At 35.4% G+C, this 247,878-nt stretch overlaps 5 protein-coding genes across 15 annotated transcripts in view; 4 read left to right on the top strand and 1 right to left on the bottom strand.

Moving 5' to 3' along the window:
* The first annotated feature begins 20,097 nt into the window (after positions 1–20,097).
* LOC136037681 (isocitrate dehydrogenase [NAD] subunit gamma, mitochondrial-like) lies at positions 20,098–61,173 on the top strand. 2 transcript variants are annotated; one of them, XR_010620015.1, is made up of 9 exons: positions 20,098–20,335; positions 26,162–26,218; positions 28,553–28,769; positions 34,405–34,595; positions 37,596–37,729; positions 41,819–42,050; positions 46,259–46,445; positions 53,458–53,555; positions 61,059–61,173. XR_010620015.1 is itself a non-coding variant. In XM_065720432.1 (9 exons), exons 1-9 carry the CDS (start codon positions 20,162–20,164, stop codon positions 61,069–61,071), a joined length of 1,287 nt encoding a protein of 428 aa, XP_065576504.1. In that variant the 5' UTR covers positions 20,098–20,161; the 3' UTR covers positions 61,072–61,173. The 2 variants fall into 2 exon arrangements, 1 of the variants encoding a protein (XP_065576504.1); XM_065720432.1 differs by having other exon boundaries at positions 53,474–53,555.
* Positions 61,174–67,309: 6,136 nt separating this feature from the next.
* On the top strand, positions 67,310–116,899 carry LOC136037680 (C-signal-like). 7 transcript variants are annotated; one of them, XM_065720431.1, is made up of 5 exons: positions 67,310–67,445; positions 71,308–71,482; positions 77,910–78,055; positions 103,267–103,373; positions 116,535–116,897. In XM_065720431.1, exons 1-5 carry the CDS (start codon positions 67,365–67,367, stop codon positions 116,542–116,544), a joined length of 519 nt encoding a protein of 172 aa, XP_065576503.1. In that variant the 5' UTR covers positions 67,310–67,364; the 3' UTR covers positions 116,545–116,897. The 7 variants fall into 7 exon arrangements, with proteins under 7 accessions (XP_065576503.1, XP_065576502.1, XP_065576497.1 ...); XM_065720430.1 differs by lacking the exon at positions 103,267–103,373 and having other exon boundaries at positions 116,535–116,899; XM_065720425.1 differs by lacking the exons at positions 103,267–103,373; positions 116,535–116,897 and adding an exon at positions 97,586–101,398.
* An 8,124-nt stretch (positions 116,900–125,023) lies between these two features.
* On the bottom strand, positions 125,024–125,866 carry LOC136037740 (serine/threonine-protein kinase pim-3-like). Its single transcript, XM_065720519.1, has one exon. The coding sequence runs from the start codon at positions 125,864–125,866 to the stop codon at positions 125,024–125,026; it is 843 nt and encodes a 280-aa protein (XP_065576591.1).
* Positions 125,867–129,004: 3,138 nt separating this feature from the next.
* LOC136037678 (serine/arginine repetitive matrix protein 1-like) lies at positions 129,005–204,240 on the top strand. 4 transcript variants are annotated; one of them, XM_065720421.1, is made up of 7 exons: positions 129,134–129,253; positions 130,140–130,262; positions 143,519–143,639; positions 144,525–144,647; positions 181,489–181,663; positions 187,405–187,550; positions 202,402–204,240. In XM_065720421.1, exons 2-7 carry the CDS (start codon positions 130,243–130,245, stop codon positions 204,139–204,141), a joined length of 2,325 nt encoding a protein of 774 aa, XP_065576493.1. In that variant the 5' UTR covers positions 129,134–129,253; positions 130,140–130,242; the 3' UTR covers positions 204,142–204,240. The 4 variants fall into 4 exon arrangements, with proteins under 4 accessions (XP_065576492.1, XP_065576493.1, XP_065576494.1 ...); XM_065720420.1 differs by lacking the exon at positions 143,519–143,639 and having other exon boundaries at positions 129,005–129,253; XM_065720422.1 differs by lacking the exon at positions 129,134–129,253 and having other exon boundaries at positions 129,981–130,262.
* Positions 204,241–225,180: 20,940 nt separating this feature from the next.
* The window catches only part of LOC136037733 (transforming growth factor beta receptor type 3-like), a 167,412-nt gene continuing 144,714 nt past the window's right edge, over positions 225,181–247,878 (top strand). The window contains exon 1 of the mRNA XM_065720508.1: positions 225,181–225,297. Coding sequence (XP_065576580.1) covers positions 225,263–225,297 — 35 coding nt within the window. The 5' untranslated portion in view covers positions 225,181–225,262. The remainder of the gene's footprint in view (positions 225,298–247,878) is intronic.

Below are 247,878 nucleotides of genomic sequence, written 5' to 3'. Positions count from 1 at the left end.
TTTGTGGGGGAACGAAATTTTCCATGGAGGGGGAGTGGGATTTCCCGGCATTAATTAAAAAAATCAGAAACTAGATAAAAAAAAACACCAAGTTTTCCAACTGAAAGTAAGGTGCAACATTAAAACTTAAAACGAACTGAAATTATTACGTATATGAGGGGGGTCGCCCTCTCCTCAGTACCTTGCTCGTTAGGCTAAAGTGTTTTTTATTTTAAAAAAAATTATTATTCTATTTAAACGGTCCTTGTGTATCCGGAATCGTTCTTAAATGATTGGAACAAAAAGTGAAACTTTAGCGTCAGGAGCAAGGCATTAAGGAGAGGGCAACCCCCCTTCATATATTTAGTAATTTCTGTTCGTTTTAAGTTTTAATGTTGATCCTTACTTTTAGTTGAAAAAATTGGCTTGTTTTTTATTTAATTCAAAAAAGAATCGTAGTCAACAGATTTATGAGTCAACAACTGATTCATAAATTAGTCTTGAGGAGGCATATGTGCAGGTTTTTTGGGTGTGTTTTAGTGTAAACTATAAAATAGTAAAAAGCTAGTAACTACAATGAAATAAATTGTAACAACAAAATAAAATAGTAAAAGTAAAAAAAAAGTAAAAACTTATTTTATTTGATAGTTTGCATAAGAGGTGTCGAGAATTTCAGAATAATTTAGGATTTTAGGAGAAATCCCAGAAGCCCTCTTCTTACGTGCCTCTCTGGCCTTGCCTTGACTATCTCTTGAGTTAATTGATTATTTCACCACCCAAACATTAGAAATATCGTTCCATCAAAGCATAAAAAGACATCCCATGTAAATACCCTTTGATAAAATGGATTTAAATAAAGGAAGAAACCCAATACAAAAAATCTCCATGTCTACAGTTTCAAAGCTCTACAGACGCAAGGTCCAGACTATTCTATTGAAATAGCCGACTGAGCATTAAAATCAGTCCAAATATATTATTGAGAGTGTAAATGATTTGTATCACATCAGAAAACATGACAGCAGCCAATAAGGGTTTTGGTTTTGTTGCAGTGTATCCTGCCCAGCCGCTGATGATCTCTAGAGCTTCCACGATTTTAGGAAGTTCTACCATGGACGGCATTAAGGAATCGGGTCTTTCATTCGAGCACTTCAGAAATTCCGGGTAGCTGTGCTTTCATTACTCATAATTGCACTTTTCAGAAGCAACAAAAACAAAACTTTTTTCTTTTTACTCTAATAGAGTTACTAACACTCCGGACAAAAGGGGTTTTGACATAGAAAGATTTAGAGCATGGATGAAACATGTGCAACGCAGGGCATTCTTTGTTTTAACTTTTGAACTTCTTTTACAGCACCATAATTTTCTGAAACCATCATAGCGCATCCATGTTTTTTCGTCTTTTGTCAGTTATTTGTTGATTTGACAAAACTAAACCACACTGCTCAAAACACATATAGTACCAGTAAAACACAAATGAACTCTTATATATATATATATATATATATATATATATATATATATATATATATATATATATATATATATATATATATATAAATTAGTTGTATGTATGTTTTATGACTGACGTCATTATAAGGATTGAGCATTATGACGTCATGTATGTATTTTGTATGTTTGTATATGACATCATTATAAGTTGACGTCATTATAAGTATGTAAGGCTTTGTATATGACTTCATTATAAGTATATAAGGGCTGCGATTAAAAGAGAATATTTAGTATAAATCCTACAATGGCAGAAGAAACAGCCGAGGGATCAAATAGTGCGAGAAATTTTACTATAAATCCTACAATGGCAGAAGAAACAGCCGAGGAAGCTGCTCAAAGAGTTAATGCCAAAAGGCTTGCGGCTAAAAGAGAAAGTAAGAAAATAAAGCGTGCCGAGGAATCACAAGAACAACGTGAAAACAGGCTTGCGTCTCAAAGATAAATTACCAAAAAAAATCGTGCCGAGGAACCACAGAACAACGTGAAAATTGGCTCGCGGCTCAAAGAGATAATGCCAAAAGAAAGCGTGCCGAGGAATCACAGAAAAAATAAAACATTAAAAAAAATTAAAAAGAAGAAAAAGAAAAAAACTATAAACCTAAATTAGGTAAAAAAAACAAAAAAAAACTAAAAAACTAAAAAAAAAACTAAAAAAGAAAAAAAGATGAAACCAGAAAAAGAAAAAACTTAAGAAAGAAAAATAAACTAAAAAAGAAAGAAAAGAAAAAAGAAAAAACTAAAAAAGAAAAAAAACTAAAACAGAAAAAACTAAAAAAAGAAAAAACTAGAAAAAGAAAAAACTAAAAGAAAAAACTAAAAAAGAACTATACATAACGTCACATTCAATATGACGTCAAAAAAAAAATTAAAAAAAACTAAAAAAAACTAAAAAAAGGAAAAAACTGAAAAAAAGATAAAAATCTATAAATAGCGTCATGTTCGCGACGCTAAACCAGGCTTGCGGCTGATAGAGATAGTAAAAAAAGAAGGCGTGTTCCTGTATTACAAAAGCAATGCGTGTGCAATTATCCTACAATGTCACCAAAAAGGTAACACCAGGAGAAACCACCAGAACAACGCAAAACCAGGCTTGAGGCTCCAAGAGAAAGGGCCATAAATTCGATCCAAAAATGATATAGTGTTGGTCCTTGTGTCGTCCGGAATAGCCGCAGCGCTGCTGCTTGGTGAAAGAACTGCTCATTCCGCTTTGAAATTTCCTCCAAATATGCAGTCTACAGAAACTCCCACGTGCAACATTTCCAAATCATCTGGGATGCGTAAAGTATTGCAGCAATGCAAATTTAATGTTTGGGATGAGTGCACAATGGCACACAAAAAATCGCACGTGGCCCTTGACCGATCATTGCAAGATTTGCGAGGAAATTCTAACCCTTTGGTAGCACAAACACCAAAAACAAGCTGAGCAATAGGAATCTCTCAAGACAGTGGGAAACAAATTAGAATGAATATTTCGACCCTATGTCCAAGGGCCGTCCTCAGCAATTCAAAAATATATTAGAAAAAAACAACTTACAAGAGGATAAAATCAACAAAACTAAAATGAATAGTTTTTCAAAACAGTCCCAGCATTCTTACCTCAGCGAAGTTCAAACAGGACTGATAAACAAATTGTGATGAAACGAGGAAATTCATTGAATTGCACATTAAAATTGTTTGTGGGATATTTCAGGGCAAACGTTACCTGTTATTCCTAGATCGACATCTGCAGACGAAATGAATGCTTGCCTTAAAAATTCTAATTTATGGATACACATAAAGACATTAAAATTAACTATAAATACCGTCTGGTAATCAGAAATCCCTTATCCTTTCCAGCAACCAAACCCTGGAAATAAAGATGCCATCCTGTTGATTAACAACCATTGCTCCCTTATTCAAATTCTGTTGATGGGTTGTGGGTACTTGAGCTACATATCCCCAGCAGTTTAAGGCCAATAGGCTGGCTGATACCTCTACGACTCTTCCCATTCACTTCCGCTCTCTTCCACGCATTCCGATCCATGCTGAATCAACCCCTTTTCTATTGTCTTCATTGTGCTTTAATGATTACTAATCAATTATTCTCTTCATTAAGATATTAATAGATACCTTAAATATATGGCTGAAAATCAAATAAGACATACTGGATAGTTTCATCAGTTGAGAAGCAGACACTCCATAGAGGGGAATGATTTTTCAAATTGAAGAATTCAATAGAAATTTAAATTTGATGAACTAGATTTGAGCTAAATGATTGTTTTTTAGTTACTTTGGAACCAACACTTCACAGTTAGTGATGCAAGTTATGTTCAATTATGTTCAAGTTATGTTCAGTTATGTTTAACCCCGTGATGAAGCTTCAACGCTTACATTTTACTCTCATCTTATATCTTACTAAGCTTCAACGCTTACGCCTGCTCTGTGACTGTAAGTGTTCCGACTCTCTGACTCCTGCTGCATGGTTGCATGATTGTAATCCCCAAGTACTTATATATGACTCTGATCTACGCCTGATCTACCCTGATACCTAACCCTGATTGCCAATTTCATTGCTAACTTTCCTCTCGTGGTTCCCAAATTAAACATGGTTGCTAGCATTTTATCTGAGATGCAACAAGTATAAGAGATGCCTGCTTTATGAGATGCTTTATTTCTTATGGCTAAATCTGATTTCTCTCTGATTACTCTGAAAGGGAATAACGGTTATTCACTTAGACCTCAAGGTTTTACTGGATATAATGTAAGTGTAGGATAACGTTTCAGCTTTTATCAGCATCTCATAGTTTTTGGGATTAGTATTAAGATAGATTAAATTCATTTTTACCATTTTCAAAGTATTGATACCTAGGCATATAATAATAATTTAGAGATTGGCCTGGATGTATAAGATTTTAGAGAGGCGTGATTTACTTTAATGCTTAACTCTTAACCATTACCCCCCCCCCATCCTTGCTTACTTGCCTACATCCTTGCCATATTTTATATATAGGAGATATCCTTTTCTCCTTCTGTCTCTTTTTTTTTTTTTTTTTTTTTTTTTTGGTGTTTGTGCTGTTGCATTGGTGATTTCTCTTTTCGTGATAAATATGTGTGTCCGATTGCAAAACGATCACTCTGCTAAAATACTTTCAGATCCAATTGCAAATGGGATCTGTATATAAAATATATTCCAATTTCGGGCAATTAGAAATGGAAAGCTACCAGTTAACTCAATTTCAGGAAGTATACAACTGCCTCCTGAATTATGTAATTTAGTTACGTCAAAAAATGATTTGGTTGAAAAGGTATTTCCGAATATTCTAACCAATTATAAAAATCATAAATGGCAAAGTGAACGCGCGATTCTGGCATTCAAGAACAAAGACGTCCACGAAATCAACAATATTATTCTGACCAATTTTCGAGACCAGGCAGTCATTTACAAGTCAGTCGACACAGCTCTGGAATCCAATGAAGCGGTTAACTATCCATCAGGATTTTCAAATTCCCTGGATCTCCAGGGGATTTCTAGGCGTACCAATAATACTGTTGCGAAATATTAGAGCCAATAATCTTGACAGGGCCTTCCGAGGTTGAGGTTGTTCTTATTCCTCGCATTCCCATGATTCCAATGGATATGCCTTTTCAATTTAAAACCTGGCAATTCCCAATTCGATTACAATTTGCAATCACCATCAACAAAGCTCAAGGGCAATCACTAGAAAAATGCGGTATAGATCTTAATACGCATTGTCTTTCCCATGGACAATTATATGTTGCATGTTCTAGAGTCGGTAAACTGGACGATCTCTTTATATGCACAGACAATGGGACTGCGAAGAATGTTGTATATCGACAAGTTTTACGCAGTTAAAATTAGCACCTTGCATACGTGTCGCTTTAGGGGGGGGGGGGTAGGCTTACGGTTCAAAGAGAAACTACCACGGCCCGACGGTTAAGCCACCGGGACTCAGCTATTAATATATATATATATATATATATATATATATATATATATATATATATATATATATATATATATATATATATATATATATATATATATATATACTAGCTGTTGGGGTGGCGCTTCGCGCCACCCCAACACCTAGTTGGTGGGGCGCTTCGCGCCCCCCCAAGCCCCCTCGCGCGCGTAAGTCGTTACGCGCCATATTAGTTACGCGCCATTGTAGTTGTGTCCCTGTGTCCCACCTGTGAATAGAGATAGATATAAATATATGTTTTTAACTACGTAAAACATGCTAATATACAACATTCTTCGCTGTCCCATTGTCTGTGCATATAAATAGATTGTCAGGTTTACTGACTCTTGAACATGCAACATATAATTGTCCATGGGAAAAACAATCCGTATTCAGATCTATACCTCATTATTCTAATGATGTGTCCCTGTGTCCCGGTCGTCATTTACATTCCCTGTGTCCCGGTCGTCATTTGTGTCCCGGTGTCCCAGTTTGTAATTTCTCTTTGAGTGTCCCGGTCGTCATTTATATTCCCTGTGTCCCGGTGTCCCGGTCGTCATTTGTGTCCCGGTGTCCCGGTCTGTAATTTCTATTCGAACAATCCCTGTGTCCCGGTCGTCATTTATATATCCCGCCTGTGCCCCCGGCGTCCCCGTTGTAGTTGTGTCCCTGTGTCCCGGTCGTCATTTATATTCCCTGTGTCCCGGTCGTGATTTGTGTCCGGGTGTCCCAGTCTGTAATTTCTCTTTGAGGTTCCCGGTCGTCACTTATATTCCCTCTGTCTCGGTCGTCATTTGTGTCCCGGTCTGTAATTTCTCTTTGAGTGTTTTTTCTTTTTAGTTTTTTTTTTAGTTTTTTACCTTTTTTCCTTTTTCAGTTTTCTTTTTCTTCTTTATTTTTCAGCGTCACTATGAAGTACATATCGAGGAACCTTTGTTTTTTTAACTTAAATCTGGTAGACATTGATGACCTTATCCAAGTCAAAATCCCCAAGCCAATCATCATCGCTATCATTTTCAGTTTTGATATGTTTTGACTCTCGCTGTCCAGGTGGATTTTCATCTAACTGCGCGGTTTTGCGTTCTTTAGCCGCAAGCCTGTTTTCTTGCTGTTCTTGTGATTCCCCGGCACGCTTTCTTTTCTTACTTTCTCTATCAGCTGCAAGCCTGTTTTCTTGCTGTTCTTGTGATTCCTCGGAACGCTTTCTTTTCTTACTTTCTCTATCAGCAGCAAGTTTTTTGGCATAAACTCTTTGAGCAGCTTCCTCGGCTGTTGCCATTGTAGGTTCTTCAGTCATTTTACAATTAAACATTTTTCCGTGAACAAATGTCTTAAATATCTTGAATGACGTCACCGTCAAAGCAAAAATGACGACAACTAATTTCATGACGTCAGTCAACACAGAAACATGACGTCACCTGATCCACAGACAGACACACAGACAGACAACTTATTTTTATATATATAGATATATATATATATATATATATATATATATATATATATATATATATATATATATATATATATATATGTTTTTAACGACGTAAAACTTGTGAATATACAACATTCTTCGCTGCCCCATTGTCTGTGCATATAAATAGATTATCAGGTTTACCGACTCTTGAACATGCAACATATTATTGTCCATGGGAAAAACAATCCATATTCAGATCTATACCTCATGATTCTAATGGTTGCCCTTCAGCTTTGTTAATGGTTATTGCTAATCGAACATTGCCTGTGTCCCCGTCGTCATTTATATATCCCCCTGTGCCCCCCGGCGTCACCGTTGTAGTTGTGTCCCTGTGTCCCGATCGTCATTTATATTCCCTGTGTCCCGGTCGTCATCCCGGTGTCTCGGTCGTCATTTGTGCCCCGATGTCCCGGTCTGTATATACATTCGTTTTTGAATTGGTATATGATGAAATAAATTTTTAGTTTTTTTCCTTTTTTTTAGTTTTTTTATTGGTTTTTACCTTTTTTTAGCTTTTTTAGTTTTTTCCTTTTTTTCTAGTTTTTTTGAAGTTTTTATCTTTTTTAGTTTTTTTTATTTATATTTTTTTAGTTTTCTCTTTCTCCTTTATTTTTCAGTTTTTTTCTTTTTTTAGTTTTTTTTTCTTTTTTAGTTCTTTTAGTTTTTACCTTTTTTAGTTTTTTTAGTTTTTTTAGTTTTTTAGCTTTTTTTGTTTTTTTTTATTAGTTTTTTGTTTATTTTATGGTTTTTTCCTTTTTTTAGTTTTTTTTAGTTTTTTACCTGTTTTTTAGTTTTTAAACTTTTTTAGTTTTTTTTTTAGTTTTTTTATAGTTTTTCTTTTGTAGTTTTTACCTTTTTTAGTTTTTTTCTTCTTTTATTTTAATGCTAAAGCCAAGGTTCGAACCTAGAACCTCTTGAATCTAGAACCTGGAACATAACGCCTTATCAACTCAGCTACATCGGCTTGAATACTTTCGTTTTTGAATTGGTATATGATGAAATAATTCAGACGTCATATTATATGATGAAATAAATTTTTAGTTTTTTTCCTTTTTTTCTTTTTAGTTTTTTTTTATTAGTTTTTACCTTTTTTTTTAGCTTTTTTAGTTTTTTTTCGTTTTTCTTTTTAGTTTTTTTGTAGTTTTTATCTTTTTTAGTTTTTTTAATTTTTATTTATATTTTTTTAGTTTTCTTTTTCTCTTTTATTTTTCAGTTTTTTCCTTTTTTTAGTTTTTTTCTTTTTTCGTTTTTAGTTTTTTTTTAATTTTTTACCTTTTTTTAATTTTTTTAGTTTTTTTTAGTTTTTTAGCTTTTTTAGTTTTTTTATTAGTTTTTAGTTTTTTTTGTAGTTTTTGCCTTTTTTTTAGTTTTTTCAGTTTTTTTGTAGTTTTTACCTTTTTTAGTTTTTTTCTTCTTTTGTATTAGTGTGAAATAATTCAGACGTCATATGCGAACAAACATGCGTCACCTGATCCACAGATCCACACACAGACAACTTATTTTTATATATATATATATATATATATATATATATATATATATATATATATATATATATATATATATATATATATATATATATATATATATATATATATATATATATATATATATATATATATATATATGGAAAAACTGCAATATGAAAATACAGCAAACTATCTGCGATTAAAACACAAGGGACAACGAGAATCCATACATAGAAGCCTGTCGCATGCCATACTGGGGTCCGGTGGCGAAGTTGCCAGGACCCACCTAGTCTATATATATATATATATATATAAATAAGTTGTTTGTGTGACAACTGACGTCATGTTTGTGTGTCGACTGACGTCATGTTTGTCGACTGACGTCATTATAAGGATTGAGCATTATGCCGTCATTAAGTTGTTTGTCGACTGACGTCATGTTTGTTATACCGTCAAAGGCATTGTATATGACGTTATTATAAGTATATAAGAAGGCCTTTCAAAGAGAAATTTTTAATATAGATCTTTAAATGACAGAAGAACCTACGATGGCAGAAGAAACAGCCAAGGAAGCTGCTCAAAGAGTTAATACCAAAAGGCTTGCGGCTAATAGAGAAAGTAAGAAAAGAAAGCGTGCCGAGGAATCACAACAACAGCGTGAAAACAGGCTTGCGGCTAATAGAGAAAGTATGAAAAGAAAGCGTGCCGAGGAATCACAACAACAGCGTGAAAACAGGCTTGCGTCTCAAAGAGAAATCACCAAAATAAAGCGTGCCAAGGAATCACAAGAGCAACCTGAAACAACCTGGACAGCGAGAGTCAAAACGTATCAAAACTGAAAATGATAGGAATGATGATTGGGTTTGGGATTTTAACTTGGATAAGGTCATCAATGCCTACCAGATTTTAGTTAAGAAAACAAAGGTTCGGCGATATGTATTTCATAGTGACGAAAGACAAGTCAAGGTAAAATAAACCAAACAACTTGAAAGTGATACCGATGATAAAAAAAAACGACGTTGAAAGGACTATCGTTTCTCAGTTGCAACATCTTTTCCACATAAATAATAATTTAGTGCTTCTGTTCAAAACGGCAATCGAATTTATGCCTACTGATACGCAACTATCAACGAAGTGGCAATCGTTATGGTCGGTGATTTGTATATGACGTCAAAGGCTTTGTAAATGACGTCATTATAAGTATATAAGAAGGCGTTTCAGAGAGAAGTTTTTATTAAACTCATCGATGCTACGATGCCCTACAATATCCTATCATTTTTTGGGATGGAGCCAACGGCTATCACTTTAATATTAAATTGATAAATCCAGCCACTAACAAAGAAATGGATAAGAAATGCAGCGCAATGGCCGAGAATATACTCCACCGAATACGGCTAGAAGGTCAGATATGACCTTGGACTTTACAACAGAAATTTATAACTGCACTTTAGTTATGATTGAAGATTTGTGCTTATCTATTGCAAACAAACTTCTCAACCATTGGGAATGCCTTCACCTAATCGTACTGCTTCTATTTCTACATGAGTAGAATGTAATCGTGAACAAAGTTGCAACACAATTGATCAATTGTCGTATGTTACAGAAAGGGACACCGGGACACAAGGAATATTAATGACGACCGGGACACTCAAAGGGAAATTACAGACCGAGACACTGGGACACAAATGACGACTGGCACAAAGGGAATATAAATGACGACCGGGACACAGGGACACAACTACAACGGGGACGCCGGAAGGGCACATGGGGGATATATAAATGACGACGGGGACACAGGGAATATTCGATTAGCAATTACCATCAACAAAGCCCAAGGGCAATCATTAGAAAAATGTGGTATAGATCTGAATACGGATTGTTTTCCCATGGACAATCAGAGAGGAATTACAGACCGAGACACTGGGACACAAATGACGACTGGGACACAGGGAATATAAATGACGACCGGGACACAGGGACACAACTACAACGGGGACGCAGGAAGGCGTCCCCGTTGTAGTTGTGTCCTTCTTGCTATTTTGGTTTGTATTCCAGGGTGACAGGCGCGGAGTCAAATAAATATATTTAAGAGCTGGTTTGCCCACGGATGTTGAACTGGAAATTTCTTTTAGACGTTATTTTCCGCCTCTTTGGGACAAGAAGAAGATATTTGGGAAGGGCTAGAATGAAAAATGGTCCTTATAGAGGTCCGGTCCATCATGAGTCAGAAGAATATGTTCTTTATTTTCTGGGGAAGTGTGAGGAAGTGTGAAGGGTTAAAGTATTTTAGAAATGAAGTTTTTAGAATAAGAGGAAAGAGCTGTTGGTGGAAATTTGCAAGGGAATGGATGTTCCTTGGTTTTCATGATTATTTTTTCGTTTTTCATTAAATGGCTGTTCTAATTGGATTAAGAAACTAGAGCAGTTTATTTGATGGGCATGATCCATCGGGAGGGTGTTTTATGATTGTTATGCTTATATTAGTGTTTTGTACATGTTTTTCTTATTTATTGGTTTTGTTTCATTGTTTATTAATTCTTTTAATTTTGTTGTTTGATATTTTCTTTTTTCCTTTTTTGGAGGCCGTGGCCCAACGTGTTTTTTTGCCAAATACAGTATGCTATGTGTTCTATACTGCTATTTGACTGTTATTGGATATGTTACTATTTAACTCTTAAACACTCATTCTGGAGTCTATTACTCTTTAAGTGTCGTGGCTCCCAAAAAAGAGTTACTGTTTCCTAAATTTAAACTTTGAATTAGCTCTGGACAGAGCTAGACGTTAGTCTTTGTTTTAAAGATCAGTAATGACTCTTCTATATTCCCTAGTATCCCAAATAGCTCCTACCAGCCATCGATTTATATTGGGTTATTATACCTACAAGTTTATAGCGGTTTATTATAGTTTCTATTTTCTTTTCCTACACTAAGTTTAAAACAACTAGTATAATATTTATTTATATTTTTTTCCAAACTGGGCATTAAAATTTCCTTTGGAATTACGATATTTCTTCTTGGGATCTTGTCTGATGTTTCTGTAACGATTTTAGAACTCTTGTAAAATTTGATGTATGCGAATAGGCAAGCTTCATTACGAATAGTTTTCATGCAACAAAACTGGTCTTAGATTAACTAACCTAAGATATCTTGATATGAGTGCTGCAAGAAAGAAAAAAATAATACTTCTTTAAAAAAGAATTCACAAAGATCCTTATTGTTTGTAATTTGCGTTTTTTTTTATCCCTAACTATCTGTTTAAATTTTTGGACTTAGTATGACAACCTCTATTAACTTCAAAATTAATAAGGCCGTTATTTTGCTATTTATTGTAAGAAGAACTTGCATCTTCCGACAAAGAACGCTCTTAAGGGAAATCTTGGGACTAAGATCTTACTTCTTATACAGTTCTTTTGCAAAAGCCTCTCATCATTCTGCTCCGATCAGCAGTCTAAGAACACTGATGAGCATATCATCAAAGTTATCTCGTCATTGTTCTATGTGGCAGAAAAATGACGTTCTTTACGCTTTTTGCTAACATAACAGTGAGCTGTAAGATCTTAAAACTACGATGAACTAAAGGCCTTTTTTTGCGTCAACCAGCTGGTTTAACCAATGACAGTTTTGGTTTAACCAGCTTGTATGTTTCACGCAAAAATGGAAAAAAATGTACATGGTTGAGCTCAAACAAAGCTGCTTCGCAAAAATACTCTTTTTACTTGTCAGCTTGGGCAAAAAATTTCAAAACATAAAACATTTGTAAAGTGTGTCATTCCATTATAATTAAATGATTTAGCCTTGGCTTAATTTCCTCCGGATTTGATATATTTCACAATAATTTGACGTCAGAGTAAATTGAGAAATGATCTAACATGCTTACTCTCTGGTATATTTGTACAGATAGGAAGGGGCTAAATTAGTGGAATCTTTGGTTTAATTGTTCAGGTATCTTATATCTTCAGGTATGTATCTTCAGGTATCTTGTATCTCAGGTAATTGTATCTTGGAAAATGTTGTATTGATGCTGTAAAAGCAAAATCATGTATAAAAAAAAATCCTAAATGATAAGACTTTGGCTTGGTTGAGCTACCCTAAACAGAGGATAAAATTCTAGTTTGACTTCTTTTTGTTTTGAATTTAGAATTCCTCTACCAGGCTATAGATTAAATTTCCAATCAAACTCCATTTTAGCTACTTTTTGCTACGATTTACAATTTACTTTAGCTACGATTTTTAAATCTTAGAATTTTGCATGCTTGACTGGTCTATATCTATTAAAATTGTGGCAAAACAACATCTTACCTTAATTTTCAGGTAGCAGTTTCTATTTTCTGGTTTTAGCTCTGAAAGTGCAATTCTTGATACTTGAGTAGAATTTTAAGCCATATCAGTGTTTTATATCTAAATTTAGGAAATGTATTTCTTGGAAGTTTCCAAGTTTTGGAAACTTCATAAATTGGAATTGAACAAAGTTATGACACTAAAAACACTTTTTTTCTTGTCATTTAAGTAGAATATCAATTTTGCAAGGATTTCACTTTTATAATACAAATATTTTTAAGGGTATGGGCCAAATATTGAGATGTCCAACCATCATCATCACTAACCAGCAATTCTACAGGATTTAATCCTTATTTTGTTGGACAATGTGGTTTAAGGTAATTTAAGGTAAAGGCTTTTAAGAGGGAGAAGGAGTTGAGGTAGGCCTATATGTTTCAAAACACTATCCCATGACATAGTTTAGTCTCTAGACCCATCCCTGAAAGTTCTATTCTCCTAACCTAAACCTTTTTCAAGATAACAAAATTTATCTGAACTAGAATTCTACCAAACAGAGTTTTTAACCTCATAACTTGTAACAGTGTATTGTTCAGGCTAGCCTTTGCAATCCCTACAAATTTTGACTCTTCACAATAAAGCACTATCATAGGCTTAGCCTAACAAAAGAACAGTAGGCCTACCTAACTGATTTGAAAGCCAAATCTTGTATATGTAGAGACCAAAAATTCCATTTGACTATCAATATCTTACTCAAAACATGGGAACCCTGATTGCAGAGAGCAATAATTATCTAGAATTTCATTTAGCTTAGAAGCAGAGAAGTTGTTTTGAAGTCAAGTTATAATGTCATTCTCTGGTCCTAACACTTCATAACCAACATGTCTGCAATATAACAATCTAATTGCTCTTTTATGACCTAAAGCACAGCTATTTGTTAGAATTAAATCAAATTTAATGAAGTCATACAAAATTAAGTGTAGTTCTATAATGAAAAAAAACAGCAAACTGCTTAATCTTAGCAAAAAAAAAAAAATCCAAAGTGCTTTATGTTTCTTCAATTCAAATTCTATATTAATTTTTGTTTTCAGTAGAATACTAGTTAAGTATAAACCAGCAAATGTGTAAGAATTTTTTGAGGAGGCACAGCTGCCTAAAATTAACAAAATATTTCTGATAAGCACAAAAATATAACCAATTAAGTTAAACTAGGAAAATAGTTTTTTTTTCTCACCAAACAGTTACCATAACACATAATGTGTTGTAAGATTTTTGTGGTACTTGTTCATTATAGCCACCACACTCAAGTTCTATTGAGAAGTGAAGTTTAGCTACTGTTAATGACATAAAATGAAATATGAAGAATATATAACACTATATCATCAAAATTATGAAAATTACAACAAAGAATCCTGGAATTTGTAAATCAGCATCATATCTCTGGACATCTTACAATGTGATAGATTGTTTGAATGTCCTACTGTACAGGGGTAAATATTTAAATTATGTATGATAGGCAATTATCAGAAGATTAATCTATTAAAAGTCTGTTGAGCTAGCCAAGGAAGTGTTTTTGAACTAGAAAATCATCACCTATCTTTGTGCTCCAATTTTACAGCCCTGTTTTTTTTTTCTTTTTTTACTTGCTTTAGCCTGAATCCAGTTCCTGATTGCCATATAAATTCTGTAAGTCATAGTTAAATAACATGAGCTTATGTATATAGACTATAGCCTGTTGCTAATTTTCTGGGTATAGGATGTTTGATTTGGTAAAGCCCTAGAGAAGGACCTGAAAAGAAAGAAACATAATAAAAAAAAATAATTCATGCTTCATAATTTTTGGAATAATAGCTAGTTACACATTTTATATACAACTTTGCTCTACTTTACCTCTCAATCCTCCCAATATAAAAATGTTTGCTGAAATTTCCTATTTCCCATTTGTTTTGTCAATCTGTCTTTCTAACTTCATCCTATGTAGCTGTATATCAAACCAAATGTGACAAACAGTAACTAGAAAAACAGGTGACAGGAGGTTGAATGCATTGAAAATATGAAATTTGGTCCATATGTCTGCAGATTAGGAGGAGGATTGGGATAAAGCATAGCCTAGCTGCATGATTTTCTCTTGCCATGTAGGGTAATTGGAAGGTCACTTGTATATAATGCTGTCCCTTTTGGTTTTAGTTGGATAGAAATAATCCAAAGAAAGTCCCCTTTGAAAAAATAGGAGCCCCAAAGTGAGATTGTATTTGTCAAAGCTTGGAGGTTTGTCCCTTCTGTCTGTTTAAACAAAACAGATTCTTAATTGAAGCTCTGTTCATTTCTATCTTAAGGGCGCCCAATAATTATGATATAAGGTACTTTTCTTTATTCATTTGTCTTCTTTGTTTTCTAAAAGACTTTTTTTTTTAATCTAGATGTTTCACAAATTGGTCATTTTTACCAGAGGTTCATTTTACCTACTTTGAAATCCCTGGTCTCAAAATTACATTCGACTTTGTTAAAGCTAGAAGACATAGACCTTGTGTTTGTTTAAAGAAAGTGAATAAACATCAGTAAGTTGTATTGCACTAAAGCCCTAGGACCATGACAATTCAAAACAAAAAAGAAAATTCACTTCCACAGATATGGCCAAAGTAAGGACCATCTTGCTTACATTTTATTATATCTGGAAGTTTTCTGTAGCTAAGTCAGTACTTAAATATTTTCTTACACCTTTGTAAACAACCTTAAGATGGTAAAATAGGTTGGATTATCAAAATTTTTAGTGACCACAATATATTTCAATCATTACTGAGTGTAATATAAAGGGCAGCCAATGGTAAAGGACCTGAATAAATATTTTAAGGTAATTAAAAAGGTTTATTACCCAAAAACTTGGTAAAACTGAAAGGGACTTCTTAATGATGGATTACTTTAAAATATCTACATTATACACAACAATAAACCTTTGCTATAAAGGGAAAGTCAGCAAGGCCCAAAAAGCTATTCAGTACTAATTGTGCTTTGAGACTGATAGCTGATTGTCTAGCTAAATGATTTTGGAAATCAATGAAGATAAAATGTGTGCAAACTCAACACCAATATGCAAGTAAGTAAGTATGGCAGCACTGACACATCAAGGTCTAAACTGGCAGTGCTAATTTCCACTTTGTGACCCTTTGGCCAAGAATAGTAATGAAGGGCTGGGGGCCAGAAATCCTGTGGTTTTGTACACCCTCCCTGCTTAACTTTCCCATATTTCTCCATTAGCCCATTTAGAGCTGGTTTAAATCAGTCTAACATCACTTACACCCATTAAAAACAAATAAACTGGCAATACCAGGAATCAAACCTGTACACCATGGACAAAGGATTTCTAACTGAGAGTGCTTTCCACTTAGCCAGGAACACCATTATGACCAGAGTAAAACAACTATTAAAAAAAAAAAAAATTGAAAAAAAGCCAAGATGGATTTACAGCCATTTTCACTAATCTTCTATACACATTTTATTTTACTTAGACAAGTTATTTTAAGGCAGGTGTCAACAAAGCTCCAGCAGGGATTGCATTTACTTAAGATGCAAACTAGCATGGTGAATGCTTAGCTGGTGAAAACCAAATAAACTACCAATGCCAGGAATTAAACCTGTATCCCTTGGACAGAGGATTCCCAGCCCAGAGTGCCAACAACTTAACAAGGAACACAAATGTGACCAGAGAACTATTATTTGAAAAAAGAAATATTGAAAAAAACTCAATTCATGGTTGTTGTCATTTCCTCTACTGTCTCATAAACAGTGTATTTTATTTAGACAAATTAATTTTAAGACAGGTATCAACAAAACTCCATCTGGGATTGTATTTACTTAAGATACAACAAGCAATGTTATTGCTTAGCTTTGTGATATTCTAGTCTTGAATAATAAAAAAAAAGCAAATTTACATTTGCTATTTGTTTTCCAAACACTCATTTAAGCAAAACTGTTTGCAACAGCAATACACCCATGGTTAGATTAGTGGCTATCCAAAATACTTTACAACAGAAGGGACACATTTCTTGCAAAGCAAATACACAGCTTTAATGCCATTCTGTGTCATCTCCAAAAAATAAACTGTATCAGGTGTATTTTTATGTAAGACACTTCTAAGACTTTTAGCCAATTCTGTTAAATAAGAGGCCAGGCATTTCTTCACAATTTATACAATGTGTAAAATAGCACCAGGGGGTTAGATTAGAAAAAAAAACTTTTAGAGATGGGTCTAAATGCTAAAGTATGTCCTGGGAAGGTCTGGTTACATGAAGTACAAAGAAACTGGTTTCAGTTTCACAACTTTCCTCAATCCCACTTTATAAGGTTTTAAAGATATGCAAATACTTTTCCTGAATTTTGAAAAAAAAAACATTTATATGGCTTAAAATGCTACTCAAATAAAAGGAATTGCATTTTAAGAGCTAAAGCCAGAGTAAAAGAAACTGACAATTGAAAATTAAGGTAAATCTTGTTTTGTCAAAATTTCTATAGCTTAGCTATAGACCTTTTGAGTAAGCAATTTTCTAAGACTTAGAAATCAGAAAAGGGTTAACATAGAAGCTTGGCAGTACCTTTCCAGAGTATGTTTTTGACCCTGGATTAATAACCGAGTTTCATTCTTCTAACCCATTCCCTTTCCAAGATAGTGAAAAGTATCTAAACTAGGGTTTTACCTATTTTTCGCCCTGGATTCATTACTGAAAGTTCTATTTTCCTGACCTAACCCATTTCTAAGGTAGCATACAGTAGCTAAATTAGAGTTTGACCTGAAAATTTATCCATAGCCCTATAGGGTAAGGCTGAAATTTAAAGAGTTCTGATGAAGATGCAACACATTTTGAAGCATCTAGTAAGAATAGTAGGCTAATTGGATTAACAATGCTTTGTGACCACTAGGGTCTTGCTTCATCAAGGTTTATCTCTGACCCCAAATTAACAAGCTAAGGTCAAACCTAGAGCATCAAAAGGATGAAACAAAGATTTCCAATTATCTACACAAGTCTTCAAAAGCAAATTCAAACTCTTGACTTAGGCTACTGTCTTAAGCCCTATGTAAATCAAATTACAGGATATAACCCAAAATTTATCCATATAGCCCTAGTATGAAAAAACAAAATCAAAGCTTACTTTTGCGTGGCTAGAATTCTATTTGTCAGCTTGTAATTCTTATTTATATAAATTTTTTGTAGCCTACAAATTCTTATTTTTGAAATCTACGCCTGAAAATTTCAAATAAAAATTATAGATGGTAAAACAATACGGTTAAAAACAATGAAAGTTCTGGTTAAATCAGAGTTCCCCTAAAATGGGGATTTTTTAAGTCTTTTAGGGGCAAGAGTTTTTTTAGGGATTTGGGATTTTCTAGGGATTTTTCCTCTCCCATGGACTTATAGGGAAATTTTTGGGGGGTTTCCTTTAATTTGTTCGTCATCATCATCTTCTTGATCAGTGAAGCAGGATAATTCGATTTAGGATCTGTTTCCTTGCGAATTGAACTTGGAATCACAGAGATGAACTTCTTCAGTTGCTTAAAAATGTTTAACACCACACAGATTTTCAGATGTACAGGAGTCCTAAGTAACAAACTAGCAACAAAGAACTGTTTGAAACAGTTCCACGCTGATGTGGGCTTCAAACAATAATTTCAGCTTGGACTGTTATCGATTAATGAAGTCATATGGTTTGTCATTTGGGTTGTTTTTTCATAAGATTATTTGGTAGCATGTCGTTTTTTACAGTTCAGATAAATAAAGTTATAATATATTTTGATAGTTTTATAGGGTACGTAGTTGTTCTTACTGTAGTAAATTTTTTTTGACAAGCATTGCATGTACGATTCTTTTTCTCCACAGTACTTGTATGATTACGATTTTTGTGTAAAATCAAAAAAACTTGACCTCGAACTTGTAGCCAGCTTTATAAGTACTGACGTGAATAATAGAGATAGGCTATAACTATTCGAACACCTCTCTTACCGTTTCATTACCCTAGTTTTTAACAGACAAACAAACTGACAGCCATTTTTTTAAAAAACAATGGCACATGTACGAATAAATGGATTGTGTGTTTTTGGCAAGCCTACGTACCCAGGGGAACATCGTGAACCTTCATACTATAATTGGTAAATTTTTTGTTTTTCATTTTTTTGACTTACAAATAAAGTGAATATACCACTCGATGTCTTTTTTTAAGTTCTTTACAAACATAACAATTACTTCTGTCGCAGATTCAAATTTAAGCACAATTTGAGCTCTTGAAACCAAAATATTTCTAGTTTTGGGGTATAAACAAAGCTTAAAACATTGGTCTTCCTGAACTTCCTGCAAAAGGACTATGTAGAATCAACTAGTGCTTTAGGAATCGATGTGAACAATCGGAAGTTTTAACTTCCCCTTGAAAGCGTTTACTTGGGGCCGAACGGACAAGATTCCCTCTGTACGTCAAGGTCAGATACCGCCGTCCCCCCTGATTCAATCGAAGTAGTTCTTAAAGCTGCACGGGCGTTCCATTTCAAAGAAGACATTTACAAATATGCACAAATGGTTGACCCAGTGTCAGCCCAATCACTTCAGCCTGCCTCTCTGCTACCTTTTGTTAGGAAGTATGGACAGATCCCTTCGGATGGAACCAAAACCGAGCAAGAGTGGAAAAGGCAGAGCCTCATCGATATTGAAAACGTCAAAACAATGGATGCCGTGCCCTGCTGGTGTTTGGTATTGGTGAAAAAAAATGCTGCCAGAACAGAATTTGTATCCTAACCTGAAACTGGCAGTATTATTTATTTCCACTGTTCTATTTTCAAATGTCAATGTCGAGAAGTTTTTCAGTGCTGTAAAAGTGGTAAAAACTGACCGTCAGAATAAATTGAAAACATAAACTTTGCGAGGAATTCTAAAAACAAAATATGGAATGAAAATGGCTCAAGAAAGTGGGGAATGTGAAGATGATCATTTACTTCACCACATGAGAACGGTGAAAGCTTCAGCCACCATACAAAAAATACTGAAGACACATCAGGGGAAGATAAGATCTGATTACGTTTTACAAGTTACGATTGAACAGTATTAAACATCTTGTACTGTAATCTATATTACAGTATTACATTTTCTTTTCTATTTGCTTAATATTATTTGAAGTATATTTGAAGCTATTTGTATTTAGCTGATGATTAAAAAGCACTTTAAACGGCATCACAAGACATTCTATTATGGTAGTGATAGCTAGAAAATATGTTACCTTTTAATGGTACGGTTAAAATGAGATAGGGAGAAGCGGTTCAGGGAGTAATTAGAAAATGGGAGATTTTTAGGGATTTTGGAACTGAAGATGGTGATTTCTAGGGATTTTTCAGCTCTTTATTAGAGATCTAAGAAACGAGGAAGTGGAAACACTGCTGGCTTGTCACTGTTTCACACAAAAACAGCGGTTGAGCTCAACCACACCGAGTGGTTGAGCTCAAACAGTCTCTTTGGATGACGCAAAAAAAGGCCTTAAAGAACGTTAATCTGTGCAAAAAAAATGTAAGGTCGTGGTGCTCAACAACGGGGCTTATTTCTTCTGCGAAGAAAGAAAGAAAAATTTACTTGAAAATGAGTAGAAAAGTGCAGAAAATTATCAAAAGCCTTGCAGCCTTAGTAGATGTTAAGGTATCAGTATTGCGTTTATTTTTCAGGTAAAAGTGCAGTTATTTGTAACTTTAAAGCTTAAGAGTTCTTAGGTAGGCTACTACTATCAAATTCCTGTGCTTAAGATTGGGCTGTATTTTCCAAAAGTGGGCTAAAAATTAAATTTTGTGTCTGTGATTATGCTCCACTGTTGACAATAAGTGCTTTTTGCTATCTTGCAAAGGGTTAGGAACATGAAACTTCTAGGGATGGATCTACAGACTAAAGAAGGCCTAGCTATGTCCTTGGAAGGTTTTTTGTTTGTAGGCTACCTACCTCTACTCCTCCCTTAAACATTTGTTTCAAATTTATCATTTGACTATAAATCCATTTTGTTTAAAATTACATAGGACCTAACCTGCAAGCATTGATTTGTCAAGATTAATTTGGATAAAAAAAACTCAAAATAATTAGCCATTTCTCAATCCACCATTTTCTTCAATAGGCTTTGGTATTTTTCAAAATTTAGTCAAAGCAGTTTAGTTTTTAAGCAGCATAACAGAATAAGAAGAAAACAAGGCAGAACTAGCCTACTTTAATTTCTTTTATTTAACTTAATTGCGATAATTGTGAATGAGCTCATATAACTTTCACAAAATGGATTTATGATGAAAAACTAAGGGTGAAATTCTAGTTGAGTGACTTCTTGCTATCTCAGGAAGGGGTTAGGTTAAGAAAATGAAACTTTCAGGGATGGGTCTACAGGCTAAAGTACATCCCAGGAAAGTATTTTAAATTAACCACCTCCACTCCTTCTCCCTCTAGAGAGCCCTGAAATTTGCCGACATGACAGGTCTATACCTATTGAAAATTTGACAAAACAACATTTTACCCTAATTTTCAGCTACTAGTTGCTTTTTCTCTGCCTTTAGTTCTGAAAATGCAATTTCTGTTATTTGAGTAGAATTTTGAGCCATATCAATGTTGTTTGTTTTCAAAATTCAGGAAATGTATTTGCATATCTATAAAACCTTATATATTGAGCAAAGTTGTGAAGCTGAAAACAATTTGTTGTACTTCATTCAAGCAGAAGATCTATTTTGCAAGGTTTCACCTTTATAACACACATATTTTGAAGGTCATCAAAGGTAGGGCCCTCCAGAGGGAGAAGGAGTAGAGGTGGCTACTTCAAAATACCTTCCTGGGACATACTTTAGCCTATAGACCCATCCCTGAAATTTCATTTTTTCTAACCTGACCCCTTTCTTAGATAGCAATCAACTAGAAAGTCAAAACTGATCATTTTCAGTGGTCCAAAAAAGGCTTAAAAAACATACAGAAGCCAATATAAAGACAACAAATCAATAAAAAAATAACAAAAATCAAATAAAAATTTTACCTGTATCCAACAAGGCATCTTTGGCATAGAAAAAAAAAACTAAAACCAAAAAATATATATAGAACTAAAATAGACTAACCTAAAATATATAAAAATATTAACCTAAAATATAAAATATTATATATATAAAATATATAATATACAATTACTTAATATTTAGAATTTGAAGCTACCTTCATCAAACCACAAAAGTAACTAGTTTTTTTTCTACATTGAAGATGCCTTGTTAGGCCTATATACAGGCTAAATATTTGTTTGATTTTTACTGTTTTTCTTTGTTTTCATTTACTGGCCATGGTCTTTTCTTGTCTTTATATTCATTTTGTTATATTTTTTGTCATGGCTGGCCAGTTAGGCTTTAGATCTTTTATTTGAAAAGGACTTAAAATTGAATTTGCAAAACAGCAGCAATTATTATATTAAAAAAGAACATAGAAAATCACATCAAGTGGTATGGTCACTTTATTTCTAGGTCAGAAATATGGTCCAATTCCTTTTGACCCTTTCAACTTTGGCTAAATGAGCCCCCTATTCCAGTTTTTACAACCATCCCTTACATAAAAATGACTAGGGTGTATTATTCATCCAGGTGTATGGAACTAGTTGAATAGATCCACATTCTAAATTATGGTTGTAAAAACTGGGATAGGGGGCTCAGTTAGCCAAAGTAAAAAGTCTTAGTTGATAGGGTCAAAAGAAATTGGAAGACAATCAGTCCCTCTCCTCTTCCCCTTGCTGCATTTAATCAAAATTTTCAGATTACCATTTTCTCAAAATAGTCTAAATGTAGGGATTAGTTAATAGTAATTTGACTGGAGATGAAACAACCCTCTTAGCTTCAAGGGTCCTGATCAAGTTTCTGTTTGGAAGAGAGAGGATATTAGGAGGTCAGGAAACAGCCAAAAAATGTTTTTTTTTTTTTTTTAATTAGATTGGAAACTTAAGCTATGAGTCCCTGGGCCAAAGAGAACCCTGTGAAAAAAGAATCTAGTCTGACACAAGGCCCAATTTTTTTTCAGCTTCAAACTTGTATCCTTTGGTATAAGAAAACCTAGTTTGGCATAGAGCCCAAATTTTTTTTTTCAACTTTGTACTTATACCCTTTGTTTTTGGTTAAAGGAGGCTCCAATGCACAAGAAAAAGGGGCTTCTGAAAGGCCTGTTTTTTATGTGGCTTGAAACTTGGAGTGACAGGTCCTTGGGCATGGGGCCCTGGTGTGCACTTGGTAATTGGAAAAAATATTGGTTTGCCCAAAAAAAGATTTAAAGGAAATAGAAACTTCTTGGGGGGGTTTGAACAGGGAGACTCTGATTAGATTGGAATGGAGTAGGAGTGTGCATAGCTTTGGTGGCCTCAAGCGGCTTGATGCTGCAGTGAGTTGCTGTCATTTGGAGTAGTAGTTGCCCAAAAATAGGGTTTGAAAACAGGTCATAAACTTTTTTTGAAACAGTTTGAAATCTACATCCTTTAGTTTCAAGAAAAAGGGAACCTTAATATATAATCAGATTTTATACTTGGAATGTCATACCCCTCCTTCTGATTTAGGATGAGGGTCCCCATAAAATATTACTATCCCAACACTAAATTGGCTGCCAAAATATGTTTTTCAAACAGCTCTTTCAAAAATGCCAGAATATTTATGGAGTTTGTTTGTGCAGATCTCCTCATTGCAGCTGTGCTTATAGAAAAAAGAGAAAAAATTGTGATTCAAGTCTTGTCATAGATGGCATGATTGGCTTTGTTTACAAGAAACTCTCACTTCTTTGAAACACAAGTGTCACTAATTCTAAACTAAGCCCACAAATTTTGATTTGAGCTGAGGAAAAATTTCATTTTAGTCATTTAATATTAAGATATTGTAAATAGGCTTTATAGGAATATCTCCAGTGTCTCTATTTAAAACAGGGTCCCTATTTGTGTATTTTAAATTTCAATTGCCATTTGCTGTGGAAGTTGCCTCATCAAAAAGAACTAATGATCTGGATTTCAAAAATTCAGAGGGCTAAGGCAGAATCAAAATCATCATTTCTATTTCCACATCCTAGAGATTTATCAATTGAAATCTTGTGTTTATGTAGTCACTTCCTCAGCTGTTGGTGAGCTCTGCCAATGTAAAACTTCTCACAAGAACATGGGACTCTGTAAACATTACTACCCAGTAGAGGGTCATTTTATTCTTTTTTAAACTGTCAGTTTTTGTTTGTTTTTTTAATTATATTTTTTTTCTGTTTGTCATACATTAACAAATTCTACCTACTTTTCATTTCTTAGAATTGAAGTCAGTTTTGATCCCATGAATTATGTTGACCCCCTCAAAATCAAATTATGACCATATGATCAGGGGGATCAAACAGTTTGTGTTAAGAAGCTGTAAGTAAGGAGTGACCCGGCCCAATAGTAACCAAAACTCTAAAAAGTTTTGATACTAGAAGATAAATAAGACAAGTAATTTTTGATTAGTCTTTACCCATCAAAGGTTATGAGCCTGAGAAAATTTGCCTGATTTTCGGAAAAAGGGGGGGGGCCTAATAGTCATAGAATCTTAATGAAAATCACACCATCAGAGTCAGGGTATCAGAGAAACCTACTTGAGAGATTTCAAGCTCCTACTTTAAAAATGTGGAATTTTTAATTTTTTGCAAGAAGAAAGATTATGGATTTTTTTTTCAGGATTGGTTGTATTGACCCTGTGGTCCTAGAATATCATGAGAGGGCTCACTCAAACGGAAACTGAATGTTCTAGTGCCTTTTTAAATGACCAAAAAAATTGGAGAGCAACTAGTCCCCCTCTGATGCCCCTTTTTTCTCAAAATGGTTCAATTAAAATTTGAAATAGCCATTTGTTCAGCATAGTTGAAAGACCAAAGAAGTATGTTTTTGAAGACATCATGACCCCCATGGCCTGTGGGGAAAGGTCTTAAAGTTAAAAAATTAGTCCATTGTTTATTTATAGTATTTTTTATTGGGAAATATGCCTACATTTTAGGGGGGATTTCCCATGGGGATAGTTTTCCACAAGGAGGATAGTTTCCAGGGGGTAATTTTTTCAGGAGAAATTTTGCACTTGGGGAATTTGCCAGAATTCCTCTACAAAATTCCTCATAAGTATTGCTTTCTCATTGCCAACTCAGTTGAATGCATGAAGATCTTAAGGGTAATTGTCTGGGGTAAATTTTCACTAGGATTGAATTGTCTAGACAATAAATCCGTGGAAAGGAGGGATTTATCCATGGAGGTGTAGCCAGATTTTCTGGTGTTAGTAAGACCATGGAGGTGTAGCCAGATTTTCTGGTGTTACTTAAAAAACGATCAGAAATTTAATAAAAAACAAGTTTTTCAACTGAGAGTAAGGAGCAACATTGAAATTTGAAATGAGCAGAAATTATTATGTATATGAGAGGGGTTGCTCCTCCTTAACCCCTTGCTCTTTACGTTAAAGTTTTAATTCGGTCCTAATTCTTTAAGAACAACTTCAAAAACATTTTTTGTTTAATTCCAACAATAAGAAGCTTTTTTTTAAGTACTAAAAACTTCAGCATAAAGAGCAAGGTGTTGAGAAGGAGAATCCCCTTCATATACATAATAATTTCTGTTCATTTTAAGTTTTAATCTTGCTCCTTACTTTCAGTTGAAAAAACTTGTTTCTTTTATTTAATTGTTAGCAGGAATGCAACATAGCTTTGTAGGACCTTATATAACAAAGGATTATAAAACAGTCTGTGTGGATAGTGGATATAGAGAAAAATCATTTATCAGAGGTATATAAACAAAAGAAAGGATTTCTATAGAAAATGATATACTTTCTTAAGGTTGATCCTTTGTAATTGTGATAAACTGATTTTAAGGGTACAGAATCAGAAAGTAAGTGGTGTAAAGGTTCATATAGTTCAACCAATCAGTTGGAAATAATCTGATTGTTGCTTCTATTGGCTTTAAACTTGTCCCAGAAAATTTTGACACCAATTAAGTTTAATGTGGTTGTTCTACCAAAAACTTCATAGAAATAAACCAATGAGATCAAAACACTGTTTTGACAATATATGAAAGAAATATCTCTTTTTCTCTTTGTTGTTGTGCATTTAATTTTATTTCACTGCTTATTTTATTGTCATATTTGTGTTGAACATGCTAATTGTGTTAAACAGATCTTAACAAAAGAGAAACAGAGAGTTTACTTGTTAAGGATCTTCAAACTGAAAGATTGTTAGTTCTTTTAACTGGTATAAAGTTTCACATTGACAACCAATCAGGTAGAATTGAACTGATTGGTGCTTTTACTTGGTTTAAATTTTCACAGATGAATTTTGTAACCAACTAGGTTTAATGTGGTTGTCTTCCAATAATATGTCACAAATATAAATTAATAAAGTTCATATTTTATCCATATATTTATTCCATCTATTTTTATTTCATATTTTATTTTCGTAATAAATATGTTAAATGTCAAAGTAATTCGATTTTCATTCCAGGTTTCAGCTCCAGCCTTAACTGTTAACAATGCTCGTACATTTACTGCCGCCCCTCCAGTGAGTATCATTTCCTTCCCTAGTGAACCAAACATTAAGTTATCTAGACCTTGGCTTATATTTGTTTTAATGGAACATAATAGCAACCTATATCAAGATTGAATATGAAGACGAGTTTTTTAAGTTAGAGTAAAGAGCAACGTTATACAGAGGGGGTTACTGCTACTCTTTTCCAATTATTTTTTTTATAATGAAGGTTTGCTGATTTATCTTGAACATATAAGAATCCAATGCATATGGTGACATTAGTAATTACAGTTGTCTTATTTACTGACTATTTCAAGAACATCTTCTTCTGTAAAAGAAGTACAACTATATTTTTTATCCCATCAGTCTTGTGTCACACCAATGGCTCCTGGAGTATAGAGGTAAAATATCTAAGGTTAGTGTAAAGATTGGATGCTGAGTAGGGTGATGGCCCCCTTATATATAAGATAATTTTTGCTAAGCTGATATTTGTTTGTTGAAGTTTTAACGTGGCTTTTTGCTTTTCTTAAAATTGTTTCTATGTATTATTTAGAATTTGATAAATACATTCAAAATCGTCAACTACTAGGCAGTACTAAAAGTTATTTCTCCTGGAAGTTATGAGAAGGATTGGTTCAGACAGTTTCATTTCTCAAGTTTTTAACCACTGGAACCATCTACCAGAGGATGTTGTATGTTCTGAAAGTTGTGTGCAATTTAAGAGCTCATTATCTAGCAGTGATTTTTACCAGCATGAATATGAAGACCTCAGGTTTAATTCTGAAGTATGAAGTAACATAAGATAAGATTTATTTATCATAAAATGCACATACAATATTACATTTTACTATTCCCCCCAAGGCTCTTTGGCCTGTAAAGAAGGGGGAAGATAAACGAGTAACTTACTCAGAGAAGAAAAAAATTAACAAAATGACTTACTCACAGAGAGAAGAGCAAAAAGGAGAAGAAAAGAAGATATAAGTAAAATAAAAACTGTAGAAAACAAAACTAAATAGACTAATAGATTGAATTGACTAAATTAATTAAGTAGATCAGTAGATAAAGTAGACTCCAATGAAATATATATATATATATATATATATATATATATATATATATATATATATATATATATATATATATATATATATATATATATATATATATATATATATATATATATATATATATAATAACTTCTAAGAAGCCAAAGAATTTTTAATAGTTTTTTTGAACAAACCGAATGAGTGGCACCTTCAAGCTGATTCAGGCAACTTATTCCACACAATATGACTCATAATCAAAGGATTAAAATCTGACCTTACATAAGGAGTAAAAGGAACTTGAATGTGATTTTGGTATTGCGAAGATTATAATTAATCTGATCAAAGGTGATGAATTTAGAATTTGATCAGAGGTGTAGTGTGGATTTATTTTTGTTGTATTTGGTTGAATTACTTACTCCATGTGATTTATCATTTGTAGTTAAGCACAATAAGCGAAACCCTTCAGCATTGCGGTAATAATGCTACTACTACTAACTCAGCGCAGTATCAAGCTGCCTGAAGCAAACACATCTCTGCACACTCCTCCTCAGTCCCATTCTATTCAAAGCTACCCTCTTTACACCATCCCAAGAAGTTCCAATTTCTTTGAAGTCCCTTCTTGCAAATTCTCACTGCCGCATTCGGGGATGATCTGCTTTTCATTTTGCCCTAGATGACTGGCTGAAAAAGGATGATCTTTGGCTATCTGTCATCCTTCATTCTCAAAATGTGTCTCCAAGCCACCATAATCTTGCTCATTATTTCCCTAGAAAGTGCGGTAGCTTCTTCTAGGTCTGTGGTCAGCTTTGACCAGTAGGCATTTTCATCTCTCCTTGCCAGTTTATGAGCTTTCTTACAGAGCTCTCTGAATACCATCTTGTTCGATGCTTTTATCTTCTCATGCAGGGTAGTGATTGTTTCGGTGGTTCACCACTTTGTAGTACCTTTTGTTACAATAAATTTTACTCCAAATCCCTTACATCGCGCGGGATTAAACCTAGGAATCCCTAATTGGTAGGCCCGGTTACTTCCACTACACAGTCCATCAGTCCAAAATCACAATCCAAAATTAATGTTAAATCCATCATTCATAAGTCCTCACATCCTGACTAAGAATAAGATATACGTCCTCGTTGAGAAGCGATTTTTTGAACTAAGGACTGTTTCAGCCACATTGAAAGCACATAATTTAAAAAGCTATATATAATTGAGATTGAAAGCCACATAATTTAAAAAGTTATATATAATTGAGATTGAAAGCCACATGATTTAAAAAGCTATATATAATTGAGATTGAAAGCCATATAATTCCCTCTTGCAGCCACCTCCGGTTGCAAAATACGGTGGAAGATATACAGTTACTATGCTTCCTGGTGATGGGATAGGACCAGAACTTATGTCCAATGTGAAGGAAGTATTTCGCTATGCTGGTATACCTGTGGACTTTGAGGAGGTGTATCTTAGTCCTGTAATGGATAATGAGGAAGATCTGTATGATGCTATTGTTTCAATTAAAAGGAATGGCGTAGCTATTAAAGGTATGCAACCCTTTTTTGTTTTTGGCGAAAAGTGTGTTATTTCTTGGGTGACGAAAAATAGATTTTCTGCTCATTACTTCTTTTTACTAAGTTAGGCTATTTAACCTAAAGTGTGTCAAGTAACACAGAAACCTGTTATTTCTCTGATGATGAGAAACAGATTTTTAGCTTACTGGAGATGTTTTTTTAGTTATAATTAAGTTAAATTTAACATCTCGGCTCATTACCTTATTACACCTAAAACATGTCCAATTACACGGAAATATGTTTTTTTTTTTTTTTTTTTTTTTTTTTTTTCGTGTTGTAAACAGATGTTTGTTCACGGAGAGTTTGATTTTTTGTATTCACAAATAAACCAAAAGCAGTTCATTAGCTCCAATAATACGGATAATATGTGTCCAATAATACGGAAATGTGATATTTTTGTAGTGACGGAAAACAGGTTTTTATCTTATTTGAGCGTCGTAATTTTTGGTAATCGAAGTTTAAGTAATAGTGGCACATAAGTGGCTCATTGGATCTGAAATGTGCGAAACAACACGGAAACGTGTTATTTCTGTGGTAATGAAAACAGATATTTAGCTTATTTGAGAGTTGTAATTTTTGTTAATCGAAGTTTAAGGAATAGTGACACATAAGTGGCTCATTGGACCAAGAACATGCCAAACAACTCGGAAACGTGTTATTTCTGTGGTAATGACAACAGATTTTTAGCTTATTTGAGGGTTGTAATTTTTGTTAATTGGAGTTTGAGTAATAATGACACATAAGTGGCTGATTGGATCTAGAACGTGCCAAACAACACGGAAACGTGTTATTTCTGTGGTCATGAAAACAGATTTATAGCTTATTTGAGAGTTGTAATTTTGTTCATCGAAGTTTAAGTTATAGTGGCACATAAGTGGCTCATTGGATCTAAAACGTGCCAAACAACACGGAAACGTGTTATTTCTGTGGTAATAAAAACAGAGTTTTAGCTTAATGGAGAGATTTTTTTCTTATCGGATGTAAATTAAAATTGACACTTTAATTCATTAACTCATTTAGCTAATTGGACCTAAAAGGCGTCAAGTAACACGCTATTATAACAGTTGTTATATAATAATATGTGTTATTTCTCTGGGCATGTAAAACATATTTTTGGTTTATTGCGAGAGTTTTTTTTAGTTAATTGAAACTAAATTTAATATAGAATGTTGCTCCACTAGCTAATTAAGCTAATTAAACATGCCCAATAACCTGGAAACGTGTTATTACTCTGGTGATATAAATTAGATTTTTAGCTCATTGGAGGTGTTATTTTTAGTGAATTTGAAATAAATTAGATCTGGCATAGTAATGTTAGTTCATTTAGCTCGTTGGAGGCAGAGTTGTAGGTCATTTTGTGATAGTGTACACAATACATAATTACAAAATAATATATTGTTGCAATACAACGTTGCAGTACTCTATAACACGGTCGGTAAAAAAAAAAAAAAAAAAAAAAAAATTGTGTGGAAACCATTGGAAATTGTTGGAACCATAGTGAAAATCTCTAAATGAAAGGGTACAGGCTCTCTTGTATTTTTGACATTCTTCTAACTCGTTTTCTTCTGGCCTAAGGAGTAAGGGCCTCGAAAGACATAAAAACAAACTTCTCCGTTTTTTCTATTTTATTTTTGGTTGTATTCCTTTTATGCGCACGTTCACGTACTAAAGGATTTTTTATTGAGGGGGGGGGGAAACTTTAAAAAAGCACATCTAAAACAGATTTTGATCAAAATTGATTGAAAAGATTTCTAAATATTGGGCGAAACATCTTTGCTCATTGTAGATAGTTTTTTTATTTAATTGGAACTAAATTAAATGTAATATACTAGTTGATTCGATGTTTTTAGACAAAGTTTGGTTCATGGGAGACAGAGTCTTTTAGGCAATTTGCGAAGTTTTTTTTTTTTTTTTTTTTTTTTTTTTTTTTTTTTTTTTTTTTTTTTTTTTTTTTTTAACACTGTACAAAATGCACTATCGCACTGAGATACTGCCGCTAATACTGCTACTAATAACTCAGCGCAGCATCAAGCCGCCTGAGACCAACACACCCACACACGCTCCTCCTCCAACCCAATCTGTTCAAGACCCTCCTCTTTACACCCTCCAAGAAAGTCCCCATTTCCTTTAAATCTTTATTTATGACATCCTCCCACCCCAGACGAGGACGACCTGCTTTCCGTTTGCCCCAGACGGATGGCCAAAAAGGACAATGTTTGGCAATCTGTCATCCTTCACTGAGATAACTTGTTGTTATACAATAGTGCAGCGCGAAGTTTTAAAAAATTTGAAAAGAAAAACGCCAAAATTGATGATTGTATGGAAATTATTAAATGGTGGCACGGACCCTTCTTGTATTTTTGCATTTTTCAAAGTCGTTTGTTCTTAGGCCTAAGCCGTAAAAGCTTTGTGTTACATGAAATAAACTTCTGTTCTATTATGATTTAGTTGTGTTTTCAGTTTAAGCGTTACAAAGGCACATATTCAAGATTTGATTCTATGGTGGGAGGGGGGCAGCTTCTAAAAAATGCCAAAAACAAGGGAACTGTATGGGAACTTTTGGAAGCTATAGTGGAAATATAAATATCTTGAGAGAGTGGTTACCTTGAGCTGTCTGAAATTTTTGGTTTTCAAGAAACTCATTTTTTCTCAGGTTTAAGAAGTAAGGAGCTGGTTAAAAATAACACCAAGGTCTACATCAATACCCTCTCCTACTAGAGGACAGGTATACTAGCCTATTCTCTTACACGGGTGATTCACTTGCAAAGTTAAAGTCGATCCTTTATTTTTAAGTCTGAAAACCAAGGATTGAGGGCTTTATAAAGAAGGCGAATTGAGAATATTTCAGCCAAATTTCAAACAGTTACAAAACACTCCAAAAATTTGTTTACGTGTATTTTTGTTACTTTTGTACAAGTCCAACAAAAATTTCGGGGGGGAGTCAACTTGAGTAACCCCCTCCCCTCTAGGATATGACTCTGCCACCTGGATATCAGCTTCAAAAATCAATTTATTACTAAAAAGGAATTGAAAAGTGCTGCAGAAATTGACTTTTTTTGCACCCCTTCCCTTGGATTAAAATTGCCAGATGTTATCTTCCGAAATAAACATTATCTACCTTAGCACTTATTTGTATACAAAGTATAAGCAGTCCAATTATTTCATTAAGAGGAAAAATTGGTATAAACCATAAGGGCAAATTATGGTCTGTTGGCAAGGAGCTGCTGCTCAACCCTGTATTTGAGGTTCAATCTTCCCCCTCCACAACCAAATTTTTGAAAACTCCTTAGTTTGTAACCAAATTATCATCGTCAATATTAAAAGAATAGCAAAAATCCATTTAGAAGTGTACTTATCCGATTAAAATCTAGCGTTGTTCACAAGAAATGAAAATAACATAATAGTAGGCTTTTGATATAATGTAGTTTCTTATATATTAACAGGTAGTTCTTCCTAAACAGTTTGACAGACCACATTGCCTTTCTGTTTATAAATACAATATAAAGTTGTGCGGGCATTTATAAGAAATAACTGATGTGATGTACTTCGTTGTAGGAAACTGGAACTGGTGGAAGAGAGCAGGTGTTCTTGTAAGCAGACAATATCGTAGTCATTTATGAACTCGTCGATCAAAGAGGCTTTATCCTTAGTGCCATTAATATTAAAAGAGAGTAGGGATATCGAGCGAGCCATCACTTGGCAGCAGAAATCACTTTTTTATGACTTTTTATGAATAACTGATGTGATGTACTTCGTTGTAGGAAACTGGAACTGGTGGAAGAGAGCAGGTGTTCTTGTAAGCAGACAATATCGTAGTCATTTATGAACTCGTCGATCAAAGAGGCTTTATCCTTAGTGCCATTAATATTAAAAGAGAGTAGGGATATCGAGCGAGCCATCACTTGGCAGCAGAAATCACTTTTTTAAGGACTTGATATTTTAGGCTAAACGACACATGCGGACCACCACAATTCGCACATTTCGCAGGGAGTATACAGGGAGAGTCTTTTGTAGAGACATGAAGCCCTGAGCAGATTTCACACTGGATTTGAACTGGAACAGGCGGACTGGATATGGCTGGGAATCTAAAATTGTGACAGCATCTAGGTGGGGTCAGGAACTCAGAAACTCGAATAAGTTCATAGCCGATTTTTAGTCCTGTTTTTAGCAGCCGAGCCTTTGACAATAGATCTGTAAACTCAATCTTGACAACTGTAGAGGCACCAAGATGTCTAGCTGATGCTATGCCTGGCTCACTGCAGAATTGGTCAACATCAAAGTCAAGTGGAATTCCTTTAGCAATTCCAAGTATTTTTTTGTGACAATCTTAGTCGCACAAGATGTTACCGTATATTTAATCAAAGAGCAAAAGTCATTCACTGCAGATTTGTCTATATGAACAATCAGTTGGTCTTTTTTTGCTTTTACACTACTAACACATTCATAACCAGTAAATTTATCCAGCATTTCTTTTCTTTTGATTGGATTGTCAAGTGAAGCAGGGATCTTGGAAACCACAGTAGTCGCTAGGACATTTGGTTCAATAGGTTGAGGATGGGGTAGAAAATGGTTTTCATAAACTTCCGCACAAGACGCAACAGCATTAAGGACTTTTTCCATTCGCCTGAGCTTCGAGGATAGATGTGGAAACATCAGGTCAGGAACCGAAGGAACTTCATTAGCTGACAAGATAACATACGTAGGTACGGTTAAATCTTCAGAATCACATTTCGCCAGTAGCTCAAGAATATCACGTAAATGACTCTGCGTAGCCTTATTTCCTCCATTTCTTGGGCAAATTTCTCCAGCCAAACTTTGTTCCAAAAAGCAGACTTTGCAGCCGCAACAGCAGCTGCATCGAAGAATTACAAGGCATGCCGAATAATAAGATCATCATCAGCACCATTATTTCGGCTAAACTACAAAAAGTTCTGAACTGGCAAATAAACCAGTTCTCCGCTCGCCATTATTCCAGAGCGATTACACAATGTCCTTTCGAATAATCCTTTCTCGAATGCATAACGTCACACACAATTATCACAGGCAAAAATTAGTCTTATCTTATCTAAGTCCGTATCCAAGCCGGTTATTACAATTGTTACGATTTGGTTTAAGAACTTTCACTAATAGATACTGCTAATTGAATCTTTTTCTTCACAACTTTGTACTTATTAAGTCACTAAATCCCAGGGGATTTAATGTCAATAGCAGTTACATAAACAATCGGATTATAAGTGTCTCTAGGGAAAATCATCCAGGTAGAAGCCTTACTTTATTGAGAGGTTATTATCCAGAAATAATGTGTTCACACAACAAACTCTGAATCAAGACTCAATTTCCTCTCAAGATCGTGAACTTAAAATACTGTTTTGAGCAGAAATATACACAAACATTGTAAGTATCACAATTTATTCGCCTTATTTTCCTCACCATCCCTACTACTTCCTCTCATGGAATTTGGCTTGACAGCTGAGAAAGCAAGTTTAGTCAAGTAACTACTTCCTGACAACACTCCTGTATCATATGTATCTGAACAAGAGTTTGAATTATGTCTTAAAGGAGACCTATCCTTCCCTCTTTTTGTTCAATTTACTTATATATTTTTCAGGTAATATAGAGACTCGTGAAAATCGACCTGGCGTGATATCTAGGAACGTTGAGCTAAGAAATGAATTAGATCTCTACGCTTATGTGATGCATTGTAAATCGTTTCCGGGAATTCATACAAGGCATGAGGATGTAGATATTATGATTGTTAGACAAAACATGGAAGGAGAATACGCTATGCTGGAACACGAAGTAAGCTTCATATTGTTACAACTTCAAGATTAGCTTACATTCTCAAAGTCATTTCCCAGAGGATGGATTATTCAATCTCCCTGGAGGGATAATATCAACTCCTTGAAAGAACCGGCGAGAAAAAATATCACAGCTGGCGGGGGGGGGGGGTGGATCTTTAAGCATCTGACATTTTTCTCGAAGAGCCCTCTCCTCAAAAAGTTTCATGGCCTGAAAATGTTATTTGTTTTTATGACATCCACCCCCAGGCCATATCCAGGGGGTGGGGTTTAGGTGGTTTAAACATCCACCCCCCCCCCCGAACTGTTTGTCTGACTCGTAAAAACGTAACGAAAACGGACATAAACAAATTTTATTTGCGTTTTTGAAGTTTTCTGTAAGCCCCCCCCCCAAAAAAAAATGCTTTGGACCCCCTCCACTTCCCCCATGAAAAAATCCTGGAAATGGCCCTGTCCATCCCCCATTAAAAATTATCCGGTGCCTAATCATCGTGTGTTGGGCCTGTGAGCACATTTGCCTATTGCCATTTAGGGTCCCTGTTTAAAATTACAAACTGATTTGATAGGGTTCAATGGAACATACCTATTTTCTAATATTCTTACATTAACAACTGACGGGTCAATATTTTTTATTAGTTTGTGCCATTTAACTATGTAATTGTTTATATTGGTAAAATCCAGTCAGTCACAAATCTTCAGCTCTGAAATAATTTGATGACGTTATGTAACGGGGGTATTTGAAGCCGAATGAGCAGTTTTTATTATGTGGCCATTAGGTCTGACTAAAATCGCGTGGAATTTTAAATTTAGCGTTGTTTTTATATTTTTTGGGAGAGGACAGGGGGTAAGGGATTTCCAGTTTTTACTCTGAGAAGGGGCTTAAAAAATCTCTGGTTCCCACAAAAGAGTATACACTTTGCAGTTTTCTTTTTTAAGCTTGTCGTTTGATTTTGGCTAGTATTACAGGTGGGTGACCATAAGGGAGGGGGAGAAGGAGATGTCAGCACCCCTTGGCTGAATGACGCTGCCTTATATTTTGTTTTGAGATTTCTATTATACAGCGTCGGATGTTTCGATTAGACCAGGCAAACCCCCCCCCCCCCCATAAATTCAGCTTATGGGTGCCCATGGTATCAGCATATTTGAATTGGGGTATAAACTCAAAAATGGCATTATTTCAAAGAAAAAGACAATTATTGAAGTGTATTCCTGCAATGTTTATACAGAAAGAAGTTTATCTAAATGAGTCACCTCTTCTCTTTTCCTTGTGAGCATGAAATTCCTACTCTAGATTGTTGTATTTCTTTATGCTTAATTTAAGAATTAAAACCATGTAAGGATTGTTAGTAGATCTTTGGTAATAAGGGATAAGATAAGAATTTTTTCGAAGAACGACAATCACAAACCTGACTGGGCCAAATTCGAATTTCGGTTTCAAAATTAAAACAACAAAAAAGTTTAAAACAATCAAACTCATAAAATTGGTAAACGAATAAATTGTTTAAAAAAAAAAAGAAAAACACCTGTATATGCATACATTTACAAACCATCACAAAAATAAAAGGGCCAATAAAGGCATAAATAATAGGAGAAAAGTGAAAATGTACAAATAAAAAGCGGTAAATTAGTTTTGTTTTTGTTAATTAAGTTATTGATATAAGGTACAATCGTTTTTTTTTTCATTTCGTGAAGTCAGGCAGCGAAGGGGGACAAGATAGAAATATACTCACTGGTATACGGGGTCTATTCAAAAAAAAGAAACAACAAAGAAAATACAAGAAAAAGCAATACAACAAAGCACTTAACCCTCCTTAAGCTTTCGCCTGCATAGTAACCCCTTAAGCTTTTCGCCTGCTTGGAGTGACCCATTAATTATTGTTTGCTTAAGTGAACCAAAAGTGAACCAGTTTCGATATTTTGAAATATCAATATGTAGAAAAATTCAGAAACCGTCCAAAGTTACCTTAAATGTTTAGAGAGTGTTGTACTATTACTGATATATAAAATACTAGAAAAGAAATGGGAAGAATAAACCAAGAACAATGGTATTTTGTATCATGAAGAAACTGTACCCTCCTTACCTCCTCTCCTTACCATCCTTTCGAATAAACTTGATACCGAATAGAAGCGCCAATTCCCGAAAACGGAATTGAGGGGTAATTCCCCTTAATCCTCCGTACCCCTTCGAATTAGCGCTCCTGGTTCTAAATAAGGTTTTGGGGAATGAAATGATGTAGTTATCAAAAACAAGCTTGATATTATTGAGTGTTTCTACTTCTCAGAGTTGGTTAAGAGGGGAGGGGGAACTTGCCCCTAGAGTAAAAATATAAGAGATGCAAAATTCCAAATGAAGAATCTGACGGTTATAATCATTTTGTAACTTTGAAATTTTATTTTTATTAAAATAAAGTAGAGGGCGCAGTTGGCATTAGGTATAAGCAAATGGAATCTAAAATTTTCATTTTTCTCATATGTTCATCATTATTTTAATGTTTTTTGTTACATCTTGCATTTAAATTTTGCTAATAAATGAAAATTTTGTTAAAATTTGTCCTGAAGATTTTAGGGAGACAGGGAAAGGGTGCTAATCAAGCTTTGTCTCGGGCGCAAGAGGGGCCAGAACCACCACTGCCCCTCATAGAGTTCCTCGTTGATTCATGGCTTCCTGAAGTTTTCTCGAAAGTCTTTGTGTTTAGATTTGAAATTTATTTATAGAGCGTTCACGGTTTCGGTCCTTCCTTTCCATAGAACTTTATTCCAAACAGTGACGCCAATTCACAAAAATTAGAAGGAGGGCATTTTTTCTATGAAGGTTTAGGGTTAAACTGTACCCCCTTATGTCTTGCCTAATTGATACCCCTAATTCCAAACAAGGGTAATCAAACGATGTGATTATTTAAAGCAGGCTACAGATTTGTTGGTGTTACCACTTATAACTTTTTCGTGTTTGTTTTTTCTTTAAGTTTGTTGGAACGTTTTCGTATTTCAATTTTATTTACAGAGTGTTCATGGCGTCGTTGAAAGTTTAAAAGTAATCACGAGAAAGAATTCCGAACGCGTAGCTCGGTTTGCTTTTGAACTGGCCAAAAAAGAGGGAAGAAGGAAGGTTACAACCGTTCACAAAGCTAATATTATGTGAGTATTCATTCCTCATTTTAGGAAGATAAGATGAGATATTGGCACAAAGCCAATATTATGTAAGCACGCATTCCTTGTATAAGGGAGACAAGATAAGATATTGGTACAAAGCCAATATTATGTAAGCACGCATTCCTTGGTTAAGGAAGACAAGATAAATATTGGGACAGAGCCAATATTATGTAAGTACTCTTTCCAAAAATACGTAATATTCGCACAAAGCAAATGTTGTTTTAGTGCTCTCCTCGTTTTCAGAAGATATTTCTTTAAAAAAAAAATGGCCATTACAAGCCTCGAAGGACTGAATTCGTATTCTGGGGAAAAAACGAAAACAAGACAAAAACATCCAAATTTAAGTTTAAAATCAACAATACAGAAAACTGGCTAAAGATACAACATTAAATCTACAGAATGAGTAAATCATTTAAAGCCATCGTTTTATCAAGTTTCTGTGACGGAAAAATAGGAAGGTGAAATTGAATTCACACCATAATTTCTTAATTCAATTGAAATGCCTGATTTGCAATCCTATGACTTAAAACTAAACAACAGCACAATAATTATGCTAATATTAATTTAGATACTTCAGAGGGTATCTGTGCTGAAACATGCCTAGTTGGTATTGAACTGTATAACAATACAATTAAAGTAACGATATAGTTGTTGGGGAAAAGCTGGAAAAGATGTTTTTTTTGTGATGCTGCTGAGAACGAATTCGAACGACTAAAGCTAAAGGCATGGAAAAAATGTTTATGGTACTCATGAACGAAAATGAGACAGAAATTTTGATACCAATAGTTACATTTTTAAAGGATCACATTTTAATGCTGGTTTTAAATGTATAAGATTCATCAAGATTAGTCTTACCCATCAAAAGTTATTAGCCTGAGAAAATTTGCCTTATTTTAGAAAATAGGGGGAAACACCACCTAAAAGTCATAGAATCTTAACAAAAATCACACCATCAGATTCAGCGTATCAAAGAACCCTACTGTAAAAGTTGCAAACTCCTATCTACAAAAATGTGGAATTTTTGCCAGAAGACATATCACGGATGCGTGTTCTGTTTCTCTTTTTTTTTCAAGAGGTGATCGTATCGACCCAGTGGTCCTAGAATGTTGAGAGAGGGCTCATTCTAACATAAATTAAAAATTCTAGTGCCCTTTTTAAGTGATCAAAAAATTGGAAGACACCTAGGTCCCCTCCCACGCACATTTTTTCCCCTAAGTCACCGGATTAAAATTTTTATTTTTAAACTTCCGCAACGCCTCGCTCTTTACGCTAAAGTTTTATTTATTGTTTTAAAAAGTAGAGTTGTGACAGAGTCAAGCCTTAGCGTAAAGAGCGAGACGTTGCGGACGGGACAACCTCTTTCATGTACGGAGTAATTTCTGTTCGTTTTAAGTTTTAATGTCGCCACTTACTTGTAGTTAAAAAAAACTTGTTTTTAACTGCATTGCTTTTTATTTAAGAAGAAAAAGAAAAACTAGCTGGCTATTTTGTTAGTTTTTTGGTTAGTCTAGGGAAGAAAAGCTGTGTTTATATCTAGAGGTAAAGCAGTGAATGAGGGACAATGTAGGAACGGGCTGATTAACGACCGGTTCTGTGCCGAATATTTGTTATAACTGTCGTTTTCTACGTCTTAGTTTTCCACCTCGGCTTTTACTCCATATTGGGAGAGGCTTCAGCTATATTAAAGGATATAGAAAAAAGACCGCCCGACTTGAAAAGCCAGCTTTACTTTCGCCCATCGGTCAGACTCTTTGAATCCTTGTACGATTGGTTGAAATAAGATGCACCTGCCTACCCTATCGCTAATAAGCTGTTGGTGGGGATTGGGGCTTTTGGAGGGTCTACTATGGTTATCTAATCATTTAGAATACAAGACCTTGTATGGTTACAAATCAACCAGTGTGTTTCTACGTCTTAGTTTTCCACCTCGGCTTTTACTCCATATTGGGAGGGGCTTCAGCTATATTAAAGGATATAGAAAAAAGACCGCCCGACTTGAAAAGCCAGCTTTACTTTCGCCCATCGGTCAGACTCTTTGAATCCTTGTACGACTGGTTGAAATAAGATGCACCTGCCTACCCTATCGCTAATAAGCTGTTGGTGGGGATTGGGGCTTTTGGAGGGTCTACTATGGTTATCTAATCATTTAGAATACAAGACCTTGTATGGTTACAAGTCAACCAGTGTGTTTCAGAAGAAGCCATGTGTCGTAGTGTTGGAGCCAGCATCAAATGTGACTTTTTCTTATGAGGAAAACTAAATCACGAGTTTAATCTATTGGAACTCAAACAAGAAATTCATCGAGTTCAACGATGTTGATGTGAAAATATGTGAGCAAGTGAGAGTTAATTCCATTTAGAGAATGAGTCCTTATACGGCTGGCACCGGAGGTCTTATCCTTGATATTGTGTTTCGCGTATAAACTCAACATCCACTAAAGAGACGGGTGTGTTTTGTTGGCTTCTTTCAAATAAATAAATTTTATTTATATTATATTCAATTTTTGCTTTCTTTTTTAGAAAACCCTATACTTGTTGCACTGCTATACATACTATTTAAAATCTGTACTAACTTTATTAAAACGGTAGATATTCCTACGCTCTTACTCCTACGAATTTCCTCCGCTCTTTCATCCTAGGTGGGCAACAGTCTAGGACCAACCGAAAAGCAGGTCGCTCCCAAATAGGGATGTCGAGAGGGAAGGTTTAACGGACATGGAAATTCCTTGGGAGTTTTTAAAGACGGGGCTTCGCCTAGGGGGAGTGTGTGTAGCTGTTTTGATCTCTGGTGGCCTTAGTAGTTGTAGTAAAGACGGGGGCTTCGAATAGGGGAAGTTTGCGTAGCTGTGTTGGTCTCTGGTGGCCGTGGTGGGGCTCTGAGTTATTAGTAATAGTAGTTTAGTCTTCTTTGGACATTTGATATTGTTGAAGAATATTAATTGAATTTTTTTTAAATGCATTGACGAATAAGGTTTTTTGTGGCGAACATGAAGTGGGTCCGATGTGTTAGAGTATCTTTGCCTCCTTACTTCATCGATGAGATATGGTTGACCTTGCTCCTCAGTATGAGTGTGCCAAAACCTCTAATTCAGGCAAGTGGGGAACCTTATTTTGATTGATTTGACTATATAACATGAAAAATTAAAGGATGATTTGACTATATAACATGAACAATTAAAGGATGATTTGACTATATAACATGAAAAATTAAAGGATGATCTGAGTGAATAACCTTACCTTAGACCTTAGCTCCTTTAGGGCCAAATGTGGCACATAGGGTATCAACAAAGTCTTGCCAGACGTCCCGGAGCGGAGCAGCAGCCGTGATTTCCTCCCACTGTGGTTGTAACGACAGTTCAGCACTCCGTAGATCTCGGTCGTACTGTCGTCGCAGGGTGTGTTTCGGTCGCCCACCCTCGGGCTACCACTATTAGACACCATTCGGAAGACGGTCTCCTGACATTCGGAAGACATGATCAAGATAGGTCCATCTTCTCTGCTTCAGGAGATCAGTGACCAGCGGCTGACCTGTTCGCCTGCGGACCACTACGTTCGTGACCCTGTCCTGCCACGAAATAGTAAATGCTCTTCTGAGGCAGATATTTTCAAATGCTAGGATATGTTTTTCCTGCTGGATATTCAGCTTCTAGCTTTCTCTTGCATAAAGGAGAATGGACCTAACGTTGCTATTCAACAGACAGAACTTTAGACAGAAAGAGTATTTTTTGCTTTGCCATACTGGTTTCATTTTGTTAAATGCCGATGTTCCTTGTCTAATACTCCTTTTTAGATAATTAAATGTAGACAAATCAATTATGCCTACAATTAATTAATTTATTAATTAAAAAATTATGAACTGATTTATTAAAGGTAACACAAAAATTAAATTAAAGGTAGAAACTAGAAAAAGACCTGCTCTATTCTATTGTTTATTTTCTTTTTTGGGCATGGCTAACCATGGCAAGGGAATATGTCCAGAACTCTAAATATATCAGAAGTAACAGAAGCTGTTCTTGTTAAGTATTTACAAAACTCTGAAATTAGAGAACTCGTATAAAAGTCAAATGGTTTTCAGGAAAGTGTCAGATGGTTTGTTTTTGGAAGTTTGCCGAGAAGTGGCCAAAGAATATCCTGAAATTAAACACGAAGACATGATTATAGATAACACTTGTATGCAATTGGTGTCTAGACCTCAACAGTTTGACGTGATGATTATGACAAATTTGTATGGTGCCATTGTTGCCAATTTAACGTGTGGACTTGTTGGTGGTCCTGGCCTGCTTTCAGGAATTAACTATGGTACAAAGGTAATCATGACTAAATATTTCGATATTTACAAATAATTTGAAGACCGTGCTAACTTTTCAATGAAGAAACCAAATTAAATTAGCCTGGCCGCTTCAACCTTTATCCCACTCGAATTAAAATAAAGAAAAAAATAAATAAAAAACTGCGGAGTAATATCGTAGAGTTTTGTGCATAAATATTCCAACCGTGATCTTTGGCCTTTCGACAGATCCTTTCCCCCATTTAAGGGTTAATGGGAGGTAAATGACATTTAAAAATATATCATGTGGAGAATTTCGTAGATTACAAATCTACATGGAAAAGAAGTAGGTTTTTCTTCTTTTGCTTTTTTTAAGGGGGGTGTAGGGGAGGCAAGAATTTTTTCACCATTTTTGTAAATAAAGATATAAAAAGTTTTTTGTTTCAAAATCTAAGATCCAAATGCCCCCCTCCTCTTTCAGTTTGCTCTGTTTCAGAATTTTTCTTCCTAATGTAATTACAAATAAACTTTTTCCTAGGAAAAAGTATCCTAAAATGTGTTCCTGTGCCCTGACATTTAAAAATATATCGTATATAGAATTTCGTAGATTACAAATCTATATGGAAAAGAAGTAGATTTTTCTTCTTCTTTTTTTTTTTTTTTTTTTTTTTTTTTTTTTTTTTTTTTTTTTTTTTTTTTTTATATATAATAGTAACTGCCATGTTGCACACGTTAACGAGAAAAGATAGTCAACCTTTCTCGCCATAATATTATAAAACAAAGAAAAGTAGCCTTAAGTTTATCCCCGAATAGCGTTGATGATGACTAGGAATAAGTTCCACACTATTAAACTTTCTGGTTAAATTTAGATACACTAAACTTAGGATTATAATTTAAAGCGTAATTTATGTCAAATCTTTTTGATAAACCATTTTGCCTCTCTAAATTTGCATTGATTCTGGCATTTCTTTGCCCTCTGGGATTTTGATTCCTTCTTCTTCTTATTCAGCAGACGGGCTTTTCAGTCGATACTATTTAGCCCTTTTCCTTTTGGCTCACTCTGTGAGATCGACAGAGCTATGGAGCTGGTTTGTCTTGTATGATTTGTATCTGCTCAGATTTCTTGAAGTATATCTTTTGATACCAGCAGTTGAATTATAAGAGAGTATATATTGATCTTTGTGCTCTGCGGGAGAGTATGGTCAGCAAGACTCTTGGCTGTTAGTGGAATTTTGTGGTGTTTGAAGCATTCTAACATTTTACATCGCAGGGTATACTGTGCAGACGTCAGCATATTACATTCAAATAGGCAGTGATCTATTGTTTCATTCTTAAGATTACATGACCTGCAAAGGGGGGACGAGGGAACTTCGCCACTTGAATTAGGGATCTGATATGAAAATGCCTGAAAATTTAGCCCATTTGAACCTGACCGAATCCTATGATAAATCTTGGAAAGGTGCTTACTTGGGAAAGGTGATAGGGTAGGATTCTTATTATTTATCAGTGCCTCTGTAAATCTCCAGCGGTAAATATCTCTAATGGGGATTGGTCTCCCACTTGGCTGGTCAATATTTAAAGCATTTTTTGCTATTTCATCTGCCTTATGGTTACCTATTACACCATTTTGGAATTATGGCGAAAGTGAACTTAAAGGTTTTCTAGAACATTTAAATACTTACGATAGAAACCTGCAATTCACTCTAGAGACCGAAAGAGATGGAAAAATACCTTTTTTAGATGTATTGATAATACGCAGTGTGAATAAACTTGAATTTACGGTTTACAGAAAACCTACGCATAATAATAGATACCTTCACTTCAAATCTAACCATCCTCCACAGGTTAAAAGAGGTGTGGTAATATCTCTTGTGGATAGAGTACTTAATATCTGTTCAGAGCCGTATGTTAAAAAAGAATTAAATTTTATTACAGACATACTTTTTGGCAACGGGTACCCAATTTCTCTCATAAATACTCTTATTGCTCAAAGATTAAAGATACATTCTTCTGAAGCCTTAAATCCCACACCAGTAAATGATTCAAATAAACCCACAAGCACGATTTACCTACCTTATATTCCGAAAATTACTTCAAAACTGAAAAAAGTTTGTTTAAAGATCAATTTACGTGTTGTATTCACAAGCAATTTAAGTATAATGAATCTTGTCAATTTTGGTAACGATAAAACCCCAATTACTCGTCTACGAGGGGTGTATCAAATACCATGTAGTTGTGGAAATTATTACATTGGTCAAACCCACCAAAATTTAGGAACAAGATTGCAGCAACACAAAGAAAGTATTGAAAAAGCATTAAAATATAAAAATAACTCCATATCTTTCGATTAAGCTCTAAGTAATCATATTTTTGAAAATCCAGACCATTATGTTCTATTTGACGAAACAATTCTAATTAGCAATGACCTAGGGATCAAACAAACTGTCCGTGAGGCAATCGAAGTCAAACGAAACTTAAATAATAACACATCCCTAAATAGAGACTTGGGTGAATACACACTCAATCCTATGTACACAAAATTAATTATAGAAAATAATCTAATTCAAAATAAAACAAAAATAGGAACGAACAAAAACAAGCCCAATATCAAAAGAACTATCAGATTAGCTGCAGAGAAGGCAAATATCGCAATAAGAAATCATTCCAATTTTTAATAAATACAGTTAGTGAAATGAATGAACCTTTTTATCTTGCAAAATGTTAGCTTTTATCAAACAGTCTTGGCTGAACTTTTCGTTAAGAAGTAATGATGCCAAGGCTATTTAAAAAAAATGGATTTTTAACTGAGAATTTTTTATTGTAAGTGTTTTATTGTTTTTTTTTTTTTTTTTCTTTGCTGAAGACGGCCCTTAGGTATAGGGCCGAAATATTCAAATAGGTTTTGTTGATTCACTGTCTTGGGAAAAAAGTCCTCATTATTCTCGCTTCTGTTGTTATAAAATATGTCTAGAGGACGATCCCAAAAAAAAGAAACAATATGGCCTTTTAAGCTTTCTTCAGGTGAATACACATAAAATATAGAAAAACAAAATGTTGATATCACAAAGGGGGCATCAGGATTTTAGGAATACCTAGGTGGGGCATGGCCCGAAATCGGTTGGGAACCATTAGTCTGGACCTTGGAAGTTATATGTATTTTCTGAGAACTAGGTGCTCAATGCTTAAAACCTTAGAGGTAATTTTTTTTAGAAAGGATGTTGCCAACGTTTTTAGATGCCAAGTTTCTAGAATATTGACAAAAATATTATAGATCCAATTAACGAGTAAGGTAAGGTTCTGTTCTAAACTGGGATTCATAGACCCCAATGTCCCTATCACCAACCTATAGAACTGCAACCAAGAGATTCGAATTAAGTTAAACTTTATTAAATAAAAAAAGAAAGAAAAAAACTACATAATTTAGTCATTTGACAAGTAGCCGTCCAAGAAGAAACAAAGCCCTGAGGGCGAGCGACTGCAACAATCAATATCAATAAATTCAATTAAATAACTAAAAAAAATGTATATATATATATATATATATATATATATATATATATATATATATATATATATATATATATATATATATATATATATATATATATATATATATATATATATATATATATTTAAATAAACAAAAATTAGCAACGACCACACAAACTATGGTTCATTATCCTCCCCTCCCAATAAACACTTCTTTAATCTTTTATTAAGTTACTGTATATGTTCATAGCAATTTAAAAGAGATTCCGTCTTTTCTTTCTTTTTCCTTCTTTTTAAAATGGTGCTTACATTTATAGAAGGTTTTATCATCAAAAGGCTCAATTACAAGTAATAAGGGCCATGTACAGTTTTGGAAAAAGTGTTTTTCAATTCTCCTATTGAATTGCTCCTATTCCGTAGTGCTTGATTAAAACTTTCTTCTTCTTCTTCTTTTGAAGTTGTTGGCTAATTTTATCGCATCAATTTGTAGTTTCGTTCATCTCTCAAAACTTGTTTTATTTATTTACTGATTTTCATTTGTTTACTGATTTTCATTTATTTATTTTATTACTTTATTTATTTATTTTCATTAATTTGTCATATTATTTTATTTATTTATTTTCATTTATTTATTTTATTATTTTATTTATTTATTTTCATCTATATATCTATTTTCATTTATTTATTTATTTTATTATTTGTTTATTTTCATTTATTTTTTTTATTTAGTTATTTTTTAATAGTTTTATTTATTTTCAGTATGCTGTTTTTGAGCCAGGTACTCGAAACCATGGACGAAATCTCGTTGGAAAGAATATTGCCAACCCAATTGCGATGCTCAATGCCTCTGTAGATTTACTGGAACATCTTAATCTTAAACATCATTCACACCTTATTCGAACCGCAATCGATGCCACAGTTAACATTGACCATGTTCACACACCAGGTATGTTATTAGTTATCTGTAGTCAGGAAACTCAAGCAGTTTCCACACTGGGTTTTGAGTGTCTATAATTTCTTTGGAATCTTTTTGATCAAAATATATACGAAATAAGATTATTTATATATATATATATATATATATATATATATATATATATATATATATATATATATATATATATATATATATATATATATATATATATAGACATATATATATATATATATATATATATATCTGTTTATAAGTGAGCAATAATTGTGTATGTATTTATTTTTCTCGGAAACGGGTCCATATTTTATCTGGAAAATTGGCATCCTGGGATATTCTGGTCTAAAAAAAAAAAACGATCTAGATAGATCAGGAAATTGAGAAAATTCGTGGAATATTCGACAAGAAACTTAATTGGGGAAAAAAATATTTATGTGAGTAACGTCGTTTTTATATAAATCTGTATTGCAATGGAGTTGTCAAACTTGTCCACTTACGTGAAAAAATTGAAGGTTTTCATGCATGGAGAAGTTTACATTAAATTGCTTAAAGAGCTAAAAACTGGTAATTGCAAATATATTTGTATATATTTTGACAAGGGATTACAACATTTGAAAAAGTTAAAAAAAAAAAAACAACAAAAGTTCGAAGCTTAGTAGAAATTGTTAGAAATTGGACTTGCTTCAGTAATCAAATATGTTTGAAAAGACGTAGTATGCAAAGTCATGAAATTGCCTAAAGAGCAAAAATTGGTAATTCCAAAAATATTTGTATATACTTTTACAATGGACTACAAACAAAAATTCAAAAATCTTAAAAAAGAAAACCAAAAGTTTAAAGCTTAGTATACACTCGGTGTTAGAAATCGGACTTGCTTCAATAATGCTTCATAATCAATATCAGTATTGTATCACTATAGTATAGTATAGTATCAGTATATACTTGCTTCAATAATCAGTGTGAAAATCTTATCTAGTGGTAGACCCAAAAACGAAATTTTACAAGTTAAAATTCGTTGGGAGAAAAAGAAGTTTTTGTCCCACCAGCTGGACCATCATGTAATACTAGACTAACAAGGGCAGCTAAAGCAAAGGGCATTGGCATTAAATTCACAATGGGTGAAAATCAAAAAATTGGACCATCAAATGAGACAAGACCCAAAAAACTAAATTTACAAGTGTTATAAATGATAATTCGTTGGAAGAAGAAGTTTATGTCCCACCACTTGAAAATTAACAAATCTACAAGCTGGACCATCATGTAAGACTAGACTAATAAGGGTAGCTAAAGAAAAGGGCATTGACAAACTGTACTGAAGTAACGAAAATCCAAAATGAAAAAGAAAGAAAAATGGGGTCAGAAGATAAGCGACAGCGAGAATAAAAACGTGTCAAAATTGAAAATGATAGCGATGAGAACTAAAATGATGACTCTTTGGAACCACCTGAACTATCAAACGTGATAAGACTAAGTGAACAGCCCAAACAAATTAAATTCAAAACGGTCGAAAATCAACAACTTGAACTATCAAATGAGATAAGACCCAAAAAACGAAAATTTACAAGTGTTATAAATGATAATTCGCTGGAAGAAAAAGAAGTATTTTCCCACCTTCTGAACAATTAATAAATCTAAAGCCTGAACCGTCATGTAAAACTAGACCAACAAGGGCAGCTAAAGCAAAGGGCATTGGAAAATTGTCTGAATTAAGAAAATCCAAAATGAAGAATAAACAAAAATGAGGTTAGAAGATAAGCGACAGCGGAGTCGAGACGTGCCAAAATTGAGAATGATAGCTATGATAATTAGGTTTGGAATTTTGATAGGGATAAGGTCATGACTGCTTACCATGCCTCTGTTAAAAAAATTAAAGTTTAGGCAATATGTATTTCATAATGACAAAAGACAAGCTGGGGCAAAAGTCGACATTCAACATTTTACGAAAGGTCCAAGCGATGAAATTGCTATAAATAGCAACATTAGACTATTAAGGACTTAAGCCAAGAACCTGACTGCATCAGCTTCTGTTAAAAAAAAAACAAAGGTTTGGCGTTATAATGACAAAAGACAAGCCAAGGCAAAAGTTAAAGGTCTAATAACAAAAATCGTAATTTTACAAAGGCACTAATTCTAATTTGAAGTTATTTAAAATGTTTGAGGTTTATTGATGAAAATGAAGTACAGATAAATGTGATTAGAAAACTAATGAATGTTAGAATCGCAACAGCTAAAGAAAAAGGCACGGAACAAAATACAGCGGAAAACCAATTGAATTGTAAACGATGTTTTGAACAGTGATCTCTGGTTGGAAACTGGATAAGACCTATTTGTTATCTGTAACGCCTTAAGAAATTAAATGAGATGATGTATGAATCTGAACTGCTAAAGCAAAAGGCGTGGGAAAAAATTTTCGAGATAAAGATGAACAAAATGGACAATGAAATCTATGGCTAGAAAACGAGGAAGAGCGGTGAGTGGTCACAAAAACGATCTAAATGGGTCAGGAATTTAAGAAGGAACTCATGTTTTTCCCAGGGTGGCTGTATCAAACCTGTGGTGACGTCATGACATCAAGAAAAGCCTCAAATTGCCTGCGGTTAGAAGACAAGTGACAATGAGGATCTATATATAGAAGCCTGCCTTGCCGCCGGGACTCCAGTACTTATATATATATATATATATATATATATATATATATTATATATATATATATATATATATATATATATATATATATATATATATATATATATATATATATATATATATATATATATATATATATATATATATATATATATATATATATATATATATATATATATATATATATATATATATATATATATATATATATATATATATATATATATATATATATATATATATATATATATATATATATATATATATATATATATATATATATATATATATATATATATATATATATATATATATATATATATATCCAGAGTCATACCAAGTGTAACTGTATCCCTTCCCAGTGATACTCAGATACAGTCCTGAGATATAGGAAAAAGCTTGTGGCTCTTTTCAAATTGACGTTATTTGGCATTATAACCCGGGTCAAATCTAGGATTTTTTTTCGGGTGGGGGGTGTAAAAAAGAATATTCGTCTAAACATATTTTAACATTTCGCGTATTTTTGCTACTTTTGTGTACGAGCTGGACAAAAATTTCGGTTAGGGAAGGTAAACCGGTCGAGTTGGTTTTATCAAGTTTTGTGTACCCCTTCCCCCCTCCCATCGAAAATGCCAGATAAGCCCTTGCCCAATAATCTTTTTGTGTATTACCTTTGTGTGTTATACATACCTTTTTGTGTAATACTTTTAGATTTGGCTTCTTTTTTTTACAACGATATAAAGGGGAAGGCATTTTTCAAACCCAATGAGCAATAACTGGCAATTATAGAGGCTGGAAGATCTTATTCCGGGGTGCTTAGAATTAATCCCATGGGGTTGCAAAAACGACCAAAAATAGAACTAACCTAAATTAAAAATTTCCACGTCTGTCGAATCTTTATAAAAATAAGAGTCAAGATATACTACGGAATAGCCTATATTAACAAAGATTATTATTTTGGAATTAGTCGCTTACTCTCTTCTTTGCCTGGTTTGTCAATAAGAAAAAATAATCGTTACTAATCTAATCACACTAATCATTAATCAGGCACTGTTTTAACTTTGAACCATTATAGGACTTTTGCTCGTCTTAAGTTCTAATATGGCTCTTCATTTTTCTTTGAAAAATTTGTTATCAGCAAGTTCTTGTTTTTTAATTGATATTGTAAAAGGGGGGATATAGGAGAATTCGCTGCAGACTCTCGTGCTGAATCGGCAACAGACGCTAGTGGCTCTATGAGTAATATTAATCATGTGATAACAAACTTTCCACTCATGAAAAATATAAGCGTTGGCTCTGACCATACCAGTAGCGACCATTTAGATCTATCTTTTAGTGTCCCCTTTCAATCTAATGCCAACCGCGCAACCCAAAAATATTTTATCAAAACTGAGTGGGAAAAATTGACACGGTGTTGTCAACATACTTATGACGAAATCCTGAGAAAAGGGAAAGTGCCCTACCAGCTACTAGTGACAAGTGTTCAAGATTTGGTTGCTTTAAACTTCTATTGTGAGGAAATTTGTCACGCCATAAAAACTGCAGAAAAGTTAGCTCTCCCCTGTCGTAACGTCCGTTCTGGTTCTCAAAACCAGGTTGGGACATGTGTACCCTGGCTAAGCAAGCAAAAAAACGTGCTAAGTTGTGGTACAATATCTGGAAGGAATCTGATAAGCCCAGATTTGGATTGATATTCCAACTATTTCGGATTACAAAGAAGGACTACCTAAATCTAACGGAAAACTGAAAAGCGAAGAAACTGATAAGGTTTCAGAGCAAGCCTTAAAAAACCTGAAAGCGATGTGGAAGTTCTTCAAGAGATCCCAGACCAGTGAAAAAACGTGCTCATCTGACATTTCGGAAGAGGAGTGGTTAAGGTTTTACTCTACAGTGTTTGGATCCAAATACCCCAAGCATGAACGGGATTGTGATAAATGCTTAAACGAAAAACTCAAAACCTTGTTAAAAGTTGGCTGTAGCTAAAACGCGGAAAGGCACCTGGTCTCGATGGTATTTGTCCGGATAACCTAAGGCGTGGCACTGACCTCTTGTTTGAGCATATCACTCTTCTGTTCCAGATGTTTGTGGATTGCGGTGTGGTCCCCAGCTCATTTTGTGCTTGTGTTCTATCAAATATCCCTAAAAAAGGAAAAACCAAAATCAGTGTACATGATATAGACCAATTACCGTTTCAAGTGTTCTCAGTAAGGTCCATGAGCTACTTCTCCTTCCAGAAATTTCGGGGAAGTGTAGATTGGATTATGGTCAGTTCGTATTTCTTCGAAACCTGAGTTGTGCGTTTGAAAATAGGCTTTTAAAGAAAGCTATTGACCAAGCCCACAGAATGGGATCCTCACTCTTTATGTGCAGCGTAGACATATCAAGTGCATTCGATTCAGTTGTGCTAAAATTACTCGAGTTTGGCGTGTGAATGCTCATGTCTTAGCACTCTAATCTTTCTGGTACTCAGGCAGTTTTGTGAAAGTTAGACTGATAGGGGATCATTTGAGCAGACCGATTAGACTTGTTCGAGGTCTTCTTTAAGGATCTGTATTAAACCCCATCCTGTTTAACACCTTGACATCCGGAACAACAAAAAATGTTGCTGGAGGATTTAGCATCAATCTATGCGACCTCAGCCTGCTTTCGTATGCTGACGACCTGCTGATGTTAAGCTACAACCTAACTTCTCTGCAAGAAAATATTGATCACACCTGGTAATTGGCTACAAAAGTGTCGGTCTAAGGGTTAACGCACTAAAGACGGAGTTTGTGGAATTTAGTCCCTCAGCAAGCAGGCAGCAAAGCAATGGTCCTACGTTTGTTACGGTTGAACAATGAAAATTTTCCCTGGAAATACCGTGAAATGCCTGGGAATAACATACGGTCATGATGTCAGAAGTTCTCGTTTTCTAATAATCGGGAAAATTACCAAGAGTATTCGTTCAAGTTACGGGAAGCTCGTCTCTCTGAAATTTAGCTTAAACAGGAAGATTCGCGCAGAGCTATACTCAGCGGTTGCTCTCCCTCACCTACTTCCCTCACCTATCTCCGCTATGGGACTGGTTCACACAAACTGACAGAATAAAACTCTGATCTGTATACTGCAAATACCCCAAGTTTTTGCTTTGATACCCGCTCTACGAGAGAAATACCATTCGTTCTAAGATCTCAAAATATGGTGAACCCAATTAACGTTGTGCCGTTGACGTTGGACGTAAAAAAAAAAAACGTTGGAAAAATTGTTCGACTTTTTACCTCTACACCTGATCTACGAGTGTGAATGAAGAAGTTATTACTTGATTCTGTTCTTTGATGCTGAGTGTTCTTGTTTTTTCCTTTTTTTCTTTTGTATTACCCAGCGTTTCTCTTTTTTTGTATGATCGGTATATATATATATATATATATATATATATATATATATATATATATATATATATATATATATATATATATATATATATATATATATATATATATATATATATATATATATATATATATATATATATATATATATATATATATATATATATATATATATATATATATATATATATATATATATATATATATATTTATATATATATATATATATATATTTATATATATATATATATATATATATATATATATATATATATATATATATATATATATATATATATATATATATATTTATATATATATATATATATATATATATATATATATATATATATATATATATATATATATATATATATATATATATATATATATATATATATATATATATATATATATATATATAACTACACGCAAACCACTATTAGATAATCCTGATAGACGACAGGCATAAAAAAAGATTGCTTTTACTCGTTTCTGAGGATCAGACAAAATCTTTTGCCCCTCCCCTCGTACAAAACTTAAAGGCACCTTGCCCTCACCAAAAAACTGGTCCCTTAAAGTTTCACCTTGATCTCCCTGTTGTGAGAAAAAATTCTCTCCCCTCTTCTTTTATGGTATTTGTTATCAGTCTGTAAAAATAGTTTAATAGTAAAATATTAAAACAATAAAATAGTAATAATAACAAAATAAAAATAAAATAATAGTTAAAACAAAATCGTAAAACAGTTTAATGTCAGTTTATTAGTTCACGAACACCACTTGTGGTTAAGAAGAGATATATTATTAATATTTTAATTTTTACCTGCGTATAAATTAGGCCTAACAAAAACCCGCGACCTGAAATTGGAAGTACGGTACTCTACCCTCTGAGCCATAAATATGGACGTGTTCCCTTTCAACGGGTTTACTCTTAAGGTACTTCTTTACTTTACTTCTTTAATTTAAACCAAAAGTAAACTCTGAAAGTTCTTTTCATCTTCTTCTTTCAGTAAGTTTTCCTTGCAGATCTAGGCGGTATGGCTTCGAGCTCTGATGTTATACAAAGCGTCATAAAAAATATCAAGGAAGAAGAAAAACGTATAGATATGTAAGTATTTTCTCTTGATATTTTGACATATCTCCACTAAATTTCTAGCCAATCAATTACTATTTGTAATCATCGTACTGACGAAATTTCTAAAGTTTCCTAAATATCGATCAACCAAGCAGGAGACCCACCCCCCCTAAGAAATATTTCTTTATGGAGCTTATCAGACAGCCATCCAATAAATAATAAACCAAATTTATCCATATTTACCTCTGAAATATACCATAGAATCTTTGTAGACTCAAATGCCCTCAACCTGAGGCCCTCAGTCTGAGGGTTAAAAACTTAATTTTGCAATATAGAAACTTAGTTTTATACAGCAGTCTTACGAGAATTCGATCTGGAGAATTCAGATGGTAAGGCTTTTTGATCTGTTTCTATTGCTTTTATTTTGTTTTCCAATAGAGTGAATCGCTGTTCAGTTGAATGGACTGAGCCACAAGTTTCAGTCAGAATGTCCATCCTCTTTGCAAAATCCTGTCACAACGTCTATAGTGAAACCTGAGTTGTCCCTGACTTCCGAATATCCGAGTTTTCTGACATATTTAGGGTGCTTGCGATCACACCCTCACCTGATGACTCCTCCTATTATTTTTTTTCTTTTCCATCTAGACATAGGAATAAATAGAGCCTTACCGAAAAAGCACCAGATCGTTATCCGCGGTGGTGCGAGCGTATGCTAAATTTGTCAAATCCCCTGGACTGGCCTTACACCCTCATCCTCTTAACCTACTACAAATCCTGCAATAAAAAAATGAATTTTTTGACCATTGCCTAGATGAATATAATGTGGTATAGCCAACACAGCCTACCCTTCAAAATGAATTCTTTAAGTACATCAAAAACAACCAACTACCATCATCAGTTAAAAGTCAGGCTGACCACACCCTTTCAAAGAGTATTGAACTCGAAATGTACACAGGATAGTATAGTGTCTGGAATCCAAGACATATAAATTGCTGTATCCTGTATTAGTTAAATAAGCCGCAAGAAGACGGAAAAGAGGATGATGCCTGAAAAGTCCATAATCCCCATAATATAGTCCATAATAAGTCATCATAATATTACCATAATACCTAACAGAAGAGGAAAAAGTCTTTCCTTCATATTTCATAATCATCTCCTTTTGAAGAAAGCCTTGGTGGAATATATCTTATTGTAGGCACTAAAACGAATGATTGATGTATGTTCGATTGAGGGTTATAATACTCTAAACTTTATTGTTAAACTAGAACAATTTATTAATAATTTGTTCTGAGAATGTAAGCTTTGCATCAAACAGTTCCTGGTTACTAACTAGAGGACTTCATGGATGAGGAGCTGGTTTTTCCGGTTTTATTTAAAAAATAATCAGAAATTAAATAAAAAACAGGTTTTTAAACTGAAAGTAAGGAGCAGCATTACAACCTAAAAAGAATAGAAGTTATTACGTATATTAAGGGGATTGTCCCTTCCTCAATGCCTCGATATTAATGCTAAAGTTTGACGTTTTTGTTCCAATCCCGTAAGAGCCCTGAAACACAAGCGCTGTTTAATTAGAATAAGAAGCTTTTGTAAAAGTACCAAAAGATTTGAGCGTAAAGAGTGAGGTATTGAATAGAGGACAATCCCCCTTATATACGTAATAATTTCTGTTCGTTTTAAGTTTTAATGTTGCTCATCACTTTTAGTTGAAACAACTCGTTTTTTATCTAAGTGGTATAAGAAGGCTTTGATTTACTCTTTGATGCAACAAATAAACAAAGATGGCAGTGGTTGTAAGTGCCTTGTTCCCCGAATTTCTCCAAAAGAAAATGGAATTCTCCGAAATATCCCTGAAAGTCAACGTCACAAAGATTAACGATCTTTATTTCGTGTCAACACCTGTGTAATTACGAGCGTTAGTTTTAGAGAGATTTCGGAGAAACTGATTTTCTTCTTGGGGAATAATGGAACAGGTTAACGTGGTTACAAAAAACAGGTTAATGTGGTTTTAACTGTAGTGTAGTAGTCCTACTTCTTATAACTTTAACAAAATTAACATTAACGAAAATTAACGATTTGCATCATTATCGTTTGTATCAGTAATGTTAACGTTTGTATCGTTATCGTTACAGGTTAGCGTGGTTGTAGCTGTAGTATAGTAGTCTTCCGTTTTATAATTTTAACGAAATTAGCGTTAACGAAAAGTATCGATTTTAATCGTTAACGTCTGTATCATTACAGGTTAACAGGTTAACATGGGGAGGGACTCATACCTCCTCATGGAGGTCCCATCTGGTGTTTGCCTCTGGTTCACTTTTTTGGCTCTATATTTTTTGGCTTGCATCTACATGCAAATGGCGTACATTTGCTATCTGATACAAGTAGGGAGGGTGGGGGGCGTACTGCCCCTCCCCCAAAATGAGGGAGGAATCATTTCAGATGATTCGTGCATTGATTAGAATTTCGGATTTTCCTGAACCTCATTAAATTATCCATTTATCTGAATATCGAAGGTAGAAACATGACATGGAAACACTTTCAATCACAGAAACAAACATGACATATCATTGACTTTTCGTAATGACATAGAAATAGTTACCCCGGAGCTGCAATATTATGTGTACGTATAAAACGCATTTTATTTAAGTTATTGAGCCTAAAGTATAAATTTCATCTAAATATATCGTAATTGCGGAAGATAATATCGAGAACACCAGGGAGGAGATTAGAGCAAACTTTCTAGTCGTTTTTCTTTTAGAGACTCAGTACGTTCAAAAAGAGGAGGGGTGACTAGGGCGTACGATAATGCCGGGAACACCAGGGAGGAAATTAGAGCAAACTTTCTAGTTGTTTTTCCTTTAGAGACTCAGAACGTTCAGTAAGAGAAGGGGCGACTAGGGTGAACGATAATGCCGGGAACACCAGGGAGGAGATTAGAGCAAACTTTCTAGTTGTTTTTCCTTTAGAGACTCGGTACGTTCAAAAAGAGGAGGGGCGACTAGGGCGGACAATAATGCCGGTAACACCAGGGAGGAAATTAGAGCAAACTTTCTAGTTGTTTTTCCTTTAGAGATTCAGAACGTTCAAAAAGAGGAGGGGCGACCAGGTAAGCTGTCTCGGTTCCCATGGGCTGGGTCGCTGGGTTGATTATGTTTAAGAGGCGTTGAATTATACTTTTGCTGTTTTTTTGTTGTTGTTTTTTAATATCACGTCGCTTCGAAGATAGGAACAAAGAGCATGGGTAAACTAAGAGTGGAAACTGACGGTAGCGTCGACAAAAAATTATCAACACCATCTAGCATTTGGCGAAACTTAGCCATTTCTAGTTTTCCTAATACGGTATATTTGGAGAAAATGATGTTGTACTCTTTAATGCAGCAGGTTAACGTGGTTTTAGCTTTAAATGTAGTGGTTTTATTTCTAAATCAACTTTACGAAAATTAATTATTTTCATCGTTAACGTTTGTATCGTTATTGTTATGGGTTATCGTGGCTGTAACTGTAGTTTAGTAGGCTTGCATTTTATAATTTTAACGAAATTAACTTTAATGAAAATTATCGATTTTGCTTTTTATCGTGACAGGTTATTGGGGTTGTAGTTATAGTCCAATAGTCTTACTTTTTGTAACTTCAATGAAATTAACGGTAACGAAAATGAACGATTTATATTTTACGTTGAGGTCTGTGTATTTACGAGTTTTGTGCTTTAAAATCGCTTTGCTTTTCTTAAAAAATTTTCTGTGAAAATCATTTTTTGTTCGTTATTTAATTAACACAGTTTTATTGCGTTTGAATGTTATGAATTATTGTTAAGTTTTAAAGGTTTTCACGTTAAGAACTGCAATACTGGATTTTATTTTAAATGTCAAACACAATTGAAACGTCCAGTCAGAATTTTCGATCAGCCATAGTTTTATGAATATTGTTTTAAAATGATTCTCTGTAAGATATTAGGTATGGTTTGTGGGAGTTTCTTTCAGTCATATGGATCAAAAATCTGCATATTTTTTTGTCCTCTATAAGGCTGAAGCCATCTTAACTTACATCTCGTCATCTCGTGGACACCCTAGACCATTGGAGATAGTGGATCCTGTTTAAAAATCTTGCTTTTGTGAAACCATGGCCTTGGGTAGAGAAGACTTTTATGTAAAACCAAACGACACAAAAACGACCAAACAAAAGAACTGTGAAATAAAATAGACATTCCAGTTTACAATGTATAACAAGAATTTTCTTATATACCTTATATTATTCATAAGCACTTTTGGGAACATAAAGACGTTACATCCGGGTTGCAGCGGTAGATAGCAACCTATTAAGAGACAGCCAAGTCTCATACCAATAATTTCAATAACCCATAACTCCTAAAAATAGTGTCAGATAGAAACACAAAGTGCACTATTGGAACCTCCTTGTCCAAAACTCCTAAAACCTACAGTCTCTTGGCATGAACAACAAAGAAAATATGTTGGCTTGAAAAACAAGAAAAGTGGCTTGAACTACGATATTTCGCAGCTTTCCTCTTTTTTTTTTTTTTTTTTTTTTTTTTCTTTTTTTTTGTCCTCAGCTAGCTGGGCACTGGAAAATCATAGAGAGCTGTTTGAAGGCTCTTTTTGAAGGAAATTGCCACATCTAGTGCCTTTTGTAATTAAAAAAGATAGTTTAAAAATGGAATCAATTTGAAAAAAAAAATACATTTTCACGCACAAGCTTATGAACGACATTATAGTCGTGGGTTGTAACCACATATGGCGTAGTAAGTTAATACAATATTTATACACGCTTATCTGTCGACAAGTTACTTAAAAGATCGATGCGATCATCCGTGGCATTTCATAATCAAATTAATTTTTAATTAAATATATTGAACTGTAAGAAAATATATCCTGCTATCAATAAAACAGGGAAACCTAAAACTACTTCAATATATTATATGGAGTAGTCACTTATTTGAAAAAGATCGTCTTGTCTAAACGGGTAAATATAATATGACATTTGTTCCATCTGAGGCTTAAGTCAGTACATGCAAGAAACAAGCCAGCCTGCAATATTGAAAACCAGCTTGCCTGCAATTACGATTATTATTATTATTTGAGAAAGAGTTTTAAATCAGAGCTGCTTGTTAGTAGTATTCAACGGTGGCACTGATAGAAATTTCCACTTTATTCACTCGTGAAAGTTAAAAAAAATGCAAGTTAATAGATAAAAAATAATAATAATAATGCATATTTACTTAACATACTTCTTGGGGTAATGTTTAATATGCTGTTCCTAACATAGCAAGCTTCAGGAGTGAAATCTCAAGGAGTAGAAACCATGGCCAGGGTAAAGTGAACAACAAAGTAGATGCTTTGACAACAAAAATGACAGTAGATGTTTGACAAAGTAGACGTAGACGTTATCTCTAGTAGATGTAGGTATGTTTTCAAAAACAAATATAGCTATGTTACAAAAACGACAGTAGATGTTTGGCAAAGTAGATGTAGGTATCTTTCTAGTAGATGTAGGAATATTTCCAAAAATAGATGTAGGGATGGTACAAAAATGACAGTAGATTTTGGTATTTTTCTAGTAGATGTAGGTGTGTTTCACAAAGTAGATGTAATTATTTTTCTAGTAGATGTAGGCATGTTTTCAAAAACAGATGTAGCTATGTTACAAAAAATGACAAAGTAGATGTAGGTATCTTTCTAGTAGATGTAGGTATGTTTTCAAAAACAGATGTAGGTATGTTACAAAAACGACAGTATATTTGGGTATCTTTCTAGTAGATGTAGGTATATTACAAAAATGACAGTAGATTTAGGTGTCTTTCTAGTAGATGTAGGTATGTTTTCAAAAACAGATGTTGGCATGTTACAAAAATGACAGTAGATGTTTGAAAAAGCAGAGGCAGATATCTTTCTAGTAGATATAGGTATGTTTTCAAAAACAGATGTAGGTATGTTAAAAAATGACAGTAGATTTAGGTATCTTTCTAGTAAACGTAGGTATGTTTGACAAAGTAGATGTAGTTATCTTTCTAGTACATGTAGGTATGTTTTCAAAAACAGATGTAGGTATGTTACAAAAATGACAGTAGATTTAGGTGTCTTTCTAGTAGATGTAGGTATGTTTTCAAAAACAGATGTTGGCATGTTACAAAAATGACAGTAGATGTTTGAAAAAGCAGAGGCAGATATCTTTCTAGTAGATATAGGTATGTTTTCAAAAACAGATGTAGATATGTTAAAAAATGACAGTAGATGTAGGTATCTTTCTAGTAGATGTAGGTATATTTGACAAAGTAGATGTAGTTATCTTTCTAGTATATGTAGGTATGTTTTCAAAAACAGATGTAGGTATGTTACAAAAATGACAGTATATTTGGGTATCTTTCTAGTAGATGTAGGTATATTACAAAAATGACAGTAGATTTAGGTGTCTTTCTAGTAGATGTAGGTATGTTTTCAAAAACAGATGGTGGCATGTTACAAAAATGACATTAGATGTTTGAAAAAGCAGAGGCAGATATCTTTCTAGTAGATATAGGTATGTTTTCAAAAACAGATGTAGATATGTTAAAAAATGACAGTAGATTTAGGTATCTTTCTAGTAAACGTAGGTATGTTTGACAAAGTAGATGTAGTTATCATTGTACCAGATATAGGTATGTTTTCGAAAACAGATGTAGGTATTGTACGAAAATGACAGTAGATTTAGGTATCTTTCCAGTAGATGCAGGTATGTTTGACAAAGTAGATGTTTGTATTTCTAATCTGCGATTCTCAAATTCCTGAATTGTAAATCACATAGAAAGATGACAAAAGCTCGGCTTTGTTCTCTTTAAACCATGCAATATCATTTGGTGTGCTTAGGTCACCTCGATTTTCTCTTAAGACGCCTAAAACTCAATTTTGCTAATCGGGCTGTGTTTTTTATTATTATTTTTTTATTATTAAATCAATTGAAGTTACATTTTTTTAATGTAAAATTAATTATAATGCTGTTTTATGTTGTTTTGCAGCTTGAAAATTCAAAGCAGCAAAATATATAAATATTATAATTTAACGCAACCACGAAGATTACCTTGGGTTCCCCTTTTTTACGCAGTCATCACCAACTATTAATTCTTTCATTATTTGCCTACTCTAGTTTTAAATAAGTTTTAATATGGTAGTAGCCTTGCCCTTACTTGTGTTAATTTGTTTTAATTCAATTTTTTACACGGCTGTTTTCCTGCTTGTTTTACGTTTTGGTGCTTGCTCGTAGTAATGTATGTTATTTTGTAATTGGACACAATTATTCAATTTTTATTATTTTCGTTTTTGTTTTCATTGACGGAATTCGTTTATGGTAATTTCTGTTCGCTAAGTTTATTTTATTTCTGATCGTTTAAAGGGGTTGATATGACTCTATTTTTCTTGAAAACTTTTTATGGAAAACAGGAGAAAGGACTTCAGATCAAAATTTGTAAAAAAAAAAAAAAATATTTTTTGTTCTTTTTTTTGGTTAATATGTAATCTAATCGTGCCCTAACTTTTACATTTTTTTTTTCAGGAGCTATGCTTGAAGAATATTGCGAGCTGACCCGCTCAACGTACGTTAGATATTCGTCAAACCTCAGTTTTGTTCGTCATTTTGTTTAAAATACTACTGTCTATTCTTTGTTTCATTTTATTAGCTTTCGATATTTTTGTTAAATATCATTTAAGGAAGAAGGATATTACAGGAACAGAAAAAGATATGTAATAACTATTTTAAGGCTTTTTTTCATTTTTTCTTCTTTCATCAAGGTTTTTTTTTTCTCGATATTTTCGATGTGTTTTGAAACATCAAGGAACTGTTTTTATTAACATTAATGATGTTTTAGTTAATATATAATAATCGTTAGTTGATGTTATTTGTAGTAAATATATGAAAACCGTTGGTGTAAAAATTGGCGAAAAATGGTGCTGGTCTTGACTGCACCATGCACCATTTTCTGTTCGCATGGGAGGAGAATTGTTTCGTTGCTCAGTACTATAATTTGGATAGTGTACCTCGGTAACGGTTTAGGGCCTCACAACTGAGGGGGGAGGGAGGGGGGCAAGTTATATAAAAATATTTGTTTCAATTAAGTACATTAACAGGAGCATAAAAATATAAAATAAAAGGATGTTAATGTCAGTAATTTCTTAGATCACACTGCTTTTCCATTTATAAATTTAAGAGAGAAAAGACGGGTAAAATTTAAATAAACTAGTGGAATAAAAAAAATGCAACAAACATTAAAATAATAAAAATCCGGTCACCAAAAACAGAGGTAACTATTTAATTATTACTTTTAAAAAGAAAGGAAAACAAGTATTGTACAATAGCCGAGGACAAACACTTACTGATTTTCAGTCTTTTTTCATCTGAATATGAAATTTTCGGAACACAATCAGTTCTTATATCAGTAGCTCCAAAAAATCCAAATAGTGGCGTTTGAGGGAAATATTTCCTGAACATTTGTGATTCAAAGTCCTCTCTGTCAAACATGTGATAAGCCCTTCAAACACAAGCAAACCCGAAACATATAGATTTGTCTTCGGGTAGTCTTGCAGCTTTTAACTCAAAGACCACATCAAAAAGTTTTTGAATGGCTTTTGCATTGAAAGCATTCTTTTCTCGAGGAATTATAAATAAGAATTCTTCAAACTCATCGGTTTATAGAGCGCTGAAAAATCCTCATCAAAAGATTCTTCTTCGTAAATTGGGGGGTCCTTGAATAAATAGTGGTCCTTGAAAGAAAATTCCTCAAGATCCTTGGAGCAGGCTTCAGAGCATCAGTATTTATGTATGTTCTGTCTATAGGACAAGTCTTGTTTCTAGTTAACCACCCAGTAATGCAGCTATTGCAAAACGAATGTTCACAAGTTGGAGCCTGAAGATGATCTTCTAAAACAAAAGAGCAGATAGGACAAAGGAGATCATCATCAACAGCCCCACAAAATCTTGCTGTATCTATTCCCATGTGCTTCTTTCTCAATACAGTAAAGATTAATATGAATAAATTTAATTGTATAAACTCCAAATTCAATCATTTGCTTTAATGTTTTTTTTTCTCAATGTTTCGACCCCACGTCCGGGAGCCTTTGTCAAGAGGGAAAACTTTTTTTTAATTAAATGAAACGCAACATATAAAGAAAATGACACTTGTTTGGGAACTATTAGGTTACACATTATTGTTTAAATTTTGACCTGTCCTCCTAATCAAGTTATTGCTATTTAGATTTAATCTGTATTCCCCTTCATCTCTATTAATGCTAATACCCCTATAGATAATTTTTTTTAATTTGTGGAATTTCTCAGAAACTGCAAAAATCCAACAGGCGTGTTCAATATTTTCGATTGATCAAAAAATATACTATGGTGCAAAGGGTTCAATAAATGTTGAGGCTGATTCAAAGTTTTTGGTTTTCTATTGTATTTAAGTGAGCAATCAGTGGTATTTTTATGTTGGTGTAATCTATTTCCTAAATGTTTCTGTGTTCTTTCCATGTAAAATTTATCGCAATAACAAGGAATTTTGTATACGCCCCTTAGTATATTTTTGGGGATCTTGTCTTTTTCATTGTTTTTTCATTATTGTTCTTTTTCATTATTCAGTGAAGAGCCTATAGTTAGTAGGGATTGTAAAGCTGTTTTTATGTTTTTTTGTTTTTTTTTATCTTTTTGACAAAGTTGGAATATACAGCAAAGCTATGTATTTTTTTTTTTTTTTTTTTTTTTTTTTTTTTTTTTTTTTTTTTTTTTTTGGCTCATGTTCATTTGTTATTACCGGTTCAATTAACTTTTTTTTAGCTTTTTTCTATTATTTTTTCTTTTATATATTATTATTTTCGATTACTTTTTTTCTTTTTTCTGTTATTTGAGGATTCTTCTTTTCGGGATATCTATGGGATTATTCAGGATTTTACAGTGTTTGCATTATTTTGGAGATTATTAAGATGTGAATTTAATTTGCTTGTTGGCTGTTGATTTTTTGCGTGTGTTTGTCTTTTTCTTTATATTTTGCGTATAACTTTATTTGAAAAAAGATCCCCCGTTGATAAAGGCTCTTGGACGTGGAGTCAAAATATTAAAAAAGAAAGTAACGAGGAAAATATTTTGGCTTGAAAATCAAGGAAACTGGCTGCAACCACGATGTTCTTCGTATGGCATCTTTTTTCTTTCTTCTTTTCTACCACTCTTTTTCTATACAATTTGAATTTATCTAGATTAATTGCTACTGTATTGGGAAAGTAGTACATGGGAATAGATGTAGCAAGATTTTGTGGAGCCATTGATGATGATCTCCTTTGTCCTATCTGCTCTTTTGTTTTAGAACATCTTATTCAGGCTCCATCTTGTGAACATGCGTTTTGGAATAGCTGCATTATTGGTTGGTTAACTAGAAACAAGACTTGTCCTGTAGACAGAACGTATATAAATACTGATGCTCTGAAGCCTGGTCCAAGGATCTTGAGAAATTTTCTTTCAAGGACCATTATTTATTCATGGACCTCCCAATTAATAAAGAAGAATCTTTTGATGAGGATTTTGCAACGCTCTCTAAATCGATGGGTTTGAAGAACCTTTATCTATAATTCCTCTAGGGAGGAATGCTTCCAATGCAAAAGTCATTCCAAAACCTTTTGATGTGGTCTTAGAGTTAAAAGCTACAAGATTACCTGAAGACGAATCTGTATGTTTCATGCTTGCTTGTGTTTGAAGAGCCTATAGCATGTTTGACAGAAAGGTATTTGAATCACAAATTTTGAGGAATTATTTTCTCAAACGCCACTATTTTCATTTTTTGGACCTAGTGAAATAGGAACAGAATGCATTCCCAAATTTCCATATTCGGATGAAAAAAGACTGAGGATCAGTCAAGAATTTGTCCATGGCTGTTTTGGAGCAATACTTGTTTTCCTTTCTTTTAATAAGTAATAGTTATTTAGCTAGCTCAGTTTTGGGTGATTTTTATTATTTAAATATTGTTGTTTTGTTTTGTTCCAGTGTTTTATTTAAATTATACCGTTTTCTTCTCTTAAATTTGTACTTAATGTCGTATGTCAGAAAAACTGGGGGAGCGGAGACACCGTTGACCAAAATAAACTAAAATAAGAAAAAAAATTTCTGTTCACAGCACACCTTCTAATCAGCGCCACAAACCTTATAGCAAAACAATTTCATCAAATTTACTATTCCGTTCATACCCTGAGGCCATAATTATTTACCCGTCAAATTATCTTGTTGACATGTAATAGCTGAAAGATTATATCCAAGAAAAGGTATAGCCAGTCTTGCCTATAAGAAAAACCAAGATCGATAAATGATGTGTGTTTTATTGGTCAGCCATAAAGATAATGCCCTATAGCTCCATTCAGATTGGTTTGTCATAAAGATAGCACTTAAAGGGGGAACTCATTAAATTACGCACATAGTACATTGTTGGATACAATGAATCTTCTGTCAAGATCATCGTATAGATAAGAAAGCTGTTGTTCCAACCTTCCATCTTCGCTGATTTCAAGTTATACCTTAAAACTTCATTCTCATTGGTCAGCCATAAAGATAAAAGCCCTGCAGCTTTTATCTTTTGATTGGTCTGTCATAAAGATAGCACTTCAAAGGGGAATGTTGCTCAACTCATTAAATTATACACAGAGTACATTGTTGGATACCTGTATCCTCTGTCAGGATCATCATACATACTGGAAAGCTTTTATTCCATCTTTCCATCTTTGCTGATTTCATATTATACGAATTCCATTCTGATTGGTCAGTCATAAAGATAGCACTTAAAGGGGGAATATTGCTCAACTCACTAAAATATGCACATAGTGCATGGTTGGATACATGTATCTTCTGTCAAGATCATCATACATAGGATAGTTGTTGTTCCAGCCTTCCGTCTTTGCTAATTTCAAATAAATATACACTAGAAACCCATTTTGATTTGTCAGTCATAAATCTAGCACTTTGCTCAACTTTCCTCGACTCATTAAATTACGAATAGGACACATTGTTGGTCCCGTAGCCATGTGTATTTTGATTTGATCCACAGCCATAGCCATAATATAGCTCGGGTTGTATAAACTATTATTATGGGTATCATAAAAGGTCCAAATTAAGTACAAAATCAAATCTTTATTTCAATATTACGCCCATTTCACTTTACCCTAGCAGAATTTGCCACACCATTTATTGCTAGACGATTTGCTTCTTTTTTTCTGATATTCCATTTTTTTAAATTATTTTGTGTAGAATTGCCACATGACGAAATAGCTTCTATAAGGGTCAGAAATTGGTGGCTTATGCCACTTACTACCCATGCACTCTGGAGGCAGGGCTACTGCCACATGTCATAGAAGCAGCATACTTGTATTTTGAAGGGCCTAAATAGTTTTAACGAAATACCAATTCATTAAAGTTTTTTGTACGCCCGAAAAGCTTCTGGATATTAGAGTTTGTATTTTATTTGTTTACATATGAGCTTCGGGGCGCACAAAAAGATCTCTTGGAGGAATAAAAACAATAACAACTGAACGTGAAAACTAACCATTACCAAAACTGAGACGAGGAACAAACGCATCATAAAATCTATACTGGAAGTATTGATGGAGATATTTTCAGAAGTAGTGGACATCAGAAATAGACATTTCAATAATTTAATAGCAAGAACGTTTAATTACATATACTTTAAAGTGAACATTAAAAAACCGCCATCATTTACGCTTTGTTCTTTTTTTGTGTATTCCATCTTTTACTTCTATAAGTAATTTCATTGCTATCAAAAATGAAAGAAATTCTTTTTCTCTAAAAAAAACAGAATGGGGTAATAACAGATGATGGTATAATTGAATAATTCTAGCCCTGTAGCTTACCTTATATAATTGGCAAGTGTTCCTACCCTGTCCCCCCATTCACTAATCTGAAAACAATTGCGGGATGTAATTATCCGAAGCGTGTTTTCCAGAATAATTTCACAATCGGAATGTCTGAAGGTAAGTATGCATTATATACAGGTTAAAGAGGTTGCACCAAACCAGTAGTTTCAAATTACATTAGAAGGAGCCTAGAGCTTAGGAAATTCAAGGGGGTATGAAGGCAAAATTATGTTAAACGCAGACAAGTCTTTAAATTTTTCTAAGGTTTGTTACAGAAATAGTAGCAAAGACGTTAAAAGATTGCTTTCCTGAAAATTTGTTATAATATTTTGAAAAAAGCTGTGAAATCAAATGAAAGATCCCCTCAAAAAATAGCTGAACTATGAAATCCTAAAAATCTTAGGTACATTCGCTTATCTCAAATACTTATTTTTAAAATAATGAGAAAAGTTTTACAAGGAAATTGAATGTCTTGTCCTAACTAATCAAATCTTATCAGCATGATTTTTTAACGGGACTTTAGACATGTTAATGACCTTACAGACATAGTGCTTCCAAGCTTCAAACTGACACATTTATTGAAAATGGGTGGATTTTAGGCCAGTTATGAACTAAAATTTCTTTCTAGATTAATGCTTATATTGAACGTCATATAGGCTGACTTCAAAGTTTGACATATTTTCTAAGTATATTGAAATATTTTCGTTAAAAATTCCGAGGATACTAATTAGCTTCCTATATTTTCTACTCAGTGGCTATACTAAGCTAACTATCCTCTTAGACTCTAGTTGTTTTTGGAATTTAAAAATAATTTTCCAAGAATGCTATACTTTTTCGGTGTAAAAGCCAGTTATCCTTCACATGTGTATGCTCTCGAAACGCTACCTTCATTGTATAAACATTAGATGTCTCTAGATACACATTTTTCAAATTTATCCTGCGTAGATAATTTTTAGTTAGCACTAAAATGAAAACAGTCTTAATTACTGGGTCATCACGCGGTATTGGCTTAGGCCTTGTAAAAGAATATGTAAAAAATGGTTATAAGGTGAGCTAAAATAATTATAATGATTTGGATAATATTATGTAGCTAGTTCAAGTAGTAGACCTAGACCCAAGATTTTGGCTGGGCTTAGTTTATTTCACTTGTTTAGGATTAGGACCAAAAGGCAAATCAAGCTGGTTTTATATGTCTAGAGTATATTTTGGTTGATAAATTTATAGTTTTTAAGGCTATAGCCCACTTTGCTAGGTAGCCTAGGCCTTTATTAGTAAAGAAAGTGAACACACTATTCAGTTCATTGCTTTTGGGCAATGCTAAAATTTTAGTTTAACTAGGCTAGGCTATTTTTTGCTTGCCTATTTTGGAAAGGGGTAAGGTCAGGAAAATGAAATTTTTAGGGATGGATCTATAGACTAAAGAAAAGTCCTGGGAAGGCTTTTGAAGGACATACCTCCACTCTTCCTTCTAAAGGGCAGTGATCTTTGATGACCTTTAAAAATCTTTGTAGACTTATGGAAGCAAAACCTTTCAAAACAGATCCTTTCCTTAAACAAAGTCTAAGAAAACCATTTTCACCTTCATTAATTTGCTTAATCACAGTTTATGAGGGTTTCAAAGATATGCAAACACATATCCTAAATTTAGAAGAAAAAAAATATTAATATGGTTTAAAATTCTACTTAAATAACAGGAATTACATTTTCATAGCCAAAGAAAAAGAAACTGATAACTGAAAATCAAAATAAAATGTTGTTTTCCTAAAATTTCAGTTGTTTAATTCATTACTGAAAGTTTCATTTTCCTAACATAAACCCTTTCCATGATAGCAAAAAGTGGAAAAATTTAAGACAAGCTAGGCTACTTTTTGTTATTGTGGAAAGGGGTTAGGTTAGGAAAATGAAACTGTTAGGGATGGATCTACAGACTACAGTATGTCCTGGAAGGTATTTTGAAATACCTATTTCCAATTTGCCTCCCTTTAAAGGGCCCTGACCTTGGATGCCCTTTAAAATCTCTATTTTATAAAACCTTGCAAAATAGATTTTCTGCTTTAATGATGTACAAAAAAGTGTTTCCAACTTGTCTAGAATTCTTCTTAGAAAAAGTACCACCATTTCATCCCTAATAGATGCTCTTTCTACATATAATCTTTGCCACTTTGATGATACACCCTGACCCACCCCTAATGATCCATCATATATCCATAGGAAGTGGTATAATTTGGGGGTAGGTAGCCTAGCCCCCCCCCCCCCCCCGCAAAAAAATCTCAACACAATTTTTTAAAGATGAATTTCTTGCTCTCTGCAGTCCCCATGATTTTTGTTGTTTACTTTGATAAAATATTAGAAGCAGCACACTTTTTTGCTTTTATATATCTGTCTAGATCCTAGACTCACATCCTTTACTGAAAGTTCTTGTTTCCCTCAGTCCTTCCTTCACTTTCCTCAAATCTCCAGTAACCCTTAATTCATACTTATTGTGATTATGTTTGATACTTGACTTGTCTGGCTTGTTGCTTCTGCTAGAGGTCCAGCATAGAGATGAGCCACTTGTTGCATCCAGTTAAGACAATCCTGGGCCTGCATGATAGCTTTGTCTGGGGGAGGGTAACAAATCAATCACAGGAAGTGGGCAAGGCTGTCCATCTACAACAAGGCTTTCCATGCAGATAGTTCCATACATGCTTTAAGGGATGAAAAGTTAGGCAATTCTGGCTAGGGTTTCTGCTGGCATACAGGCTAGGTGGCCAAATCACTGAAGAGCTTGTACAACAGACTGACATGAGTTAGGTGTCTTGTTGGTAAGTGACAGCAATTGGGTTGTTTGGGGGTGGGAGGGGGGAAAACATCACTTCCTAACCTGCCTTTATTCTGAGTGATATGTTTTGACTAAGCATGCAACATTTGTGCTGCAGACAGATGATTCTTCTCTTAATATGAAAATTTTTGAGTGGAGTATTAATGGTTTGACTTATATACTTAATGGCACAACACAGGTTAGGGTTGTTTACAGAGAGATATGCATGGAAATATGAAAGTTCTTACACTGGACATGATATAAAAGAAGTAATGCTACCTTTAATTAAAAAGAAATTTTTTTCCCCAGTTGAAAGTAAAGAGTGGCTTTACAATTTGAGACAAAGAAGAGTTGTTTAATAAATGAGGGGGCCATCTGTCCTCTTAAATCCTGTGCTCTTTATGTTAAAATCTAACTGTTCTTTCCTAAGAGCATGTTGGAATGCACCACATACAGTCAGTTGATAATAATAATAATTTTATTTGCTGATAGCCTTTCCAGATGTCAGGATTAAAAATTAGATTCTTTTTTATTAAAAATAAAAAAGCAATTACAAATTAATGAGCCATTAATTGTCAGAGTATTCTGCTAATATTGCTTAAAATATTTGTGAAAAGAAACGTGATTTAAGCAAGAACACTCTGTACAACATCTTAGTACTCTCCCAAGATATCTAAAGTGTTGATGTGGCCTGTGCCAAAATTATATTTGTGTTTCTAAAAGTGATGTGGCTTCATAAGCCCAACTTTTAAAAGAGGATTGCATGTATACAAGCAGTTGATTTGCTCAAACGTCAACTAAACAACAACATAAATGAGGGGGGGGGGCATCTGTCCTCTTAAATCCTGTGCTCTTTATGTCAAAATCCAACTGTTCTTCCCTAAGAGCATGTTGGAATGCACCAAATACAGTCAGTTGATAATAATAATATTTTTACTTGTTGATAGCCTTTCCAGATGTCAGGATTAAAAATTAGATTCTTTTTTATTGAAATAAAAAAGCAATTACAAATTAATGAGCCATTGATTGTCAAAGTATTGTGAGTATAAAGTGAAAAGCAGGTTTTTTGTTATCTTGTTCTTATGCTACAGTTAATTTTTTTAAAACAAAAATTAAGAGTCAACCATATTGTAAAGAGTTAGGTGGTTAATGATGGCGGTAGCTCTCTAAAATATTTGGTAATTTCTATTTGTTTGAAGTTCTAAGTTGCTCTTTATTATATGTTTTTTAAAATTAGATTTAATGAAAGAAAGGCAGACCTCAAAACTACTAACCAATTGTTTTGACATCTGTTCCTTGCAAAACCCTTGAGAGTATCATACATCATTTAAAGGAATTGAAATCCTGGTTTCTCTGTTTTTGGAACCTGTTATTAGTTGTATGCCACAAGGAACTAAGCTAAGTTCAAACTTATTTGATTTACAAAGAAATGAGCTCATTTATTGAGCTCACCCAGCTTCTTATTTATCTTCTGGAAATGCATGATGACAGTCCCAAGCTTGGCCCCCTGGATAGGAATCCTAGCACAAATATTATGCAATAATTCTTTTTTGCTCTAGGATTGGGACTGAGACATAGATTCTCATCAAAAACGCGATATCCTACATCTTGGACCATATATCCTAAATATTATCACTGTTTATAAATATTGCAATAGTTTGCAAATTCATTTAGATATCACTGAAAAGATCTCGGAACACAGGATCATGCATCTCGGACCACAAACCTCCAACTTAATTAATATATGAAAGTATAGCAATACTTTTTAAATTCCTATCATTGTTGAGTGTAGTCTTTACTTTTGTTCCTATGCTCTGAACCAAGTTAGAAAGCCAGCAGGTCAGCCCAACTTAATACTTCCAGAAGTTCCTCCATATTGTTGCTCAATTATTTTGCTGAATTTAGCTGCCCTATAAATATATATATATATATATATATATATATATATATATATATGTATATATATATATATATATATATATATATATATATATATATATATATATATATATATATATATATATATATATATATATATATACAATCTATATGTTATATTATTGCCTTTATTGTTATTATAGTTCAATACTTTATTTTCTCTTTCTTGTAGGTTGTAGCTACATGCAGAGATCCTGAAACAGCCTCTGATCTAAAATCAACACTTGCTGAAACTAATCAGCCTTCTGCAATTGCTCTTGATGTTGCATCTGACGATTCCATTTTTAAAGCAGCTGAGGAAGTATCCAAAATTGTAGACAGCATTGATATTCTGATAAATAATGCAGGTAGAAAAGTCATTTATTTGAATTTTAATTACTACTACTACTAATACTACTAATAACTCACTGCAGCACCAAGCCGCCTGAGGCCAACACAGCTACGCACGCTCCTCCTCCAACCTAATCTATTTAAAGCCTCCCTCTTTACACCCTCCCAGGAAGTTCCCATTTCCTTTAAATCCTTATTTATGACATCCTCCCAACCCAGACAAGGACGACCTGCTTTCCGTGTAGCCCCAGACGGTTGGCCAAAAAGGACAATATTCGGTAATCTGTCATCCTTCATCCGTAGAACGTGGCCTAGCCATCTCAACCTTTCTTTCATTATAGCCCCAGAAAGCGGGATTGAACCACACTTTTCGTACAACCTACTGTTTGAAATACGGTCAGTCAGCCAGTTACCCAGAACAATCCGTAGGCAATTTTTCTGGAAAACATCTAGTAAATTTTCATCTGCTTTTCGGAGTGTCCATGCTTCAGAGCCATATTTGACCACTGTCATCACTGTAGCTTTCAATATTCTAATCTTGGTTTGTAGGCTTATCTTTCTATTCTTCCAAACTTTTTTTTAACTGTGAAAAAACACCCTGAGCTTTAGCTATTCTACTTTTAACATCTTCACTACTCCCACCATCTTTACTAATAATACTACCAAGGTAACTGAAGCTCCCAACCTGTTCAATCTTTTCGTTACCTTAGGTCACCTGTTCATCTTCACTTATTCCTAGCCTTAGTGACTTAGTCTTCTTAACATTAATTTTCAAGCCTATTTTAGCACCCTGAACTCGTAAAACCTCTAAAAATTCATTCATTTTGCTCACACTTTCATCTAATATGCTTAAATCATCAGCATAATCTAAGTCCAGGAGCGTTTTTCCTCCCCATTTGATTCCATGGTCTCCAATTGCCTTTCCTGTGCTCCTTAAGACGAAGGGGCACAATTAGGAGGAATTAACAGATTTATTAGAATGTTAGTTATTTGAAGAAGAAGAAAATTAATTAAACTAAATAAACTAGCTAAAATGAAATTAATTGGTTGAACAAATACATACCATAAAACAGGCAAAAAATAATTTATATCACTTGTTCTCAATCAATTTAATATGGTTTCTTTTACTTTAAAAAAAATCTAAAAAAATGGAAGAAAACGTTAAGATGTCTGCAAAATATCTGAAATATGTTACTCAAAATTGGAGGTAATTTATTGTGGGAAAATACTTTTGTGAACTATACAGTATAGACCAGAGGTCAATAGCAAGCCTTATGTGTATTGCATCATGTATGGCGGCTTTTGAGTGTGGGGAAGTGATAAAAAGCTGTTTCTAGATTTCTTAGTAATTACATATTTTTTAATTATATTCTTTTTTTGCTTTGTTTTTTATTGCTATTTTTGCACAAAAATAATAATTTCTGGGTTTTTCAGTGCTCTTTAGATACAATTAAGTACCAAATAAAAAAGTAGTACTCTGTAAATCTAACAATGCTTTCTAATCCATCAAAATCATTTATTAAATCAGACTTGGAAATGAAAAGTCTCCACTACTGCATTATCAGCCCTGAATTTTCAAGGCAAACTGGTCAGGTTGGTCCGAAGAGAGGGGCACAAAGAGAAGTTGTGTCATCATAACATACTAGACATACTTTTAGTATGTAATATGCTTTTTTTCATACCACACTCTGATTCACCCATATATTTTGTATGGCTGCATGTTATGGGCAAGCAGTTTTTATGTGAATTATATACGTGTTAAGATTCATCCAAATAAAATAATGCGTCTTATTGATGGATGTGTCGAAGGTGGGCAGAACTTCAGCTTGCTTCAAAAAGTTGCAAGTGCTGAATTTAGGACAGCAACAGGAGTACCAAGATGGAATTTTTACTTATCGATGTTGGACTAATGTAGGTCCAGCGGTTTTTCGTGATTACTTTAGTGAAAACATATCTTTGCATCATTATGAAACACGTCAAGCAAGTGATATCTTCGTCGTGCACAGAAGAGGAACCAGGGCCGGCTTCCCTACTAGATTTTTGGGGGCCCAATGTGTGGAACTCTGTTCCAGAGAGCATTTGGGTGAGTGAGCACCTGGAGCTATTTAAAAATAAATTGAATAAGTATCTTTTTAGGCCTTATTCTTTATCTGAGGGGGGCTGTTCCCTTCTAAATACCAGGCTCTTTACGTTAAAGTTCGACTTTTTGTCCCAGTTCTTCAAGAACAACTTCTAAAACACAAAGGCCTTCAACTAGAATAAGCTTTTTGAAAAGTACTAAAGACTTTAGCGCGAAGAGCAAGGTATTGAAGAGAGAGCATTGGAATAATTTCTCTTCGTTTTAAGTTTTAATGCTGCTCCTGACTTTCATTTGAATAAACTTGTTTTTTATTTATTTATTTGTTTATAAATAATCAGGGGAGGATCTAGAGCAAAATCTTGGGAGGGGCCCAATGTGACAAGGGCGCCAAAGAGCAAAATGTTTAGGGGGGAGCAGTGGGACAAAGGTGCTAACAATTGACCAAATTGACAAATTTATTCCAAAAAAGAGTAAAAAAAAAACAGGATAAGAGGGCGCAAGAAATAAAATCTTTGGGGGCCTGGGGTCCCCCCATCCCCCTGGATCCGCCAGCGTAACCAGTCATGGATCAATTCTGTCAACATTTTTTAACCTTCTCTTTAAGGCTTTTAATTAACTTTATTTATTTGTGTTATCTAAGACTAGCCTCTCATTTGCAGAAAAGAAATAGAGCGGTGTTTTTGATATTGTTGTAAAAATGACCAGTTTAATAATCCGGGGTGTCCTGTCGATTTTTTTCTAAAGCTTAGAAATGAAAAAAGAAACGCTACCCCTAACTCGATTTGACAAAATTAAAAGTAACAGACACCGAAAACTTAAATTATATGATACATACTGGAAAATATTTCGAAATTGCGTCAATTTTTGAAATTCGATTAGTTTCACACAACTGGGGGAATATATTCCCCCACTTGTGGGGGATATATCCCCCAGAATATATTCTGGGGTAGTGTTTATATCTTCTTTGTTGGTATTTATCATGATTAGTTTCACACAAGTGGGGGAAATCTTCTTAAAATCAATCTTAATTTGCTGAAGTGTAGCTTTTTTACAAAAATGCTTTGAAGTATTCAATCCATCAAAATAAACACATTTAATGCCCCTCCCCCTGGACTGTTGAAGGCCCAGGGGCTGCCCTCCTGAAGGTCTATTCATACCTGGGAGCCGGGATTTATTCATAATGAAACAACATAGAGTGCATACACTATAATAAATTCAAATAATTAATGGAGAGGAGGGGAAAGAGTAAAAATAGTGTAAATATATAAAGGTTCCAATGTTTAGCATAGTCTACGTTATACTCTGGAGATTGATTTGATCAAACTAATCTGTTGCTTTTTTTCAATGAAGAATTGTATGGTTATTCCTTAGCACAAATTGGAATTTCCGTGAAAGTACTTACAATAAGAGGATTAAATTAAGAATTTGCATAACGTATTTGTCAGAGAATCTTTATGTAAAGAAAAATGTACATCGCTTTGAAGAAAACTAACGGGTCTCGTTGAAATCTGAAACTTCACGTCAAAATCCAATTATTAAGGAGAGAAAGAGAGTAAGAATACTTATGCTACTAAAAACTCACTGCAACATTAGGCTCCCTGAGGCTAACACAGCCAAGCACGCTCGCCCTTCCTCCCAATCTATTTGCAGCCTTCCTTTTTACACTACCACAGAATTGCCATTGCTGCCTGGCACAAGGAATATTTCCCGAAAACGTGGTAATCCGCTACCATAATTTCTAGGCATAAGAAAGGGTCCAAAGCCGAATGTGACAATTATATTTCCATGGTTATATTTTCCATTGTTAAAAATTGAGAGTCTATGCAAAATACAAATTTGTATTTGTATAAAAATACAAATTTGCACGGTTTCGAAGAAACATACCGCGTATCGTCAAAATCCAAGGCTGGGGACGTCAAAATGCAGTGTTTTTAGTTGGTTCTGTTTGAAATAGTCCCACAAACATGAAGTTTTTTTTCTTTAGAGGAGGAGGGGAGAAAAGGATTTTAAATAAAGAATTATTCTTTGTTTATTTTTTTTTTTTTTTTTATTGTTTATTTTTTATTCTTTTTTGCAGATCAACTGAATGACTAAGGAAGATCAAAAGCTCAAAAAGGTTAAATATGTTAATAAGGACAAAAACAAGTAAAACTCGTAGGATCTACAACAAATTAAACCAAGTAAAACACAAAGATAAATTAGCCATTTTAGTGAAATATAAACATAATATAATAAAAAAAAGGCTGTAAGAAACGAGTTATAAAAATTCAAAATGCAGTTATTGGATGAGAATGTAGTGCATCAGAAATCCACTTGAATTACTATTTGACTTTATTTCCGCGGTGAAAAATAAAGGTTCAATTTTGGCTTAAGGCTTAACAAGGTTCTTTACTTTTCTTGGAAAAATTTCTTTTGTGGAAAAAGATTTTTAGCTTCATCACCATAAAAGGTCAATTCTTTTCAGTAGATTATTGAAACTCCTTTTTTGTAGTGTTTTGGTTACTATTAGGACGAGTAGTTTCTTACTTAGTATTCGGGGTGGACAAATAAAACTTTAAAAAACGCAAGAAAAATTTGTTTATGTGCATTTTTCTTATATTTTTTGAGCCGGACAAAAATTTCGGGAAGGGTTCATTAGAATGCAGTGTATTTTTACTTAAGGAGGGAAAGGCTTTTGCCAGGCTTTCGAGCCATTCTCCCTGCTGGGGATGTTATGTGAATAGTTTTAAATATGTATAGTTAAAGAATAATAAAAAACTGAAAGAGGAGTAAGAATCTCATAAAGTATTTTTCTTTAGAGGAGGAGGGGAGAAAAGGAATTTAAATAAGGAATAAGCAATTTTGCAAATCAACTGAATGAATCTAAGGAAGATCAACAGCTCAAAAAGGTTAAAGATGTTAAAAAGGACAAAAACAAGTAAAACTCATAGGATCTACAACAAATTAGACCAAGTAAAACACAATGATAATTTAGCCATTTTAGTGAAATATAAACACACTATAATAAAAAAGGCTATTAGAAACGAGTTAGAAAAATTCAAAAAGCAGTGTATTGGATCAGAATGCAGTGCAATTTTTACACTAAGGAGGGAAAGAGGAGTATCTGTTGTATCAGCCTCCTTGGACTCTTCTCTGGTAGAAAAATTAAGTTAATTCTGCCTGCAAACATTATTGATAAAAGAGTGGAAGATTTCAAATCCTCCGCTAGAAAACTCAACCACCAGCGGTCTTCCCTCTTCGTATAGTATGTAGTTATGTTTGTTTATTTTCTCTCTTTTCGTTGGTTGTTTATTTTCTCTTTTTTTTTTTTGTCTTACTCTGTCACTTGGGCTACAAACCCTCTTTTGTTTTGTTGACGGGTCAGAAATAAATTGAATTGAATTGAATAAAGTATCTTTCTTTAGAGGAGGAGTGGAGAAAAGCTTAGACTCTTCTTTTAGCTCGTAGGTTGATCTGAAATAAAATAAACAAAAGTTACGTGAAATAAGGAATTTTCTTAAGACAGTGAATAAAATAAAATTAATCTCAAATAAAATTGAACAAAAACAAACTAAAACATGAAAGTAGAAATTAAAGAATTAAATGAAAACTAAGAAAAAAATGATCTAAAATAAAAGGGAAAAAAGGTTACATGAAATAAGGAATTTTCTTAAGACATTGAATAAAATAAAATTAATCTCAAATAAAAGTAAACGAAAAAAAACTAAAACATGAAAGTAGAAATTAAAGAATTAAATGAAAATTAAGAAAAAAAAATGATCTAAAATAAAAGTAAGAAAAGTTTTGTGAAACAAGGAATTTTCTTAAGACAGCGAATAAAATAAAATTAGTCTCAAATAAAATCAAATGAAAACAAAATAAAAAATTAAAATAGGAATTTCAGAATTGAACGACAATTAAGAAAAAAAATTGATCTAAAATAAAAGAAAAAAAGTCACGTGAAATAAGGAATTTTCTTAAGACAATGACTAAAATAAAATTAATATTAAGTAAAATTAAACGGAAACAAAATAAAAAATAATAATAGAAAATAAAGAGTTAAATGAAAATTAAGAAAAAAAACTTCGAACATTTCCACTCAACTTGAGCGAAATAAAGGGCGAAAACTAAAACAAAAACAAGTATAGAAAATTGAACCCTTTAATGAAAGCAAAGACTATTTAAAAACAAAATTATTAACTGAAATTAACGGAGCCTTAGCTTCATTCCTCCATAAAAATCATGCTAAGATTAACGAAAGAGATCATTCGTTCATACTTTACTGTATTTTAATGTTTTTTTCTCCAATATAAAGTTTCATCTGTCTAGTTGAATTTGAATTCTGATATAAAAATTCAAGCAATTCGAATTAATTTCCTTTTCAGGTGTTGCGGCAAAGAACCATCCTAATGATCCCGCCATTGGTGTTGACCGAGAGGATGCACTCAGAGTTTACAGTACAAATGTAATTGGCCCTCTTAAGGTTACGGAAGCATTCCTCCCACTCCTCAGAAAAGGAAACGAGAAAAAGGTATGTCTTCTTTTTTAAGTTTAACTCTCCCGTTCATTTCCTAGAACTGAATAAAACAGGGTACTAGAAAACAACTTCCAAAAGGGTGGGGGCGGGGTAAAAAAATAATAAAAAGGTGAATAGAGGGGATGGAACATAATTAACCAAGGTTATAACACAAAATGTATCAATCAAGCGTATTCTTTGCGGTGTTTGATGAAAATTCTTTGATATGTACGGGTTTGAGTCTAGGAAAGAGGAATTTTCTTGTGGAGTAAGTCAGAGACTCACTTATGAAATGACTACCTTTGAAATGTGACAGACTCCATTTGAAATGCGAGATATAGTCTTTAGTAACAGTGACGACTTTAAATATAGAATTAAATAAAAAATGAGTGTTTTCAACTGAGAGTAAGGAGCCACATTGAAAATTAAACAAATAGAATTGAATAGAAACTTAAACAACTTTGAGGGGGGCTGCTGAAACTCCACTGTTTACGCTAAATTTGGAATTTTTGTCTCAATTCTTTAAGAATTACTGCTCAAACACAAGTGCCTTTGAAATGGAAATAAAAGCTTTTTTAAATCACTATAAAAATTTTCGTAGTGTAGTGGCTACCATCTCCTGAACAGTGGCCACCAACTATTGGTCTCTGCACTAAACTTCGACTTTTTGCCTCAGTTATTCAAGAACGATTGCTCGGTCATAACCTTACGCTAGAAAGTTCTATAAAACTTCAGTGTACAGAGCAGGGGGCTCTGGAAGAGGTAGCCACTAAATCACGAAAATTTTTTATAGTGATTTAAAAACTTTTAAGGTCATGAATTTTATTTACATGGAACCAGTATATAAAAATTCAATTCCTTTGATGGATTAATTGTTATCAAAATTCCTTTTGGTAAACCTTCAGTTAAAATTGGACTGCACCTTACTTACAGTTCGTTACCACTAAATGTTTGATTAGTCAATTGTCGTTTGTAGACTAATCATTATGTATTCTTTTTCCAAACTGTATATATATATATATATATATATATATATATATATATATATATATATATATATATATATATATATATATATTATGAAAAGAGAAATCACCAATGCAACAGCACAAACACATAAAAAAAAAGAAAAAAAAGAGAGACAGAAGGAGAAAAGGAAGACTGTTTTCCTAAATTACTGATTAATGTAGACCAGCACTTGAATGAGGCCTTAACCCTACTCATCCATACAATCAAATAGGTCAAACAGCATAGCCATACACAATCAACCATAAAGAATAATCATGGACAGGCAGTCATGTCGTCAATAAGTATAAGTCGATATATATATATATATATATATATATATATATATATATATATATATATATATATATATATATATATATATATATATATATATATATATATATATATATATATATATATATATATATATATATATATATATATATATATATTATGAAAAGAGAAATCACCAATGCAACAGCACAAACACATAAAAAAAAGAAAAAAAACAAGAGACAGAAGGAGAAAAGGAAGACTGTTTTCCTAAATTAGTGATTAATGTAGACCAGCACTTGAATGAGGCCTTAATCCTACTCATCCATACAATCACATAGGTCAAACAGCATAGCCATACACAATCAACCATAAAGAATAATCCATGGACAGGCAGTCATGTCAATAAGTATAAGTCGTCATTTACCAAACAATAGAAACAATAAAGACAAATAATTCAGAGGCAACAACCCAACACAAGGGCTCATCAGGAGAATACACTTGCCTATAGGGTTTCGCCACATTAAATTCTCTACCCAGTCAAGTGTTGTGGCTACCACAGAATATCCATGGCATCCCAGTGTCAGGTATCACCCCCAAAATACATGCTTATGAAAAAAAAAACAGCAAATGTAAAACAACCAAGTAACACCAAAATAAGCTTATCCTGTTAATGTATCACTCTTTTTAGCAACAATAGGTAAACTAAATATGATAAATTTTACCAAATCACAAATATTATAACATTGCAAAAAACCTGAATGAACTAAACAATTATAGAATTCATCTTTACCATGTGGCTATTTAAAAAAAAAATCCGCTCTATTAGAAACAAAATTCAAAATAAATGGCGCTGCATCATCATTTCTCGAACCTCCGAAATTGTATTGCTTTTGAAAACCGAAGGGGCACTGGAACTTTTCATTTTTATTGAATATGCAAATGACGCGTAGACCGAAACTTCCACGTGGATTATGAATCATCCACTTTAAGACTAATTCTCTTAATAATGAATTGTTGGAATTTGAAATGTCGGCTGAAATGAGATCATCAATTTCAACTTGATTATGGATTTGATCCTGAGGGCCCATGATCAACAGTAAATGCATATATTTTAGTCCACGTTTTTGAAATTCAATCGTATACAAGTCTGCTTCCACCTTTCCAGATATGTGCTCCTTTATCATTGATAATATCGCCAAACTTCAGTTTTGTAATTCTAGCAATGAGAAATGGACGATCTTGAGGGGACTGTTCTATTATAGAGTTATCATCAAATTTAATACTTGCTGCTTCTTTAAATTCAGGCCAATCAGGATTGCAAGTCACAGTTATAAAGAATGTGGGGTCCAAGGCGGCGAACAATAGCCAAGGCGTCTTCAAAATGTTCAGCAAAGTAGCGTGTTGATCCGACGAATGGTGACGGTAGTATTACTTTTTCGCCAACGAATGCATTCTGTTTCGAGGCTAAGTCGTTGAGAAATCGAGTATTACCTACGTATTTTTCAGCCATAATAGTTTTCAGCTAAATTAAATCAAGTCAGTACGATCACGCTCAACAGGAATATCGGTATCGACAAGGTACTGTTGGAAAAGTCTCACCAAAACGCAAAGCATTAAACCAATCCGACGCAGGTCGGGAGTTACAGCTTGCACAGAAAGGCTTTTGGCATTTTCAGGTCGAAAAGCAATACGATACCTTGCTAATTTAAGCCACATTATATTTGGATGACTTACATAAGGTGTTTGAAGTAGCATACCCCTTGACCATCCTGAAGTTCCAGCTGGATAAAACATTGGGTAGTTAAAGGGCGCCACACGATGGTCGGTATTCTTTGAAATGACAAGATTTTTGCCACGTTATTTTACAACCATTTCATTTAGTGGAAAACTATGGTCAGCATTAAGAGTAAGTACAACGCATACTTCATTACATGCAGGAGGGTTGAACTTTCTATAATCGACACCATCTGGCACAGTAAAAATGAGCTGCACGTTCGGAGGCTGTTGTCCGAAGCAGCAAACTAATTTGCATCGTCCTCCGCTTCACACATTTTGTCGTAACATTTGGCATAGTCGTTTGTGTCTCGTAATATTTCTTCCAAGAGAGCCATTAGATTACGAGAGGTCCCACAATTAGAGGATGTCTGAAGTGTTCCTCAACGGTTTCATTGGGGTCTAAAAAGCACATTTGGCCTTATGAAAGTTGCTCATTTTCACCTTCGGTAGTTTGTGGGGGATGTGCCGCTAAAGTGATTTTGTGATAAATTTGTCCAGCTATTCTAAAGGTAAATACATAATGACTATTTGGGGTCCGATCATCGCTTACGATGAATGAAGCTAGATCGAAACACGAGTTCAAGTTTTAAATAAGTCTGAAATTCTTCAGGGAGCAAGTGATGTCTTAAAAAAAGGCAAATCAATTCATTTGAAAATTTTGGTGGTAACAATGCAACTCGACCATGCAAGCAGCAATCTCCAAAGGAATTACCTTTGTTTACAACTCTTTCCTCGGGAAAATAGAGAGCTCCACTGTGAATACAAGCTATGTTGAAGGGTCCCAATGACTTCTATGTACCATTTACTGAGTTTATGGTATGCCTGTACGTATATACTTGGCTTTGTGCCACACGTTGTTGGTGTCGAAGATTACGACGCCGCTGTTCTTCTAACCGCCCCTGTCTTTGCTCGTTATTTTCATTTTTGACTCGCTCAGATTTTCAACTTCAACTTTATTAATATCAAATAAACAATACATGCATTTCTTTTAACATCCCATAAAAGGCTCCATGGCCTTTGAATTTAGGGAAAAACATTACAGTCATCTCTATCAAGATTCATAATACAAGATAAGGGAGATAAACATAGAGAGAAAAAAAACAACAGAAAAATGAAAATAGTTACATCTAATCTTTTATATATATATATATATATATATATATATATATATATATATATATATATATATATATATATATATATATATATATATATATATATATATATATAGAGAGAGAGAATTTGTTGATGTACTATTCGTATCTGAAACTAACTGACGGGCGTTTTCATGAAAATGAAAAAGTGGTCTTAATAGGGATGGAAGAGTACTCATCCAAACAATAGAACAGTAATTTATGTACGGCTGTATGAGAGAATTATAAAGAAGCTTAAATACACATTCAGGAAAAATATACCTTAGCTCACGTATCAAACCTAAGTTTCTTGACACTTTTAATCAAAAAAGGTTAACATGGTTCTTAAATGACAAATTCTCATCGACAAGGTTTCCTGAAACCTGACAAACCTATATTGTGATCTAGGAATTATGCCTTTAGAACATCAAACCAGGAAATTACAAACAATTTCAAACCAGGAAATTGCAAACCAATTCTGGAAAAAACAAAAATTGAGACTTGGAAACATTTAGAGCGACACAATTTGTTTCAAGTCACTCATAAGCTCTGTCTGTCAGTATTTGAAGCATTATTACCAAATTATTTTGACCCGCTTGACACAAACAAGCATACTATCATCAGCAAATGATATATATTGAATTTGGATGCTGCAACTCATCTGGGTGATATATTGCAACAAATGGACCTTGAAGTGTCTCTTGTAAGTCATTGGCATATACAATATAAAGCAAAGGACCGAGGATAGACCCTTTTGGAATTCCAAAGTCTACTCTGGCCTTAATATCTGACCCTGGATCAAAAGAAATAAACCAGCCATGAAGATAAAACTTCAACTCCCTGAACACCAAAATGCGAAAATTTTTACAAGAAGAATATCATGGGATAAACTGTTAAAAGCTTTTCTCTCATCCAGAAACACATCCAGACTCACATCCATCTCACACTCACATCTCAAATCCATCACACACCCATCTCACATCCATCACAAATCCATCTCACATCCAGAAAAATTGCCGCTGGTGTTTTCTTCAAGTCCAAAGTATTATTCACAAAATTGTGAAGGCCAATACAAGCCTGTTCAGTAGAATGCTTTGGACGAAAACCAAACTGGTGCTCATGAAAAATTTCTTCGCTGCACAGAAATCTGCCAACCAAGAATGGAATGATTTTTAAAAAAATCTTTGAAAATGTAGAAAGAAGGGAAATAGACTAGTAATTTGAAGGATCACTCTTGCTACCCCCTATGTAGATGACGATTATACACGTGGACTTCAGTGGTGTGGACCTCATGCATGTCACTCCACAATGCCGAACTAGAGTTTGCCGAACTTCACTGCTCAAGTGGGAACTAAATCAGGTCCTGAAGAAGATGATCCCTTTAAATTAGAAACTATCCGAGAAACCTCTGTCTCAGCTACTTGTTCAAGCACAAAACATTTGTGGCAAGAAGGGCCCAAATATCTAGTGAAATCACTTATTAGATTTTGATTCAGATACAGAATTAGCTGTCAAACGACCAATTGTAGCAAAATATGATGTAAATTCCCGCTTTATTTCTTCTTCTTTATCTATATCCTTTCCGTCTAGCTTGAGCTTCGTTGGTCATGATGAAGGTGAATGAACAGGCTTATCAACAGAATTTATAATCAATGTTTTTTTTTTTAAATCTTTCTCGCACTTTGAAAATTTTCTACGATAATAATCTGTTTTAACCGTACGTGCTGCTGACTTAAATATATTTCTACACTCTTTGAAACTATGATGTCGCTCAGGTATCATATGATGATTCTCGTCATATGTCGCTCAGATGAATCATATGATGATTCTTGTAAACTTCCTCAAGATAAGCTTTTCACTTAGCATACTTTAATAACCCAGGAGTGGTCCACGGACTCAATGGAGCTGACCACTTGGAAGTATTTTTCTGCTGGTTACGTAGACATACCTCAACGAAAGTGTCGTTGATCGCCCTATGAAATTTTCAAACACATCGCTTATAGGCATATTAAAATAACCCATAAATTTCCATAATACTTCCAATAGTTTCGACATAAGGTTCGAGAGCTGCCCTTCCTTTGTGAGAAAATGCTGCCTTTGAACAAATGATTTAGAAGGACGGGTATTCAACAAATCAAATTTAGAGCATATAGGAAAATGGTCTACTATATCTGAAATAATCACAGCACTATTTTGAGATGAAAGAGAGGAAAATATATTATCAATTAATGTGGTGGACGACTCAGTGATACGTATTGGGATCAAAATAGAATGCAATAAACGAAAGGAAGTCATAGTAGATAAAAAATCAATCGCCCTTGATGAGTTTTTATCTAATAATTTAGTATTAAAATCACCCATAAATATAAATCAAAATTCAGTCTATGAACTTTTTCCCATACACCCGTAAGGAAATCAAGGGAGGAACTAAAGGGTCCATTACAGGGGCGAAAAACCTTTGCAAATGGAATGGTTATCTGATTAATTAGTAATTCAATACAAAGCGGCTCAAATACTCCTTCAAAATTAAAAGAAGACCATTACGAACCGACATTTTTGACCTATTTAACCGTTCAATCGTATAACCTGTAATATCAACCAATAAATTATTAATATCATTTTAAAATGTTTCGCACAATCCGATTACTTTGGGGGATGAATGCGACTCACAAAGAAGGAATTTAAATTTACCAATAGGCGAACAAAGGCCTTTAATATTCAACTGTGTAACTGAGAGCTCACCGACCCCAACTCGATCTTTAAACAATTTACTTCTATATTTAGTCTCGTTTTTATCAACAACCCCTAAATAATCGTCTTCCCGCATATTCCCACTTCCCTCATTCGAAAATAATGATAGAGAGAAAGTAGTAAGAAAACGGACGAAAAAAGAAAAAAACAACACAAGAGACAAAAAAAAACGACGAAAAACAACACAAATACTATTTCAAATGCATTCACCAAGGGATTCTATTTTCCAAATTTTATATTTTCGTTGTCATATGTTTTCTAACCGCGTGTGTCTTTGCTCATCATTTTCATTTTTCACTTGTTCAGATTCTCGGTGTCGCATGTCTTCTAACCGTATGTGTCTTTGCTCTTCATTTTCATTTTCGACTTGCTCAGATTTTCATTATTTCATTAAGATCATCATCATGCAGGTGTCTTCAAATCATCATGTAGATGATTCCAGATTTCAGATTTTCATGCTCAAATTGGTCATGAAAATTAATAATATATTTCAAATATGATGGCTTGTACCATCAGTTTTGATGAATTTGGTGAATCTTCTGGTTTTTTTTACTCGATTGTAAATTGATTGATTGATTCATTGGAATTGACTGTTGGTTTTTCAATCGAAGTTCTTGACTTGAATTGCTTACTCTAATCCAAGTTCTTTCATTGCAATTTTCTGCTTCTTTATTAAAGTTGTATCGTCAAAATCAAGGAAGAAGATGAATAATCCATAAAACTTTGCCATAAAAAAACAAAATTTACTTGCAAAAATACTGCTGCTACTAAAAACTCGCCGCAGCACCAAGCCGTCTGAGGCCAATACAACTGCGCAGTCTCCTCCTCCATCCCAATTTATCCAAAGCCTCCCTCTTTACACCCTCCCGTGAAGTTCCCATTTTCTTTAAATCTTTCCTTATGACATCCTTCAGCCCCAACTGCGGACGATCTGCTTTCCGTTTAGCCCTAGACGGTTGGCTGAAAAGGGCAATCTTGGGTAATTTGTCATCCTTCATCTGCAGAACGTCCTCCTAGGCTCCTAGATAGATAAAGGCTGGCGTTTTGAGGGCACTTTAATATTGTTTGGACCTTTATTCCTCAGAAAGATAACCTGACGTTGCCTCCCTCCACCTGCTACGGTCAGCAGCTCAGGCCTTCGCTCTTGTATGCTTTTTATCGTGACAACACATATCCGTTGTTATATTTATCTCTTTTTTTGTGCTTTTTTTTGTTCTGTATTCTTAGAATTTGTATAGTTCAAGCACGTTCTTATAACTCAAAACCGATTTTGTATAAATTTCATGGTTCTGGTTTGGTTATTTTACGCTATTTTTTTTATTGAGCAAACTTTGTGGGCTTTTTGTTGCCGTTTTCCCGTTGCTCGAACTGCTGACTCTTGTAAATATATCCTGGCACCCGGCACCTCTTCTCACATCTTTGTAATCTTGAGGTCGAATATTTTTTTTTTCTGGTTTGGCTTTTTCATTTTTTGGTTTGTGTTTTTCGGATTTTGTTCATTTTTTTTTAGTATTAAGGAAAAGTTGGAGGCCCTCAACAATCTCAACAGCATAAGAATTCAAAATTTGTCTGGCTCATCTTATTTCGTTTCTTATAAGGTTAATCTCGTCATGTAAAAGCGCTCAACATGTAGTAGAACCTGCTAAAAAAAAAATACTATGACTAGAAATAAAAAGAAGAACTTAAGTATAATATTAGATAAAACGAATGAAAGGTTCAATTTCAAAGCAGAGTAAAACTTCTCGAAATGGTATAGTTTTGAAAGAGGGCAGGACTTGTCAGTTCCCCTTCACTATACCCTTGCTTTTGAGTCTCTATTTGCAGGTAATCAACATGTCTTGTCCTTGCTTTTGAGTCTACCCTTGACTATGCCCTTGCTTATGAGTCTTGCTCGTGCCCTTGCTTTTGAGTCTGCCCTTGACTATGCCCTTGCTTTTGAGTCTCTATTTGTAGGTAATCAACATGTCTTGTCCTTGCTTTTGAGTCTACCCTTGACTATGCCCCTGCTTATGAGTCTTGTTCATGCCCTTGCTTTTGAGTCTCTATTTGCAGGTAATCAACGTGTCTTGTCCTTGGTTTTGAGTCTACCCTTGACTATGCCCTTGCTTATGAGTCTTGTTCATGCCCTTGCTTTTGAGTCTCTATTTGCAGGTAATCAACGTGTCTTGTCCTTGGTTTTGAGTCTACCCTTGACTATGCCCCTGGTTATGAGTCTTGTTCATGCCCTTGCTTTTGAGTCTACCCTTGAGTATGCCCTTGCTTATGAGTCTTGCTCATGCCCTTGCTTTTGAGTCTACCCTTGACTATGCCCCTGCTTATGAGTCTTGTTCATGCCCTTGCTTTTGAGTCTCTATTTGCAGGTAATCAACGTGTCTTGTCCTTGGTTTTGAGTCTACCCTTGACTATGCCCTTGCTTATGAGTCTTGTTCATGCCCTTGCTTTTGAGTCTCTATTTGCAGGTAATCAACGTGTCTTGTCCTTGGTTTTGAGTCTACCCTTGACTATGCCCCTGCTTATGAGTCTTGTTCATGCCCTTGCTTTTGAGTCTACCCTTGAGTATGCCCTTGCTTATGAGTCTTGCTCATGCCCTTGCTTTTGAGTCTGCCCTTGACTATGCCCTTGCTTTTGAGTCTCTATTTGTAGGTAATCAACATGTCTTGTCCTTGCTTTTGAGTCTACCCTTGACTATGCCCTTGCTTTTGAGTCTCTATTTGCAGGTAATCAACGTGTCTTGCCCTTGGTTTTGAGTCTGCCCTTGACTATGCCCTTGCTTTTGAGTCTCTCTTTGCAGGTCATCAACGTGTCCAGCGACAGTGGAAGTTTAGCTAAAGCAACACCCTGGCTAATACTTAACACCTATTGTGCTTCAAAAGCTGCTCTCAATATGGTTACTCGTTACCAGGCATTTGAACTAAAAGATTTCATTGTTGTTGCTATCGAACCTGACTGGGTTGATACAAGATTGGGGTCGTTTGACCCAAATTCGCCTGCGAATATGGGTGTTGATGAGTGCTGTAAACGATATGTTGATACCATATCTAAATTAAGTACTAATGATAGTAGTTGGTTTTTGTCTTTAGACGGGAAAAGGTTCCCTTTTTAAAACTCATGTACTGATTTATTTGTGTGTTGATAGGGAGCTTAAAATACACGGGTGAGCATAAAACCGTTTATGTTGAAATAGATGAGCAAACCAAACGATTCTTAATAAATACAACCATGTATCTATCCTTGTGTACGCACCCTAATGTAAAGTTGCCCTCCCCTTTTATATTGTAAAGTATGCATTATCGTTATGATTTGTCCCCACCCGGTTGCCGAAACAACCCTAAAAGACCAAAGTCAGACATGTACGGGGGATTCTATTGTTGATTGATCTAAAGCCGAATTATATTACAATGACAAAACAAATTAAAGAAATCAGTATCTAACCTAGTGAAATATATATATATATATATATATATATATATATATATATATATATATATATATATATATATAATATATATATATATATATATATATATATATATATATATATATATAATATATATATACATACATATATATATATATACATATATATATATATATATACATACATATATATATATATACATATATATATATAATATATAGAAATATATATATAATATATATATATATGTATATATATATAAATATATATATATATATATATATATATATATATATATCCATACATATATATATATATATATATATATATATATATATATATATATATATATATATATATATATATATATATATATATATATATATATATATATATATATATATATATTCTGCCTTGCCGCCGGGACTTCAGTACTTAAATATATATATATATATATATATATATATATATATATATATATATATATATATATATATATATATATATATATATATATATATATATATATATATTGTAATGCTTCAGGAAGGGGTTTTGCCTGTTCTGCAATGATGATGACTGTATGTGAAGCTGCCTCAGTGTTTTTTTTGTTTTTTTGTTTTTAAGTCTTAAGGTTGATAATCATTGACACATATTTGGGTAATCACTAAATTGGTTTTAATTAACTTTTTTTGCATCGTCACGGTCGTACTGGCATCAATACTAAGGTAATTTTCGTTATCATAAGTTTCCACTTTATTTACCACGCATATATCGGGATAGTAAAATAATCGCTCAGCTGCTTGCTACTGAAATTAGGCCTGTTTTGTAAAAAAACAACAAAAAACTATCAAAACTTGCCTCTGATGCTGCCTACAGCTGGCCCCGTCATCTTCGCCTTATCCATTTGTTCAATGTTTGATTTTGCAGTGTATTTTTATTTTCTTCGTTCCTCAATCAACTGGCAGTATTGACAGATCAATTCATAATTATGAAGTTTTCATAGCAGCATCACATTTTCCTCTGTGTTGCCACATTTTTATAGTAATGACTGTGTTTGGCGTCCTTATATTTTCAAGATCTTGTTTTACATAAGAAATTTGGCATCGCTCTGATTGGTTTTACTGTTGGAGGACAGCATTGATGGCAACCATATTTCTAGGTCATCAATATATCTGATACCAGTGGCAGTATTTCTGGTGCCTCTCCTTCGCTGATTAGTACCACCTATGCTGCTTCAAAAGCAGCGCTGAACATGGCCACCAGATATCAAGCCTTTGAATTAGAAAATTTTATTGTCGTTTCGATTGTGCCCTGCTGGGTTAACACTGAGTCGGGACAGTCTGGCAGTTCAGAAACTCCACAACCAAGCTTTGATGACTTTGCAATGAAACTTTTTGACACTATTTCTAAGCTGAAACAGAGTGAGAGCAGCTGGTTTTTGAATTGCAACGGGAGTAGATGCTGTTTTTGAAAAAATAAAAATTTGATATTCGTTAATTCCTATGTTCTTTCATTTGTTAGAATTTAAAAGTTTGATAGTTGTGTGGCACATAGCAAAGAGAGTCTGTTTAGATTCAGGAACTTATATCGATGGGCATTGTCTGCCAGATATAAAATCGTAAAGTGTATTAAAAAATTATATGAAGAAAAATTGCGATTTGTCTCCTGCAATTCTCACAAGTTCGTTCCCATGCTTCTAAAATGCCATCGTTTGAACTGTAGTTGTGTGAAACTGGTTCACTTGGATATTGAGTTCTCTCGATCAGGATTTCCCAGACTAGGGAAAATAGACCTCAGATGTTAAAGGACCATGGGTGTGGTTTTGAAAAGGATTTCTCAATATGATGCATGTATAAATTATTCGTTCAACAGGAATTCTGTAGCCTATTCTACATTTGGTACAAGGTCATCTTGTAAAATTTAAAGATGTGCTAATCTTGTAAAGACTTGTTCTAAATTATGGGTATTCGATTTGATTAATTTTTTTGTGCAGATTATTGAAACAAGATTGTCCTGGCTGCTATTTTTGTTTCCAATACCAGTTGATTTATCCCTTTTCAATTTGGTATAATTACAATATTTTAAGTGACAGTCTGGCGAATGTGTTGTCTTGTGAGTCTTACATCAAATATGTTGCTCTTTCATGTACGTACTTGTACCTGAGCCAAGGTACAGTTTGTACCGCTCAAATCGGTGCCGACAATTCTCGAGGGTTTCACGATGTTCCTTTGCGACTCTCTATTGTCGCTTCTTAGTGACAATTCGATGGCTAACATTTTTGAAAAAGTTTAAACTGGAAATCCAAGACTGAGAGTTTCAAAAGCTTAGTAAGTCCTTGTTGAGCCTTTAACTACATTTGCGAAGTCTTATGTTTATAGATCCGCTGACAAAATAAAAAAAAACAAATAACTATTTAAGGGGGATTAGAGCAGGACCATGTCCAAGGTAGAGTAATTGGCTTGACCCCCCCCCCCGCTGAAATTTTTGACTCGTAGAAAAAGCGACAAAAATGTATAGAAACACATTTTTGATGCGTTTTGTAAGGTTTATTTGCCCCTCCCCCCAACAAAATTCCGGATACGGCCTTTCTGGATTAGAGTCATTACGGGATTACTGATCAGGAGTGGGGGCTGTATTGAAAAATCCCAACCCTTCCTAATTCACAATCAGTTATTGATTTCAGCAGGTATATTGCTGGGACGTCCATCATATAGTTGAAGGTGTTACCTCACTTTTTGCAAGTCTTAAAAACCATTTGATTTATCATGATATGGATGACATCATTGATATCAAGCCTATTTTTAGGTTGTAAATATATCCAGCAGCAGTGGAAGTATTGCTGGTGCAACACCCTCGTTCGTTATTACTACTTACTGTGCTTCAAAAGCAGCATTGAATATGGTGACCAGATATCAAGCTTTTGAATTGAAAGACTTAATAGTTGTAGCAATTGAACCAGGTTGGGTTAACACTGATATGGGACGGTCTGACTGTTTGGGAACTCCACCACTTAGTATTAGTGGTGCTGGAAGGAAGCTCTTAAGGACGATATCTAATCTGAAAGAAAGTGATAGTAGTTGGTTTTTGAGTATTAATGGGGATAGATATTCTTTTTGAGAATATAATATTTAAAAGTCTGCAATTTAGATTTGTTTAGGGAAGAAAATATTTAGGACTTGTCTAACTTAAATAGATTATATTAGCTGGCTCTCGTATCGAAGTACGTATGTAAGGGGAGGAGACCTAGGAGTCTGGTTTCAAATTTTTCTTCTTATTCAAATTATCAAATAAAATTTATTTATCCTTCTTATTCAAATTATCAATAAAATTTATTTATTGATTTTAGTTACCGAACAAATCCACAAAAAAATAATTAACATGAAAAATGAAAAGGTGAAAAGGATTAGTTCGAAAAGAAAAAACAAAGGGCTTTCACCAACTGCTCCTTCGTCAACAGTTAATTACCAAGGACAGTAAAAAAAAAATGAAATCTGATTGGTCGATTATGCAGTTATATAGTAACGGGCGTCAAATTCAAAAAAAAAGAAACGTGGATGGCAAATCAATAAACAATAAGCTAAAATCAAATGGTGTTAAACAGCTCAGAGGAACAGGAAAATGTAACAGGAAATGTTTGGGCTTTATGAGATCACCTGTCTGTTACTGCTCTGCTGTTGCAAATGAAACTTACCAGTGGAATCTAAGGCTTGAGGGGCTTTAGTTGTAACTTTAGAGTAACATATTTAAATTAAGGACTTGTTTTATTTTGGGTGTTAACTAGGATTGATTAAGAATCCTATTTTGCACTTTCATGTATTTAGGACAGTGGCTCCCTACCGATCTTGGTCCATGCTCCTTTTCTATTTTGAACATTCTGATGCCCCCCCCCCCCGATATTTAAATTTTGTTATTCAAAATTTTACGTGTATTCACTTGAAGGAATATTAAAAGGGCATTAACTTGGTATCTATTTTAGGGTCATCCTCTTGGCATTTTGTATACAAATAAAAATTATTGTCTGCATACAACACATTTTATATAATGTATAACGTCAATACAGTTCTATCATGTATCTTTTTTGCTTTTTTAATGTGATTTCATTCACATGATAAAAAAAATAAGCCTCTAAAAATAGTCAGCCGAAGGGTGCATGTCCTGCCCATAGCCCACCAAAATATTGCTATGCCCCACCGGTGGGGTCTGTGCCTCACGCGGGAATCACGGATTTAGAAGAGGGGATTAAAAGAATTTGGGGCATAGAATAAAGCTTCCGTGTTAGGATTTGCGGTGATGCTCATACCAGTGATCTGAAGGGGCTTTTTAGTCTGTGAAATTTGAAATTTACACACCATTTATTTTATTTTTATTTTTTTGAAGTACCAAGGACAATGAAAATGAAACCGGTATATACAGTTGTAGACTTTTTGATAGTGGGGAAATGTGCGTAGAAAATAAACCAAAAATGTTTGGCACCAAACAATTGAGAATATGTAGATTTCTTCTGAAGTTTTAGTTGGCTTTAGAAATCAACAGATTGTTAATACCTGAGTGTTTACGGACGAAAAGTGCTGTCAGGTTTAACTGATTAGTTTTGCTTAGTAGTTTTTAAGTCTCAAAGTGGCAACAGACTAAAATGTAATATTACCCAAAAAACTTCATAATTTTAAAACAAACAATAGAAAAATCTTGCAAAATCGTGGTTTTTGAATAGACTTAAGATAGTCTGAGGAATGCAAGAAAAATGGTTAATGTTGATTCCATTAGTAGTTTAAGCTAAAATAGCAGTTAGTTTAAATGGTTGTGGCTTGTTCAAACGGGAGTACTTTGCAGGATTGTATCGAAATCTACAGAAGAGAAATTTCTCTTGGCTGACCGTTTACTAATTGTTGACATTTGCTAAGCTGTTTAACTTTTGTGAGGAATGATCACCCTTGGGTTTTATTCTGTCGCCTCTCCTCTGCAGGGCTAATATCGGGAGGGGAGCTAAAGGGGCCCAATGGGCTATACTCCTTGATGCATAGCAAATCAGTCATTCAGAAGCCAAAAAAATAAATGTATATTTCAACCAACAGAGGTAATTATTTACCTCTGTTGGTAATTATTTATTAATCTCTGTAGGTATATTATTTATAAATTTTGTTCTAAATAAATTTTGTCCAATTTTGGTTTCTCCCTTGAGCAACTTCACAGAGTTGAAAACATTCAACTTTAATCGGGCGATGAAACAATTTTTATAGCAGTTTTCTGCGTGCAACAGCAAATACTAGAAAATAATTATTTATTATTTATTATATACTTTCTAAATAATCATTTAGAAAGTGAATGAAGTAATAATCCTGGCTTGATGAATCGAACAATGGAAGTTGGTGAATCGAACAGCTATAGATCAGTCTCTTACTCTGGGTTCACACACATGTTCACACAGGAGCAAAATTCGTCCACCGCCGCAATTTAGTTGCCAGTTTGAGCAATTTTGGTTTCTCCCTTGAGCAACTTCACAGAGTTGAAAACATTCAACTTTAATCGGGCGATGAAGCAATTTTTATAGCAGTTTTCTGTATGCAACAGCAGATACTAGAAAATAATTATTTATTATATACTTTCTAAATAATCATTTAGAAAGTGAATGAAGTAATAATCCTGGCTTTATGAATCGAACAATGGAAGTTGGTGAATCGAACAGCTATAGATCAGTCTCTTACTCTGGGTTCACACACATGTTCACACAGGAGCAAAATTCGTCCACCGCCGCAATTTAGTTGCCAGTTTGAGCAATTTTGGTTTCTCCCTTGAGCAACTTCACAGAGTTGAAAACATTCAACTTTAGTCAGGCGATGAAGCAATTTTTATAGCAGTTTACTGCGCGCAACAGCAACATAATGGAAGATGCTGATAATATTAACAAGAAGCTAATAATGGCTGTTCAGTTTAATTCCATAGTATATGAAAAGAAAGCAAAAGGTCCCAAAAACTCAGTGCTGCTGCTAAAAGCATGAGAGCAGGTATCCAGGACAATTCCTATTTCTCTTTCTCCTCCTTGCAACAAGAGATAGAAGCAGAACATCTTCTAGAATCATTCTTCTCACGTGCTTTAATTTCAAATTTTTTGCGGATAAAAATTGACCGATGCGAAAATCCTGTGTGAACAACAAGGCAACGAAAATTGCCAATTGCCGCGATTGACGAAAATTGCCTATCGCATCAACTTTTTGTGTGTGAACCTAAGGTTACCTGTATATATGCATATTAGTTAAAAGCTGGAGAATGTATATGGTCGGTTAGAGAAGGATAGGATTATGATATGACTAACAGTATAGGAGTGCGTTTGAGCATCCCTTATCCGCTGAATATTAACTACCCCGGATACATAACAAATATTTATCCAGCAACTTGTCAATTGAAATGCTATATGTAACTAGTCGAGTAATAACATTAATGATTTGAACTCCACTATAAACATAGCCTATTTAAAAACCCATGAAGCTTTACTACATTTCACAATTGCTGTCCCTTATTATTGTCTGCGTGTAATTTCACGTATTTTTTCCGTTTTTGAAAAGGTTTTATTTATATATGACGTCACTTATCCTCAGTTATCCTGCGTTTCTCAGGGTTAGCATATGCATCCTACCTGACAGCTAACCTAGACCGTTTGAAGAAGTAATGATACTAACCTCTCACGACATTTAGTCTCATGAAACGCTAAGGATAACTAATCGGACTTGTCGAATAAATTTTCTTGGAATGTTCGGACGCACTATAGATTCAGTTTGTTGTACACAGTGTCTCTCAGTAAGATAGATGGATTGATAAATACTTATTACCAAAAAATAATTTACATATAAAAACAGAGCCCAATTGCTCAATAGGATAAGCAGGATATGTCACTACTTTTAGCACACAAAAAAAACCAAAAGGGATTCAAATAAAAATTTTAAATCAATTGATTTTAACTGAAAGATTTGAAGATAAAGAAAAAAAATTAATAGAGAACTATAATGAATATTTTATAGAAATTATTTTCATTTTAAGGGAGGTCTGCAATGTTTTTTGAAACTAGATGTAAAAGCTGCTTTTGTCCAATACAATTTCTAATTATGTTCGAAGTTCAATTTCAAAGTTTTGGAATTTAATTCCGCCTAAATCAATTTTAGGTAATCAATATATCGAGCTTGCTTGGAAGTCTTGATTATGCTAATCGGGCAGCGATATCAGTTGCAACTTACTCCGGCTCAAAGGCAGCTTTAAATATGGTCACCAGATATCAGGCATTTGAACTGAATGACTGTATCGTAGCATCTGTTGAGCCTGGTTGGGTGGACACCGATATGGGAAATGCCGGTGGAAAGCTTAAACCCCCTCTTACTATGCTTGACTGCGCTCCGAAACTGTTCAATACTATAAAGGGCTTGAAGTTAGAAGATACTAGCTTTTACTTCAGCCTCGAAGGGAAAAAGATGCCATTTTAGATGCTTTTTGTCTGTTTGTGTTGTTTTGTTTTTGTGAAATTGGACATCTTTGAAAGATAATATTTCAAAACAATTTGACAGCTATGTCAAATTGTTGTCAGATTTGACAGTTTTTTTTTTAATTAGTCGATTAAAGGTGTGAACGAAAATATTGATTGAAATAGCTGTATTAAAAAAAGTTATCTGCATAAGTTTTATTCCACATTGTGATTATTCAATAAATAAGAAAATAAAGGGGAAGAAACTAAATTGCGCGAAATTCAAGAGTATAAATTTTCGTGGTAATAATAAAAGATGAACTTGACATCCCCCCATAGGCGTAACCGCGATTTTTGTTCGGGGAGTATTTTTTCCGAGGTGTGTCTTACGCAAAAAAGCTTCGAAAAATGCTTAAAAATTTGTTTGTATGCACTTTTTTTACGTTTTTAGAAGTTGGACACAAATTTGGGGTTCAAACCCCAATCCCCCACCCCCCCACCGGATACGGCTTTGTATTCCTCATTCTTTTTAAGCGTAATTTTTAAGTTTATAGAAGCTTAAATATTGGAAGACAATCGGTTGTATTTTAAATTTCTTCAATACTAGGAGAATTCGATGTTAAATTGCATAAAGTAAATTTTTGTGTGTTTCCGAAGCATCGACGTCCCAAACCATCTGAAACTAAATTTTGTTGAGTACAAGTGCAGTTTGAGCTCTAGTTCTTGCCTGCACCGAGACAAGGCACATAAATTGAATGTTATTGGGAGGGAGGAAGCAGAACTCGAAAAATGTCGAAAGAGTGGAGTTGGCGTTGAGGAGGGGGCAGTCCTTTCATATACAGGCTATTTTCTGTTAGTCTTAAGTTTTGATATCGCTCCTTACTTTCAGTAGAAAAAACTTGTTTTTATTTAATGTTTAACAAAACCAACCTTGTTGTGAGAAATTCTATATTATTGTCATTGTCTCTATCCTTGAGGTGTTGCAACAAAAACCTGTTTAAAACAGTACAACTAGAATTGCATACTGTCAAGCTATCTAATCAGACCTGTCATAGTTACAGCAACATCTGAAACTAAATGTTGTTGAGTACAAGTGCTTTATGAGCTCTAGTTCTTGCCTGCAATGAGACAATGCACATAAACTGAATGTTTTGGGGAGGGACGAAGCAGAACTAAAAAAATGAGTAACAATAAACACAAACATATTGTTTGATAATTTGAATCAGAAGTGCCAAGAAATTTGGAAAAAACTTAAGATGTGCTGGGGAGGGACAGAGTACCTGCATGTGCCGACTTTATCTCAAAGATTTATTGTAAAGTGTTTCTTTTTGTTTGGAACGAAAAGTGTATGAATCATGAATAAGTAACTATACACATTCAAATTTTTATACCCAGTTTCTTGGAGTTATGAAATAATTTTTATGTCGTCAACTTTTCCAGCTTCCTTGGAAGTCTTGGCCGTGCTTGTCCAGAATAGGGGTCTTTTACAACTTATTCCGGCTCCAACGCTGCTTTAAATATGGTTACCCGGTATCAAGCATTTGATTACCCGGTATCAAAACTTAAGATGTTTGGGGGAGGGACAGAGTACCTGCATGTGCCGAATTTACTCAAAGATTTATTGTGAATTGTTTCTTTTTGTTTGGAACGAGAAGGGTATGAATTATGAATAAGCAACTATACACATTCAAAATTTTATGCCCAGTTTCTTTGAGTTATGAAATCATTTTTAGGTCGTCAACATTTCCAGCTTCCTTGGAAGTCTTGGCTGTGCTTGTCCAGAATTGGGATCTTTTACAACTTATTCCGGCTCAAAAGCTGCTCTAAATATGGTTACCCGGTATCAAGCATTTGAATTGAACGATTGTATCATTGCATCCGTTGAGCCTGGCTGGGTGGATACAGACATGGGAAATGCAGGGGGGAAGGTTAAACCTCCTCTTACAATGCTTGACTGTGCTCCTAAACTTGTCAACACTATAGAGGGCCTGAAGAGAGAAGATAGCAGCTTTTACTTCAGTCTTGAGGGGGAAAAGATGCAATTTTAGATACATTTTTTCTTTATTTTGGATGTTGGATTTTTGCCGAAAGCAGGAATCTTTGAAGGAGAGAAAAATGTTGCACTTAAACTTTGGCTAAGTCTATAAAAGCAAGTATAAACTAGTAGTATGACTGAAATAATACAAAATACTATGAATGACTTACTTCACAATTGTCAACACTAGCATTAAAAACGGGTTTATAATTAATGAAACTAATCATTTGTTAATTTCTTATTCATTTTCATTGATTATCAAATGAAATTATTTTGATAAATAATGAAATTATTTTGATAAATAAAATCAAATTTCAAAAATAACAAAATGATTTTAGCCGTCTGATTATTTATTTGAAATTTTGCGCCCCTAAAATTTTAGTACCGGGGGCAAGAGCCCCCTATGTCCCTTCTCTAAAACCGCCTGCCCGTGGCAAGTGTCCCCTCTGTCTTCCCCTAAAACCGCCTCTGGACTTTAAGGAAAGAACTATAGTAACAATATCACTAAAGTCCTTAGACCACTGATCACAGTAGAATGAAGAATAATGTTGCCAAAAAAAAAACGGTCTAAGAAGTAAAATGAGGGTCCTCAGATTTAAGTGACGAAGATAATACTGCCTTTCCATCATACAAACAGCAACGGGTAAAACAATGAGTAATTAATCCTAGGTAATAAAGTTTTTAACTTTAAGAATATTTTTTGGCTCCATATTTAAGCCAGCCTAAGCCTAAAATGTCTCTTCGATTGAGGTTCATTTATATTAGCTATTGGTTTTTAATCTAATTTGCTTTATCATTTTTTATTAAATTCGCGTATAATACGTTGGGTGAATACTCCCCCGAATCTCTATTCAAAGAAATGTCATTACGGTATTGGTGTTTTAACGCCACCGTATGTTTTCCGCTATCCAGGAAATGTTGCATCATTAAGAGGATTGGTTGGGTCAGAATAGACAGGTTAGGTTAAGTTAGTCTATGTCTGTTCTTATGTATATGTTTGTGTCTGTATCTATGTCTATTCTGACCTACCTGAATTAAAAGGTGACGGAAAACCATGGTAGCGTTAAAACACTGCTACCGTTATTACTTAGCCTAATTAAATCCATTACCTCCCGAGGGACTTGTTTAATACCCAAATTGTTACTAATGAGGGAGGTGTTTTCAAAAATATTGCTGCTGAGAGCAGAATCAAAACAATTACCGGAATGAATTTCCCTGACTGGTTTTGTTTTTCCTCAGTGCTTGTTGAACATCCCTGATGTTCTTTAATTTTAGTTTCAGTTTTTTTTTTTATTAAATTTTTTAATTTAAATCAATTTTTAATTAATTTTAATTTTAGTTTCAATGATCGCGCATTTTATTGTAAGTCTTATTATATACCCGTATATGCGCTTTGCTGAGGACGGCCTTTCGGAATATAAACGAAATGTTCATTTAACTATAAAAAATTTCTCTGTCTTTGATTAATTCCTGGTTGTTTTTGCTGTTGGTGTTTGTATAGTCCTCCGATTTTATTTAGAATCGTTTTCTGTCAGAAGATTTAAGATCTTAGCAATCAAAACAATTACTGGAATGAATTTCCTTGACTGGTTTTGTTTTTCCTCAGTCCTTGTTGAACATCCCTGAGGTAATGGTTTTAGGACTGTTTCAGTTTTAGTTTCAGTTTCAGTGATCGTGCATTTTATTGTAAGTTATACCCTTATATGTGCTTTGCTGAGAACAGCTCTTCGGATATAAACGAAATGTTCATTTAATTATAAAAAATTTCGCTGTCTTTGATTAATTCCTGATTGTTTTTGCTGTTGTTGTTTGTATAGTCCTCCGATTTTAGTCAAAACCGTTTTCTGTCAGAAGATTTAAGATCTTAGCAAATTGATTTGCAAATAAAAAAGGGGCTAATATAAGAAAAATCGATATATAATATAAGGAAGTAATTTTGGGTAGTTTGACTCTTTCTATCATAGGTTCCTGTCTGTATTTTGTGTGGGATGGGCTCCCCAGATAATTTTTTGTGGTCTGTTTTAGGTGTTTGTGTTTAAGGTGTGTTTACGCTTTAGGTGATGGTGTTTTTCTGTGTCTGGTGTTTTTCTTTATTAAGAATTAAATAATGGAAGAAACTATATGAAAGAACACAACTTGCATTTTGGATGTTCTAATTGTTAGGAGAAGGAATTGATATTCTATTCAAAACTTTTACTGAGAAATAAAATAAGGTTTTGCCGTTCCGAAATTGAAAACGATGGACCTATTGAATTCAGTAACTTCAAGGATACAATTTGTCCCCTTATAGGTTGTCATATCCTTTCTTTAACGTCCTTTTTACAGTTACATTTCCCCTTTTACATTCATCATATAGTACAGTGGTTCTCAACCTTTTTTCCCCATGGACCCCTTTTCCCTTCTTTTTGTCTTGGTGGACCCCTTCATAGCTATTGGACATAAGAAAAATTTTTTATTCTTCACTAATATAAATTTTAAGGTTTTAATTATCTAACAAATAGCATATAATTAAGCTTTATTTTTAATTGAAAACTAATTCGAAATGGCAAGCAGCTATAGCTCATGGAGAGTAGAGCTCCTCAGGCTGTTTAATTCACTCCAACATTAATTATGTAAACTGGATAAAAAAAAGCAGTTGAAATTAAGTGTGTGATTAAAAAAAGGAAAAGGCATGTTTATTAAATGAGGTCCCTGTGGCTGATGCTTCTCGACAAGTTTCTTTATATTTGGTTCTATCGATGTTAATGATAGTCGAAGACAACCCCTTTTCACAATGTCAAGTCTATTTCGAGCTTTTGATAAAATTTGAGAAATACGACTAAATCCCAACAAGATAAGATGTAGGAAAAGCAATAACGTAGAACTGCGCTTTATCCCAGAGCAAAGGGTACTTTGTAGCAACATCATTTGTTTTCCATATATTGTACTTTCCATCTTTGAATTTTGCACGCATTATTTCATTATTTTGTAATTCGATGAGGGCTCTTGCAAAGATAATTCTATTTCGGCAACATTAACTTCGAAAGGAATTGAAACTCAAATCGGTATATCTATTCCGAGTAGATCACAAAACCGATTCAAAATAATGTAAATTACAATAGAAATCGAATTCTTAAAAATAAAGAGCGTTCTGAGTTGGTTTTCTTCATGGACCCCCAAAATATCATTGTGGACCCCCAATTTGTTGTGCATGGATTCCAATATTACAAAATATTACATGGACCCCAAGGGTCCATGTGAACCCCGGTTGAGAATCACTGATATAGTACAAGACTTTATTTCCTATGCATCATTCGAATAAATATTTACTGCTCAACGTTCAAACTAGTCTATGAAACAAGATACAGCTAACCTTAACTGAGAGTAAGACGACAATGTGCTAAAATCTGCCCACTGTGTTTTTTTTTTTTTACTGAAATATTTCCATTATTTACTCCTTTAATAATTTTTAGCTTTTTGGATATTTGTATTTTGCTTTGGTGTTTCAAGTTAATAAAGAGTATGCTTTCAACACGTTTGTTTTGTTAGAAAAAAAGAAGCCATGGTGGGAATACAAAATCTAAAAAGGGTCTTTGGAGGGGGGCATCGCTCTTTACTAAATCTTGACTTTTGTTTATATTATAGCTGAATGCTTGAGAATATAAGCTGATAGCACGGAAAGTTTGAATAATGTTTATTTTAACTTAAATGTCTATTTTGAAGAGTTAAAAGAAAAATTTACTCAGTTAGGCGGGTCTGCTTTCGATTTGATCTTCGTTGCTAGTGAAAAAGCTGCCCGACGGATATTTACGAGAAGATAAGAACTGTCTAGACTTGGAAAGCGCATCCAGGTCGCTAGTGGAAAGCGTTTCTGGCAAATAGTTTTTAGCGCCGAATTCAAATTATTTCACTCATGGTTTTAAAAAAAAACTATAAATTTAAGTGTACTTTAGTAGTGATGACTCAATAGTTTTAACAAGGCCCATAGCCATTACTCCTTTTCTTTCTTTAATGATTTAAGTTGAATGGCGATTCCCTCAAGACGCAGGTGTTATTAAACTTTAAGATATGCATGTGTCTAAGACACATGCATAGGGGAATGTTCCCCTTGAGCATAAGGGTCGCAGGCGTCTGTTTCTTAAAAATTTAAGGGTGTGAAGGAAGCCTTCAGGGACCCCACCAAATCATGATTTCTTTGAGTATTACAGAGTACTTCCTCTGATTCTTAAAAAACCTTCAGGGCCCTCTTGTGGGGAACCTTCAAGACGCCGGGGCCCTAGCGAGTTATTCCACAGGACCCCTAGCATCAACTTTCAACGGGTCCTAACCTAACCACCGGGAGACCCAAGTATCCAATTTCAAAAGTAAAGATTTGGGGAAAAATAGGCTAGGGCAAGCCGGTGCTTCCACTTTCCCTATTTTTTGGGGGGTTTCCCTGAAATTCACCGAAAGATAATTTCATTCCCCAAAATCTCCTAGAAAATTAGCATCCAAATAAAACGAATGTAAAAAAAAAGTAATGACGAAGTTAATTTTCGTCAATGTCTAATTTTCCAGGAGATTTTGGAGAATGAAAGTATCTTTCGGTGAATTTCGGGAAAACCCCGAAAAAAAAAATTGGAAAGTGCAAGCACTGGCCTTCCTTAGCCTATTTTTCTCCAAATCTTTACCTTGAATTCAATCTAACTGAAATTTAAAACCATGCCCAAAAAAGGACTATATTTAACATTTAAGTAAGCATTAATTTAGGCTTATAAATAAGCATTTTCTAACAGTCCAGGATTCACGAGCCCTCAAGGAATCCATGGAAATATCTTTGCCCGTTCACAGGATTAAACGTTTCCTGTTAGTTTTTTTATCTCATAACTATAAATTCTATGATGTCTTCTGAACGGGTCCATGGTTGAAGTGGCCATAATTGTGACCCCTCCAAAATCCTATTTTCTCGAATTCCCGAGTACTTCTTGTGCAAATTATCAAATAAAATTTTTTTCTTGTATTATTACCCTCCCCCCTACCCGATAAGAAGCCTTCTTGTGTACATGCCTGGAGTATAAAAAGGAAAAACTAACAGAATGCAAATCCTAAATTATTAATAGGTAGGGGGTAAATTACTAATAGAATTACGAATAAAATTACTAATTACTTTGATAATAATTTAGCATTTGTGTTTTATTAGTATTTTATTATTTGAATTCTATTAGTGATTCTTTTTGTCCATTCATTATAGCCCCACCACCCCCTAAAAAGCATTCTAGCGCACCTGCCTGGAGTACAAAAAGGAATTACTAATATAATTCAAATATTAAATTATTAATAGAATGGGGAATGCAAAAGAAATGCTCAAGAGAATCGGTATCTTCTCCATCTAGTTTTTCTGAACCATTCGATCATTTTTAGGTAATCAACATATCCAGTTCGCCTGGAAGCTGTGGTTGTCCGGGTGCAACTCTGCAGTCTTATGCTACTTATAATGGCTCAAAGGGTGCTTTAAATACAGTTACCAGGTATTTGGCAGTTGAACTGAACAACTTTATCATAGCTTCCATTGAACCAGGCTGGGTTGATACCGATATGGGAAATGCAGGCGGGCAGCTTAAGGCTCCCCTTACTGTGCCTGACTGCACTGCAAAACTATTCAACACTATAAAGAGCCTGAAGAAAGAAGATAGCAGCTTCTACCTCAGTCTCGAGGGGAAGAAAATGTCATCAAAAATGGCTTTTTGTCTGTTCTTGTTCTTGGGGTTGTTTCTACCAGGAATCCTTCAAGGCGAAAAATGTTGCACTAAGCCTTGTTTCTACCGCGTTCTTGGTGTCAAATGATCAAATAATTAGGATTGTTTACCCTTGATAGAGGTTAGACTTATTTATTCTTTGGAGATGGGTGGGGGGGGGATCGTGGAAACTGTCTTTTACCATTATATAACGAAATTATTATCTTTATTGATTTTGCATAATTTTTCAATTGGCAAATCTTCCTAACTGTAGTGCTGATCCACGGGGAAATTCTTCTGATTGAGTGTTGAATCCTAGAGTTGTGGTTTGAACCAAGTCCTGTGGAAATTCTGGGGACGGGCTTAAACATGCCGGCTGCGAGGCCTTCCCCTTGAGCAGATGCAACCCTTGGGGTGTAAGCAATCAAGAGACGGCTCCCCACTTTTGTCTAGGTATCAGTAGGTTTCGTTCTGCAATCAGATGTAATTTTTTTTATGATTAATTGGCGTTCATATTGTAGAAGGCTCGAGAAAAATCTCGAGGCTTTTAACGTAGGACGATTTTAAATGGAAATCGTGCCGCAGTCGATCCGCTCTTCGCCCTGCCATAACATTTTTCTTTTAAAAAGGTGTCAGTTGTATAGAAATTTTGTATTGAGGGGCGTGAGGAATAAAGTTATTTATTTAAGGCATCCGACCCGTAACAAAATTCATTGTATGTGTAATTTCGTTGTCAGAGCAAAATTTTAAGATGTTTAATGAACTCTGGCTGTGAACCCCGCGACTAATAAATGCCGACTTTGACTACTAAATTTATATCATTTTCGATTTCTATTTTTGAAGGTACTATTAAGACAATCTCAAACTCCTGTTGTTTAATAATATTCGTAACTCTAATATTTTCCTAGTTCTTATCAAGTAAAATTTGATTGTATTGACTGGAAAACGTTGTGATCACAACCCCAGGGTATTAGATATGAAGGTTGGAAATTTTACTGGAGTAAATTCTCGAAGCTCGTTTATTTTCACACACTCCTAAGTACACTAGGCTATACTCCCAACTCTAACAACAAAACTTCAATTTATCATTTAGTAGTAATTTAGCAGGTAGCTTAAACTAAATTTTATTTTATCAATATCTGTATGTTAATATAAAAAAGGTAGAGTAATCAAATTTTTGAAGATCAAATTTGGCGACAATACAAGTGCTTACACAAATCAATTATAATTTGGGATAAATTAAGAAAAAACGAAGAAGAAACTTTCGCTATTATATTATATATTTTACTTATATTCATAGTACTATATTATTTACTTAAATAACTACTATTTTATTACTATATATTATATTATTACTTTGCGCCAAAACTGCTTCCATCTAATTTGAGCCAATTAACATATATGAAGGTGGCCCTTGGAAACAATGGCTCCCTAACTTTTAAATACTTAAAAAAAACTTGATGATTATTTTGATAGAATAGAGCCATGTGTATTTGAAAGGTACGCTCGTAAAAAACTTTTTACTATAGTCTCTATTCAAATTAAGGGTGGGGGATATGTGCTGCCCCATTATTGCTCAATTGATGTTAACATTTTAATGCTGGAAATTTTCGCCATGATATGTGTTTGAAAGTTACGCTCGTAAAAAACTTTTTTACTATAGTCTCTGTTCAAATTAGGGGTGGGGGATTTGTGCTGTCCCTATTATTGCTCAACTGGTATTGACAATTGAATAATGTCTCACCACAGAATCGATGTAGAAGACGAATGAAAATTCCACAGCAATGAGTACCTAGGCACGGGTATGATGGTAGTGCGCCTGTATGAGGCGTATTAGCTTCTGCAGAGCATCGTCTTCTTACACCGTAACTTCCACCCAGCTTTAATCATTATTATTATTATTATTATTATTATTAGTAGTAGTAGTAGTAGTAGTAGTAGTAGTAGTAGTTGAACAGTTTTATTAAAAATAAACATTTCTTAATCAATAGCACAAAATAAGCGAAACTTGCGAGGCTGTGCCAAATTCAAAGAAAATAAAGAGACAATATGGAGAATAAGGAAATAGGGAGAATGAGGCCATATACCGAAATCAACAAAAAAAAACATAAACAATACACTACCTTGCGTGACCCCAAGACAACAACAAAAAAGAACAAAAAAAAAAAAAAATAAATATTACAAGTGAATAACCTATGTAAAATTTATTTTAGTTAATCTGTTTCAAAAGCATACCTACCGAGCAACTCCACACGTAAATCAGACTTAAACTGGCCAAGGCTACCTATTTCCTTGATATCTATACTCAGTTTATTCCAAAGCTTTGAAGCTCTATAAGTAAGTGAAAAAGAAGACCTAGTTGAAACTAATCGAGGAACCTCAGTATTACCTCGTATCCGAGTAATGTGGTGGTGAAAATCAGACCTCTCACAAAATATTCCTGTAAAACAATCAGGAAGGCTATCACTGTAATACTTATATATAAAAATCAACGTATAAAAATCACGTAATCCTACTGCAGGCATTATATTTAAATATCTATAGACAGACCTCAAAGACTCCTGGTTCCCAACACCACAAAAAACTCGGATAGCATTATTCTTGATCACACGGATTGGACGAACTATCGAAGGGAAAGTACAAAGCCAAATCGACGAGCAATACAAAATGTAAGGGTGAATCAGGGAAAAATATAACAATCGTAGAACATTTGGGGGGAAAATATGTTTTAATTTGCGCATGATATCTAAGTTACGTGACAATATTTTCGAAACTGACTTCACATGATCTTTTAATGACAGGGGTTCATTAACATTGATTCCGAGGTATCTGGTGAATCTTGTTCGTTTAATAATTCCCCGCTCCGAAATCATGTCCGTAATCCAAGGGTAAAAATTCGGAGATCGAGAGAAAATAACAAAATTTGACTTATCTATGTTCAGGTCAAGGTGGTTTATTTTAAGCCATGGACATATCCTGCTCATTGATGCATTTATCGTTGACATGAGCAGTTGTTCTGTAGGGGCAACACACACTAAGGATGTATAATCAGCAAATAAGGGCATAGTAAGCTGGGTCTTACTCGGACCATTGTCAACAAAGTCGTCAATTCTGGGCAGAGCTTTCACAACATGCGGTAGATCATTAATAAAAATTAAAAACAGAGTCGGACCCAGTACGGATCCTTGGGGAACCCCCCAATTAACAACATTTTTACTAGACAAAAATCCTTGTAAATTGACATATTGCTGTCTATTTTGAAGATAACTGCAAAGCAAACCCAATCTAGCACCCCTTAATCCATAAAATTCACATTTTTTTTAATAATATTCGATGGTCAACAGTGTCAAACGCCTTAATTAAGTCCAAAAATACACCAGTTACCCAAAGCTTTTTATCAAGAGCATCATTAATTATAGTAGTAATAAATGAAATCGCCATTTCTGTTGTTCTGCCCTTCCTGAAACCAAACTGATTTGGATGTAGAAGTTTATGACGCTCCAAATGCTCATAAATTCTAATATTAATACATTTTTCTAAAACTCGTGAGAAAACAGGTAATAATGAAATTGGTCTATAATTCCCCAAATCATTCTTGTTACCACCCTTAAACATAGGAGTTATTCTTGCAATTTTAAGACAATTGGGGAACTTCCCTTGCTTAAAACAAGCATTAATAAGGGACGTTAATATATATGAAATGCTTGGAAACGTGGCTTTTAAAACAAGAAGGTTAATGGAATCACTCCCAGCCGAAGAACTTTTCATCTCAAAAATAATCCTACGAACTTCATCATGAGTGACAGGTCTTAGATACATTGATACATCGACAGAAGTACCCATAAAAGTCTCAAGGGGAGGATCATTATCAGAAGCTACTGTAGTACGAGAAAATCGAGCCCCAACAGTTGCAAAATGTTCTGAAAGGGCATTACAAATTACATCAGGCTCATTCGATTTTAACCCATCACTTGTAGTAGCTTCATCAGGCAGAACAAATTAAGTCAGCCCTCTTGGGAAACGCTTTTTTTTTCTTTGTCTTTTCACACAGAAACTGCGTTGCTCTCTGAAAAACAGTGGGGATAAGCTATTATATTTGTCCTATGGCCAGGACGTCTGCACCATTTTGGCAAAGGAGCAGCTAGAAGTACTTGCTTGATGATGCAGGCATTGGGTCTTCTTAGGACATGACCAAGCCAACCCATTCCTCTGTGTTTGACAATCATTGCTGTTGGCTCGATGTTCCAGCAGCGATGACACACATCAGCATTTGAGATTCTGTTGGAGTATCAACTCCTCACGCGTTTTCGTAAACAGCGGTATTCAATGACTTCCATACCATGGAGATGGAGTGCCTTCATTGGCCAAGTCTCAACCGCATATAAGAGAATAGATCTAACAGCCACTTTATAAACACAAATTTGCGCCTTCGTACTTATCTCCTGTCGGTTCCAGAGATGGCGGCGAAGTTGAGAGAAGATGACCTGGGCTTTGTTGATTCTGTTCTGTATGTCAAGATCAAAGCCTCCACGCCAGTCCATTAGCGAGCCAAGATAAGTGAAGCTATCGACTTTTCGAATTCCTGTCTGTAAAGCACAAGCTGATAATCCGATGGTATATTTTGTTCAATGACTAGCTCTTGACCTTATTTATCTTCATACTCAGTAGCTGAGTGAAATATTTTATGTCATTTATCATTGACTGGGTAGTTGCTGGATCAGCAATAAGAGCAGCGATGTCATCTGCGTAATCCAGGTCTGAGACGTTAATGCCCAATCCCATAACTACACCATAAAAACTCGAGAGTGCCCTTTCTCTTTGTAATTGGTGGGATATACAATTTATTGCGATCTTAAATTGCTGTAGTGTGACATTAATTTCTATCAGTAATTAATTTTGGTATGCCTGATTCGTACGTGAAAATCCACTTTAGGGGGGGGGGGGCAGTAAAAAAGCTACATTTTATTTGATAATTTGAATAAAACTTGCTTAGAAATTTAGGAAAATTTAGGATCAAGGACCCTAGTTCTAAGACCCTTCCCTTACGTACACCCCTGATTTACTCCATATGTATATATTTATGCTTTTCAGAATGGGTTGTTGTATACTGTATGCTTTTTTGGTCTATTATATACTTTTTGCTCGTATTTTGTTATCTATGGTATATTGAAAAAGAAGCAGAAAGGGGAAGAAGCTTGAAAATAGGATCAGATTTAAAATAAACTTTAAAATACTATTTTGAAGTATTCCATCTGTTCGTGGAAAAGGCTGAATATTCGCCTTCTTACTGGAATAAATATTTTTAGACCTATAGTAGAAGAGTATAAACCCGTGACTATTTAATAGGCCAAGAACGCGAATAATCTATTCAGATTGTTCTTTCATATTGCCATCACCAACATCCGTTGAAAAATATTTGGAATAAAATCTAACACTTTAAGAAGAATAAGAAGAAAGTAAATTTATTCATATAGTTTGTGGCAACAAACTACAGTAAGGAGTGACCCGGCTCAATAGTAGCTGAAACTCTAAAAAACGGAATAATGATACCAATAGTTACATCAAAAGTATCGCGTTTTTATGCTGATTTTAAAGATATGATTTTCATCGAGTTTAGTCTTTGACTCCTTCTCACAACTCTACTTTTTAAAACAATAAAAAACTTTTGCATAAAGAGCGAGGAGTCGAGGTGGGGAAAACCCCTTTCATATGCGGAATAATTTCTGTTTGTTTTAAGTTTTAATGCCGCTCCTTACTTTCAGTTGATTTTTTTTTTTTATTAATTCCTTTAAGGAACATTATTTTTTATATTTTAAGATTAAAAATATCCTTTTGCTTACATGAATTGAACATAAACGAATGTTTGAATGAACTTTATTTCCCACTAAAAAGACATAATGTCACTAGTGGAATAATAAAAGGAAACATAGCAACAGCCAAAAAAGCAACAATTAAAAAAATACACTCAAGCAGAATAGCAAATGGACATCACGACAGTTCATTATCTGCTAAACTCATATAACTCTTCTCTAGTCTTTTCTGAACAACTATGTACGGATCTGTTATGTTATATTGGTTTATAATGGCTGCGTTACGCTTCCAAGGGGGCAAGCGCAAAAGAAAGTTACAAAAACGGCAGTAACAAGAACGCACTATACGTTCATCCTTTTCAGACAGGATTAACACTTGGGGTGTAACCATCACCAAAGATAGCTGAGCCCCAAATAAAACAAGTGTCCGTGGATTATAAATTTAATTGACATTAAGTGATATTTATTCCTTAAAGTTTTTATTTTTTTATTTGTGAAAATAAGAAGAATGAAAACATTTCAAACGTTTCAGTAAAGCGTAAATTTTGTTCTAGTCCTGAAAAGGGAGGGGGGTTATCAGCCCTAGTCATGTTAATTTTTACTCGTTTTGAGTTTCACTCGGCTCTTTATTGTAATTTCTGTTCGTTTGTAGTTTTATTTATTTATTGCTTGTAATTTGTGGTAGTTTTACCCTTGAAAATTATTTTATATTATTTTTGCTCATTCTTGGCTTAATGGAGCTCTTTACCTTTCTTTGAAAAACCAGTTTTGTAGAAAAGTTTTTAAAATTAATTTATGCTCGTTTGATACTGACAGTCTTTTTCATGGAAAAATTAGTATTTTGTATCTTTTCATTTTTTCCCTCTATAACAATCCCTAATATGGGTTGCTATTTTTATGTTAGAGAAACATCAGCAATTTTTAATCCTGTCACAAACAGTATTTTTTAATTTAATTGTGTAGGTTCTCAAGCGTGAAAAATAAACTTAATATTATATCCAAAAGTACTCCATCAATGCTCTTTGACAACTTGGATACACTTACACTCTTTTTATTTATTTTAAATTGTAAAAGCAGAATTAGTAATAGTAGTATCCCCAAAAGTTTCAGCTTAATACCCCCAGTCGTTCTCGATATATTGCTGAGATGTCTTATTGGCAACCACAAATTCAATGCCTTTTGATTTATTTTAAAGCAACATTTAGTTTTAAAAGATAATGGACCAGTTGCATAATTGTGAGGGGGGGTTGAAATGCCTAATATACCTAAAGACATAGTTGCTGGACCGTTCTACTATACTGAACAAAATGGCTGTCTCAAAATTTTGACTCGATGCGTTTGGAATATGAATAGGCTTGAGAGAAAGGTTACTTGCCCTCCAATCTCTTGCTACTCGCAAAAAGGGCACCAAAACTTTTAATTTTGTATTCAATTAACCCCTTTTAAAGTTTCAATGATATTTCTAGCTATCATAGAGTGGTGCTGCCTATGACATTGCTTATATGCCCTTCGGTAAGTGGTTTTTGGCAATTATTTCAGAAACTGGAAAAAGATTTGTCGACCTTCAGAAGCAGCGGAACACATACGCTGTTATCAAAGGGAAGATTAGCAAGGCAATGTAGATCAGAAGGACTGAAGCGTAATTGAAAATACAGCTACCTGACGATTTTCCATTCGAATGAAGCTCAGAAGCTCAGTATAAATTATTTCAGAATTTGGAAAGAGAATTGTCGACCTTTGGACGCAACTGAGGCAGATATCTGTAATAAACAAACAAGTACTCATTTGCATACAAGTAACAATCTGTCCTGTGGTGGTGCAGTGGGTTTGTTCTCGAAACCAGATCGAACCCAGATCCTATATAAAATTTTTAGTTAGCAATTTGAAAATCGAACCCAGTTGTTGCAACACACCACAGGGCCAATGCAAGGACCTTAGTAGTCAAAAAGCGTCGTTAATCCGAAACAGTACTACAATATAAAAGACAATCTCTTTCACTCTGTACACAAACGCTGTTAAGGTGTGAGTTGAATAACCAGGGCTGGGAATTTCATAGAAACAGGGATTTAGCTTGTTCTGCCAGGGACTTTCTTCAGGGATTTACCATGGTGGTCCTTTAATAGGTTTCTAGGGTGGCTGTATCGCTAATCTCAGAACCAAAACATGCCTGGTAATCCAATTTTTACGAGAGTAATAAAATACTACTTTCTGTTGACAGTGGAAATTAAGTGCAATGAGTGGAACTGCAAAATAGGGTGTCAATGTTCATTTTATAACTAAAAAGTTTTGTCAAAAATCTATTCAGATCTTAAAAGTAATCCATTTTCATATATGGTCGTGTCTCTTTCATCCGTCAAAATAACTCTATTAAAATGACAAGAACACATTTGCAATCTACGGAAGTTTGAGGTTGTCATAACTAGAGTTGATTGAAAATCTGCCACTTCCAGTTATTCGTATCGTTCTGGGCTTCTACACCTACGTGCAAAGCATGGTGCGTTTCTGGTGTCTTCATAATTTTACAGGGAAGTAGGGTTTTAAGGTCTTTACGTAGGATTTTCACGAGAAAAAATTCTTTATTCCTGGATTAAGGTGGGAAGAAATATATGAAAAAAGATTTTAAACAGTTGTGTTGATATTGTTGGATAAGGACAAAGATAAAATAATATTTCAAACAGTTCGTGGTAATGAACTGTAAGTAAGGAGCGAGTGCGCCTCAATAGTAACCGAAATTCTAAGAAACAGAGTCTTGATAACAATAGAAAAAAATAAAAGAATCGAATTTGGTACTTATTCAAAATATGTCAAGTTCATCAAATTTAATGGTAACTATCAAAAGTTGCGAACCTGAGAAAATTTTCTCAAATTTTTGAAAAAGGGAGAAATACACCCAAAATATTAAGCAATCCTAACGAAAATCACTCCATCAGATTTAACATACTAGAGAACTACTGTAGAGGTTTCAAACTCCTATATACAAAAAGTGTGGGATTTTGTAAATTTTTGCCAGAAGAAAGATCACGGATGCGTGTTTATTTGTTGTTGTTTTTTTTTTTTTTTTTTTCTTTGCCAGGGCTGATCATATCAAACCAGTAATCGTCGAAGATCGGGAGAGGACTCATTTTATCGGAAATCAAAAGTTATAATGCCATTTTCAAGTGACAAAAAATTTTGGAGGACAGCTAACCCCTAGGGCATCTAGCCCACATCCCACACTCATTTTTCCCTAAAATCACCCGAGCAAAATTTTGAGATAGCAATTTTTTTCAGCATTGTCAAAAAATCTTATAACTATCTCTTCCAGGGTGACTTGCTACAAGTTATGAACTTAGTCCAATGTTTACATATAGTATTGGTTATTTGGAAGTGTATAGACGTTTTTAGGGGAATTTTTCTGGGGGGAGTTCTTCCCCTCGTCAATACCTCGCTCTTTACGCTAAAGTTTTTTTAGTCCCTTGAAAAGAGATATTTATTTTAATTAAACGTCCTTTATGATTCAGGATTTATTTTTAAGGGATTGGGACAAAGTTTGAACTTCAGCGTAAAGAACGAGTTATTGACGAGGGGGGGGGGCTCTTATGTATGTGATAATTTCTGTTCGTTTTAAGTTTTAATCTTGCTCCTTAATTTCAATTGAAACAACTTGTTCTTGATTAGTATTTTCAAAAGGCTATATGCTCTAATAGAACTGAACTCCTAGTTAATTTGGGTTCAGGACACATTTCAGGATTTATTAAGGTACTCCGGAATAAAGGGGATACAACTTTTCCGGAACCTCTCAGCGTCGGTATTGATCAGAGAATACGTTGGGATTGCCAAGGAGGCTAAGTGGGGGAGTCGGGGTCTAATGGGGTCGTGAAAACTGGGGAAGATGTCCTCAATACGTGGATTAGAAACAGCGGATTTAGTTAAACACAAACAAATACCCCCCTCCTTTTTTTAAAAGTGGTAATGTGTGTAGATTTAAGTAGGAAGGAGCATGGAACTTTACTGTCTTTGTAGATGATCCTGAATGAACGTCTGTGGACTGACTCAATTTTGTCACTAAGTTCACTTTAAAACTGCGTATGCCAGACCGGATATGTATAAGCGGTGCCCTTGATAAGGGGCAAGTGAAAACGGTGGAAATGGATTTTAGACAATTACATTTGTTTAACAGTTTAAACATGGATTTTGAAGCATTATCTTGTTTAACTATATTTGAAACATACGTGTCCTGCTTAAGATTATTAGAAACCGTGACACTAATGAGTTTAATATATTTCACTAGCACTTCGGGTCGGATAGGGTCTAGAAAACTGGGAGTGGATTTGAAGAAATTTACCGTCATTATATTTGATTTAATGAAATTTAATTTCATGTTTAGATTCTTAGCTTCAGCCGGAACATGGGCTATGTTTCTGAGGGGATCACTTTCAATATTTCTATGGCGTACTTCAAGGATCGAAAAGTCATCCACATATTTCCAACTTTGGGGAAATTCCTTACCAATATCATTAATCATAACTATATACAAGAGTGATCTGATAAGGTTACTTGAGGAATTCCACAGTAAATAGGCAGGGGGTTAAAGAAAATATCTTTGTATTTTAAAACTTGAGATCTATTTGAACGAAATGATATAACGATATTTAATAAGAGAGGATCAAGTTCAAAGTTATTCAGTTATAAACAAATTAGATGTCACTGTGGTCAACCAAAATTAGAATGGTGTGGTCACTGTGGTCAAAAGCTTTTTGAAATCAACTAAGACAAGGTTAAGCCAAACCTTTTGTTTCTCTGTTACTTAGGATGGTACGTTCCCTGTGCACAAGGTAATGGGCGGTGGAATTTTTCCTTAAATTACCAAACTGTAGGAGGTCAATGCGTTGGCAAATTTTAACTTCAAGCCAGTCTCAGAGAAAACCTCCATAAAGCTTGGAAAAACTGGTGAGTTTAATAGGGCCTACGTTGGTGAAAGTCAGACTAGTAGATTTCTTTGGGACAGATCCCATAAAACCTTGTTTCCAACAACTTGGGAACTTGCCAAATTTTGTGATTTGGCTGAAAATGTCTGATAAAGGTTCAGCAATTTTGTCTGAAAAGGCTTTAATTAAGTCAATTCGGATGTCGAAGAAGCAAGTGCTTGAATTTCTAATCTTTAGAATTTTATTTATAACATCAGAGGAAAAAACTAGGGGGAAGGAGGTATTTAGAGGAATAGTTGGACACGAGGCAGTGTAAAGAGGGAGACTTTGAACGATGAAAGTAAGATACAAGCTCTAATCGTTAGTAATCTCATTAGGGGGTTCAGCGAGATAAAAATTAATTTCAAAATGACTTTTTCTGCAAATCTTTAATTTTCCTGTGCCATGACTTGGGCTTGTTATAATATAGATCTATGACTTTACTATTATAATAATCAAAAGCTGCTTCCCTCAATTTTGTCTTTAGGAGCTTTCTTAGACTATTAGCCTCAGTAATGTGACCTTGCTTGAAAAAATTGATTTTTGTTTTCTTTCAAGTTATTTTTTAAGTCTAAGTAACAATATGCTTATCAATAGAGCAGATTTTTCTCAGGAAAATGGAATTCATAATTTCTTCTTAATAAATTATGGGGAACAAAGCTTTGCAGTCAACGTTATTTGTTTGATACATTGGACCAATTTTCAGTAGTAATCCAAGAGCCGAAATTGTAGAGTCCTGAGTCATTAAGAGGTCCATAAATGGTTTCAGCAATAGAAAATGACTGTTTAACTTTAGCCAGCATAGAAGCGAGTAGGCTAAAGTGGTGACTGTCCCCTAGAGGGAGCAGAGTGGAGACGGTTTTGTTAAAATTTGATAAGTTGGTGCAAATTAAATCAAAAATAGAATTACCTTTGGTAATTGGGGCTTTTACAATCTGTTTTAAATTAGAAGTATCGCAGGTCGGCAGCTCAAAGGTTTCACTTTGGTCTGCTTGCTCTAATTGGCAGCGCCTACCCTCAGCTGGAGTCTCTTGGCTAGCAAAAGAGTGTTTAGGCAATATGCCACCCATTAGTTTAAACAACTCGGGTCTTTGGCCATTGCTTTGGCTGGGTGGCGGCTGATATGGATCCCTTGCACGAATAGAGATGTTCTTAATTGAAATTTCTAACACAATTGGAAAATTAAGCTTACTTTAAGCACGTTAGTAAAGTGGAGCAACAGCGGAAGATATCTGAGATGCTAAATTTTCAAACTATATGAATGCGGATTTTTACTAAGTTTTTTATTTAACTCTTGAAATTATGACCTTAATGTCAAAAATTAAAAATTGGGTATGGCTCTAGGGTAATAGGGAATGTTTGCAGACTTTGACATCTATTCTTTTATCTACATCTGCTGCAACGCTCCTTTCATCTTCAATGAACCTCAAATTTTCTTCTCTTCTTTCTTAGAAAACATTCTCTTCAAAAGTAAATACTGTACTTTTTTGTTACTTTAACTTTTGTTTTTGTTACTGTAGTTTTGTTTTTGTTACTATAAGTTTTTGCTACTCTAGGGTAGAAGTTTATGGGCTTCTTGCTATCTTGTAAAATAGTTGAGATTTGCCCATAAAGCTTTCAGGAGCGCATTGAGAACCTTAGTGATCTCCTGGGAAGATATAATAAAGAACGATTATTAAAGAAGATTATTAAGGTCGATTAACGATATTGTAAAGAAGCACAAATTGTTTTGGAAAGGTTTTAAGCAGGCCACTTCGTTATGGGCTCCACATGATAGTTACCACAGATTATAATCTGTAATGGTGTTTCACTCCGCCTTGAAATAGCACCCAGGCTGGATGTCTCCAGCTTTATGCCACCAAAAATGTCATTTTATATTGAAAATACAAAAAAGGTATTTTTGCAAATCTAGGGGTTCAAATAACTCCCGTGCCCAAATGATGGCCGTACATCCCAAGTCTCCAATTTTTCTTGACGTTACAAGAGAGTAGATATCATGTTTTTATTAGTGAAAAAGTAATCCGTTTTTTTTGGTGCGTTCTTTGGTCTGCTAACTAAAACATGAGCAAACCATTTAATTTGTCAACTATCTCTCCATTCAAATAACCATTGTTGACGTAAAAGATATCAAACAGGGGTAATTTTTTCATCAATTCAAAATAATCCATTTTAATATAACTTGCACGTTTCTATTTCAGGTTGTCATAATCAGTTCGCTACTTGGCAGTATTGCAAACTGTAAAGGTGGTCGAACTACTTATAGCTGTTCCAAGGCGGCTGTGAACATGGCAACCATGTGTCTGTCCCGTGAGGTCACTGACCTGACATTTGCAACCCTTCATCCTGGCCATGTTCAAACCGACATGGGTTCAAGTGGAGGTAGATCCGCTCCAGTCACGGTTGAAGAAAGTGCTCTTGGAATGTACAACGTAATTTCTAAATTGAAAATGGAAGATAGTGGATTATTCTGTGATTGGAATGGCTGCAAGTTGCCTTGGTAATTGATCTTGTAGAATTACAGATTAAATTGCTTACTTATCAAATATACATTGTATTAAGCATATATTTTGGTTCCTTTTAAGCTACATTGTTTACTATAGAATCAAAATTGTAGCTTTCAAGGGGAAAATACGTATATACTTATTTCCAAAGTATAAACGCATATACGTATATACTAATGATGTACATATTTATAGATATAAATGTATAGTATTGTATTTCATATATCGGGTTTCTTTTATTTAATACGGATATTTGACACTAACACTGTTTCTGCAAACTGGTCACCCACTTGACACATTTTGAAAGCCGCGGCAAAATGCATAAGAATTGTGATATCTAGGATTAAGTTTGATTCTTAAGGCGTATTCTCCCAGAAATCTTTCTACAGCTTAAAAAATATATTCAAGAAAATCTGCTTTGTTAATTCGATATCAATACCAAAAATAGTTTGCTTTCTGTCCAACGTTATAATTATATCGTTCGTAAAGAATAAGTCTATCATTCCATCTTTTAAACCAGTGGTTCCCAACCTTTTTTGGTCTGCGTACCCCTAATCAGGGCCCCAAAAGGTTGCATACCCCTTACTTTATAATCGTTGTTTTACTGTCTTCTAAACTAAGATCGGATTTTCAAATACACAATATTTATTATCATATATAATGGTGCATAAATGTGTACAAGTACGTACAAAAATCAGTGTGACACTTGAGCCTGCTTTTTTTGCTAAAATACTATCAAATCTTGGCTCGATGTCAACGGCAACTATAAAGTCACTTTGCACACTTAGTCTGTTTCTGTGTTGTGTTTTGATCAATGAATACGATCGCATACTGCGCTGAGGTTTTTTAATTTCACTATCGTCCGTAAACTTGTCCGTAATCACCATGATAAACAATAATTTGTTGATGAAAAAGTTGGAGAGATAAAAGATGCGGCACGAAAAGGCTACGTCATTTCTCTTTTAAGTATGTCAGAGACCTTAGCGATGAGAAGCCACCACAGATAGGCGCAGTTAAATCTGTCTCTGGTGAAATGCTAGACAATGAAAACGCACAACTTGATCGATGGAAGGGTCACTTCACAAAGTTACTAAACGCCGAAAGAATCAACGTTGATCCCAACATAACTGTGTCCGCTCAGCAAACAAGATGTCAACATCCACTAGAGCCTGATCTTCCTTTGATAGAAGAAAGACAAAATGCCCTGAAGAGAATGAAGAACAACAAGGAATCATGAACCTGCGGGATCACTGTCGAGCTGCTAAAGTTTGGAGGAACAGCAATGCTACTTTGCCTTCACAGGCTGTTCTCCCTCGTCTGGTCAACCAAATTGAAATCTGGAGAATGAAAGGAAGGTATAATCCTTCCTATATAGAAGCGCAAAGGTAACCGTAGCGATTGCTCGAATTACAAATGAATCACCCTCTTTCAGCTCCTGGCAAACTATGTGCCATGACGTTTCTTCATAGAAGTATCCAGTTCATCTGTAAGTGTTGCCGGATTCAGCAAGTAGGTTTAATGCCCAACAGATCCAAGACCAAGCAGATATACGCTTTTCGCAAGGTCATCGGGATAACACGTGAGTTCCAGCGTACAGCATATATTGCCGTTGTTGACTTTATAGCAGCTTTCAAATCGATCGACCGTGAGTTTCTTTGGCTGAAGCTAAAACGAACGGGTCTCCCTGACAAATATTGCCGCCTTTTCCAGGGGATCTAAACTGCTACAAGAGCTCTGTTCAGCTTAATGGTCACCGAATTCGAAATAGATACTGGAGTAAGGCGAGGCTGTGTTGCTGCTCTTGAACTTTTGAGTGCAGTGATTGATTTGTCAAGGATCGAATGATGAATCGTCTCCAACTCGGACTGAAATACGGTGATAGAGTCCTAGTCGATTGCGAATTCATAGATGATATTGCCCTGATATGAATATCATTAGCGCGTACCCAGGTCGTGGATAGGAAAACACCCTAAAGATACGAAGGGTACTTCCGTAGGAGGTATGGACCAAGGGGGACCTAGTTTCTTGGGGTCCACAATAGAAAGTAGGGAACCGTTGCCTGGAGGCCGTAAATACAGTCAGAGCAGGAATAAGGCCTCTCGAATGTACCCTCAGCAGGGCCCATTGGAGTGTGGACACATCCCATGAGTTACAAACCTTTTCCCACCAATGGATTAAGCTGTATTTCTAATTCGACACAAAACATCATCGTGGGAGGATCTTCTATAGGAGGACAACTGCGGCAATGGCTTAAGATCCAGATCTATGGACAACAGACTCTGCAAAGGGCTGCTTCGAGCCTGTCAGGGTACCCGCAAGACTGGGGACCGTGCTGTCAACTCCATTCCTCGTTGAAAAATGGCGCCCCTGGAGGAAATTATAGCTTAAACGTATCAGTTTTGGCACTAGATACTGATTATGGACATATCTTCTGGGCTTGGTCTGTTTTGATGGGTGTTTGTGGGCTGAAAAGCCTCTTCCTAGCTAATTTATAATTAATAATCTCCTAAGGGTTTCCTTCCCGAAGTAGCATAATGTGTGTAGGCGTAGGTATATAATGAGTCGAAGGTAATTGGCTTGGGATTGTCTTTTCTGTGTCTGGTCTTGTCTCTCTTGTAGATAGGTGAACTTTACAGATGGGAATATTTTAGGTGTCCGAAGTTTAAAAAAATAAATTAAAAAATTCACTCTTAATTATGTACTGTGACATTTTCCAAATGTGCTTTGAAAATTCTTGATAACAAAACATTTTGCACAATACAGCATAACTTGATACAATTTCCAAATTAATCTCTAAGAAAAAAAATTAGTTAGAATAAATAGTTTGTAGAACTTCATAGGATGAAAAGAAATTTAGAGTTTTTTTGTCAGATAGGGCTATTCTATTTTCAATTTCGTAGGACAACTGACTAAAAACCTGGGGGGGGGGGTCTACGATGCTTCAAAACTCGCTATTTTTGGGCTTGAAACTAAAAACAAATCCTGATTTTTACTGTATTTATTTGATCATTTACCTTCTTTGGAGTCTTAGACTGTGAGTGTCCCCTTCTCATTTCTGAACCTGGCCACTAGGGGGTGACACAGAGGGCACTTACCCCGGCCATATATATATTATGTGTGCCACATTTCAAATAAACAACATAACAGCTATAATCATGTTGAAATTCTTTAAATCTTATTTTAATTTATATGAAGTAGAGGGCGCAGTTGGCAGTAAGTACCAACAAATTCAGTTGAAATGAGCGACTTTATCATAGTTTCCATTGAACCAGGCTGGGTTGATACCGATACGGGAAATGCAGGCGGGTAGCTTAAGGCTCTCCTTACTGTGCCTGACTGCACTGCAAAACTATTCAGGAATATAAAGAGCCTGAAGAAAGAAGATAGCAGCTTCTACCTCAGTCTCGAGGGGGAGAAAATGTCATCAGAAATTGCTTTTTGTCTGTTCTTGTTCTTGGGGTTGTTTCTACCAGGAATCCTTCAAGGACAAAAATGTCGCACTAAGCCCTATTTCTACCGTGTTCTGGGTGTCAAATGGTATGAAATAACTAGGATTGTTTACCCTTGACAGAGGTTAGACTTAGCTCTTTTTTTGGGGGGGGGGCAATTGTGGAAACAGTTTTTGCTTTATATAACGAATTTGGCAAACCTTCCTCCTGGCTGCAGCACTGCTTCACAAGAAAATGGGATTTCTCTGATTGAAAGTTGAATCCCAACTTTTTCGTTTGAACCCAAGTCCCGTGGAAACACTGGGGATTGGCTCAAACCTGTTAGCTGCGAGGCTTTCTGATTGGGTAGTACCAACCTTTGATGATTATCAAACAGTTCGTGGTAACGAACTGTAGTAAGGAGCGACCCGGCTCAATAGTAACCAAAACTCTAAAAAATGGAATTTTGATACCAATAGCTACATCAAAAGAATTGCATTTTAATGCTGGTTTTAAATATATAAGTTTCATCAAGTTTAGTCTTACCCATCAAAAGTTACGAGCCTGAGAAAATTTGCGTTATTTTAGAAAATAGGGAAAGCGCCCCCTAAAAGTCATAGAATCTTAACGAAAATCACACCATCAGATTCAGCGTATCAGAGAACCCTACTGTAGAAGTTTCGAGCTCCTATCTACAAAAATGTGGAATTTTGCATTTTTTGCCAGAAGGCAGATCACGGATGCGTGTTTATTTGTTTTTTGGTTTTTTTGTTTTTTTGTTGTTTTTTTTTTCCTAGGGGTGATACATTCTTGGTAATTTTTTGAATTTATATTACAGTTATGTTACATTTTTGTATAATGAATGAATGGCACATACTCTAAGCCTTACAAGTTGTTGCAATTGAAGTAGTAGTTGGAGTAATTTAATAGCAGTAGTAGCATAAGGAAAAGTAGTAGTGGTATTAGTGTTAGTAGTGACATGCATATATCATATTTTTGTCAATTTTTCTTCCCCTTTAAGTATTCTCCAAAAGATGTTTTGATTTAGTTCGAATTTCCCCACAATATTTCCTCAGATGTTTTTTTTTTTTCAATATTCTCAGCCTTAGTAGTACTTGTTACGAGGTATTTGTTTTAGTGATAGTAGTGATAGCAATAATAGTACTCGTGGTAGCAGTAGATGCAGCAGCACTTGTTGTAATAATAGCGTGCAAATATTACCTTTTTGGTCAATTGATCATTTCCCTTATCATTTCCAGAAAATTCCAAATTAATATACTCAGTCATTCCTGAGTTACATCCTTTTGACAACCCATATACACATAACATGTGATGATTTGGTTAAATACTCCGCCCAACATTCCCTGAAAACTCATCTTAATGCCCTTCTTATTTTGAGAAAGTAAAAGTCAAACATGCATACCTTTTCTCAATAACAAAAAGCCTACTATATGTAAACAATGAACAAATTGTACAACTTGCAGCCCTTCCCCAGAGACCTCGGTGTGGAGGGGGTGACATCCCCAAACACATAATTACTGAGCTTTTCAACAATGCTGAAAAAATTGATGATTCAAAACTCTGTTTGGGTGTTTGTAACGGAAAATCATGGGCATAAGGGGGAGGGATGGTTTATCTCAAATCACTTTGACTTTTAAAAAGGGTACTATAAACTTCCAGTTTAAAATAAAATGACAACCATCTGAATCTAGTACGATCGTCCATTCCATAAGAACCTTATATTCCCCTAGGGCGTAACTTAAAGCCCTAGCCCCAGGGCTCTGGGGGGGGGGGGGGTTTCCAACCCTCGAGGCATTGTTATATGTTCTTTGGACTATTTTAAACAAGATTGACATCACACAATTTCAATCTCGTGCGTTTGGTGAAAAGAGGGGTAGTTGGGAGGGGGCTAGTTGACTTCCATCACTGTTGACTCTTGAAAGGGAACTAGAACTTCTAATTTCAACCAAATGAGCCACCTCTAAAGTTTATACAACCACCTTTTCTATGAGAACCTGAAATACCCCAGAGACATAACTTACAACTCTCACCCTTAGGCTCTAGTTGTTTGTATCACCCTCAGAAGACTTGTTATATGATTTTTGGACTGTTTTGAATAAAAGGCAAGTCAGAATATCTACTGGATGCATCTCGGGAAAATGTGACGTGTTTGTATGTGTGTGTGGGGAGGGCGGCTAGCTGCGCTTTGATCACTTTGATCCCTAAAAATGGCACTAGAACTTCTGATTACCAATCCAATGAGTCCCCTCTAAAGTACAAACGACGTTTTTATGAGAATCTTATATGCTTTTAGGGTATAACTTACACGCATTGCCCCTAGAGCAGTAGGGGGAGGGGTCTTCCTCCCAGACATAATTTCCAGACCCTTCAACTACTATGAACAAAGTTGTTATCTCCAAATTTTGATTGGAGCTGTTAAGGTAAAGGATTAGCGTGGAGGGGGGGGGCTGGTTGCCCCCCCCTTAAATCACTTAAAAACTCTTAAAAAGTGCACTGCAGCTTCCAATTTCAAAACAAATGAGCTCCGTCTGAAGTTTATACGATCACCCATTCTATAACAACTTTATTTGCCCTCATTGTATAACTTACAACACTATCTCCAGAGCGCTGGGGGTTTGTGTCAATCCTAGAGGCATTATTATTTGTTCTTTGGACTATTTTGAACAAGATCGCTCTCTCCTAATTTCAATCAGATGCGTTTGGTAAAAAGAGGGGTTGTGGGGAGGGGAGCTAAATGCCCTCCATCAGTTTGACGCCTAAAAAAGGACTAAAACTTCCAGTTTTCAGCTAAATGAACCTTTTCTAAAGTTAAACAAACATCCCTTCCATAAGAACCTTAAATGCCCGGCGGCATAACTTACAACCATTGCCTCCAGGATCTGGAGGTTTGTATCAACCCCAAAAGCCTTGTTCTATGATCTTTGGACTATTTTGAATAAAATGACTCTCAAAATTTTTTATTTGATGTATTTCGGGAAAACACGAAGTGTTGGGGGGGGAATAGCTGCCTTCAGATCACTTTAACTCTTAAGAAGGACACTCGAAATTCAGATTACCAGTCAAATGAGTCCCGTCCGAAGTATATGCGACCATCCTTTCTAAACAAACCTTATATGCCCCCGGGCATAACTTACAACACTTGCCCTGTGAGCTGTGGGGCGGGATTGTCTTCCTCAAAGACATAATGTTGGACCCTTCGATTACAATGAACAAATTTGCTATCTTCAAATTTTGGTTGGACGTCTTTGGGAAAAGGATGAGCGAGGGGAGGGGGACTGGTTGCTCTCAGATCACTTTTGACTCTTAAAAAGGGCACTATAACCTGCAGTTTCAAATCAAATGATCCCCATATTAAGTTTATACGACCACTCATTTCATAAGACCTTATAAGTCCCCAGGGTGTGACTTGCAACCTTATTCCCAGGACGCTGGGGGGGTTGTGTCAACCCTAGAGGCATTGTTATTTGTTCTTTGGACTATTCTGAGCAAAATCGCTATCTCACAATTTTAATAATATTCGTTTGGTGAAGAGGGTTAGTTGGGGGGGGGGATTGCTGCCCTTCATCATTTTTGACTCTTAAAGGGGAACTAGAACTTCCAATTTTCACGTAATTTCCGGACCTTTCAACTAAGTTGAAAAAAATGGCTATCTTAAAATTTTGATTGGAAGTGTTTTAGGAAAGGATGGGCCTTGAAGGGAGGAGAATTTTCCAGCCGATCAATTTCGACTAATAAAAAAAGGCACTAGGCCTCTCAATTTCCAATTAAATGAGCCCTTATTTAAGTTTCTACGACAGCGCTTTGTATAATACCTTATGTGCCCCCCCCCCAGGGCATAACTTAAAACCTTTGCCATAAGGGCTGTGGAGGAGGGACTCATCCTCAAAAACATAATTTCTGGACCTTTCAAATACATTGAACAAAATGGCTATCTTAAAATTTTGATTGGATGCATTTGGGAAAGGGTTGACGTGGGAGGGGGATAGCCGCCCTACAAACACTTTCGACTATTAAAAAGGATGCTAGCCGTTTCAATTTCCAATCGAATGAACTCTTTTTGAAGTATCTATGGAAACGTCTTCGATACGAAGAACCCTGGTCTAAGACCAAAAAAGAAAAAATAATAATGATAGCTTTTATTTTGAAGTTCTTTGCTGTTAGAGATCAAAATATGGCAACAGCTGCCGTTAAAAAAAAAAAAAAAAAAAAAAAAAAAAAAAAAAAAAAAAAAAAAAAAAAAAAAACATTGTAACTTATTCGGTAGCTTGTTCTTTTGTACCTTATATCTGTAGCTTTTTTTTACCTTATTTCGTGTAAGAAAGTAAGTACAAAATTTTTGTGCAAAATAATAACATTTATTCTTTGTAAATAATGTCGTATGTTTGAAAAAATATTATCTCAATTTTATTTCTCTGTAAAATTTGATAATCATAACTAAACCTTGACCCTGAATTTGCGTAACCTGCATCAGACAAAAGAGGTGTCTAATTAATAAAAATATACAAGTTTTATTTAGTATATAACTTAATTTCGACATAACAAAAGTTATCAAACATAACAAAACAGTGGTAGAATACAAGTTTTTGCCCGCTTTGATTGAATTCTTGACATAATATGGATTAAACGCTCGTCCAGAATGCGCATAGGTAATTTGTGCGATCTATTTGTTTTTGCAGACTTGATGCGACTCCCTTCATGTTTCTAATACAGTAGTTGGACTGGTATACTTTTAATTTTTCAAGAGTTGAACGACATTGACGTATCGCTTCCCAACCACGGATGTCCGTAGATGATTTCCCTGATTTCAGGCCGTTCGTCACAATTCAGTTCCAAACATTTGGATACTAAATCCCACGCCAGTTTTGAACATCTGAGCTTTTTCATTCTTCTAACTATCAACTTCTTGACTTTGCGCGAACGTAGACCAAATTCAAATGGCTCTCCTCCAATTAGAATTGACCCCAAGATCACTCCTAGAGACCAAGATGTAACTGCACCAAACATATAATTTAATAATTCGTCTTCTACCTCAGGAGGAATGTATCCATCACTATAGAAATAATTCAGGTCGTCTAATTCCGTGACAGAACCAAAGTCAATAATGGTAACTGTGAAGAATTCATCTACGAGTACATTGTCACATTTTAAGTCTTTGTAGGCAATTCCAGCATCTTCCATTTGCAAGAATGCACTGACTATTTGTGTGAAAACGTAGGCAGCTGAGGATTCATCTAGGCCTCCATAATCTTCAATGTATTCACGCAGCGTCATTGAGGTCTCGTCATATTCCGTTACTATCCAACATCCATCTTTCTCCACATAATAGTCTAGCATTTTTAGACAACCGTCGATATTTTTAACTTTGTCTAAGAAATAAATTTCATCTGGCACAAATTCGCCCTTCCTTAGCTTTCTGATATAAGGGGGTTTATCTCTGATGAACTTTGCAGCTACTTGCTTATAGTCGCGTCGTCTTTTTGCAACAAAAACCTTTCCTTGGGCCCCTTCACCTAGAACTGTATCCGTTAAAATATACTTGTCATGAAACCGACTGACTACTTTTTTCTTAATGAGTGACATACTGTTGATAAACTTGTTTTACCTATTCATGAACTTTCATAAATGAGGTGATTTGAGTCCAGGCACTTGTATATATTACATACATGACGTCATCACGATCAATACCTATACGTCATGCCGTTTTAATACCACAGTCATACAAAAGGACTTGGGATGACGTCATATATTGTATCACTTGACACTGTGTGACGTCATTAAAAAAACGCATGCTTAGTAGGACCCTTATCACCCATGTTCCTACAACAAAGCGTTTAATGCTTTTGATAAATAGATTGATGCCCCAAAATTTTTAAGCCAATGGCAACCCTAATATCAAACAAGCAATCCGTTTTCTACTATAAAAACCTATGTGTGAGTAAATACTATTTATTTATGGCCCTTGCCCTAGGGGCTGAATGATAGGGGTCGTGCCATCACTCGATGAGTATTTATTGAAACTATCGGCTATTTTGGAACCAAGCGGAATTGTCAGAAATTGTCTTATTAAGATCTCCCCCAAAAAATAAGAAAATTAAACAAATAGCAATAGAATACCTAAAAAATTTGAATGTTGAATCTAAAATTGTCAACAGATAAAAAAATCCCTTCCATGTTTTTTTAATGAATTTAAGCCAACGACTTTAAAAATCATGGAATCAGGTTCGAAGTCAAATAAGCCATCCACAATAATAACTATGAAAACATAAAATCGACAAATTATAGATAAGCCTACTTCAGTGTAGCAAGAGTAAGGAGGACCATCGATTAGAACCAAAAACAAGTTTTCATTCTCTCATCAAAGGAAAATGGAGCAGGGGGGGGGGGATAGAATTTTGTTACGACAAGCTTGGCGCTTACCGTATTTGGTATTAATAAATAAATAAGAGATATAATGACCAGTCGATTCAAAGTGTGGCGAATGCAGTCAACAAAATAGGAAGCAATGTATTGAAAATGTGCTTGTTTCCACAAAGGCGCGATGAAAATGATGAAGATTTCTGACGATTACCCTTACATACTGAAGTACGGTTATTGTCGAAAAGTGCATGTTTAAAATGATTTTATCCAATTTTTTAATTAGTTTTAGAGTTTCTAGAAGGTATAAATCCAAACTTATATGAAAACCTGATAAATGTAAAAGCAGAAATCGTACATCGGAAAGATCTTTCCAACATATTTAATGGAATTAACTTGCATTACAGGGGAGGGGGGCTCAATTAAGAAAACAAAGGACTTAATTTTAGCTCTTCGTGTTAAATTGAAATTTATTAAACAAAATATTAGTCAGTGCGAATTTTCTTGGTTTTCAAACTTGTCACAGGTACTTTAATGAGGATATTCAAATAAATTTTCGACTTTTAATTGCCATGCATGATAACTTCAAAGTCCGATTTGAAGATATTCTGACGATGGAAATACCACCATGGATAATAAATCTATTTGATGAAACGGACGTGGAGGTTGTGATGCTACAAGAGGTGGTGCTTGAGTTTAGCACTAGTGAAGAGCCTTAAGGTGAAATTAAAAAAAAAAAAGATGTCAGATGTTTTGAGTGTAGGCAGGAATACCCTAAAAATATCCTGGACTGTGAGGATTTGCAATGAAGCTTTTGAAAGAATATCCCTTGTTATAACCTGTTAAAAAACGTTTTGTTTTGTTACAAAACTCTCAACAACAAAAAAGAGGCATATTAATATCATAGAACGGGGAGATCTGCGGTCAGTCCTAAAAAACCAAAAAAGTTGATGATCTAGCGTCAATCTAAAAAATACATCCCTCCCATTAAAAGTATTACTACTTTGTGATTGTCATTGCAGATGTTGTGTTATGGTATTGATGTTTAATTTTAGTTTTAATACGACTTTTATGAATTAACAATGCCATATCAAAATAATAACAATTAATAGGGTAAAAATTCCGTATTCTAGTAAGCACAAGACAAAAAAATAGGCTATACTATTTTTATTTCACTTTTACCACTCCGCAGGGTTTGTTTATATCCGTTTTGTTACGTTTTTGGGGGTCAGTTAAATATTGGGGGCGCTCAACCCCTCCATGCCCAGAGGTATGCCACACCGAAAAGTGTTCTCTAAATAAAACAAGTGAGAATTCATTTATTTGTGTGTGCTAATAGTAGTTGTCAAAAAAGTAAAGCTCGATAGAATCCTTTTTTTGACTGGCCAACCTTACTTTTTTTACATCCACTCACAGCACGATCAATTAATTAATTAAAGAATCAATTATGAATTTCTTTTTCAAAACTGCTAATTCGCTGTTAGAACTTAGCTGCTACAATAATTTCCATAGTTGGACTTAATCTTTACATTTTTGTCGAGTTTTGGGAAAATGGTATAAACTTAGCTGTAGGAGGCCCCCCAGAGCCAGCAAAATTTTAAAAAGGGTCTATTAGAAAAGAAAGGTCAGGAATCTCTGCTCTACATAGTAGAGTGTTTTGTAACATTTTGTAAAAAGAGGAAAATTGTCTTGGGGGCTATCTTTCTTAAGTACACACGGCTTTTGTCTCCAGACTACGGAAAGTTCTCTGAACCAAAAATTTTAAAATATAAGTAGGTCTTGGTTAAAATTCAATAAAAAACAGTTTTTTTTACTAAAATTAAGGAGCAACATTAAATCTTAGAAGTGTTTAAATCCTTTTAAGACACTTCTCTCTCAGGTTCAACGGTGTGTTTGAGCAGGTTTTCTTACAGAATTGTGACAAAAAGGATTTTGTCACAATTGCATAAAAAGAATTGGCTTTCAAATCCATAAAATTTATTCAGCTTGGTTTTACCCATCAAAACTTACGATCCCCCCCCCTTCTTAATAGCTGATGAACAATCATACACTTTTCTCCGTTCTTTTTATTTATCTTAATTTCTCTTTGGCTGCTCAATTTTATCCTTAGGGAGAAGTTGCTAGGAATATTTGCGGGGGGGGGGGTGTTTCTTTGGTGGTAGGGGTTGATTCCTGGGAGCAATTCTGGGGAATAATAAGCTGGACCTTCCGAAAATTTACATAGATCAATAAACAGGAAAGTTCATTTTCCTCTTTCAGACCCCATAAAAGGGAGGTGATTTTATGGAAATTAAGCAACCAATTTGAGTATATTATGGTGGCAATTCAATGAAATCCTTGTATAGTATACTAGACAAATACATTAAAGCGATTAGTGATATGTATGAGAATAACATTGCTGCGGTTAAGGTAGGAAACAGGGCTAGCAGCTGGTGCTGTATTAAATCAGGAGTTAAGCAGGGTTTTGCTCTATCAAAGGTTTTTTTTTGCAGGGTTTTGGGCATTGTCCTAAGGAGCACAGGAAAGGCAATGAGAGGCCACGGAATCAAATGGAGAGGAAAAACTCTCCTGGACTTAGATTATGCTGATGATTTAAGCATCCTAGATGAAAATGTGAGTAAAATGAATGAAAATTTTGAGTTTTTCCGAGTCCAGGGTGCTAGAATAGGTTTGAAAGCTAATGTTAAGAAGACTAAGTCACTAAGGCTAGAAATAAGTGAAGATGAAAAGGTGACGTTTGGTAACGAAAAAATTGATCAGGTGGACACCTCCACTTACCTTGGCGGTATTATTAGTTAAGACGGTGGGAGCAGTGAAGATGTTAAAAGTAGAATAGCCAAGGCTCAGGGTATTTTTTGTTGCAGTTAGAAAAAAGTCTGGAAGGATAGGAAGATAAGTCTACAACCCAAAATTAGAATATTGGAAGCTAGAGTGATGACAGTGGTTAAATATGGCTCTGAAGCATGGGCGCTCCGAAAAAACGATGAAGATTTGCTAGAGGTTTCTAGAGAATTTGTCTATGAATTGTTCTGGATACCCGGCTGACTGACCATATTTTAAACAGTTGGTTAAAATACGTTGGTTGGTATAATGGAAGAAAGGGTGAAATGGCTAGGGCAAGTACTGGGGATGAAGGATTACAGATTGCCAAAGATTTTCCTTTTCGGTCAACCGTCTAGGGTGAAACGAAGAGCAAGTCTCCTCGTCTGGGATGGGAGGATGTCATAAAAAAAGATTTAAAGGAAAGGTGAACTTCCTGGGAGGGTGTACAGAGGGAGGCTTTGAATAGATTGGGATGGAGGAGGAGCGTGCATAGTCGTGTTGGCCTCAGGTAGCTTGGTGCTGCGGTAAGCTGTTGTTCTTAGTAGTAGTAGTAGTAGATTCAAGGTTGGGTCGGAGGGAGTTTATTTTTTCAAAATCTAGTGGTGTCAATGTATATTTTAGCTCTGAGATAACTTGTTAGTTTAGTTTGACCTTCTAAAATTTGTTCTTGTTACAGGCGAGCTTTAGTTTTCCCTCTGACGCTGCAAACGAAATATCCGAGGAAGCAAGAGACTTGATAAAGCAACTAATGTGTAGTGCAAATCAGCGACTTGGAAGAAATGGCCTTAGTGACTTTAAGGTAAGAAATACGACTCGATCTTTGACGAGAAAATTGAACTGGACGTTTGGTGCCAATGTCTCATTTAGCTTTGTAGTTTATCATAGGGTAATAGTTACGGAGCAAATACAAGTTAGAACGTTTGTCCGACCCGAACCCTCTAAAGGTATCATTAATTTCCTAAAGCTGTCAATCCCTTTAAGCTTGATTAATTTCCCATATGCTTTTGTATTACTATATGAATGAATGAATATGTTGTATTGCCCACTTTAAAGATACAAAATTAAAAGTGGAGTAGTGAAAAAAAAAACTAATAAAGAAAAAAAAACACTGGTAAAGAAAAAAACAATAATAAACAGGCAAACAAAGATAAAGAATTAAAGCACACTTCTAATAAATACAAATTATCACTTGACCAACGAACTTCATATCACGAGACGAACTACATAAATGACAAACGAGTCCATGGAGACTTACAAATTACCTATAGCTCGTTTATACCCACGTTGTTCGATTTAGACATACTTAGTGCACGGATCTATGACAGAATATCTTCGGCTAGGTTCAGAATTTGAATACCAAGGTGGCAAACTAAGCAGGTCCTTAGCCAACTTGTAATATCTGGTGTGCGTTCTCCGTCTTTCGGTCATTGTGAGCATTTCCCAAAATGGGGAAATGCACAAAATATGAGGTGTTACAAGCGCATTAAATAGGCAACTCAGAATACGGCGATTTAAGACATTTTTCAGTTTGACGACTTTTCCGTACATGAAGGACAAATTTTTGTAAACATTTTGGCTGATAAATCCTTTCATCATCCTTGAATAGCAGCCATATTCAATTCCTAAGTATCCCAACGAGCTACTACGCCGAATAACTTCTCCTACTGATGTACGAATACAAGGATTGTGTTGCTGCTCATGACTAGAGTATACAAAAAATTCCGTTTTTGTATGGTTTGCCTTTAGGCCGATACTATTGTATAGCTCAATGATTTGAGTTTATTTCTCTTATAAATCTAATAAAGGTGAGCTCAAAAGTAGGTGGTTATCTGCATGTGAAATAAAAGACACATGAATGATAAGAATATTACCTTTCCCTCATAGAAGACCGATCAAGCAGGGTCACTTGATACCATTACTGTCTGTCGTCAATGTTCTGTTGGATGAATTTTGTGAACCTGTCTAGTACTTAGGCTGGCAAAAGAGATTTTCATGCCCCCGTCCCATAGAGGCTGGACAGTTGCACGCCATAAAAGTAAGCCTAGTTTTTTGTTTAAAGCAACTTTGGTTTGGGGTGATATCTCATTGTGAAACATTGCTTAAGACATGAATATAGGGATCCCTGTCATCAAGCTCCACAGATGTTGATTGGATCTGTAACTGAAAGACATAACTTGGATATTAACTAAAATTTCTGAGTGTATTTGGTTAAGATCTTACAACACTTTGTAGGCAACTTAACAACTACAATTTATTTATCCTTCATTCCCTAGCCATAGAGGCCAAATGAACCCTGGATCTTTGAAAAGATAAACTGGGACATTGGATGTTATCTGTCATCAAGTTTGGCTTAGATTGAATTGTCTCTGATTGATCTGTTGACGGAAAACATTTTGAACCCAATCCCCACAGAGGTTGGATCGCATTCAAACCGGAAAAATCTACAACTTAAAAATCAGCCCTGAATTTAAACCAGATTTTATCAATATCTGACAAATTTGAATTACAGGTGTTCCGATAATAGGAATTCCGAAAGCATCACCCTTTTACGAAATGTGATTACGTCAAGATACCAAAAAGCTCAAAAACTCAACTAGGGAACTTTTACTTTGAAAAAGTTCAAAGCCGATAGTCAGTGATTTTTAATTTGTTTGATTTTTTACTATTGGTTTGATGTTTTTGTTTTTTTCGCTTGTGATTTTAGATTATTTCTTTATTGAAAGAATTCTTATGCTTTAAAGTCTTTCCTTTTCTTCAGCGCTAAGGACGCCTTGTTGTATGTAAGAGAAATATTTGTTTGGTTTTTCTTCTTTTTCAGGTCTTAACAGTCCTGAGACCTGAACAGACCTGTACAGTTCTTCTTCAGGTCTTTCACAGACCTGTTTTTTCAGGATTTATTTCTTTGGTTTTAACTCTTTCTTGCCGCTTATTCTGGCTGGGACTTGACGTCCTCTTTCTTTAGAACTGCTGATAGTCAGAATATAGAGGCTCCTACTTCCCCTACCCTACAGAGGCTGGAACGAGGTTGGACACCCTACAGTCCCAATTATGACACTAGCTCTAACTTCTAACTGACTTTGGATGAGACCCGATAATTCTTTCTGTAAAATGTCTAATGAAAAAAATTAGGGTCACCCTTCCTCCTCCTCCACACAGATCGAGTTGGCTACCGACTTCAAAAGGCAGAAATGGCACATCAAAGTTTATTTTCGAGTAATTCTGATGTGATCAGATCAACCTCTCTAGATGTGTTCTAATGATTTGCCTTTAGAGAAACCTTTTTTTCCTTCTCCTACATAATTTCGATCTGGTTCTGATTCTGGAGAGCTGGTCCGGCAGGTACAATAGTGCTTGCGACGGGGAGCTGCCCCTCTTCTGCTTGCTAATTTTGTTTACTTTGCAAAAATCTTATAGATCACTATGCCAAGCCAATTGTTGAGAAAAATCACTAAATTAATTATGAAATATAGGTCAGGATTATAAGTCCACTATAAGCTCAAGCCAATTATTGCGAAATGTCAAATTAATTCACTTCAAAAAGAACTCACTTATTTAATAATGTTCGTAAAGTATCCGGTTTTAGTTGTTGTCTCTTTGAAATAATACTAATAATAATAATAATAATAATAATAACAATAATAATAATAATAATGTATATATATACATACATATATATATATATATATATATATATATATATATATATATATATATATATATATATATATATATATATATATATATATATATATATATATATATATATATAAAGAGAAACGAAGAAAACTATAGGAGCAAGTTACATAAGCATTTTAGATTTTTTAAAGTAGTTTTCATAATTTTATATGGTCTAGTAGAAACCCTAAAGGATTACCCTTGGAAAAAACCTTCAATTATATTGGCAGTTTCTTTTCATCATATCTGATTTCTTTCCTAGCCTTTAAGTAGCCTTAATTACTAGTAAGCCCTGAAGGCTTGGTGCATTACCTTACTTAAGAAAGTATTGTCTATTAAGGAATTATTCCCCATCTCAGTTCGATTGAATATTAAGAAAGTAGGCTCCAGTATGCAACATTTTTCTCAAATTAGAACAAAGAGACCCAATTTATAATTTCAACCAAGGGCATTGGGCGTGGAGGCAATGGTTCATAGCAGCCTGAGCTTCAGAATGTGTGTCCACATCTTCTGTTATATTGGATCTTGCGGTTTAATAAAATTAATTGAAAAAAAATCCACAAAATAAGTTTTTCAAAGAAAATAAAGAACTCCATGAAACCAAAAATGAGTAAAAATAAAATCAAATAATCTACAAAGCGTAAAACTACCACAAGTCAGTATCGATAAATAAATGAAACCCGAAACGAACAGAAATTTCAGCAAATAAACGAGTCAAACTCAAAACGAGTAGAAATTAACATGAGTAGGACTCAAAACCCCTATGCTTTCCCAAGGCCAGAACATAATTTGTACTTTATTGAAAAAAATACGAATAAATGTACAATGTCAGTATAATATGCATATACTGATATTTATTAATTAAAGTGTTAATAATATTTGATTTATTTAAAGCTATAAAAGTAAAATCATTAAAGAAAAAAATTTTTCATAAACAAAATTTTTTCAGTAAAGTTCAGCTGACCAAAAGTAAAGAACTCTATTAAACCAAAAATGAGCAAAAATGAAATCAAATAATCTACCAAGCGTAAAATTACCACAAGTCATCACTTATAAATAAATAAAATTCAAAACGAACAGAAATTATAGTAAATAACCGAGTCAAACTCAAAACGAGCAGAAATTATCATTAATAGGGCTTAAAACCCTATGCCTTCCCAAGGCCAAAGCATAATTTGCACTTTTCACAAAAAAAAATTAAATAAATGTGCATTGTCAGTTTAATATACATATACTGATATTTACCAATTAAAATCTTAATAATTTTTGGTTCATTAAAACTATAAAAGTAAAAACATTTAAAATTTATTTTTTTCAGGAAAGTTCAACTGAGCAAAAGGCAATATGTACATGCTATTGCCGCTAATAATAATGTTGCTACTACTACTGCTAATACAACAATAAAACTGCAACTACTTTCACTACCACCGAAACTACTATGATAATACCTTAAAGGGGAAGATCAATTAACCAAAGGTAGTGTGTGCATACTACTACCTATACTTCTGCTACTGAAACATTTACTAGTTATGCTATTACTATTACTAATGCTCAAATTACTACTTCTATCGCAACTACTTGTAAGTGGCGTTTCTAAGAAAAGTAAAGAACTTCATTAAATCAAAAATGAGCAAAAATAAAATCAAATAATCTACCAAGCGTAAAATTACCACAAGTCATCACTTATAAATAAATAAAATTCAAAACGAACAGAAATTATAGTAAATAACCGAGTCAAACTCAAAACGAGCAGAAATTAACATTAGTAGGGCTCAAAACCCTATGCCTTCCCAAGGCCAGAGCATAATTTGCGCTTTACACAAAAAAAATTAAATAAATGTGCATTGTCAGTTTAATATACATATACTGATATTTACAAATTAAAATCTTAATAATTTTTGGTTCATTAAAACTATAAAAGTAAAAACATTTAAAATTTATTTTTTTCAGGAAAGTTCAACTGAGCAAAAGGCAATATGTACATGCTATTGCCGCTAATAATAATGCTGCTACTACCACTGTTAATACAACACTAAAACTGCAACTACTTTTACTACCACCGAAACTACTGTGATAATAGCTTTAGGTTAAGATGAATTAACCAAAAGGCAATATGTGCACACTACTACTAATACTACTGCTAATGCAATATTGACTAATTCTACTAATTCTTCTAATTCTCTGGTAGCAGTAGACGCAGCAGCACTTGTTGTTATAATAGCGTGCAATTATTTACCTTTTTGGTCAATTGATCATTTCCCTCATCATTTCCTGAAAATTCCAAATTAATATACTCACTCATTCCTGGGTTTTGACAACCCATATACACATAACATATGATGATTTGGTTCAATTCTCCCCCCAACATTCCCTGAAAAACTCATCTTAATGCCCTTCTTATTTTGAGAAAGTAAAAGTCAAACATGCATTCCTTTTCTCAATAACATAAAGCGTACTATATGTAAACAATGAACAAATTGTACAACTTGCAGCCCTTCCCCAGAGGCCTCGGTGGGGAGGGGGTGACATCCCCAAACACATAATTACTGAGCTTTTCAACAATGCTGAAAAAATTGATGTTTCAAAACTCTGTTTGGATGTTTGTAATGGAAAATGATGGGCGTAAGGGGGGGATGGTTTATCTCAAATCACTTTGACTCTTAAAAAGGGTACTATAAACTTCCGGTTTAAAATAAAATGACAACCATCTGAATCTAGTACGATCGTCCATTCCTTAAGAACCTTATATTCCCCTAGGGCGTAACTTAAAGCCCTTGCCCAAGGGCTCTGGGGGGGGGGGGCTCTAACCCTCGAAGCATTGTTACATGTTCTTTGGACTATTTTAAACAAGATTGACATCACACAATTTCAATCTCGTGCATTTGGTGAAAAGAGGGGTAGTTGGGAGGGGGCTAGTTGACTTACATCACTATTGACTGTTAAAAGGGAACTAGAACTTCTAATTTCAACCAAATGAGCCACCTCTAAAGTTTATACAGCCATCTTTTCCATGAGAACCTTAAATACCCCAGAGACACAACTTACAACTCTCACCCTTAGGCTCTAGTCGTTTGTATCACCCTCAAAAGACTTGTTATATGATCTTTGGACTGTTTTGAATAAAAGGCATGTCAAAATATCTACTGGATGCATCTCGGGGAAATGTGACGTGTTTGTGTGTGTGTGGGGAGGGCGGCTAGCTGCGCTTTGATCACTTTGATCCCTAAAAATGGCACTAGAACTTATAATTACCAATCCAATGAGTCCCCTCTAAAGTATAAACTACCTTTTTATGAGAATCTTATATGCCTTTAGGGTATAACTTACACCCATTGCCCCTAGAGCAGTAGGGGGAGGGGTCTTCCTCACAGACATAATTTCCAGACTTTTCAACTATTATGAACAAAGTTGTTATCTCCAAATTTAGATTGGAGCTGTTAAGGTAAAGGATTAGCGTGGAGGGGGCTGGTTGCTCTCAAATCAATTTGAATCTTAAAAAGTGCACTACAACTTCCGATTTCAAAACAAATGAGCTCAGTCTGAAGTTTATACGACCACCCATTATATAATAACTTTATATGCGCTCATTGTATAACTTACAACCCTATCTCCAGAGCGCTGGGGGTTTGTGTCAATCCTAGAGGCATTATTATTTGTTCTTTGGACTATTTTGAACAAGATTGCTCTCTCGTAATTTCAATCAGATGTGTTTGGTAAGAAGAGGGGTTGTAGGGAGGGGGGCTAAATGCCCTCCATCACTTTTGACGCCTAAAAAAGGACTAAAACTTCCAGTTTTCAACCAAATGAACCTTTTCTAAAGTTAAACAAGCATCCCTTCCATAAGAACCTTAAATGCCCGGCGGTATAACTTACGACCGCTACCCCCAGGATCTGGTGGTTTGTATCAACCCCAAAAGCCTTGTTCTATGATCTTTGGACTATTTTGAATAAAATGACTCTCAAAATTTTTTATTCGATGTATTTCGGGAAAACACGAAGTGTTGGGGGGAGAATAGCTGCGTTCAGATCACTTTAACTCTTAAGAAGGACACTCGAAATTCAGATTACCAATCCAATGAGTCCCGTCCGAAGTATATGCGACCATCCTTTCTAAACAAACCTTATATGCCCCCGAGCATAACTTACAACACTTGCCCTTTGAGCTGTGAGGCGGGATTGTCTTCCTCAAAGACATAATGTTGGACCCTTCGACTACAATAAACAAATTTGCTATCTTTAAATTTTGGTTGGACGTCTTTGGGAAAAGGATGAGCGAGGGGAGGGGGACTGGTTGCTCTCTGATCACTTTTGACTCTTAAAAAGGGCACTATAACCTGCAATTTCAAATCAAATGATCCCCATATTAAGTTTATACGACCACCCATTTCATAAAACCTTATAAGTCCCCAGGGTATTACTTGCAACCTTATTCCCAGGGCACTGGGGGGTTATGTCAACCCTAGAGGCATTGTTATTTGTTCTTTGGACTATTCTGAGCAAAATCACTATCTCATAATTTTAATAAGATTCGTTTGGTGAAGAGGGTTAGTTGGGGGGATTGCTGCCCTTCATCACTTTTGACTCTTAAAAGGGAAGTAGAACTTCCAATTTTCAACCAAATGAGCCTCCTCTAGAGTTTATACAACCAACTCTTCCATAAAAAATCTCAAATGCCCCCGGAGCATAACTTACAACCCTTGCCCCCCGGTCTATGGTTTTTTTTTAACCCCAAACCTTGTTAATTATATTTAGACTATTTTGAATAAAATAGTTATCTCAAAATTAGTATTAGATGTATTTTGGGACAGTACAACGCGTTTTTGTGTGTGTGTGGGGGGGGGGGTAGTTGCACACCGATCACTTTGACTCTTAAAAAGAGCGCTGGAGCTTCTGATTACCATCCAATGAGTCCCCTCCGAAGTTTATACGACCACGCCTTCTATAAAAATCTTAAATGGCCCCCACGCATAGCTTACAACCCTTGCCCTGAGGGGGAAGATTTATTACGTCTTCAAAGACGTAATTTCCGGACCTTTCAACTAAGTTGAAAAAAATGGCTATCCTAAAATTTTGATTGGAAGTGTTTTAGGAAATGATGGGCCTGGGAGGGGGGGACAATTTTCCAGCCGATCAATTTCGACTAATAAAAAAAGCACTAGCCCTCTCAATTTCCAATTAAATGAGCCCTTTTTTAAGTTTCTATGACAACGCTTTGTATAAAAACCTTGTATACCCCCGGCATAACTTAAAACCTTTGCCCTAAGGGCTGTGGAGGAGGGGCTCATCCTCAAAAACATAATTTCTGGACCTTTCAACTACATTGAACAAAATGGCTATCTTAAAATTTTCATTGGATGCGTTGGGGAAAGGGTGGACGTGGGAGGGGGGATAGCTGCTCTACAAACACTTTCGACTATTAAAATGGATACTTGCCGTTTCAAAAAAAAAAAAAAAAAACGAAAAAAAAAAAAAAAATAATAATAATAAAAAAAGAGAAAAAAAAAAAAAAAAAAAAAAAAAAAAAAACATTGTAACTTATTCGGTAGCTTGTTCTTTTGTACCTTACATCTGTAGCTTTTTTTTACCTTATTTCGTGTAAGAAAGTAAGTACAAAATTTTTGTGCAAAATAATAACATTTATTCTTTGTAAATAATCTCGTATGTTTGAGAAAATATTATCTCAATTTTATTTTTCTGTAAGATTTGATAATCATAACTGAACCTTGACCCTGAATTTGCGTAACCTGCATCAGACAAGAGAGGTATCTAATTAATAAAAATATACAAGTTTTATTTAGTATATAACTTAATTTCGACATAACAAAAATTATCAAACATAACAAAACAGTGGTAGAATACAAGTTTTTGCCCGCTTTGATTGAATTCTTGACATGATATGGATTAAACGCTCGTCCAGAATGCACATAGGTAATTTGTGCGATCTATTTGTTTTTGCAGACTTGATGCGACTCCCTTCATGTTTCTAATACAGTAGTTGGACTGGTACACTTTTAATTTTTCAAGAGTTGAACGACATTGACGTATCGCTTCCCAAATGCTAGTGTTCTGGGTATATTTTTGCCTTGAATGCTTAACTCCTGCAATCATGAGCAGATTTTTCAACTTTGTCCTCACCGAACGTTCTTGGTTCTTCCATACAATTTTCAGTTGTGAACAGTCACAAACCGGGTTCAATTTCCGGTGTTTAATGTTGATTGGGTTCAACTCCCCTAGCTTGGCTTCTTTGTTCTCGCTCCTAGATTCTTCTGGAAAATTAGACTCTGGTTCTATCATGTAATTATTGAACCACGGATGTCCATAGATGATTTCCCTGATTTCAGGCCGTTCGTCACAATTCAGTTCCAAACATTTGGATACTAAATCCCACGCCAGTTTTGAACATCTGAGCTTTTTCATTCTTCTAACTATCAACTTCTTGACTTTGCGCGAACGTAGACCAAATTCAAATGGCTCTCCTCCAATTAGAATTGACCCCAAGATCACTCCTAGAGACCAAGATGTAACTGCACCAAACATATAATTTAATAATTCGTCTTCTACCTCAGGAGGAATGTATCCATCACTATAGAAATAATTCAGGTCGTCTAATTCCGTGACAGAACCAAAGTCAATAATGGTAACTGTGAAGAATTCATCTACGAGTACATTGTCACATTTTAAGTCTTTGTAGGCAATTCCAGCATCTTCCATTTGCAAGAATGCACTGACTATTTGTGTGAAAACGTAGGCAGCTGAGGATTCATCTAGGCCTCCATAATCTTCAATGTATTCACGCAGCGTCATTGAGGTCTCGTCATATTCCGTTACTATCCAACATCCATCTTTCTCCACATAATAGTCTAGCATTTTTAGACAACCGTCGATATCCTTAACTTTGTCTAAGAAATAAATTTCATCTGGCACAAATTCGCCCTTCCTTAGCTTTCTGATATAAGGGGGTTTATCTCTGATGAACTTTGCAGCTACTTGCTTATAGTCGCGTCGTCTTTTTGCAACAAAAACCTTTCCTTGGGCCCCTTCACCTAGAACTGTATCCGTTAAAATATACTTGTCATGAAACCGACTGACTACTTTTTTCTTAATGAGTGACATACTGTTGATAAACTTGTTTTACCTATTCATGAACTTTCATAAATGAGGTGATTTGAGTCCAGGCACTTGTATATATTACATACATGACGTCATCACGATCAATACCTATACGTCATGCCGTTTTAATACCACAGTCATACAAAAGGACTTGGGATGACGTCATATATTGTATCACTTGACACTGTGTGACGTCATTAAAAAAACGCATGCTTAGTAGGACCCTTATCACCCATGTTCCTACAACAAAGCGTTTAATGCTTTTGATAAATAGATTGATGCCCCAAAATTTTTAAGCCAATGGCAACCCTAATATCAAACAAGCAATCCGTTTTCTACTATAAAAACCTATGTGTGAGTAAATACTATTTATTTATGGCCCTTGCCCTAGGGGCTGAATGATAGGGGTCGTGCCATCACTCGATGAGTATTTATTGAAACTATCGGCTATTTTGGAACCAAGCGGAATTGTCAGAAATTGTCTTATTAAGATCTCCCCCAAAAAATAAGAAAATTAAACAAATAGCAATAGAATACCTAAAAAATTTGAATGTTGAATCTAAAATTGTCAACAGATAAAAAAATCCCTTCCATGTTTTTTTAATGAATTTAAGCCAACGACTTTAAAAATCATGGAATCAGGTTCGAAGTCAAATAAGCCATCCACAATAATAACTATGAAAACATAAAATCGACAAATTATAGATAAGCCTACTTCAGTGTAGCAAGAGTAAGGAGGACCATCGATTAGAACCAAAAACAAGTTTTCATTCTCTCGTCAAAGGAAAATGGAGCAGGGGGGGGGATAGAATTTTGTTACGACAAGCTTGGCGCTTACCGTATTTGGTATTAATAAATAAATAAGAGATATAATGACCAGTCGATTCAAAGTGTGGCGAATGCAGTCAACAAAATAGGAAGCAATGGATTGAAAATGTGCTTGTTTCCACAAAGGCGCGATGAAAATGATGAAGATTTCTGACGATTACCCTTACATACTGAAGTACGGTTATTGTCGAAAAGTGCATGTTTAAAATGATTTTATCCAATTTTTTAATTAGTTTTAGAGTTTCTAGAAGGTATAAATCCAAACTTAAATGAAAACCTGATAAATGTAAAAGCAGAAATCGTACATCGGAAAGATCTTTCCAACATATTTAATGGAATTAACTTGCATTACAGGGGAGGGGGGCTCAATTAAGAAAACAAAGGGCTTAATTTTAGCTCTTCGTGTTAAATTGAAATTTATTAAACAAAATATTAGTCAGTGCGAATTTTCTTGGTTTTCAAACTTGTCACAGGTACTTTAATGAGGATATTCAAATAAATTTTCGACTTTTAATTGCCATGCATGATAACTTCAAAGTCCGATTTGAAGATATTCTGACGATGGAAATACCACCATGGATAATAAATCTATTTGATGAAACGGACGTGGAGGTTGTGATGCTGCAAGAGGTGGTGCTTGAGTTTAGCACTAGTGAAGAGCCTTAAGGTGAAATTAAAAAAAAAAAGATGTCAGATGTTTTGAGTGTAGGCAGGAATACCCTAAAAATATCCTGGACTGTGAGGATTTGCAATGAAGCTTTTGAAAGAATATCCCTTGTTATAACCTGTCAAAAAACGTTTTGTTTTGTTACAAAACTCTCAACAACAAAAAAGAGGCATATTAATATCATAGAACGGGGAGATCTGCGGTCAGTCCTAAAAAACCAAAAAAGTTGATGATCTAGCGTCAATCTAACAAACACATCCCTCCCATTAAAAGTATTACTACTTTGTGATTGTCATTGCAGATGTTGTGTTATGCTATTGATGTTTAATTTTAGTTTTATTACGACTTTTGTGAAATTACAATGCCATATCAAAATAATAACAATTAATAGGGTAAAAATTCCGTATTCTAGTAAGCACAAGACAAAAAAATAGGCTATACTATTTTTATTTTACTTTTACCACTCCGCAGGGTTTGTTTATATCCGTTTTGTTACGTTTTTAGGAGTCAGTTAAATATTGGGGGCGCCCAACCCCTCCATGCCCAGAGGTTTGCCACACCGAAAAGTGTTCTCTAAATAAAACAAGTGAGAATTCATTTATTTTTGTGTGCTAATAGTAGTTGTCAAAAAAGTAAAGCTCGATAGAATCCTTTTTTTGACTGGCCAACCTTACTTTTTTAACATCCACTCACAGCACGATCAATCAATTAATTAAAGAATCAATTATGAATTTTTTTTTTGAAAACTGCTAATTTGCTGTTAGAACTTAGCTGCTACAATAATTTCCATAGTTGGACTTAATCTTTACATTTTTGTCAAGTTTTGGGGAAATGGTATAAACTTAGCTGTAGGGGGCCCACCAGAGCCAGCAAAATTTTAAAAAGGGTCTATTAGAAAAGAAAGGTCAGGAATCTCTGCTCTACATAGTAGGGTGTTTTGTAACATTTTGTAAAAAGAGGAAAATTGTCTTGGGGGCTATCTTTCTTAAGTACACACGGCTTTTTGCCTCCAGACTACGGAAAGTTCTCTGAACCAAATAAATTTAAAAATATAAGTAGGTCTTGGTTAAAATTCAATAAAAAACAGTTTTTTTTAACTAAAATTAAGGAGCAACATTAAATCTTAGAAGTGTTTAAATCCTTTTAAGACACTTCTCTCTCAGGTTCAACGGTGTGTTTGAGCAGGTTTTCTTACAGAATTGTGACAAAAAGGATTTTGTCACAATTGCATAAAAAGAATTGGCTTTCAAATCCATAGAATTCATTAAGCTTAGTGTTACCCATCAAAACTTACGATCCCCCCCCCCTTCTTAATAGCTGAAGAACAATCATACACTTTTCTTCGTTCTTTTTATTTGTCTTAATTTCTCTTTGGCTGCTCAATTTTATCCTTAGGGAGAAGTTGCTAGGAAGATTTGCGGGGGGGGGTGTTTCTGTGGTGGTAGGGGTTGATTCCTGGGAGGAATTCTGGGGAATAATAAGCTGGACCTTCCGAAAATTTACATAGATCAATAAACAGGAAAGTTCATTTTCCTCTTTCAGACCCCATAAAAGGGAGGTGATTTTATGGAAATTAAGCAACCAATTTGAGTATATTATGGTGGCAATTCAATGAAATCCTTGTATAGTATACTAGACAAATACATTAAAGCGATTAGTGATATGTATGAGAATAACATTGCTGCGGTTAAGGTAGGAAACAGGGCTAGCAGCTGGTGCTATATTAAATCAGGAGTTAAGCAGGGTTTTGCTCTATCAAAGGTTTTTTTTTGCAGGGTTTTGGGCATTGTCCTAAGGAGCACAGGAAAGGCAATGAGAGACCACGGAATCAAATGGAGAGGAAAAACTCTCCTGGACTTAGATTATGCTGATGATTTAAGCATCCTAGATGAAAATGTGAGTAAAATGAATGAAAATTTCGAGTTTTTCCGAGTCCAGGGTGCTAGAATAGGTTTGAAAGCTAATGTTAAGAAGGCTAAGTCACTAAGGCTAGAAATAAGTGAAGATGAAAAGGTGACGTTTGGTAACGAAAAAATTGATCAGGTGGACACCTCCACTTACCTTGGCGGTATTATTAGTTAAGACGGTGGGAGCAGTGAAGATGTTAAAAGTAGAATAGCCAAGGCTCAGGGTATTTTTTGTGCAGTTAGAAAAAAGTCTGGAAGGATAGGAAGATAAGTCTACAACCCAAAATTAGAATATTGGAAGCTAGAGTGATGACAGTGGTTAAATATGGCTCTGAAGCATGGGCACTCCGAAAAAACGATGAAGATTTGCTAGAGGTTTCTAGAGAATTTGTCTATGGATTGTTCTGGATACCCGGCTGACTGACCATATTTTAAACAGTTGGTTAAAATACGTTGGTTGGTATAATGGAAGAAAGGGTGAAATGGCTAGGGCAAGTACTGGGGATGAAGGATTACAGATTGCCAAAGATTTTCCTTTTCGGTCAACCGTCTAGGGTGAAACGAAGAGCAAGTCTCCTCGTCTGGGATGGGAGGATGTCATAAAAAAAGATTTAAAGGAAAGGTGAACTTCCTGGGAGGGTGTACAGAGGGAGGCTTTGAATAGATTGGGATGGAGGAGGAGCGTGCATAGTCGTGTTGGCCTCAGGTAGCTTGGTGCTGCGGTAAGCTGTTGTTCTTAGTAGTAGTAGTAGTAGATTCAAGGTTGGGTCGAAGGGAGTTTATTTTTTCAAAATCTAGTGGTGTCAATGTATAATTTAGCTCTGAGATAACTTGTTCGTTTAGTTTGACCTTCTAAAATTTGTTCTTGTTACAGGCGAGCTTTAGTTTTTCCTTTGACGCTTTAAACGAAATATCCGAGGAGGCAAGAGACTTGATAAAGCATCTAATATGTAGTGCAAATCAGCGACTTGGAAGAAATGGCCTTAGTGACTTTAAGGTAAGAAATACGACTCGATCTTTGACGAGAAAATTGAACTGGACGTTTGGTGCCAATGTCTCATTTAGCTTTGTAGTTTATCATAGGGTAATAGTTACGGAGCAAATACAAGTTAGAACGTTTGTCCGACCCGAACCCTCTAAAGGTATCATTAATTTCCTAAAGCTGTCAATCCCTTTAAGCTTGATTAATTTCCCATATGCTTTTGTATTACTATATGAATGAATGAATATGTTGTATTGCCCACTTTAAAGATACAAAATTAAAAGTGGAGTAGTGAAAAAAAACTAATAAAGAAAAAAACACTGGTAAAGAAAAAAACAATAATAAACAGGCAAACAAAGATAAAGAATTAAAGCACACTTCTAATAAATACAAATTATCACTTGACCAACGAACTTCATATCACGAGACGAACTACATAAATGACAAACGAGTCCATGGAGACTTACAAATTACCTATAGCTCGTTTATACCCACGTTGTTCGATTTAGACATACTTAGTGCACGGATCTATGACAGAATATCTTCGGCTAGGTTCAGAATTTGAATACCAAGGTGGCAAACTAAGCAGGTCCTTAGCCAACTTGTAATATCTGGTGTGCGTTCTCCGTCTTTCGGTCATTGTGAGCATTTCCCAAAATGGGGAAATGCACAAAATATGAGGTGTTACAAGCGCATTAAATAGGCAACTCAGAATACGGCGATTTAAGACATTTTTCAGTTTGACGGCTTTTCCGTACCTGAAGGACAAATTTTTGTAAACATTTTGGCAGATAAATCCTTTCATCATCCTTGAATAGCAGCCATATTCAATTCCTAAGTATCCCAACGAGCTACTACGACGAATAACTTCTCCTACTGATGTACGAATACAAGGATTGTGTTGCTGCTCATGACTAGAGTATACAAAAAATTCCGTTTTTGTATGGTTTGCCTTTAGGCCGATACTATTGTATAGCTCAATGATTTGAGTTTATTTCTCTTATAAATCTAATAAAGGTGAGCTCAAAAGTAGGTGGTTATCTGCATGTGAAATAAAAGACACATGAATGATAAGAATATTACCTTTCCCTCATAGAAGACCGATCAAGCAGGGTCACTTGATACCATTACTGTCTGTCGTCAATGTTCTGTTGGATGAATTTTGTGAACCTGTCTAGTACTTAGGCTGGCAAAAGAGATTTTCATGCCCCCCTCCCATAGAGGCTAGACAGTTGCACGCCATAAAAGTAAGCCTAGTTTTTTGTTCAAAGCAACTTTGGTTTGGGGTGATATCTCATTGTGAAACATTGCTTAAGACATGAATATAGGGATCCCTGTCATCAAGCTCCACAGATGTTGATTGAATCTGTAACTGAAAGACATAACTTGGATATTAACTAAAATTTCTGAGTGTATTTGGTTAAGATCTTACAACACTTTGTAGACAACTTAACAACTACAATTTATTTATCCTTCATTCCCTAGCCATAGAGGCCAAATGAACCCTGGCTCTTTGAAAAGATAAACTGGGACATTGGATGTTATGTGTCATCAAGTTTGGCTTAGATTGAATTGTCTCTGATTGATCTGTTGACGGAAAACATCTTGAACCCAATCCCCACAGAGGTTGGATCGCATTCAAACCGGAAAAATCTACAACTTAAAAATCAGCCCTGAATTTAAACCAGATTTTATCAATATCTGACAAATTTGAATTACAGGTGTTCCGATAATAGGAATTCAGAAAGTATCACCCTTTTACGAAATGTGATTACGTCAAGATACCAAAAAGCTCAAAAACTCAACTAGGGAACTTTTACTTTGAAAAAGTTCAAAGCCGATAGTCAGTGATTTTTAATTTGTTTGATTTTTTACTATTGGTTTGATGTTTTTATTTTTTTCGCTTGTAATTTTAGATTATTTCTTTATTGAAAGAATTCTTATGCTTTAAAGTCTTTCCTTTTCTTCAGCGCTAAGGACGCCTTGTTGTATGTAAGAGAAATATTTGTTTGGTTTTTCTTCTTTTTCAGGTCTTAACAGTCCTGAGACCTGAACAGACCTGTACAGTTCTTCTTCAGGTCTTTCACAGACCTGTTTTTTCAGGATTTATTTCTTTGGTTTTAACTCTTTCTTGCCGCTTATTCTGGCTGGGACTTGACGTCCTCTTCCTTTAGAACTGCTGATAGTCAGAATATAGAGGCTCCTACTTCCCCTACCCTACAGAGGCTGGAACGAGGTTGGACACCCTACAGTCCCAATTATGACACTAGCTCTAACTTCTAACTGACTTTGGATGAGACCGGATAATTCTTTCTGTAAAATGTCTTATGAAAAAAATTAGGGTCACCCTTCCTCCTCCTCCACACAGATCGAGTTGGCTACCGACTTCAAAAGGCAGAAATGGCACATCAAAGTTTATTTTCGAGTAATTCTGATGTGATCAGATCAACCTCTCTAGATGTGTTCTAATGATTTGCCTTTAGAGAAACCTTTTTTTCCTTCTCCTACATAATTTCGATCTGGTTCTGATTCTGGAGAGCTGGTCCGGCAGGTACAATGGTGCTTGCGACGGGGAGCTGCCCCTCTTCTGCTTGCTAATTTTGTTTACTTTGCAAAAATCTTATAGATCACTATGCCAAGCCAATTGTTGAGAAAAATCACTAAATTAATTATGAAATATAGGTCAGGATTATAAGTCCACTATAAGCTCAAGCCAATTATTGCGAAATGTCAAATTAATTCACTTCAAAAAGAACTCACTTATTTAATAATGTTCGTAAAGTATCCGGTTTTAGTTGTTCTCTCTTTGAAATAATACTAATAATAATAATAATAATAATAATAATGTATATATATATACATATATATATATATATATATATATATATATATATATATATATATATATATATATATATATATATATATATATATATATATATATATATATATATATATATATATATATATATATATATATATATATATATATATATATATATATATATATATATAAAGAGAAACGAAGAAAACTATAGGAGCAAGTTACATAAGCATTTTAGATTTTTTAAAGTAGTTTTCATAATATGGTCTAGTAGAAACCCTAAAGGATTACCCTTGGAAAAAACCTTCAATTATATTGGCAGTTTCTTTTCATCATATCTGATTTCTTTCCTAGCCTTTAAGTAGCCTTAATTACTAGTAAGCCCTGAAGGCTTGGTGCATTACCTTACTTAAGAAAGTATTGTCTATTAAGGAATTATTCACCATCTCAGTTCGATTGAATATTAAGAAAGTAGGCTCCAGTATGCAACATTTTTCTCAAATTAGAACAAAGAGACCCAATTTATAATTTCAACCAAGGGCATTGGGCGTGGAGGCAATGGTTCATAGCAGCCTGAGCTTCAGAATGTGTGTCCACATCTTCTGTTATATTGGATCTTTCGGCTTAATAAAATTAATTGAAAAAAACTCCACAAATAAGTTTTTCAAAGAAAATAAAGAACTCCATGAAACCAAAAATGAATAAAAATAAAATCAAATAATCTACAAAGCGTAAAATTACCACAAGTCAGTATCGATAAATAAATGAAACCCGAAACGAACAGAAATTTCAGCAAATAACCGAGTCAAACTCAAAACGAGCAGAAATTAACATGAGTAGGACTCAAAACCCCTGTGCTATCCCAAGGCCAGAGCATAATTTGCACTTTACTGAAAAGAATACAAAGGAATGTACAATGTCAGTATAACATGCATATACTGATATTTATTAATTAAAGTGTTAATAATATTTGATTTATTTAAAGCTATAAAAGTAAAAACATTAAAAAAAAAAAATTTCAGTAAAGTTCAACTGACCAAAAGGCAATATGTACATGCTATTGCCGCTAATAATAATGCTGCTACTACTGCTGCTAATACAACAATAAAACTGCAACTACTTTCACTACCACCGAAACTATTATGATACTACCTTAAAGGGGAAGATCAATTAACCAAAGGTAGTGTGTGCATACTACTACCTATACTTCTGCTACTGAAACATTTACTAGTTATGCTATTACTATTACTAATGCTCAAATTACTACTTCTATCGCAACTACTTGTAAGTGGTGTTTCTAAGAAAAGTAAAGAACTCCATTAAACCAAAAATGAGCAAAAATAAAATCAAATAATTTACCAAGCGTAAAATTACCACAAGTCATCACTGATAAATGAATAAAATTCAAAACGAACAGAAATTATAGTAAATAACCAAGTCAAACTCAAAACAAGCAGAAATTAACATTAGTAGGGCTCAAAACCCTATGCCTTCCCAAGGCCAGAGCATAATTTGCACTTTACACAAAAAAAATATTAAATAAATGTGCATTGTCAGTTTAATATACATATACTGATATTTACCAATTAAAATCTTAATAATTTTTGGTTCATTAAAACTATAAAAGTAAAAACATTTAAAATTTATTTTTTTCAGGAAAGTTCAACTGAGCAAAAGACAATATGTACATGCTATTGCCGCTAATAATAATGCTTCTACTATCACTGTTAATACAACACTAAAACTGCAACTACTTTTACTACCACCGAAACTACTGTGATAATAGCTTTAGGTTAAGATGAATTAATCAAAAGGCAATATGTGCACACTACTACTAATACTACTGCTAATGCAATATTGACTAATTCTACTACTACTATTACTATTGATCCAATTACTACGTCCATCGCAACTACTTGTTAGGTTAAGGGCATTAAGATTAAAACTTCAAAAAGTATACGAAGTATAAAGTTTAAAAAAGAGCAAATCCAAAATATCATACCAAAGGCTAATTATATTAAGTCTATATTAATGGCTAATCTATTAAGCTATACTACTGCTGTGACTACTATTACAACTATGCCTAGGGGTATGAAGGTGAGATCTTCAGAGAATATTTTTGAAAATTTTTGTTTTATGGATGAGAGACTGCCACCCATATGCAGGCTGTAAAAAGGGCATATCAACAATAGCTTAGGAACAGTTTCGTATGTGAAATTGAAACTTACAGCGCTTGTTGTGGGGGATGTTGAACTAACCAAAAGACAATATTTGCAACATAGTACTACTGTTTCAACTCAAACAACTACTGCTACTGCTACTATCATTATTATTGCTACTACTACTACTGTTACTAAAGGTAAGACTAGTATTATTAACTCTACTCCTACTGCTACTACTATAGCTGCTGGTGCTATTAATTATTCTAATAAATCTAAGGGTATTTAGGCGAAAGTTTTGGGCAAAATTGAAACTTTATTGAAATAAATCGAAACACACTATGTCCAAATAGGTTGTCAAGAGGACGTATCAGCAATGTTTCAGGACCAGTTGATGGTATTAAGTTAAAAAAAATTTCGTGCATCGAAGGGGATGTTGAAAAAAAAAGGCGATATGTACATATTGCTACTAACGCTACTACTACTACTACAACTATTGCTACTACACAGTCTAAGCGTATCAAGGTGAACTGTTCAGGGAATATTTAGGAGTATGCTGAACTAAATCAAAATGAACTATGGCCATGTAGAAGGTCAAGAGGGTGACAAAGGAATATCGTAATAACAGCTTATATTATTGAGTTATACATTTCAGGATGAGTTGTGGCAGATTTTGAATTAGCCAGAAGATATTATCTGTTTACTTTTGATGCTACTTCTACGATTACTGTGACTAATGACACTTAGGGCACTAAGCTGAAACGTTTGGGGGCAGAGAGTTTCAATTAAACGAAAAAAACTATACACATGCAAGTATTAAAGGGGCACAGAAGCAATATCATAGGTAGCGCTGCTCTATCATATCATGTAATATCATTGATATTTTAGGATTAAATTTGGTTGGAAATTCAAAGCTCTAGTACCCTTTATAAGAGCCAAAAGTGATTAGAAGGCAATCAGTCCTCCTCTTTAGCTTATAATTTCTCAAACACTTCCAATCAAAATTTAAGATAGCTATTTTGTTTAGCATAGCTGAATGGTCTAGTAACTGTATCTCTAGGGCTATTTCGTAGGTCAACCCCTAACAGTTATGCAATTTACTCATTATGTTTAAGAACTAAATGTTGCCTTAAGATTAAATCAAAATGCACTGTGTTAATGCTAATAGCCAATAAGTCATCTCATGAGCATATTACCTTTCGGTCAGTTGAACATCGCTTTCATGATGCCCCGGAAGTTTCACCTTGACACGTTAAGTCGTTCCAAAAATATTGTTGATGTGCACTTTTGACACTCTCTTGGCGCCCTTTTCAACTTAATACTCTAAGCCTTACAAGTTGTTGCAATTGAAGTAGTAGTTGGAGTAGTTTAATAGCAGTAGTAGCATAAGGAAAAGTAGTAGTGGTATTAGTGTTAGTAGTGACATGCATATATCATATTTTTGTCAATTGTTCTTCCCCTTTAAATATTCTCCAAAAGATGTTTTGATTTATTTCGAATTTCCCTCAATATTTCCTCAGATGATTTTTTTTCCAATATTCTCAGCCTTGGTAGTACTTGTTACGAGGTATTTGTTTTAGTGATAGTAGTGATAGCAATAACAGTACTCGTGGTAGCAGTAGATGCAGCAGCACTTGTTGTAATAATAGCGTGCAAATATTACCTTTTTGGTCAATTGATCATTTCCTGAAAATTCCAAATTAATATACTCAGTCATTCCTGGGTTACATCCTTTTGACAACCCATATACACATAACATGTGATGATTTGGTTCAATTCTCCCCCCAACATTCCCTGAAAAACTCTTCTTAATGCCCTTCTTATTTTGAGAAAGTAAAAGTCAAACATGCATACCTTTTCTCAATAACATAAAGTGTACTATATGTAAACAATGAACAAATTGTACAACTTGCAGCCCTTCCCCAGAGGCCTCGGTGGGGAGGGGGTGACATCCCCAAACACATAATTACTGAGCTTTTCAACAATGCTGAAAAAAATTGATGTTTCAAAACTCTGTTTGGATGTTTGTAATGGAAAATGATAGGCGTAAGGGGGGGATGGTTTATCTCAAATCACTTTGACTCTTAAAAAGGGTACTATAAACATCCAGTTTAAAATAAAATGACAACCATCTGAATCTAGTACGATCGTCCATACCATAAGAACCTTATATTCCCCTAGGGCGTAAATTAAAGCCCTTGCCTCAGGGCTCGGGGGGGGGGGACTCCAACCCTCGAAGCATTGTTACATGTTCTTTGGACTATTGAGTGTTCATTCAGAGTTCATGGTGTGAGGACCTTTTTTTGGATATAAACTATTACTAAAGGATTATAGTCTCTACCTGACCTACAGCTAATATTTAATTCAGTGACCAAGGGATTATAATTTGAATAAGCGGATTATTTTTCTTCTTGAGTGAAAATTCCCTTGGGAACTATGGATTTTCTTATTGATATTCTCATGATCAGTGACCTGTATAATATATATAATTAAGGCTATCCGATATTTATAGACTTTCCGATATTTATTGGCAATTGACAATTAATTGGGTGGGAGGAGAAAAGTAAGCAGAAGAGGGGTGAGTGAGTTGTTTGCAAGAGCCGTGGTACCCGCCGGGCTTGCCCCTTAAATTGCGGGGACAAGGTAGACAGCCTCCAACACTTCCCTTACGATTGCTTCCCTTATCCCAGTTTCAAAATGAGTCAAAATGTACCTGTCAACACCAAACCAGGGGATCTCTTTCTAGCTAGGTTCGCAGGCTACCCATTATGGCCAGTTCGGATTCTGGAGTCTGTCCCCACTTCGAAAGGGCCTAAAAAGTATCACGTTTTCTGCTATGGAAAAAAACATGATCGTCAATTAGTTACTTCTGAGCAGCTTGTCAGTTATAAAGATAATGTAACGGAAGCTTCAGCCAAGAAAACAAGAGGAGTAGATATTGCATTTGATGAATTACGTGATTATCCGGATGTTTATAAACAGTATCTGAAGGGTTCAAATACTGCTGCTGATTGTGCAGCAGAATTGCGAAATCTTGTTAATGCTACCGAGCAGGATTTGCTCGCTACAAAGAAAAATTTATCAGAGACAATTGAAAAGAAAATAGCCGAAAAACTGAAATCGACCGGGTCAACTCCAGCGGCTAGTACTGCCAAGTTTCCGACAGAGACCATGGTTTCAGAAATACACGATGCGATCATTATAGAATTTAGCCCAAAGTTTAACATCATTGAAAAACAGCTCAAAAGTTACTTGCATGCTATTGAAATCCTTGAGAACAGGGTAACTCAACTAGAGGCGAAAGTTGACGATTATGAGCAAGAAGCTAAGCTAGATTCTCTCTTATTTAACGGTGTGAAACAGAACCCATCGCAAAATCTAAATCCAGCAATTAATCATATCATACGTGACCAAATGGGCCTGTCTAGTATCGCAAATTCCGATGTTGTGAGTGTTCATCGGTTCCGTCTGGGTTCTAGTAACTCACAAAGACCGGACAAGGTGGCTCCCGTGCTCGTGAAATTTCGTTCTAAGGACATTGCTAGCGCCGTTTTCAAAGCAAAGAAGAATCTTGCAAATAGTGGAATTTTTGTATCTGAAAATCTCACAAAGAAAAAGCGTGAGTTACTGAATGCTGCCAGAGATAAATTTGGAAACCGATGTGTATGGTCTGATCAGGGGAGAGTTTTTGTGCGACAGTCTAGTGTTAGTCCCATTCAGCGTATTTGGGGTATCGATGATCTTTTGTAATATCAGTGATAGTGATAATCGTTTTCATTTCCGTTCATTTTTTTTCTTTTTCTTGTTGGAGTTTAGAATATTTTTTGTTTTTTCGTTATCCCTCTTCTGTATATTTCCTTACCGTCAAATGCGGTCTGTACTATATTATGAATGGCTGTTCAAGTAAATAATGATATGCAGCAGTCCCGTTTGGACTTGTTGCAAAGTTCGCCGTTTCGTATTGAAGATGTTTTATCGTTATCGGTAGCGAAGGATTTTGTGGGTCATCCATTTAAGCCGCTGCGGAGTAGCAAATATATTCGGTTAAGTGATATTGAAATGCCTGGACAATCTGAGTCTTTGACTGTGGCTCAGTGGAATTGTCATCTGAATTCTAACCACCATGAGGTCGCCCGTCTGCTAGATCTTTATAAAAATAAGGTAGAAATATTAGGGATTTGCGAGTCGTTCGTAACCGATGACACTTTCCTCTCGTCACATTTTTTTCCAGGCTATAAACTTGTATCAAAATCAAGGAGTTCAATGAGAGGAGGAGGTTTGACTTTTCTGCTAGCAAATTCTTTGGATTACGTAATTCGAGATGATTTAACTCTCTGGAATGAAGGTAAGCTCGAAACTTTATCAATAGAAATAGAGTTAGAGAAAAATAGAAAGTTCATCATTTCTTTGGTTTACCGGCCGCCCAGCGCAAACCCAGATGATTTTTTTGGAGAATTCGATGGATTTCTTCAAAGAATGTCAAGTACTAAACTCCAATGTATTTTTTTAGGCGATTTTAACTTTGATCTTTTAAATCTAGAAGGAGTAAACCTTGATTTTTTTAACCTTATGCTTTCACATAACCTTTATCCCGCAGTTTCAATCCCAACTAGGATAACAGATCATTCGGCAACTCTGATTGACAATATCTTCCTTTCTTCGGATGCAATTGTGGAGTGCTGTGCTGACGTTGTCTTACACCCTGGGTCGGACCATCTACCATTATTTTGCACCATTAAAAGATTTGGCTGTAAACATAAAACCACTACTAAGTTTCAATTCAGAATGATGAAAGCTGAAAATCTCAGGAAATTTAAAGAAGAAATCAGCACAGTATCATGGCAAGAAGTCATGGCGGAGAAAGAAGACCCCTCGACTGCTTTTGATAAATTTATGAGTATTTTGTCTCCCATCTATGATCAGTGTTGCCCATTAAAAACTGCAACTAAGAAGAAAAACCAACCGCGGAAGCCATGGATTACGGAAGAGATACTGGAAATGATGAAGAAGAGAGACCAACTATTCTCAGATTATCTCAATTGTGAGAGTGATGACAGTTGGGAAGAGTACAGAAATGCAAGAAATAGGGTGAATTCTGCACGTCGAGCTGCAATGAGGGAGTATTTCGGAGAGAAATTAAAATCGCAGAAAGGAAACATTAGAGGGACCTGGCTGACTATTAAAAGCGTTCTCGGCAATGGTAAGGATTCAGCATCAACTGAACAGTTAGCCATAGGTGAAAGAATTGTGAGTGGGAGGCAAGAAGTTAGTGAAGAGTTTTGTAAGTTTTTTACCAAAATAGGATCGCAAATAAACCAAGAGGCAAAAGATCAAAGCGGACAGCTAGATACTGAGGAGTTTGACGATAACCGTGGTCTTCATCACTCATTTTACTTTACCGAATGTACTATGGATGACATTACCCAAGCAGTGAAATCGATCAAATCTAATGCAGCTGGTGTTGATGGCCTAAACATTAAAGCATTTAAAGCAGTTGCTGCGTATCTCTTACCTGTGATATTATATCTAGTCAATTTATCTATTCAAAAAGGTGTGTTTCCTGACGAACTAAAGCGGGCAAAAGTTATACCCCTCCATAAAGGAGGCGATAAAAGAGATATTTCGAACTGGAGACCAATATCCATTCTACCGCTCTTCTCAAAAATTTATGAAAAAGTAGCGTATAAGAAAATATACGAGTACTTGAATTCGCTTGGGTTTTTGTCAGATTCGCAGTTTGGTTTTAGAAAAGGTCATTCTACAGTGCATGCCGTTCATCACCTTTTAGATTGTGTAAATAGTGCGTTAGAAAATAATTTGATCCCTCTAACTATTTTTATTGATTTGAAGAAGGCGTTTGACACTGTGGATTTTGAAGTTCTACTGAAAAGACTGCGGAACCTTGGAATTAAAGATACAGCATTAAGTTGGTTTCGGTCTTATCTGTGTGGAAGATCAATGAAGGTGGTGATGAGCGATATATCTAGTGCAGCTATGCCTATAAATTGTGGTGTTCCCCAAGGATCAGTCCTTGGCCCGTTACTCTTCTTGGTATATGTGGATACTCTTCGATTTTATCTAAATGATTCAGTTTTAACCTCTTTCGCCGATGATACAGCTATCACAGTGTTTGCCCGGACTTCAAAAGAGGTTGTGCAAAAAGCGAACCACGTCCTTAGTCGGCTTCATGTTTTTACAGCTCTAAGCTCACTTTCAGTAAATCCAAGAAAAACAAATTTTATGGTGTTTAGTAGAACTGGTGTACCTGAACTTCTTGAAAATGTGCTTTATAACAAAGTTGGCATAACACAGGTTTTTTTTTGTAAATATCTCGGATTTTATATTGATTGTAATTTGTCTTGGAAGAAGCATGGTGAAATAGTGTCAGCAAAAGCAGCTAGAGGATTGGGAGTGATGAGGAGGCTGAAAAAAGTGTTCCCGGTAGCAGTTGTCAAATTGTTATACAGTGCTATTGTGCACCCCTACATCACGTACGGTTGTTCTGTTTGGGCAAGCAATTTCGTGATGAATTATAAAAGAACTCAAATATTACAAAACAAAGCACTGCGTCTGATAGGAGAATTTCAAAACTGTCAGAATACTGCGGAGTGTTTTAGAAAGAACGATATTTTGAACATAGGCGAGCTACGCGATTACCAGCTAGCGATTTTTGTTTTTCAAAGTGTAAATAAGGTAAGCCCTGAGTACTTTCATGATTTTTTTAAAACTAACTCGTTTTATCACCCTTATTTTACCCGAAATTCGGAGGATTTGACTCACGAGAGAAGAAATACAACGAGAGCAGGATTTGTTCTCAGGAACATAGGTGTCAGCGTCTGGAATGACCTTCCAGAATTGGTCAGAGTGGCAGTAAGTCTGGCATCATTCAAGAGAATGGTTAAATTCCATTTTTTAAAAAGGAGAGAAGTGTGATAAGAGGAAAGAGTATTTATTTATTTAGTATTTAATATTAATTATTTAGTTTTTTTTACCCCCCCCCCCCCCCAAGGATTTTTTTTTCTTCAAAATCATTTGAGGAAATGATTTAGCAGATCATGGTGGTTAGAATTGCGGCCACAGTCAGGACTCTTCTGTCTTAAGAGTGGCCGTTAATGGTAAATTCTTTGTTTAATTTATACGTTTTTGATGAAAATAAAAAATGTCTATGTCTATGTCTATGTCTATTTTAAACAAGATTGACATCACACAATTTCAATCTCGTGCATTTGGTGAAAAGAGGGGTAGTTGGGAGGGTGCTAGTTGACTTACATCACTATTGACTCTTAAAAGGGAACTAGAACTTCAAATTTCAACCAAATGAGCCACCTCTAAAGTTTATACAGCCATCTTTTCCATGAGAACCTTAAATACCCCAGAGACATAACTTACAACTCTCACCCTTAGGCTCTAGTTGTTTGTATCACCCTCAAAAGACTTGTTATATGATCTTTGGACTGTTTTGAATAAAAGGCATGTCAAAATATCTACTGGATGCATCTCGGGGAAATGTGACGTGTTTGTGTGTGTGTGGGGAGGGCGGCTAGCTGCGCTTTGATCACTTTGATCCCTAAAAATGGCACTAGAACTTATGATTGCCAATCCAATGAGTCCCCTCTAAAGTATAAACTACCTTTTTATGAGAATCTTATATGCCTTTAGGGTATAACTTACACCCATTGCCCCTAGAGCAGTAGGGGGAGGGGTCTTCCTCACAGACATAATTTCCAGACTTTTCAACTATTATGAACAAAGTTGTTATCTCCAAATTTAGATTGGAGCTGTCAAGGTAAAGGATTAGCGTGGAGGGGGGCTGGTTGCTCTCAAATCAATTTGAATCTTAAAAAGTGCACTACAACTTCCGATTTCAAAACAAATGAGCTCAGTCTGAAGTTTATACGACCACCCATTCTATAATAACTTTATATGCCCTCATTGTATAACTTACAACCCTATCTCCAGAGCGCTGGGGGTTTGTGTCAATCCTAGAGGCATTATTATTTGTTATTTGGACTATTTTGAACAAGATCGCTCTCTCGTAATTTCAATCAGATGTGTTTGGTAAGAAGAGGGGTTGTAGGGAGGGGGGCTAAATGCCCTCCATCACTTTTGACGCCTAAAAAAGGACTAAAACTTCCAGTTTTCAACCAAATGAACCTTTTCTAAAGTTAAACAAGCATCCCTTCCATAAGAACCTTAAATGCCCGGCGGTATAACTTACGACCACTACCCCCAGGATCTGGTGGTTTGTATCAGCCCCAAAAGCCTTGTTCTATGATCTTTGGACTATTTTGAATACAATGACTCTCAAAATTTTTTATTCGATGTATTTCGGGAAAACACGAAGTGTTGGGGGGAGAATAGCTGCGTTCAGATCACTTTAACTCTTAAGAAGGACACTCGAAATTCAGATTACCAATCCAATGAGTCCCGTGCGAAGTATATGCGACCATCCTTTCTAAACAAACTTTATATGCCCCCGAGCATAACTTACAACACTTGCCCTTTGAGCTGTGAGGCAGGATTGTCTTCCTCAAAGACATAATGTTGGACCCTTCGACTACAATGAACAAATTTGCTATCTTTAAATTTTGGTTGGACGTCTTTGGGAAAAGGATGAGCGAGGGGAGGGGGACTGGTTGCTCTCTGATCACTTTTGACTCTTAAAAAGGGCACTATAACCTGCAATTTCAAATCAAATGATCCCCATATTAAGTTTATACGACCACCCATTTCATAAAACCTTATAAGTCCCCAGGGTGTTACTTGCAACCTTATTCCCAGGGCACTGGGGGGTTATGTCAACCCTAGAGGCATTGTTATTTGTTCTTTGGACTATTCTGAGCAAAATCGCTATCTCATAATTTTAATAAGATTCGTTTGGTGAAGAGGGTTAGTTGGGGGGATTGCTGCCCTTCATCACTTTTGACTCTTAAAAAGGAACTAGAACTTCCAATTTTCAACCAAATGAGCCTCCTCTAGAGTTTATACAACCAACTCTTCCATAAAAATCTCAAATGCCCCCGGAGCATAACTTACAACCCTTGCCTCCCAGTCTATGGTTTTTTTTTAACCCTAAACCTTGTTAATTATATTTAGACTATTTTGAATAAAATAGTTATCTCAAAATTAGTATTAGATGTATTTTGGGACAGTACAACGCGTTTTTGTGTGTGTGTGTGTGGGGGGGGGGGTAGTTGCACACCGATCACTTTGACTCTTAAAAAGAGCGCTGGAGCTTCTGATTACCATCCAATGAGTCCCCTCCGAAGTTTATACGACCACGCCTTCTATAAAAATCTTAAATGGCCCCCACGCATAGCTTACAACCCTTGCCCTGAGGGGGAAGATTTATTACGTCTTCAAAGACGTAATTTCCGGACCTTTCAACTAAGTTGAAAAAAATGGCTATCCTAAAATTTTGATTGGAAGTGTTTTAGGAAATGATGGGCCTGGGAGGGGGGGACAATTTTCCAGCCGATCAATTTCGACTAATAAAAAAAGCACTAGCCCTCTCAATTTCCAATTAAATGAGCCCTTTTTTAAGTTTCTATGACAACGCTTTGTATAAAAACCTTGTATACCCCCGGCATAACTTAAAACCTTTGCCCTAAGGGCTGTGGAGGAGGGGCTCATCCTCAAAAACATAATTTCTGGACCTTTCAACTACATTGAACAAAATGGCCATCTTAAAATTTTGATTGGATGCGTTGGGGAAAGGGTGGACGTGGGAGGGGGGATAGCTGCTCTACAAACACTTTCGACTATTAAAATGGATACTTGCCGTTTCAATTTCCAATCGAATGAACTCTTTTTGAAGTATCTATGAAAACTTCTTCGATACGAAGAACCCTGGTCTAAGACCAAAAAAAAATAATAATAATAACTTTTAGTTTGAAATTTTTTGCTGTTAGAGATCAAAATATGGCAACAGCTGCCGTTAAAAAAAAACAAAAAAAAAAAAACATTGTAACTTATTTGGTAGCTTGTTCTTTTGTACCTTACATCTGTAGCTTTTTTTACCTTATTTCGTGTAAGAAAGTAAGTACAAAATTTTTGTGCAAAATAATAACATTTATTCTTTGTAAATAATCTCGTATGTTTGAGAAAGTATTATCTCAATTTTATTTTTCTGTAAGATTTGATAATCATAACTAAACCTTGACCCTGAATTTGCGTAACCTGCATCAGACAAAAGAGGTATCTAATTAATAAAAATATACAAGTTTTATTTAGTATATAACTTAATTTCGACATAACAAAAATTATCAAACATAACAAAACAGTGGTAGAATACAAGTTTTTGCCCGCTTTGATTGAATTCTTGACATGATATGGATTAAACGCTCGTCCAGAATGCACATAGGTAATTTGTGCGATTTATTTGTTTTTGCAGACTTGATGCGACTCCCTTCATGTTTCTAATACAGTAGTTGGACTGGTACACTTTTAATTTTTCAAGAGTTGAACGACATTGACGTATCGCTTCCCAAATGCTAGTGTTCTGGGTATATTTTTGCCTTGAATGCTTAACTCCTGCAATCATGAGCAGATTTTTCAACGTTGTCCTCACCGAACGTTCTTGGTTCTTCCATACAATTTTCAGTTGTGAACAGTCACAAACCGGGTTCCTTTTCCGTTGTTTAATGTTGATTGGGTTCAACTCCCCTAGCTTGGCTTCTTTGTTCTCGCTCCTAGATTCTTCTGGAAAATTAGACTCTGGTTCTGTCATGTAATTATTGAACCATGGATGTCCGTAGATGATTTCCCTGATTTCAGGCCGTTCGTCACAATTCAGTTCCAAACATTTGGATACTAAATCCCACGCCAGTTTTGAACATCTGAGCTTTTTCATTCTTCTAACTATCAACTTCTTGACTTTGCGCGAACGTAGACCAAATTCAAATGGCTCTCCTCCAATTAGAATTGACCCCAAGATCACTCCTAGAGACCAAGATGTAACTGCACCAAACATATAATTTAATAATTCGTCTTCTACCTCAGGAGGAATGTATCCATCACTATAGAAATAATTCAGGTCGTCTAATTCCGTGACAGAACCAAAGTCAATAATGGTAACTGTGAAGAATTCATCTACGAGTACATTGTCACATTTTAAGTCTTTGTAGGCAATTCCAGCATCTTCCATTTGCAAGAATGCACTGACTATTTGTGTGAAAACGTAGGCAGCTGAGGATTCATCTAAGCCTCCATAATCTTCAATGTATTCACGCAGCGTCATTGAGGTCTCGTCATATTCCGTTACTATCCAACATCCATCTTTCTCCACATAATAGTCTAGCATTTTTAGACAACCGTCGATATCCTTAACTTTGTCTAAGAAATAAATTTCATCTGGCACAAATTCGCCCTTCCTTAGCTTTCTGAGATAAGGGGGTTTATCTCTGATGAACTATGCAGCTACTTGCTTATAGTCGCGTCGTCTTTTTGCAACAAAAACCTTTCCTTGGGCCCCTTCACCTAGAACTGTATCCGTTAAAATATACTTGTCATGAAACCGACTGACTACTTTTTTCTTAATGAGTGACATACTGTTGATAAACTTGTTTTACCTATTCATGAACTTTCATAAATGAGGTGATTTGAGTCCAGGCACTTGTATATATTACATACATGACGTCATCACGATCAATACCTATACGTCATGCCGTTTTAATACCACAGTCATACAAAAGGACCTGGGATGACGTCATATATTGTATCACTTGTCACTGTGTGACGTCATTAAAAAAACGCATGCTTAGTAGGACCCTTATCACCCATGTTCCTACAACAAAGCGTTTAATGCTTTTGATAAATAGATTGATGCCCCAAAATTTTTAAGCCAATGGCAACCCTAATATCAAACAAGCAATCCGTTTTCTACTACAAAACCTATGTGTGAGTAAATACTATTTATTTATGGCCCTTGCCCTAGGGGCTGAATGATAGGGGTCGTGCCATCACTCGATGAGTATTTATTGAAACTATCGGCTATTTTGGAACCAAGCGGAATTGTCAAAAATTGTCTTATTAAGATCTCCCCCAAAAAATAAGAAAATTAAACAAATAGCAATAGAATACCTAAAAAATTTGAATGTTGAATCTAAAATTGTCAACAGATAAAAAAAATCCCTTTCATGTTTTTTTTCGTGAATTTAAGCCAACGACTTTAGTAATCATGGAATCAGGTTCGAAGTCAAATAAGCCATCCACAATAATAACTATGAAAACATAAAATGGACAAATTATAGATAAGCCTACTTCAGTGTAGCAAGAGTAAGGAGGACCATCGATTAGAACCAAAAACAAGTTTTCATTCTCTCGTCAAAGGAAAATGGAGAAGGGGGGGATAGAATTTTGTTACGACAAGCTTGAAAGGTTACCGTATTTGGTATTAATAAATAAGTAAGAGATATATTGACTAGTCGATTCAAAGTGTGGTGAATGCAGTCAACAAAATAGGAAGCAATGCATTGAAAATGTGCTTGTTTCCACAAAGGCGCGATGAAAATGATGAAGATTTCTGATGATTACCCTTACATACTGAAGTACGGTTATTGTTGAAAAGTGCATGTTTAAAATGATTTTATCCAATTTTTTAATTAGTTTTAGAGTTTCTGGAAGGTATAAATCCAAACTTAAATGAAAACCTGATAAATGTAAAAGCAGAAATCGTACATCGGAAAGATCTTTCCAACATATTTAATGGAATTAACTTGCATTGCAGGGGAGGGGGGCTCATTAAGAAAACAAAGGGCTTAATTTTAGCTCTTCGTGTTAAATTGAAATTTATGAAAAAAAATATTAGTCAGTGCGAATTTTCTTGGTTTTCAAACTTGTCACAGGTACTTTAATGAGGATATTCAAATAAATTTTCGACTTTTAATTGCCACGCATGATGACTTCAAAGTCCGATTTGAAGATATTCTGACGATGGAAATACTGCTGGCTAAAGCTTAAGTACTCTCTCCGCTCTTTCTTCACATTAAATAAAAAAAAAAAAAATTCTTCTAACTGAAAGTAAGGAGCGACATTAAAACTTAAAACGAGCAAAAATTACTCCGTGTATGAGAGGGGCTGTTCCCTCCTCAACGTCCCGCTCTTTACGCTAAAGTTTTTTAATGTTTTAAAAAGTAGAGTTGAGAGAAAGAGTCAAACTTTAGCGTAAAGAGCTTGACGTTAAGGAAGGAACAGACCCTTTCATACATGGAGTAATTTCTGTTCGTTTTAAGTTTTAATGTCGCTGCTTACTTTCAGTTAAAAAAAACTTTTTTTTTTATTCTGAACGTTTTTGAATTAATACATGTTTGATTTTGGCTCTCTGCAAGTGAATAATTAAAACGAAATTTGCGCATTAATTTTTCTTTTGCTAAATGGCTTTTTCTTAGTTTTGATCAGATGATTTTGAGAAAAAGGGTTGGAGAGGACGCCTAGTTGCCCTCCAATTTTTCGGTTACTTAAAAAGGCAACTAGAATTTTTAATTTTTAACGAACGTTTTTATTAGTGAAAAATATTCGTAACTTACAAATTAACTTATGTAACGAACTACTTTTATATTCGTATATTTTTATTATGTTTATTTGAGGGGGTTTTCTCCCTCGTTAATACCTCGCTCTTCACACTAAAGCTTTAACTTTGTCCCAATCCTTTAAGATTGACCCCTGAATCACAAAGGCTGTAGAATAAATAGTTGAAATTATTAAAAATACTTTAGCGTAAAGAGTGAGGTATTTAGGAAGAGATGAACCACCCATATGCGTAATAATCTCTGTTCGTTTTAAGTTTTAATACTGGTTCTTACTTTCAGTGGAAAAAACTTTTTCATATTTATTTTTTCATTGTTTTTTTAATAATGCTTGAAAATCCTGCGCCCCCTTCATGCAATTTTTCTTCTCCCATGACAAATTCCTCCAAGGGGAAATCCTCCCACGTAGCTCCCTCCCCTCAACCCCTCCCTCTCTCCAACCAAAAAATCCCCCTGAAAAGTTCCGTACACTTCCAAATAACCATTACTGTATAATAATTTATTTGTTACCCGCTTGTTTTGACAAATTAAGCGGAGTAAAAACATTAAGGAAAGAAAAACGAAATAACACAAACAATACAATTAATACAGTCTAATCAAAGGGTGGTAAGGGCCCAAGCGTTGACAGGCCTCAGCACCTAATCTAGCATAGAGTTTTTTATAAACGAAAATATTATCAGTGGCACAAAACTTTCTGATAATCTTCTGATTTCTATAAGAACGCGGCAGATACAATAAATATTTACAATAACGAAAATACATAACTCTTATGCCCTGCAAATCTTGATTATTAAACAACGGGCGCAAACCGGAAAGAAACAATATAGAATGATCGCAATATGTAGAATAAAGTCTGGATAAAGCCTTTCGTGAAAATCTGCCTCGGTTCGGGACAATTTTCGCGTACCCTTTTTTAAGTTTACTTTTAATATCATTTAGCCCACAGGATCGAAAAGCTGATAAAGATGAACAAATATTAATACCAAGCCACCGAATCGAAGAAACGAGCTTAACTGAAAAATAACCACAATCAAGATCACTACTTTGATGCTTAGCATTAAAAACTAAATATTCACATTTTTCAGTATTAAGTTTGAGGCCGATTTCCTCAAAAGACTTAGAAACAAGCTGGGTCGACTTAATTAGGCTAGATTTAGTGCGGCTGATCAAAAGTAAATCATCTGCATATGCAATGTACGAAAGATTAGTTAGGCCTAAAAAACATGATGGATTAATACGTGGCAAAACAGAATAAAGACAAGCATTAAAAAGATAAGGGGATAAGACTCCTCCTTGCCTAAGACCAGAACGGATGGGGATATTACCAACGTAGGTGTCACCTGACTTGAGTCGAACATATGAATTAGCATACCAAAAACGAAGAGTTGATATAATAGACACATTTGCACCAAGTTGGATTAAAGAATACCAAAGTTGGCTATGACAAATTGAATCAAAAGCTTTTGAAACATCGAGTGCACAAAAATGAACCTCAAAACCATTTTTATGCGCTTCAAGTAATAGCGAAACTATAGCACGATGAGCATGTTGGCATCCTATATACGGCTTAAAGCCAAACTGATTAGACATATAATTTACATTAGACAGGAGATCAGGGAGCAAAACATATTCAAATACTTTACTTAAAGTACAAGTAACCGTAATAGGCCTATACGAAGCGCAACTAGTTGGGTCCTTACCGCGTTTCAAAATTGACGTAATGTTACCAACTAAAAAAGAATCAGGGACTAAAGAAGAGCATAAACACATCTGAAAAAGTAACTGCAAGTGATAAACTAATTCCTCCGAATCGGTGTTGAGGTGAAAAGCACTGATCCCGTCTATATCATAAGATTTCGATTTAAGTCTCTCTACACTTCTTTTGACACGGTCAACACTAACGGGAGGTACATGACCTTGAATGATTTTGGTAGGCAACAGATTAGAACAGAGCTTGGCAAAACGAAAATGAACCGCATATATCACTGTATCGAAAATGTTACTATAATGATTGATCCATGATACATTAGGGATTCGGTCAGCCGTAGGCGATCTATCAAACTTCGCGACATTGATCACTTTTTTCCACTGGCTAGGAGACTTAGGAAATTCAGCACCATTGTACCTAATTTTTCGAAGATAGCGTTTAAAATCAAGTTTTGTTTTTTGTTTAATATCGAAAACATTACCCCTTAAGGGGCGGCCGCAAGCTATCCAAATTTTTAGCCACAACTTAGCCCGATTTTTTATTGTTTTGAGCTCTGGGTCATTCTTCCAAATTGAACTTCTTGTTTTTGCTCTAAAGCGACATAGGGGAACAGCTACTTCTTCAGACCTCTTTAAGCACGATACAATGTGGCTATAATAAAAATTAAGCTGAATTCTGGCTTGTGGGGACCCAACGCTTGTACACAACAGATTAAAAGGGACTTTAATCGTTGATAGAAGGCTAACAAGCGTAGAAAAATAAAGAGGCCAGTCAGCTTTGTTCCATTCTCTTTTAGAAATCCATTTTCTAGAATTGGGACGAAGGTTCTTCTCCGCAGTAGCATTAAGGGTAACAGGGAGGGATAGGGGGAGATGGTCGTAATCACGCTCATCCTGATCAACATGGACTTCGCCACAGATGAGACCAGAAGAAACGATACAATGGTCAATGTCTGAAAGTGAGCCACTATTATGGATATAGGAATGGGAGGCATCTTTCTTAAAAATTTTGTAACTATTCGGTAAGGAATCTAACAGAAGCTCAGTCCGCACTGATGAAGAGTGAATGTTACAGTTCAGATCACCGATTAATAACCAATCCAGTCCACTACTCTCAATGCCATTCAAAAGACTTTTTATTAATGCGCAAAATTTTGTAAATTTAGTTAAACTTCGGAGGGATTTCTGGTCGCAGGGGAGATAAACATTAATGAGGACAAGGTTGGCAAGACGAATAGCAATATAACAATCACTCTCGTGATAGCATAAAGGGGGTGGTGAAAACAGCGTCTTTTTTATTAAACATGCTAGGCCACCTGATGGTCTGCCAGAGGTTTTGCGTGCACTTTTAGAAAAAACTGAGTGTTCGTTACTTCTCTGTAGGGAGTTTAAGCTCACTAAAGGTAGGAGATGCTCTTGGAGGAATAAAACATCAAAATTTTCTAATTTCTGATCTAAAGAAACGTCTTTATCCTTAGTACCGTTAATATTGAACGAACATATAGTGAAATTAGTCTTAGCACTCATTTTCTAGTATAGGACGATCGTTTCGACAGAAGTTCATGAAGAATTCGGCATTTCATTGAAAATGACACATGATTGCCTTGACAGTTCGCACATTTTGGTGTAGCCTGGCACGGAGAATCAGGCGAGGATTCATGTTGCCCTGCGCAACGGGAGCAGCATTTTTCTTTATCACAATTTGATTTTAAGTGATTTGGTGATTGGCAATTATAACAGCATTTGGGTGGGCGTTGGTATTCGTAAACTCGATATATCTCATACCCAATCTTTATACCAAGTCGAAGTGCATTAGCCAGCGCAACAGCGTTTTCAAAAAACACTCTAACAGCCAAAGAATTGCCTATTCGCTTCGCATGAGTAATATTATTGCAATCAATTAACATTTCCTCATCAAAATTGGTCGGTATACCTTTAATGATTCCAATATATTTCGTTTCTTTTACTTTGACGTCACAATCTCTCATTACATTTGGAACGGCATTGCAAAAGTTCCTTGCAGCAATCTTGTCAATTCGTACCACTAGCTTATCGCCAGAGGGCTTAATGCTGTGAATACATTCATGACCTGGAATAGAGTCTATTATTTCGCGACGCTTGGCAGGATTATCTAATTCTGATGGGACTTTAGAAATAACAACGGTCGTCAGATCGGGATTCAATGACTGAGCGCCAGGGCTGCTAAGAGGGGGGAATTTAAGGTCATACGACGAAATCTTCTCATGGATTTGCTTAAGTTCCGAATCAATGCTTACAAGCTTTGAGGCGAAGCTAGAATAAGCCACAGCAGGAATAACAGGAACCTCGGTAGGTAAAATAATCACGTATGTAGGCAAAGGCAAATTTTCGCTGTCGCATTTCTGGAAGATTTCCATCATGTCCTTAATGTGACGGTAATTAGCTTGATCGCCTTGGCGTCTTTGCACACGTTCACCCTCGTAAACATGAGACCAAAGTTCTATTTTAGCCGCCATAATAGACTTCTCATCGAAAAACCCAACAGCATGGTTAGCAATAACTTCATCACTTACTCCTTTTTTAAGATTTGATTGCACGAAATTCAACACCGACGAATGTACATATTCCGTCATAATGGTATAACCAACAAATATGGACAATTAGCCAAAGTCCAAAATCAAATCAAATTATTACTCACCATGCTGTCAAACAGCTAACATCCGATAAAATTAGTTTCAAAATAATCCTTTTCAAAGTAACTGAATTCGTTATTTTCGTCACACTAAAGTAGACCGGTTTTACTCACAGTTCATAAATATCCAATTCAAACCAAATAAACGCTGGTCAAAGTTTGTAACTTGCAGCCCCTCCCCTGCGGAATATGGGGGAGTAATTCAACCCCAAAAATATAGTTATTATGTTTTACGACTATTCTGAATGTGGGAGGGGGCCTAGGTGGCCTCCATTTTTTTTTGTCACTTAAAAAGGGCACTAGAATCTTTAATTTCCGTTAGAGTGAGCCCTCTCGCGACGTTCTAGGACGCGATACAATCACCCCTGAGGAAAAAAAAACAAAAAACAAATAAATAAACACGCACCCGTGATCAGTCTTCTGGCAAAAAATACTAAGTTCCACATTTTTGTAGATAAGAGCTTGAAACTTCTACAGTAGGGTTCTCTAATACGCTGAATGCGATGGTGGTGAGATCGTATGACTTTTAGGGGGTGTATCCCTCCAACAAGGGGGTGTATTTTCCAAAACAAGGCAAATTTTCTCAGGCTCGTAACTTTTGAAGACTAAATTTGATGAAACTTAAACATTTAAAATCAGCATAAAAATCTGATTCTTTCGATGTATCTATTAGTATCAAAATTCCATTTATTAGAGTTTCGTTTACTATTGAGCCAGGTCGCTCAATACTGTTTGATGACTCAGCTTAGTCCCAGCTCGCCAAAAACCAAAACTGATCGAGTTGAGATTTGGCAACATGTTCATTTAGATATCCCGATGAAAAAAATTTGAAGAACCCCTACCCATACACATATAAGATTTGGTTCAGACTCAGAAAGTTCCAACTTAAGGATCAGACCACTTTCCATCCAACTCTGTTGAAATCTAGCTGAACTATTTATAGATATTCTAATTACAGTAATCTAGTGCCCCTACACTTCTCTATTTCCAGAAGAATTTGGATCGGCTTTGGATCTACAAAAGAACAAATGCGACGCCAGTACTTACTCCCATCAAATTTATTTAGTATGGCAACACATTTTAGTAAGTGCCATAATAACAGGAATGAAGGTATCTCCTCCTTCCACTAAGGCTGGATCAGGCACTAGAAGGATAATTAGCGCATTCCTACTTTCTTCAAAGTTTGTTGAGACGCTCTTCTGGTACGTATCCTGGGAACATGAACCCAGTAGCCCTTTTCAGTAGATGTTCTAATGGACTTTTTTTAGTTTTTTTCTCTCTTGTGTTGAATCTGTGAAAGGTGGAAATGCATTATGTTGAAAATGTTTTTGTTTTAAGGTATTTGCTTCTCCCCTGTTTTTTTCCTAGCCATAGGCCCTTACGGGGTAGTGTATGTTTAAGTACTTTTGTTGTGAATTTATTGATTGAATAAATTGATTGATTTATTGATTGATTGATAGACGTTAAGTGCCCTCTACATTCTTAAGCTAGGGTACACAGTCCCAACAAATGCACCAATAAGACATCTTACCTCAAACATCGTTTGATTAAAGTAATAGTTTTTTTTTTGTAACGGATGCATTTTCAGCCCTGGTGTACGGGCCCATCAAACTGAACGGAAGGAGACATGAAGGACCAGGACTGCACAGGAACTCCGCACGTGGTCCATTTAAGATTGTTTGCAGCTTTTAACGAACCAAACTTTTGAACTCACACAGTCCCCAAAATTTTTTAAAGGAGAATTGGGTAGTGGAATATAGCTGTAGAAATACTACTAAATGGAGAAAACGGAAGTGGGCAGGGGAGAGATAGGGCATAAATATAATGTCATTGGGTATAGTCGTGGCTCTGATCCCGTTTCATTTAAACTTTTCTCAGGAGGTGTACAACCAGAATACTAGTGTTAGAAAATATTTTCAAGCTCCCTCCTTCGCTTACTCCTTGCTATCTAGCCATAAGTTTGCGTTGGAGAGGGCAGATAGGACCTAATATACAAAATTACAGAATGCTATAATTTCCAAAAAAAAACTTGAAAAGCTATTTTGGCAAAAAACAAGAGCTAAGAGCTCATATGGTACTAGTGACGAGGCCAGAAGAGCCAAGAGCTCATATGGTATGAGCTCTAACAAAGTTCTAAGAATCAATAGATTGATTTAAAAGGAAAATCGGACACTTAATGCCGGTTGGGATTTAAAATACGAGCTATGAGTCACCAGGTCCCTCTAAATATCAAAATTCATTAATGTCCGATCACCCACTCGTAAGTTATAAATACCTCATTTTTTCTAATTTTTCCTCTCCCTTCAGCCTCCCAGATGGTCAAACGACTTTATCAAGTTGTACATCTCCCTGACACGCCTACCAATTTTCATTGTCCTAGCATGTTCAGAAGCACCAAACTCGCCAAAGCACTGAACCCTACCCCCTAACTCCCCCAAAGAGAGCGGATTCAGTACGGTTACGTCAATCACGTGTCTACGACATTTGCTTATTCTACTAATCAAGTTTCATCCCGATTTCTCCACTCTAAGTGTTTTCCAAGATTTCCGGTTTCCCCCTCCAGAATAGATCTGGTCGGGATTTAAAATAAGAGCTCTGAGACATGAGTTCCTTCTAAATATCAAATTTCATTAAGATCTGGTCACCCGTTCTTAAGTCAAAGATACCTCAATGTTTCTAATTTTTCCAAATTAACATCCCCCAGCTCCCCCAAAGAAAACAGATCCGATCCAATTATGTCAATCACCTATCTATAACTTGTGCTTATTCTCCCCATCAAGTTTCATCCCGATCTCTCCACTCTAAGCGTTTTCCAAGATTTACGGGTTCCAAGATTTCTGTTTCCCCCTCCAACCCCCTATGTCCCGGATCCGGTTCAAATTGAAAATGGAGCACCTGAGACATAATATCCTTCTATATATCCAGTTTCATTAAGGTCCGATCACCCGTTCGTAAGATAAAGATACCTAAATTTTCACGTTTTTCAAGAATTCCAGTTTCCCTCTCCAACTCCCCCCAATGTTACCGGATCTGGTCGGAATTTAAAATAAGAGCTTTAAAGCACAAGATCCTTCTAAATATCAAATTTCATTAAGATCTGATTACCTGTTCGTAAGTTACAAATGCCTCGTTTTTCTAATTTTTCCAAATTACACCCACCTTCCCAACTCCACAAAAAGATAGCGGATCCGGTCCGGTTATGTCAGTCATGTATCTTGGACTTGTTTGTATTCTTCCCACCAAGTTTCATCCTGATCTCTCCACTTTAAGTGGTTTCCAAGATTTCCGCCCCCCCCCCCCAATGACACTGGATCCGGCCAGGATTTAAAGTAACAGATCTGAGTTACAAGGTCCTTCCAAATATGAAATTTCATTAAGATCCGATCACTCCTTCGTAAGTTAAAAATACCTCATTTTTTCTAATTTTTCAGAATTAACCCTACCCCCCAACTCCCCCAAATAGAGTGGATCCGTTCCGGTTATGTCAGTCATGTATCTAGGACTTCTGTTTATTTTTCCCAACCAAGTTTCATTAAAAATACCTCAATTTTTCTGATTTTTCCAAATTAACAACCCCCAGCTCCCCCAAAGAGAACGGATCCGTACCAATTATGTCAATCTCGTATCTATAACTTGTGCTTATTCTTCCTACCATGTTTCATCCCGATCTCTCCACTAAGCGTTTTCCAAGATATCCGGTTTCTAAGATTTCTGTTTCCCCCCTCCAGCCCCCTATGTCCCCGGATCCGATTCGAATTGAAAATGGAGAACCTGATACACAAGATCCTTCTATATATCCAGTTTTATTAAGGTCCGATCATCCATTCGTAAGATAAAGATACCTCAATTTTCACGTTTTCCAAGAATTCCGGTCTCCCCCTCCAACTCCCCCCAATATCATCGAATCTGGTCGGTATTTAAAATAAGAGCTCTAAAGCACAAGATCCTTCTAAACATCAAATTTCATTAAGATCTGATCACCTGTTCGTAAGTTACAAATACCTCATTTTTTAATTTTTCCAAATTACACCCCCCTCCCCAACTCCAGAAAAAGAGAGCGGATCCGGTCCAGTTATGTCAGTCACGTATCTTTAACTGGTTTTTATTCTTCCCACCAAGTTTCATCCTGACCTCTCCGCTTTAAGTGTTTTCCAAGATTTCCGGTCCCCCCAAACCCCCCCCCCAATGACGCTGGATCCGGTCGGGATTTAAAATAAGAGATCTGAGTTACGAGGTTCTTCTAAATATGAAATTTCATTAAGATCCGATCACTCATTCGTAAGTTAAAAATGCCTCATTTTTCTAATTTTTCAGAATTAACCCTCCTCCCCCCCCCAACTCCCCCAAATACAGCGGATCCGTTCCAGCTATGTCAATCATGTATCTAGGACTTCTGCTTATTTTTCCCACCAAGTTTCATCCCGATCCCTCCATTCTAAGCGTTTTCCAAGATGTAAAGTCCCCCCCCCCCCAGCTACACCCAATATCACCTGATCCGGTCGTCATTTAAAATAAGAGCTCTGATACACGATATCCTTCTAAGCATCAAATTTCATTAAGATCCGATCACCCGTTCTTCAGTTAAAAATACCTCATTTTTTCCAATTTTTCAGAATTAGCCCCCCCCCCAACTACCCCAAAGAGAGCGGATCCGTTCCGGTTAGGTCATTCACGTATCTAGGACTTGTGCTTATTTTTTCCACCAAGTTTCATCCCGATCTCTAAACACTAAACGAAACACTAAGCGTTTTCCAAGATTTTAGGTACCCCCCAACTCCTCCCAATGTCACCATTTCTGGCCAGGATTTTAAAAGAGCTCTGAGACACGATATCCTTCCAAACATCAATTTCATTAACATCTGACCCCCCGTTCGTAAGTTAAAAATACCTCATTTTTTCTAATTATTCTGATTTAATCATCCCCACTCCCCCCCCCCAGATGGTCAAGTCGGAGAAACAACAATTTCTAATTTAAAATGGCCTGGTTTCTGATACGCATGCCAAATTTCATCGTCCTAGCTTACCTGGAAGTATCTAAAGTAGCAAAACCGGGACAGACAGACCGACAGACCGACAGTATTGTCGATCTTTATATGTCACTTGGTAGATACAAAAAAAATGGAAGATATATAGTTCTTTAGAATCTGTTTAGTTTTTAATTTCATCCTAATTATCATTTTATTTTTTTCTGATACACGACCAAATGCTGCTTATGTTACATTTAAATAATAATACATCATTTACACAACATACAAAATTGTGTAATATAGTTAATTAGCGAAAGAAAAATGAGGCAAAATAAAGCCAAAACAGCAAAAGTTGCGATTGTGGAATGAACTTAATGCAATTGTGGTAAGTCTCTAAAATAGCAGCTTATCTGATAGCTACTCAAACAACATAATTATATCAGAAGCTTCACACTTTACATCAATCGGCTCTAAACTGCCACTAATAAAAACAAAAATTATAACCTTTTTTACATCACTTTTCTCCATAAGTGGCCGAAAAGCTCTGGTGACGACCCAAGCGCCAACAACATCTGTGTTGTAAACATCCAACATTTCTTGTCTATTGATTTCTAGGGCTTTATCCTCCGGATGGTTTCTATTCGTTATGCCTGCAAACAGAATTTATTCTCAATCTCAATACTTCACTCATTACAGCATAGTTTAACAAAAAATTTAACAAAAAAAAAATTGTTGTAGAAGGCTAAAGTACCGAGGAAATCTAAAAAAAAAAGAAAATACACCTCCCTCCTGGATCTATTCTATGCCTAACCCGAATATTGTAATTTTCTTAAGTTTCTCTCTTTTTTTTCAAAACTACGAATTCTCTACAGTGTTGCCATGTTGAGATGGAAAAATAAATAGGCAAAACTAAGCAGTTAAATTTGGCAATACTTTTCGTCCGTGAAGATTTCAAATATTAACAATTCGTCTTAATACAGCAACACATTTAAAGGAATCCTATACCTTACTAAACTCTTTGGTACCATATTTTTTACCTTAATTTTTCCTATTTTTACTTTTCATTTTTCAATCTTTTTATTTTTCGATTTGGCACCCACCTCTACCAAAAACTGCATTACTGCATATGGTCTTTTTCAAAACTAAGTTTTCGATTTTACCTTTTATTAAAATATTTATATTGCTGTGTACATTTCCACTTAATCATTTAAAACAATCGCATTCCCATTTTCACTGTCCTCAAAACATTAAAGATGTTAAAGAGTTCATCGAAAAATATTTTCGAGGGATATCTGCATGGGTACAAAAGGAAAGGGGATATTCCTACAAGTGGGTGTCTATGGTGTTGGTGTATTTATATTGTTTCGTAGGTTTCCATTTCATCTTTTCAAACAATCGCATTCCTATAATTATAAAATTATAAAATTCTATATCTGAATTTTAACCTAACTTGGAGTTAATGACAAAAGCTGACCGCGAAATTTTGCAGAATTTGGGTTCACTTATTTTTTCTATATATGGTATATACGTCTTAGAAGACGAAGACAGAGCTGTAACCATAGACATATAGCATAAATTAGAGATTTTGTCCCTATTAAAATTAAAATTTGAAGCTTATCTGTTATATTAGCCCAGTTTTCTACACTTGCAAATTTATCAAAGGTTTCCACTGTTTATAATATAATTCTGCTTTTTCACAAACTTTATTCCAACTAACATTGGAATTTTAATATATTTTTTATATTCTAAAATTCTATTTTAAATCCTTTAGAATTCTTTCTAAAGAATTCTAAAGAAAAAAATATATAGAAAAAAAGAAAAAAATATATATATTTCCAAATTACACCCCCCTCCCCAACTCCAGAAAAAGAGAGCGGATCCGGTCCGTTTATGTCAGTCACGTATCTTTAACTGGTTTTTATTCTTCCCACCAAGTTTCATCCTGACCTCTCCGCTTTAAGTGTTTTCCAAGATTTCCGGTCCCCCCAAACCCCGCCCCCCCCCCCAATGACGCTGGATCCGGTCGGAATTTAAAATAAGAGATCTGAGTTACGAGGTTCTTCTAAATATGAAATTTCATTAAGATCCGATCACTCCTTCGTAAGTTAAAAATACCTCATTTTTTCTAATTTTTCAGAATTAACCCTACCCCCCAACTCCCCCAAATAGAGTGGATCCGTTCCGGTTATGTCAGTCATGTATCTAGGACTTCTGTTTATTTTTCCCAACCAAGTTTCATTAAAAATACCTCAATTTTTCTGATTTTTCCAAATTAACAACCTCCAGCTCCCCCAAAGAGAACGGATCCGTACCAATTATGTCAATCTCGTATCTATAACTTGTGCTTATTCTTCCTACCATGTTTCATCCCGATCTCTCCACTAAGCGTTTTCCAAGATATCCGGTTTCTAAGATTTCTGTTTCCCCCCTCCAGCCCCCTATGTCCCCGGATCCGATTCGAATTGAAAATGGAGAACCTGATACACAAGATCCTTCTATATATCCAGTTTTATTAAGGTCCGATCATCCATTCGTAAGATAAAGATACCTCAATTTTCACGTTTTCCAAGAATTCCGGTCTCCCCCTCCAACTCCCCCCAATATCATCGGATCTGGTCGGTATTTAAAATAAGAGCTCTAAAGCACAAGATCCTTCTAAACATCAAATTTCATTAAGATCTGATCACATGTTCGTAAGTTACAAATACCTCATTTTTTAATTTTTCCAAATTACACCCCCCTCCCCAACTCCAGAAAAAGAGAGCGGATCCGGTCCGGTTATGTCAGTCACGTATCTTTAACTGGTTTTTATTCTTCCCACCAAGTTTCATCCTGACCTCTCCGCTTTAAGTGTTTTCCAAGATTTCCGGTCCCCCCAAACCCCCCCCCCCCCAATGACGCTGGATCCGGTCGGGATTTAAAATAAGAGATCTGAGTTACGAGGTTCTTCTAAATATGAAATTTCATTAAGATCCGATCACTCATTCGTAAGGTAAAAATGCCTCATTTTTCTAATTTTTCAGAATTAACCCTCCTCCCCCCCCCCAACTCCCCCAAATACAGCGGATCCGTTCCAGCTATGTCAATCATGTATCTAGGACTTCTGCTTATTTTTCCCACCAAGTTTCATCCCGATCCCTCCATTCTAAGCGTTTTCCAAGATGTAAAGTCCCCCCCCAGCTACACCCAATATCACCTGATCTGGTCGTCATTTAAAATAAGAGCTCTGATACACGATATCCTTCAAAGCATCAAATTTCATTAAGATCCGATCACCCGTTCTTCAGTTAAAAATACCTCATTTTTTCTAATTTTTCAGAATTAGCCCCCCCCCCCAACTACCCCAAAGAGAGCGGATCCGTTCCGGTTAGGTGATTCACGTATCTAGGACTTGTGCTTATTTTTTCCACCAAGTTTCATCCCGATCTCTAAACACTAAACGAAACACTAAGCGTTTTCCAAGATTTTAGGTACCCCCCAACTCCTCCCAATGTCACCGTATCTGGCCAGGATTTTAAAAGAGCTCTGAGACACGATATCCTTCCAAACATCAAATTTCATTAACATCTGACCCCCCGTTCGTAAGTTAAAAATACCTCATTTTTTCTAATTATTCTGATTTAATCATCCCCACTCCCCCCCCCCAGATGGTCAAGTCAGAGAAACAACAATTTCTAATTTAATATGGCCTGGTTTCTGATACGCATGCCAAATTTCATCGTCCTAGCTTACCTGGAAGTGTCTAAAGTAGCAAAACCGGGACAGACAGACCGACAGACCGACAGTATTGTCGATCTTTATATGTCACTTGGTAGATACTAAAAAATGGAAGATATATAGTTCTTTAGAATCTGTTTAGTTTTTAATTTCATCCTAATTATCATTTTATTTTTTTCTGATACACGACCATGTTACATTTACATGTTACATTTAAATAATAATACATCATTTACACAACATACAACATTGTGTAATATAGTTAATTAGCGAAAAAGAAAAATGAGGCAAAATAAAGCCAAAACAGCAAAAGTTGCGATTGTGGAATGAACTTAATGCAATTGTGGTAAGTCTCTAAAATAGCAGCTTATCTGATAGCTACTCAAACAACATAATTATATCAGAAGCTTCACACTTTACATCAATCGGCTCTAAACTGCCACTAATAAAAACAAAAATTATAACCTTTTTTACATCACTTTTCTCCATAAGTGGCCGAAAAGCTCTGGTGACGACCCAAGCGCCAACAACATCTGTGTTGTAAACATCCAACATTTCTTGTCTATTGATTTCTAGGGCTTTATCCTCCGGATGGTTTCTATTCGTTATGCCTGCAAACAGAATTTATTCTCAATCTCAATACTTCACTCCATTACAGCATAGTTTAACAAAAAATTTAACAAAAAAAAAATTGTTGTAGAAGGCTAAAGTACCGAGGAAATCTAAAAAAAAAAAGAAAATACACCTCCCTCCTGGATCTATTCTATGCCTAACCCGAATATTGTAATTTTCTTAAGTTTCTCTCTTTTTTTTCAAAACTACGAATTCTCTACAGTGTTGCCATGTTGAGATGGAAAAATAAATAGGCAAAACTAAGCAGTTAAATTTGGCAATACTTTTCGTCCGTGAAGATTTCAAATATTAACAATTCGTCTTAATACAGCAACACATTTAAAGGAATCCTATACCTTACTAAACTCTTTGGTACCATATTTTTTACCTTAATTTTTCCTATTTTTACTTTTCATTTTTCAATCTTTTTATTTTTCGATTTGGCACCCACCTCTACCAAAAACTGCATTACTGCATATGGTCTTTTTCAAAACTAAGTTTTCGATTTTACCTTTTATTAAAATATTTATATTGCTGTGTACATTTCCACTTAATCATTTAAAACAATCGCATTCCCATTTTCACTGTCCTCAAAACATTAAAGATGTTAAAGAGTTCATCGAAAAATATTTTCGAGGGATATCTGCATGGGTACAAAAGGAAAGGGGATATTCCTACAAGTGGGTGTCTATGGTGTTGGTGTATTTATATTGTTTCGTAGGTTTCCATTTCATCTTTTCAAACAATCGCATTCCTATAATTATAAAATTATAAAATTCTATATCTGAATTTTAACCTAACTTGGAGTTAATGACAAAAGCTGACCGTGAAATTTTGCAGAATTTGGGTTCACTTATTTTTTCTATATATGGTATATACGTCTTAGAAGACGAAGACAGAGCTGTAACCATAGACATATAGCATAAATTAGAGATTTTGTCCCTATTAAAATTAAAATTTGAAGCTTATCTGTTATATTAGCCCAGTTTTCTACACTTGCAAATTTATCAAAGGTTTCCACTGTTTATAATATAATTCTGCTTTTTCACAAACTTTATTCCAACTAACATTGGAATTTTAATATATTTTTTATATTCTAAAATTCTATTTTAAATCCTTTAGAATTCTTTCTAAAGAATTCTAAAGAAAAAAATATATAGAAAAAAAGAAAAAAATATATATATTTCCAAATTACACCCCCCTCCCCAACTCCAGAAAAAGAGAGCGGATCCGGTCCGTTTATGTCAGTCACGTATCTTTAACTGGTTTTTATTCTTCCCACCAAGTTTCATCCTGACCTCTCCGCTTTAAGTGTTTTCCAAGATTTCCGGTCCCCCCAAACCCCGCCCCCCCCCAATGACGCTGGATCCGGTCGGAATTTAAAATAAGAGATCTGAGTTACGAGGTTCTTCTAAATATGAAATTTCATTAAGATCCGATCACTCATTCGTAAGTTAAAAATGCCTCATTTTTTCTAATTTTTCAGAATTAACCCTCCTCCCCCCCCCCCAACTCCCCCAAATACAGCGGATCCGTTCCAGCTATGTCAATCATGTATCTAGGACTTCTGTTTATTTTTCCCGCCAAGTTTCACCCCGATCCCTCCATTTTAAGCGTTTTCCAAGATTTTAGGCTCCCCCCAACGTCCCCCAATGTCACCGGATCCGGTCGGAATTTAAAATAAAATTTCTGAGACACGATATCCTTCTAAATATCGAATTTCAATAAGATCTGGTCACCCGCTCGTAAGTTAAGAACACCTCATTTTTTTAATTTTTTCGAGGGGCAATTTTTTCGAGGGCATTTTACTTTACGAGGGGCATCAGGATTTTAGAAATGCTTAGGTCGGGCACGGCCCAGAATTGGTTGGGAACCACTAATTTAAGCCAATATTCCCCCCGTTCCTTCTCTCAAGTATACCCTCGCTTCTTCTTGTAATATTATTTATCATCTACCTAGTGACTTTGTCTGGCTTTTCTGGCCAGAGACGTACGTGGAAGGAACTCGGGGCCCAAGCCACAGCCAAAATCATAAATTTCATAGAATTTCTTGGCACTTTTTATTCAAACTATCAAATATATTTGTTTCCTAACTATTCGCCTACCCCAGAAAAAAAATCCAGTGCATAATAATTTTTGAGCGAAGCACGTCCGCAACGGTGAGGAGGGCTCTGCCCCCCCCCCCTCCGCTAAAAATCGTAAATTTCCCAAAATTTCTTGGCTTTATTCATTCAAATAACCAAGTTTTTTTGTTTTTTTTTTGTTGTTTTTTTTACGGGGCCTTTTTGAAAAAATTTCCGTGTTCATACTTTTTCAGGCCATTTCATAGAACTTTGAAAAATGTTTGAACGAATATGGCGTCAGAAAATACCTATTAAAGGGATTGTCCCAGTGTCGAACGTCCAACCTTCAGAACAGAATACTGCCCCTGGCCTTTTTCTGTGGCATTTTTTTTTTTACAAAAAGCTCTGATCCTTTTTGAAGCATCGTGACCCGTTCCTTCTTAATTCAAGTTCGGAAGTTCAATTTTTTTTTCATTTGCCAACTAACTAAGTAATCTAACTAAGTAAACATTAAGTAATGTAGATGCTAAGAATTTTGTTTGTTAGACAACCATCTCTATTGCGTGATGCATGTGAAAACAGGTCAAAATTCTTCGTATTACTCCGTAGACTAAACGTTGCTAGAATAGCTTACAAGCATTTTCAGATGTTCTGTAGTAGATTTGCCGAAAAATGAGCAAGACAGTGTTAATCACAGGTTGTCATAAAGGAATAGGCTTAGGCCTTGTGAATCAGTATTTAAAGGAAGGCTATAAAGTAAGTGTTTCTTCAACCAGTTTTAAGGATTATGGCTGCTTTTCAGTGTCAATTGGGGGAGGATATTGCCCACCTTAAATTGTAAAAAAACATTTCTTGTTGGACTTTTTTCGTATTTTCATTGACAAAAATTACCCTTTGCATTAAAACAATACATTCTGTCTCCCCTCACTCCCTAAATTTAGTGAATTGATGCCATTGAACTACTTATTGCACAGAAATCATATAGAAAAAAAGGAATGTGCCGTTAGATTCTCCCTTTAGCGCTCTTTCCAAATCTAACAATCTGCCAGCGCATTATCTCCTAGCCCCCTTGGGGGGGGGGGGGGGTAGATGCAACCCTAAGATACACACAGTTTTCTGATTTTTTTGGATTAAAGCTATTTTTATGCTTATTTTCATCGACTGCGTGTTTACGATACCGAACAATGTCAATTAAAAAAAAAAAAAAAAAACTGAGCTGTGTATGTGGCTTAGGGCTATGTCTAGCCTCATTAGAGTGATGTTGCAATGTAATTGCAATATCAGTAATTATTATTTACTAACAAATACAGTAATTACGCAAAATCACCCTTGCTCCTAAAAGGAAAAACTAGAAACAAAAGATTAGTACCATCCAATATATGGTTCAACAGTGTCTTCAAGTAAACACCTCGTTCAATGAGCTTTTCGCAATTAGTTTTTGGCATTCAGTAAGCAATTAAAGCTACATAATTATATTTAAAGACGCTTATAGCAGTTAATTGTTTGCTTATTGTGTTTCAGAACCCAATAAGTAAGAATTTTACCCGGTGTATTTTTTATTTTATTTTAGTTTCTTTTTTCCTTGCAGGAGATTTATTTTGTTGTTCAGATAGCGTTCAATATACCATAATAGGTAAAATTCTAGTCTGTAGACACATCCCTGAAAGTTTCAATTCACTAGCCCAACAACTTTCCAAGAAGTCAATGGAAGAGAAGTCAATAGCAAGAGTCTATATAGAAGAGGGGGAAGGGGTATAGTTAGGGACCTAAAATTAACTTCCCGGGATATACTTTAGCCTGTAGACACATCCCTGAAAGTTTCAATTCACTAGCCCAACAACTTTCCAAGATAGCAAGAAGTCAATGGACTAGAATTTTACCCCATAATAATCTATTATAGTATTATAACATATTTCAATACCAGATTATACTTCAATAAGCTATTACTATCAAGTGCAATTAGTTCTGCTGAACACGTGGATAATTCTCCCTGAGTGACGTTTTAACGGACTATTCAGGCAGCTAAGAAATAAACTTGCCTCTATAGTCAGAATCGCATCCTGAATCCAAAATTTAACATTCGTAAGGATCAGAAATGAACTTAACCCCCACCTCCTAGTCTGCAAATCTAGCCTATACCCTGAATTATTGAATATAGGGGTGGGGATAAAGTTCATCTCCACCGCAAATGAATGTGAAATTTGGATTCAGGATGCAGTTCTGACAATAGAGGTAAGTTTACAGATAATTTCCAAGACCACACTGCCTTTCCATGGCGATAACTAAAACGGGGCGAGGTCTGTATTAATTAAATAAATATAGAATACAGACCTCACCCCACAGGGCTCAGGGACTAATACGCTTCGCGCTAAAGGTAATAGAATTTTAAGTGATAAAATATCCAAGTGCTATTAGTAGGTTTGGTGAATGTTACGAATAATAGTATAATGAATAAAAATTATATTTAATTCTTCCCAAGAAATGAAACTCAAAAGCTACCAAGCATAAGCAGAACGTATAGAAATTTGGCTGTTGCATAGACTAGAACTAGAGGAAGGGTTTTTTTAACAGAATTGGCAAAATTTAACTCATTTATTGCTGTATTTTTTAGGTTGTCGCTACAACTAGACATGTTGAAGAGTCGACAGAACTGAAAGAATGTCTGAAAAAAGCAGGGGAAGACCCGGTCATCAAGATGGATGTTACCGACGACGCGTCAATCGAAGCCGCTTTGAAAGAAACACAAAAGAGGATTGATAAGCTTGACATTCTTATCAACAATGCAGGTAAGCCATTGCATATTTTATAATCTGGGTTATTTTTGGGGGTAATTGTTTAGTTTCCTCAAAAGCTGTCTAAACTGGAAACTGTGTTCGGAAGCAGCGTAGTTTCCATTTTATAGTACTTAGAAATGCTAATTGTAAAACTGCATCTATTTCTGGTTGACCCTCCTCCTCCATGGGGCAAACTAAAACTAAAGTGGGCAGGGTTTTGAAGTTGAGGGAAAAGCTGGGGTTGTACAAATGAATGAAATTATATTTTAAATACTAATTCCAGTTATCACTGGTAATTTCTGTATGTGAATATCCAAAATCGTTCACTTTCACTTTTGGGTTTAAACTAGCCAGCTGTTTGAACAATAACGCCCGATTTTGCTTATAGTAGTCTAGCACTACGTATAGAGCGAAGCGAATTAGTCCATGGGCCCCACGGGTAGCGGGGCGAGTCTGTATTCTAATTGACTGAATTGTTAGTTGATCCTTATGACGTATTTCTTGCTGATTGATTAAGCCTTGTTTATCTTCATGATGTTTTATCATTGCAACCCTACTTTTGCCAGAAATTGCGGGTAGTCAAGGGAAGAATCTGTGGTGATAAAAGCATGAAGGCAGGATATTTGAATTTTGTGTGGGTTTTCTTATTTTCATTTTTTTTAGTTAATAACACATAGCTAGATTCAGATGATTGCATATTGTTTTTATGTCATTATTCATTCATATTGTCCAACCCCAACATTTCCCTCGGCTTCAAAACCCTGCCCACTTACGCATTTTTAGTCTCGTTGGAGGGGGATTTTAGAAAGCTAAAAAATGGATGCACTTCTCTCATATTGACAATGAAACAAAAGGCGATCATCAGAATCTTACTATATGCAGTAATACGCATTTTAGACAGCTTGTGAACGAAACTAAACAATTACCTTTTTTGTTGCGTTTTTGATTTTATTTTGTTCCAATTTCAATTTTATTATTTTGAGCCTTTTTTAGTAAGGTAGTCGATTGGTTCTGTTTTTAACAATTTTTTCAATGAAAGTAATTTAAAAATGAAATCGAATTTAATACTACCCTCGACAGTCTTAAAATCGACTGAAAAGTTGTTGACAGTTTGAGAAACCCAGTAGTCTGTTAACATTAGTTATTTCCATCCTTGCATTCAGTCATATATTAAAAGCTTCACTTGTAAATAAAACGAAAGAAAAACGAATAATTCTAATCTAAATCGTTATTAACTTCCCAGAAGAAACGTCCCAACCAACTACCATAGCTTAGATACCAATACAGTTATGAAAACTCTTATCTTTGATTTTATTTTGTTCCAATTTCAATTTTATTATTTTGAGCCTTTTTTAATAAGGTAGTCGATTGGTTCTGTTTTTAACAATTTTTTCAATGAAAGTAATTTAAAAATGAAATCTAATTTAATACTACCCTCGACAGTCTTAAAATCGACTGAAAAGTTGTTGACAGTTTGAGAAACCCAGTAGTCTGTTAACATTATCTATTTCCATCCTTGCATTCAGTCATATATTAAAAGCTTCACTTGTAAATAAAACGAAAGAAAAACGAATAATTCTAACCTAAATCGTTATCAACTTCCCAGAAGAAACGTCCCAACCAACTACCATAGCTTAGATACCAATACAGTTATGAAAACTCTTATCTTGCCCATGAGAAGCTTTTGTTACAGAGCTCTGAACTTGGCGCCTCCTCGAGCCCGTGCTCCGACGCGTAGATCGTACTACAACACCATAGGTGGAAACGAGCAATTTTGTTTTGTTGCGTTCACAGCTTAGATACCAATACAAGTTTCCTGTTTCCAATTAGATACCAATACCAGTTTCCTGTCTCCAGACGCTAGCATCGCTACAGTGCACTGTGTCCCAAAAATAAATCGAGTTTTCATAACTGTATATTGGTATCTAAGCTGTGCCAACTATTGAGTTGGCTAACATTTTCTGCCAGCAGTAAACCCTCTAACAGAGACATAGGCTATATAGACATGCATGTGGTCCCGCAAATCACAGAAAAAGAGATGCTTGAAGACTACTCTGGGTTTCAGACTGTCTCTGAAAAATTCCTTGTTTCATAATGTTAATGAAAGATGGACCGAAATGCTGCCCAAGGCCGTACCGAAGAAAAAATTTCGGGGGGCGGGGGGGGGGAGCATGCTGGAGAAAGGTCTAGTGGGTATGGTCCTCCCCCGGAAAATTTTCAAAATGTTGAGTGTCAAACGACGTATTTTTAAGCCATTTCGAACTTCTAAATTAAACCCTTAAGAGTTTGTAGACCAAAAAACTATGGTTTGACTCAGGACATTTGGCTAAAAAATAAGAGTATTTTTGAGACATCAAAATCTTTTTCTTGCATTAATATATCTAATCTCAACCTTTGATTATAATACTTTACATGGGCGCCGGCAAGGGTCCATGGCTCCCCCTGGAAATTTGTGACTATAAAGTAATTATAAGAAAACGAAGGAAAAAGAGCTGAATAGGGAAACATAATGGAAAAAATGTGGGCTGTCCCATTGTTGGCTGCCTGCCAATATATTTTTACCCTTAATAAGGGATATATAAGATTTGTGACTGAGTGACCCCTTTCCAGTTTTCCACAAACATTTTTTCTATATGATTTGATTGGAGTATAAAAAATCAAATTGTTCATAGTAATGAAGGGTAAGTGGATAACGATCCTTGTCAATAACGAAAGTATAAGAGCTTGTTTGCATTGCAAGAGTGCCCATGACCTGATTTATGAAGCCACTACAAACAGAAATGTTTCCCCTGAACGGAATGCTGGGAATTTTTGAATTTTTCCTCTGAACGGGTACGTTTTTTTGTTTTTATTTGTTATCATTTATTTATTTTTTCCAGGAGTGATTGTATTTATCAAGTTTTCAGTTTGAAAGGGATTAAATTTTATAGAGTTAAGAAGCATAAAGGCGTCGAATATCTTAGTTTTTGATATTCAAAATTAGATTCAAAATATTCAATTAAAAAATTTTATTTGATTTTCTTAATTTTGGTTTAATGTTTTACTTTAAAAAAAACTACTTCGATAATGCGTTACTTTTTATAAACAATTGAGTTTCAAAGTATTAAATATTTTGGGGTTTGATAACCTAGTTCAAATTTTCAAAACTATCGATATTGTTGAAAAATATCTGTCCAACGCTTCGGCATTGCTCAAAAGAACTTAGTACCGGGAGTCTATTTTTTAGTTTTTGTAAGCAGGCTATTGTTTTCTATATTTTTTGTAATTAATTTTTTTTCGTTTTTATATACTTATAATTTAATTGGCATAATTGGTTTTACTTTTGACAAATAAGAACACACACGGTTAAATACATCTGATTCATTAAGAATATTAAACTTCCAATCAAAACACAATAAAGTTCGGTTCGTACTCAAGAACAAGCCATTTGAATTTTTTGACTAAATAATGTCTTGTTCAGTGTCCGAATGACAAACAATGACTAATGACATTTTGTTGTCTAGACTCAATACACGTTTGTTAAACAATCAAGAAAAGATGCTCTTACTCTTACGAGGGTAAAATGATATTGAAATGTCAAATTTCATTGTCTGATTTTCGGAATGGATAGTGATAAAATTATTATGAAAGGAAAGAATATGCTGATGCTGTTGGATGGAATGCAAAAAATACATTTCACACCAAAAATACGCCAAGATTTACGCCTAGCGGGAAACTATTTATTCTACGGCCTTTGTGATTCAGAGGTCATTCTTAAGGAATTGGGACACAATTTAAGCTTTAGTGTAAAGAGCGAGGTATTGGCGAGGGGTGAACCCCCTCATATACGCAATAAAAACATACGAATATAGAAGTTCGTTACGTAAGTTAGTTCGTTATTTTACGAATGAAAACTTTCGTAATAAATTTAAAGTTCTAGTTGCCTTTTTAAGTAATAAAAAAATTGGAGGGCAACTAGGCCTCCTCCCTCGCTCCTTTTTTCTCAAAATCTTCCGATTAATTGCAATCAATTAATATACAAATTTCGTTTTAATTATAGCCAAGATAAAACATGCATTAATTCAAAAATGTCCAGAAATTAAATAAAAAACAAGTTTGTTAAATGAAAGTAACGAGCAACGTTAAAACTTGAAACGAACAGAAATTACTCCGTATGTGAAAGAGGCTTTTTTCTCCTCAACGCCCCGCTCTTTACGCTAAAGTGTCTTACTGTTTGAAAAAGTAGTTAACAGAAGGAGTCAAACTTTAGCGCAAAGAGTGGGGCGTTGAGGAGGAAAAGCCCCTTTCATATACGGAGTAATTTCTGCTCGTTTTAAGTTTTAATGTTGCTCCTTACTTTCATTAAAAAAACAAATTAATTTAATCAAGAGCTGCTTTTGATGAACTGGCTTCATTGTATATCAAGCGCCCAAGAAAACTTCTTATTTTTTTCTTTTTTTTCATTTGTTTTCTTTATTTTAATTTTAGAACGAAACAAATTTGGTGAGGATACAGAATATTGTCAAAGGGTTTTTCTAAATCCTGTAGAACTGTTAGCTAGCGATTTTTAGTAGTTGACATTTCCTTTTTGATGAACTAGCGTAAGCGTAAGCAAATATTATTGTAAAAAGTTTGACGATAGAAAAGAATTCTAAAGGATTTAAAATAGAATTTTAGAATATAAAAAATATATTAAAATTCCAATGTTAGTTTGAATAAAGTTTGTGAAAAAGCAGAATTATATTATAAACAGTGGAAACCTTTGATAAATTTGCAAGTGTAGAAAACTGGGCTAATATAACAGATAAGCTTCAAATTTTAATTTTAATAGGGACAAAATCTCTAATTTATGCTATATGTCTATGGTTACAGCTCTGTCTTCAAGTCTTCTAAGACGTATATACCATATATAGAAAAAATAAGTGAACCCAAATTCTGCAAAATTTCACGGTCAGCTTTTGTCATTAACTCCAAGTTAGGTTAAAATTCAGATATAGAATTTTATAATTTTATAATTATAGGAATGCGATTGTTTGAAAAGATGAAATGGAAACCTACGAAACAATATAAATACACCAACACCATAGACACCCACTTGTAGGAATATCCCCTTTCCTTTTGTACCTATGCAGATATCCCTCGAAACTATTTTTCGATGAACTCTTTAACATCTTTAATGTTTTGAGGACAGTGAAAATGGGAATGCGATTGTTTTAAATGATTAAGTGGAAATGTACACAGTAATATAAATATTTTAATAAAAGGTAAAATCGAAAACTTAGTTTTGAAAAAGACCATGTGCAGTAATGCAGTTTTTGGTAGAGGTGGGTGCCAAATCGAAAAATAAAAAGATTGAAAAATGAAAAGTAAAAATAGGAAAAATTAAGGTAAAAAATATGGTACCAAAGAGTTTAGTAAGGTATAGGATTCCTTTAAATTTGTTGCTGTATTAAGACGAATTGTTAATATTTGAAATCTTCACGGACGAAAAGTATTGCCAAATTTAACTGCTTAGTTTTGCCTATTTATTTTTCCATCTCAACATGGCAACACTGTAGAGAATTCTTAGTTTTGAAAAAAAGAGAGAAACTTTAGAAAATTACAATATTCGGGTTAGGCATAGAATAGATCCAGGAGGGAGGTGTATTTTCTTTTTTTTTTAGATTTCCTCGGTACTTTAGGCTTCTACTACAAATTTTTTTTTTGTTAAATTTTTTGTTAAACTATGCTGTAATGAGTGAAGTATTGAGATTGAGAATAAATTCTGTTTGCAGGCATAACGAATAGAAACCATCCGGAGGATAAAGCCCTAGAAATCAATAGACAAGAAATGTTGGATGTTTACAACACAGATGTTGTTGGCGCTTTGGTCGTCACCAGAGCTTTTCGGCCACTTATGGAGAAAAGTGATGTAAAAAAGGTTATAATTTTTGTTTTTATTAGTGGCAGTTTAGAGCCTATTGATGTAAAGTGTGAAGCTTCTGATATAATTATGTTGTTTGAGTAGCTATCAGATAAGCTGCTATTTTAGAGACTTACCACAATTACATTAAGTTCATTCCACAATCGCAACTTTTGCTGTTTTGGCTTTATTTTGCCTCATTTTTCTTTTTCGCTAATTAACTATATTACACAATTTTGTATGTTGCGTAAATGATGTATTATTATTTAAATGTAACATAAGCAGCATTTGGTCGTGTATCAGAAAAAAATAAAATGATAATTAGGATGAAATTAAAAACTAAACAGATTCTAAAGAACTATATATCTTCCATTTTTATGGCACTTAGTATCTACCAAGTGACATAAAGATCGCCAATACTGTCGGTCTGTCGGTCTGTCTGTCTGTCTGTCCCGGTTTGCTACTTTAGACACTTCCAGGTAAGCTAGGACGATGAAATTTGGCATGCGTATCAGAAACCAGGCCATATTAAATATGAAATTGTTGTTTCCCCGACTTGACCATCTGTGGGGGGGGGAATGGGGATGATTAAATCAGAATAATTAGAAAATTGAGGTATTTTTAACTTACGAACGGGGGGTCAGATGTTAATGAAATTTGATGTTTGGAAGGATATCGTGTCTCAGAGCTCTTTTAAAATCCTGGCCAAATATGGTGACATTGGGAGAAGTTGGGGGGGGGGGGTACCTAAAATCTTGGAAAACGCTTAGTGTTTTGTTTAGTGTTTAGAGATCGGGATGAAACTTGGTGGGAAAAATAAGCACAAGTCCTAGATACGTGAATGACTTAACCGGAACGGATCCGCTCTCTTTGGGGTAGTTGGGGGGGGGGGCTAATTCTGAAAAATTAGAAAAAATGAGGTATTTTTAACTGAAGAACGGGTGATTGGATCTTAATGAAATTTGATGCTTAGAAGGATATCGTGTATCAGATCTCTTATTTTAAATCACGACCGGATCAGGTGATATTGGGTGTAGCTGGGGGGAATTTACATCTTGGAAAACGCTTAGAATGGAGGGATCGGGATGAAACTTGGTGGGAAAAATAAGCAGAAGTCCTAGATACGTGATTGACATAATTGGAACGAATCTGCTCTATTTCGGGGGAGTTTTGGGTGGAGGCTTAATTCTAAAAAATCAGAAAAAAAATGACGTATTTTTAACTTACGAAGGAGTGATATAATCTTAATGAAACTTCATATTTAGAAAGCTTGTAACTCGGATCTCTTATTTTAAATTTTAACCGGATCGAGCGTCATTGGGGGGGGGGGGGGGCAGTTGGGGGGGGGGCTGGAAATCTTGGATAATACTTAAGGCGGAGAGATCAGGATGAAACTGGGTGGGAAGAATAAAAACAAGTCAAGATACGTGACTGACATAACCGGGCCGGATCCGCTCTCTTTGGTGGAGTTGGGGGGGGGGGATAATTAGGAAAAATTAGAAAAAATGAGGTATTTGTGACTTACGAACGGCTCATCAGATCTTAATGACATTTCATATTTATCAGGATCTTTTGCTTTAGATCTCTTATTTTAAATTCCGACCATATTCTGTGACATTGGGGGAGTTGAAGGGGGAACCTGGAATTCTAGGAAAACGTGAAAATTGGGGTATCTTAATCTTACGAATAGGTGATCGGATCTTAATGAAACTTGATATATAGAAGGATTTTATGTCTTAGATGCTCCATTTTCGACTCAAATTGGATCTGGGGGACATAGGAGGGGGGAAGCAGAAATCTTTGAAAATGCTTAGAGTAGAGAGATCGGGATGAAAGTGGATGGGAAGAATAAGCACAAGTTCTAGATACGTGATTGAAATAATTGAAACGGATCCGTTCTCTTTGGAGGAGCTGGGGGGTGTTCATTTGGAAAAATTAAAATGAGGTATTTTTAACTTAAGAACTGGTGACCGGATCTTAATGAAAATTTGATATTTAGAAGGATCTCATGTCTCAAAGCTCTTATTTCAAATCCCGACTATATCTTTAGACATTGGGGGGAGTTGGAGGGGGAAATCGGAAATCTTGGAAACGCTTAGAGTGTAGGAATCGGGATGAAACTTGGTTGGCAGAATAAGCAAATGTTGTAGATACGTGATTGACGTAACTGTACAGGATTCGCTCTCTTTGGGGGAGTTAGGGGGTGGGGTTCAATGCTTTGGCAAGTTTGGTGCTTCTGGACGTTCTTGGACGCTGACCTGCACAAATTGACTTGATAAAGTCGTTTTCCCCACTTCGACCATCTGGGGGGGGGGCTGAAGGGAGAGGAAAAATTTGAAAAAATGAAGTATTTATAACTTACGAGTGGGTGATCGGATCTTAATGTATTCTGATATTTAGAAGGACATCGTAACTCAGAGCTCTTATTTTAAATCCCGACCGGCATTAAGCCTCTGATTTTCCTTTTAAATCAATCTGTTGATTCTTAGAATTTTGTTAGAGCTCAAACCATATGAGCTCTTGGCTCTTCCGACCTCGTCACAAGTACCATATGAGCTCTTAGCTCTTGTTATAATAACGGTGTTGAAAAGGGGATTAGAGCAAAACTGACAAAATATTTGACCCAGCACTACCGGATTTAGTTAAAATATTTTGTTGTAACAAACTATAAATAAGGAACGATTCGGCTCAATAGTAACCGAAACTCTAAAAACGGGAGTGATACATCAAATCAGCTTGTTTTGACTCTAAATATGCAAGATTCATCAAGTTTAATGTTACCAATGAAAAGTTACTTAGCCTGAGAAAATTTACCTAATCTTTGAAAAGGGAGAACTCCCCCCCCCTGAAAGTCAAGGATTGTAGAAGTTTCAAGCTTCTGTGTACAAAAACTAGGAATTTTGTATTCCTTGCCAGAAGACATCACGGACGCATTTTTTTCTTCTTAGGTGTGAGTGTGTTGAAATAAGTCCTAGAAGACAAGGATAGGGTGTGTTCGTTTGGAAATTGAAAGTCTTAGTGCCCTTTTTGAGTGAACAAAAGGATTGGGGAGCAACTAGCCCCCTTCCCATGCCCCTTTTTGCCAAAGTTGTCCGATCAAAATATTAAGATAGTTTTTTTTGTTCAGCATTGTTGCCAATAAATATGTCTTAAGGGGGAATACGACCCCCACAGTTCGTGGGGAAAGTCTGTAGGGTATGAAATTGGCCGTGTAGTATATGTTATTGTGAAGTATATAGACATTTTTCGCAGGGCAGATTTTGTTATTCAGGTAGATTTCCATTGAGAGAATTTTCCTTGGGGAAGAAAATTTCCTGGGGGGGGGAACTTTCGAGGGAAATTTTGCAATAGGGGAATTTTATAAAATTCCTATTCGGAATTATTTTTGTCTAACTATATCTGACAACTCAATTTTGCATGTTCTGGGGGAATTATTAAGAGCTTTTTAGGGTGTTTGAATTTCCGGGTACAAATTTTCACGGAAGGGGCATTTCCTGAGTGATCGGAAAAGCGGTTAGAAATTAGTCTTTTTCAAATGAAAGCATGCTAAGGAGAATTTTTCAGGCTGAATCCTCTGAGAAATTTTACGGGGGAGGGATTTTAGCGATGACAGAACAGTCATGAGGAAATTTTACGTGGGAGCAATTTTCCACTGAGAAGTTTCCTGTGAGGGGGTTGGGGAACTTTTCGTGAATGGTGAGCCAGATTTACTGGGAAAACGATCCTAAATTAAACAAAACAAGCCTTTTTTAATTAGAAATAAGGAGAAACATTAAAACTTTAAACAAACAGAAATTATTGCGTCTATCAAGTGGTTGCCCCCACTTCAGTACCTTGCTCTTTACACTTCAGTTTGACTGTCTCTTTTTCATGGCACTTGATGTTTACCAAGTGACACATAGCAATCGTAATCTCTGTCGGTCTGTCGGCCCCAGTTTTTCTAGTTCGGGCACTTCCAGATAAGCCTGGATGATGAAAATTGGCAGGCGTATCAGGGACCAGACCAGATTAAATTAGAAATAGTCTTATCCCCGATTCGAGCAACTGGGGGAAAGCAAGCGAACGGGATGGTTGAGATTAATTTGATTTACCTATACAACAAATGATTGTTCTTCTTAATTGTGGATTGCTAGGCCAGGGGTATGATTCTCGCCTAGGAAACGAAAAGTCTCAGGTTTGAATCCCTGACCCACATCAATTTTTACTTGAAGAAGCTCCGAAACTAGATACATGATCAATATAGCGATCACTGAAAGTTGACAGGTGTATCAGGAACCGGACCAGATTAAACTAGAAACAGTCACTTCCCTGATTCAACCATCTGGGGGGGGCGAGGGGAAGGACAGTTAATTTGGAAAAATTAGAAAAAATTAGGTATTTTTAACTTACGAGCGGGTTATCAGATCTTAATGAAATTTGATATTTAGAAGAACCTTGTGTCTCAGAGCTCTTATTTTACATCCCGACTGAATCCAGTGACATGGGGGGGGGGGAGTTGGTAGGGGGGAAATCTCGGAAAATGCTTAGAGTGGAGAGATCGGGATGAAACTTGGCGGGAAGAATAAGCACAAATCCAAGATACATGATTGACATAACCGGACCAGGTTCGCTCTATTTGGAGGAGTTGGGGGAATCTCCAGTGCTTTAGCGAGTTCGGTGCTTCTGGACGTGCCAGGACGATAAAAACTGAGACGTGACAGGGACCTGCACACATTGACTTGATAAGTCATTTCCCCGGTTCGACCATAGGGGGGGGGGCAGATCATCTTGATCTTTGTAATAATTTCCAAAAAAAAAAGAACAACAAAATCGATAACTCTAATATCGAGTCTAATTTTAGGTTCCAACTTCGCCACAAGTGCCATATGAGCTCATGGCTCTTGTTTTAAAGAACAGCTCCTGAAACAACAGGGCTTTTTAATTGGAGTAAAAAGCTTTTTTTAATGCTAAAAGCTTTAGCGTAAAGATTAAGGTATTGAGGAGGGGGACAACCCCTTCTTATGCGGAATAATTTCTGTTTGTTTTGTTTTCGTGTTGCTCCTTAATTTCAGTTAAAAAACTTGTTTCTTATTTAATTTAAGAACTTTATCTAAAACAGTTTATAATTTTTTTTTCTTGCTGTTTGTGTTCACATGGTTGCACTTATTGATTCTGTAATGCGTCTTAAGGGGCGTGGCATTAGCTTTAGACTTGTGCCCTATCTAATTTTCAGTGTTCCATGATTAATCATTTAATTATTATACTCTCTGTATAATTTACAAGTTCGTGTTGTTTAATTGCCCCCCCCCTCCTTTATTGAAATGAAGTTTTCTGTATGCCTGTCAGGAAGCTAAATTCCTATCAGAGCTTCAACGACATACAGCTAAATCCATTCAGTTTGCGAATCAGAATCAATAAACAAAGCTCTAAAATAAGAATAAGGTATTTTTGAATTGCAGTACCACAGCTTGACCTATGCAAAATTAAGTCAGATGATTTTTACTGGAACTATCCAAGTTCAGGTATTTAACGATTTGAATCAGAATGATGTTTGATTTATTTTGTCCTTTTTGTTTTTTCCAGTATGGTTGAAGCCTACCTGTTGATCCTAATAAGTTATCTATAAAAAAAAGACTAACCTGTACTTAGGCTGCCGTTCTAGGCCTCTGCTTCATCTAACTTTTTTTTATAAGCCTCAAGTATCATTCAAGTTTGTTTTATGCCCCCCCCCCCCAGAATAAATTTTTGCAAACATCTGTCAAGAAGCTAAGTTCAACCGTGTATTTAAGTGACATTCAGTTAACTTCAATTTTGAAACTGTCCATGGTCTAAGCTGCCGTTCTAGGCCTCTGCTTCATCTAACTTTTTTTTTATAAGCCTCAAGTATCATTCAAGTTTGTTTTATGTCTCCCCCCCCAGAATAAGTTTTTGCGAACATCTGCCAAGAAGCTAAGTTCAACCGTGTATTTAAGTGACATTCAGTTAACTTCAATTTTGAAACTGTCCATGGTCTAGGCTGCCGTTCAAGGCCTCTGCTTCATTTAACTTTTTTTTTATAAGCCTCAAGTAACATTCAAGTTTGTTTTATGCCCCCCCCCCCAGAATAAATTTTTGCAAACATCTGTCAAGAAGCTAAGTTCAACCGTGTATTTAAGTGACATTCAGTTAACTTCTATTTTGAAACTGTCCATGGTAATAAATGGTAAATAAAGAGCAGGCCTTGACAATGAGAACTAAAGACAAAAATTACACCCTGATAGCATACATAAAAAGAAGATTTTTGATTTTTGAATAGGGGGAAAGCCCCAAGAAAGAATTTAATCTTGATGGACATTACACTGAAAACTTCAACATTTCAGAAAATTCCGGAATAGAGATTTCAAGCTTCAGAAAATACGCATTTGATTTTTTATATTTGTTAGAAGGGTAGCCATTGATGCGAGCCTTTTAGATGCTCCTTGGTTAAGAGGGGTTTGGTCAAAAAGCATGTTATAATCATACAGTTTTCAATATTTCATTGGTATTCGTGGCCCTAGAATTACCTCTCTCCTAGACCATGTCTTTGGTATCTTTTAACCACGCATTCAAGCTATCTTAACAAAGTCGAGGAGGAAGAATTCCCAGGTCTTATTTAAAGGGGGTTGAAAATGATGAATTTATACTAATGTATCTGTATAATCATTACAGCAGTATTCGCATGAGGCCGATACTGGTGAACGCTCCTCCATTCTCTTGTTATCAACTATAACATAGCCGTGTTCTCCCCTGGCTAGATGCAGTGTCTAGATGTAGATGTAGATGCAGTGTCCTTAAACTAAGTCCATTCTTGCAGATTGTCAATCTCTCATCAACAATGGGAAGTTTAACTGCTAACCAGCCAGGGGATAAACGCGGTCTTGGTCATGGAAATGCAACCGGATATAGATGCGCTAAAGCTGCCCTGAATATGGCAACCAGGAACTTGGCCTATGAATTACCAGATTATATTGTAGTCTCCGTGCACCCTGGCCACGTTGACACATGGATGGGTACAACAAAGGGCCAAAAACCCAAAATTTCTGTGGAGGATTGTGCCAAGGACTTGTTTAAATTTACTGAAGAAAGGAAAAAGGAAGATTCGAGTTTTTACTTTAATCACGTCGGGCCAAAAATTGAATGGTTTGTAAAGAAAGCTTCATCTAATAGTTTGGAGAAAGCTGAGGTCATTGTGCATTTAAATGGCCAGGTTTTTTGCCAGTTTTACTTTTTGGAGGCAGTGTTCAGTCGCTGAATCTAGTACCGTACTAAGTCTCAAAGTTTTTGACTCTTGCATCTGATTGGTCCAGATCTTGAATCTGACAGGTTGAGACTTTAACTGAGTTGTGAACTTTCGGTTTCAACTGAAGATTTGAGTACGGCGTTTGAATACTCCTTTCCCGGATATTGTAAAGTTTATATGGTGTGTACAAATGACAAATCTTGCATGAAAGCTGCGTTTTTAAGTGACTTTCTGCATCTGTTTAGAGAGAGGGGGATGAGGGAAGGAGGGGGGAGAAAAGGACAGAAATAGGGGCAGAAAGAAAGACAAGGGGTGGAGGGAGGGAGGGAGGAGGATAGGGCTAGAGAGAAAGACAGAAAAAAAGAGAGGCAGAAAGAAAGAGAGAAAGATACGATATTCTTATGCCATAATTGTGCATCCTCTTTAGAGCTTTGAGAAAGTTGGGAGTTTTGTGGAAATACCTTCAACGTTTATGGTTAAGGTAATAATTTCAACAGTCAGTCTCAAAGCCGTTGATTTCACTATGCTATTGCAGCTTAGGATGACGCATTAAATACTTGTAGCACTATGATATGCTTTCCAGCCACTGAGCATCCTGGGGGGGCCGAACGAAAACGTTAAAGAAACAACCAATATAAATACAATTGGGGATTTCTAATGCTATAATCAACTTGCCTATGCTGACTTAAAATTAATATATATTGCAGAAAAGAGGCGTGAAATTTTCGAGGTTTTGGGATGATAAAATCCCATTACAAGCATGCGCAGGGTTGGATCGGGTAGGTACGGGGCCGGATTTGAATTCTTTTTGCGGGGCCCCTCTATATTTTATATTTGTAAGTAAAATTCAATATATATATATATATATATATATATATATATATATATATATATATATATATATATATTATTGCATTTGCATGTAACCTTTAGCATAAAAGTTTGTATCTCACAATAATTCTTCCAACAGATCTGATGGGTTACGACTAATCTAATAATTTAAAAGATGTGAAAGGTCTTCTTTAACATCTCCATTGGGGTTTAAAAAGTACATTTGGTCATATGAATATGGTTCATTCGCCTACAGGGGTCTGTGTTGGGTGTGCCTCTAAATTGATTTGATGATAAATTTGTGCAGCTATTTTCAATCTGAAACCTTACGACTATTTTTGGCCTGATCATCGCTTACATTGAATGAAGCTAAAGCAAAACATGAGTTATAGTTTAGTATTTGTTCATAAAACTATTTAGAGAGCAAGTGATATCTTATAATAGGCCAAACAAATTCATTCGGAAATAGTTCATGCAAGAATGCAACCTGACCAAGCAGGCCGCAGTCCAAATAAATAAACTTTGTTGGTTACTGTTCCTGAAGGAGAATGGAGGACTCCACAGTGAGTACATACAGTGTTGAAGGGTCCGAATGACTTGTAAATAACAACTTCGTAGTTTAAAGGCATCATTGTATGTTTTTACCGGGTTTTACGCTACAATTTGTTGGCATCGAAGATTGTAATGGTGCTGTTCCCCTAACAACGTTTTTTGTTCTGTACTTTCTTTTTGAGTCGTTCTGTTACTCGCTTCAGACATTTTTTCCATTGCCTTTTGCCTTAGCTGCTTGGATTGATCTTGTCACTTATGATGATCTACATTGTTCGTTGTCACTCGTTGTACATTTACATTTCTGAGGTCGTTCTCTTGTCTCATTCGGTGATCCTTTTTGTTCATTTTGAGCCTACGATTGTGTGCTCTTTTGTTCTTTTTGTATTCATATTGTGTTTACAGTAATTTACGTTTTGTATCCCCTCGATATTATGAAACTGCTGAAATGCCTTTTGACATTTACATCACCGAATATGGGTGCATGAATTTACATGTTTCTAAATTTATGTTGTGCAAATGCTTCTAAAACGGTTTTAAAATCTATTTTTCTTGTGTCTTCACTTTCAATCAACATTATTGCTAAACTATTTAGTCTGCCCTGATTTATTGTTGATATCACAGTTTTTTATTGGTTTTATCCTGGAAAATGAGATCCTGGAAAATGTTTTATCCTGGAAATTTTGATGGTGGTGCGAGGCCCTATCAAAACACGGGGCCCGATTGGGTCCAATCATTCCAATCATCCTTTTTCTAGTCCTGACCATGTGTGAGGTCATACCAGAAGGATATGACCTCAAATGCATCATTTCTGACATTTCAAGAAGTTCTGAAAGGATTTGAAAAAATAGTAGGATCATTTAGTGAAGCTTCAGAGAAAAGAATCAGCCCTTGGTGTCAGGCTCGTGTTGAATTGCTTCTTTAATGAGGGTTAATTCCCGAACGCTATTCTTTGTCTAATATACACGATAGACGAGGACTTTTTACAAGGAACGATAGAGAACGCCTAATCGCCCTGTTACGGCCATAGGGGAGCTACTCTCTCTTGCAATTCGATCAAATCCGTGTGGTCATCACGTTAAGCACTTTCAAGAGATGTGTAAGGCCTGATGATCAATCTGGGCGCTCGTAACGTGCATGGCCTCCTTAAACATCTAAAAAAAGGGAGATTAAAAGAGTCAGTATTCTGCTGTGAACAAACTTCAATGTTGCTTAATGTGTTACTGTCAACAAGAAGACTGCAGACGAATAAGGTGATGAAACAATGACAAAAACCACACAATAACAAAATATCGCACAATGTGAAGTAACAAAGATGGCTCTGAAGCATGGGCGCTTGAAAAATGGATGAAGGTTTGGTAGATGTTTTTCAGAGAAATTGCCTACAGATTACTCTGGGTACCCGGCTGACTGACCGTATTTCGAACAGAAGGCTGTACGAAAAGCGTGGTTTAATCCCGCTTCCTAGGGGTATAATGAGAGAAAGGTTTAGATGGCCAGGGCACGTTCCGCGGATGATGGGTGACAGATTGCCGATGATCGTTCTTTTCGACCGACAGTCTAGGGCTAAACAGAAAGTAGGTTGTCCGTGGTTGCGGTGGGAAGAAGTCATAAAAGAAATATTTGAAGGAGATGAGAATTTCCTGGGAGGGCGTAAAGAGGGAGGTTTAGAATAGATTGGGATGGAGGAATGTGCGTAGCTCTATTGCCTCAGGTGGCTTGATGTTGCAGTGAGTTGCTAGTAGTAGCAATAGTAGTAACAAAAAATTACTTATTCAAGTTTGGATAGTTTCAAGCTTCGTTTAGCTCTATAATAAAAATAGACTTTAACAATTGATTTCTAAGTATTTAATAGCCTGTACTTTACAGGTTATCAATATTTCAACAAATATGGGAAGCTTGGGACTCAAATCACCAAACAACGCACATCAGCTGTGGGTGGGAAATACTACCTCCTACCGCTGCGCCAAGGTGGCGATGAATATGGCCACAAGAAATTTGGCTTATGAGTTCCCAGGTTATATTGTCGTTGCTATCCACCCTGGATGGGTGGGTAGCAATAGAAGTAACAAAAAATTGCTTATTCAAATTTTGGATAATTTCAAGCTTCTTTTAGCTCTATAATAAAAATAAAATTTAATAACCTGTATTTTACAGGTTATCAATATTTCAACAAATATGGCAAGCTTGGGACTCAATGCACCAAACAACGCACATCAACTGTGGGTGGGAAACACACTACCTCCTACCGCTGCGCCAAGGTGGCAATGAATATGGCCACAAGAAATTTGGCTTATGAGTTACCAGGTTATATTGTCGTTGCTATTCACCCTGGATGGGTGAAAACAGATATGGGAAATGCGGGAAATCTCGAAGCACCGATGTCAATAAAGGACAGTGTTTCACATCTATATCGCAGCATCGACTCTTTCAATGCTGCGAATTCGAGTTTTTACTACAATTTCGATGGAAATCCTATTGAATGGTTAGAAAACTTCATTATTATCCGAACATTCTTGTTTTTTTGCGTGACCAATCGATTACTCCAGGAACAAAAGAGAATATTTCAAGAATAAAATGAGAAGTTCCAATTTGGAAAAAAAATCAACAATTGGGGCTTCAGGAAACTAAATAAACAAGCCAAAAAATGAAGAGATTATTGAATGCACTGAAATTGATTTTTGTAGTCCACAAAAGCACCACCCCCATTCCTCAAAATTATCTCAACTTTCCACTCAATGCCCTATTTTGAAAGTAATGCCTGTTAGTTTTTTATTGCATTTTTTTAGTTCTTCCCATTATCCCTCAAAATATCTCGTCTTAAGAATTGTCCTGGGTGTGTTTCTCGCAGTTCATGTGATGGCAGCCGCCTTTAAAGATGTCTTCATTCAAGGCAGTGGAAATGGAGGAAACGCTTTGATTTCTAAAAATTCATCAGGAGACTTAATAATATTATTGGGGAATTGTTTTTGTGGCTGTTTATAAAAAGGTAGTTGGTCAAAACGCTGTTCGAAAAAATTGTTGATGGTTTTTTGGCACAAAATTCAACAAATTTAAGGGATAAAAATAAAACTTATACATTTCTTCATTTGAAAAAAAATTGACGACTTAGAATTTTTATTCTGAATTTCTATGCTTGGTATTTATTTTGACATGGTTCAAGATCTACAATTGCCACAAGTAATTTGAAAATAACCATAAATAATTTTAACATTACCCTTCCCCCTTCTCTCCTTCTCTCCTCTTTGAGAAGGTTTAATCAAACACTAATTTTTTAGAAATCAGAAGAGAAATTACTAGCACTCACAGCGTAAACGCACAAGTGTTTTTGATTCGTGTGCAATTTATATGATACTGCTACGACGTTTTGGTTGAAAAAAATGCTTTCATTTGAACTTTCTCAGCAAATTGCTCACTGGTTTTTCCAAAATTTCTGGCAAATAACCCCCAATTGATATTAATGACACAAATTTCGTAGAAATCGCATGGAAATTAGACCAATCAATCAGAGCAATCAAAGGTAAACCAACCAATGAAATCACGAGGGATCTTTTCGACAGTTCATTGAAGAACGGAGTTTTCAGTTTGCTTATTCTTTCGAATTTGTTTTTCCATGAATGTCAAAATGAAAATGCAGCACTACGACCTGCACCCCAGTTTATGGGATAGCTGACATGGCGCATGTCATTGATTGGCCGCTATTGAGGTCAAACATCATGTCTATACCCTACTGTTTATGTAAGACCAGGTTTTATTTTTAGTCATTTAAATTTTTTCAGTGTAGGTGTGGTACATTGAAAACATTTTTTAAGCGTGGCTTATTGATCCTAAGGTTAGAGTTCGTCGAAAAACTAACCGTTGTGACCTAGATACCTACTCTATTGGATACTTATACGGCTTATTTGTGCTTGATTTACGTTTCATGTCCTTGGCTTATTGAGATATTCTGGCTGATTGTGGCACTTCTGGGTACTATTTGTGCAATTACTTTCCTTTTAAACGAGCTTAATAACAAAGAAACTGCACTTTTCGATTTAATACGCTGTATTAACCGTGAAATTTGTGCCCCATTCCCATCCAAGCCTTTGATTTTACCCTATCGTTTACATAAGACTAGACATTATTTTAATTATTATTATTGACTTACTGTGGATAGATTGGCACCCATTAAATGCGTCAAATTGAATCTGATGTTTGGATTTGTTTGGTACGTAACCATTGAGACGTTGATACATACTCTATTGGGTACTTGTACTTATTAGCAGTACTCAATACACGTTCCAAGCACTTGAATCATCGTGCCATTCTATTGGTGCGACCTGTGACGTGGTGTTCCTCTTCTAGACTAGCAACAATCAAATAAAAAGAATAATACCAGTGGATTCCAATTTAACACTTCTAAATATTATATTTGGTGCCATGACAATTGCGCATTTGGCAGTTAAGCATTACACAATTTGGCATGATGAGCCAACTGAATCACAAAAGATAAGTGCAAAAAATGATGAAGACTAATAAAATCAGCAATACATTCTAAGAGCCAACTGAATCACAAAAGATACATTCTATGAGCCAATACATTCTATTGTTAGCTTTTTGTCATTCTATGTCATTCTTTTTGTCTTTTTGTCATTGTTAGTTATTGTCATTCTATGAGCACATACATTCTATGAGCCAACTGAATCACAAAAGATAAGTGCAAAAAATGATGAAGACTAATAAAATCAGCAATACATTCTAAGAGCCAACTGAATCACAAAAGATACATTCTATGAGCCAATACATTCTATTGTTAGCTTTTTGTCATTCTATGTCATTCTTTTTGTCTTTTTGTCATTGTTAGCTATTGTCATTCTATGAGCACATACATTCTATGAGCCAACTGAATCACAAAAGATAAGTGCAAAAAATGATGAAGACTAATAAAATCAGCAATACATTCTAAGAGCCAACTGAATCACAAAAGATACATTCTATGAGCCAATACATTCTATTGTTAGCTTTTTGTCATTCTATGTCACTCTTTTTGTCTTTTTGTCATTGTTAGTTATTGTCATTCTATGAGCACATACATTCTATGAGCCAACTGAATCACAAAAGATAAGTGCAAAAAATGATGAAGACTAATAAAATCAGCAATACATTCTAAGATTCATTTGCATCAAAAGCAATGGACTAGGTTCTCAGTCATGACTTTTTTTTGCCAAAATTCACTGTCCTGTCACGGCGATTGAAAAAAAAAATGTTTTTCTATCTGTTTATTGAGATAACTCAATTCTTAACTTTTCGTATTGAGGATGATCTGTTCTCCAACTTCAGCTTAAATTCTCGAAAAAAAAACTAACCTTGATCCCGACTCCATGGTGAATATACATGTCAATGCCCTTTTTGGAAAAACAAAACAAAAACAAACAAAAAAGAAAGAAAGAAACAAACAAATAATAAAAAAAAACAAAAAAAGAGATTTTGGCAAAACAAAAATGAATTGACACAGGGAAAATAAAAACGATGATCGAACTATCAATAGTCAAAATGAATGTAAACGTCAATGCCCTTTTTTGACGCATACCGTTGCAGCAAGAGATTTTCCAAAACAAAAATAAATTAATACAGTATATAAAATAAAAAAAATTCAACTTTATTTGGTGACCAGGCCTGCGTAAGAACGCCTGATTTTTTTTTAGAGGTGATAAAAGAAGTGACTTATTAAAATTATTTTAAAATGAAGCTACGGGAGAATCGTGATGTTTTTGGGGGTAGTGCAGAGCCTAACCTCTCGGAGCGCAGTTTGGAGCCTAACCTCTCTGGGTGCATACCCGAAACTGGTTCCACTTAAAATAACCAAGTTCGATTTCAATCCCACTCCGTAGTCATATTTGTCATAAATTCTAGCAATATAGAAATTTTCCGTTTGAAGCTTAAGCTAGCATGGGATTGGGAATCATTTGGTGATTTTATTTACTCCTGTTTATGCTCTGCTTCCATATAAAGTTGTGCTTTAATTTTTTTTTCGGTTCTCTCCAAATTTTCTTATTTTCAAGATTTTCTAAGTTTTATGGATTCAATTTTTTTACTTTCTCGTTAGATTTACATCTCCTAATACCCATTTTGAATTTTTAATTACAAAATTCTTTGTTTACTTTCTTATTAATTTCTCTGTCCTGCTTTTCTTCATTCTCTTTTGAGAACTATCTTTTTGTTTTTCTCCAAATTCATAAATGCTTCTGTTTTCTAACAAGTATCTTTTTCCAGGTAAAAGGAAATGGATTCTGTGTACCTTTTGTCCCCCCTGGTATCAAGTGCATGAAGATTCCCTATTCACCGACGATTTTTGAAGCTCCTCGAATAATTCGACCAACCATTTTCGATCTTTTTGTAGCTGATCCAACTGTAATTCCACAGGATCCCTCAAATGATCCAACAATATTTCCAAAGCGAAAACCTTTTGAAGGAGACGAAAGAGTTGAGGAAGGCTACAATCCCCGTAGTCTTCCAAGGCGTAGTCCGTCACAAGACGCTCATGAACCTTCAGAAAGTCCTCCACCCCCATCTCCTTATAATAAAGATCAAGATCCTGGAGATAAAGGAAAATCGGATACACCGTATAATGAACCTCCTCCTGAATCAATTAGAAGAGGTGGCCCAAAGAAAGATCCTCCTAAAGATCCTGACACGGGACAGCGATCCGCAAGCAGGAAGTCTAAAGAGGAAGAGATCATTCGACAAGGTCATCGTGAGCCCCAGCCCTCTGTAAACCGTATCAGAGGCAGAAAATACACTCCTGAGGAGCAAAGAGAAGATAAAAACCCTGCAACCTCTCCTTCTGGACGAAATATTACTGGACCACTAGTTTCTGTAAACCGATTAAGACGAAACCGCCCGAAACAGGCATTCCCAAGTGCTTCTATGGAAGGTAAAAAGCCAACAGAAGATCCAAGCAAGCCAAAGGGAGATATTAAAGGGGATCCAGATAGGGTTGGAGGCTATGGAGGTAGCAATGTGGATATAGAAAAAGAAAAGGAGAAAGAAAAAAAGAAATCAGCTTCAAGATTTTGCTTCAGAATAATGTCAGAAAAAGGCGGAGATAAAGAAAAAAATGATTCAAGAAAAGAGCCGCTAAGGACTGGTGTAGAGAGTCAAGAATTACCAGAAAAAACTGAAGATTGGCTCCCTGGCGAACCTAGTTTCCCAAAGCAAGACTTAGTTGAAGAGGAGTCAGTAGTAGGAGAACCACCAAAGCCAGAAGATATGGCATCATCTGCACCGGTAGACGATGGTCCTTTCGTGCCTCCTGGTGAAGAAAATTCTGATTTAGAAAAGACAAGGGCTACACAGAGAGAAAGTCAGATAGGTATTCGTTCTAATACTCCTGATTTGATTGACATTTTCTATGAAGAAATTAAGCACAAGTCAGACGATGAATTCGTTGTTGTTAACCCACATGAAAATTCAGAATCTGTTGAAATACACGAAACAAACATAGAAACAACATTTAAAGTTATCGCTAATGGACAGAAGTCGAGCCAAACTAACTCTGGGGAAGCTAAAGAAGAGGGTAGTGAAGAGCTTGGGAAACCAGGAAGTGTGAAGAAGCCTCATCCGTATAGCATATATACTGGTGAAGATAAAGCAAACATATACGAAGATTCTCGACACATCCCTGAAATATCTCCTGAAAGACCAACCGAATTCCCTGAGCCTCGCCACCACCAAGAGTGGCAGCCGAATGAAATACCAGAAGCTCCGTCACCTCCAAGGCCTTCTCCTAGCAATGACCCTACAGGCAAGAGATCCGAAAGGAAGCATGGTCCCTATCCAAAAAGGCCGTCACCAGATCCTGGTAAAATATCCCCTGGGCCAAGAGGACCTCTCAAACCTCCGTCTCCTGGTGATTCAAATCCCCTTCCAAGTCCTGGAGGTCCAGTGATTCCACCAGATCCTGCTTTAAATTTACCTCAGTTTTCAAACCAAAAGAGGAGTTTCCGCTGGTGAATAGGATGTGATTAGTGCTTCGTTGTAGTGTTGTACGTCACGTATTTTTTTTTTTTTTTTTTTTGCCTTTTAAATAAATTTAGAATTGTTTCTTTTTCAGTTGGCTCGTAAAACACAACTATATTTGATTAATTAGTGGCTCTGAAAGGTTGCAATTGACACCCTAATCACTATAATAATATAATATATCACTATAACATATATTATATCACTATATATAATATATAACTATAGTATATCACTATAATAATAGTAGTGTTGCACTAATTTCGATTAAATCTTTTGAATCATAGGAAATAGTTATTCTTTTAACCAAGAAAATTCAAAAAATAAATAATTTGCTGTAATCTTAACAGTATTGTCTTACTTTCTTGTAAAATTTCAAAATTTGATAAGCTTAGAAGCCAAATTAATCTCCTCTACTTTCAAAACTTATATCTTAGGATAAACGTTGTTGATCTTGTTCTTAACTTTGCTTTTCCACAATGAATTGCTCTAAAAAAAATATAAATCGGACGTTGAAGTGTCGAAATTTAAAATAAAAAGAAACTGGTACTCGCTTAATTGTGTCAGTAATTAATTCGTTTAGTTCAATCCATCCCCATGGAAAATTCCCCGTGGAAAAACCCTCAGCAGAAAATTTGTCCCCGGTGCCCCAAAAATGTATGCATGTATCCCAAAAACAAATACTATACGTAAACGATGGGCAAAGACCTTCCCCCTGGGGCTGTAGGGGGTTGGGGTCATGTTTTGCCCAAAGGCATAGTTATTGGGCCTTTCAATTATGATGAACAAAATGGCTATCTCAAAATTTTGATCGCAGGATTATGGGAGAAAAGTGGCGGGAGAGGCGGCCTAGTTGCCCTCCAATTTTTTGGGTACTAAAAAAGGGCACTAGAACTTAATTTCCGTTCGAATGAGCCCTCTTCTGATATTCTTGGACCACTGGGTTGATACGATCTCGCCAGGGGAAAACAAAACAATAAATACGCATCCGTGATCTTTCTTCTGGCAAAAAAATACAAAATTCAAACATATTTGCAGATATGATCTTGAAACCTAAACAGTAGTTTTCTGATACGCTGAATCTGATGGTTTAATTTTCATTAAGACCACTTCAGTTTTAGGGGGTGTTTTTCCCCCCTTTTTTTCAGCATAAAAACTCGATTCTTTCAATGTACATTTTGGTATCAAAATCCTTGTCTTTTTTAAACTGTTTATTAGAGTTTCGATTTTGTTCCAATTCTTTAAGAATGCCCCCTGAATCCCGAAAGCCGTTTAGTTAGAATAAACAGCTATTGTGAAATTATTAAAAATACTTTAGCGTAAAGAGCGAGATATTGACGAGGGAGCAAACCCCATATACGTAAGTTTCTGTTCGTTTTAAGTTTTAATGTTGCTCCTTACTTTCAGTTGAAAAAACTTGTTCGGATTTTTTAATTCAATTTCTGATTGTTTTTTTAAATAACGCTGGGAAATCCAGCACCCCTTTCATGGAAATTCTCTTCCCCCATGAAATATTCCTCCATGGAAAGATCGTCCCACATATATATTTTAACAAGGATTACAACAGCTCAATACATTTAAGGTGGAGTCTCCCGTCCCAGCTACTTTTTAAGATAGTAAAAAGTCCATTATCTAGAATTTGATCTTCGTTTTGCTCGTGGACAATTGGGGCTATGGGCAAAGAAATCCAACAGAGCTAAATCAGGACATAAGCGGGGTGCCAATTCACAAAAGCAGGGGAGGGGGAAGATTCCTTTTTATTGTTTTGAACGAAGATACAAAAAAAAACAATACCCTACAGATCCTAGAGGTGCAACATATTCCACCAAAAACACCAAAACTTACTTTTTTTAAATCTAAGGAGGTAATTGCCTCCATCCCAAAATTATTGTCAGTGGCACTGACTATATCGAATATTTTCTCCTTTTTTCTTTTTTTTATTAGGGTTACATGAGGACGATCAAGCTGCTATACAGAGAATTATTGATATAATGAAACATAAAGAACAATTGTGGCTAATAATTGATGGGTAACAGCAGTTGCTATTGGGCAACATCAGTTATGTCATCTTGGGTGAAGAATTTGGAGCCAGCATATGTGACTACTGATTGTTTCTCCAAACTGAATTTGGCTCAGAAATTCCATGTTTCAATATTATTTATTAAACAACGGACTTTATCCCCTCCATATGCCAGAGCATGAATCAAGGAGGGAGGAGCAAATAACAGGAGGAAGGAGGACAAAAACAACAGGGAACTTTCCTTTCAGTTCAAAAGGGTTACAAAAAATAGCATGTACCATGCTACCATTATCAAAACAACCAGCATTCAAATCTTTTCAACAATCGCATTAAACTATAATAAAAGACAATAAGTAATCAGGATTAAACAGTGAATAAAAACTATTTCATTTTGTCAAATTTCTGACAAAATGAGTCGAACTTAATTTGTCAGTTATATTGTTGAGTTAAGCTGATTTGATTTTAATGGGAGCAGCGTAGCAGGAAGAATTGAGTTGAGTTACAAGGGTTGATTTCCAGGGGACTAAGTTTAATAGGGCTGAGTTGCAAACATGAATGGAGCAATCTCGATGTTGAGTCGAATGAACGTTCAGATGACTTGGAATAATTTCAGGGGTTTCAGTTGAATAGGATTGAGGTAAGTGAGGCTGAGTTGAATGGGGTCGAATTGATTGGGAGGCCAAGTTGAACGGGAGTTAAATTTAAATGGGGATGGGCTTACATTGGGGTTTAGCTTGAGTTGACTCATATTAGTTAATAGTAAATCCAAGTTGTTCCATTCTGGTTATGATCTTCTAAAGCGTCAATATTTTATAAATACCTTCTGTGCTTGTTATTATCCACTTTTTAATCGGTACTTGTCGGCTATTGGAAACACATTAAAGAGTTATGCTTAGGTTAAATATCAGAAAACCGGTTTCATAGCTACAAAAACAAGTGATGGATGATACAATACATTGGACCTTGACAGAATGCATTGAACTTGTAAAATTTGAGCTATATATTTGCACATTAGGGGTGGGGGTTAGGCTACGTTATGTTGGGTTAGGTTTCCATAATTTTGTTTCTAAAGGGTTGTTTTATCGTTACATTTTGTTATTTTTCATTAGGATTAACCTAACTTAATTTTTTAGGAGGGTTCCCAATAACCAACAAGCACCAGGAATACTTTATAAAATAGAAAATGATTTTTAAATGTATAAAACGAAACCAAAGTCGTAAATCCAAACCAAGGTTTTATCAGTGTAAATAAGTTTCTTTTTATAATGAATGACTGTATTTAAAGCCATTTTCCAGGCCGTATACATACATATACAAAAACAAACGAACTAAATCATGTAACACTCGACTTCCGAATAATAAGACCCTTCCGGACAAAATGTCCCACTGCTACTATGTTTACTTTCGACGTCGACTTCAAAGTTCCAGGAAGGGGCTCACGACCACGCACCCTAAGAAAGCTCCCTCTTAGCTCTTTTGCCCCTGACACCTGAAAAGAAAATGGTCCAGCCCATCAAGATCACCGCGATTCGGGCAAGTATACCGCATTTCTGGTTGACAATTTTTTTCCAAACACTATAAAAAGGTAGATAGTCTGCTCGCACCTGCATCCATGACATCAGGGATTCTGTTGGAATCCCTAATTTAAAATAAACTCTTCACCATAATTTTCTTTCTCCTTATAATAAGAACTTAAGCTTTCCGACTGGCTAAGGTGATTCCACCATTTCTGAATTTCTTGATCTTACAGCCTTGTTTGGATTTCTGACTGAAAAACTTTGTGATCAGAGATTGGGCCATCTCTATTCTACGCATACGATAAACCTGTGCTGTCCAGGAGTTTTTTGACATGGAAGGGCCATGAAGACTTTGTCCCAGGATAAGTAATTCATCTTACGCTTCTTTGATGAGTCTTGAGGAGGGACACTGCAGTATTTTCAGCCAAAACTTAATTGATTGGGTCTGTCTATATTTTCTCATGGAGAAAAGTCCCAAATCTCCCTTGATAAAAAGTGTGTGGGTTGTGGCGTGCAGACCTAGCATTCGTTTATAGTATTGTAGCTGTAGAGTTTCTAATGAATTTGCCACCCATACTTCTCCTCCATAGTGGAGAATTGGCCTTATTTTGAGTTGAACATATTTTTGTGCATCTTTAAGTCACCTATTCCCGTCAAATTACTGTTCCTGAACAGCGTTGCCATTGCTGCTTTTCCTCGATTTGCCATCTTCGAAATATGATTACTCCATCTTCCGTTCAATGTTAGATGGAATCCTAAATATATCGCCTGAGACACAACCTTCACAGCTTCACCATTCAAATTAAAACTTTCTTCATCTTTATTTCCTGTTGATTGTCTACGGCAAAAAATCATCACCTCTGCCTTTTTGTGTTAATTTCCAGTTTCTTTTCCTCTAAATATTCAGCTTTCAAATCCAACAAAGTTTGTAGCTCCGAACTGGATCTGGCGAACAAGGCAATATCATCGGCAAATAATAGTAATGATAAATATTTTATTTCCAAGGTGTACAACTGGCGCCCACCTTTTTTCAAGGTATTCGGCAAGATCATTTATAAGAATAGCAAAAAGTTTCGGTGATAGGGTACTACCCTGTTTTACACCTTTCACATTAAAAAAGAACTCTAGATATACCGCTTCCTGCTATATTTACCACATTTCTGGTCAAACAATACATCGAAAGAAGAACCCTTAAAAAGGGTGGCGGAATTCCTGTTCCTAAAAGCGTTCTTAACAGAATTATGCGGTCAACATTGTCAAATGCTCTACTTAAATCAAGAAAAGCCACGTACAACTTTCCTTTTCCCTTGCAATACTTACTAATCAATGCATTTAGCCCAAACATTCGATCAGATGGTGAGTAACTTTTACGGAGACCGGCTTGCTCTTCTCACCGGATTTGCCTCTCATCCAGCCATTATTCCAGCCTTTTGTTTAAGATTTTGTCCAAAATTTTTCCAAGACAGTTTCCTAAGCTAATGGGTCCATAATTCTCGCACAAACTTGCGTCACCTTCCTTAAATACGGGGATAACTACAGATATCTTCCAACGACCAGGCCACCTTTTTTCTTTCATAACCAAGGTATACAACCCCAGAAGCAGAGGTAATAATACTTCTTGTAGTACATTCAAAGCCTTTGCTGGAATTCCATCCAGTCCTGGCACAGACCCACCCCTAGTTTGTTTTATGGCACCTTCTACTTCTTCCATCTGGGTTTGGCAACAAAGGTGATAATCTCCTTCCAGTAGGGGGTATTCAGTGTGGTCACAAGAGGGGGGTCCGACTTCTGCCAGTGTTTCCAAATCGGGTGGGGACAGTTGTGTGCCAGACGCTGTTGTATGTGTCTGTAATATGTTTTATTAAATTGATGGATATTGAGGAAAAAGAAGTTTTGTTGAAGGCTTCAGTTGGGATCAGACTTTAAAAATACCTTTTCTGGTATGCACATTGAAAAATACTTTCTGGTGGATTTGTTGAAAAAAAAAGAAGAAAATGCTCTCCCTACATTTTGAAAAATACATGTGCCCCCTTCCTCTTACATTTGTGTGAGCTGATGCCCTTGTTTTAGTGTTGGTTTAAGATGATTGTTCTGCTTATAAATGAGTGAGCTGATTAACGATTGAGTTATGTTGTTCTGATTGTTGCAATGTGTATTACCCTGTGTTGTTTATGAAGAAAGGGTCTCTTAAGCTCCATTTTCAGTTAGTTTTCTATTGGGGTAGGTAGATAAGAGAATATTTTTTATTTCATGAGATTTTACTTATTAATTTTGTTTTTTAGGGTTAAAAATATTTTACCTAAAGTTTTTAAATTTTCATTTTCTATTTTTTTCGGAAAGTTTGTTTGCTTATCTTTGGCAGGGGCGTCACGTGTGAACCCTCCCCATAATTTCTTCGGCCGGGCATTTATAAGAATTATTGTTAAATAGTGACGCGAAGCTCCACCAGTTTACACGCTCGAATTTTTTTTATTAGGTAAAAATAGAAAACGACGTAAATTACGTAAAATCACACGAAACTGGCTCAAATCTTGAATTTTGAAATTTACAACAATATTTTACTGGCATTTTGTTGTTGTTGGTTTTTTTCATATTAGGTAAATGGACGTAAATGCCGTGAAATCAATGAAAGAAGATTAGTCTCAGTCGGTAAAAATAAATTGAAGTAATTTTAACAGCAACATCACCCAAACAAGTCGGTAAAACGAGGGCCAGTCGGTAAAATCCATTGCCTCCCTCCCCCCCGAAAATTGTGAGTAGTAACACCTGTGGTGATTGGTAACCCGTTAGATCATAATTTAAGAAAAGACTGATCTGCATGGCAGTACTGAATTGAAATATGGCCATTGACAAAGAGTAGCCTATAGAAGAGATGGAACCAAGGTAATTTTGTTTAGCTTGGGCTATGGAACATCCAGTTTCTAACTGCTTTTAGTTGCAGCTTCATCAAAACATCTTAGCATTCACTTAAATCGAATTGTAATAAGGTGAATATTTGATATTTGATTGAATTGTCAATTGGAAAGGCATACAAGGACGACATCTATAATAAAAAAGTTATAAACTTAATCTGAGTCAAAAAGTGTAGAAACTTTAGAAAATAGCATATGCTTAAAATGAAAATGACTAGCTAAAAATAGCGTTTTAATTTTAAAAGCTTCAAAAGTCTTAATGCCAAATTTCTTTCCATGCTGACTTAATTTAAAAAAGAAAATTTTACAGAGCATATTCAAAAACAAGAAAAATATCTCAACTTTTTTTGTTTTTGAAAAAGAGAAATATGGCTAAAATAGCTTGACATAAGTTTCAAAAATATTGTTTGTACTTTATAATCTAGCAATTTTATTTTATCCTCATTTCAAGCTACTTTAAATAACGGTTTCAAAGAAGTATGATAACATGTCATTTCTAAGGATATTTATAGTGCATTCCACCAGCACAAGCTCATATACGTTGGTGACGAAATGGTTCATTCAGACGCAAATGATTTCTCACAAAATTTCCTTAACAGCTAAAAGGAGAAGTGCAGAGGAGAAGGTTATATATGATAGATATATTTAGGAATTACGTTTTTCTAAAATGGAAATTGACGTGTATCAAAGATCTATGGCCAAACTAACCTACAATGACAAAACCAAAGAAGTTAATCTTGAAAAAAGGAGTCTATGACCAGTGGGAAGAAACAAATGAAGAAAAATAAACGAAGGACAATTTCGAATATGTGCAAAAGGGAGTTCTCGGTGTTAACAAAGAGAAAGAATTGAAGTTTAAAAAGTAAGAATCTTAAATAAGAAAAGAATAAAAGAAAAGATTAAACAAATATATACAATAACTACTCCTTTTAAAAATCAAGGAAGTTGAACACACTTTAAAGAGATACCCCTAAGCAGTCGGTTATGTGTTTCTGACAAAAGTACCTCATTTATTGTTTATTATACTTCAGGGGGTTTTTACATGCAGTACTTGGTGTATAAATTGGTTTGACTTTTTCTCTTTTCTCTTTTTATTTTTTGTTTTTTTATAGATTGTTACGGGTTAGTTTTCTTTTCACCTTCATTTGAAGACATTCATTTGGTTATTGCTTTCTTCTTTTGGCTGCCTACTAGCAAGGGACTCGTTGTTTTCAAGATGCACTTCTTTGGTTTCGTAATGTACGTTTAACAATCACTTTCTATTTTATATAAGCATTCCCTCAAGACTGAAAATTTCGTCGACGCGTCCTATCTCCTTCCTAAGACAACCCTGTTATTTCTTAAAAGTTTATCTTCAGCTTCTCTAAGTCTAAAGAGTACCTTCGAACTATGTAATTGTCTTCCTACAAAAACCAAGCTAATATCTCTATAATTATCACACTCACACTTATTAACCGTTCTATCAATGATACATTCAGAATATGGCACGACTTTGGAAGGGTTGCTGATAGGCAGTCTTACCTACGCTGATGATATTGATGTGCTAGCCAACCCTTCACAAGAACTGCAGACACAAGCTAATGAACTCTATGATCCACTAAGCCATTTGGCCAACTCTTCACAAGAACTGCAGACACAACCTAATAAATTCTATGATGCCACTAAGCCGTTTGGCCAACTCTTCACAAGAACTGCAGACGCAAGCTAATGAACTCTTTGATGCCACTAAGCCGTTTGGCATGGAGATAAATGTCAGCAAAACCAAAATAATGATAACTGCGAGACACGAACTAGACACCCACCAGTTATCACCATAGGGGGGAGGCAGGTTGAAACAGTTAACTACGTCTTGTAACTTGGTAGCCTACTCCCTTCTGATAACTGCCATACTTCTGACGTGAAAATTCGACTTGCACTTGCTAGCTTTAGCTTCCCAAGACCAACAAACCATCGGAAAAGCTAACCATCTATCCAAAGAACTCAAAATGTGCCTATTTAACAATTTAGTTTTTTAGTTTTTAGTTTTTTAGTTTTAGCTTAGTTTTTTTAGTTTTAGTTTTTAGTTTTTAACATGTATGGATGCGAAACATGAACACTGAAAACTGAAGACGAAAGAAAACTTTTAACTTTCGAGAGGAGATCATCGCATCGCTAAAATTAAATACACCGACTGCATCACAAATACGGAAACTCGGCAAATGCTCTAGTAGTTTGAAACCATTATCAGTAACATCAAGAAACAGCAGCTGCGTTGGTTCGAACATATCAAGCTAATGGAGCCGAGCTGCCACCAAAAAATAGCACTTGAAAGATCTCTCCATGGACTCCATCCACGAGGCAGACCACGAAAGTGATGGATAGAAAATTTTAATTTTAATGATGTCAATTTAGTCCAGTTATCGCGTTCTGCAACTGATAGAAATGTACAGAGTCCTTAATGACCTAGCAAAAGTAGTGGTCCCAAAACGTCCAACGAGGGTGGTCAGGATCTAATTAAGTAAGTAGTACACTTATTATCTTTCTTATGAAAGGGCTATTTGAAGTTTTCCTAGAATCGCTAGGCTTCCCATTTTTCAAAAGTTATTTCTATGTTTTTCTTCAAATTGTCTCTATTTTACAATCATTTCATTCCAAAAACTCATTTTACCAAAAAAAAATTAAATCTTTTCTATATCATTTCCTATAGCTTTATCGCTGTTTTAAATATTCTAAAAATATTCTGCCCATCTATCTTCAATGCTTTCCTTAGCATTTGTTGAGGCTCGTTTTTATCTAACTAAGATCAATCCAGATTGATTACTTCCTCTTAATTTCTAAACTTGCAAATACAAATAATCCTTGTAAAATCCCAATAAAATAATCCTAATAATCCCAAAAATCCCAATAAAAATTGCTGTTTCTCAAATAATCCTTGTACTCAGAGAGGCTGGAAGAGGGGGTAAGGGTGCTTGTTTCAGCCCCCCTCCATGAATTTTAAAAATAGGTATAAGTTGTTTTTTCTACCTCATTGAGGTCACAGTTGCTCAATTCTGAGACAATCCAATTTGTATATCCTTCTCCTGGAAAGACTTACATTTTCAAGCTTCTCGGTAAAAAAAAAATGGCTGATTTTCAAAAAACTCAGCTTCAGTTGTAGAAATTTGCTTGTAAATAGAATAGAGTCGTTTTATTTTACCGTTTAATTTTAATGATCTAATGTCGTTTTTCCATAGAGTCGTCTAAATTGAACCAGGATCAAAGGGACCGGACTGGTAGCAACTCATGCCTTAAAAACCTACTTATGCTCGCGTATGCTTTGCGTATACTTTTGTGAAGTCATTTAAGTTGTCTATTCAGACCTTATCCAGATCCCAGATGATCAATCCAGTCAGTGACAGCCTATGTTGTATTTTTATTCTCCTGAAAAGACTTCAGGATTTTCAAACTTCTCAGGGAAGAAATGGTTGATTTTACCCTTGCTTAGCTTCAGTCGGAGATACGGAAAACTGAATAACCTAATTGTTTTATTTTATAGTTTACTTCTTCTTTTTAATAATCTAGGATTTAAAAAGAGCCGTTTAAATTTAACCAAGCTCAAATGGACTGGTCTGGTAGCCTTGCAACTAGCCTTAAAAATCAGTTTATGCTTGCATATAATTTATTTCTGTCCGATGGTCCAGAATTTTAGGAAAATTCAACTGAAACCTGATAAGATAATATGAATAAACCAAGACCAAGAGACAAGGTTATCCACATGTATTGTCGGTGAAATATTGACTACGAGTGGAAAAGAAGGCAAGAAATTTCTAAGCACAATGGAAGAGGATTCAGAGAAAGAAAAGAAAGAGGAAAGAAGAAAGAAAAGAAAGAAGAGAAAGATAAAAAGGATTCAGAGAAACACATTGGAAAAATATAGAATTAAAAGAAAAGGAGCCCAACGAGACCTTTCAAAGCAAGTGTATATAGATAGTGAATATAGATATAGAGTTATAGAAATAGATATAAATATATAAATATAGATAATGTATATAGACTGTTTCACTTCAAACATAGTGAAAAAACTCAATTACAATACGAGGCTGAGAGGAATGCAACGCTTGAGAAGGACGAGCAAGACTTGGCTGCATACCCAGAATTTTTTTCCCCTTAGGACAGGAGTGCTTTTGAAAACTCTTCGGATAGCTTGTTCAAGTCGGGAAATAAGTTTTAGCCGGGGACAAAAGTAATGAGCAACGTTTAAAACTTCTAACAAACAGAAATTAGATAAGAAATGTATTCAAATGTGTGCCTCCGGCTTTTTACGGTAATTTTGATGTTACACCATCGATCAATACAGATTACGGGGTGGAGTCAAATATATGGGCAAGAAGTCTCCGATCAAAGACCCAACAAGGTATTTTTGTATGTTTAACCAAGCTGGAATACATTATAAAATTAGTCGTTGGTCCTAGTGACATTCTTAAGATTGTCTAGGAAAATTTTATGTTGAATGGAAGATATACCTTTGTGGAATTACAGTCTACGTAAATAACTACAATCTTAGTAATGCGTAAAGAGTTAACAGTAGATTTCATTGAAGAACTTCTTAATATTTCAACACTTAGTGGAGTTGTTGTCGAAAGTTGCAGAGACAATTTTGAAAGTATAGTTCACAAGAGTCCAAGAATAAGGAAGCCAATCTCTAGTGAAAACCAAAGGAAATACCTTATTCCACGTGATCTCAATCAACCAAAGCTGAATGAATTCCCAATCCATCATTCAATAAAAAAACTATAAAGTGTAGTTTTTATCCGGGATGGTATAAGGATTATCAGTCCTTAGAATACAATAGAGGCTACTAACATCGTCGGCGTAATTGAGATACTTGAAGCTATGAAGAAACTTTTCGAAAGAATAAAAGAGAATAAAATGAACAATTTTATTATCAGTGCAAAACTGTTAGACAGAATGAGAGAAGTCAATCCAGAGGCTGATTTCGTCAAACATCCTCGTTTGTGACTGGGTGGTCAAAACCATTTCGTTTGACAGCCGAGCTCAGAGTCAAGCTCAATGTATCAACTCTACGGACAATATTTTAGAATCTTGCTTTATAGGTTGACTACAATGACAGGAGATAATCTCAGAGCCTGTCTTGTCAGTTTCCAGACACTTTGGTCTTAACTTTAGCCTACTTTAAAAAAAAAGTTTTCAGTTCCAAATATTGAGCTAGCAACGAAGTTTTTCCCAAACCAAGAATGATCTCCAGATTCTACTGCTTTTCAAGTAGAGCTTGAAGTTCTGTTTCTTCAGAGAAGTCCTAGGTGAAGGAAATTGGCGACAGCAAGCCAATTTCTTTTGCAAATTGGCAGCAACAGCAACAGTTCCACTTGCCGCTGCCGAAAAAATATTTAAGCTCAAGTTTGTTAAGAATTTGCTGAGAGTTGCCATGGTTGATTTTGACTAGATTTCTTTTGTTGTTGGCGAATGAGAAAAAGCTTACCGATATCTTTAACTTACACGAAATTGTCCAGCGATGGTTCATTTTGAAGAAGAGGTAACTACAAACATAGCTGTCCATAGTTACTTTTGATGTATTCCGTTTTAGCTTCTTGTTTGTCTTAGCTTCTTGTTTCTTGCAGGTCTGACCACCTGCTTTCTATTTAGCCCTAGACGGTTAGCCAAAAAGGACAATCTTTGTCAATCTGTCATCCTTCACCCACAGAACGTGCCCTAGCCAATTAAACCTTTTTCTCAATATAACCTTAAAAAGCGGGATTGAACAACATTTTTGTACAGCTAACTATTTGAGATAAAGTCTGTCGTTTGGACACCCATGACAATCCCTAGACAAATTCTCTAGAAACTATCGGTATTTATCGGTATTCTTAGCACCATTATGAGTAAATGACATTATTAACACAAAGGGCCTAACTAAAGGCTGAAGAATGCGTATATCCAACATTGATATGCGAAATTGGCAGCTCGGTAATATCAGTTTTGCCCTAAAAGCTCTCTTAAGCGCTTGAAACAAGATACTGTATCATTAACAGCTTCAACGTAGTTTTTAAACACATTTTTAATCTATTCTTAAATAAATCACTACACACAGCACCCCAAATACAACTCGAACTATATTCCCAAATTTTTGGTGATAAACAACCGACTGTGTATCCAGCACGTGCGTTGTCTATGCACCCAACAACGAAATTATGGGTATTCCTAGTATAATAGGAGTGAAGGGCACTATTAGTACGAAGGAATTGATGAAAAGCTGAGAGAGAGAGACAATATTACAACATTGATTTGCGAAAATGTCAACTTGGTAACCATGAATTTGGTCTGCGTTAAGCAATCTGAAGCACTTTAAACAAGATTGTATATCATTAATTTCTTATCATAATTTCCCAACAAGCGAATGGCTTTTAGTGTATGAAGCTCGTCCACAAAACATACCCATAAGAAATATGTAAGGGCTTAGTATTGTCTGGTAAAATGTTAGAAGAGCCACTAGAGGCAGTGGCTTCGTTCAGAGGGAGGCAGTTGCCCCCAATAATTTGGAGAAAAAATATTATACAGCCCATGCCCCTTGACTTTTCAAATGAGTACCCTTCTTTACCCCCCCCCCCTCCCCCCCAATAAAAATGCTGGTGCTACGCCACTGAATAAAGTAAAATATACTTCAATGTTTGGGTAACTCCCAGACCTCTGGCAAACTTTATTGCAACTAGGTCACTGTGATGAAGAATAACAATAAGAATAACAAGAATAAGAATAACAATAAAACAAGAATAGGAATAGCAAAAATAACAATCAAGTAAGAAACCTAGGTAACATACTTCAGTTACCTGCAATAGAATTTCCCCATTTAACAGCTGTTTTGTATCAACATTTGCTGGACTTCCACCTCTGTATCTATACACTATAAATCCTTTTCTTCACATTGATTAGCAGAAGACTTGAGCTTGTGAACACAAGGAATGTCTTCAAAACCCTGTTCACTTTCACCAACGAATCCTTGGATGTGTGACTAGAAACGGTGATGGTAGTGTCATCTGCAAAAGGTGTGTAGAAACACTCAAGGAAATAAAATTGCATTGTGTTAACATAAACTGGATATAATAGGGGGCCTAAAACTGATCCCTGAGGATTGCCACAATTAATTTCAAAAAGATTAATTCCAGTCAGAGGAATTTCACCACGTAAAAAGCACATATTCACAGTCTTGTAAATGTGACGCTCAGCATGTGATGTTTAATGGTCCTGTCTAAAGCCGAATTGCATTTCGCTTATTAGTCCTGCAATCTTCTCATACATTTTTGGAAATAAAAAAAAAGAATAGATATTGGTCTGCAATTTTCAATATTATTCTTGGGACCTCTTTAATGTAGAAAAATTAGACTTAGGCGCGACTAAAGTTTAAGGATGTAGCCCTGGACTACATAAAAAATTTGCTGATTTCGCTGGTTTGTATTATTGCTTGTACATATTGCTCATCATTGTTTTCCCAAAGTATCCAATAGTTCAATTTATAAAAAAAGCTTTTTTTATTGCCTAGATTCGATCTAGTAACAATGGGTTCGGGATGCAACAAATTGGTAACAATTATTTTATTCCGAAATTGTGTTGGAAGGGAAATGACATGGTATGTTTATCATTCAGCTAACAAATAAATTGGAATTTCGACGAATTTACTGCCAAATACCCCAAAAATTAAAATTAAATATTTTACAATTTTGTACTTTTAGGCACTCTAGTGTGAGGGCAGCCCCTTGTGAACGCCCAATAAATTGACAAATAATGGAATGAAATCTGTAGGCACAAAAACTTTTCAAAAATTACAGCAGCCCAATAAAAAGACGACGCAAGTATTTTTACATTATTTCATGTGTAAATAGTTTCCTTTTTGGACAAAAAGGAATGTTTTGACACTAAATGTCTACGATATCCTTACTGTAATTGGAAAGTTTGGGTCATCGGCCTATAATACTTAGTTGCAAGTTTTTTCCTCTTTTTGTCTAAATCCTTGTACAAAATGGTGCTGCACTTAAAGATCAAGCCATTTAGAAAGCATAATATATAACCAACGGCGGTCCTGGTCTCTCCTGCGCACGGGGTTAAATCTTGGTTAGCGCCCACCCTCCCTATCTTGCAAAATTTCCAGAACAAATTATAACTAATTTTCAATTACTAACAACATTATTCTTCAACGTATTAATTAATTAATAATTAATTTTTATTTGATATTTTAACTTAATGATTATCCTTTAATTTTTTTATTTATTTTTATCTATTAAAAATGTATTAATAACTTTCATTTATTAACAGCGCCATCTACTTCATTTTAATTCAAATGAAATTTGAGGGCTTGAGTGGAATGGCTTTGATTTGAACTTCATCTTGCAAGCATAGGCGGCAGGATAGGTAAACTAGTTAATTTAGTAAGCGTTTGCCATGGCAATCAAAGCAATTTTCTTTATTTTTTTTTTATGGCACTTGGTATTAACCAAGTGACATATAGCGATCGCAAATTCTGTCGGTCTGTCGGTCTGTCTGTCTGTCTCTCTGTCCCGGTTTTGCAACTTTAGGCACTTCCAGGTAAGCTAGGACGATGAAATTTGGCAGGCATATCAGGTACCGGACCAGATTAAATTAGAAATAGTCATTTTTCCGATTTGATCATCTGGGGTGGGGGGGTTAATTCGGAAAAAATAGAAAAAATGAAGTATTTTTAACTTACGAACGGGTGATGGGATCTTAATTAAATTTGTTGTTTGGAAGGATATCGTGTCTCAGAGCCCTTATTTTAAATCCCCACCAGATGCGGTGACATTGGGGGAGTTGGAGGGGGGAACCTAAAATCTTGGAAAACGCTTAGAGTGGAGGGATCGGGATGAAACTTGGTGGGAAAATAAGCAGAAGTCCTAGATACGTGATTGAAATAACTGGGATGTATCTGCTCTGTTTGGGGGAGTTGGGGGGGGGATGTTTATGAAAAATTAGAACAAATGAAGTATTTTTAACTTACGAAAGAGTGATCGGATCTTAATGAAATTTCATATCTAGAAGGACCTCGTAACTCAGATCTCTTACTTAAATCCCGACCGAATCCAGAGCTATTAAGGGGGGAGTTGGGGGAACCGGAAATCTTGGAAAGTACTTAAAGCGGAGAGATTAGGATGAAACCTGGTGGGAAGAATAAAAATAAGTTAAAGTTACTGACATAACCGGAACGGATCCGACCTGGATTTACGAAAGAGTGATCGTATTTTAATGAAATTTCATATTTAGAAGGACCTCGTAACTCAGATCTCTCACTTTGAATCCCGACCGGATCCAGGGTCATTGGGGTGGGTGGGGGCAGAAATCTTAGAAAACACTTAAAGCGGAGAGATTTGGATGAAACTTGGTGGGAGGAATAAAAACATGTCGGATCTTACGGGTGATCAGATCTTAATGAAATTTGATATTTAGAAGGATCTTGTGCTTTATGGCTCTTATTTTAAATCCCGACCAGATCCGGTGACATTGGGGGGATTTGGAGGGGGAAACCGGAATTCTTGGAAAACGTGAAAATTGAGGTATCTTTATCTTACGAATGGGTGATTGGATCTTAATGAAACTTGATATATAGAAGGATCTTATGTCTCAGATGCTCCATTTTCGGTTCGAATCGGATCCGGGGACATAGGGAGTTGGAGGGGGGAAACAGAAATCTTGGAAAACGCTTAGAGTGGAGAGATCGGGATGAAACTGGATGGGAAGAATAAGCACAAGCTATAGATACGTGACTGATATAATTGGAACGGATCTGTTCACTTTGGAGGAGCTGGGGGGTGTTAATTTAGAAAAATTAAAAAAATAGAAGAATTGTTAACTTAAGAACAGGTTACCAGATCTTAATGAAATTTGATATTTAGAAGGAAATCATGTCTCAGAGCTCTTATTTCAAATCCCTACCAGATCTGTTTACATTGGGGGGAGTTGGAGGGGGAAACCGGAAATCTTGGAAAACGCTTAGAGTAGATAAATCGAGATGAAACTTGATGGGTAGAATAAGCAAATGTCGTAGATACTTGATTGAATTAACCGTACCGGATCCAATCTCTTTAGGGGAATTAGGGGGTGGGGTTCAGTGCTTTGGCGAGTTTGGCGCCTCTGGACGTGCTAGGACGATAGAAATCGGTAGGCGTGTCTGGGAGCTGCACAAATTGACTTGATAAAGTCGTTTTCCTCGATGAGACCATCTGGGGGGGGGGCTGAAGGGAGATTAAAAAGTAGAAAAAATGAGGTATTTAATAACTTACGAGTGGGTGATCGGATCTTAATGAATTTGATATTTAGAAGGACCCCGAGACTCAGAGCTTTTATTTTAAATCCCGACCGGCATTAGGCCTCCGATTTTCCTTTTAAATCAATCTTTTGATTCGCAGAATTTTGCTAGAGTTCATACCATATGAGCTATTGGCTCTTGGCTCGTCCGGCCTCGTCACAAGTGCCATATGAGCTCTTAGCTCTTGTTTTTTTTTTTACTCGTGCCTGGAAACTGAATCATAGTGTAAAAACCAAATTTAAGAAAAGTAAGACATTTCATTAGAGAAGCAAAACCTTGCTAACATTATTAAATTTAAAAAATCAAAAAATATTAATGCACGACATTAAAAAAATATTTATTAATCTGTGAAAGGGAGGGCTGTCAGCCACCCTCCTCAGCCTTTTGATTAGCGTGAGTGCAACAGTTTAACCAGTTGGTGAGAGAAATGTATTATTTACCAATCGCTTTTCAAACATATAAGCTGGAAATTTTGTTGCTTAAAGCTAATGCGAATAGACAAGCCCATCTGATTTCAAAACAGTGTAAAAAAAAATCAAGCTAGTTTTTCCTATGTTTTACAACATTTGTTTTGAAAGTAAAGTAAAAGAAAGCAAACAAACAAAAAAAAAAAAAAGCACAGCAAAGTAAGAAGCAAAGGATAAAGAATGCAAATTTTTCGTGATCTCCGTTCTTAGGATAAATACAACGTTTCTTTTTTTATTACAGCTTGAAACCTGTATTTAAGGGTTCTCAGACATAATACGCTTTCAGGAGCATTTCTCCGTTTTCTAAAACTATGGAAATGTTGTACTAATCAAACAGTTCGTGGTAACGAACTGTAGTAAGGAGCGACCCGGCTCAATAGTAACCAAAACTCTAAAAAATGGAATTTTGATACCAATAGCTATATCAAAAGAATTGCATTTTAATGTTGGTTTTAAATATATAAGTTTCATCAAGTTTAGTCTTACCCATCAAAAATTACGAGCCTGAGAAAATTTGCGTTATTTTAGAAAATAGGGGGAAACACCCCCTAAAAGTCATAGAATCTTAACGAAAATCACACCATCAGATTTAGCGTATCAGAAAACCCTATTGTAGAAGTTTCGAGCTCCTATCAATAAAAATGTGGAATTTTGCATTTTTTGCCAGAAGGCAGATCACGGATGCGTGTTTATTTGTTTTTTTTTTTGTTTTTTTTCCCCAGGGGTGATCGTATCGACCCAGTTGTCCTAGAATGTTTCAAGAGGGCTCATTCTAACGGAAATGAAAAGTTCTAGTGCCCTTTTTAAGTGACCAAAAAAATTGGAGGGCACCTAGGCCCCCTCCCACGCTAATTATTTTCCCAAAGTCAACGGATCAAAATTCTGAGATAGCCATTTTATTCAGCGTAGTCGAAAAACCTTATAACTATGTCTTTGGGGACGACTTACTCCCCCAAAGTCCCCGTGGGAGGGGCAACATGTTACAAACTTTGACCTGTGCTTACATATAGTAATGGTTATTGGGAAGTATACAGGCGTTTTCAGGAGGATTTTTTTGGTTGGGGGGAGGGGTTGAGAAGAGGGGGATATGCTGGGGGAACTTTCCATCGAGAATTTGTCATGGGAGAAGAAAACTTCCATGAAGGGAGAGCAGAATTTACTAGCATTATTTAAAAACAAAATTAAAAAATAAATGTGAAAAAGCTTTTTCACCTGGAAGTAAGGAACAGCAATAAAACTTAAAACAAACAGAAATTATTACCCATATAAGGGGCTCACCTCTCTTTACGCTAAAGTATTTTTAGTAATTTCAACTATTTATTCTACGGCTTTTGTGATTCAGGGGTCATTCTTAATGAATTGGGATAAAATTTAAGCTTTAGTGTAAAGAGCGAGGTACTGACGATGGGGCGAATCCCCTCATATATGTAATAAAAACATGAGAATACAAGTTCTTTACGTAAGCTAATTTATAAGTTACGTAAATCTTTTACCAATAAAAAGATTCGTAAAAAATTAAAAGTTCTAGTTGCCTTTTTAATTAACCAAAAAATCGGAGGGCAACTAGGCTTCGCCCCCGCTCTTTTTTTCTCAAAATCATTAGATCAAAATTATGAGAAAGCCATTTAGCCCCCCCCCCCAAAAAAAAAATATGCAAAATTTCGTTTTGATTATTCCTCTGCGGAGAGCCAAAATCAAAACATGCATTGATTCAAAAACGTTCAGAAATTAAATAAAAAAACGAGTTTTTTTAACTGAAAGTAAGGAGCGACATTAAAACTTAAAACGCACAGAAATTACTTCGTATATGAAAGAGGCTGCTTCCTCATCAACGCCCCGCTCTTTACGCTAAAGTTTTTTACTGTTTTAAAAAGAAGAATTGAGAGAAAGAGTCAAACTTTAGCGTTAAGAGCGGGGCGTTGATGAGGAAGCAGCCTCTTTCATATACGAAGTAATTTCTGTGCGTTTTAAGTTTTAATGTCGCTCCTTACTTTCAGTTAAAAAAACTCGTTTTTTTTATTTAACTATTAATGAGTATGTTAAAACTATTTGGAGCTAACCGTAGATTAATATGATTTCTTTTCCAGTTATATACCCAGTAATTGTTTTTGCATTAGTCGTCTTGTAAAATAATTCAGTTTTTTTGTTTGCAATTTGTTGTGATCCGCGTTTGTTGCTCATTATTCTCGTTTACCATTTGATGTGATTCTCGCTGCCGCGTATCTTTTAACCGGAGATTTCGTTGTCCGTCAGTTTAGTTGTGATGCTTGTTTTCGCGTGTCTTCTAACCACAGATTTCGTTTTGCTTTCTTTTTCCTTTATTATTACCTCAGATATTTTTCCTTATCTTTTCCTTTAGCTGTTCAGTGATGATTTCCAAAGCGTCTTCTTCTTATTCGATTGGACATGTCTTCGAACTGCAGATTAGTTGTGCGTCATTTTCGTTTGGGATTCGTTGTGGTCAGTGTTGCTTGTCTTCTAACCACATATTTCTTTGTAAAACATTTTGTTTGTGATTCACGAGCAAGTCCTCTAAGCACATATTTCGTTGTGCATTACTTTGTTTGCGACATGTTGTGAATGCCGCTGTTGCTTCTCTTCTATCCACACGTTTTGTTGCGCGTCATTTTCTTGTACGATTAGATGTGATCCTCGCTTTCACTTGGCTTCTAACCGTAAATTTTGTTATCCATCAATCTTATTTCTGATTCACTCTGATGCTTGTTGTCACAAGTCTTTTAACCGCAGATTTCGCTGTGCTTTTTTTCGTTCATCATTATCTCAGATATATTTGCTCACCTTTCGCTTTAGCTGTTCGGATTCATTCACCCTCTTGTATAATTTCACATGAAATCGCAATTTTGATTTATTTTCTAAACGCAGATTTCGCTGTACATCATTTTGTTTGCGACTCAATGTGATTCTCGCTGTCCCTTGTTCCATGTCTTTTGATTTAGCTGTTCAGAGTCATTCTTCATTTTGTATTATTTTGCGTGCATCATAGATCATCATTGGCGAAAGATAATGTAACTTGTTCTTTAAATGCATATGTATGTAACGTCATTAACATGAAAAAGTATTTCCAAAATTAAGCTCTTAACGAATATTCCAATGCTCGTGACCTATCTAGATCGTTATTTTAAGGCCATGAATCTCAGTGTTCCAATTTAAAAAACAGTATTTTTTCAAACTCTATGGCAAGGGGACAATTTTGATGTCATCAATAAAAACATACCGAAAAGGACAGATTTCAACAACAAAAATTCACACGAAAGGAATTTTTTCAAATATAAGGGGGAACAATAAAAGGGGGCAAACTGTTGCCAAGAACTTTTTGATGTCAACGACAAAAAAAAACATTTAAAAGTATAAATTAAGAGATGTAAATATAAAAGAAATTTAATGTAAGTGAAATTTGACATCGTTTATATACGAAAAAGTGTATAGTTCTTAGTGTTTTATTACAACCTAAATGTCTTAAAGCCATGCATATAAATAAGTTTTTTTTTTCGTATAAAAGAATTTGGCCTGATACCTCTATGAAGGTATTTACAACCCACCGTAATCTTGCTCAAACATGTCAAATCCGAAAAACGTGTCATTGGTCCTAAAAGCAATCAATTACCATTTTCTCAGAAGGTCCTTCTGCCATTTGAGCAATGTCGGAATTTCCGGTGTCCCTTTTTGCATAGAAGTGCCCAGCTTGAAGGGGAAGGTTGACCCCCTTGTCTCACTTAACCAATGACCAATCGTCGGCACTCTCTGAAAAAGCTATGGGACGAATTTTGGGTAAGATACGGTTAATGGCAAATTGACAATGTTTTAGTCCAAAATTGCGTAGTTGTATGTGAACAGGTCGAAAAATTGAATGTGAAAAGACAGTTTGATCTGGATATTGGATACTATAATAAATGACACAGAAAATGGATTCTAGAACTCACATCAAGTTAGTTGTTATATAATTATGACCATTTCATTACTAAATCCGGGCTGCCATAGAGTTTTTTTTTATCAAGGTTACTTCAAAATTACCATTTAAGTTGCATTTGTTATCACGTTAAGACGGCGGTCACCTAATCAGACAAGAAAAGAGAAATATATCAGCCGATTCCCATTCAACGCTCTTTCCAAATAATATTGCCACTCCCGTTGCAAATATGTTTTAGCTCCCTTCCCTCCAGTGAGGGTGGACCTAGATAATATACAAAAAGCTAGATTCTGACGATCGCATATTGTTTCTTTGTTATTATTAGAGAAGCGCAACCATTTCTGGTTGACCTTCCTCCTCCATGGGGCAAACTAAAAATACGTAAAGTGGGCTTGATTACAGGTAACATTACCTATAGAGCGGAGCGTATTAGTTCATGAGCCCCGCGGAAAGCGGGCGAGATCTGTATTCTATATTTAGGCTACAAAGAGTGATAAAACTGAAAAAAAAAACCTCAAACGAGGTTCATTGAATAAGTATGGGATACTTATAATAATAAATAAGTATAGAATACTCGCCCCGCTACCCGCGGGGCTCATGGACTAATACGCTTCGCTCAATAGGTAATGTTACCTGGAAGCAAGCACACTTTACACATTTTCTGTTTGTCCCATGGAGGAGGAGGGTCAACTAGAAATGGATGTGCTTCTGGAATCAGCATTTCTAAGTGCTCTGAACTAAACATTTGCCCCCAACTGTTGATGAAAAGTACCCACAAAAGGTAATGAAAAACCCACAAAACCACCAAACTTTGATATATAGGCTAGTCAAGAGCTGCATCTGGTGAATTAGGGAGGGGGCTGGGACGCAATTACGAAGGTAGTGATTATTATATTTGGAAAGAGCATTGAATGGAATGAATCGAATGGTGTGTTTCTTTTTCTTTCCGATATGGGCTACATCCCATAAGTAACCTTAACCATCTTTCCAGGGTAGGGGTAAGCTGGTCAAAAATTTCCCCAAGGGTGGGTAAGCTTTAAAAAAGCTTAATAATAGTTTACAATTACTCTTTCTCAGAAGGAAACACTATAAAGTTCTGAAAACAACTTTTAAAAAGTCTAAAATACTTATATTATTCCTGAAAGTACTTCGATGATCGTATATTGTTTCTTTATCATTATTAGAGAAGCGCATCTATTTTTAGCTTACTAAAATCCCCCTCCAACGAGACTAAAAATGCATAAAGTGAGCTATATTACCTATAGAGCAAAGCATATTAGTTCATGAGCCCCGCGGGCAGCGGGGCGAGGGTCTGTATTCTATATTTATTCAACTAAGAGTGATAAAACTAAAAAAAAACCTCAAACGAGGGTTATTAAATAAATGTTGTACTTATTGGTTATATAATCAACGAATTTCGATCACGGATAATGCGAAAATGACACAAGAAACTGGTCAAGCAACTTCTTTATACCATACATTTAGCTTTGGCTTGGTTGGAAAATAAATTGTAGCTATATCTTATTTAAGTATTTAGTTGGTATTTTGGTTTGGTTAGGTTAAGTTAGTATAATTTATGCTATGATTTACCCCCCCCCCGTCCCTAATGTTCAAATATATACCCCAAATTTCTTTCTAAACTATTGTATTTTCATCATATTTTTTTTTTATTTCATTAGCATTAATCCAATTTCACATCCCAAATGTTTACTATATAACCGATAAGTACCATGAATATAGAATACAGACCTCGCCCCGCTGCCCGCGGGGCTCATGGACTAATACGCTACGCTCTATAGGCAATGTTACCTGTAAGCAAGCCCACTTTACGCATTTTTAGTTTGCCCATTGGAGGAGGAGGGTCAACCAGAAATGGATGCACTTCTAGAATTACCATTTCTAAGAGCTCTAAACTGGAACTAAACTAAACATTTACCCCCAACTGTTGATGAAAAGTGCCCACAAAAGGCAATGACAAACTCACAAAATCACCAAACTTTATTATATAGGCTAGCCAAGAGCTGCATCTGGTGAATTAGGGAGGAGGCTGGGACACAATTACGATGGTAGTGATTATTGTATTTGGAAAGAACATTGAATGGAGGGAATCGAATGGTATGTTTCTTTTTCTTTCCTATATGGGCTACGTTCTATAAGTAATCTTAACGATCTTTCCAGGGTAGGGGGAAGCTAGTCAAATATTTCCCTAAGGGTGGGTAAGCTTTAAAAAACGCTTAGTAATAGTTTACAATCACTCTTCTTCAGAAAGAAACACTATAAAGTTCTGAAAACAACTTTTAAAAAGTCTAGAATGCTTATATCATTCCTAAAAGTGCTTCTCCTTACTTTAACCCTCTCCCCCCTAGTGTGAAAATATATAGACTTAACTATACATTTCCCATGTATTTTTCTATACGTCACTCTTTTCTTCAAATAGATTTAACGGTAAAGAAGCAAATCAACGAAATATAGAAACGAGTAAATTCATGGAGAATACACAATTTGAGCTATATATTTGTACAAGGGAGTGGCGGAAGCAAAGTAAATTAAAGCACTTTTAGGAATGATATAAGTATTTTATAACTTTTTAAAGTTATTTTCGGGATTTAATAGTGTCTCCTTCTGAGGAGGAGTGATTGTAAACTAATTCTAAATTTTTCCATTTCTTCATATTCTTTAATGCGGGTGGAAGCGGAAAAATCATGGAATGTTCTTTTTGATGTCTTTGGTAAGGGGAGAATGAAGTGCTACTTTACATAAACTTAGAAATAAGTGTAACGTTGGCGGTTCCAGGCCTGGGCATAAGGGGGCAGCTGCCCCCAGTTTTTTCTGACGTCTGATATTAGTTTCCTTCCATTTTATATTTTTACGCTCATATTAAGGTACTTAATTGAATAAAAATTGCCACAATTGTAATATTTTTATACCCCTCCCTAGTTTATGAGGCCTAAAACCGTCACTAAAGGGTAAGTAGTGAAGGTGGTTCTATTATTTTTGTGTGGGTGGAGCAAGAACTGGGGTATTCAGGGACTGCCAAAACCGCTCAAGACCTGATTTACGGCATTTGGACTTAAAAATCCCCTTTGACTTAATTTTGTTGTTTTAACCGGCTTTGTTTTTGGTTGTTTTTTAGAGGGGGTGTTGCTTGATCCTACTGACTCCTGAAAATCCCAGTTTTTCTTTCAAAAGTTTTTTTCTTTTTTTTGTCGAAGATTGTGTTGTTGTGGGTATTTTTTTCGGGGGGAGGGGGGTCTAATAAAACGCATTGGAAATTTGTGTGTATATATATTTTTATTGCTTTTTTAAGAGTCAAACAGAGATTTTGAGAGGGAGGTTAAAATCTGGTAACACCCCCCCCCTATATAACGCCTTGAAAGGTGTTATGAAAGGACAACAAAACCTTGAAAACTCTTACCTTGGGAGGTCGGTATGAGCGGTGTAGTTTTTGCACAATCTGAAAGGTGATGTCGTAGGCTTACGTACTAGCCTCTGGGATTCATAATCTCAATTTTTTCCAGAAAACTGCATTGGATATATCCTACTACTGCTGTCCAAAGCTAACCTTAGGTATTGGTCTATAGAATTAAAAATTTAATCTGGTTATTATTTATGGCACAAAAAAGGGTCCTCATTTCATCCAGGGTCCCGCCCATCACGCCTTTCAATTTTTAGCATAAAGGTAAGTACGTGGTTCCTTCTTTGAACGGTAATCATACGAGGAATTTTAATCTGTATGATTATAGGACCAAAATGGACCTTTGATGCATGCCCCCCCAATGCTTCAGCAGAATGGTGGGCACATTTATTTGACCGATCAGCTTGAGTCTTGTTGGACAAGTGCCAAAACCAGGTTAAAAGTCTACCACCTCTGTTAGCTCGGCAGCATCGCTGTGTCACATATTAACCCAAAAACGTCTCTCGCTTCTCTGCGTGTGTATTTTTAGTTTGGATGCATAAATTTGGGCCAACATCCTCAGGACCTTTTTTAAGAGATGAAACGTAGTTTGCACTTTGTTTGAATCGTAACCGTGTAAGGATTTTCAATATGTATGACTAGAAGACCGATTTGGGTCCTTGGCCTCTCCAGCTGCAAAGTATATCCAAACTTCTATTTTTTGAAACCATCCTGATCAGGGCCGTATCCAGATTTTCTTTTCGGGGGGGGGGGTACAAAAGGTTAAAGGTTTCTCGGGGGGTCTAAAGGAACTTCAAAAAAGGGATCAAAATTTTTTTTATATTTATTTTTGTTACAATTTTACGAGTCAGACAAACATTTCAGGGGGAGGAGGCTCATCTCCCCTTGCCCCCCATCGATAAGGCCTTAATCCTGATGCTTTTGCCTCATCAATCCTTTAGAAAGAAGAAACTTTCTTTAGGGAGTTGGAAGCCTCAAGAGTATAATTATTACTTTATAAAACACAGAGCTTCAATCAGTTTCTTGAATGTTCATAAAATGATTAGTACTTGCATCTACCGAAAGATTTAGAGAGTTTAATTCCATAATGGAATTCAAATTTTTTGTTCATTTTAAATTCAATTTTTATTTACCAAATTTTCATTCCTAAAATATGGCTCAGAATTAATTCATGATGATATAAAGCCACCCTCCCTGTCATACTTTAAACTGTATCTTTTACATTTTAATTCTTTAATTTGATCAAGAACATTTTCTTGATCTTTTTTTATTTTTTTTTAATTTTTTTTTTATGTTTTCAAAAGTGTTTTTAATTTGGTTTCTCTCTTATTCTTGTATTGTGCTTAAGACGGCCCTTGGACATAGGGCCGAAATATCCACAGAACTAATCTTCACTGTCTTGAAAACATTTTCCCTATTGTCTCTACTTTGTATTTGTTGTTAAGAACATTTTCGCCAAAAATGCTCCTTACTCTTCAGAATTCATCTTCATACCCCGGGGTTATGACTGCCTACCAAGGGCTGATTGGATAGCTCTGTTCCATTTGATAAGTCTCCAACCCCCTTCAGGATGTGTAAAACACTTATTAAATATTTACTTTTTGTAAACTGAAGCAGATATTAGGGCTCTGGGCCAAAAAAATTCTAAAGCAAGTTTATGTTTACCGCCCAAAGGGCTCGACACAAATAACCCTTTTCGGGCACTATTTGCAAAGAAAACGGCGCTGATTTGAGCTTAAAATTCGTTCTTGTTTTTGATGCCAATTTACAAAAACGGCGCAAAATTTCATCATGGTCATAAAAAATAATCTTCAATCGTTTTCTTCTTTTCAGCAGGAAATTAAGAAGAACTAAGTAATAAATAATAATAATTAAATGTTTAATAATAAAAGAAGTGCATGATTTAATAACGAAAGAATTTAAAAGTTGATTAAATAGTTTTCAATGAAATGATAAAAGAACTAAATAATGAGTAGACATCAATCATGCAACTATTGATAACCTGCAGTTGACTAAATTTTGACCTGATGTTATATCAAGCTGAAACAGTGGCACCAATTTAGAGGCGTGTACCACCTTAAGTTGTCAAATGTACCTTTTCTTAGTATCATTACTGAAAAATGAGGAAAAATCGACAAATGTGTCTCATCATATTTTGAAAATATCTCCCTCCCCTTCGAACTATCGTAAATTGAAGCCACGACCTTAAAACTGTTTTTACTTAGAGCATTTGACATTTGTTTCTGTTAGATGGTTTCCGGTATCCATCTGAGACTGATGCCCGAGCCCTATTACACTCATATTCGTGGACAAGTTAAAAGTACATACGACTACAGTCGTCAATTGTTTATCCTATTCACAATCTTTCGAGTTGAACAATGTTCAACTTTAATGCGTAAGATTTATGATTGGCTAAATCAGGTTTAAAATTTAAGGCATAATTTCTTAGAATTAGAGAAGTTTGAAATACCAATTTTTACATCAGTGAGATGAATCTGGCAAAAATATAAAGATATAATACTAGTAAGCAATAATTAGGAACAGTTTAGTATTGACACAAGCTTTTCAAAACAGTTTCTTGCCATTTTAATTTGCATAGTGGTGCCAAATGGGGGAAACACAGGGGGATCCTCTCCTCTAGATTTCGAAAAAAATACCTGTTTTGGCATTAAATTTGAAAAATAACCTTTTTTAGTATTTCTGATGAGAAAAAATCCCCCTCCCGCCCAAACAAAATTTTTAAGTGAATTGGAACTACTTATGTAGTATAAACATGTCATTCATAAATCTTTGCTTCTTATTGACAGATGTGATTATAGTGTGGCCCAGGCTTAAGAAACATTTTTCCGTCTATGATCATCTGTATCTGTGATCGTCTGATCATCTGTATTACTACTACTACTACTACTACTAATAACTCACTGCAGCACCAAGCCGCCTGAGGCCAACACAGCTACGCACGCTCCTCCTCCAACCTAATCTATTTAAAGCCTCCCTCTTTACACCCTCCCAGGAAGTTCCCATTTCCTTTAAATCTTTGTTTATGACTTCCTTCCAACCCAGACAAGGACGACCTGCTTGCCGTGTAGCCCCAGACGGTTGGCCAAAAAGGACAATCTTCGGTAATCTGTCATCCTTCATCCGTAGAACGTGGCCTAGCCATCTCAACCTTTCTTTCATTATAGCCCCAGAAAGCGGGATTGAACCACACTTTTCGTACAACCTACTGTTTGAAATACGGTCAGTCAGCCGGGTACCCAGAACAATCCGTAGGCAATTTCTCTGGAAAACATCTAGTAAATTTGCATCTGCTTTTCGGAGTGCCCATGCTTCAGAGCCATATTTGACCACTGTCATCACTGTAGCTTCCAATATTCTAATCTTGGTTTGTAGACTTATCTTTCTATTCTTCCAAATTTTTTTTAACTGTGAAAAAACACCCTGAACCTTAGCTCTTCTTCTTTTAACATCTTCACTGCTCCCACCATCTTTACTAATAATACTACCAAGGTAACTGAAGCTCCCAACCTGATCAATCTTTTCGTTACCTAATGTCACCTGTTCATCTTCACTTATTCCTAGCCTTAGTGACTTATGTTTTCTTAACATTAATTTTCAAGCCTATTTTAGCACCCTGAACTCGTAAAACCTCTAAAAATTCATTCATTTCAGAACAGATGAAAAAAATTCATCTGTATTACTGAAAACTAAATCAAACTATAAAAAGTAAAAGGAAGATAAGCAGCGTAATACCAACGCTGCTTAAAAAGTGATTACATTTTATGCAGTGGCTTATCTCCCCAGTGTTGTCAACGGACGTTAGTGGAAAAAAAGATCTAACAATAACAATCGTTTTTGGGCACTCTTCACCTGCTTTCCAAATTCGAGAAAAGAATCATTCTATTCAGTCTTCAGTGGAGATCACAATAAAAAAAATGAAAGAACTCCTTGGGTTAAACCACAAGCTTTTATATGTTTCAAAATTGAAGTGAATTGGGGCCTGTCAAAATCTTGATTGAACAGCAAGCTGGTAACTTGGCCTAAGGCTTCTTGGGTTCACCCAATCGTCCAAATTCTTAAGCCATTTTATTGCCATCGGGTACCTTATTGACAGGCTACAGAGGATCTTGACGTTAACCTGTGATTGATCTGGTCAGCCTATATAGTAACTGATTGAGAAATATTTGATGTATACTTGCGTAATGAATTTCACTTCAAAAAGCTGAACCAAAAGCGAAAAACATTTGGAATGTTGCCTCAAATCAAACAGTTCGTGGTAACGAACTGTAGTAAGGAGCGACCCGGCTCAATAGTAACAAAAACTCTAAAAAATCTCGATGCCAATAGTTACATCAAAAGAATCGCATTTTAATGTTGATTTTAAATATATTCCCCTATTTGATGCATACTTGCGTAATGAATTTCACTTCAAAAAGCTGAACCAAAAGCGAAAACCATTTGGAATGTTGCCTCAAATCAAACAGTTCGTGGTAACGAACTATAGTAAGGAGCGACCCGGCTCAATAGTAACAAAAACTCTAAAAAATTTTGATGCCAATAGTTACAAAAAAAGAATCGCATTTTAATGTTGATTTTAAATATATCCCCCTATTTGATGTATACTTGCGCAATGAAATTCACTTCAAAAAGCTGAGCCAAAAGCGAAAAACCTTTGGAATGTTGCCTCAAATTAATTTTGAGAACCGGTGCTGTTTCTAATTTAGTAATCCTCTCTGAAAAAGACCACATAATTGTAGAAAAGGGTTGCATCGCTACTGTTTATTAGTTTAGCATTTGTATCTCTATTAGAAAATAGAAAACGATAAACAAAAAACAAACAATAAACAAATAACATAAAATGGTTGTCTGTATCTTCTGTTCCTGTTTTTCCCAAAACTTATATATTTTTATCCAGGCAATTTATTCTATATCAGCTTTCTGTGGAGTTGCCAATCAGACATGAACTCAGGAATTAATTTGAAGAGGGATAGCCTGCAACATCTTTGGAGACAGTATCAAATTGGAAAAATAACAAGAACATATGAACCGAAATATTTCAAGTTAAAGACAAAGCGAGGAAATTCTTTGAATTCTGAGAGAGGGCTCCCTGAATTCGTTTATTTATATATTTTGTTATACTATATAATATGTTAATTTACAAACAACACAAACAATTTTTAGTCAGTTTTAAACAGCTAGCAAATTTTAGTGGCAACCCTATTTTCACCGGAGACATCGATGGGAATTATCCTTTAAGAGGAATCTCTCAACTTTTCTCGCGCAAATTCTAAATGTCATCTGAAAAATATTTTTATCACCAATGCTTGCAATCACGTGGGTGTTACGTTCCAGTTTAAGCCAAAGGGACTGAGAGGCCATTTAAATTGATAGGGCTTCAAATACCAATCAGATTAGCGTATGGAAATAACCTATATAAACAGGAGCCAAGAGCTCATATGGCACTTGTGACGAGGTCGGAAGAGCCAAGAGCTCATATGGCACTTGTGACGAGGCCGGAACCTAAAATTAGACTCGGTACTCCGGTTCCCAAGATTTCTGTTTCCCCCTCGATCCCCCAATGTCCTCGGATCCGATCTGAATTGAAAATGGAGCATCTGATGACATCTTTCTATATATCAAGTTTCATTAAGATCCGATCACCCATTCATTAGATAAACATACCTCATTTTCACGATTTCCCCTCCCTAGAGCCTCCCCAGGTGGTTGAATCAGGGGAAAGACTGTTATCAAGTCAATTTGGGCAGGTCCCCAGCACGCCTACCAATTTTCATCGTCTTAGCACGTCCAGAAGCACCGAACCCACCAAAGCACCGGAAATCCCCCCAACTCCCCCAAAGAGAGTGGATCCGGTCCAGTTATGTTAATCATGTATCAAGGACTTGTGTTTAGTCTTCCCACCAAGTTTCATCCCGATCTCTCCACTCTAAGCGTTTTCTGAGATCTCCGGTTTCCCCGTCCAACTCTCCCAAATGTCACCAGATCGGAAGGGGATTCAAAATAAGGGCTGTTAGACAGGAGGCCCTTCTAAATACAAAAGTTCATCAAGATTCGATCACCTATTCGTAAGTTAAAAATACCTAATTTTTTTTAACTTTTCTGAATTGATCGTCCTTCCTCCCCCCTAGATGGTCAAATCGGGAAAGTGACTATTTCTAATTTAATCTGGTCTGGTCCCTGATACGCTTGCCAACTTTCGTCGTCCTAGCTTATCTGGAAGTGAACGAACTAGCAAAACCGGGAACGACAGACAAACAGACCGACAGAAATTGCGATCGCTAAATGTCACTTGGTGAATACCAAGCGTCATAAAAACAGTATTCAGTTAAAAAACATATTTAAAGTATTTATATAGGCTATATATACCCTTTAAAACTTGTATATAAAAAAATTCATTCTTTGCAATTCTTTACAAACAACAGTAAATCACAGTTCTTGAATATATAAAGGTACAGGTCTAGGCGTTTACCCCCTTCCCAGAAAATATTCCTTGTTGTTGACTGGTCTCCAATCACTTTCGACTTGCAAAAAGGTGTAGAGCTCTCAATTTTTGATTTAATGAGCCCCCTCCGAGGTTTTCGCAACCATGATTTAAAGGTGGGGACGAGGAGGGGGAGTCTCCCAACTATACAGAATAAATTCTGCTCGTCTTGGGGTTTAATATTATTCTTCACTTTCGTAATAACAGCTTAGACCAGAAATGTTCCAATAGATTAAAAAGGATTAAAGATCATGCGTGTTCTAAAGTCTCTTTTTTACCTTCCCCCCAAAACAAAAGTCCTATTTACGGCCCTGGGGCTTATACATTTTTCTTACCCATGACCTCCTCTTGTGTCTCCCTTAGAACCCATTTTGTATTTATCTGAAGGCTCATTGAGAGCTCGCTCCTTACTTTCAGTTGAAAAAACTTATTTTTTCTAATTTAATTTATCTGAAGGTTCACTGAGAGCTGGGATGTTTTGGCCTTAAAATGCAAACTTTGAGATATCTCCCTCCCTCCGCAATAAAAAACTATCAGAAAGCCCCATTGTAGAATTTTAAATGCCTTTTAATTTTGTAAAATGTCCATTGTTGATTCTCTTGTTGGGAAACATAAGATCATTTTTCGCGGGAGATTTTTCTACGGAGGGGGATTATTATTAGGAATTTTCCAAGTGCAGAAACCCTGAATTACCCTGAGTTCTTCTACATAGTTTTATTTACTTGTCTTTCTTCCTCTTTGTATGCACAATTTTACATGTGGAGAGAATGCTACGGCGGAATTGTCCAGGGGAAATTCACAGCGGGGATCAAATTTTCTGGCAAAGTTTTTCCTAGGAAAAATGTGGTTAGTGTCCACAAAGATGCTGCAATGTAATAAGTCCCTTCTTATTGAACAAAATATTTCTGGCATTTATTTTAATTCATCCCGCCTTAGAATCAAATAAAGGTGTTGACTCAATGTATACATGGGAGGAATCAGACAACAAGTTCCAAAAAACTCATTTAGTTTTCATCTAAAGGCTCAATGGGGCTTAGAAAATTAGGCAATTGAAATGTCCTCTTTTTGGTATCTTGCCAAAAGTTACCTTTGGTATCTTACTAAATCCCTGCATTACGAAGCAAATCACTTCACATAAAGGATGAAAAATAAACGCTAGGAACTTTTTTGTGGAGTAAGAAGGGGAATGTCACCTTGTGGGCATTACCATAACACCCTTGTGGGCATTACCTACATTTTATCTAGGAAAAATCTTGTTAGACAATTTAATCCCCGTTGAAAGAAAATTCTTCCCAGAAATTTTCTCCCCACGGGAAATTCACCTAAACAATTTTCCCTTCCCCTGCAGAAAAAAAAACCCTCTGAAAATCTCCATTTCTTTAAAAAAAATTAAAAAGACAATTAAACTTCTATAATGGGGTTCTCTGATCGTCTTGTAGTTAGGGAGGGAGGGAAACACCTCAAAGGGTGCATACCGAAACAACCGATCCCCCCACACCCCCCTCCCCATGACTTATAATAAAGGCATAAAATGAAAATATACATGGGAACTAAAAAGACTTCGACAAGAAGTCTCAAAAACTCGTTTAGCTTTCATCTGAGGCTTAGAAAATTTAGTCACTGAAACGTAATCCCTTTTGGTTTCCCTCTTTTTGGTTTTTGGTTTCCCTCTGATCCCTCTTATTAATAATAGACCACTGCATTGTCAAGCAAATCACTTCACGCCAATAAAGGATTAATTTAAACGCCAAAAACATTCAATAAGAACGGAGATGTTATCTTGCAACGCCCTTGTCGAAATTACTCGGATTATTCCACGAAAAATCTTGCTGGACAATTTAATCCCCACTGTCAGAAAGTTATTCCCAAAAATTGTCTCGCCTCTTAAAATTCTTCCGAAAAATCCCCTCCCCCCCCGGCGGAAAACTCCCTTGCGAAAACTACCCATAAGTTTCCCAATAAAAATACTATCTATAAGCAGTGGACAGATTACAAAACTTTAAAAGGCATTTAAACTTCTGCAACAAAGTTCTCTGATTGTTGCATAGTTAAGGAGGGAGGGAGATGCATCAAAGGGTGTATTTCAATGCCAAAACATCCCAGCTCTCATTAAGCCTTCAGATAAATTCAATTTAAAAAACAAGTTTTTTCAACTGAAAGTCAGGAGCAATATTAAGACTAAAAATGAACGGAAATTATTTCCTTTATGAAGGGTTTGCCTTTCTGCTCAATACCTTGCTCTTTAAAGTTCTAAGTATTTTTAAAAGGGCTTTCTACTCTAATGGAAAGGCGCTTGGTTCTCAGAAGCTGTTCTTGAGAAATTGGAACAAACAGTTAAACTTTAGGGTAAAGAGCAAGGTACTGAGGCGAGGGGCAACTCCTTTGCACACGAAATAATATCTGTTCGTTTCAAGTTTTATCAAGGCCTACCATACCGTTGAAGATCAAAAATATGGACTATATAAATCGTTGGAAGAAACAGAAGTTTTTGTCCCACCACCTGAAAAATTAAAAGAAACAAAGGTTCGGCGATATGTCTTTCGTAATGACAAAAGACAAGCCGAGGCAAAAGCTAAAGATCCAATAGAAAATGAATAATATAAATGTAATTATAAAATAAATAAAAAATAAATAAGAATAAAATAAAAAATAAATGTAATTATAAAAAGGCACCACTTCTAATTTAACATCCGCTTGGACGTCATGATGTCAGGAAAAGGCTCAAATTGTCTGCGTTTAATATATATATATATATATATATATATATATATATATATATATATATATATATATATACATGTGACCCTCTGATTAAAACTTTAGAGCATGTCCTTTTTATTATTCTTGAATGGACTAATTTCCAACTAGTCAGCTAAAGTTGTAGTTTATCAATTTTTACTTATCTCTAGTTTTATTGTATTTTCTAATTAAAGTATACTTGCATAATTTCTCAAAAGCTGCTTAATGTTTTGTAATCTAACTTATAATTGCATATTTCTCAATTACTACTTAATTTTTTACAATTACGTTTGGTCAATACTAAGAACTATAAAAAGAGTGAAAAAAGCTAAGAAATTATAGCTAAGAAAAAAATATAAGGCTGAGAAATTAAAAAAAAAACTAAGAAGTATGAAAAATGCTAAGTAGTTGTTGTCACAAAATAGTTGCATGACAGGCCAAAGAGCCTTTGGGGCAATAGTAAAATATACTACTGTATGCTTATTTCATGATGAATAAATCTTATCTTATCACACCTGAACGTCGTATTCACACTTAAAAGACAATTGCCATAACCTGTTTTCTAAGCTGTTCTCAAAAGGAGGATGAGCAGGGCAATGTTTGATCATACCCTAATCTACATTACCCTGTTGATTTTCCATTAGAGAACAACTTAGAAAACAATTTTTTAGCAATTATGTTATTAGAAGTGTAAGTAGCGGTGAACTTTTCCATAATAAATAATGTTGTTTCTACATTTTGTTTTTATTTATATTAGAAGTTAAATACGAATTTTTACGATCTTAGCGTAAAAATACGAACTCTGAAATACGAACTCAAGGTGCAACGGCAGTGAAATTGCAATTTTGGATTTGTAATTTGCATTATCTCGCAGAAAGAATACGAAACATTCAGACAGGCACTTGAATTCTGCCCCCTCCCATTGGAAAATGCCGGTTTTTGTACTGTCATTGAAAAATAATTTTTATTGGACATACCCTTGGATTTTGAAAAATATATTTCCCCCTACATTTTAGTGAATCAACCCCTTCCCCCTATTATCCATTTTTATTAAACGGTTCATTACCTTCCTTGATCCTGCTAATTTTTTCATTGGATTTAGTTTATTGACTAAAATGATGATTGACTGGCAGTTTTGGCACCGACTTAGAATATGTTTCTAAAAGAAATAGATAAATAAAGAAATAGAAATATTCTAAAAGATATTTTTCTAAAAGAAATAAAGAAACATTTCTAAAAGAAATAGATAAATAAATAAAAGAAATAGAAAAAAAAATAAATAGAGAAAAACTCGAAGCCGACGCTCACTTTTCAAAGAAATTACAGATTATCAAACAAAAAAAAATACTCAAGTTGTATTGCAGTGGTGCCAATTCAAAAAAATGTAAGGGGGGATTGTTCCCATATTTAAAAGGAATTCTGAAAAAAGAGGTGTTTTTTCCAAAATCTAGGCGGAGATGTCTCTTTTTTTAATGATGATATAAAAAAGGTGCTTTTCAAAATCTAGGCACTATTGGTGCCTATTATGATGATATTATGATGCCTATTATTATGAGAAATAGAGATTTCTATTATGATAGTTATTAAGCTAAACTAAAAATTTTAAACTGTCAAATGATTCAAAGAGAATTACACTTAAAGCACCAAAAATAGGATAATCCTTGAGAATTTCTTGGAGTTCCTGTTTGGAAATACTACAAATGCATGGCAAAGAGCATTCATCTGAATGTATAATTAGGGTTTTAAATAGTCAAGCCGCATAAAGTAGCTTGCGTAATCATAACAAGTTATCTAAATGCAGTTTGACAAAACAAGAAAAACCGTAAAGAAGAAAGAAACGAGAATAATAGCAACCAATGAAAAAACCGAAGAGGATGTTGCAAAAATTTTGGTCGAAAACTCTCTTGACCGTCTTCAGTACATAATAATAAAAAAATACAGATACAAATTTAAAGAATAAAATAAAAACCAAACTTTATAACAAACACTAAAATAGGAAGCACCTCTAAGCAACGGTGAATGGGTACCCTTTTAAAAGTCGAATTTTTTTGGGGGGGAGAGGGGTTAAGCCCCCCCAACCAAGGATGTACGAAGTACCAAAGATGTACGAAGTACCAAGGATGTACGCAAGTACCAAGGATGGAGTTAAGCCCCATCCTTGGTACGTGCTTTCCCTAACAAACAAATACAAAGTAGAAACAATAGTGAAAATCTATACGTACAATACGAGAACAAGAGAGAATATATATATATATATATATATATATATATATATATATATATATATATATATATATATATATATATATATATATATATATATATATATATATATATATATATAAACTTACGTTAAATTGTGAGAACTAAAACTAAAAAATGTTTTTCTTTAACTTTTTTTAAAAAAAAAGCCCTAGCATCCTTACTTCAACGAAGTTCAACCAGGACTGACAAAAAGAATGAAGTAAGAATATAAACTCATTCACACTAAAGATAACAATGTGATTAAGTGTAATTTCTTAAAGCTAATCTTGCTTGTTTAGCAGCCTGTCTCAAAGGTCTTTTCGTAGATGGTTCAATACTATTATAAATCGGTTTAGTAAAATATTTTGTTAGATCATTTTTAATTAAATTTGAGTATAAAGAATTTAGTGAGTACTCCCCCTAAGTCCTTGTTGAAAGAAATATTATTATTTATTTTGAGATTAATTTCGATTGATTCTCGAACCACCTGTTTTATCCCCAAATCATTACTGATGAGTGAAGATTTTTCAAAAAGTTTCGTGTGGGACGGGTTATTAAATATATGCCAACCTAAAGCAGAATCAAAGGAGTTGTTGGAACTATTTGAAATTAATGCCTTGTCTATGTCTTTTTTATGCTGTTGTAACCGTTTTTCTAGATTCTGATGGGTCCTGCCGACATAGTAATTTCCACAATCACAGGGTATTTGATGGACCCCTCTTTGGCGAGTAACTAGGGTCTTGTCTTGAATTTAAGAAATTAATGATTTTAAAATTATTAGAAAAAACTACGGAAAGATTATTTTTTGTGCAAATATTTTTTAATTTTGTTGTGATTTTTGGGATATGATATACGGAAGATAGACAATATTTGAGGGCTTATCAGTAGCCTCATATTGTGAGATATCTTCTTCGATTTTACAAGAATGTCTCTTTATTCTACGGTTAATTATTTTATTAACCGTAAAAAATAATCTGTCCGTAGTTTTTACTAATAATTTTAAAATCATTAATTTCTTCAATTCCGGTAAAGGTAAGACCCCAGTTACTCGCCAAAGAGGGATCTATCAAATACCTTGTGATGGTGGAAATTACTATGTCGGTAGGAACCATCAGAATCTAGAAACACGGTTACAACAGCATAAAAAAGACATAGACAAGGTACTAATTTCAAATAGTTCCAACAACTCCTTTGATTCTGCTTTGGGTTGGCATATATTTAATAATCCATCCCACACGATACTTTTTGAAAAATTTTCGCTCATCAGTAATGATTTAGGAATAAAACAGGTGGTTCGAGAATCAATCGAAATTAATCTCAAAATAAATAATAATATTTCTTTGAACAGGGACTTAGGGGAATACTCACTAAATTCTTTATACTCAGATTTAATTAAAAATGATATAACCAAATATTTTACTAAACCGATTTATCAAACAGTTCGTGGTAACGAACTAGTAGTAAGGAGCGACCCGGCTCAATAGCAGCCAAAACTCTAAAAGATGGAATTTTGATACCAATAGTTACATCAAAAGAATCGAATTTTAATGCTAATTTTAAATATATAAGTTTCATCAAGATTAGTCTTACCCATCAAAAGTTACAAGCCTCAGAAAATTTGCCTAATTTTAGAAAATAGGGGGAAATACCACCTAAAAGTCATACAATCTTAATGCACCATCAGTGCGGTTAATCACACCATCAGATTCAGCGTATCAAAGAACCCTAATGTAGAGGTTTCAAGCTCCTATCTATAAAAATGTGGAATTTCGCATTTTTTGCCAGAAGACAAATCACGGATGCATGTTTATTTGTTTTTTTTTTGTTTTTGTTTTTTCCCAGGGGTGATGGTATCGACTCAGTGGTCCTAGAATGTCGTAAGAGGGCTTATTCTAACGGAAATTAAGAGTTCTAGTGCCCTTTTTAAGCGACCAAAAAAATTGGAGAGCACCTAGGCCCCCTCCCACGCTCATGTTTTCCCAAAAGTCACCGGATCAAAATTCTGAGATAGCCATTTTATTCATCATAGTCGAAAAATGTAATAACCATGTCTTTGGAGACGACTTACTCCCCCACAGTCCCCGTTTGAGGGGCTGCAAGTTACAAACTTTGACCTGTGTTTGCATATAGTAATGGTTACTGGGAAATGTACAGACGTTTTAAGGGGAATTTTCGGATTTCGGGGAGAGTTGGGGGGCTACGTGGGAGGATCTTTCCATGGAGGAACTTCTCATGAGGGAAGAGATTTTCAATGAAGGGGGCGCAGGATTTTCTAGCATTATTTAAAAAAAACAGTGAAAAAATAAATATGGAAAGGTTTATCTACTGAAAGTGAGGAGCAGCATTAAAACTTAAAACGAACAGAAATTGTTACACATATGAGGGGTTTAGTAGTAGTAGTAGTAGTAGTAGTAGGTTTAATAGCAAAACTTGACAGCTGTCACTGATTTGTGTTTCTTTACAACATATACAAAATCAAGCTACACTTGTAAATATAAATAAAACTATAAATATTAACTCTTATGATACATTTTGACGAAAACCGGGACGAAAGAATTACCATTTTAAGTAATCAAAAAATTGGAGAGCAGCTAGGCCTCCTCCCTCGCTCCTTTTTTCTCAAAATCTTCCGATTAAACTAAGAGAAAGCCATTTAGCCAAACAAAAAATTAATATGCAAATTTCGTTTTAATTATTTATGTGCGGAGAGCCAAGATCAAAACATGCATTAATTCAAAAACGTCCAGAGATTAAATAAAAAAAAAGTTTTTTGAAATGAAAGTAAGGAGTGAAATTAAAACTTAAAACGAACAGAAATTACCCCGTATATGAAAGGGGCTTTTTCTCCTCGACGCCCCGCTCTTTACGCTAAAGTTTATTACTGTTTTAAAAAGTAGAGTTAAGAGAAAGAGTCAAACTTTAGCGTAAAGAGTGAGGCGTTGAGGAGGAAAAGCCCCTCATATGCTGCTTCTTTATCAACTCCTCGCTCTTTACGCTAAAGTTTGACTCTTTCTCTTAACTCTACTTTTTAAAACAGTAAAAAACTTTAGCGTAAAGAGCGGGGCGTTGAGGAGAAAAAGCCCCTTTCATATATTCGTTTTAAGTTTTAATGTCGCTCCTTACTTTCATTTCAAAAAACTTGTTTTTTTTTATTTAATAATAGTATTGAACCAGCTACGAAAAGACCTTTAAGACAGGCTGCTAAAAAAACAAGGTTGTCTCTGAGAAATTGCACTTATCACTTTGTTATCTTTAGTTTGAATGAGTTTATATTCTCACTTCATTCTTTTTGTCAGTCCTGGTTGAACATCGTTGAAGTAAGGATCCCTTGGACATAGGTCCGAAATATTCACGGAATTGATTTCCACTGTCTTGAAAAGATTTTCCCTATTGTTTCGACTTTGTATTTGTTTGTTATGGAAAGGCAGTGTGGTCTTCGTCGCTATTTTCGTCTAGGCTTTCCCTAATGCTGATTCTTTGTATTTTCGTAATTTTCTCGTTTTAATTGATTTGTCCGTTCTTTTTAGTCCCTGTCTAGAAATGAAATCTTGCAACCATGTCCCGGCAATAACTGTAGACCTGGGTAGATCGCTTATATTGCGTAAAAAGGGTATTGGCATAAACAATATATCAAAATTAAAATAAGATGGCGCAACAGTGTTGCAACTTAAAAGCCTGTGAATTATAAAGTAATTCAATGTGATAGTTAAAGGTACTAATTAACATTTTTGGGCACTAGCAAAGGTTCAATTGACAAACGAATGGTAATTTATGTGCTTTTTGACCGTAGTAGGGATGTTTTCAAACGTTTCTCTCGCTTAAGCATAAACAGGCCATAAGAAGAACTGAACAAGATTCCGTAAAATTTAAATACATTCCCTGATGTGTAACTGTTCGTGTTTTTAATAACTGATGATTTCAACCCGAACAACTGATTGCTTTTTGCTTGGCTAATAGATCAGTGGATCTTTTAGCATGGAGTGTGTGGGGGGGGGGGGGGGTCGGAAGCCTAAAAAAATCCTTCTTAGGCAAACATTCTGAAAATGAGAAGTATTTGCTCGAAGCATTTTTATATAAATTTGGGCTTTAGCCAAACGAATGGGTAGTGGAAGGGTTGTGGCAGGTTTAAATCATATTCAGGGTGATACTGTTTTGATGTGCCAAAGAAGGGCCTAAATGATACCTTGCATTCTCGAAGGACTGTTACCGCAAATGATTAAATTTGACGTAATAAGCTGAGTGTTTAGCCCCATTCAGAAAACCCCCATCACATTTTTGTATTCATAAATATAACGTCAGTCACCACAAAGAAAAAAGAAACAAGTCAGATGAAAAATAAGTGGCGTTAAAGCTCAAATTCAGTTGAAATCATCCTGAACGTAACTGGGCTGCTTATCCCCTCCCCTCCACAACTCCTTGTTCTAAAGTTCAAATTGCTTATTTCAATAATTCGAGAATAAATTCTCCAATGCTACTGTAATATGATAAAAAGCTCAACTTTGTTTATGACAATGCTTCGAAAGTGAACGTTGTAGGCTACATTTCTTGTTGTATTTGCCTGAAACAATAAATTTGTCCGCTACAATGTTTTGTAAGTAAAACTTTCAATAAACAATTAACTGTTGTGTACTTGTTGTATTCTAAAATACTTTAAAGGAAAATATTGTTAAAAATTTTGTTTAAAAGAGGACTGGGTTGAGAAGACAGTAGCCCCGAAAAATACAGGATTATTTATGCTTGGTTTAATATAAATGCTCTGATTGAAGAAAAAGCTCATTTTTTATAATAAAGAGTCAAAATTCAGGCGTACTTGTAGTGGCTAAACGCTTTTCAACCAATAAGAATTATTAATTTCCACAACTGCCACTCTCTAACCCATGCACAGGAGTCGCAAAAGCGGGGGGGGGGGCATTTACTAGTGTAGCAATGGACCGGTTAACTACGCGAAACTGTTAGGAAACAATCAAACTAATCTTGGAATTTTAGTTGTCCGGGTCACCGAAGTCTGCCCCTGTGCGGTCGCCTTTACTCCTTTTAAGACTTCAAAAAAATTTGTGATATTTTTTATGCTCTTGACCAACCCCCACCCCTTCTAAAGTAAGCTCCTTGGTCTTGGCATGCGGCCGTGATTTTTCCCAGGATTTCTTCGCTATACGACAGGGAGGGGTGCCCCAAACTAATTAAAAAGACACGTTTGGCTGCAAGTAAGTTTTGCGACATCAGGTCTCTCCACTTAAAAGTAGCTGTTCAAACCCCCTCTTCCTGTTCTATTATATCCATTCAGTTTTGATTACTAGTAAGCCAATTATTTTTATTCGGAAAATCCTTTCGCCTAGTTTATTCAACTTAGTGTATGTTGTATGGGAAATAGTAAATTTTTTTAGTAGTAAAGAGTAAAAAGTTTGGCGCGCATTTCTTCTGAATCAACCAATCAGAATGATTCCTCCACTGTTCCGTCAAAGACAACAAGAGCCTTCACACATTGGTATGCCGTTTGGTTAGTTTTTGCTGAATATTTTCGAAGACGGGACTTGCATATTTTTAAGTTTTCCGAAAAAAAATGATTGTTCAGTTGTTTGTTGTGTACAATATTCAAGAATAATAACTAATACATTTTGTGAGCATGAAGTTTTATTTATTAATTTAAAAGCTGTGATTGAGTTGTGTTTTGGCAGATAAATTAGTCTTTTGGAAGAACAGAAGATAGGCTTAACTGTTAAGTTTAGTAAGTTTATTTCAATTCTCGTCCATTTAGATTAAATAGAAGAATATTGGTAGTTTTTTTTTTACTCATAGATGAGTGAGTTCAGATAGCTTACCTTTAAAATCGGAACTTCATCCTGAATTCAAATACAACATTCATTTCCATCGCAAAATGTTACTTCACCCCCCCCCCTAATGGTGGTGAAATATTCACCCTGAGTTGAGTATATTCAATGTATTTTACGTTACTCTTTTCTTCAAATTGGTTTAACGCCAAACAAGCAACAACAGAAATTTACCCACCTAAGTGTCAGATATATGCAATACAGGGTATATGTTTGACCTTTAGTAAGAGGAATGGGGTAAATTAAATTTGCGACAAAATGAATGTTATATTTAGATTCAGGATGAAATTCTGACTCTAAAGATAAATATATTTCTTTGCTATCTCAATAATTGGAATGAAAAAATTTACCAGAATATTTACATATAAAACTGAGAAAAAAGTGAAAAATAGGATCTTATATAATTTGGGGTGAAAAAAGCTCTTGGTGGTAGTCTAGCTGGTCACCTCTTTTGTACTAAATACTGCAACCTAGTAGAAAAATTCCTACTTTATTGGGTTCAAAAATTCCTATTTATTGGATTACCAGACTCGCTCTGAGTTGCCCCCCCCCCTCCAGTAGCCATTCTAGCCCCCTAGCCTTAGGGGTTAAAGCTTTTTGATTGTGTTGGTTTGAATTATTTTGTATAATTATTTCTCGATAACAGCGGGTTCATAATGCCATTTTAGAAAAAAAAAGAGTTTAGGATCTCTAGATTTTAGGCTATCCCGCATAATCTCAGTAGCGTCAATTCACATAAATAGAGAAGAGATGGGGGCTGTGTAGTCGTTCACTGCAAAATTATGAAAACAACCTGAAATTCTAAAACAGCTTACTTGTATTATTGCTAAAAGTGTTTCATTTTACTTTGACCCCCCGCCCCCCAAAAAAATGATCAAATATGCAGCCCAATTTAGGCTATATATTCTCCATAAATTTTCCCGTCGCTAGATTTCGTCGACTTTGCTTGTTTACGGTTTGAAGAAAAGAGTCACGTATGGAAAACTTGGAGAATATATAATTTGGACTATTAGAGGGGGAGGGGTGAAATGAAGTGAAACGCTTTTAAGAATGATGTAAGTAATTTAGAATTTTTAAAGTCGTTTCCAGTACTTTTTAGTGTTTCCTTGGAGGAGGAACCAACCACTGCACTAGTACCGGGTAATGTACTTTTCAAAATCAAAGAAAGAGGAGGGGGTCTTCTTCGTTTTTCTCAATTTTGTCTATGAATATACCAAAACAGCTGCTTTTCAATGAACATACCAGATAAAAGGGTTTTTTCAAAATCTAGGAGGGACGAAATAATCCAGGGAAGAGGAAATACCCCGTGACCCTCCCAAGTAACGCCCCCGCTTCTTGTTACATCGAATATTCTTGAAATTCTTCCTCTAGATTCCAGATGATGAGATTTTTGCTATCTGGGAAAGTGGTCTTTGCAGGCACGCATGCTTGATTTTTCAAGGGGTGAGTGCTGTTGTCGATTAGGGGGGAGTGGGGGTGGCAATGACAAACAAACAAATTGTGTTCATGAGAGGTCTGAGAGAGGGTGAGAGCCAAGTCCCCACTCCCAATTTATTTCCCTGAAAGTAGGCCTAGGGCTGCATGAGTTGACATAGGCGAATGAAAAATTACAGAATAGGATCATAAATTGTGCCCTGGGAAGGTATTTTGAAGTAGCCTATCTATTTGCATCCCTTCTTCTTCAAAAAGCCCTGTCCTTATGATAGGCTTGAACGAGCTTTGTGTTACAAAAGCAAAGAAAAAGGATGCCGTATATGCAGAACAACGTCACAGCCACTTTTCTTGATTTTCAAACCAGTATATTTCCCTTGTTATTCAAGCCAAGGGACAGTTAGTTTCCTAAATAGGGGTATTAGACAATGTGGCTCTAAAGT

The sequence above is a fragment of the Artemia franciscana genome, chromosome 17, assembly GCF_032884065.1.
Source record: "Artemia franciscana chromosome 17, ASM3288406v1, whole genome shotgun sequence".
Lineage (NCBI taxonomy): Eukaryota > Metazoa > Arthropoda > Branchiopoda > Anostraca > Artemiidae > Artemia > Artemia franciscana.
This window is presented reverse-complemented; position numbering and strand designations above follow the sequence as displayed.

Bases quoted from the DNA above. Each gene is read 5' to 3' on its own strand.
- LOC136037740 (XM_065720519.1), bottom strand. From the start codon at position 125,866: ATGTCACTCATTAAGAAAAAAGTAGTCAGTCGGTTTCATGACAAGTAT.
- LOC136037680 (XM_065720425.1), top strand. From the start codon at position 67,365: ATGAAAACAGTCTTAATTACTGGGTCATCACGCGGTATTGGCTTAGGC. The intron at 67,446-71,307 runs GTGAGCTAAAAT...TCTTTCTTGTAG, and splicing joins ATGTAAAAAATGGTTATAAG to GTTGTAGCTACATGCAGAGA. The intron at 78,056-97,585 runs GTATGTCTTCTT...AATCATTTTTAG, and splicing joins GAAAAGGAAACGAGAAAAAG to GTCGTCAACATTTCCAGCTT.
- LOC136037681 (XM_065720432.1), top strand. From the start codon at position 20,162: ATGACGCAAAAAAAGGCCTTAAAGAACGTTAATCTGTGCAAAAAAAAT. The intron at 20,336-26,161 runs GTATCAGTATTG...TTTTCATTCCAG, and splicing joins CAGCCTTAGTAGATGTTAAG to GTTTCAGCTCCAGCCTTAAC. The intron at 34,596-37,595 runs GTAAGCTTCATA...TTTTATTTACAG, and splicing joins ACGCTATGCTGGAACACGAA to AGTGTTCATGGCGTCGTTGA.
- LOC136037678 (XM_065720420.1), top strand. From the start codon at position 129,020: ATGTATGAGAATAACATTGCTGCGGTTAAGGTAGGAAACAGGGCTAGC. The intron at 130,263-144,524 runs GTAAGAAATACG...TTCTTGTTACAG, and splicing joins ATGGCCTTAGTGACTTTAAG to GCGAGCTTTAGTTTTTCCTT. The intron at 187,551-202,401 runs GTTATAATTTTT...ATCTTTTTCCAG, and splicing joins AGAAAAGTGATGTAAAAAAG to GTAAAAGGAAATGGATTCTG.